At 45.2% G+C, this 288,358-nt stretch overlaps 2 protein-coding genes and 1 long non-coding RNA gene across 10 annotated transcripts; 1 reads left to right on the plus strand and 2 right to left on the minus strand.

Annotated features, from left to right (window-relative positions):
• Positions 1 to 15,971: 15,971 nt before the first annotated feature.
• On the minus strand, positions 15,972 to 121,202 carry PRICKLE2 (prickle planar cell polarity protein 2). 4 transcript variants are annotated; one of them, XM_057422895.1, is made up of 10 exons: positions 121,078 to 121,202; positions 120,694 to 120,779; positions 47,451 to 47,634; positions 35,855 to 35,968; positions 33,861 to 33,998; positions 32,786 to 32,989; positions 31,179 to 31,365; positions 27,832 to 28,695; positions 19,799 to 19,846; positions 15,972 to 18,595 (listed from the first exon to the last, which is right to left on the minus strand). In XM_057422895.1, exons 1-10 carry the CDS (start codon positions 121,117 to 121,119, stop codon positions 17,727 to 17,729), a joined length of 2,736 nt encoding a protein of 911 aa, XP_057278878.1. In that variant the 5' UTR covers positions 121,120 to 121,202; the 3' UTR covers positions 15,972 to 17,726. The 4 variants fall into 4 exon arrangements, with proteins under 4 accessions (XP_057278878.1, XP_057278880.1, XP_057278882.1 ...); XM_057422897.1 differs by lacking the exon at positions 19,799 to 19,846; XM_057422899.1 differs by lacking the exons at positions 120,694 to 120,779; positions 121,078 to 121,202 and adding an exon at positions 72,311 to 72,448.
• A 13,049-nt stretch (positions 121,203 to 134,251) lies between these two features.
• On the minus strand, positions 134,252 to 214,949 carry ADAMTS9 (ADAM metallopeptidase with thrombospondin type 1 motif 9). Of its 5 annotated transcripts, none has more exons than XM_057422857.1 (40): positions 214,349 to 214,949; positions 213,841 to 214,229; positions 212,510 to 212,672; positions 198,925 to 199,211; positions 197,771 to 197,854; positions 197,552 to 197,673; positions 197,107 to 197,147; positions 196,887 to 196,992; positions 194,980 to 195,126; positions 193,988 to 194,129; positions 193,454 to 193,561; positions 189,414 to 189,559; positions 183,674 to 183,855; positions 183,436 to 183,572; positions 182,368 to 182,485; positions 182,007 to 182,102; positions 179,422 to 179,588; positions 179,187 to 179,316; positions 178,493 to 178,619; positions 176,521 to 176,731; positions 175,428 to 175,592; positions 174,248 to 174,412; positions 173,265 to 173,384; positions 171,203 to 171,307; positions 170,889 to 171,056; positions 170,400 to 170,684; positions 169,603 to 169,764; positions 168,872 to 169,048; positions 155,002 to 155,169; positions 150,241 to 150,414; positions 144,527 to 144,697; positions 142,878 to 143,072; positions 140,791 to 140,923; positions 140,477 to 140,571; positions 140,223 to 140,317; positions 139,995 to 140,128; positions 138,473 to 138,564; positions 136,749 to 136,853; positions 134,644 to 134,738; positions 134,252 to 134,524 (listed from the first exon to the last, which is right to left on the minus strand). In XM_057422857.1, the coding sequence occupies exons 1-39, from the start codon at positions 214,947 to 214,949 to the stop codon at positions 134,649 to 134,651; spliced, it is 6,303 nt and encodes a 2,100-aa protein (XP_057278840.1). In that variant the 3' UTR covers positions 134,252 to 134,524; positions 134,644 to 134,648. The 5 variants fall into 5 exon arrangements, 4 of the variants coding, with proteins under 4 accessions (XP_057278840.1, XP_057278841.1, XP_057278842.1 ...); XM_057422858.1 differs by having other exon boundaries at positions 193,454 to 193,558; positions 214,349 to 214,526; XM_057422859.1 differs by lacking the exon at positions 155,002 to 155,169 and having other exon boundaries at positions 214,349 to 214,526.
• Positions 214,117 to 215,300, plus strand: LOC130606476 (uncharacterized). Its single transcript, XR_008973979.1, has 2 exons — positions 214,117 to 214,410; positions 214,957 to 215,300. It is a non-coding gene; the product is annotated as an uncharacterized LOC130606476 (long non-coding RNA).
• Positions 215,301 to 288,358: the final 73,058 nt, after the last annotated feature.

Consider the following 288,358-nt stretch of genomic DNA (forward strand, 5'->3'; position numbering starts at 1 on the left):
AGGGTGAAAGGACCACTGTGTGTGGGGATGGTTTGCGCTGACCCTGAGGCCTGACTGGCTCCTGCCCCACTGTAACCCAGCACCAGTCTCTGCCCAGCCACATCCTCCATCCTCCCTCCTGGACACACTGCTCTTACCGCAGCATTGATCAAACATGAAAAAGAGCATTTTGAGCCATATATTGGCTCATATCAACATGTGTTAACATTTTTAGCATCTTCTTGGAGTTTTCCTGTTGCTTATCCCCCTTTCCTGTTTTTTTTCCACCTCTACTGACTCACAGCCATTCCTGAAGTGACAGACAGCAATCCTTTGATACGTTATCCTTATACATTTCCTTATTATCCTTATCTATTCAGTCTATAACTCTGAGCTTCTGTGTGATCTACTCTCAGTCCTGCTGTTTCCTCCTCATCTTTTCTGTGCATCATTTTTTCCTTTATTTGACCATTTCCTGCCATTTTAGCATGCGCTGCCTCCTTTCCTTCTTACCTACTCGCGTCCTTCCCTCTCACCACCCCCAGCTTCCTTTCCTGAATCCACTTAAGTTTAATCTAAACCATACTGCATGAAAATGGAAGCCCAGAGAAATATTTGCTCTGGCTCTTGCTAGCACTTTGCAATGCCAGTGAGCTCTGAGGCAGTGGATTCTCAGCCCTGCAGTAAAATGAGCCTTTCCCGTAAGTTGAAAACCTGAGTCTTTCTCAGCAAACTCCAGTCAAAATGATTGTCAGCTCCAAAAGTGCCTTTTGACTGAATTCAAAGGAACGCATTCAGAGCAGATCTTTTAATTTTGACTGTGATAAAACTAATTACAATTGCCAGCCTGTTACTGAAACAGAAACCATTCAGAATGCCACAATATTTGAAGTTAGATTTTAAGGAACAAACATCCCAGATCAGAGGAAAAAAGGCTTCAAAGTGATCATCTTCTTAAACAGTCTTAATTGCTTGCAAGATAAATAGGAACAAAGAACTAGGGGAAAGAAAGATAATCCATATGGAGAATGTGATCTGCTATGACAAATGAGCTGGGATCCAGTACTGAATTGTCCCACCAACCTGCCTGCCCAAATGTCACCACCTACCAAACCACTGACTTGGCTTGTGGTATGCAAGGGGGAGCAAGAGGTCCTATTTCAGGAGGTTATGGGATCTGCTATCTACTGCTGGCAACCAAGAGGAGCTCTACAAAGCTCCTTAAGTTGTTTACTCATCCTTGTAGTAGCTCTCGCTCATCTCATCCATAGTCAGATGAAATGCAGGGTGAATTGCAGCCATTCTGGGTGAATCGCTCTGCCCTGTGGGAGCAAATTATCCCAGTTCTGGGAAAACCTTTGGGAGCTTGCCAGCAGTGTGTGGCCCTCTTTGGGTGGGGAGGGAGATCTTGGTGATATGTGAGATTGAGCTGCTCTGTGCAGCTTTTTCCAGTTAGCTCAAAAACTCCGCTTACCCCTCTGGAAGGCTTTTTATTCTGGAAATAAGTTAATTTTAGGTAAATGGCTGATCAGAGCCTTGACTTGTTCCACTGTCTGCTGGAGGTGATCTCCATGGGTGTGCTTTGCTGCTCTTACCCTTGCAGTATATATTGCTCACCATCAGGTCCAGCCCAGCCACAGTGGGTTTGGGGTGACATTCCTTATCTGACTGCCTCACCAGGACATGGAAACACATCGTTGTGGGTAGCTTCATCAGCAAGAGGTTAACCTCACTTTCTTGAGGGCTGCTAGTGTTTGGTGCTCTATCTCCATGCTCTGCTCCCAGTCCGTGTATCCAGTCCCAACACCTTGGGACACACCTTGGTAAGAGCTACATTTCCATAGCACCATGTAGTTAGGGCTGTACTCAGTGGCCCTTTGTGCTGAGAAGCCCATTTGGGCTCCTTTTCCTGGGTGGTGGGATGGGCTTGCCGTGGTGCTGCATGGATGTGGATTTGGGAGCAGTCATGGCTTGCTTCAGATCGAGCTGTGATGTTTGTGGCCAGCTGTGGTTTTGGCAACACTGTTCCTGCTGCAGCTTCTCTCTGGACACATGGTTCGGGTATAACAGTTCCCTGTGGCACAGGGGTCATTGCTGATGGCTTCCCCTTGATCCCTTCCCAATGATGATGGGGCTGCTCGGTGGTCCCCTTCTGTCATGGAATGATATTTCATTCCAGGTTAGCACAATGAGAATGTGCTGGACACTGGAAAGAGATGTCTTGAGCACACAAAGCAGCTTACAAGCCTGAGAAGAGAGGAGGGCGCTTTTCATTTGGCAGCACCATGTGCATAGCAAGCTCTTGTTTTTAATAAGCTCACAAAGCTTTCTCGAAAGCCAGGGATTTTTTCTCCATCCTGAACACATGAGGTATTTTCATTTCATAATGAATGTGTGTTATGTCCAACTTCCAGAAAGCCTTTCACGTGAAAATAACGCAGCAAAGGATTTTTCAGTTGCTGAAGTGAACTGAGTGGAAGTAATCATGGAACAAAATGCTGGGATATTTTCTCTGCGCTCAGAGGTTGTGTGGCATCTTGTATTGTCTGAAACAGCACCAGATAATAATCATATGTGCAGATCTCTCAGACTGGGGGAACAGGGAGAGGAGCCAATCCTTGTGTCTCCATAGAGCTGGAAGAAATCTCAGATATTTCTGTTTGTCTGCAGAACAGCTGGGGATTTCTCAGACATGAATCTAATTAAGCTTATTCCTCACCACAAACACTTCAAGTCCTATTTCTGAGATCCGAATGCCTTTCCAAAATGAAGCCATAGGAATATTGCTTTCATGCAGTGTGCTTTTTTTTTCTTCCTTTCTTTTCTTTTTTTTTTTCATTCTGAGCGAAATTATATTACAGTTATAGGCTCAGAGCAGTATTTGCTGGAGTCAATAATATTGATTGATATTTGGCTATCAGCAGAATGTCATGCATTAATAATAGCTGAATTTAATCCACAAGCCCAAGAGGGCTCCTTGTGGGTACTGGAATCAGCCAGGCTGGGATGACATTTGACATGCCTGGTGGTCTCTGCCCAGTGTTGGGTGTCCTCCCCACCATGGGTACCAGAGCCTGTCCCTGCCTCCTGCCCTGCTATGTTTGCAGGTGCTCAGGTTAGGGCCAAACCGGAAATATTTAGCTTTTTTTTTTTCTCTCTTCTCACCACATCCCAGGCTTTAAATTAGAGCAGTAATTTCCTTGGTAGAGAAAAGAGCTTAATACAGCAAAGGGCATTCTGCCTGGGATGTGAAGCTCTGCAAACCTGGCTCCAGCATGCAACACATCCCTGCTCCCTCTGGCATTGGGCATCCTGAGCCCTCTCAGCTGTTTTCATGGCACACATCCCCTCTGCATGGCTCTGCCATCCCACAACCACTGAGATCCCAGCCCCACCACAGCTCTACAATGCTCTAACTTCATCTTGTAGCCACTTTGTTTAAAATCCTGGAGTTGAACCAACTTAGACCAGAAAGAATATTGCTGCTTTCTTCATTCTGCTTGGTTTGTGGCATGAGATTGCCACCGACCTCTCTGCTGTGTGTGGAAGCCCTCTCTGGATTTCTTGCAGATTTGGAGGAATTTTTTCCTGTTGATATTCCAGGGGATAAATGAATCTGAGAGAAATCCCTGTATTGATGCACTGCAGTCTTCATCCATCTGCTTTTTTTTCCTGCTCTCCTTAATTCCACTCTTAATCCAGTTGATGACAAGCATAAGGCTTGCAGGAAGCTGGTCCTAGGCTTCAGATCCTGCTCTCTGATGCAGTAAAAATACAGCCATGGCAGGCATTGTTGGCAAAGCCACATACCCTAAGACTATCTAATACAACTGGGATTTTTGATCCTATAAGATAAGCTTTTGATCATATAAGCTCTTCCTTGGGTGTCTCATATGCAAAGTTATTTGTGCTGCTCAGATAGTTTGATTTATATTCCTTTGCATATACCAAGCGTAGTGAAACCCAGTGAATCTTCCTGATGTGTTTTCACTCTTGTAAAAAACATGATGGGGAGTGGAAGATACAATCATCTCCCTCCCTAGTGGCATCAGTAAGTATGACACATATCAGATTAAACCCTTGACATTTTCCCAACAGTGTGAAATTTGCTAGAAGATGTTGGAAAATGAGTTATAGATGTGAAAGCAAGGCTTGGCATACGCATGCAAGCACATTAACCCTAAAACTGGTGTAAATTTGCTTTCCCATATACCCTGGTGCATGGAGCTGGAGGAGATGGAGGGGCTGGTGAGGAGGAGCTTGCACCATGGTGACAGAGACTAGGAGTGAGCTGGATGTGAGCCATGAGACCAAAATGCCTTTGGCTTTTGAATAGTGATGGATGGCTAAATCCTCCCTGTGATCCTCAGAGATGCAGCCCGGCAGTGAGGTGGGACAAGCGGGTGCCTGGGTGGTTGCAGGTGTGTTTCTGCCCCAGGGTCGGGATGCAGACCTCACCCATGGCAGCAGGGACCCTGTGGAGAGCTGCCCAGCAGCTTGTGCATGGAAAATACACTTTTCACTTAGCTTGGAAGACAAAATCCCTCAGGGGTTGCTACAACACCTGAAAAAGCCTGTGGGGAAGGTGAAGGCTGGGGATTTGAGGTAGTGGTGTGGTGGGCAGGACTGAGATTTTGACCTAGAAGCTAAGTTCAGGACTCTCATATGTCTTATAATGAAGTTTGGTTTAGTTTTTTTACTGCCAAAACGCTGCAGCAGGTTTTCAGCTGCTTTTCCCTCCAATATCCTGCAGTTGAAAGGTGCACTAGGTAAACGGTGTTAGGTTTTCCATGCTTGTGTTTGGGGTCCTCCATGGATGTGAGCAGGGCATCAGTGAGCAGCAGTAGCAGAGCAAAAACAGAGACACAAGAAATATTGTGCACTCTAAGGAACAGACTAATTTTAATCCAGAGGAATTGTTGTGGCAATTATGATACTCAAAGTGATTTCAATGCCTCTTACTAATTTCTTCTGCATTATCCTCTTGCCCCCTTGGAGATGACCAGACAGAACTTGATTACAACTGCTGCTTGTGAGTGCGGTGGTTCCTTAGGAGCCGTTAGGAGTGCAGCATCCGTAGCAGTTGCCATGGAGATGCCAAGGATGATTGTGAGCCAGGTGAGCTGCTCCTGCTCATCCCTCCTCAGGGACACAGCTGCACATTTGATACTGGGCTGGGAGGGAACACTAGCCTTAGACTAAGTGATATTGCTGCTTGGAGAGATGGTGGTTGAAATCCAAGTATGGAGCAGGTACTGGGTGGCTTGAAAGGGATCCATGCACCAAAGTGGTGACGCTGTTTGGAGCAATAGAGATAATCCCAAGATTTACAACTGCAAATGAAAATGGGATAACAGGATGAGTTTGCCATGCCAAATCAGTCCCAGATATTCTGAGTCCAGCCTTTTGTGTGTGCTCTCAAGTTCACAGAATGGTTTGAGTTGGAAGGGACTTTAAAGCTCATCGAGTTCCAACCCCTTGCTATAGGCACCTTGTCCTAGATGAGGTTGCTGAAAGCCCCATCCAATGGGCAATGGCAAAGACAAGTTTGCAGTCTATTTTGCAAAGACTTTATTGCAGTAATACTTACTTACTGGATTGGCCTCACTGACCTGGCCAAGAGCCTCTCTGAGGGAGCTGCCTCCATCACTGGATGTTTAAGCCCCTGTCAGAAGAGGAGGTTGCCCTTTCTGGGGTTGTGTTGCAGCACTGAGAGATCTGTTCTTTCGGGATTTGGCAAGCACGGTGTAACTTGAAGTACAGCATTAGCATAAATTAGCTGAGAACACATTTATCTGTGGCAGAGTGAAGTTGCTGTTTGGCAGCAGGTGGCTTTTATGCAACAGATCTTCTGTCTTCACTTAATAAACATCTATCAGATAAAAAGGTGATGCAGTTGCCACACAGCTCATCTATTCTTAGGTTTGGCATTTGGGAATATGGTTTCACTGCTCGGATCTGACTGGAAGCATGCACCATTCCACAGGCAGGAAGCTTCTTCACTGTTAATAAACTCTGATTTAAATGCAAGATGAGCACACGTTCTTTCTGCACCAGCTAAAGGCTGCAGCATGTGCCTGTATGCTTAGGTTTTCCCCCAAATCAGACTTCTTGCACCCAGTGCTGCTCCAGGGTGTGCTCCCCTCTCAGTGTCTGATTTCAGGAGACCCCATGGGATCACTATCTTCATTATGGATATAATGTCTTTTTATACAACCTACTTTATATATATGGTTTTTTATGTATATATTATTTATATATGTTATTTATGTATGTATGTCTCCTACTTTATAGATATCCTACTCTGACACCACGATTGTCTCCCTTGAAATATGAAGTTAGGGCAGTTCTTACAAATTTCAGTCATCTGAATGAAGGTCAAAAATCCTTCTTTTTTTTTGAGAACAGTAATGGAAAGTATGTTACCAGATATGGAAACAGGGTCAGAAAGCTGTGGATAAATGGGGCAGAGCATCCAATGAATCGATAGGAGATCTAATTATGGGATTGAAGCTGAAATAGGCATGAAATAGGTAAAAACCTCACAGGAACTTGTATCTCCTTGTAATTTTTTTTTTTTTTTTTGCAACAACCTGAAATACTGTTTCCTCTTCTCTCCTAAGCCTTTTAGAAATCAGTACGCTTTTAGCTGAGAGATGGCAACAAGAACCAAATGGCCTTGACATTAAACAGCACATTTCAGTTGTCCAAGATGTGTTCATGTTCTCTTGTATTCAGGACTGGGGGATTGAACTTAGAAATGTAGGTGAAGTCAAGGGAAACAGTTGGGCTTTCTCCCCACTCTTTCAAGCTGGAGTTAGTAATCACCACCACCACTGGACCAAAGTCCCGTTGTACTTTCTACCACCTACCTACTCTACGTGCTTAATTTAAGACAACATTCCGTAGTACTGACATCCTTGCTTGTGCAAATGGTATTTGGTGGGATGGATGGATGAGCCAGACATAAACCTCAGTAATGCAGGCTTCTAAAAGCCTGAAATACAGGGACCTACAGTCTGAGGAAGGAAATCAAGGAATCAGGTCAGGATTATGTTAAGCACATGTCCCTACACCTCACGCTGTGCTCTGGGATAAGAATAAGGAGTGTATGCCCTGCAGGAGAGCAGAGGGCTCGGGATGCTGCTGGACAGCATGCTGACAATTCGTTTGCTCAGTCCATTGCTCGGGAAGTATTGGTAATGCATCAGTGAGAGCAGAATATTAGTTTGCGGGTATGTTGTCCACTCCCACTGTTCATGAGGCTCTTCATTTCCCAAGGAGCTGTGAATAAATGATGTGGCATGAAAATGAAGGCAATGTGGTTATGGGACTATTAGCTGAGAGCACAACAGGAGATGATTTAGATCTGGATATTCTGCCTGTAGTTTAAGGTAGTGGCTATTGAAAATCTCTGGAAGACTGCATGTGCTGGTGGGGAGAGGGTATCATGCTGGTGCTGGGATGTGCTTATCTTTAGGAAGGAGCATTGGGGAACCTTGCTTCACATTGGTGAAGCTTGATTACTGCCTTATCATTCAGAGCTTGAGGGATTTATTAGTACCATTATTACAATATGTTATTTCCTCACAGTTCTTCATATAGAGGATGAAGGCTGCGATGCAGAACTCCATTTGTGTGTGTGTGCAGGAGAGCCTTGTGCCTCTGTAAATGAAAATCCATCTGCTTTCCATGCTGGAGGCAGATTCTCAGTGCAGAGCAAGGGCTGCTTGCTTTGGCTCCTTTTGGAGGAGATCCCAAGCACATCCTAGTCTTCCCAGTACCTGGCCAGGAGCATGGAGGTGCATTTTTGGTTGGTGGTTGTGATAAAGCTATTCAGACTTTAGCTATTTCAGTGATGAGAAAGGGGTGAGAGGGGATTTACTGTGAGGCCTTTTTGCATTCTCTGGCAAGCAGAGAGTGACACCCCCTCGCAGGGACCCAGGGGGACATTGCGAGCTCTCCAGCAGGTTGTTAAGAAATCATTTTCATTAGGAACCAGCAATCCTGCTGCTGAGAAAGATTATTTCATGTGAGCAGATTTGGGCTCGCTAACCAGTGTTCACTTCCAGCCAACCTAAGTCACACAGAGGATGCTCTGGGCGTCTTGCCTAAAGATGGGCCAAGGCCACACCAAGGAAAGAGCATTCCCGTGGGCAACAGCTCTTCTTATTTTTACCATAACCAAAACATCTGGAGTCCACATGCACAGGGACAATGGCACAGTTTTCTCTCAGGATATGGGGCTTTTACCTCCTGGAGAGGACCCTGTGCTTAAGCAGTTGGTGCTTGCAGCATCCCTGCAAGTGTTTGATCTCGGAGCATTGTTTGCTGCCTCCCAGGCTCTGCACAAGCTCCTATTCAATCTTCTATTGTTTATGGCCATTCCTTAGCTTGTTTCATTCTTCATCCCAATTTCCTCCTGTACATGGGATTGAATGCAATACTGCTTACTGACCATTTATGGAGAGCCAAAATACTGCATTGAATTCTTTGATTTTAAAACTTCATCACTTGTGAAAGAAAATTTGTGTTACATGTGGAAAATAAAAATTAAAACTTAATTGGAAGGAAAAATGGTTTTGAACAATTTTCATTTTACTTTTCATATCTTTAAACTGCCTCAGTATTCTAGTAGTAATTTTGGGTTGTTTTGACCTGAAAGCATCAAAGTACTTCTTTCCTGACAAGGCTGACAGATACTTTGACTGATGCTCATGAAAATCAGGTCTTTCAGTCTCAGAAATGTTACAACATCATTTGCATACAACAAGGACCTAGACAAGCACTTGGAAATTTCTTGCACTTGCAAATCCTGACACTTGAGATGAATAAAAGGGATTTTACTCCCCGAGCCCAGCTGATGCTCAGCAATAATGATGTTCTCGTCAGCATTAGTTTGAAACTCCAAATTATGAGAGTGATACTGGGAGACTTTTGCCTTTCTTCCCTTCACACAGGCTCTCCCGATGCTCTTCTGGCTGTTAACAAGCAAGGAACATTAAAGGCAGAGAGCCCTGGGGCTGCACTAAATCTTCCATGGGGAGCAGTGCTTGTTTGCTTCAGTTGTCTGTGCATCCAAAAGCTACTTCTTCTCTTTGTATCTTCTGGAATGAACGATGATGTTCATAAGTATGTACAGATTTGTTTCCTCTGAACAAATCCCCCAGCATCACAACTGGGCTGGGTGGTGAGGCCAGGCAGACTTCCACCCATCACTGCAGGTTCACAAATCAACATCTGGAAGCCCATGTGTCAGGAGAGGAGGCTTACCCTTACCCTTACACTTACCCTTATCCTTACTCTTACCCTTTACCTTTCTTCTCCCTTTTTTCTTTCTCCTCCTTTCTCCCTTTCTCTTTTCCTTTTTCCTCTTTGTTTCCCATTTTCCATTTCCCCTTTTCCCTTTTTCCTTGTTCCTTTCAGTTTCCTTTCCCTTTCAGTTTCATTTTCCCTTTCCCTTTTCATTTTCCTTTTCCTTTCCTTTTTTCTTTCCGATTTTCCTGGTTTTCCTTTTTTATTTTTTAATTTTTTCTTTTCCCATTTTCCCTTTGTTTTTCCTTCTTTGTTTCCCTTTTTCTCTTTTCTCTTTCCTTCCCCTTTTATTATTCTTTCCCCTTTTCCTTTCCTTTTTCTTTCTCTTTTCCCTTTCATAGAATCATAGAATAGTTAGGGTTGGAAAGGACCTTAAGATCATCTGGTTCCAACCTCCCTGCCATGGGCAGGGACACCTCCCACTAAACCATGTCACCCAAGGCTCTGTCCAATCTGGCTTTGAACACCACCAGGGATGGAGCATTCACAACTTCCCTGGGCAACCCATTCCAGTGCCTCACCAACCTTACAGTAAAGAACTTCTTCCTTATATCCAATCTAAACTTCCCCTGTTTAAGTTTTAACCCGTTACCCCTTGTCCTATCACTACAGTCCCTAATGAAGAGTCCCTCCCCAGCATCCCTATAGCCCCCCTTCAGATACTGGAAGGCTGCTATGAGGTCTCCACGCAGCCTTCTCTTCTCCAGGCTGAACAGCCCCAACTTTCTCAGCCTGTCTTCATACGAGAGGTGCTCCAGTCCCCTGATCATCCTCGTGGCCTCCTCTGGACTTGTTCCAACAGTTCCATGTCCTTTTTATGTTGAGGACACCAGAACTGCACACAATACTCCAGGTGAGGTCTCACAAGAGCAGAGTAGAGGGGCAGGATCACCTCCTTCAACCTGCTGGTCACGCTCCTTTTGATGCAGCCCAGGATGTGGTTGGCTTTCTGGGCTGCAAGTGCACACTGAAGCCGGCTCATGTTCATTTTCTCATCAACCAACACCCCCAAGTCCTTCTCCACAGGGCTGCTCTGAATCTCTTCTCTGCCCAACCTGTAGCTGTGCCTGGGATTGCTCCGACCCAGGTGTAGGACCTTGCACTTGGCATGGTTAAACTTCATGAGGTTGGCATCAGCCCACCTCACAAGCGTGTCAAGGTCCCTCTGGATGGCATTCCTTCCCTCCAGGGTATCAACTGAGCCACACAGCTTGGTGTCATCGGCAAACTGGCTGAGGGCGCACTCAATCCCACTGTCCATGTCACAGACAAAGATGTTAAACAAGACCGGTCCCAACACCAATCCCTGAGGGACACCACTCGTTACTGGTCTCCAGCTGGACATTGAGCCATTGACCACAACTCTTTGCTTGCGGCCATCCAGCCAGTTCTTTATCCACCGAGTGGTCCATCCATCAAATTGATGTCTCTCCAATTTAGACACAAGGATGTCGTGTGGGACAGTGTCGAACGCTTTACACAAGCCCAGGTAGATGACATCAACTGCTCTACCCCTGTCCATCAGTTCTGTAGCCCCATCATAGAAAGCCACCAAATTGGTCAGGCAGGATTTCCCCTCAGTGAAGCCATGCTGGCTGTCACCAAGCACCTTGTTGATTTTCATGTGCCTTAGCATGCCTTCCAGGAGAATCTGCTCCAAGATTTTGCCAGGCACGGAGGTGAGACTGACTGATCTGTAGTCCCTGGGTCATCCAGTTCTCCTTTCCCTTTCCCTTTTTCTCTTTCCCCTTTCCTTTTCACCTTTTCTCTTTCTTTTTCCCGTTTTCTTTTGCCTTTTCCTTTCTCTCTTTCCCTTTCTCTCTTTCCCTTTCCCCTTTCCCTCTCCCTCCCAGCCATGCCAGCACCTCTGGAGGGGTTCCCTGAGGCCCCCCTCATGCACAGACGCTGCCAAAATGGGGGCTGTCCTCCCCAGCACATACAAATTTACCACTTCACCCATGTTTTAGCCAAGAACAAGGTTGTACTTTAAGACCTGGGTGGTGTATGAGCAGAGGGGCACAGCACCGCAGGGAGGCACAGGGCACCACCAAAGTATTTCATATTTTGGCCCAAACCATGGCCCTTACGCAGCAGCTCTGCCTGTCTCCCTTCCCTCTCCTGTGCCCATGAGAATAAAGCTCAGCATGAGGCACAAATGCTGCACTCATTGTTTTTTAACTGCTTTTTACAAGAGTCTATGAATTTAGTAAAACTCCCTAAATGTTCATGAGCTGCTCACTAGCCACACAAACTGATGAAGGATGGAGCAGGCTGGATGGGGTGGGATTTACTATTTGGAAGAGTCATCACATCAGTTATTCAGCAGCCCTAATCTGACCAGCTGTATTTACTGCTATGGGCCAAGAGCTGCAGAGGCTGCTGCCTCCAGCAGTGATCATGGATTTCACTGCTTTTGCTTTTGGCAATGGGTTAATATGAGACCTGACCCAGGCAGATGGGTGGGAGGATGTAGGGGGCCTCATCTGGCAGCATCCAGCCCAGTATCTCCATCAGGCCCAATATATTAATGATCTTTCTAACAGGCACACTTGTGCATTGCAAATGAGCAGTGACAATGACAGAATTGCAGCGTCCCCAGATGTTTTGTATGTTTCAGTTTTCATTTTTTTGTTTTCTGTGCTGAGTTACTTGGGACACTGAAAAATGTAAATAATGAATACGTGATCAGCAGCAAGAATGGAGCTGTGCCCTTCCAAAAAGGCTAATTAAACAGAGTACCAAAATAAAACCTGCTTGAGTCTGCTCCAGCATCAGCCATGAAAGAGTGCTCATGAGCAAATAATTGACAATTAAAGCCTGACTTACAGAAAAGAAGAAGAAAAACCCCTAATCATGTATACAGCTGATGCAAGTGCTTTCCAGCAGGGAGGATCTAAGCAAGGGTTGTGTTGATTGGAAATTAGCTATGGCTGGGATGGGGGCCTGAGCGTGCTTACACCCAGGTGCCAAAAACTGGCTGAAACCCTGAGTCACAGCCACTGGTTTAAATCAGAACTGTTCTGGCAGTTTTTTTCATCTGAGGTTTTTAAGCTTCTTGTTGGTAAAAACATCATTGTGGTGGTGGTTTGGAGATGGGGAAACAGGCAGGGAGTACAAGCAGCGCTGGCTGCTGAACGGATGACTGTGTCTGGGAAGGGAGAGGATTTGTTCAAAATCAGTGCTAATATATACATTGCCTAATATACACATAGCCAGGGGCAGGCTTGTCCCAGGGTGATGTTGATATGGGAGCTTAGTCTGGAGGACTGCATGTTTGACTGTATGAATTATAGGGGTGTGTGTGTATAAATATATATATACACACATATGTATGTGTATGTATGTATATACAGTGATCTGATGTGCGCTCTTCATAGTTTAATGCTTTATTTAGACTGAATTAACTTGCTTCACAGGGCTTTGTTTTCCATTTTAATAAATCAGTGTTCTCAGCTAAATCTTGCCTTAAGGGTTGATCGTAACCAGAACCTCTAAAAGAGCAGCAGATATAAATATTTGCTTTTACAACGGGAAAAGTCTCCTGAGAATGCTTTAGCAAATGCTGGGTTTGCCTGAAACAGGGAAGCTGGTAATTTGCTGAGTTATTAATAAGAAGTGGAGAAGCAGAAAGGTGGAGTGGTAGATAAGGGGTCTTTGGTCACAGAGCTAAAGGGACAGTATGTCATCAGGTAGGTTAAGCCTGAAGGCTTCCTCTGCTCCTCCCTAGGAAGATGAAGGTGATGCCATTACATGGTGGGAGACACGCGGCACAAGATAAGTCCAGTGTCAATGGACGGAGGCAGCAGACTCAAATAACTTGAACTTTCCTATTTTTTCCCTATTCAGAGGTCCAGAGAGGCATTCTCATCGCTAGAAGTGACTGGAATAGTGTTTTGCTGTCTAACAAATGAAACGTCAGCATCTAGCAGTACCTGCCTGGTAGTACAAACTTTCTTTCAGTATCGTAAAACATTGAAATAGCTGTGGAAAATGGGAAGGTTTTTCTTAGGAGAGACTCTGGCAGGTGCCAGTGGGACTCTCCAAAGCAAAACTACTTCTGTGGTGACTCCCACTTTGGAGACTGAATTAAGATCCAGTCCTTGCAAGAAGAAAAGTGTTATTATTAGGTCCAGGTTATAAATGCACTGATATGTCACTTTTGGAAATAGGACCCAGCTCTCTAGAGATTTGTTCATGGCCCTTTATGTCCTTGGCTACCAACTCTCCTTTTGTACTCAAACAGGAGCTCAGTTCCTGAATAGTTTCAAGGATCTAGGTTGAAAATGTGTTGCATTAAAATAAACCCCTTTAAAATAGTCTTCTGAAATTGCTCTTAGCTAATGAGCTTTCCCCTGGCCATGGACAATGGTCATCTAGTAGGTGGCAGATAATATCCTGGAGAATGAGGACAGCCTAGATTTCAATAATAGCATAATTTTATGTAAATGCAAGGAACTGGGATCTCTTTTTTAAGCCTGAAAGAGCAAAGTTCATCAGATAACACAGCAGCTCCCAGCTCAGGAGCCCAGATTAGCAGTGCTGGGTTCAGGGCTGCCAGCCCTGAATGATGCATGGGAAGGTCTTTTTGGACTATTAAATTGTGATGTTAAATGTATGTCTCTTTCTCAGCAGTCCTCAGCCATCATCTAACTGCTCTCATTAACTAAACCATCACTCAATACTGCTGTCTTTAAACTGTTCATAGGCTCTTCTTCATGAGCAACTGGGTATTATTTCAAAGGCATGGAGCACTTTGTGCTCCTGCACACCCCAACAGTACAGGCTGCTCGCATCCTTGCTCGCTCCTGCGAGCTCAGCACAGGTTGTGTAGCCAGAGCCATTTAGGGTATTTGCAAATATGGGATTATCTGCATATAACCACTGGAGATCAGGATGCTTCTGATTATTTCTAACCTCATACTTCCCATCTCTGCGTCTTTCTGCAGGGGCTCTGCTCATCTGATTGTAATTTATCTGCACAGGTTCAAGGCTGTGTGGCTTTTGGCTTCCCCAGAAAACAAGCCTCAAGTGCTGGAAGCTTCTCTGCACAGATCCAGTAGCTTTTAGGCCAACACATTGGCTACACTGGGGTGTTTTGCTCCCGGTGCAAAAGCCACGGTCAGCACTGCCAGGGTATTGCTGAAGCCATCCCAGCCCTGGAGGTCACACTGGGCGGGTCTTACCAAGGAGTTTTTTGGGGGAAAAAAAAAGATTTTTTAAATGGAAGAAAATTATGGCAGCAACAGACCTCATCAACCTTTATTCTATTTCTTTTTAAGCAACACTGATAGTGCGACTCCGGGAACGCAGTTCTCTGGGGCCCCAGCAAAATGCTTCCCACTCTTCAGGTGGTGTCATCTTTACTCAGTGATGTGAATGGAAATGGCTGTACGTGCCCCCCGCTCCCATGGGGTGCTGGCACCACAGCATGCTCAGAGAGGTAAACCAGTGGGGCCAGATGGCGACGGAGCAAGATTTGACAGACATGTAGCTCCATCCCTCAAGCTCAGTGGGTTTGTCAGGAATGGTTAATCATCCTCCAAATGGGCTAAGAAAAAAAGCTTTTTTTCCTTTAACCATGTGTAAGGGACTTCTGGAGCCCATATGAAAAATAGAAACAAGTTTGGAAGCTGCATTTGCACTTTTATTGTACCAACTCACTGTTTGCCAGCACTGATTGTCTTGTAAAATGTGATCTGAGTCCTTCCTATTGTGCTGATGAAGGGCCTGGTGGAGGGGAGCATCACCCAAGATACTCTTATCTCCCCACTTTCTTGCCCATCTGTTCTGATTCCAGCGTTGCATTAAAGCTGGGTAGCACATCAGTGCTCTGCAGGGATGCAGAAATGCTCAATGGTGAGTACTGGGTTTTGAAGAGCTATTTCCAACATGCACAAGGGCACTGGGCCCTGGATTTTGGTACAGAATTACTCAGAGAAAGGTGTTGCAATTCTGCTGCAAGGAGTCTTTAAACTGTGTTAAGTTACCCCAGGGAGGGGCAGCAAGCAGCTGAAGGAGAAAGGCTGGGGATTATCTCTTTCCCATTTGCTGAGCGATCCAGGCTCCTGTTGTACGAAGAGCAGCTCAGCTCTATCAGGGCTGGCAGACAACACTCATTGTGCTTTTAATCACTGACAACAAATTGTACTTATTAAATGCCAATTATATAATAACCTGTAGTTATAGCGTCATACTTGCGACTGAAAGCAATACCCCTACCCAACTTACCAGGCCTGTTTTGGAAAACAAGGAAAGATTTGTGATCTTCCTAAGGAAAAAGCCATTACTTATAAATTACATGTTGAAGTCTCCCCCAGTGTAAGCCCAAGGCCTGGCACTGATTTTTGCTGAGCTGTGCTGACTTACACCAGGTGAAAACTCTGCTTTTTTAACACTAAAAAATGGTCACCAACCCTGAGGAAGGAGGTGTGTGGTGTGCAGGAGATGTTCCTCTGTCAGCTTTCCCTGCCCACTGAAACCATGTTGGGATGGGGCTGGGTTAGTTTGTGTACTTTTTTTGTAAGACCAGCTAAGGAAAAATCAAGTTTTCTAGTCAAAATTAACCAACTCTCCTTAAGAGCAAAAAACATACACATGAGACTTCCCTTTGGATTAATACTTCCATTTATTCCAACTGGAAAAAAAACATTTTCTTTTTTAAATATACTTAAGTGTCATTTCCTTTTTTTTTGCTTTTCTTCTTTAAAGGAATAATAATTATCACATTGTCTTTTACAAACAACAAAAGATTTCCTAGCAATAGTCTGTGGTATGGAGACACCCATCTTCAAGATTTGTTTCTGCATCTGCTGCTTTGAGTAGGCAATGGGGCATCCCTGTGTGTGCCCAGGGGTGCTGGTGCTATCCCTGCATGGGGATCCTCTTCCCGGGATGCAGGAGCACTCAGTGGAGGTGCAGGGGTACCCCGAGGTGCTGGCAGCGTATGGGGCAAGGATGATGTTGGCTTAAAGCCCAGCTTTATCTTAACACCCTCAAGCACTAACCTACATCTCTGGGTGCCAAGAGCCCCTTTTGCAAACCTGCTCCTTTCCAGGAAGCACCAGGACAACTGGCATTGGTTTGCAATTCTGTTGGGATGTGCTGCGATGGCAGTACCCCAATGGTTTAAAGCATACAGAGAACAAACTCACATCCACCATAATACAATACAGCTGAGCCCTATATATAGAATATTCTGCCACAATGGGGCTGGCAGGGGCTGAGCCCCACCCCAAACAGGGCAGGATCATGCCCATGGGGAGCGGTTTGCGGTTGTTCTCTTATGTGTTAGGCAGTAGGCAATATTGAGACTTCCACTTCATAATGAACAGCAGTTAACATAACCCAGGAGACTAGAGCACCATAAGACAAGTCTATATTCAAAACAACGTCATGCTGACATCACACAATTGCACCATTTACACTTTTATTTACTCCAAATAATAGTTCAACGTTTAGTAACTTCAGCGTTCTCTACAGAGGTGTAAAATTCCTTCTCTGGCTTTGGTCATTTACAACGTTGCAGACATTTGGTAGTTCTGTTCTTTCCTATTTAATAATAATAATTAAAATAAAAATAAGTCCCTTTTGCAGCTGTCAGGGTTCCTGTATCTGACTGATGGAGTGTAACCTGCAAATCACAGGTGTGAGCAGAATTCAAAATGCCACCGAGGCCTCTACACGACTTAATGAATCAGGAAACATTCCCTTTATTGACCAGGATCAAAACAAACAAACAGAAAAAAAGAGTTAAACCAAACCAAAACACCTCAAAACAAATGACAACTCAAACTCTCACTGATAGACTTAAGAAGTTTGATGACAGAATGGAAAAGAGGGGGGTCCAAAGTACTGTTTGGTCAGCTGTGGCTGAAAACAACTCTGAATGTGCATGCATTTTCCCAGTGACTCCTAAGATATAGAAATTCCTCTGATATTACAAAATACAAAAATATTTTCTCCAAACTCTCATTTACATTGCATTTACAACAATCATGGAAATAACTTAGGCTCCCACACCGTCCGAGAGACAAATCACCTATCAACATGGCTAATGGAAAACAAAATTGTGGTGGAAATCAAAAGCTACCAGCAAACTGATGCTGAGAGTCAACAGTGGTAACCAAAAACGTATGGACAAACAGAACTCAAATGGGTGGCAGTATCTGTGAGAAAGAGGAAAAACTACTGGGTAAGTATTAGAGGCTAAAGTGAACTTTTCTGTGTTCTTTTATTTCTCCAAAGTAAGATGTGCAAAATATATTCACCGTGCCCAGGATTATGACTATTTCTAGAAGCCAGTCTACAACCTTCTCACAAATCCCTACTCTTTCGGGTCTTTTTTTGTTACAATAAAAGCACTTACATGATCTAAGCCAGTGCAAGTTTGTGAGTTAATTTACATTCTCCCAAGGTGCCTGGCAAGGATGCCATTAGGATATGATACAGTTTTTGCTCTTCTGTCTTTTCCGGCTGTGTAACTGTCCCCTGCCACCCAGTGTGGAAGACTTGGGCATGCTGTATGAGCCATACTTGTGCAGGAGCTCCTCACTGGTCACATACCGGAGGCGAGTGGGTTGGGGAATTGGCTCCCCGAGGAAATAGCCCTCGTTGTCAGACTCCGAAGAGGAGGAGCAGGTCGAGCACCAGTCGTATTCGGCAAAGTAGGGCCCCCACCTCTCACCCAAGTGGTTCTGCAAGGCGAGATCCGACACTGTCCGGGGACAGTGGCCGTAGACGTCCCTTCGGGGACCCTGCTCCACCGTCTCTCTGCAGCTCCTCTGCTGCATGAACTGGTCGTAGTCTTCCCTGGCTCGAAGCGAGGGTCTCTCCTTCAGCCGGTAGCACTGCTCGCTGGCCAAGTGCAGGGCGTTATCCGAGCGGGAACGCCGTGACCGCCGGGGCCGGTGTGGGCGGTAATGCCGGTCATCATCCTGCAGGTTAGTTCGGCGGCGTGTGCGCTCGCTCATGGGGGCATGCCTCAAACCTTCCTGTGCCCCTAGCTTGCCCCCAGGCACCCCACTGCCATAGTCAAAGCTCTGGTGCATCCGCCCATGCGCCGCCCTCTCTCGGTACCCGAGGGGGCTGGCGAGGTTGTGCAGGTTGGGCTCCATGTCCTGGTACTGTGGCACCGAGAGCAGGCTGCGGACGGACTCGGCACTGCGAAACTGCACGGAGGAGTTCAGGGTGCCCATGTTGCTCATCTTCTCCGAGACGTTCATGCCCGAGTCTTTGCTTAGGTCAGGCATTGAGAACCTGGAGAGATGCTCCTGGCGCTTGGCTCCGCCATCTGCTGAGAGGCCTTCGCAGGGAACAGGCAAAGGAAGGAGAAAAAGAGAGTTAAGAAGGAGATATTTCTATCAGTAGAGATGGGGGGGAGAAGGCTGGTTTTGGCCTAATACTTTTGCTTTAAATAATAACTGAATGGTTTAGATGCTGTCCCGAAGAGCCCTTTTAAGAGGATGATTTTATTTTTTCCTAAAGAGCAGGCAGTTCTTCCCTTGGGGAAATCACACCAATTTAAGGTGATTTGAGTTGGACTCCGAGTTGCTTTTCACGACTTCCCTTCCCCATATGTCTACACTGCCTGCAACTTGATAGGAATAACTAGCAAAGCCAGTGAGAAATTCTGCATCAGAGGTAACCTGAGGCCTCCTGCAAGCTGAGATAACTAGGGTGCCATGATCCAGCACCCACACCCTATGCAACAATATGTTTTGGAGGACTGAATAACAACAGGAGCAGCTTAAAATGGGGCCACTAATTCAGGCTTGTTACTATGCTGCACAGGTCCCATTAAACACGTTGCCCAGAGAAGCTGTGGCTGCCCTATCCCTGGCAGTATCCAAGGCCAGGTCGGACAGGGCTTGGAGCGACCTGCTCTAGTGGAAGGTGTCCCTGCCTGTGGCAGGGGGTTGGAACTGGATGAGCTTTAAGGTCTCTACAACCCAAACCATTCTGTGATTCTAAGACACCACTGGCTCTTTCCCATATGCCAGCCATCTCTGAGCTCCTGCAAGATGCTTTCCTCCAGCTCAGAAAGCCTTCACCCGACGGCAGAGAAGTGGGGCGTCTGCTCAGCAACCTGCCCATCAATGAGAAACTCAACACACCCCACACTGCCCTAGTCCTTGACCTGCTTTAAGGGTGTTTCCTGCCTATTTTGTGACTATCCCCATGTTAGCTTGACAACTGGCAGCAGTCAGCGCTTGCACTGCAAGCTCAGGACATGTTTCGCAAGCTATTTCAAAAGAGATCCATTTCATCCCAAATCAAACGCAGAGTGTTTGCTTTGGCACTCTTCTCCCTGTCCCTCTCCGAGAGCCTCCCTATGCAGACCAAACACAGAGAGCTGTGCACCATCAGCAGGATTTTCCCCATGACGCACAGCCCTTATGCAATCACCAGGAATTTATGACTTTGTAAATTAATTAAATAAAACAACAACCCAGCCCACAATTCAAGAATAAACTTCTTTTTTCCCCCCTTCACAAAAGCTGCTTACATTTCATCAAGAGCTCAGCTCCTTTGGCATTTGCTGCTCTTGCCAAACCTGAACAAGAACAAGGTCTGCTGTCACTAACTCCGCTCATGAGCTGCTTTAGGGTTTCTTTGGACTCAGCCTTAAAAAAGATCAACAGATCCTGCAAGGATGGGCAGAACGTTTCCAAATCCTCCCCTTGGTGGCACCAGGGAAAGCTTTAGCACTTGAGCCCAAGCTGCTGCTGGGTCTCACACAATTTGGCTTTGCTTCCTGAGTCCCAGCTGCCATGGCCATTTCTCTCTACTCCGCTTTCTGCTGCTAATGGGGATGTTTCTGGAGTTTATGGAAGGTAAAGCAAAGATGAGCCCTGAAAGCTACAGGAAAAGGAGGCGGCTAGGTTAAAAAACCAAACCAAACCAAACCAAACCAAGAAAAAGCCATGTTTTGTTTTGAAAAGGGCACACTTTCCAAGCCAGCTTGACACCTTTTATCTCTTCCTAAGCCACATTGATTTTCAGTGACCCAACCCAACCTGCCTACTGCCCTTTGGAAACAGTCCTGCACAGGTTCTGTGAAGGTTCCCTATCCCTGCTTTTCCTGCTCCCATTATAGGAGTGAGTGATTCCTGGCACTCCTCCCTGCTAGACCCCCAGTCTTCTGCCTCTGATCCCAGTGATGCTGTTCATCACATCAGGCACTGCTTCCCATGTCCTTCCTGTGCCACCATGGAGGAGCTCAGTCGCACCTCCGGGCGGGAAAATCAAATCAGTAACATGCATAAAGACCTCCCAAAAAAGCTAGAATAACAGTGGGATTGATGGCAGAGCTAACCCGAATGTGAATCACAGCTGCTGACAGCAAGTGTGGCCTTAATCGGATCTGTCAGACAATAGCTGACGCCAAGGAAAATGAGCCCTTGGTGACATTTATGCAACCCTTCGTTAAGAGAACTGCAGTAAGAATGAGCAACAAGAGCACTGTGCAGGAAGACAGCTCTAAACACCACAGGATGCTTCTGTGGTGTCAGCAGACAGATTCTGGCAGCATCATTTGAAAGGGACCAATCTTGTCCTGCCTCATAGGGGCACAGGGTGAGCCAGTGCTTCACCCTGGTGCACAGCATCTGCACTGGATGGTACCCACATGTTTTGGCTCTCCCACCATGGCCATCTCTATCCAGCTCCTGGAAAGGCAGAGCCAAGGCTTGCACAGGTTTAACTTACACAGGATGAAGGTCTCCAGCCCCTTGCACACACTGTGAGTGCTTTTGTCTCTCTCCCTTCAAAGTGCTGGTCAGCACAAGGGGCAGCAATATCATAGGAGGAGCCTGTAATATATGTACAGCTCGTGCTTGGAGCACAAGGTTTAATCAGTGATTATTAAGTCCAGGGGATGTTTCTGGCTGTTCAACCAGGCAGCCTAATTATAATTAAGCACACATATTTTAAGGTCTAGAATTGCTGGGAATATGTTGATTGTAAGAGGAATGGCAGCACAGAGCACACACGGCTCAGGGTGGATGGAGCCCATGCTCCTGAGGCTGCACCCACAGCCCCCTTCACTTCTCAAGGATGCAACTTCTAACCCTTGTGAAACACAAGCCTTAACTTTATGTTAACATCAATGCAAGGTGTAAAGCATCACAACTGGGGGTTAGGCTCAGATTAATCTTTCAAAGCTCTCTAAATGATCCTGCCCATCCCTGTGGAGCCACACAGCCTCAGCAAGGCATGGTGGGAGCGAGCCAGGAGCCCTCCAGTCTGACCGCAGTGAGTTCAGAGGACGGCAATAACCATTTGTCTAAGAAGTTTCATCTAGAAAATACAACCTAGGAATAAAGTTTGAAAGAGCAGGGGTTGTTTAGTCTAGAGAAGAGAAGGCTGAAGGGGATATAATAACAGCCTTCAAATGCAGAAAAAAATGCTTGCAAAGAGGAGAGGAACACATTATTCTCCAGGTCTGCTGAACTCCTGCAAGGAAAATTTCAGCTTGGAAAAGCATAAAACTTCCTGTGCAATCACAGCGGATGGCTGGAGCAGGCTCCAGCACCTGAGGGTCTCTTGGGCACCCAAAGGCAGCAGATGCCTGTGCAGGCATAGCGTGGCTCCAGGTCTCCCTGGACAGGGTGGACAGGTGGCATCGACCCTCCTCTTATGCAGTCACTTGCCATTTCAGAGCTGCATCAGTGCATTGAGGTCCGATCTTCCTGAATTACCAGCATTTATTTACAGCCTCTGCAGCTCCCTCTTAATGAAGTGTTTCATCTGGGAACACAGCTAATACCCCTGGCGAGCCCTAACCTGGAAGAAAGAGCATGTGAGGAAGCCACCACACAGTGAAGACTATTTGCTAACAAGGAAACTTGAGAATCTTTTTTCCAAGGCCATCCAGGAGAGCAGGAGCCCTGATCTGGATGGTTCTTACCCCATCACCAAGCCCTCTCCATGGGTGCAAACCCTGGGGTGATGTGTTGACCCCACCAGACCTCCCTTGTGTAGAATGATGCTCCGAGTGCACTCATTGGCAGCTGCCCCAGAGGCTCTTGCACTGGAAGAGGAGATATGGCACCTGCGGTGCATCGGCTGGGAGCTGTCCCGTAGCCAGATTGGAGCCAGCACCGTGGTGCATGTGGACATAGCAGGATATTTTGCTGCTGTTCTCCGCTGCGTGGGGCTGCCAGGCTCAATATTTCACTCCGGAGCCATGGAAACACACGCCTTTTGGATGAACACAAGCCAAAGCTGTAGCTTGTCTGCAGGCATTCAATATAAAATACAGAACCAGAAACTCAAAACAGGTTTCTGCTTAACATTAAGGTTTGATAAGAACACGCTGTATGATCCCCTCTGAAGCCTTTCCCCACCCCTATTAGAACTATGTTTATCTCATCAACATTGCTAAGGGAAATAACAAACAAATAAGGCACAGAGATAATCCTCATAAGCATCACCTCTACAACTTTGCCACAACAAAGCACTCGAAGGCGCTGAAATCTCACTGGGTGCTTTGCTAAACCGGGGCTGCAAGTTGCAGTGATTATGAATTATTAAACCACTTGGCAAATGACAGCAGAGGGGCTGCAGGGAGCACGTACGTTGGGTGGGAGGCTGGGAATGAAGCCCCCTGTGAGGGGAAGCAGCTTCCAGCCCTCATTACATTCAACTCCCAGCAAAGCTGCGCTAACACAGGGTGAGGCTCTGCTGCAGCCAGACATCCACTGCACAGATAGCATCGTCTGCTTCATCCTGCCTGGGGAATGCAAAATGCCCTGACTTATGATATTGCAAACAAACCAGGCTATGCTGACGCTTGCTTCTTGCCTTTACATTTATCATCGTGTACACATACACCTGCGCATCGCACCCCTCACCACCTGAGCCCCAGATGGGTGCCTGCCTGCACCAAAACACTGCACCCAACCCAGTGTTTAAATGCAGCTATAAAGATACAAGAGGGGACAGGATGGGATCTCTCTTGTCCAGCCACCCATGTCAGAGCCTTCTCTCTCTCATAGCACCAAGCAGGCGCATTCTCACCACCCCTGACACAGGGTTTATTTCAAGTTCAACCATAAGAACTAAAAAGGAACTGAAGGAGAAACAGCCTGCCCAGGGCTTTGTTTATAGCTCAGCCTTGTCTCACTTCTGAGTGACCTCAGGGCACGCGGAAATAAAGCAGAACCCTTATGTAACTGGAAATGAAGGAAACTAAACAATTCCAGGGAAAGCAGAGCACTCACCAAGTGGGTTGTGGTGCTGAGAGCCAACACGATCTGCCCCCATTTGCCATCCTGTGTGCGTCCACGTGCCAAATGGGGTAAAGGCATGATTATGGATGGCTCTCACAGCAAGCATGCCATACTTCCCCACTGCTGAGCAGCAAAAGGCGGGTGAGGGGGAGAAGAAACATTTCTGGCAGCTTTATAATGTTTTGGCATTGGTCATTTGGGATGGAAGACCTCTGTCTCCATGTCTGGTTTCAAAATGACTCAGCTTGGATTAGGGAATGTTATACCTATGTCTGAAAATCGCAAGAAATCCCTCCAGGGATCCCATCTCCTGACTTGGAAGCAGTTTTACGCTGACCATGTCTAGAGAAAAGAGGATGGTAGGAGCGTGCTAGAGAGCTGGGAGCCTATTTTTTCTCAGAAAAAGTCAGGAACAGCCAATGTATCATTTTCTGGCTTGCATAACTTGGCTGAAGTGCCTGGGGCAGCCTCCTTCTCCAGCCCAGGGGGAACAGCAGCACTGGCGGGATGCAGTGCCATGAGGACACACGGATGGGGACCAGCTACTGGGTCCCTCACCTCAAGCCTCTTACTACCATCCCTGAGGGTGTTACAAACCCTCAGTGCAGGAGAGCCTGTGCCATTGTTTCTTTGGAAAACATAACTCTGGCCCTGAGAAATGGGACTTTTTCTTCCTCCCACCCCAAACCTTTCAGCTCGTCCTCAAGCAAGAGGAAGAGGGGACTGTAGCCAGACGATGCTTTCAGGTCACTCTGCAATTCAGATGTACGGGGATCAGTACTAAACCTGTGCATATAGATAGGGTTTTTTTCTCTCTGCTTTCTGGGTATATCCCAGTGGTTGCCTAGCCCTGGAAAAACAAGCTTTTTGGGGCCTTTGGGCATCTCACAACACAGATGACTGGAGAAACATGCACCACACATGTGAAATCACATTCCACCCTGTAATGGCACCAGTTTAACATCTTTTTTTTTTTTTCCCCTGGATTATGCCTGTGACAGATGAGACTGTCACCCTCACCCAGACTCATTTTCCCCAAGGAATGCTCAAACTCTGTTTCTCCTTTTGTCGTCCAACATGTCACCGTACAACGTGACTTCTCCTTCCAAAGTACTCCTGCTCTCTCTGCAAGCTGCACACAGAGACTGTTCCCAGAGAACAACATTAGCATTACTGGGCTATTTGACCAGCTGGGATTTTGTGGATTTGACTGCCTGGAATTAGCAGAGATCAGGTCTGTGTTTCTAATTCAGCTGCCAGGCACATAAAGCACCTGCAAAACCCGTTTAGAGGGCAGTGCAAGCACAAGTGGAGCAAGGCAGAGCACAAGCACTGGGAGAACGGCTGTGATGGACCGAGTATCTTCTGGGAAGTGATTAACCTCTGGTAGGGTCCTCCTCATGAGAAAAGCTTCCTGGACAAACTCCATCTCAGCATTGTCCTGATTGCTTCATGAAGGGAGCTACGGGGTAAACATTGCTACAGCATCCACTGTTTTGCATTGTTGCTAATGCCATAAAAAAAGCCCCAAACCAGCCAAAGGCAATACAATATAAAAGGAAATATAAAATCAGCAAAAAATGAGCTCTCTCTTGGAGAATGTGCTGGGAAATAGTTTTTGCTCTTTGCCTCTCCAGCTAATGGCCATGCTGGGCAGGAGGACCATTCAGTCTGCAAGAAGCTGTAGCAGATCAGTCTGTCACAACCTTCAGCTCTGACAGAAAAGGGACTTTCAAACAGAAATATGGAAGGAAAGGAGAGAGGTCCTCCACCAGCAAGAAACTGCCCTTTTTCAGAGAATGTGTTTAAAACACACCTGCATTTGTGGCAATTACACAAGCAAAGCCTAGAGGATGGTAGAGATGCTCCCATCTAATTTGAACCTTGAAACAGAGCACAAGGAGGGTCAAAGCTACCCCTGCAACTCCAGTGTCTGCTGGTGCACTACTACCCATGGTGAGACAGCAGAGCACAGTCCAGTGCTTTAAGGGCAATGTCCAGGATTAACACGGTGTCACACAGCTTTACTAATCCACAAGAAACTGTCTTTCAAGTGATTAAGTAGAGCCTGGTTGATAAAGAGAAAACCTGGGGTCTTGCAGGACACTTGGGATCACAAAGATCTTGACCTATCCAATGGGCAACCCTGAGTCTATTATTGAACGCATTACAAATATTATAGGGACATCATCTGTTTGCAGGATGCAGCCTTCTGGCGAGGGACACAGGGACTGACGCTGCACACCCTACGAGTTATCTGCTCTTACTGATATTTCTGGCTAGTTAGTTGTAATAGAAACGTCACAGCAAAATTTGCTGCCAGGGAGGGCTCAGCTTTTAACATGTGCCCTTCAGCTCCCTATAAAGAAAAAAGGGGTTTCAGTGATGCCATAAAATATTAGATGGATGCAGTGTTACTTCACTTTATAAGGTGAAGCAGCTGTAATGGACACATCAGCAGCTCAAAGGGACCTTGTGTGGAGTTTATGGGGGGAGCTTCGTGTGGTGCTTGCTAGACTGCTTGCTCAGTGGCAGTGGGGATGGAAAAAGCATTGGGGTGCTGCACCCTGACATCCCCACCCTCAAAACACTGCCATTTAAATGGGATGATAATTGAGTCCTCCGTAATTGCACACACAGCCCTGGTGGAGCTGCCTGTTAGTGCCCAGGGCCCCCCAGCTTGAGCTGAGCCAGGTCCCAGAGGAAGGCAAGTTATTAGAATCCTACACATCAATAAAAATGTTATCACCTCACTCTGCAGAGGAACTGCTTCAATTCACTGCAAGCCCCATCATGCTGAGCCTCTGCTCCAGAAAGCAGGAAAGAAGCCAGTCGTTACAGCAGGCACTGCCTGTAAGGAAAGTCATGCTTTGGGAATGTATGGTCCCTTTGGAAGGTTTCCTCACAGCATTTTAAAAAAAGGAGTTCTAAAATGAAAGACAATGATTTTCACTCTAATGCCAAGGCTTTGCCACGTTTCCTGTCTCTTGACCTGTATCCTCAACAACTTGTTAACATTTCACCTCCAAAGCATGCAACAACCCCTCCAATACTCATGGATTGCTCATCCGAACTTGGTGTTGCTCAAGACTCTTTGTACTGATGGGGTTTACACAATAGGAGTTTTCAGGAACACAAGCAGCTTTGGAAATGTGGAGCTTTGCTAATGGAAACCTTGTTTTGGAGAGCAATTCCCAACTCCCTCACCATTTCACAACTCTTTTTCCTCTGTGTCTATCTGAGGCTGTTTGAGCAAAACCCTCTTCAGGTCATTAGCGTCTCCTCTTCCCCTCCACTGCTTTGCCACTTGCCAGTTAGGAAGATCCCAGCTGAACACAGGAATCATTTCACATCCTGGCACAGGGCTGGCAACTTCCCTAAACAAACACACCAAGGAGCAGCGTGAGGAGGAAGCACTGGTGTAGCAGAGCAAACCTGTCTGTCCAGGCAGAGCAGAGCACGGAGTTCGGATTCAGCTCTCTGGGGACCCGCTGCCAGCATCCCCATCTCCCTTTCCCAGGAAGTTTTCTGCTGAGGGACATGGAAGCAAGCAATAGCTCTGCCAGATGAGCTCAGCCATCTGATAATGCAAACTACCTGCATGAAGGATTGAGCTTGCAGGGGACTGAGATTCCCCAGTGCTGAGCCATGGACCAGAGCCTGCTGCAGACACGTCCATGCACGCACAGCCAGCCCCGCGGCCGGAGAATGAAACCCAGACATGTTTTGGGTGAGAGGACTGAGAAATATTACCCTGGGATGTGCTCATGAGAAATGGATTCAGCCTGATGGGACAAGCATCTCACCTGGCTTTCCCCTGCAGTTTCTATCCAGGGACTGGGGAAGAGGAGAAACAGAGCCATGCGTATGGTGGGAGGAATTTCTTTTAACTAGTCATATGCTTGAGGACTGTGCAACATGCAAAAAGGGCTTATTTCAAAGTACTTTAAAATAGTTTTAGCCTGCAAGGGCAGCTGACAGCAGTCCTTCAAAGTGCTGAAGGCTGGAATCTGCCTCTGCGTTAGCAGCTGGCCTTGATTTCCCCTCCCTCTTCATAAAAGGGAGGATTAAAGAGCTTGCAAACATTTGTTTTGAGCTAACGTGGAAAAGCCAGCAGTCCATAAAGCCCTGCGTTTGGTAAACCAGCAAGCAAAGCAAGGGGGGGGGGTACCAGGCACTGAGCAGCAGTCCCCAAGCTGCCGGTCACCCCTATAACGGGAAAACACCAGCCACGACTCTGACCCCATCACATGGAGGAGATCTGGGATGGTTGCAGGGTGGTACCCTGGGAGCAGGGGTGATGTACCTGTTGCATTGGAGAGTGCAAGGGACTCCATGGAGCCACGGGGAGTCTGCTCAGTAGGCGTCAGGTCCTCTGTGAACTTGAGGGCATTGATAGGGTGCCGGGTACGGCACTGAGGTGTTGGCATCTCACCTTCCTCTTCTTCTTCGTACTTAGGGACTTTGAGGCTTCCTCTGGTCTCAGGGAAGCTCTGGCTGGACATGTCACTGTAGCTCTCCTGTGAACGAAGCCTCCCCGAGTAGTAGTCCTCTCTGCAGTCCTGGATGAAGCTGCCACTGTGGCTCTTCATGGCCAGCGAGGAGCTCCTCTTTTGATTGCTGAAATGTTTCGCCCATAAATCCTGCTGCGAGCCTGGGACCTGGCTGGGGTTATAGGAGGTCCTTATGTTGCACTGGCTGAGAACCTGCAAAGGGCTTTGAGACTGACTTTGCTCCATTTTGCTCCCATAGTGATAGAGCTCGTCCCTGCTCCTCCACAAGTGCTCCCTGTTGAGGCTCGGCGTCTGGCTGGCCAGGCTCAGCAAATCCATCTGCAGAGACAGTGGGTCCACGTCGGTGGAGAGGCGGTTGGAGGTGACCTGAAGCTGGTTGCATGGGCTGCGTGCTCCCTCCTCACCTTTCCCTTTGTTCTTGCCGATCTTGGCGCTGCGGCGGGACTCCTTGGCTCGTGCACTCTGGAAAGCTGAGTCGGAGGAGTCAGAGCCATTGGGGTCATCGCCGACACTGCAGGCCCTGGAGCAGAAAATCTGCCCCTGCTTGGGCAAGAAGGGCCGTCCCAGCAGCGACTTCTTGCACTGTGCGCAGCAGAAGCAGGTCTCAGTGGCGTGCCAGTGCTGGCCATCGTATGTCATCTGGCCCTGGTCGATACCTTGAAAGGGAAGAGGCACAGCATCAGAGTCAGCCCGTGTACATCACCTCACACTGCACTTAAAATGTGCATCCCCATGAATACAGGGTGGGAGAGCTGGGTCTGTTCAGCCTGGAGAAGAGAAGGCTCTGGGAGGCCTTACAGCAGCTCCAGTGCCTAAACAGGCTGACAAGAAACCTGGAGAGGGGCTTTTCACAAGTGCCTGTAGGGATAGGACAAGGGGAATGGCTTTAACCTGCCAGAGGGGAGATTTAGATTAGATATTAGGAAGAAATTCTTCACTATGAGAGTGCTGAGGCACAGGGTGCCCAGAGAAGCTGTGGCTGCCATACTCCTGGCAGTGTTCAAAGCCAGGTTGGATGGGGCTTAGAGCAACCTGCTCTAGTCAAAGGTGTCCCTGACCATGGCAGGGGATATGGCACTATATGACCTTTAAGTCTCTTCCAACCCAAGCCATTCCATGATTCTGTGCTCAACTACAAGCAACATGCAGCCTGGCTCACTATTGAAAGCCTTCAGCAGGGTTTCTCTGACGTGTGAAGTTAAGCCCGTTTCTAATTCCTTGCAGGCTGCAGGCCTTTGCTTGGGAGTTACTCAACTCTGGGAAAGGCAGCAGAACTGAGCCTCAAGCTATTTCGTATTAAATGGGGATATTTCCGTTCATAAAGCAAAGGAATGCAAGAAGTTCTCCATAAAGTCCTTGAAGTCAAAGCAATAATATGCTGCCTATTTAAAAAAAAACAACAAAAAGCCTCCAACTGAACTGTAATGAGGAATTCCTGCTGCCCTGGTTAAGTATGCAACAAAGCAGATGACATCCCCATCCCTCGCTGCTACCACGACCCCATCCTAACTTTATTTTGCCTACTGGGGCCCCTTCTCTAAAAGGGAAACGAAAGACCCAACCCTAGTGATTTGACTGCCTTCCCCCCCCTTGGCTTAACTAAAGGAACTGATGCAGCAAGTTCGTTCCCCACCAGCCAAACCCTGGGGAGCACATGCCTGCCGCATGCACATTGTTCTTGGTCAGAGCTGTGAGCAAAAGCTCCCAAGGTTTCAACTATAACGTTCATTCACTGGTTTAAGCTGCTGTTCCTGGCAACAGCCCCCGTTACCTGAGAAACTGCCTTGCACAGGGTGGGCTGGCCGGCACGGTGGGGTGCCACACCACACGTGTGCGGCGCACGAGCTCACACAGTTTACAAATGAACAGTACCTTAATAGCCCGTTTTATTCCCAACTAGGTTTGGTTTGGTGCAATTGGGCTTTTTCTTTCTCTTATGAAGAATTAAATGCTTTCATACAGACTGGAGTGCTACACTTGCGGATGGTGGGTGGGATTTTATCAGCTCCTTTTCCCATGCGCCCAAGCCATCTTGCAGAGGAAGGACCTTACATCCTCATCTGCCCAACCCCAAGCCTTGTAAGTCTTATCTCTGATTTATGTAACTAATAAGCACAACGCCCAGTGACTACTACAAGCAACTCGCACCAAGATGGCTGCAGTCCTTCCTTTGCTAGAAACGTGCAGATATATACCAAAACAGGCATTTTGCCCCCAAAACCTGAGAGTCAGCAGGTTCCAGCTGGCTGGATGGAGGGGAGAATAGCAGATGGATGAAGCAGGAGAGAAGGGAGCATGTGAGAAGCGTTAACAGCTGCTTCCTCACCGCTCCGCAGCTGAGCTTTGGGGAAGGATGTGCTGTAGGTCACAGCAAACATGTCCTCCAAGTGCCTTGCTGATCACTGTGTTCCCCCCACTATGCCATCTGGCTGCTGCACAGGAGCAAAATGGTTGGTTGGGGCTTTTTTCTTTCCCTGCAGCCTATGACACACTGAACACGTGAGCTCACCTCTACAGACAATGAAAGAGCTGCCCATGCACCCGCGAGCAAATGCTCAGCCAAGTGGCAAACAGGGCTGGGGAGAGCAGCAAGGCAGCTTCCCAGTCTGCCCAGCTTACCACCCCTGAGTGCTGGGGTTCAGCTAGCCCCCAGAATAAAACATATTTCAAATCATTGTTTCAGAAACCAAAACTGACTCTGGTGCATTATTTCTTTCTGTGTGAGAACAACTATTTTTGGGTTGACTAGAAAAGGCTAACAGAAACAGTAATGATGTCTAATGAACAAGCATCTTTCCTGTCAGTAGCTTGTTAATTCATGTGATCCTCTGGCAAGCCTCACTGGGAAATATCTGCGAGTTGAAAAGCCAGGCTGTTTAAAGGAAAATGGGATTTAAAGGAAGAGAAGAATGCATTATATTAGACCAGAGAAAGCTTTCAGTGGCTGCAATAGCTCCTGAGGTTACTCTCTGATAGAGAAGAAACAAGAAGGGATAAGCAGCGGTTTAACCAAATAGATTATTGTGCTAACTCCCTGGTGGCACACAGTCTTGCCTGCAGCCCCAGGTTGCTGTCAAGACTTACTGCAACAGTTCTTCTTGCTAGAAATCACATTGCAGGCGGCAGATGTGGCACTTACCAATGTGCTGGGCGCAGGTATCACAGTACTCAGCATAAAGGGACTCAAAGCAGCTGCAGCAGTAGGGCCTGCCATCCTTCATGATGTACCTCTGCCCCCCCAGCACTGTCTCGCATTCAAAGCAGCAGAAGTGCTTCATGTGCCAGTGCCGCCCTTCAGCCTCAGTGCATTCATCAGCAAAAATGATCTGGGGAGGGAAACACAAATATGGAGTTGGTCAGAAATGGGATCTGGGCAGCAGCCTTCCTGTCTCCTGCCTGTGCACAGCACATGTGCCCTTTGCTCATAAAGCCTCCCAGTTTTATAGCTAACCCCCTCATGATGCATGGGAAACTCCTGTTCTTGCAGGGGCACCCCACCACTTCTTCAGGAAATCCATTAAAATGCAAATACCTCAGGACCACGTTGGTGCAAGGACCATGAAGTGTTAAGGCAGATCTCACAGTAATGTGCTCCTAAGCACATCCATCAGCAGGAGGGGTCGATCAGGGTAATAAACACGCTTATATACAGCCTATCGATCTGGTGGGCTTTTGAAGAACAGAGCAGCCACTTACTAAAACACATTTACCCATCTCTGAAACAGGGACCCGAGTACAAATGATGAAGTGGCAGCTTTCTGGAGGAGAGAGAAGACAGAGCTACAATGCTTCTCACTGTTGTCTCTTCCCCAGCCTGTGTGCTTATAAGGATGATCGCTGCCATTATACAAGCAGGAAAACTGAGGCACAGAGTGCTGTTAAGAGTGGGCTGGTGAAGCAGCCATCTCGGATGTTTTCAGCAGATGCTTTCTTGCTGTCTCTGCTTTACATCCCCACTCCCAAAGTCAAGCCAGGGGAGTAAGGAGTGGTCCAGCTCTGCTCCCTCGCTCTCTGCCGCAGCACAGGTCACACCAAAAGCTTTTCCTCTGCAGCTCCTCTTGCTCCTGAGTTATTCTTTCTCACAGCTAGCACTGAGTGTTTCAGGGGAAGAAATATGCATTAAAGAAGGAGCTGAATGAAAGACTTACATGAGAATTTGCAGGGATAAAAAATACACGATAAAAAAATTACCCAGCTGAAGCCACAAAGAACTAGGGCCAGTTGAATGCTTAGGAGTTGTTTTTTTACTGGTAATGCTACAAATTTAATTGGATACATACGTCAATGCTCTTTATATTTGAAGTGCCTACAGACTTGGATGTTTACTGTTACATGCTTGCATAGATGGGGACGTGGTATTTTGTAGTACATATGGTTTTCTACACTATGGCTTTCGTAACTTTAAAAGCCAGAACAATTTCCTTCATCAGCTTTTTAAACAGAGATTGACACTTCAGAAACGCTTAGAGGCGACTCTGTACAGTTCTCTCTATTCGTTTTGTATTCCATTTGTTCAGCTTCCTTTAGCCCATTAATCACCTCTCTCAAAGCCTACTTCAACTCAGCACTCAGTCACTACCATCTTGTAGGAAACACAGCACTCATCCCACCAGAAGCTTCCTCTGGGAAAAGAGAGGAGAGGGAGGACCACCACACACAGCTGGCTAGAATCAGCAGCACGAGGGCTCTGCTGTTACTGGAAGTACTCATGGCATGTGGCAGAAGCCAGGGTGAGCTGGCTCTTACCTCGTCGCACGCCGCACAGCGGGGCTTGAGGCACTCGGCATGGTGCCTGCCACAGTAGATCTTCCCATCTTGGTAAAAGTAGATCAGGTCGACCAGCAGCTCATTGCAGATGCTGCAGATGAAGCAGGGAGGGTGCCAGCAAACACCATGTCCCGCTCGAGAGGCGAAGACAGCCATATCCCCTCCGTTGATCTGGCCACCGCACTGTCAGAAAACCATAGAATCATGGAATGGTTTCAGTTAGAAGGGACCTAAAGGTCATATAGTGCCATATCCCTTGCCACAGGCAAGGACGCTTTCAACTAGAGCAGGTTGCTCCAAGCCCCATCCAACCTTTGAACACTGCCACGGATAGGACAGCTACAGCTTCTCTCGGCAACCTGTGCCAGTGCCTCACCACCCTCATAGGGAAGAACTTCTGTCCATTATCTAATCTAAATCCACCCTCTTTCAGTTTAAAGCCATTCCCCTTGTCCTATCCCTTGCCAAAAGCCCCTCTCCAGCTTTCTTGTCAGCCCCTTTAGGCACTAGAATCTGCTCTAAGGTCTCTCCTGAGCCTTCTCCAGGATGAACCAGCCCAGCTCTCTCAGCCTGTCTCCATAGCAGAGCTGCTCCAGCTCTCGCATCTTTGTGGCCTCCTCTGGACTCGCCCTAACAGATCCATATCCTTCTTATGTTGGGGGCCCCAGAGCTGGATGCAATACTCTGGGTGGGGTCTCAAAAACTTAATGTTTACAAAGGAGCAGTTGAGCCCACTGCCACCCATCACCAACAAGCTGCTTTCACAACCACAGCAGCAGAAGGTGCTAATTCACAGCTCTTTTCTGGTATCTCTCAATCTCTTTCCATACCCATTTTGTGGCCAGGATACAAACAGGTACCCCCCTTCACAAGGCCAGGAGCTGAAATGACTGCTCCACATGAAATATTGTGGGGTGTTCTTGGCATGCACCCCAATGGACCCCAGTGCTCATAGCTGATGAGGGGCATGGGGTGGGTGCTATTCCTGAGAGCTTCACCTAAGTGATGATACAAAAGCTGCCCCACTTGCGCAGGTTCATTAGTTACTACCCACCTGCTCACAGATGGCTCCCGTCATGGTTACAGGGAACGGCCGGACATTGCCTCTCCCTAAATTTTCCCTCTTCCTTTGGTTGCTGAAGAGTTTGAGCTCCCTCTTCTCCTCCTCATCCAACGAATTGCAATAGCGGACCTAAAAAAGACCAGTGATGCTCAGTGTTACGGGTGTCCCTGGCCAGCGACCCACAGTTCAGGGGCTCTGCAAACCTCTGCATGGGGCTTACAGAAACAAACTCTGCCCTTGGCTTGGGGGAGGCTAAAGAAACTCAGCTATCTGGGCTTCAGTCATTGCAGGGTTTGGTAAAATATATCAAGAGGCAGAGGTGAGAAGAGAGGGCAGGAGGAAGGTTGCTCTTCAGGTGCTCAGTGTGTAGGAAAGTTGTGTCCTCAGCATCCCACCCAGACCAGCAATCAGATAGATGGCTTCCATGCTTTCTCCACCAGCCTCCTTACAGCAAAGGTCTTACAGCTTCAAAATACTGAATTAGCATTTTAAGAGCACAGGCCCTTTTCCCAGTGCAAATGATGGAGCTATTTAGGAACTCCAGCTATTCTTCCAGCATAGGGCAAAGTCTGCACATTTGCCAAACCTCTACATTGGAAGGTAAGAAGGAAATAAGTAAAATAAAATAATACAATGAATGATGCAATATTTCCAAAGCTTATAAAACTCTGAGGTGTTCCTGACTATTTTAATTCTGCTTAGCTCTTGGCTGGTTGCATCTCAACAGAGAATCACAGAATGGTTTGGGTTGGATAGGACCTTAAGATCATCCAGTTCCAACCCCCCTGCCATGGGCAGGGGCACCTCACACTAGACCATGCCAGGGATGGAGCATTTATCACTTCTTTGGGCAACCTGTTCCAGCGTCTCATCACCCTCCTAGTAAAGAGCTTCTTCCTTATATCCAAACCGAACTTCCTCTGTCTAAGTCTGAACCCATCACCCCTTGTCCTATCACACCTTGAATTTTCAAAGGAGCAAAACTGAACATGAGGGGAAACTGGAAGCAAACCCTGCCAATGTCCACTAAACACATTGAGACTCGTGCCTCCAATGAGTTTCTGCTGCAGTAGCAGCATTCATGTGTATCTGCTCCTACAATTTTCACCTGTTGGAGGCTGTGGGTTCTCAGTGGCTGCCAAGGAAGGTGGGCAGGCAGGTTGGGGCTCAAGGGTGTGCAAGAAGAAGCCCCTGCCTGGTGCCTGGAGCTCCCCTGGTGCTGGAAGCGCCATGCTGTGCCCATGGCACCCAGCCACACACAGGCAAACTCATTAAAATCTGACCTAGATCAAACACGTTACCTCATGTACTTTCCAGAGCGGTTTCTTCAGAAAGCAGCATGAAAATAGTTTTTTTCTGTTGTTTACACAGGGAAATTTCATGGGCTACATGAAGCCAATGTTGTCACTGGTGAGAACAGGATGTTAAAGACTGGACCCTTTCTGCTGCCTCACATCTTCCTTGTGAGATGTGTGAGGGTTTATTTACTCTGACTGGTTTTGGCTCAACACCCAGCTTGCCAGGCTCTCCCAGATCATAAGCCTCAGCCCAAGTGAAACTTATGCACATAATATCCCAGCACATATACTCCAATTCCCGAGGTGAATCGGAAGCAGCATTTGGGAAAAAAAACTTTGGCAGCTTTGGATCTGGCTCTAGCTGATCTCAACAGCATTTCAAGCCACTCACAGCACAGCTCTGGCCTCCGCAGGCTGAGAAAATGCTTTTAATTCAGAGAACTGAAGAAAGATGATTTAAAAAAAGCTAACTTTGGAAACAAACAACTCCCTCCCCACCTCCAACACCACGGAAGAGGGGAGTAAATACAGCACTTACCTAGCAACATGACTGAACTCCAAGTAAATAAACCCAAAAAGCAGAAGGGACTGAGAAGGGACCAGCCACAAGCGCTACAAACAACCCCAGGAGGTGCCTGCCCGCCTGCAGCCCTGAGGGATGTCCAAGGACCTTTTCTGGTTACTAACCTCATTGTCATGCGGTGGCAGCTGGTGTAAAAGCTGCTTTATGCGAGACTTTTCTCCTGGGCTGTTGACGTACGGCACCTTGTCCTCAGGCAGGCAGCTGTAGTACTGGTGCACCTATGGAGCAAGAGAAAGGACTGCAGTGGGGCTCCCTGGCCAAGCCTGTGCCAGCCACCAGCCACCCGCAAGCCAGCAGGCACCGGGTCTTCCCCACGACTTCAAGCAGGGAAAACACATCCATGCTTTGCTTTGGTTCTATTGCCTTTTCCCCATGGAGAAAGGCAGCAGAGCTTGTTACCGTTTGCTCTGTCAGCCTCCATAGCGTTAGCATGTTTTGCCGGCTGCAGGGATGTGTCGGCACCTGCCTCAGCAGGGGAGGTTAAAAAGGCTGCGCCCCGGCAGCCTCCGTGTTGCCGGCTATCTCAGCCTCCACCTCCATCAAAACCCTCCGGGCTTTCTTCTGCAGCAATTTGTGGAAATAAACAGCAGATAAAATCTGTTGGGAGGCTTCGTTTTTTTTTTTTTCTCTTTTGTCTCAGAGGGTGTAATTAAAACCTGCTATTATAAAGGCAGTGTGGTGGGGCACGGCACTGGAGGAACCTGGTGGCAGCCCATAGAGGAAGCACACCCTGAACCCCAGCACATTCTCTCCTCTGACTGCCACAACTGGGATGTGTGTCCGAGGGCCGGGCCAGGCACTGGGATGAGACTCATTGGCCAAGGATCAGCTCTGAAACAGCAATGGTGATGTTGATGGCTTGGGAAGAACCAGGAGAAGGTAAGGGTAAGGGAAAGCTTGGCTTCAGGAGCTTGCATCAGGAGCCTTTGCAGACCTGGATACCTCTGGATGCTCAGGCAGAAGCAGAGGGCTCGATGACTTCCTTAAATCTGCACTTGGCTAAAGAGATGCAAACTGTTTTCCTGGTGCACACAGCTTTCTGCCTTTGCTGCGGTGAGATTAACCCCCTGAGATGCTCCCTTGGCTCTGAGATGCTGCAGCAATTCTTCTCAGAGCGGCTGCACTGTCTGCAGCTTTCTCAGGGCTTCTCCCAAATGATGTTTTGTAGTGGCTTCTGATCAGCTTTTCCTCCCCCTGTGTAGAAAGCAGCAATTGGACTGGCTTTCCCTAGAGAAGCTTCCTCTGTCCACACAACCCCAGCAGCATCCGCAGAATGACAAGCCACCGTGGGTGTCTGTGAGGGAAGGGGATATGGGGACACAGAGGCAGGGCTGGCAGGCAGGGGAGCTCACCCATGGGCTCGCAGGCTGCTGTAACCTTCAATGAGACATTATTTTTTATTCTGGAATAAATATCCAAACCCGGCATTATTCAGGAATAGTTTCCCTGCATTCAGCTCACTCCCTGTTCTCACTCAGAGCTGTTCCACTGCTTGCAGCTGCTTTTCTCAATTCCCAGTTCCCCCAAACCAACTCTAACATTCATCTTTCCCCATCATTATGTTTTGCAGAAAGGGTGATTTTTAGCAGATTTCTGCCCATAACTCTGTGGGGTTGATGACAAAGGAACTACTTGTGTCACGAAGCTGAGGAACACACTGAACATACACCACTTCAAACCCCTAAGTTTGTTTTGCTAAGGCACAGCAGAAGCAGACCCATGAGCTACAGAAACTGCCAAAGAAAGACTGCTAAGTATTTTGTTATGTTAAAAAGAAAACAAGCTACGTACATTAGAATACTTACTTTGCATTTATAGAGCATCCTTCATCCAAGGACGTCAAAGTACAATAAATACACTTAAATTCTTATGACACGCTATATGAGGTAGCAAATACAGATGCTGGAAAGGACTATTTGCAGCATAATGGTGTTAAATCAGCTCTATGAGTTCATGCAGCTAGTCCATAACAGAGCTTGAAGCTGATAGTCTCCTGGTGATGCCCTGGCTGCTGTACCTCTTACTGCACTGCCATGCTGAGCCTTCCCAGCTGGTACGGACACCTCCTGACTTCTCTTACCAATTCCTCATAGGCTGCTTGCCTTCCCCTGTGCTCAGGTTGGTTAGTTTGTGTTTTTATTCCTTTCAATGGTGTTTTTTTGCCCACTGAGTCCTTGAAGTTGGCGGATACCAGAAATGACTTTTCTTTGTTTTGAAGAGCTGCCAAATTCCATCATGCTGCTCTGGTCCCTAAAGCAATGAGCAACAAGACGCTCAACCCTGGGCAAAAAGCAGGGATGTGCGTTCTTCCCCGGAGCCCGACGCAGCTGGATGTACGTGCCTAGCTCTGCTCTCCTGCTTCCGCTGGGAAGTTTTCCATTTAGTCTCAGCAGGTCCGCGGGAACTGGCTCCCATCACACCAGCAACGTAGCTCAGCAGGGATTGGCAATTTGGTTTGAAAAGCAAAACAAAATAAATATTACAGGCTCCAACCTGTGTTCTGTTGCCTGAAATAACCTGAAAGGGTTTGCTTTGGATTTGCATCAGCAAAAGGGAACTTCTGCAGGGGTGTTCATGGAGGGGGTGGAGCGGAGGTTGCTGCCAGTCCTCGACCAGCATCCACAGCAGAGCTTATGGGGAGAAAATCCTTTTGTCATGCCTCTCAATGGCTTCCTCCGCTGTTGCCTTTAACATGCACCATCCTACCTGTGGACAAACCTGAACCAGGAGGGTGCACAGATCCTTGCACCAGAAGAATCACTCCTGTCCCAAGAGGTCCAGCCAGAGTGCAGATAAAGAGCAGAAGGACACCACTTCCCTGGGCTGACATTAACCCAGACTTGTGCAAATGTGCTCTCTCATCCATCACCTATTCCCGATGCAATGCACCCACGTCTGTGGATGGGAGAGCCAAGCCTTTGAGGGACGGGGTCATAGGCTGCCAGAGTCCCTTGCCTCTGCGCTCAGCTGGCCGCTGACAGCATTCCCAACTCCATGGGTAAGCGGCTGGCAGTTGGGTTGGCACAGCCACGTTGTGATGCTCAAGAACTAGTTAACATAAAGAAGGAAAGGGGGGATTCTCAGATCAATCTGGCTTTGCAAGGAAAAGGCCTACAGAAAAATTTAACTTGCTCGAAAACTAAAACTGCTCAGTCTGCTCTTTGCTTTTGTACAAAAGGTCACTACTTTCTGCTAAAACAACTCCTCCATCCAGCTCTGGTCCAGAGCACGCACAAGCCTTTGTAACTAGCAAGCCATGCAGGGCCAAAGGGCCTGATCCAGACCCCCCAAGCACCAGCAGATGGCTCCTCACTGACCTTACAGGCTATGCAACATGAGCTGCATGCAGATAAGGCAAACGGTGCAGGGCAATGACCCAGGATGGATAACATTTCCCTTCTAAATTGTGCAGTATCTTTAACTGTTTTATTATTAAATAGTTCTGCCTTAGACCACAGCAGCTCCACATCCTGCTGCTTCCCCTCACAACAGATCTGCTCTGCCCATGCTTATCCTAACAAGCATCATTAACACACAGGAGACACTTGTGGAGCTAGGCTTTCATCCTCAACTTCCCCTCATTGCCCCTCTTCTCTCTGACCTCTGCTAACATCTGGATGGGAGAAACCCCGGAGGAATCTGGAAAACATCAGGCGGGGTTAAAATAAGGCTTCAAACAACATCATGAGGCCCCAGATGCCATGGGGATGGGCTGGCTGTGGGTGCTGTGGACAGCCAGGCAAGCCCCATCCTGCCTTGGGGAGATCTCCCAGGCACTCGGACGGGCTCTGTACCACGAGAACTGGCAGAGTACACATCCATCTTCCCAGGGTGTTATTCTCACCTTCAAAAGGAAAGTGTCCAAACACCAAGTTTTGCTAACAAAAACCAATATGCATTTTGGAAATTAACAGCTGCTTGGAGCTAAAAGGGGAGGGCAGAGGGAGGGGAAAGATAGAAATTAAAGAAAGAAAGAAACCAGGAGAAAGGAAAGAACGTAATGTAAAACAAGGGTAGGAAAAAGCCTTTAAAGTGGAGCCAACTTTATTCAAAGGCACTGCGGAAAGTAATTACATTAAGTTTACAAATACCTTTGTGTTCTGCAGTCTTCCTAGGTTTGGGGTGTGTTTCCAGTTTAGCTTTGACAGTTTACAAACCTACTCCTGCTCCATAAAGGCAGGACTGCAGCTTCTCCTGGCAGCCCCACGGGTGACAAAGACAAAACCCACCTGAGCATACTTGTGAGCAAAGTATTACACCTTCTCCCAGAAGGAAAAGTTTGCAACCAACCTCTGAATTTAAGCCATTGATAAAGGATCTCTTTGATCAATGAATTAAAGGAGATGGGGGAAACTTGTTTCTCATGCCACAAATTACTGTTGGGATGTAGCATCTGGTTGTACTCGCCCCTAGTACAACACTCTGACCAAAAGCATCCACCAAACCTGGCTGTATGGGATGACTGTACCACTGGGATGGACTACAAAGGAGCACATGGTGTCCTGCCGTGGCTCAGCTGATGGGTGCTGACTTGCTCAGCCATAACACCTCTGGCACATCCAGCTGGGCAATCCCACCTGGCTTTTCATGAAAACAAACTGCAAAATCAGCTCTAAAATGCCCACTGAGAGCAGTATGTGCTGGCCTGTGTGCAGCAGAGTGCCTGAACACAGATGTCCCCAAAAAGGGGACCATGGTGGGTCAGCCACCATTTTAGGCACAGCAAACTATCACACTCAGTGGAGTTGGTTCACAACCCACACATGCCAGCATTCCCCAATGCCCAGGACAGCATTGCTTCCCCTGGGACCATGCCCAGCAGCCCATCCCATCCCACCCAGGGGTGTACCACAGTGGCACAGCACCATGAGCTTGTGCTCACTCATGGCTCCATCCCTGTCTCACTGCTCGTGAGCTCCCATGAGTTTTGGCTGCAGGAAGAGGAAGGCGGCCAGTGGCTTGACAAGCCTGTGCTGGCCCGGGCGAGCAGGGCTGCTTCTGCAGCTCGCCTGCTCCTCCCCAGTGTTGGCTTTTGAATGACACATCAGGCATTAAATGAACTATACACCAAGTGCTTAGAATTGACAGAGAAACAGTGTATCTGGTATGCGTCTCATTCCTGCTGGCCTCCCTTGGAAAAGCAGACAGGAAACTACCTGAACAAGCCACATGCAAATAACCTTCTCTATGCTGCAAGTGGTTGCACACGTAGGCTCATACATGAGCTCCACAGATGACAGCACGTGCAAAACTGGAAAATGTGCTTTGGCCCGACCGAGTCTGGCACGTCCTCCTTGTCTGTGGCTATTGGCATACAAAGCACTTACTTATTTCTTGAAGCAAAACAATCCTTGCAGCAAGGCCAGATGCTCTGAAACAGAGAAGAGATTGGGAACTGCTAGCTGGGCTTGCTAAGCACAGGGTCACAGCCAGCCATGCACCCCAGGAGGGAACCAGGGTCCCCTTGAGACCCCGCAGCCCTGGTTGGGAGCAGACTCTTATCACCCCCAGATCCATGAACATTCCCATGTGCCAGCATGCAGCAGTGAGAGGTGGATGTACCCCTGGCGCCAGGCGGTCCAATGCCCCACAGTGCTGGGTTTGTTCTTGGAAACCCGCTCCCGAGTTGCAGGGACAAAGGCAGGGAACAAAGGAAAACACATTTTCCTAAGTGCTGTTTGTTCTGGCTTGCTCTTGCGGCTCTCCTCGCACTTCTCTCCCATGGCTAACGGCAGCCAAGTTGTTTGAGCATTGCTGCTCACCAGTTGACATCCACTCGTGCCAAGCCTTTGGAGCAGTTCTTGGTCTGTAAGAGATCCCACAGAAACAGTGCTTCCTGCTGGCATCAAAGAGCAGTATTTGAATGAAGGCTGTACATCCACGAGTTTTAGACTTGTCAAAGCGCATGCCATCATTTTTCTTTTTTTAGGCAGAAATTGAATTAAGATTAAAAGGAGCCAGAAACAAGTGTCTTCAAAAGCATCTGAGAGTGGCCTTTGTGCTGCAAGGTACTGATTGGCAGTCACACCCCTCACAGTCCCCTGGAGCAGGAGCAATTGTAGTGATCATCTGCTGCATTGACCAGAGGTGACCTGGGTTTGCCACTTAAACTGTTCTTGTGCTGGTAAGGCCAGGGGTAGCATACTAGAATAACAGCACAACAAGGAAAAGCTGTAACTGTACACTGGAATAAAGCTTCAGGACAAGTACACTGCATCACAGAATAGTCTGGGTTGTAATAGGCCTCAAAGCTCATCCAGTTCCAACCCCCTGCCATGGGCAGGGATACCTTCCACTAGCACACACTGCTCCAAGCCCCGTCCAACCTGGCCTTGAACATTTATATGGTGTAGCCCAGGGTTTATCTGTTTTCTTTTCCACTCCCTGCTCATTCCCTGCCTCTTACCTCTGCTGACCACCACACAGCTACTTCAGAACTGAACAAACCACGTCAGGTGAGCGGTTTTGTTTCCATGCCCCACCAACTGAAGCTGATTCCCTCTCCAATAATAAGATTGTTCAAGGATTAAATAACTTTTACATTGGCTCACTATGACTAGGGAAACACCCAGGATACAGACACACAGCAAAATGGTTTTGCCATGGGGGTTATTTTGCAGCACGGGATGCACTCACACCTCCTCCATCTGCTCTGCTCCAGGGCAGAGAAAATAGGATCTCCTAACCCACCCTGGCTGCCCCCAAGTCAAGCAGCACTGGGACTGTACACTGAAAAAGCATTTCATGTGCCGGATTGCTGTTCCATCCAGCTGGGAAGCATTCCACACAGTCCTATGCCTGGAGGCTGGATTAGAAAGCTCCAGCCTTGAAATAAGAGTTGCTAACTGCCGGGCTATTTAGATACTGGAAGAGTTCACTGGGGAGGTGATGGACTCACCCCTACCTCAAAGTGAAATTGGAGAGCTTTGAAAAATGTGTTGAAATGCAGGGTTCGGGTAAAATACCACAGCGTGCATGTGTGCAAGGGGGCAGAGTGAGAGGCAGCTGCAGATTCTGGCACCGATGTACATGAGTTACAGCTCCTTTTCAGTACCCTCAGCTTTGCAACCACTGTGCTCTACAAATCAGGATCTACCCAGGAAGATCTCCATGAGGTCATAAATTAGCTTATCTGCTTCCCATTTACTATGCAGGCTTGGAGCACAGGGTTGCTGTGGTCTATCTTGTTACTTCCTTGCTTTAATCTCTGGAGGAGTGAAACAGTTTGGTGAACTTAAAGGGCTCAAGAAAGGAGGAGAAGGTAAAATGAACCTGACCTTGACAAATAGGCATAACTGAGGTACACATTCCCCAGAGATGACTGCCCCAGATAATGTACTTTCTACCACGCCAAGGTGGTGAAAATGTTTATCTTCAGGTAAGGTGCTAACGCATGTTCCATGTAGGTTCATCTCCACTCTCCTTTCCCCACTTCGCAACCTGAACAGCAACTGATGAAGCCTGGAGGTTTTATAACTCAAGCCCTTGCTAAAGGTCTTGCAAAAGATCCAGGACAGGAATCAACACATACGTTAGACCCTGAATAAATTCCCTATGACAGCTATGAGCTTCACACCATACTGCAAAGCTCTTGAGGTCCAAGCTCTAATGTTTGCCTTAGAGAAAAATAGTCCCTGAACCTTCATGCTACTAATTTTGGCTCAGATGAGACTTTCATAACTTCTTAAGGGACTTGATCAGAGCAACTGTGATGACAGCCAGAGGGAATTTAGTTCTTACAGCACATACAAGGATCCTGAATGCTGGCATGCCGGAGCTATAAAGAAAGCCACACCGCAGCTGAAGCGGAGCCTCATCTTTTGTTTCATTAGAAATCTGTGGCTATAACCAGCTGCTCCTATTATTAAGACACAATAAAGACAGAAATCTTCAAAAATCCCTTGTATTCTGAAATTCAAGCTGGCATGTTCTAACCCCTTTGGATTTCTCCAAGCCACAGGCCCCAGGATTCCAAGGCTACGCATTCACATGTATTTACATATGCCTTGCCTAAAAATGTGAAAAACATCTAAAAGTACTTATTTTTAAGCATCTACACTCAAACTTATGTCAATGGAAGGAGGATCAGCTGTCGGACTGCCAGCCCCAGCAGACAAACTGGCTCCTGAAGCTGCCTTCCCCTGTCTTTGCAGCAAGGTCTGGGATTTTGATTTGCTAAGGATATGTTTCTCCTGGTGTCTGCCCAGTGCAAGACTTTCACACTTATTTCTTCATCTGGCCATCAAATGGCAGGCAGGAAAAAAGAGCATTTGTCAAAGCCCACGTCCTGTATGTCTGCTTCCCCTCGCATACAGCCATCTCTCCCATTCCTATCTGCATCTGTATCTTCCAGAAGAGAAGTCCCTCTTCCGCATGAGACAACTTCTCATTGAGGTCCAATCCAAGTGGGAACAGAGCGCACAGGAGCCTCTTGGCCATTCCATGTAGCGACTGCTATTACAAGAAACCACATTTTCTAATCATGTTGTAATTTATGGAGCTCAGTGCTGGGTTTTTACCCATTGCTCTCCCTGTTGGCAGGTTGCCGCTGAGCCTTACACCTCTGACGGTTGAAACCTCTTCCAATTTCCTGCCTGAATGCATTTGAAGCCAGTTTATATCTATGTTCTTGTGCCAAAGTTGGAGCTTGAATAACTGCTGTTCCTCCTCTAATGCATGGGGATTGATCATAACCCTTCGATTTGCTAGGCTGAACAAACAAAGCTCTTCTAGGCTCCTCAATGAAACATTTCCAGCCTCCTTCCAGTTTATATCCTCTTTCTCAAGCAGAGATGTCATGAATTTGAGCCACTTTTCCAGATGAATTTTTACCATACCTCATGCAATGATATTACATTTTTTAATATTACAATCTTTATCCCTGTGTTATACACATATTTAGAAATACACAATATTTATGGCTGTTGTGTAAAGCATTTTGTAGTCCTGCACACTGATGAGCCATAAGGGATAACTTCTGGCTCTGCTCTTCAATGCAGTGTCTGTGAACACTGGACCAATGCTTTGTTTTCTCTTCAGGAGTGGACATGAAGTAACCAATATGATTTTCAAAGAGTTGACATGTACCGCAGACCAGATGATGCCTGAATTAGTCTCCAGGAATCCACTGAGACCTTGTAGGCTTGAGTTGATTCCCCTTTAGATTATACTTAATAATTTAAGTTCTGGATTGAAGGGACTCTCCAAATTCTGAAGTGACCTATCGACACTGCCAAAAACTGATGTCATGTTTGCTGGCCAACTCCTCCCCCGATACTCTGTAAATTGCTGCTTTGAGTAACACATGAACACTGTCTCCCAAGAATAGTGAGGTCAGAATGCTGTCGTCCAAGCATAATAAGAAAACTGCGTTAGTCTTTCTGGGGACCACTTACCTCCCCAGCTCATATGCTGGGTAGAGATTTTAATAAACTAGAATATTGCAGAAAAAAAAGTTGTTTCATTTCATCTGTTTCATGTCAAAGAAATGCAACAGCAAACAGTGGAAGGTGGAGAAAAAAAAAAAATCACTGCCTGCAAATATGTATTTCCAGCCCAGGCTGACAGCAGTGTCCTCAGCCAGAGCAGAGCCCACCAGCTGCTCCACAGCAGACATCAGCCTTTCAAAGGCTCCACATCCTATACGCACACCAGGCTCATCCACTAGAAAGCCCCTCATCTATCTGAAGCCTTGCTCCAGTAAGTCACTGTAGAAGTACCTCATACCCCTGCGGGAGGCAAAGGACATCCTCCTGCATTCCAGGGCACCTCCCAGCTGTGCAATGACACCCCGTGGTAACTCCCATAGAAATTCATGGTGCTGTTCTTCACCCGGGGCTCCTCCCCAGCCCTTCATCATGGTTCTTTCACAGCCCAGAGAAGTCACACCTCGCTTTTGTTTCCTTAGTGGCTCATCTGATGCGTGAAAGGTCCCCAAAAGGCTGTTGGATGAGCTATGCTTGAAGGATCTCAGTGCCTGTCTTTGGCTCTGCTGCTCCTCTTCATCTCCATAGTGATTAGAAACAGCTCTGAAGTGGCAAATCTGCTAAAAGGCTCAGAAATGCAGACAGAGGAGCTAATTAGAAAGCGGGTGACTGAGGAGCACCATGACCTCTGCAAGGAACAGATGCTGGAAGAACCTAAAAATACATTAACCTGAGTAATGCATGAGACATGAGTACCGACTGCTGGAGCTAATGGACTTTTATTTGCTCCTGAGCATCCCAAACTCCCTCACAGCATGCTATCTCCTAAGAGGCACCCGAGGGATCAAAGAAGCATCCATGTCTTCTGGAATATGTCATCGCCACACTAGAAGTGGGTTTAAATTGCTGTTCATGCCATGCTGGATTCAACAGCAACCATGTCTACCTGGTCAGGTGCCACCTGGCACTAAATACCAGTATGTCCACCCAAAGCTACAGAGGCATGGGCCAGCTTGGGCTCCAGAAACCACCAACATGCCTGGACAGGAGGTGATGCTGAGAGCAGGTGGAACCAGCACGGGTATGGTCATCTGACCGGACTCCTGAAACCCAACTGGTTCATGTCCCCACAGCATGAAGGACCAGCAGAGCTACTTCAGCACCATCTGCATCTCTCCATACACCGTGTCTTGTACCTCCTGGGAGGCATAAAGGGAGCCTCTGACATAAGGAATGTGACAGAAAACAAGGCTGCTGCCTGATTTGCATGGTTGGATGGCACCAAATGAAACACATAGTGCTGTGCAGTTTTAAACAAACACTGAGCAAGGCTTGTAAAGACAAGCAGAGAAAAAACAAACCACCAAACAACTGGATTTTCTCTAATCAGACAGATAGTATTTACAGCCTATGAGTGGTGCCAAAATATTTCAGGAAATGCCTAAGCCCTTCTGAATAAAAGCTCAGGAAAACACAATATTTAAGGGACAGCAACTACAACAGTAAGAATGAAAGCTTTCCACCCTCTCCCAGCCTCCTTACACAGTTTAAAATGATTGCCATAGCAATTATCAAGACTAAGCTCATTTTCCAATCTCCTCTGCAAATTAAGTTCTGAGTTGAACACATAAAAAAATCAGCATAAAAAGCAAGCGAATCATGTAAACTGCAAAGAGCAGAAATCAACGCGCGCTCTGCACAGACAGCATGCTGAGGTCTAATCCATCCTGCTCAATTCCTATTCTGAGAGACCTGAATAATTTGAGCAATTCCTTCCAGTAAGGCACAAACACTATGCTTGAAAAAGCCAATCCCAAAGATTTTTGGATTGTTTTTCAGCGTCTTTTACCAGCTTTGACTTTCTGCCCTGCACTGATTGCAGAAGGGAATGGTCAGGAGGGCAGAACACAAGCACCAAGTCCCTGGGGAACACTAGAGTCCCACCACATTCTTCTCCAATGAAGCAGTAGTAGGTACATTTGTACCCATTCCCTTGCACAACCACAACAAATGCCACCCTGGAATCATTTTGTTTCCCCACTCTCAAGTACCAATTACATCTACAGACGCAGAAAACCACAAGTCCTGCAAGGATCGGGTCTCTGTTTTGTTCCATTTGTGCATTCAGAACAAACCTGTCCCTGCAGTGCATGCAGAAACAGCCAGATGCAACAAGCGTTTGCCCCCTTAGAGAAAAATCAGGGCATCTATGTCCAAAAAAGCATATTAAACCAGTTTGTTTCTGGTTGTTACAACTGGGTGGTGTCAGTTTTACCTGCTCTGGCTTCAGGCCGGGGGGGACCCACGCGTACTCTTCCAAGGCACAGCCCGAGTCATCATCAGAAGTTGAGTTCCTCTGGAAGTCAAACATGAGCTTTGTGACAGTCTTCTCCATCTCCAGAGGCATAACTGTTACAATGTGCTCTTCTTGGGAGCACTTACAGTGAAGGCAAATCTTCCTGCAAGGTGAGGAGAGAGGAAAAATAGGAGGTGTCTGGGTGAGTTGCGCTTGAAATAAGACAGCAAAGCAATTCCTGCTTTAGTAGCCAGCAGCTGGCTTGCAGATCCTAAACTCAATCCATTTTTATGTTCAGGCATTTTCTAATGCAGGATTTGTCCCTCTTACAAGGAGGAAATAAAAGTCCATATTTGCTGTAACAACACCTGGCAATCAAGCTGAGTCAGGCTGCCCAATGTTTAGGGATATGTTATTGCTCTTCCCTTCACTGCACCATGAGGACCATTTCCAGGGGCCAGTATGGGCAAGGGCCACATGCCCTCCTGGTGCAGATCACCATGCCAGCCAATAATTTCTGAGCTTTTCCCGAATTTAGGACAGCTGAGCATTTCTCTAATACAGAAAATGGTGGTTTGACTGGGAAGCCCTGAATGGCAAGTCCCTTTAGCATGCTGATAGCATAAATTTGCTTATTAAAGTAGCATAAAAATTGATTATAGTCTGAACATATAAAGCTAAATTAAATTAAGGGAGGCTACAAAAACCACAGTCACACTACAACAGCATCTTAACTGCTTGGCTCAGCAGCATACCAGGTTGCATGCTGCCTGAGAGCTGGATGGGGAGGGGGAAAGCACAAGAAGAACTGAAAGAACACCCCACAGGTTGCAATTTAACAGCCATTAACCCCATTCACTGCAAATATCACTTTTTAGCACTTCTTTTAAGGGTCTGCTCTTGCAGCTGATGGCCCACGGGCATTTTCTTCATGGGCTTGAACATGAGCACATATCTGCAGGGCTGCAAGGACATTGCACCCCTTTACCTTCCTTCACAGCAAAGGACTAACCTGGTTGAAAACATCACCCAGCCCCACAAAAAAAGAGGTTAAAGAGAACACTCATAAATTCTATTATAAAAACACAATGCTCTCCCCACAATATGGGTCAATGGTATCTATTTTAAAGTAACCACACAGGATTCTGAATTAATTTGCGCTAATGAAACAACACTGACTTATAAGGAATGAGATACGGTTTCACTTGGGTAGCAGAAAAGAGACATCTCAGAAATAAAAAGGTACCACACAAAAATCAAGGGAAAAATTACCATTGCAATTGCAGATATAAGGTAAAGTGAAGAAATTCGTAAGGCAGAACAGTTAAACAACCAGGGGCTGTGATTTTCAAATACCTTCCCTTCTTTTTCACCATTGCATCCAAGCCAGCTAAGCATACCAGTGCTCAGACCCAGATTCGAGTCTAACTTTCCATTTGGCCACTGCAGCACAAAAAATGCACTCTAGCAAAAGTCAAGAGGCTCCGTTAAGTCAAGCCAGGGAGATTTGCCAGATTTTCCCATTTCCTGCCTTTCATCAGATCTAAACTGCACTGCAACCTCCACGCACCCCTTACGTCTGGTTTGTGTCCAGTCAGAGTCTCAGCATCACCTCTGGCTGTTACCTTAAGAAATAACCAAGGCACTATTTCATGTGAATACTTTAATTAATCAGCTACCGTGCAAGGGCCCTCCATCTTACCAAAGTTGCTCGTTCCTTTGCTCTTTCCATCTCATTTAGCAATACAATGCGAAGCAGGCTCAATATGCGACACAACAAGATGCTAAGAATAATGAATAGCTCCAGAGCTCCAGGTTCATTGGAGATAGTTACTCTAAGAAGGTTTAGGACTTCTTAGTTAAATTTTAGTTTTCAGGATACCAATCACAAAGAGAAACAAACCCAACAATCAATGCTCGGATAGCCAGGAGCACAAGCACGGTGACTGGGAAAAAGCCAGACCACACGTTTCTCCCTCCTGCCTCCAGACACATCCCCTCCAGATGGAAGATGGCAGGAGAGCATTGGAGGTCTTGGCTTCTAATAAATGACATAAATCAACTACCTCGAGGACTTTAAACAATGATGTTAAACAAAAAGACTTAACAGGTGAGATGTATGATCAATCAGAACCCACATAACTACCATCCCACAGTTCACACCACATACAGCCAGGACTGCAAGGACTGAGTCAGATTTACTCCTGCCCCATCCAGGCAAGTGGGTACCACCAGTGGATAGCTTCTCCTGGTCAGAAGAGCAAAGGATGAAAAGGACACAGGTAGCCTGTCTACTCATCAGCAATGTCCCCACGCAGGGCCACAGGCTCTGTAAAAACTCTGCACCATTAAACACCAAGCATCTCCAGGCATGGGGTTTCGCCACCTCCCTGGGCAAACTGTACAAGCTTCAAGACCTTGCCCCTGAGACATTCAGCTCTCTTCCTTTCCCCTCATTAAATGCAGAAGATTAACAGCTTTAATTACAACTATTTTCTTTACATTAGGATATATAATTTCATGGGAACAATACTCAGTGTCCTAAGAGTGTCTTTCCACTTCTATCATATGGTTTCCATGACTTCTTCACATAGGTCTCACTTACTCAACTTTATTTTATCATCTTCCAGCTCGCTATAATTAAAAATAATTCCCTGCAGTAAAAAGTTAATATAAAAATGTACATTTCAAATGTGAGATGAAATTGAAAAAGCAGCATCCCCCCAATGCACTTAGAGCAGAACAGGATGAAGTAAGATGATGCACATGCCAGTGCTTGGCTGTGCACACAGATGCTGCAGGGACCATGTGCTGTGGGTGCTGGTGCTATGAAGGAGAGCTGGTGGGTGTTGGAAAGGAAACAGGGCCACAGCCAGCAGCATGTCCGGCTGCTCCTGCCAGCAATGGCTCGTTACTTATTCCCTTGTTACTTGTGGGAAGAGCATTGGAGCCTGGAGACGCTCAGTGTGCTGCATTCCTTACCATATAAAGGGAGCCACAGCCCAGGTGGAGTGGCATGTCCTGCAAAGGGAAACCTGCTAGTTTGGCTCTGGACAGACACAGCCTCACCTAACCACCACCAAGCTTCATCAACAATGACTTCAGCTGCCAGTGGGGTCAAGGAACCCCACACAACTTGAGAAGAGTGCGGGCAGCTTCGCTGTTTGGTTTTTTTAAGCAAGAAGGAACCACACAAACCACTCTCTGGAAATCCCGTCTTCATTCTTGAGCCTTTCTCTCATTGCAGAGAATGCCAGCCTGGTTTGGGTTGGAAGGGACCTTAAAGCTCATCCAGTTTCAACCCCCTGCCACAGGCAGGGACACCTTCCACTAGACCAGGCTGCTCCAAGCCCCGTCCAACCCAGCTATGAGCACTGCCAGGGATGGGGCAGCCACAGCTTCCCTGGGCACCCTGTGCCAGCGCCTCAGCACCCTCACAGGGAAGAGCTTCTGCCCAAGATCTCATCTTAATCTCCCCTCTGTCCAGTTAAAGCCATTCCCCCTTGTCCTGTCACTACAGGCCCTTCTCCAAACCCCAGATCTTTCATAGCCCCTTTAGGCACTGGGAGCTGCTCTAAAATCTCCCCAGAGCTTTCTCTTCTCCAGGCTGAACAACCCCAACTCTTTCAGTCCATCTCCAGAGCAGAGCTGCTCCAGCCCTTGGGGCATCCTTGTGGCCTCCTCTGGACTTGCTCCAACAGGAACATGTCCTTCTTATGTTGAAGAAGGGTCTGCAAGCTCATCCCAGGGAAGTACTTCCCTGATGATTAAGAGAGGTCCCCAGCACTGGGGAGGACACAAAGCTGGAGATACTTTGGTGCTGTTGCTAAAAGCAACACCCCAGAGCATCACTTGAGGAGCTGCGGGCTATCGAGGAGAAACCCATTGAAGTTGCATTTCCCAATGAAGCAATGATTGCTGCCAGCACAACCACCTTCAGGCATGAAGGGTATAAAAAAGAGCTGTGGAGCAGCTTGTGGAAAGAAACGAGGGAACCAGTCATCAGCCATGCTGCTGCAGGAGGCACGGGATGGGGAGCACCAGGGAGCATTGCACAGAGCTGCCCTGCAGTGGGGCCAGGATGGCGGGAAGCAAATGAGGAGAACGAGAACATTTCCTGGTGTCAGATTTAGCTGGAAAGGAGCCTGCCTTGAATTGACTTCACATGGTACAAAGCAGCAACTGGCTCAGAAACAGATTGAAAAGTTTGCTTTCCTCAAGGCCAGTGCCTTGCGTGAGGAAGTTACAAGATGGATGTATTTTACTTTGCAATGGCTGCTTTTACGTGGTGCTCTTGGCACCTCTCCTTAAGAGGAAGCTCTAATCCCCGTCTCCAGTAATATCCCCACCCATCCACTGGTGCAGGAGGATGGCGCAAACTGGATCCAACACCCCACACATCATCTATGAATGAAAACCAGCACATGAGGGGAACCTGAAGCAAACAGAACCCCACACAGCAAGTGGAGAACCTGGCTTCAGAGACTCTCTTGTTTAGGGTGCAGAAGCACGCTTCCAGCCCAGCTAAAACTACACACAGTTCAACACAAGCCCAATTGACCTGTGAGGTCTCTGGGATGAGGCAGTCTCTTGTTGCACGCCATGGTTACTGAAGCATAGCCTCTGCCATCTCTGGAGCCTCCCACAGCCCTTTCATCATTGCAGTGGCACCGACAATAAGTTAAACCACACTGAAAACACAAGTGCTGTGCAAGAGGCTCTGGAGAGAGCTATGAGCGTGCCCCTAGCTTTCTGAAGAGAGCTGAGGTCTCTCTGCTGTGAGAATAAACAGGAAAAGCACGAGCAGAGCTAAAAAAAGAAGGAAGAAGGACCAGGGCAGCCTGAAGCCAAGGCAAAGTGCGTCCTTGCTCTGTAGCTCCAACAGAGGAGCATCTCCCAGCAAACAGTCTGTGTGTGTTGGGGTCTGGGTGGCACAGGTAGGACCAGGCTCCTTTGGGGCTGTGAGGGCAGCAGAAGCCTGTCTGCAGGAAGAACTCCTGGCCACAGAGCTCTTCCAGCCACAGATGCTGGCCCGGCTGGGTGGGCATGCAAGAGGTAAATACCATCAAAGCCAAGCCTGCTCAGGCTGGGTGCCACAGCTGTGTTAAACAAGGGCAGCAGGAGAGCCCATCACCTCTTGGCAACAGCAAGACTCAAAGCAGAGTTTGAAACAGTGGCAGAAAAGTTAAAATTCCTCTCAGACAAAGAAGGAACTCAGCAAACAGGCCTTATCCCCCCCCCCCCCCCCCCAAGGGCTGCTTATCTCTGCTTCTCAGTTGTTTCTTCTGGGATGGAAATAAATGGGCTGTATCAGGGAGCAGCTCCATCTCCAGACAATGTGAGGAGCATGAACGCCACAGCCCACGACGGGGCAAGCGATGCCTCTGCTGAGTCTGTAGTAAAGGATTTGCATGTATTTGTGCACATGTTAATGTGCAAGATTTGGTATCCCTCAAAAAAGCAATTGTCTGCTCAGCTCAGATGGGATGCGTAATTCAAAGGGGCAATTCCCTTCCTGCTTGGCTTAAGACGTACAGAGCAGCCTGATTTTTTTCCGTCATTCTGATTGCAATGAAGCTTTTGGGTCAGTCACCAGCCAGTAAATCACAAGATGTCTCAGAAACAGGAGAGGCTGAGGATTTGGGGCAGCTCACATGACCCCTGAGTTTCTTAACAAGGGCATCTTATTATCCCTGCCTGTTATCTCTTCCCCTCATTTGAGAGCTAATGAGGCATCTTTCCACCCTGAGCAAGCTCCAGCTATGCAGAACCATTTCTCCACACCCCACAGGCATGGCAAACATTTATCTAACTGAAAAATTAACACAGTCCTTCACTGCCATAGGGAGAGCACAGCAGTGGGCACCTCTCTCCTATTTCACAAATGGGAAGCTGAAGTTTGGGGGTACCCACAGGCAGCACCCAACCATGGCTTCCCCTGAGCATCAGCATCACCAGAGGAGCCCCAAGCTTTTGTCCTCAAAACAGGCAATGAAAGCTTCAGCTCTGCCTCCTTCTCCAACTTCTCTAACACTGTATTTTGAACCAAAAGCTCCTAGTAGCCCCAGACAGCTATGAGTAGCATGAGTAGCTACTCATCTCTGGAAAGGTGTGCAACAGGCAGGGAAACACAGAAAGGATGGAAGCGTTGAGTCAGGCTCTCATCCATCTTCCCCATCCATCTTCTCTACCCACTTGATTTGTTTGAGACACGTTAGATTTCCAGTGCTGCTTTGTTTTAAATCCCCTCTGACCTCCACAGTACCAACAGCAGCAATTGCGAATGCATCCAGGGTAGTGCTGAAGCTTTTATTACAAACCCCATTTCCACTCCTGGAAAAATCCTCCTCTCTGTCTGAAGTTGCTCATGCTCAGCCTTAGGTTGAAGTCTAATTTTATTTTTAAGACTCTTTAAAAATCCTTTACCATTCCAAAAGTTATTCTTACTTAATTAAGAAAGCGAAAAATAGATCTACAGTATTGCCAGTTGTAGCCACGTATGAGCAAAAGCTGTCTCCAAGTTGGTCCACCTTCATAGTGGATCAGGACCATCAATTCAACAAGCAGATGGAACAAGCCTGTGGGTTCCCACTGCCCTGTCCCCAAGCCCCTGCTTCCCTGTGGCATGGCTCTGGGCGGCCTTCAGGCTGCTTCCAGTTTTGCTGTCTGGGGTCTTAGGCATGACATTGCAGACAACAATCATCAGCACACATGGCTGTGCTCCTCCCAGATGAGACCAAGAAACTGGGAGAAAACACAATATAACGTACAGACCCTCAAATCCTTCATCTAGGCTGTCTTGGTGCCCTCCTGCGCAAAAAAAGGAACCAGGACCATAGCTCGAAACCATGGCCAGACGTTTCAACAACATCCCAACATGAATTCAACCCCAACCAACATTTCCAACCTGTGGTTAAATCACACTATGGGAGATGGGGAGCGTCACAAGTCATTCTGGGGAGCCCAGGAGCACCCCAGTGCTCTGAAGTGAACAGAGGACCCTGCTTGGGCTCCAGTTTCTCCTCGTGAGCTGGTAAGAGCCCCAGGGTGCTTAAACACCCTCCTGACCTCAACCACATTGCCAGGCTGTTCCTGTGAGTTGCAACCTATGACATGAACTGTGAAAACACCAATGTATAAAGATGAGATGGTTAAATTAAGGGATATTAATAACTCAGCAGATCTCAAAAGAACTCTCTATTTGGAGCTGTCAAGGTATTTTGCAGTATAGAGGTTAGACAGAGGTGGGAAAAGTGCTATACCCATGTGAGCTGCAGATCAAGCAAGGGGAATAGAGAGAAGAGGAAAAACAAGGTGCTGTGAGCCCCAGCCTGTTTCCCATCCATGCTACCAGGAGAAAAACATGTCCAATAGGCTGCTCTGTCACATACGAGATGATGGAGGCAGCCTGCCAGCTCACAGGCTTACCATTCATCTCAACATATTTATGTTAGGTTGTACTGGTTGGTTCCCCTGCACCTCAAAGGTCTCTTAGCACACAGAAACAATAACAAGCATGTATTTTATCCTGGTCATGGAGAAGAAATCAAACCCTTGTTTTCAGGCTGGAGAGAACAACAGGCTCAATAACAGCAACAGCAATCCCAAAGCTGGTGGGCAAACGGCACTGAAGCCAACCTCATGATTTTGGAGGGCAGGGGGAGCCACAGGATGGGCAGGCACAGGAGCTGTAGACACCAGAAAGGGGGTTGATGTCCCCCATAACAGGACAAACCCAACCCCACTGCCCTGGGAGCCAGCAAGCAGGGATGGAGCAGGACCCATCAAACTCTCCCTTTGAGCTGAGTTCAGCAGCACTCCCTTCCATGAGCAAAGCCCCTGTCCTACCCTGTGGGTTAGATGGTCAGATGTTACTTATACTATTTGGTGGCTTCTCAGCCTAACAAGATGCAGAGCTGCATCATAGGGTGGTTTCTTTCTCCTACTTAACTGAAAGAACTTACCACCTCCAAGCCTGTGGTTCTAGCAAGATTTAGGCTCTCCTTCTGGATCCCAAACCAGACCTTCATGAAGAACCCTGTCTCTGTTCAGCATGTGGGTCCTCACTGTCCTCTCAAGTTTGCAGAGCCCTGGTCTCTTCAATGGAGCATTTATCTTCCTGCCCCTCTCTTTCCCCATGCTGTGCCAGGCTTGCAGTCCATCTCACTGATCTCAGCCTAAGCCAAGCAGGTTCCCAGTGATCTGCCCTGGGGCTGTAAGTTCTATTTTGAGGGACTCTGCCAGTCTGCATTTGCAGCATGGCAAGCAGAAGCCAGGGGAAGCAGTAAACAAGCTGCAAGTCGAGCACCTCCCAGGTCATACATCCTAAAGGAAAAAGCCTGGCTAACAGGCAAAATGCTCAGAAGCAGGATGAGCAGCACTGAAAATTGAAACGATTTCAAAACTTAAGGCTTAGACCCATCTCCTGAGACAGGCAAGACCAACTCGTTTGCGAAAGCAATCACTGCCAGCCTCATCTGTGTACGTGCTGGCTTAGCCTGAGCAAGTCTGCCAGCAGCAAGTGCGCAAGGCTGGGTCACTTTGTTAAGCTGAATGTGGCAACGGGAGAAGATTAAAATACGCAGCAAAATATAATCTTGTTAGCGGCAGATAGTTTTACAAATCTTTATCGCAGGCTCTAGCTGGCATCCTTATAAACACAACGCAGTGATGTGAGACATGTAAGTGCTCCCTCAGTAGGAGAAATAATTGCTGAATAAAAATAAGTGAGATAAGTTACAAGATAAGAGAGCTAAAACTAAAAGGATGACACTGCATCTGGTGTGAGTAATTATTTTGGCATCATTCTATCCAGCGCTAATCCTCAACGGCTTGAAAAGATTCAATCAGTGTTTAGCACTGCCACGGAATCAGAGCTACAAAACAAAGAGTAACTGGATTAAAATCTTGCTATGGTCACAGGTCACGTCTGTGTCACATCTGCTTAGAATGTTCCTTCAAGGAACAAGAGAAAAAGGAAATTTGACTTGGAAAGATTGCATTGAAAAACATACCCCCAGGTTGCAGTTCAAGGTTGGTTTATAGTGAGGCATTCTGGCATGAAAAAAGAAGGACGTAGAAAGATTATTACTTTAAAACTCTCTACCCTCAGGAAGACAAAACCACCACAACAAACCTCTGAACAGTAATGTCCTCAGCCACAACACCACCCTGCATGCAGCCTGCTCAGAAAATGCGCAGAGAACCCAGGCTTCCAGAAGCTGCATTTACCAGAGCAAAGAAATTAACACTGAGAGATGAGGATTTTTGATAATACTTATTCCTATTTGGAGCCAGTTGAGCCTTCCTGATTATCTCTTAACTGAGAAATCCATTACGGTGGCATCAATGTTTCTCCCCGACTTCCTGCAGCTGCAGAAATGCAATTTAACAATTAACCTTTTCCAGTTGTAAACAACAAGAACAGCAAAGGCTGCAGGATAAAAAGCGCAGCCCCCTCAGAGCTCGCCACCAACAGCACACTGAGCAAAGTTAGCACGCAGCTACGTGCATCCACAGAATGCTCCTTATTCCTCCTCCTCTTTCCTACTTTCTACCCCTCCTGAAAACCCACGACAACTTTGAAGTTGCTGCCAAAAGGCACTTTCTTACCTGTTCGCACCGACGGCGACAGCACAACAGGAGAGAATCCAGCGGGTTGCTCAGCTGTCCTAGTTGTACCAGTCACCGTTCGGCTGGTGGGCAGCTCCCAGGACCAGCCCAAGCACCGCAGTGCCATAAAGCATCCCGCCGCCCCGACACACGCTGCCTGCCACCAGACGGGCTTTTGTCAGAGCCCTTCAGACCTCGGCGTGTCTCCGAAGGAAACCTGCCACGGAATAACGTGCCATTCCTGCCCGCGTCCTGAGCTCTGGCTTCAATTTCCCTGCTCTGAAACGTGGCTCCAGAGGGTGCCCTCCGTCTCTGCTCCCAATTCAACTGAATTCAGCAGCTCCCCCTTCCAGCCTGCCTCTTGCTAAATGACCCTTCGAGGTGGCAAGAGGATGTCCGATTTGCTCTCCCAGCGCAAAGCATTAACGAGGACAGATGCAGCCCATGGAGAATAATTGCCGGCGCGGGGCTCTGCTGTTGCATTGCTCTCCTCTCCTGCATGCTAATGAGCAATGATGTCAGCAAGCCAAAGTCACCGCATCCGGACCACGCCACGGCCCGGCCACCCTCACATTTATTTACATGGAAATCAGCTGCTCTTCAGAATCAGTAAATCCTGTAGGCTGCCTAGGGAAAGGGAGAGGAATGACACCACCATCCCCACCACCCCCCCATCCTTCTCGCTGCCTGGCATGTTTGCAAAGAGTTGGCTCTGCACCAGCAGCCCAAAAACTGAATGGTGTGAAGACACTAATTATCCTTCCCCAAACTATCACCTTTATTTGATGCTGACCGAATCTCAACTTGCTGTCAAACTTCAGGCACCATTTCTTAGGTATGCTGGCTATTAAAGCAACCATCTCTGAGCAACGTATCATTTTTCTCCTGGCTTTCAATGCCCTCTTAATTATTTTCTGTAGTTGTTTGCTATTGATTCCCCACTGTTTTTTAGATGCAGCGTGTTTGTGCACCAGCAGGGCTAAATATTCTGGGAAATAAAAGTTATTAGCATGGCATTTTGGTTACCATGTATTTTAACACATTTTCTTTCATACCACCCCTAGAGATGCAAGATTTGCACCTTTTATGTGTATCTCAGGTACTGTGAGCCACAGGAATATACCGCCCCAACAGGGATGATGAAGACTCCTACCCCCATGCTTCCCTTCCCTCAGAAAAGAAAAGGCAGAGAGGGAGCTACGCTGCCAAATCTCTTCTGCTGCTCTTAAAGCCCGTTGCTTGAGAATTAGGTGGTCACAAATGAATCTCTAATTCAAGCCAACTGGAGGACAGCGTACTTCTTAGCTTTTGCATTTGCAAGAAGTGAGTGAAATTATAAAAACCTAGTTTCTGTAGACTCAGAAACATACAGAAAGCAAATAAAACTTGCCCAACATGTAGTGCTTTTCTAGCATGCTCCTGACTTCTGGGGTCTGGCTCCAGATTTCGGAGCCCTTGATATTTGGCAGTGTTAACCGTGTTTACAGAACACAGAAGGATGCAGAAACTACAGCAGAAACTACAGTGAGTCTTCCTGCAGTCTCAAATGCTTTAAATTATTATTATTATTAAGGCTCATAAATTAGGTTTCATTATATGGAATTACACTCAATCTCAAGGTCAGACTTTCCTTTCAAGGAGGACAGCGCAGCGTCAACCTCCACTTCTACTGGGGATGGCTGAAATGCAAAGCAGAGTCCTTCCAACTACACAGAGCAGTATAACTTGTAGGGAAAAATTCCCTTGAGCCTTCAGCTTGTTAAAGTGGTGCATTTTGCCCCTTCCAGCTTGCACTGGGGCTGTGCATAGGCTGCCAGCTGCCTCTTTATGGTAAACATGCCAAGGCCCCAAGATGATGCATTTTTCCTCTTAAATTCTGAGCATATTAATTACAATACAAAGGAAATGAGACAAAACTGACGAGCAAAAGCAAATAAAGAAGCCTGCTTATAAAATGGTAATGTTGAGCGAAGTGCTGTGGAGCAGAAATTACCCATGTTTACTGTAACAATCTTCCCTGCAAACCTACTGCTAAAAGCACACAGCAGTGACTCAGGGCTACAACTGGCACAAAGAATATGTGTCCCTCCACACAGCAAGTCCTGTAGGTGCTAATTTTCAACAAACACAAGTAAAATGCCTGACTTTATCTGCATTAACTTCCAAGGAGCAAAAAACCTTTAGCTATAAGGGGTCTTTTAATGCTCCAAGTGCCACTTGAGCAGAACCAACCAGCCCGCCCTGTGCTCAGAGGGAAGGTTGACAGGGCTGTTTTGGCCAAGTGGATCACCCAAGAAAGGGATCACACCAGAAACTGCAAACTTTTAAGTATAAATTGATCCACAAAGACAAAATGGGAGTTAGAATCATGAGCTGATGTAATCTTATGGTCTCACTAACTATGAGAAGAGCTTTTTATCTCCAAACAGAATGTATAATCGTCATCACTCCTGGCAAACTTCTTGTTCCAATACTTGCAAAGCTAAACAGCCACTAAATCCAACAAACTGGCTCTTCTGAGATGAGAAATCAGATTAGAAGCTGCCCCATTTGGACACACAGCTGTCTTAGGAAAGTGGAAATAAGCCTTCCTGCTATGAAAGCTGCTGGTTCACTGGCAATTGCTCCATACTGCCGTTACCTACTGCAAGGCTTGTGAAAAGGTCATGGGTTGGAATAACTCCAGAAGGCACACAAGATTTCTTGATGGATTCTGCACATTATACAGGTGAAAGGGGTGTCTCATTAAGCAGCAAGGAAAATACCAAACCAGTGGAGGACGTTATCAAAGGTCACATGAAGGACTTGCACCATTATGAAAATGGCCACTAACAACTGCCAGCAACAAAGCAAATGACCAGAAGTAAAACCTTAGCTACTGAAATAAAGAAAGGTCAAGAACAGGAAGCCTCTGCTTAGGTGCAAAGGTGAGGGATGGATAACTCTGCTTGTAAAAGTAGCCGCATCCTTCTGCCCTTTGTTGCTAGTTTTAAAGACAAAGATCCAAACCCAGCGAACTTCAAACTTTCTGCCATTTGCATAAACTCATTCCTTTGGCTAATTTAACAAATCACAAATTTAACTATTTTAACAAAAAAAAAAGCCCATGTTTCATAAACACTGTATTTTATCACCTTGGGATATAAATCATCCATCAATCAATACAGCTCCATGTGACATTGTTGACTCTCCCAATGACAATGAGCTACATGGCATGGCCATGTGCAGTGACAGCAGACTGGTGCCCTCAAGGTCCCTGGGCTATTAACCTTATGAATGTCAGATCAAGTTGCCTTTCTGAATTATTTAGTGAGCATCCTCTGCTGCAGCGTGCCATGGCACTGCACAACACTGCTACCTTGGGAAATCACAGAGGCTCCAGCCTCAGATACCCTGAAATGCTGCCTGTTGGGGGACAAAGGCTGTCCCCTGTGCTGCATGCAACACGGGATCAGTGGGATGGCAGGTCTCCCACCAGCACTGAGCCCGTTCTGGCTCACAGTGACAGGCACAATAACAGATTGCTTTCCCATCGCTCTTTCTACCCACAGAAATGCAGAATTGGATACTCACAGTGGCTTTTTTCCCCTCCGTTCCCACGCTCGCCCCTGTAATTTGCACAGAAACCTCTGCTCGCAGAGCCAGCGCCCTGCCTGGGTGCCAGGATGGGTCATGCGCAGCATGGTCCCAGTCAGAGCTGTGCTCCCATGGCCATGGGGAAGGCTTAAGCAGGAGAACAAGAGGCTGGAGAGGGTACAGCTTAGTAAATATCGGAGGGGAAAGGCAGAGGTATTGCAGAAAGCTGTTAGCAGTGAGCAGAGAAGGGAGGCAGGGTCCAGCCCACTCCTTCTGGCAAAACGCCTGGCTCTTTGGAAGGCACATAGGGATGTGCCCAAGGTATAGGGAAAGATCCTTGGAGAACTAAAGTAATGAAATACAGGTCAGGACTTTCAATGAGGCTGAGCTCTCTTTTTAATTCTTGTTCTGTTTTTAAAAACGGCAGCAGATCCTCCCCACACCTCTCAATGCCAGAAGCAGAGATGTCTTACCTCAAAGAAAAACGGGATGGAGGCAGGCGCAGAGACCAACATCAGCTCATTAATCGCCAAACCTTGGCCTCCTCCACTTTTCCTTAGGGCTGCTATTTGGGGCTGCTGCCTGAGACAGACCCTCTCCTACTGTCACCATTGCTGCACTCCTTTTTGCCAGAGAAATGGGTAAGGATCTGTGCTGGTGGTCTGCAAGGAGGAGTTTAGTTTCTAAACCACCACGGAGCCCAGCAGCAGCTGGCACAGAAGGAGAGGTACAGCCCAATCTGTGGCTGATTTTAGAGACTATTTTCTGTATTTCCTATGGATTCACCCAGAGAGACAGGGCTGACCCTTGCAGCATCCTCCGGTGCATGGGTAGAGCAGGGTGACAACCCTGTGCCCTCTGGCAGCACCAAACAACCCAAAGGGAAGGGTGATGTTGCAGCACACTGCACTGCTGCTCATGAGCATCACTGCCCTGCACCCCCAATGACAAGGCCCCCTAAAATGACCGTCCCCTATTGACTGTCCCCCACCCCACCGCACACTCCCAGATCACAGACAGGAACTGCACACCCCAATGCAACATGTGCAGCACGCCACGGATGGCGTTTCAATCCATCACTGTATCTCTACCTATTTTTTTTTAATCAACTTACTGCAAGAAGCTTTGGAGAGCTTAACAATAATAAGGCCTCCGGCTTTAACTCGGCAATACCATGTTTTCTACTTTTGTAATGCTGAAATCAAATTTGTAACTGAATGCAAACAACAATCTGGATGCGTGTGTGGTTTTCTCCCTTTTGCCAGCCCTGATCGTATTCTCATCTGAACACTTTTTAATCGTGTCCTTTAATGACGTCTACAAAAGCCTCATTAAAGTGCTGTATTGTAATTTAAGCTAAATAAACTCAACACAGTTATATATTTTTTAATGACATACTTTTCTTGGGGCCTTTCCATGAACAATAAAGCGTTTGCTGAAAATATGTTGTGAAGGAAGCGCATAGATCTTCAGCTTATCTGGTGGTATGTTCTCCGAAGATCTAAACCTCTGATCAGCAACAAATTAACTTTCCATTTACACAAAATAGAAGATGTATTTTCAGGATAACCAACTAACCCCGAAAGTCTGCATTAACATGTGCCTTGGCAGCAGCTCAGGACTCCCTCGCTGCCTCCCTTCTCGCTGCCTGACTTTGTCAGTTGCTGTCACGTTAGATGGTTTTTATTCTATCTTTTGGCTTCAAACCTGTCTAAGAGAGCGTTTCAGGTCACTGGTTATGCTCTGAGGATTTCTTGCCTTTGCTTACCAAGCTCCCCTCTGCTTTAGCTATGCACAACCTGGTCCTTCACCCAAAAGCTGTGCATCTCCCCCCCCCCCCCCCCCCCCAGCACTGGGATATGATGCTTAACCATCTCTGTGCTCAGAGCTGAGTTTCAAGTTCTGGCCAAGCAACACAAGTCTGATTTTTACCTCCCTAAACCAGACTGTTTATTGGGTCATGAACAGAAATGGGCTTTCATTGATCCCTTTGAGTCTGGAATTTCCCAGTTTATTTGCAAACACAGGGAGATTGCCCATGGTCAGGAAGGCACCCGGCTCCTCACTTCCCAACTGCTCAGTGGGAAGAAAGGTGACAAAATAGGTGTTTATGTACTGAGAGCATGAAGTAGACCTGGATGATATAAAACCAGCCAGAGCAAGCAGATGGACTGGAATGTGTTATTTTGGTCCACCCCAAGCTCCATCCAAGACTTCTACAATCCAGCTAACCTCAATTTTAAATACATTTTAAACCCTCAACAATAAAATTATGAAAAAGTGGCATCTTGATTTAAACCTGAATCCTGCCTAGCTTAAGACCATGGCTCTGCATCCTGCCTGGAGCACAGAGAGTAGGTGAATGTGTCTTGGTCTCTGTAGAGGTTTACAGCCTGGCTGCCCCACTACCTGAAGCTGGATGGAGCTCCAGCATCCCCGAGACAGGCTGGCACTGCACACAAATGGCAAGAGATGTTTGCTATTCTTCCCTTTGTTTTAATTAGTAATAACAATTTGTTATCGTGGCTTGACATTTGTTCATACTTAGGAATAAATTGCTTCCTTGAATGATATGCTGAGATTACCATGGGCTTTCTGTGTTTGTGTTGGTTTTAGTAGCTCATAACAAACCATGAAATTCATTACTCTTGCCACAAGCACCCAAGAGATGTGCCAACCAGGGCGTGATTTATACACAGCTCGACTCATGGAAATTAAAAGGTTTTAATGTTGCCTGAAAGAAGTCAAGAGTTTGAAATTTTATACAAATAAATTGCAAAAAATACCCCATAATAATCCTGGACATGAGCTACTGCACTGCTTTATCTGCCTAAGGATAAATATTAAAGTCAGGGTAAACTTAGCTCACTAAATATTAATTGTCTAATTTGAACAGCCCTTTAAGAGAGAAGCCTTCTGGCCTGCAAATTACTTCACTCTCACCTTTTTTTCTTAACTGCTCGGAACCTATATATAAAAGAAGATATTTAACAGCAAAACTTCTCTGCTACATTATAATGGGCAAAACATTCCCACTGAAAGAAACCACTGGAAAACAGTCCCATGCCTCACCATCCTTAATGAGAAAGGGCTGTCAGTCATACCCCAGCCCCATTTCTCCATGCTGCGTCAAGCCTCGTACATCAAACTCAATATACAAATCGCCAGCCCCATCAAGATCATTAGAGCTGCTCAGCCCGTCAAGGAAAGGTCAGCACATCGCTGGCTGATGGCTGCCTGCTTCCAAACGCAGCATCAATCACAGCCCTCATCAAAGGCAGCCACAGCAGTGAGAATGTAGCTGGAAACCTGCATCCCTTCTTTGTATAACCCGCCATCCTCTAAACCTGCTCCCCCGGTTGTAAAACATGGCTATGCTTTTATCTTATCGTGATCCATATGGAAAGGCAACTAAATCATCTACTAGAGGAACGGGGTGGGGGGGGAATCAGGACCCACGGGTAGGAATTAAGGCTATATCAGGAGAGGGTGAATCAGAAGCATGGTCCCTGACTCCAGCGCTGGCTCCCTACTACAGCGGGTCCCAACCAGTTCCCACTTCCCCTGATGGGTCCCATGCAGGCGGCATCACAGGAGCATCCCTCTATGCCACACAAGCCCCAGCACCTAGAAAACACCTCTAGTAAAGGGTCAAAGCCACCCTGCAAGGAGATGCTGATTGCTGTCATCACAGCCACACCGAGGCATGGCTCACAGATGTCCCCAGCCAGGGGACTTCAGTAGTGCCCCACACTCCTGAGGACACCAGCATCACTGTGCCAGGCTGCTGCTGCCCTCCAGGCATGCTCCCTAGCCTGCAGGAGCCCATGAGGGCATCCTCCCCGCAGCTCCAGCACCACGGGGGGTGGAGAAACCCAATCGCTAGCCATTAACAAGGGGGACACCAGCATCAGGGAGTGCTATTGCTCCCGTCAGCCATTGCTCATTAAACATACTGAAACCCACAGGCCATTCTTCCCCTTTTTTTCCCCTACAATGCTGTGCTACACACAACATTATCTTCAAAGGGAGAAGCAAACATGTTTGGTAAACATGAGCAGGCTAAACACATCAGCCTTCTAGAAGCAATTATTGCTGCTAGAGATGTAGTGAGTCCCATTGTTTTGTGGTTCAGAAAGCATTTTGCTGGCTGCTTTGGAATGGGGCTGTTCCTCAAAGCAATTGCGACAAAGACTAACCCCTCCCCAGTGAAATAAAAAACAAGTGGGCATCCAAGGGAATGGAGCCTTCTTTTTGCTGAGCATTTAACTCACAGTGTATCCTTGCAATAAGATAACAGCAATTTGGGGGTCAGGCTCCCATGGCAGAGAGGTGAGGACATTTCTGGAGAACAGTGGATTGGGTTAGAGCTGGAAACCTTCCTGCAGCATAGCCAGACTGGTGGGGATTGTTCTGACCGGAATTTAGACTGGTTGCACTGGTACAGGGCAGAAAACCCCCAAATATGGAGGAAAAAGGCAATGAAGCCAGTGCTGGACATTATCTTCTTCCCTCCATCCCAAACAGATTGGGATGCTCCGGACCAGGGTAGCTTACCTTGCTGAGAACCTTGTAAATGTGGAGTTGGGGTAACATCTCACCTTTCCATGGCCTTATTTCAGGGCAAACAGCTCAATCCCCCAAATTCCTTCTCTGTGCAAACTGTAATCATTCCCTTTTATCAGTGCAGGGTAGCAGAGGGTGGAATGCAGCTGGGCTTCTTGAGGTACCAAGCACTTCAAGCATGTATGTCAAAAAGATGGACAACCATGGATGACCAGAGAGACAGCTGGGGGAAGAAGGGAAGCTCACAATACTGGCAAGACTATTATAATTAGTGTAATAACCAGCGATCACAGCTTGGCAGCTGCCTTCCCGCCCTGAGCGGCCGCTACGTGCATAAAGCTGTGGCTAAGAAGGATTTTGACACTTGCTGTAACATCTCTGCTTTGAAAGAAGTTTAGACTTGTGTCGAGGCAAACCTGCCATACTCAACTTTCTGAAGTCCCTGAAGTCTCAGAGATGAGCTCTTCTACAGAAAATGGCAAAACATGGCAAAAATAATTTACACTGGACATATATATCCATCCTCCTCGGATGGGCTCATGTCCAACATCCTTCTCCAAAGCATCCCCAAGATACATTCCTTTGAAACACACCTGTCCCCATCCCCACCAGGTTTGCAGAGAGTTGGCACTGAGTATATAGTACAGAAGAGTTGCTCTGCAGCTCACCAAAAGCTGAAGCAGCTGTGGTTTAACAAATGAGATGTCCCAACAGGAGAATATTTTAAAGGATTGGAAAGCAGATACTGTATACTAGAGTGCAACGATTATTTGTACTACCAAGAGTTAATTTGTTTGGAAACATTTAAAATGGTGGGGAAGTTACGGGGTAGGATGCTCACTTGAAATCAGTTGGGGATTTAGGTGAAAATGCTGCTTGCTGGCAGCTCACCAGCACAAGAATCAGGCTCCAGGCATCCCTAACCACCAGATTTAGGGGTTGGATCATCATTCACAGCCAACACAGGTTGCAAAGTTGCTTATGTGACAGGCTATGGGTCCTAAGCTGCAAAATATGCTGTGGCTTAGACCCAGACTAATTCTGACTCATCCCTGGTGTTCGTGCTCCAGGAGGGACTGCTCTTCTCACTTCCTTCCTACTACCCCCTGTTCTAACAGAGGTGGTCAAGGAAAGCAGTCAGATGCTCAGAGTATCTGGATATTTTGGCAGTAGTCAAGGATTCAGCTCCCACTGTTTTTTAGTGGGTGTTAGACACTGAGAAAGTGCTTACTGGGAAGATGTTTGGAGGTGTGAGAGCTAAGCTCTTCATGCAAGGGACTGTTTCCTACAGTGCTTAAGAAATTGAGAACATGGAGACAACAAGTAACATGCTTGGAAAGCAGGAAATGTTTACATTGAGGAGATTTAGGCCCTTGTGAAAGAATGAAGCCCCAGCCAGGCTGGGCAGGGATGCTCAGGAGTAACTGCAAACAGGCAGTGACCAGGACGTCAACAAACACTGCACCAACTGGATAAAAAACACAGCACGTGACACCAGAACAAAGATTTCTTTGATTTCCTAGTGCAAAGAAACATATTTGTACCTCCTTGACAAGCAGAATGTGAAAGCAACAGAGGAGCATGAGCTGTTTGCTGTGACACTGACCATCCCCAGCTCCTGGCTGAGACACAGCTCATCAGAGAGCTTGAGAAGAGAAGGCTCCTTAACGGGAGATCTTGGAGCAGCTTCCAGTACCTAAAGGGGCTGACAAGAAATCTGGAAAGGGGCTTTTTACATGGGCCTGTAGGGACACAACAAGGGGGAATGGCTTTAACCTGACAGAGGGGAGATTGAGATGAGCTCTTAGGCAGAAGCTCTTCCCTGTGAGGGTGCTGAGGCGCTGGCACAGGGTGCCCAGAGAAGCTGTGGCTGCCCCATCCCTGGCAGTGTTCAAGGCCAGGTTGGACACAGGGGCTTGGAGCAACCTGATCCAGTGGAAGGTGTCCCTGCCCATGGCAGGGGGTGGAACAAGATGATCTTTAAGGCCCTTCCAAGCCAAACCATTCTATGACAAATGGATGGCAGAGACATCTGCAATGAGTCTATTCGTTAATTAGTCAAGATTGGGGTTTATTTTATCCTATAGGCATTCAGGTTAAGGAGGCAATTCTCTTACAGCTGTCTAAGTCCCTTCTACACTTGTTAAGAAGTAGGACAAAGCTGTCACCCAGTGACAGTAACACCAAGTTGAACTTTCTCTCATCCAAGGAAGGTGCCTGAAGGCACAGCCGGAGCTGAGCATGTCACTTGCTGTGGCTAACAGCATGGGACAGGATCAGCATCACAGACCTTCGACCCCAAATCTATCAGACCTGTGCCACCAGTACAGCCTGGGGCATGAGCCTGGGGCCGGCATCAGGCTCAGCGTCCTGATCCAAAACAAGGTGTCCTTAAATGTGACATAAGATCCTGTCTCATCTCAAAGAAATATTTAACTCATCTGGCTGCTGCTGCTTTGATCTTCCACTTATGCTGTGGGAAGTTTAACATCCTTTGTCATGATCCCCTATCTGAGGATGCAATGGCCAGTAAAATAAACCTACTGCAACCATTCAAATAGTTTCACTTAAACATAAGAAACACTTTAGATTTACTGCACCAGAGTAATTTGATAACTTGTATTGTTAATGAAACAAGCATTAATAGCATTTTATCAGCAGTTTTAATCTTCCTGGTATCATTTCATGTCCATAGACAACTTCACTCCATAACTTGATACCGGCAGCATATGCTGGACAAGACCCCCCGCCGCAGTCAATTTCCAGTGCCCTGAGAATCTCTGCTAATCCCAGCCCTTTACAGCAACTCAGCAGTCTAAAAAGGAGACACATGAAGTCACTTAGGCTTATCTCTCTAATTGTCTGCCTGCGAACCAGGGGTCCAGTGTCAGTCACTTGCACTCACCTAAAGTCATGAAAGAAAAACCAGACCTAAAATATTTACTGTGAGTATTTTCACTAAGTGAACTACTGAAATCCTGCTTACTACTGCAGGTCCAAATGCAGTGCTAGCTGTGAGGAACACACTGGGGTAACTAAACAAGTGCTCATACCTTTCCTCTGCAGCAGCGCTTTCCAGGACTAGGGATGTGTAACAGACTCCAACTCTCCTGACAGCTTTCTTGCACTGCCCAGTGCCAACACAGTAAAAATGTTAATGAATGCCATCTTATAAATATTTAATGCACATTTTCCTGAGAGCCCCGCTGTGAGTAAATAGCCACTTCCTTCCCCAGGCCTATCTTTCATTTTTATTTTTGCACAAAATACCAACAGTTGGAACGACACCCATGCGACCGAGCTGCTGGAAACACCACTGCCTAAACCAACAGCAAGAGGGCAAAATCCAAACGCAAACTTACAAGGAATGTAAAGAGAAATATAACCCAGTCAGAGCAAATATTTCATCTCAGGTACCTCCTCCCAGGATTTGCAGGGAAAGAAAAGCAGAGGGGACAAGCCAGCAATATACTTTCTTTTCAAGTACCGTTATTAGCCTGGTTTTATTGTCTTATTCCATTGCATTTAGAGGTACTGGCCACAACAGCGGCGCACTGCACACACCACTGTGTTATGGGCATCCCTGGACTCTGCTCCTACACCAACCCCTGAGCTGCAACTCTCCCATCTGAAACTTGGACGATGCCCATGATTGTCCAAGGTTACACAAGCAATCCAGGACAGACATGGAAGAGAACATGGATCACCCAAAGGTGTCACCGTTGCTGCTCTGGTATTGCTACACCTGTGATGCTCACCTGTGGTGTCCAAAGCACAGCTGACCACAAGATCTGCCTCGCATTCACGACATCATGGTAATCATGATATACAAGTACTCCGATATTGTTTTCTAAGCTGTCAGAATTGATATATTCAAGCCTTTCCCACCACCCCTCATCTCAGAAGCTATTTTGCAAACCAAACCAAACCAAACCAAAAGCTGCAACTCTCCTTGGATCCCCTTGGGATCACCCAAGACCACAAAAGTACTGCCAAGTGTCCAGCACTAGCCAGCACAGGCAGCACTGGTTACAGGGTCTGTGCATGCTGCCAAACATGACACATGAGATTGAGTGCTGCCATCCAAGCACATCCCAGCTGGATTCAAGCATAGTGCCGGAGACATGTTCATGTGGCTCCCCACAGCTCTGCATCATGGAGTGATGCTCTGGCTTTTACATGAGCCATGGGAAAAGTTTCATATGAGAAAGGAAAGCTGTACAGTCCAAATTCATGCCAAACTGCTAAAAATATAAAAGACTCAAAGGAATAAGGCTTGCATGTGTCAGAACTTTTGGTAATTCCTCCCAAATACACAATTTTTTGGCACAAATACTAAAATGTAACTGGAGGGCAAGCATTTAGCTCTATTTTAGCTGGGAGAGTCCCAACTTCTGTCTCTCCAATTTATATATGGAAGCAGGCTCATCACGCAATATGTGTTTCAGCGAGTTTTGCATCAGGGAAGGGTGTGAAGCTAAGGCTAACAAGGGGAATACCATTAAGAATAATAAACAGTACAAAAGCATGAACAAATAGGCTTGTCTGAAGCACAGGGTGCTGTTACATGTGTCACAAGGAGCCTCCAAAGTGAAAAATCTGAGTCTTTCTACTCTGATATATGGGAGAGAAAGCAACAAATGGGGGTGCGTGGGCAAATACTGGTGAAGAACTGGTGCCAACTGGTGAGGCTGCTTCTGCAGTGCTGTAAAGAGACACTGTTGCAGTGCTGTACACTAATGCATGGGAAACTTAAAGGCCACTTGAGATTAAAAGCTGCATTTTATCCTCTAGAACTGGCTTTGAAACACCATTCCCAGCCCAGTTAACACACACAAACAGCACATTCAGAAGGCTCTGGGGAGACCTTAGAGAGGCTTTCAAGAAATCTGGAGAGAGGCTTTGGACAAGGGCCTGTAGGGACACAACAAGAGGAACAGCTTTAACCTGCTAGAGGGGAGACTGAGATCAGATACAAGGAAGTTCTTCCCTGTGCTGAGGCACTGGCACAGGGTGCCCAGAGAAGCTGTGGCTGCCCCATCCCTGGGCCAGGTTGGATGGGGCTTGGCGCAACCTGCTCTAGTTGAAGGTGTCCCTGCCCATGGCAGGGAGTTGGAACTGGATGAGCTTTAAGGTCCCTTCCAACACAAACCACTCTCTGATTCTATATTTTGTTAGCATAACACTGATGCCAGGAATAAACGTACAACTACACTGTCTCACTTAAAATCCACTGCAGCCAGGAGAGCCAGCCCATGGAAAGCACCAACACCCAACTTGGCATCACATCTGCAAACACTGCCACATTTCCCTGGCCAGTCTGAAACGGCTGGTTGGATTTATAGGTCAGCAGATCCACATATAAAGTAGTGGTGCCAGTTTGCTCAGCCTCTGGAAGCAGACCACTTCCATTACAAACACCCCCCAACCCCCCCCCCCCCCCCCCTTCAAGGCATCTGATCTGTGCTGGTGAAGGACCTGAAGTGGCCAGCAGGATGCTCCAGTCTCCCAGCATGTTCCCTAGCCACCATGCTAACACTGCGACTGCCTCACAGGCCCCTCATGGGGCACCACTAGGGAAGCAGCTCATCTAAGCTCCCTCACTGACCTAAGGTGACAGCTGTCTTCTGGAGAGGAAAAAAACTATTTAAAAGTGAAAAAACGGAGCTGCTTCTCCCCACCCCCCCGGGTGCACAAATTCACTCATTTAAGGTGTAAGTAGATCAAGGAGCTAATTAAGGAAATAACCAATAACTTAATCAAGATCATTACAGGAACCAGCATGTTGCTGCCATTATTTAAATGGTAGCAGAGCAAAAACCATGTTTGTGCAACTGGAGCCTTCAAGACCTCTGGGTGGCCCAATCTTTGCAGAGGGAAGGCTCTCCTGTCACCCCATCCCTTGTGCCAAAGCCACTGAGGAATATACTCAGATCTGGCAATTTCCCACAGACAGATCATTTAATCATGCCCCAGCTGCCACCACAAAAATCTCAAGGGAATGGTTCTCACGTTGAGAGGAATTCACTGTGAGAAGCACCATGGATTTCTTCTTCAGGACACAGCCCCTGCCTGGTTTTGGTGCAAGAGCAGAACAACCCCTTTGCAGAAACGAAGTCAAATACATTGGGACCATATGTGTTTTGCTTTTGGCATCTTGTGTTGACTTTGCTCCTGGGATAGCCTCTGTGATTTCCCTACCCACCCCCACAAAAGGGGGCTTTGCATCCCAGCGCCACATCCCTCCTTCCAATTACTCCACCAGTTGCATTGATAAAACATCTGCTGGAAGAGAGAAGGGCTCCTAAAGCACACAAATGAAGGCAAACAGAGGATGCTGTTAAACACCCCCCCTCCATAAACAGCCCCAGGACCTCTGACCGGCACAGGCATCCTCTGCCTTCTTCAGCAGGAATGAATCCTTGTTTCCAACCAAGCACATAGCTTGTCACTAACACAGCCTCCTATCTGCTTAATTTCTAACATATCCAAAAGCAATGGGATTCATCAAGTTTGATTCAGTACTTAGGAGTCTTTGTTTCACTTAAAAGAAGCCTTTGTTTTGTCAAAGAAAACTGGACATTTTCTCTTAAGTTAACAAAGACAAAAACAATCCAACATCCAAAGTTAATGCAGGATAAAGGGTTATTTCTAAACACAGGTGCCAAAGGTCCAAAATTCACGTTTTGTCATGCCACACAAATCCCTGCAACAGCTGAGAAGACACAGTCTGGGAACTCAGGGCTGAAGATTATCTCCAGCCTCCTGCAGAGTTTTACTCTCCAGGGGTTTTCAGAGTGAAAAAAGCAGGAATAGCTCAAGGGCTGGTGAGAAAAGTCATGTTTGCATCAAGGAAAAGTTTTACTATGTCCATAGGGTCGGATATTAGGAGGGGATATGGCAATTCCCAGCACTGGGGGTGGCCCCTGGGCTCTGCCTGCAGTGAGAACCAGCGCTTGCAAAGGCAGGCAGGAATCGAGCCGGAAAGGAAACTCATTTCCCAATGCAAACATTTGTACAGCATTAAAGCAGCTTATACTTTCATACGCTATAAATCGGGAGCCACTAAGTAAGCGACCACTTACCCAGGCTAAACAGGCACACTGGAGAACCCTGATGGAGTGGGCAAGGGCAGAGGGGCAGGGTGGGGAGCGGTGATGAGAACGCCTTTGGTGCTGTGGCCCATGGTGCATCCTCCGGCAGCGGTGCCCATGCCGGATCGCTGCCTGCACCCCACCAGTGCTGTCGTCATATGGGAAGGGAAGGAAGGCTCCGGCTGCTGCCCAGCTGCCGAGTGACGCCCACCACAGTTATAGCTTATTGGTGAATGGTGTAAGCCCTAATCCAATCCTGTCCCTTTACTCAAATTTAGCTCTCCATGGAGTCAACATCCCTTCCAGTTTTGACTAGCAGAATGAAAGCAAAGTTACCTTGCCAATATATAAATCACGCAGAGAGAAGCAATAAAAAACATCCCCCCATGCTCAATTTGCTTCACCTCTTTCTCCCCAAAAGAGTTTCTTATCCACCCACTTTGAGGGGACCAGAGCCTTGTGTGTGTAGCAAAGAAAACCAGCAACTCCCAGTGCGTACCACTGGATTCAAAGTCAGCAAGGTAAATATCAACATGCCAACAACCCCAGTGTTCATCAGAATGCTGAATGGTACCACTGACACACCTGGGTCAGGGCTGCATCACAAACAGAGGTTTATAGAACTGATTAGCACATGGTTACTAAATTTATACTGCATTTCACAAAGGTAACTACTGAATCATAAAGCGGTGCTGGCAAACAGCCTGCCCAGCTGACACATATGGTTTTCCTTGCTTTTTTTTCCCCAGCCTGGTGCAGACATTAGCTGTAGAGACTGTCTTCCTCTGCTGCACTCAGATGTAGATGCTTGACCACAGCACTCACTTTTAACACTGAGGATTCACTGGGGGCTTTTGACAGCAGTTTGGGAAGCACAGAGCTACACCACAGGAAGATCCCTACTGCAGACCCAGAGACCCTGCCTTCATCTGCAAACAACAGGGATAAAAGCCCCTGATGCAACTCTGCATTTCTCCACTCAGTTACAGATGTGCAACCCTGGAGCAGCTCCAGAACCTGGGCCTGGGTGAGCCTTGAATGCACGCATACAGCTAGAAGTATGTGATCCAGGTGTCCTGGTGGACAGGCAGCAGGATCCAGATGTGGGCAAGCTGCTCCATCCAGCCTTTGCAGAGACCAGTGATTGAATGAGGTCTATTCATACAGGAGTGAGCACGGTTTCCACGAATGGAGAAAAAAGTGTTTCTGAGGGGTATTCCCATTGTAAGTTCAATAAGCCCCTTCACATTTCAACCCCCCACTGTTGCAAACTTTAAATACAGAAATAATCAAAACATACATTAAAAGAAGAATTTATTCTGAGCTTGGCAGTGTTCATCTAAGAACCTTCCAACGCGGGAGTGGGACTGGAAGAGCGCGGGCAGCCTCAGGGATGGCTAAACCTGGCTCTCCTAGAACAAAAGCAGCTTACAAACCAGGTTTGCCACGTGAGAGCCTAATTAAAGACCGAAGCCCACACAGCAAACAGACAGACTACAGAGGAAATTGGAGTCTAATTTACATGGAGAACGATTACTTACTGCAACCAATTAGTGTCAAGCTGACTGACAGGCTACCCAAAATACGTTCTCCCCACCCTCCCCTGCAAGTCTGAGCTTCCCTCACTGCTGTATTCTCCCTGGGTTGTTTGGTAGGTGAGCAGTAGCACCTCACCACTAGACACTGGACGGCAAATGGAGACCTTTTGAGCTCCCCCATAACAAACATGCAGTTAGAGCAAACCACATCCCACCCAGAGCAAGCCTCAGCCAAGCAACAGCAGAGAGCAGTGCCATGTACTTGTTTTCCTGGTTTAAATCCTTAAATGACATCCTGAGGGTCCCAACAAGAAATTCATCACTTATGAGAGGCAATCCCCTTTGCCGGACAGATATTCCACATGGAGGCTTTCACCCTATGGTTTGCAATCATGTAGGAGACCTGCAGGTAAGGGTTTGTGTCAGCATAGCGATAGCATTTGCAATGTGCTCAGGCTGCTGGTTTTGGGTCCCAACCCATGCTGCTGATCTGTGACACCAATGGGAAGCACCACCCTGCAGCATTGCTGCTGCCAGACAAGATGCCCTGCTCAGCTGCTCACAAAATAGCCCTGTCTTTGCACACCAGTCCCCCTCCTCTGACTGAACTGTTCCCCACAGTGGGACCATCACTGCTCAATGGGGAAATGGGGAATCCACAGGGATTCTCACTGCCAGAGGGAGCTGACATGGACAGAAAAACTCCCCCTTGTCTGGCACTGCACAGGAGTGCCCATGGTACCAGTGCCTGTGCTGGGTAAGAACACTGCCTTCACTGAGGGCTTTCTTCTTCAGATGCCCTGGAAAAGAATGACTTCATCATGTTTCCCAAAGTACAACCTGGTTGCTAATTCTGCAGAAAACCTTCATATCAGATCAGTCCCAAACCTGGTAAATAGACCTTAAAAACATGGAACTGACCAGATGCCACTTCCTTTTACTGCTGAAGAAGAAATGACTCATTCTATCATTGTTCTCTTTCCAGCAAAACGCTTATTAACAGGATTATTCAACAGTTGTGGTCCTTCCCTCCAAACTCTGGACTGCACAAGCATTTTGAATGCAGAAACAGCATTTCAGTGCAACTTGTGTTATTCTTCATAAACTCCTAAGGACAGTCTCTCTGAGCAGCCTCTCTGCTTTTCAGAGAGCTCTTGTGTATGTGTGTACAGGCATGCAGGGACTACATTTGGGATATTTAAGACCACGCAATCATCCCTTCCTTTGAGAAGCACCAGTATAAAGCATACTTAAGGACTTTTTGGGTCTTCTGTATGGAAGAGATAAGCTATTCTTTTAATCTCTGCAGTCTACATGGATAGATAGCATTTTAAAGGAAACTTACCCTAAAAAGAAAACCCAGAGGAAATGCTTTATAAAGTATCTAGTAGCTGTTTGGTAGTATCTGGAGGCAAGACAGGTCCTCAGTTGGTGTAAAGCATCAGCAGGGATCCTTTAATTTTGATTCGTTTCATTCAGTGGTGCTAAACCAATGCGCACCACAGGAGCACCATCAAGACGGGTAACACATGACCATCTCACATGGGTGTTCTTTGGGTACAGCCACCACGAAGGCTGCAAATCTTGGTGGCCCCTCATCTCCCCCTTCTCCCTCCTGGTTAAATTAAAAGCCTCCATTGATTACCAAGGGGATGCAACGAAAATGCACATGTGCTCATGCTCCTCAGAATTAGGCTGTTAATCTGGTGTTTATACTCCTGGAGTTTATCTCCTCCACACCCCCTTTCTTCCCTGGGGACCGACTCTCTGCCACTTTAACTGCAGCTCTAAGGACAACACAAGCTGCTTCCTTTTTAAACTCCCCTCCAGGGCTATGCCCTGAACCAGCTCTTCAGAGAGGGAGCCTCCACCAGCTGCAATTCCCATTAATTCCCCTTATGATTGACAGGTCAGCTCACACCACCCTGATGACAGTGGGCTTTGGAAGTGCAACTCTGTCCATATTATCTATGCATAAAAGACAATCATTACAGGAGCAAATGGCTCACTGAGACTTTTATCAGCTGCGTGCTTGCTGCTCACTTCTGTGCCGCTAATGACTATACAGAAAGCTTCAGCCTCATCGCCCTGCGGTGTCTCCAGGCAGAAGAACCTCTCCTCTGCGGTGATGTTGATTATAAAGGCAATCACTCCTGGAGGGGGGTAGGGGCAGGCAGGAGCATGGGGAAATTAAGAGGAACCTTTTTCTGAGTGCATCCCATTAGGGCTGGTGGCAACTCCGCTTGCTGATCAAGTAGGTGGGCTTCCCAGAGCCCCCTCTGGAATTAGGGAGGAAAGGTGAAAAGAAGGAAAGAGGAGACAAAAACAAATTAAAAACAAAATAACCCTCAATAACAGCAGCAGACATCACCCTGCCTGTGAGCAGGGCACAGAAGAGCAGCCTCCTCCCTGCAGGCATTGCAGTGCTGGTGGTCACTCAGGGGAGACCCACAGAGATAAAAGGCAGTAAGGCCAGTTGTAAAGTACTTGTAAAACAGCTAATGGTCTCAGGTCCTTTTAAACCATCATGAGCATTGCTAAATCACTTCTTTTATTTGCTTTCTGGCCAGATTTGCTTAGATTTGAGCTCACCATGTTTACGCTGATACTCTGTGCATCCTAATGCACAAGTCAAAGCTGGTTATGGACCCACAAGCCAACCCACACCACAGACATCACTGCCACATCTGAGGACAATCCTTCCCCTCACCTTTCCAGTTTCAACTCTAGTTGCAGGGGAAGAAAAGACGAAACCAACTTAACAATATCTTCCTTTTAATATGCACTAACCGGAGCTGTTGTAATAATAAAAACCACAAGGAAAGGCAAGATCTCCAGTTGCAAGCACCGTGCAGCTCTGCAGTCCTGACCCTCAAACTCCTGACAAGGTGACACGTTATTAAGAAATACCCATGTTAATCCCAACTATAAAGTGCTACATTCAGGCAGTTAAACCACTGGAGCAGCTGAGCGCTCCCAGACACCTTTGTACCCTCCTTTCCTATAATCTTTTAAAATGCCCTCTTAGGGAAAGGCATGGCTTCTGCAGAGAGGAACCACCCAGCTCCTTCCAGCCTTGCCGTGCGTGTGTGTGTGTGTGTGTGTGTGTGTGTGTGTGTGTATAAAACGCTCTTGGCTGCTTTCAAACACCGCACATTAATCTGCGCAACGGAGCCTTGTTTCCTTCAGCGTTCAGATGATTTCTCTTAGAAAGAGAAGACAGAGCTGTTCCACTTGGCATCACATCCATTCCCTGCCCCCTTCCAAGCCTTTATTTCTGGGTTTTCTTCAGCATTGCCAGAGTAGCTCACAAGCCATCACCTCAGACACGTGTGAACCCGGAGAAGAATGTATTGCTGTAGGAGCACACAGATCTATGAGACAGCCAGGATGCTCAGAAACAGAACTGGAGGATTATGGTTTTAATGAATCAAATTATGAAAAATACCACCACTCCCTTCCTGCACCTTAGGACACATCAGTTAGTTCTCCCTCAGCCATTTCTTTGCCTGAATCTGTAGTGACAGGAACTGTTCCTTGAATTAAAGGCTGCTGGAAATGAAACCCAAGGGAGGTCCCACCTAGACAAGCCTTGTGCACCAATAAATCAGAGCATCCCCACCACGCAAAGGGTTCTTTGGTACAAAGCCAGGCATCTTTATTAACACCACTTTCTGGGCTGGGATTTTTGTGCCTGTCTGCCCAATATTTACACATGTAAAGATCCCCATTGCGCAGGCTGCTGCCAGCCAGGCACCTCGCTGGCTGCTTTTCTGCAGCAGCTGGAGCACGCTCTAAACTACCCACGTGCCACTGAGACCCAGATGGGTGGATCATGATGTCTCTTCAAGTCTTCATTAAACATTAAAATGGTCTGTAGTTGTAGTCAACAGGCTTCCCACAGCCGAAACTTCAGCTGTAGCTTTGCCTGCTGGGAAGTGTAATCTCAGCTGTACTGCAGGCAGAGGGGAGATACTCATTGCTGGACCATGTGGTCCCTTGCCACGAGTTATGGTGGACATTTCCCTTCTTCACCTCACTATCATCACCTCAGGCATTGCGGTCCACAGAAATTACCAGAGCCTGAGGAATGCAGCAGGAGCAGAGCAGAGAGGGACTTCAGACCTGCACCATGCCTGGTACCAGCAACTGCTTAATCACACCCAGGCTCACCATGGAAGGGATGAGCACCTCTCTTTGCTGTGGAGAGGCTTCTCAGGAGGGTGGATGGAAGGGAAGGGTAAAAGCTGTATGCAGATCATCATACAATGATAGAATCATGGAATGGTTTGGGTTGGAAGGGACCTTAAAGATCATCCAGTTGCAACCCCCTGCCAGAGGCAGGGACACCTTCCACTAGAGCAGGTTGCTCTAAGCCCTGTCCAACCTGGCTTTGAACACTGCCAGGGATAGGGCAGCCACAGCTTCTCTGGGCACTCTGTGCCAGTGCCTCAGCACTCTCCACCCACTTTAGTTTAAAGTCATTCCTCCTTGTTTTATCACTGCATGCCCTTGTAAAAAGTCCCTCCTCCTGTATGAGCAGCCCAAACCCTGCCAGCCCCTGGCACCTCAAGCAATCTCAAGCTTCTGCAGCACATCTGGCATTCTGAAAGCTGCAACAGAACACTGCACTTTCCCTTACTTCCAAGCATCCCCAAATCCCCAGCTCCTGGCATTTTTACAACGATTAAACATGCAGCGCTCAACACTGAAACCCCATAAACCAAAAAAAAAATCCATATGGCAGTGACCCCACAGACCAGCAGCCATAATCTTGGTGCATCAGATCTGCACAATACACGAGTCTATTTTATCAAGGCAGGGTTTTTCTACAACTAAAATGGAAACAATTGTGAAGATGAACAATGCCTGTGATAGTGGTTTTGCTGCACTTGATTAAATACAGGACACACCAAATCCATTTTTCCCTCCTTGAATGACAAACTCCACAGTCTGAAATTAAGCCCAGCAGGGTCTGTAAGATCCTGTACAGATTTCAAGAGATAGCATGACTTTTTGGGAAGCCTGCCTGCTATGTATACACACTTTGCAAAATCACTCAAGTACCTCTGGCACCCAATATAAACACAAGGAAAGCTACAAATCATGTAGTGTTTTTATCTCAACACAGCCGACACCGCAGAGCAAGCCACTGATTTGCCATCTCATGATAAAACAACTCCTTGCTTTTGATCATTCTAGTGTGCAACCGTGGATGCGAATATACAATACTATCATAAGAAGAAAATGGGAGGAAAAAGCCCAATCAAAGCAGCACACCAACCTGAACCAGGCGCTTCCCAACCAACGGGCATTTGTAGATACCAGAATTACCATTTCTCTTCAAGACAACTGATCCTTTTCATAAAAATACAAGAAGCCCTAGAGAAATTCTGGTTGATAGCTATTAAATGAACAGGCCTCGTGCTCTTTTTTTCCTCCCAGGAAAATGACTGAGGCTTGGCTTTAGCATAATCCTGAAGATTATTTACATCTTCTGCAGTTTTTTCCACTGCTGCTGAATAATCAGGGATCCTTAGAAAACCACTGCCAGTGAAACATAAACCTTTCTTCCCCCCCCTCTTCTTTTCCTCTCTCTTTTACTTGTTTTTATACATTTTACTGCTCCTGTGCAAGGAAGAAAGGCTAAAACTACTTGAGGCAAACAGGCACAAGAGAAACCCCTGGGAGCAGTGCGGAAGAGGCAGCATTCCCACCACCACAGCACTGCCCGCTCAGCAGCAGAAAGAGAAACGTCTAAAAGAGGAAAGAATTGTGGCTCCTCAGAAAGCAATAGGAAGAGAAGCCACCTCTCTTCTTTGTAGGAAAGGGGTCCAAAAGCCTGCAGGTTCCTTGAGTAATAGGATGCTTTGGGAAAGGAAACTTACAGGGATGCTTCAAGACGAGCACTTTGGTTTCTGCTTCAGCATCCTTATTGTTTCCAGTTACACCAACTCCCTTCCTCTTCTGCTCTCTCCACTAAAACAGCTGTACACGGGGAATGAGAACAATTAAATACTCTTAAACATGCAATTGGCATGGCAGTGAGGTTGTTATGCTCCTTAACATGCTTTCTAAAAGTAAAATGACATCCAGGTATCCCAGCTGCACTGTGCCCAGGGAATGTCTTAAAGCAAACTGTCTAACACCCCGGTTTGGTTTTGTTGTTTCAAAGCAAACCTGGCCCCGTCAGTACAACAGCAAGAGCTTGGCTGATGTGCAGGGTCACAGATTTCAGCTCCTCTTAGGTCAAAGGGAGGCGAAGAGACCTGATGCTCTGCGTGGCCAGACACTGTGTTAGAGCCAAGGGTTGCCTCTCAATGTGCATGGGCACAGCCAGGCTGAAGGGACCAATGCTTCACAGACAAATGCCGTGAGAGGTCAGGACCATGGTGTTATCCTGCTTTGTGTGACATGCTCCCTGCCACTGCCATGGGGACAGACATCGCCAAGGTCTAGTTTGGGAAGGATCCCATCTGGTGAGCAGGACTGGTTTGAATTACACACCAGCCTGTACTGCAGAAGGTTCATTTGCAGTAATTAGAAGCATCATGTGGGCACACAGGAGGACTTCAAAGAACACCGGTAGCCTTGACGGTCTCTTTTTTTAGTGGTCATGAAGCAAAAACTCCCTTGTGCCCTTGAGCATCTCTTAATAAACCAAAATTATACAGAATTCGTGGTGGTTTTTTTTGGCAGGAACCAGACAGGTCACTGCAAAACCCACCCCAGGGAGAGTTAAAGGTCATATTTTTTATATAAAATATATCTTTTAACACACACAATTCACATACACGCCCGTCCCCCATCCAGAGGCACAGTCATATGCGCTGCTTCGCTTACGCCAGCCTTCCAAACTGAATAGAACAAGGGTTCATGTATACTGAAATCTGTAAGAAGCTTAACATTTACTTGGCTTTTGTGTAAACACTTCCATGAATTACACAAGTTTCAGCCAAGAGGCTCGGCACCCTGCCGTGCAGAGCCATATAATTTATTACAATTAAAAGCAGAGAGTGAGGCAATCAGGCTCACCCGACACTGTGCTGGTATGGATTTGTTCTTCCAAATAGTTTCCAATTTGCCTTTGCAGCAGCTCAGCCTCTCCGGGAGAAATCCTGCTGGCATTAGCCCCACAGTGCATGGGGATGCTGCTGACCTGCACCCAGCACTGCTAAGAAACCTGTGTCCAGCTATGGTACCCCCAACATAAGAAGGATGTGGAGCTGTTGGAGTGAGGCCAGGGGAGGCCATGGAGATGCTGTGAGGGCTGGTGCAGCTCTGCTCTGGAGCCAGGCTGAGAGAGCTGGGCTGGTTCAGCCTGGAGAAGAGAAGGCTTCTTAAGGGGAGACCTTAGAGCAGCTCCAGTGCCTAAAGGGGCTGCAGGAAACCTGGAGAGGGGCTTTGGACAAGGGCCTGTAGGGACACGACAAGGGGAATGGCTTTAACCTGCCAGAGGGGAGATTTAGATGAGATATAAAGAAGCTCTTCCCTGTGAGGGTGCTGAGGCACTGCCACAGGGTGCCCAGAGAAGCTGTGGCTGCCCCATCCCTGGCAGCGTTCAAGGCAACCTGCTCTAGTGGAAGGTGTCTCTGCCTGTGGCAGAGGTGTTGGAAGTGGATGAGCTTTAAGCTTTCCAACCCAAACCATTCCATGATTCTACGTACCATCATCATCACCACCAAAAGAACACCCCCATAGTACATGCATCACCCCAAACTATAAGACAGGGTCTATTTCCCAAGTCTCTGCCTTCCTTACTCAATATTCATAATATGCTAAGCTATTAAAACTATCCTGCAGACAGTGCTGCGGCTTACAGTGCTGCAGACAAGTAGTGTTATCACTTGGTATTTCTTCTTTTGTTATTACAGTGAATCTTCCTACATCTATGAAAATAATCCAATTATTGCTTACCACTGTTAAGGTCACTGTTGCTTTGAACAGAGATTTGGGTAATACTCTGATTACTCTTAAGCAAATATTGCTGGGACTCAGGCAGAGATTTCAGAGGGATTGAAAATCCATTTTACTGGAAACTACAGATGGAAAAATATTCACACTCTGGAGGATATAAAAAACAAAAAGAAGGTACCATTTCTCTGCCATATTAGAAAAATATTAGTTTATCAGAAATCAATAGCATAGATATATATATTCTGCTATTAAAACCACATATGATTTATCCTATCATGTAACCTCCAAAATATGGCAACCATCAAATCTTTATTAAATGTTCCCATAAAGGCTCCAAAGGTATTGAACTACTCCAGTACACTGTACGGAAAACAGCAGAAGGCTTGTATCACTTGTGGGAATAGAATTGCTCCCAGAGAGAAGCAGATATCAAAGATCAATCTGTAATAAGGAAAAGGAAGTTAACATCCCTTCCAGCAGCCTCAGAGATAATTTTTTCTGCATTGAGCCACAAGATAACAGCAAAATCACACAAAATACAGATGATGCCAAGAAAAGGTGTCTATTATATTTCTTTTCGTGCAATTAATCACTGGTTCTTTACTGTCAGACCATCTTTGGTAAAAGCAAAAAAAAAAGGGGGGGGGGGAAATACTCAAACCTTTTTATTTTACCCTTAAAAAGGAATTAATCATATTGTCACTGAAAGATGGTTTCTCTGACATCACTTCTCTTGTACTGGCCAAGTGATATGAAACCAAAGCACTGCTAGGGCTTGCTGTCCTTCTGCTGAGAAAAGGGATGCTCAGAATTAACCCCTCAGTGCCAGCTGGGAACAGATAGACACCCAAACTGGTGTCCCTGGACCAGGGGAAAGATGACAATAGCTCTGGGGGCAGCCGGGGCTGCCATGTATGGCTTCTCATCTTCTTCCTCCTTCTCTCTTCCCTGCAACCACATTACTTGCTGGAGAGTTTCCTCCCAGCACCCCACAATACATCTTTACCCCACGGCTGGGATTGGTACCAGATCTGAATCCCTCTCAGCCTTGGTGGGCTGGCCACAGCAACACCCCTATGCCCTTTACAGAGCTGTATCTTTATTTTGCTCCCACACTCTTTCAGGCTGATGAGGTTTCCAGCACTGTAGATGGATAACACCAGGGTGGATGTCACGGTGCTGAGCGACTCAGCCCTGTCATGGAGCAGAGATAGTGTTTGATACGCCACCAGGGACAGCAATGGGTGAGTAGGCACAGCGCTGCCGTCTCTCTCCTAGGAAACCTGCTCCGCCTGCTCACACACCAAAATCCCAAAGGGAAAGGATAGAGTGGAAATCACATCAAGAAAACCTATTTAAAGCAATACCCTGCTATCAAAAAGCAAAGGCAAAACGTGAGCGTGCCCCAGCCCTCCCGATAACTCTATTCACTCCAGTGAACTGCCTGCCAGTGCAGGGCATGTTGCAGGGCTGGGGAGATGCCCAGCATCAGCAGCATGGCAGTGCCATCACAAAGCCTAACCCTGCCTTTGCCTCTTGCCTTCCTATCTCAGACCCGGAAGGTCTGGAGAGGAGGGGATCACTGCTGGGGCAGTCTCTGCCTAGAAAGGGTGCCCAAGGGATGAGGAGTGCCTGGGGGATGACTGAGAGCCCACACAAGGCTTGTTCCCCACTAGCAGCCAACAAGCACCATGGGATGCCCATACACCTCCCAGCACTGGCCTCACACCTCTCCCCCTGGTCAGGAGGCAGCATGTGGCTTAAGGCACATTTGGCAGCAGGAGGTGATGCTCTTATCCATTAAGGTGTTATCTATTTTGAACAGTTCCAGTGCCTTTCTCCTGTTTGTTTCTCAATGCTTTACTCATTAATGCCCACAACCTACTCTGCAGCACAGACACCTGCATGTTTTTAATTGCTCCTAGATTGCCTTGATTAGATAGCTTTTAGGGACCTTTAGCTTTTCTCTCAAGAGGTATCCAAGAGGAGAACAGAAGCTAACAGTGCCAATCCAGACTGCTGTGAGTGATTCCTTCTGGTATGTACACAACAGCCAGGGCTTAGGCTTTGCTCAGATCTGGGCATCTGCAGTGCTAGGAAATCAGACAGCAAAGGGTACAAAACACTGTCTAACAGCAACTACACTTCCACTGGGCTAGAGATTCATGCCCTGTGTGCCAATTCCTATAAAAACATAAGTTGACAACTAATCCTCTCTGTTCTAAGAAATAAATGTATTTGCAGGGTTTTTGCAGCACAAGACCTGTTTTTATAGGGAAAAAGCAGCAACCTGATAAACTGAAAACTTGATATCTAACACAAATTGTATTAGTGCCTTAAGAAGTGCACTGGCCATTTTACAGACACTAGATTGTTAGGTTAAACAGGAGGGAACACAGGAAGGAAAATACAGTTTGTGCTCCCTGTTAATGGTACTAAAACCCAGCACACAGGAAAGCCCTCAGGACAGGGTTTTTAAAACCATTCTGTGAGCTGCAGAATAACCTCCAGGTTAAAAGTGCATTAAGGTAATTATAAGTTATCCTGGCTGCCTTGCTGGGGCTAGCACAGGGACCCAGGACCCACTGCTGTGGGATGCAGGAGGCAGGCACTACAAGGGGGCACAGCACAACAAAATGCCTAGGTGGCTTCTTGCAGCATCCCCCTTCCAAAGGAGTGAGGCAGGCTAAACAGATGATGGATGGGTCTGAGATAAATGAACAGATGCAACACTCAAGGAGAGACAGGGCAAAATGCAGAGCCAGGTAGCAAGCAGTGCCCAGGATTATGCTGGCACAGCACAGCTTTGATGCTGGCAGGGTTTTCAAGGAAAAACTAATAATAATAAAAATCCCCACCCAAACTCAGCTGGCAGACCCCTTTCTAGAGAGGTCTGCCCAGATTCTGTACGAATATCAAAAGTATAGTTCTATTTAATACTGCCAGTGTACAAACAGCACCTGATAATGCTGACTGGGTACAACACCTCCCACCAAATAAACTTTAGAATCAGGAGGAGTAAGAGAAGATCATTGCACTTGCATCTGCACTGCTGCTTTTAGCCAGGACTGCTTGAATGAAAGGAGCCTGAAGTATGAAGAGAAAATAGTACAGGTGGATTTAATGCAGAAACCCAAGATGGCTCATTAGCACAGGAAGCAAGCATTGTCAAAGAACTCACATCTGCACCAAAGCACCAACCTGGTGTAATTGAGCCCAGCTATTCAACAGAGAATGAATGAGACTTCACCACATGGTGGTGAGATGCAGTCTGATGCAAACCCTGTTCTGCAGGCACCACAGGGGGGATGCAGCCCAGTCGGGCTATGACACCATGCAGACCTTACGAAGCCTGCAATGGCCAAATGAACACCACAAAGGTTGTTTTCTCATAAACCTAGTCAAATAACCAGTTGCACAGAGCAAACACATGCTGAAGTAATGCCACTCACACTACTGGGATTCTCATCAGGGATGGGTATGTCATGAATCACTGCTGAAGTCAACATTAAAATGATATTGATGTTAAGAATCCCAGGCGTCCCATTCGATGCTCATATAACATATGGCGCATGCGAATTTTATAGCTTTTGTATTCATCTGCCCAGAATGCCATCACTTTGCAAAGATTTCATAAAATATTAAAATTAATGAAGATAATTTATTTTACAGCTCCAGGCAAAGGCCCTGGAAATGATGAGAACCTCCCCATTAAATTCACGCAGGTCTGCGACTCGCAGCCCTAATATCTCGCATCTGTTTGCCAAGTGAAAGACGCAATGTCTTTCAACTCTGTCACTCAATGGATCAGTCTGAATTTGCTTATTAAGGTTTCTACAATCCATTATCACTGCAGGAAACAGAGAGGGAAGGTTGATAGACTAAGCATATTTATCAAACCATGCAAAATCCAGAGAGACACTCAAAACAAATCTTTACAGACACTGCAGGAAAGTGCCGGACATCTTTATTGATAGCCCAACTGTGAATTGCACAGTTGGCTTTTAAGAACCCAACAGAAGGCTATGACATATAAGGACAGTATAGTAAAAGACTTAATTTTCATGCCTTATGATAAATATAGCACTGCTAGAAGCATTTCAAAAGAACTCTGCTCGCTGTATGCAAAATGGTATTTGAGGTATCAGCAGGTGGCCGAAACACTTGTGCACCAATGCACAAACCCAAGCAATAATGGATGGTGTTAGAAAGCAGCCAAGGCCAAGATATTCCCTGCTATAATGATTACTGTAGAAGAGAGTGATTTCTGCAATATATATCAGGAAGATTCAAAGCGAACAGCTGCTGGGAACTTTGAACAACCACAGAATTCAATAGCAAACCTCTGATGAATGGTTAACACCTTGCAGATCTCTTTTCAAGACCAAAGAACAGTATAAAACTAGTAGCCTATTGCAAAACTATGTGTGCACCAGATAGAAAATCAGTATTTCAACCAACTGATCAGAATGGTTTGGGTTGGAAGGGACCTTAAAGCTCACCCAGTCCCACCCCCCTGCCACAAGCAAGGACCCCTTCCACTAGAGCAGGTTGCTCCAAAACCCTGTGCCCAACCTGGCCTTGAACACTGCCAGGGATGGGGCAGCCACAGCTTCTCTGGGCACCCTGTGCCAGTGCCTCAGCACCCTCACAGGGAAGAGCTTCCGCCTAAGAGCTCATCTCAGTATCCCCTCTGTCAGGTTAAAGCCATTTCTCTTGCCCTGTCCCGACAGACCCTTGTCCAAAGTCCCTCTCCAGGTTTCCTGTAGCCCCTTCAGGCACTGGAGCTGCTCTAAGGTCTCCCCTTCAGGAGCCTTCTCTTCTTCAGGCTGACCCAGCCCAGCTCTCTCAGCCTGGCTCCAGAGCAGAGCTGCTCCAGCCCTCGCAGCATCTCCATGGCCTCCTCTGGCCTCACTCCAACAGCTCCACATCCCTCTTGTGTTGGCGGCCCCAGAGCTGGATGCAGGACTCCAGGTAGTGTCTCATGAGACCAGAATAGCCCAAAAAGAGTGTTCATGCAAGGTGCCCTAGTCCAGCCTTCTGTCCCAAGGGGTAAGTGCATTGACATAACTGCACACATTTCGGACCTTGGCTACATCCATGCACGCAGGAAGAGGCGGCATAAGAAATGAACTGCCTCATCACATAGTCATGCACCTGGGTTGTGCTGGTGTCTGAAAAAGCAGTTAGTAATTCCTGTACCTTAAACACAGCACACACAAACTTCTGCAACATTTATTATTCCCTTATTTTAATCAAAGTTCTCCATGCCTCACAACCAAACAAATCATCCTATTGAACACAAAGTGAAGGGAATGGGTGGGGATGCATCTGCCTAAATGAGCATACAATTGGTAGTTACCGAGCATGCAATTATGAAAACTTGAGTCTGTATCTACAGAGATGTTTCCCATTAAAAAACATCTTGGTAATACCGAATACTCTTGGACCACTTCTCCACAATGTAAAAAATCATGTGCAAAAGTGCTTTCTTCTTCCAAGTTGCCATAAACATGAACAGCAGAAAAACAATATTATGAAAACGGAATTTTAAAGTTCATGTCATTGCCCCAAACAGCTGCACCACAGCCAAATACACAAACAGTATCTTCCACAGAGCAGCCATCCTTTGCCCAACAGCAGCACACAGGAAAAAAATCACAAATGATAAGGGCAATGATGATGATAAATGAAGTTGGACCAACAATGCTGTGTTCTGAATTACACTTTGATTCCATTATTTCCAGGTCCCTCAGCACATATGCTAAATATATTGAGAACGTGTCATGGTGACATGTGGATTTGTGCATTGATTTCAAAGGTATGTGGAATCACATAAACAGAGCGTGTGCTCACTCCAGCCAAGACACTCTTTTATTCTTCATGTGCATTTACTGGTGGGAATGGGCTCGTCAGCATTGCTGCTCGGTTCATCCATAATTAACATCCAGATGCCAAAAGAGAACAAAAGCTGACACAAGGACTGAGTTTTCCAAAACTGAGAGCTCTCTGGATCCTTGAAAACTAAACACTGAATTAAATTAAGGTACTTCTTGACCTGAAAATGAAAATGTTCATCTCCAGTTTAAACATATGCTAAATTGTACAGATGCACTAGTCCAGGGAGTTGTCCCAACGTCTCAGCTGATGAGGGATGATCTAGCAGATGGAATGACCACACAGCATTGCAGAAACAAGAAGAGATTTTGCTTTAACACTCTTTTCCTGGAAATGATCACGTGGAAATGGTCCTATTAGCTTAAGGGGAGCTGGAGAATAACAGACAGATTTCATGCACCATCAAAACATGACAAGGATGCAGGTGGCCACTGCAGCTCAGGTTCCCTTGCTCCCACTGGTGCTCCCACATGGGATGCTCTTCGGAGAAACAACCATCCCAAAGGATAATCAAGCCCCTGTTCATCACACTCTAGCCTGGGGCCCTGCTCTCTCACCAGTGCTCAGCTGGCTGGGATACAAAACGTTAACCAGAATCAAAGAACCCTGAATTGGCTTCACAATTTTGTTTCCAGAAACCTCAGAGCAGCTTTGTCCTTCCTCATTAGACAGTCCCATGCTGCTTGTATATGGTTTCATTGAGTCTTCTTGCTTTTACAGGTCCATCAGACGTAAGCAGAAAATGGACAGACACACCTGGGAAAAGTCATTAAAATACTTGTAATGTTCCCTTAAACATTCATTGTTATGCTTTACTGGAGGATATCACATGCTATCTGCATGCTGTGTTTTCTGACAAAGGATATAATCCTGGCTCTTCCATGCTTTAACCCACAGAAAATTGACCTGGATCACCATGTTGTACTTGTCCTGAGAAATAAGGAAGCACTTCTCCAGGGCACTACCTTCTCCTCAGTTCAGTTCCTCTGGGAAGCCCCTTGGCAGGGCTGGCTTGTCCCCAGGCACAAGCAAAACACCACTGCTCATCCTTTCCAGAGGCTTTCTTCAAGCCTTTAAGTACCCAAGGTGTAGCCACTGTGATTTACTCCAGGCAGGGCTCTCTCTTCACAGCACTGCTTGTTCACTGCACCTCACCAGCAGTGTATCACACCACTATGACTATGCTTATGATGCTCCAAAATTATAGTTTATTTCACAGTTCCTGGCTAGTGTTTAAAGGTTTACTGACCTAATGTCAAAGCCCCTGCCATCACCTTCGCAGTGCAAAGGCTCTCTCACCCATTCAATGCACCAGGGAGGTGTGATTATTCATTGATGTAACCAACACATGAGCAGACGTGATCCCGGCTAACACCTTCAGGAGATGCGAGGTTGAAGCTGAAGGACAGTTTGCTTTCGAGTAGCTGTTGGAGAAACTGTTGCTTCTATGACAAGCAAAAATGGATGGACTCTATCCACCACAAACACGCTTTTCGTTTGCAAACTAAACTAATGCCACAGCAGAATCTGCTTTCACCAATGCTTCTTAAAACCAAGGCAGGAAAAGCGTTTCAGTTTTTATCTTTTTTGCACTACACAGAATGTCAACACAGGTCTTTGAGATACGTTTTCTCCTCCTCCAAAAAGCCACAGTACTTACATTTCAATTAATAAGTCTACCACCCTATAAGTAAACCAAATCATCACCTACCAAAATCCAGTTTCCTACAAGGGGGGTTTCAGCAAATGAAGAAAAGAAAGCCTCATGTGCTGATAGCAGAAGGATGCTCCATCTTTACCTTCTCTGCTTGGGAAATTTGACATCACAATCACAATGCAGTAAATCAATACACATAGGATACATACTACATATTTTATGCATTTTTATACATACATACATATATATATATATATATATATGCGCTCTGGGTCTCCGAAGGTCCAGGACCATAGACCTCATTGACAGCAAAGCTTATGCATGCTATTTTCCATGCAATTCATGCTTCCAATCTGCCTAGCATAACTCTCTCGGGTGATTTAAATAAGAACTGAAAATCTTCCCACAAGACTGAAGCAGTGCCATCAAATTGGTAAATACCTCAGGCTCCATGGAAGTCTGTTAATGTTAATACAGGGAATCTGTTTGATGCAAATGAAAAAGCAAAAAAAAAACCAACAAAAAAAAAAACTCATTACACAGTTTCTTGTAATGACAGCACTCAAATAGAACCACAACAGTCTGCTTTTGATTAGGGCAAGCCATTTAGTGCTGCTGCTATTATTTGTTGTTTCTATGGTTCCTCGGGCACACATCACTCTTTCCAGACAAACACGGAGAAAGGCTCAAACACTTCTTCACTGCAGTAACAAATCCTGCTGGATTTCAGCAAGGTTGAGCCCATACACCCCTCTGCCCTCCTACCGGCTCCAATACGCTTTACATATGGGTTTCTCGTTTCCTTTTTGGAGTAGGAGTGGGGTTCCCTCAAACTTTCATCCACAGTGCGAACTTCCCATGTTCTCCTATCTGCTTCCAGCAGAAAATGTTTCCGTTCTTATTACACTGGGAAAAGTCATTCCCACCTTAAGGAGAATAGCTGGGGGTTCATTTAAATCAGTGTAGTGCCATGGATGCCAAGAGAGGCCCCAGATGAGCATCTCATATTAAGCACACAACTCCTATCCAGCTGCCTCCAAAGTATATCTACACAGACAGCACACAGCTACCTTACAGGCTGGCAAAGCTGTCTTCATCCATCTCAGAAGGATGCTACTACTCTTCAGACTTCTCAACCTGAAGCTTATTTTAATTTTTTCTAAAGATGAAAACCCCAATAAAATAAAAACCTCCAGCAATCTGTCAGGTCAGAAGGTTACAAAATAGAAGTCCAATTAGCTGATGGTGGTTAATGGCCCCATAAGCATGTTCCATGCCCAGATCTGCAACTTCAGCTCCTTGGCACGCTCTTTTGTTTGGTTGCAGGAGATGACACCAACCACACAAAAGTGTCTGCACATCTACCAGGTCAGTTTGTGCAGTATTAACGAAGCAATATAGACGATTCTAAATACATCCAGTGCCTGGATATACTGTATGCTCGGGGGAACTGGACTCATTAAACACCAAAATAGTGATCTATTGTGTAGGATGCATGTCTGAAAGAATGGTTTCCAGATGGGACCATGTCACTCATAAAAAGAGATTGCAAAAAGCTCTCTTTGTAAATGAAACAGAATAAAAAGACTAGTATGTATACATATAATATACCTATAGTACAAGTACACATATATATTGCTTACATTTATCCAAGCAGACTTTACACAGCTGGCTAGTGTTTAATTTGTGCCCCTTTTGTACCTAGATTCCTTTTTTTGACCATAAAGTATTTTATCAACCCAGAACAGGGCTTTCTACCTTAGAAGAGGATTTCAATGACAATTACCACACCTTACTTTTGCTCCACTGAATTCTTCTCCCAGCTCTGTATGACTGGGACAGATTGTGAGGCTGGAGTTCATGCAGCAAGAAAAACAAATGTCAAGTTGCTTTAATTTCTACAGTACTTCCATGTGCAGTACATAAACCCCTATTCAGAGTAAACAAACCCATTGCAGAGCTGGGGAGTGATAATCAGAGTACACACATCTCAATAAATATGTCAAACTCAAATCGTCAGACTTGGCTCTTTCCTTTGCTATTTGAAAGGGACCAAACAAACATTTGGAATTAATAAAAAAATCATTTAGAAAGGCCATATAGTAACAAGGCCAGTAATAAATCATGTTAGTGAAGCATCACAGTACAAACTGGCACTTGTGTGTTGGAGGAACAGATCTTAGGAGAAAAAGGCTGTTCTCCACCCTAACGTTATTAGACGCTTGTTTAGTTGCCATTGACATGTTGTTCCCAAAGCTGTTGAAATATTTCCTGCTCATCAGTGATTTACTGTTCGCCATGGGTTGAAATTCTCACCAGAAACTCCCATATAGCAGCTCACCAGGTCCCTCAGCTCCCATTCCTGGATGCTGGACCAAATGCAGACAGTAACCAGGACACCAAACAGCCTGAACACTATTTTACTTACTACTACTACTCCAGGGTTTGATTGCTACTCCATTTCTCACATCTGTTTGCCAAACCCAGCTATTTGCTTATCCATTTCATTTAAACACTATTTTCCTCTTCGATATAAACAGTTTATCGCTGGAGAGCTACTCTACACCCAACGAGGGCTGTAAGCAATATTCCACCCTCTTACTTATGTAAATACTGTTTATTAACAGGCAGGCACAAAGTGCAGTGCCTGAACAGAGGCCTGCGAAGCTTTGCACCCACATTTTGGCAGAAAAGCTGAGAAATGTGGGAAGGTTTGATGCGGTATAAATCAGAGGGAACCCCAGCCTGCTACCAGGATGCTGCTGGAGTTCTAAGCACCTTGTTGCACCAGTCAAAGCTCACCATGCACCATGAGCCACCCAAAAATGCAAAGTCATCTTCTGTAAGTCCCAAACATGCCCAAAGGCCCATCTTCCTGACTGGAAATGTCAGACTGCAGTTAAGTTGAACAGCTTTTTTGCTTTGTGTCGCCCTTTCATTCCAGAGTCAAAAAGAGCCTTACAAGAGGGGGGGGAGTGGAATTACAGCTTGAAAATATTATGGTAACCCATTTGTAGCACGGATCAGTTGCTGAGGTGATGATAAAGAATATTCCCCGTAAAACGGTATTCCCTGAATGACTGACTGGGCAACTGATACACATTTGGTACCAAACAACAACAACAACAAAAATCCATAGGAAAAATTATTTCAAATCCTGTCTAACCCCTATTTACTTCACTAATAACTCAACTCTTTCACTATTCATCTGTGTTACTACTTGTGCGTATCAAATATTTCAACAAAGAGCTTTTTTCTTCCCTCCCCCCATCTATTTCTTCTTCCTATTTAGAGATTTCAGGCTCTCGGGCTTCACCTTTGGACATCGGCTCCACTCTGCTGCTTTTCATTTTCTACCCAAGCAGACTTGCAGGCGATGGAAATAGGGTAACCTCTCCTCTACCTGCCCCAGGGCAGAGCCCAAAGTAAGGTGCAGCTCCCTGGATAAACAGCCTGTGAGTCACTTCGCTGGATGCAAGCTAATTAATTGGCTGTATCTGTTCCCTGTACTGCATTTATTCAATGCAGGCTCCCCACAAAGGCTGGCTGCCTCGTAGTTACAACGTTCAGATGTTATAAGTTCACGAGCCAGAATCAGTAAACATGATGCAATTATTAAAATAAGTTGATGTGGAAAATCAACTTTAAAGGGTCCTCGAGAGAAAAGGCACTTCTAGATAAAATGCCTTATAAAAATGCATGTAGCAGCATCCTGGCTGCAGCACAGCCAACAACCTGGGATCACATTTCATTTCACACTGGGTGAATAACACCCTGAGACACCTCCTCCTTGCCTTCCCCACCACACACATGTACTGGAGGTTCAGAGCTATGGATCCGCTCTAACTTCCCAAGCTGCTTTGATTAGACCAGATCACCCATGAGCATGCAGCCATTAGGAAGATGGACAGGATGGGTCTTCTCCTCTTGTGCTTCTTATAGCTTCCCAGGATTTCTTTTTGATTTTACTGCATGTTAATTCTCCTAAAATCCTGTGATAATCACCCTTAATTCAGCTGCCAGGATCCCAGCATTTGTTACCTTACCATTTACTCTAAGGAAGGTGTGAAGCTGCTTTATCCCACTGGAGTCACAGACAGATGAGTTTCTAGTTGCAGAACCATTCCCAGGTTCTTTGTTTCTACTTGCAAACCAATTTCCACGTGGGAGACAAGAAAGCCTTTGCACAAACCCTGCACTTTCACACAGTCAGCACACGGCTCTCCTGGCAGCTCACAAAACCACTGACCACCAGGTTTACTGCAGGACGGGACAAGAGAGGACAGGTCTGTTCAACAGTGGATTCTTCAAGTTTCAGAAGTCTTAAGAATCAAACCTAAGGGGTAAATCTAATCTCAGAAGGCTCCTGTGAATCGCAGCCTCCCACTCAGAGTCTGAGGTCACCAAGATGTGGTTTTGGTTGCAAGACCATCACTTCAGGATGTTCTGCCCGTCATCTCCAACAGAAGAGAGGGCATCTACACCACAGACGAAGCCCAGCTGCAAAGCTTGCACCACAAATATGCGTCAACAGTGGTATCTCTACCCTTAAGACCTCGTAATCCTCTTTAGGAGAGAACAAGTTTATCATAGGATTATTTAGGTTGGAAAAGACCTTTAAGGTCATTGAGTCCAACTGTAAACCTAACACTGCCAAGCTCACCACTAAGCCATGTCCTTACATGCCATATCTACATGTCTTTGAAATACCTCCAGGGATGGTGACTCCACTACTTCCCTGGGCAGCCTGTTCTAGTGCTTGGTAGCCCTTTCAGTGAAGAAATCATTCCTAATATCCAGTCTAAACCTCCCCTGGCACAACTTGAGGCCATTTCCTCTTGTCCTGTCGCTTCCCACTTAGGAGGAGAGACCAACCCCCATCTGGCTACACCATCCTTTCAGGTAGTTGTAGAGAGTGATAAGGTCTCCCCGAGACTCCTTTTCTCCAGGCTAAACACCTCAGCCCCTCATAAGACTTGTCCTCCAGACCCTTCCCCAGCATAAACCCAAAAAGCAAAAGCAGTTAGGAGTGCTCCTCCCTTTCACTTCTACCAGTATCTTCTAAGAGAGTCCTGCAAGCACCATGAGGAGCCTTACTCTCTGGAGCTAGTATTATACCCTCCTTGCCCACAGTTCACCCCAGGAGAGAACTGGTAGAGGGCTGATACCATGATTATCTGAGTACCTGCACAGCCACATAGGTCTGGATGGAGTGTGAATCCAGGGAGGGTCCTGAGGAAGGTGCTGCAGCTGAGCACAAGGTTGGGGGTCTCTTGGTGGAGAATCACCCCTGTGTCCCCTTCCATGGCTCCTCAACTCCCAGTACTTCCCTCCTCCTTGTGCTGAGGAGCCACAAGCTCTTTAGGATCAGGACTGGGGACATCTTTCTCCTGGCTTCAAGCAATGAAACAAGTTGGCTGAGCATTTGGGCAGAGAGCTAACCTGGCACTCATGCCACCATGTGCCAGATGCCATGGCAAATGCTGTGCTGAGCTAATTACGTCCAGCCACAATGCTTAATAACCAGGCATTACATTGCCTCATTAGAAAGCCTTTGCCTGGCTCCATCCCTGATACCTGCGCTGCCTGCAAGGGGAAGGCACCGCTGCAGCCATTGCTCTATGGGGCCCTTCCCACACCCTTCTGCCGGCTAAAAGGGCTTTTTCAGTGACAGGCATCCCATGGAAGTGATGGAGCCAGGCCTAGCAAACTGACACAAGAAAAAGAAGAGATGGGAGAGCTGGAGGGATGATGCTGCCCCTTGCATCCAGCACAGCCCCTCTGCCTTGCCAGCAAAGCGCCAGCTCCCACCACCAGTATCCACACAGGACCTGCTCGGCCAGCACCAGTGATGCAGGTCTCCATGTGTGGTCCCTGTTTAAGCACCATCTGTCTTGAGTTTAGCACAACAACGCTGCAGCCCCACCAATTAAAACAGGCTGACGGAGTTAAACCCTGAATAAATGCAAAGTTAAGTAAATGATCAGCAGTGAAGATAAACAGCACAGGGATGGGAGCCAGAGGGGCCAAGGCACCATAGGAGGTGAGGACACTCATCCCAGTCTAACCCCAGGTACAGTCAGTCCCTTTCCCAGCCCTCAGATTGATGACAGTGACACCAGGGCATCACTCACTGTCTAATCCAGACATAGCTGTTCATCAGCTGCTGCACTGCACCTCACTACACCAGTATCACAAGGAGAGAGCAGCAGAACATTACAGGTGAAAATGCAATTTACTGCAGATCCTCGAGTTAGGGGGAAAGCACCGTCAAAATGAAAACCCCTGTTTATTCGAGGGTAGAAAGGCTGAAACACCAGATCCAAGGGATATCCCCTGCATATTCTCCTCGCCTTACCACTTGCCGAAAAAGCCAGTAGCAGCACAAGGCAATTTAGAAATGACAGAACCAGGCATGGGCACACCATGGAAGTGCAGCCCTGGCCTTCACTGTGTTTGCAGAAGTGACCAGACCGATACAACATGAAACAATGCCCTCAAAATGTAAATAGTGAGTGAACCATCTGTATTGGACTGGGAGATGAACTTCCCAGCATTCATCATCAAACTGGTGTTATCATTTGATGTGGTTTCCAGAAACCCTTCATAAAACCCATGTGCAGCTGTCCCCTGTTATTTTCTCCTGCTTAAAAATATGTGTGTATGTGTATATATGTCCAGAAACAACAGTTTCATCCACAGCTCTCTGAAGTCTTGAATGGAAAAGTAAGAGGATATGAAAACGAATAGAGGGTGGCTCAGTCTTACGAAACCAGAGACAGAGTGCATAAAGCAGCAATCACAAAGCGCTGGGCACCAGTCTGACCTGCCAGCACCCCATCATCACCCAATTCCTTGAAATTAAGTGTTAGCTGAAAAATAAACTGCCATGTACAGAAGAGCACACTGCAGTCCCTACACCAGAGAGGCTTAAGGCTGCTGGCTCCCTGGATAACTCTCCATGTGAGCATCAAGACGACTTTGTTACACTGCAGGGTGCTTTAGGCACACAAGGATGAACAGACATAGGCACAGGCACACAATGGTAAACATATACATCCAGACCCTGAGCCACTCAGCGCTTGGAAACCTGTTTGCGTTAACAGGAATGAAGTCCATGAGGAACAAGGAGTGGTGAAACAGCATCAGGAAACACCTAATCTACCAGAGAACCATGGGACCTATTTCCAGCTGATCTAATTGAAGCAAGCAGAAGATGAACCTGACAGTCTTTACTCAAGTGAGGCTCCTTCAGGAGCCAGCAAGACATCCTCATGCTGCAAATCCAGGATGGTGGTGAACACTGAGCCAGCCCTCAGGAGTTACAGCAGATTTGGGATGTTTGACTGAGGAGGAACTGAATCTGGTTTGGAGCTTGTTTGCAGAGCATGAAAACTCAGCTCTCACCTTTCTTGTCCTGTCATTACTGCTCCACCACCCACTGCCAGGTTCTGACACATGAAGCTCCTGTGGTCCCCACCATCCTCACCACAAGGCTGTGTGTGTGTAGATGGGAACACTTTTCTTGGCTGTCTCCACCAGTACTAGCTTCGGATGCAGTGCCAGTGGAAAAAAAGCCTAAAGCACCCAGCTTGCCCATCACTCTCACCATTCCAATGGTGGGCCATGTCACACTGGAGAACAGGGTCGGATGCTCCTAGTGCCTGCATACAATCCTGGCTGCATGACAGCCTGTTTCACGCACCTAGCTCTGCCTTGCTCTCTCATAACCACATCTACCAAGGATTTTAGGAGATGCAGGAGTTCTACAGATACTCTCAGAGAAGCAGCCCCATACCATGCCCCCAGTGCACCAGCTCACACCGTGGTCCATCTACGCCACGGGCAGGACAGGACATGCACCTTTGCAGCAGCATAGCCCATTGACCCTACTGGAGATGTCCCACTGACACCAGTGGGAATGGGACCACATCCTAACACACGGGATGCAGGTGGGAGCTGCTCAGAGGGGATGGTTTAGGTAAACATCATACAAAATAGCTGAATCCTGATCCCTCTGCAGAAATGCATCTGCTTGTATTTACCACCCACATACTATTTTATTAAGATATAATCTCAAACAAGAATTGTTGCCATTGCTAAAGTTTATTTTAACATATGGCTCTAACTGTGCCTAAGAAAAACATGTAAAATAAATTTCAATGTGCTATTCTTGCCTATTGACTTTTATAATTTTTTTTAATGCACAATATATATTTACACATTCCAAACATGAGGGGGGGATACATGTAAGTTAAAAAGTTATATTAGTCACATGGTGACTGTTAAGTGTAAAAAGCACTGTGGTTCCTTTGTGCCAGTCCACAACCACAAGTGTTGTTTTAATTTTCAATAGGCAAAAGGTAATTTGTGGTTTCATAAATTCTGTTCAAGACATTGTAATTCCTACCTGGTCACAGCTGTCAGACATGGATATGCTATCCCCTGGTGATGGAGTTTTAAAACCAGAGATGGATGTAAAAATACTGAGGTATTTAAAAGGCAGGAACATTCTTTCAGTCCACAAAGAGCGCAGCTGAAGTCCTGGCAGGGGTAAGCTGCTTTTGCTACAGCTCAACCAGGTACCTAAACGCACACCTAATATCAAGCACAGGAGTAGACTCTGCTGCCTTCGATAAACCACCCATGTACACATCTTTAAGCACATGATTTGCACCATGATCATGGATATCATGACACCATTAACAGGAAATCATCTGCAGAGCGAGCATCCCCAGGGTGTCCAGTTCCCTCATCCCATTGGCACACACACAGGGTGTGGGCACTCATCCTGCTCCTACAAATAGGAACACAATTTGCTTCCCAAATTATTTCCCCAGGCCTTAGATGAGTGGCATTCCCACATGGAAGCAGGCCCTCTGCCCAGGTTGTTCAGAACTGCTTATTCCAATGGAGAAGCATCCTGATGAGGGACTGGTGTGTCACACTCAGCCGGAAGGATGCCTGTGCCTCAGTGGGATGCAGCCCATGGAAAGATACCACTGAACAGCCCAGGCTTTCCCTGGGCTGGACTGCTGTGATCCTCCAACCCTTCACAGCTTTGTTTCTCATCCATACAATGCAAACACTGATGCAACCAAGGGTGGCAATCACAGAATCATTTAGGTTGGAAAAGACCCTTAAGGTCATCAAGTCCAACCATAAACCCAATGAGTCTTGCTCCGCTCATGAAGCCATACAACAAGAACACGCCAGCCATCCCCAGGTGGAAAATGAACTCCCAACTCATGAGCAAGCACACCCAGAGCTGGAAACAGCTCATGTCACAAACATGGATGAAGTTACACCAAAACACCCCTACAACAGTCCCTGCTTTTCATGCTTAGAGGGACAGAGCCCTAAATGTATTTATCCTCATGTGAAAGAGAAACCTAACTGGATATATTCTAAAGTATCAGCTTTGTTTCTTCACCAATAAAGCAGAAAGCCACTCTCCCACATGTTTATTTGAAATAGGGATTTAGCAAGTATTAAATGCTCTCCTCTTAGCTACGGTTCCAGACCAGGATTTAAGTATCTCTGCTACAAGACAAATTTGAGTTTTAAACCACAGTAAGCACATTCTAAAAATGGAATAAAATAATCAATTCCATGTGCAAATCTCTGTCCCCCCTCCCTGGTAACCCTCCTGACCCAAATACAACCGATGCTCTGACCTGCATGGGATGGTTCCCTTGGCTTGCTTAAAGAAAAAGAACCCAGAAAGCCAAGGCAGAAAATACTCCCAAATATTTGCAGTTTTCAGCTGATTTCCCTCAAAGGACAGCATGAGGAGGAGGATGAACCCTGAGACCACTTGCAAAGGCCACTTTGCAAAGACACAGCATTCTTTAACCAGTATTTATGTATCTACCCGCATCCTGTTTTGATGTAAACCATAACGCTGCTTCACCACTGTGCTAAAGGAGCAAATCCCAGCAGATCTGGCAGAGCACTTAAGCCACCGCTTAACTTCCAGCCCAGCAGTTGCTCAATGGGGCTATTCATGGGCCCTGCATAGACTTTAGTCCTTCCCGCACCAAGCAGTGCTGAGCTCTTTCCGTGGTGCAATCTGGAGTTCCCAGCAGGAGATATTTTCACCTCTGCCCTCTGGCTTTATCTCCTCTCTTCATGCTTCACGTGATGCAACGGCATGGAAAAAAAAAAGGGGAAATCATACAGAATGCAATGACTTTCATTTGTTTTCAGTGTTGTTGGCCTGAAGGCAGCACAAGTAATGGGCAGCAAAGGGTGGTATTGCTGATCCCAGCCTGGCTCACCATTACAGACACAGTAGTACTAGCATTCTGTTTATTCCTAGGACACTATTCATGCAGAAGACACTCAAGATTAACCTTACATCAGGTATGGGGTTATCATTTTATGATAGGTGTGTCTTTTTTATCTCTATTTTTTACAGAAAATAAAAAAGAATTATATCTTTCTACATCCAGTGAATTAAACTCCTTATAATTAGGGCTGCTGGTTTCCATGGTAACAAGGATCCAACTCTGTTTTATGTGAAATAAGAAAGAATAGCTCCACTCCAGCTGTTGGTGTGGTCTGGGCACTGCAAGCCAGAGACAGGATGGTGCTGATGGTGCTGCAGACGTGGTGGAGCCTGGGGCAGATTCGCTGTGCTGCCAGCGCCACTGCACCGAAGGAGGGATGCACGCTGAAATACTCCATCTCCATCTGGCCAAAGTGATGGATGTGGGCAAAAGGCAGATGGGAGCTTCTCCAGTCTCCCCACTGGCACCCATGTCCCCTTGTCCTGGGACATGCCACCACCATCATCATCTCTCTTTCTGCAAGAACAGCATTACCCACACCCTTTCCCAAGGGTTATAGCCTCCTCTGTGATGACTTCACCTCTAATAACAACTTCCAGGGCCCCACGGGCTCCAGAGGAAAATAAACTCCAGTTATTTTTTCCCTTTTACAGAGCTCTTATTTTAAGCATTTGCTGTGGGTGTAAAAGAGAAAAAAAAGACACACCTATGGTAGCTGGGATAAAGCACTGTGGGTATGATGTGATTCTAGCAAGCACTAAAGTGAATCACAGGAGTATCTACGCCGACTTTCTAAAGCAGCAATTTGCCTGGGCCAGCCTTCTGTAACAGATGTTGCTGTTTATATAGATGTTTTTGTGTTGCTTTTTCAAATACATGAGAAGACAAACAAATATAATAATTACATTATATATTTTATATATATATGTAATATATAATAAAATATAAAAGCCAGCAATATAATAATCCCCATCACCACGCCAACACTGCTCTGCACGTACAGGTCTGTAACACGGAAGATGAACACAGGCAAAAAACCAAATGCACAATGAATGCCTGCTGGTGCGGAGAGGCAGTGCTCAGCAGCATCACTGCCCATCTGCCAGGATGCAGGCCCCCACAGACCACAGTTTGGGGAAAAGAAGGAGGATTTTACCAAAAGTGGGTGATAAGAGACCATGCAGACACATTTCTGGTGCCACACCATGTGCGGTCTGCCATGAACTCCACATGCAACAGGAAATCAATGTCAGCATAACTGTCTCCATCAGCCTGGGGCTGATAACAACAGTGCCCAAGCCCGATTTGATTTCACAAATCAATAGTGAGTGCTTAAGGAGGGAGCTGGCTAGAAAAGGCTTTGTGTGCAAATTTCCATGGGGAAAAAATGGGGCATTTTCCATTACAATTTCACCGTTGACATTTTGAACAAACAAGCCCTTTTCTTCTGCCCTCTTTCCTCAGAGACACCGTGACATGCACGTGAGATGCAGGGCCCAAGGTTTCCCTGGGTGGGCGTGGGGGAAAGCAGCATCTCCTGCAGAGCTGCTCTGTGTCCCCAGGAACCCAGTCCCTTGCAGAGAAACTAAGGAGAAGAATAAAAATAGAAGCTAATTACACACTTCGGAACCAAGACCTGGGCACCCGGAAAGCCGACAAAACTAAAAGTCCCCAGGTCACTTCTAGAAATGTGGACCTCGTTATTTTCTAGGTGGCTTTTCCCTCTCCTCCTGCATCTGGCAACCCAGGCCAATGCCTGTATACATAGCAGCTCAAGGGACGCTGGCCGATGGGACGGCCCCTCTCACCCACAGCTACACTTCGTGCACCCCACATAATTCGAAAGAAGCTCCTGGCCTCCATTTGTCACCAAAGTGTTGGAGGTCATTTCCAATCAAAGCACAACAGACTCATGCAGCCCTCTTTATATTGTGCTCCGGGGCCAGAGTTGTTCATACAGTCAAAATGGCTGGTTACATCCACAAATTATCCATACTAACAAATGTCTCAGGAAAGAAAAATGTTGGAAACATGGGTGTTCACTTCTGCTGAAGAATGCCTGTGATTTTTAAATGCTTTCCAAAAAAACAGTTTTCACTTTACCTTCAACCAAAAAGTCTTTTCCTTATCCATAAAGAATCTTAATTACAGATAAACTCAACCAGTTACAGATAAACAGAGAACCAGTTTGGCTGTAGCAAATCTGCTACTGCTACTATACTATAAGCCAAAAAGGAAACAGACAGGACTTGGTTGAGCTTCCATGTGCTGCTTTGAGGAGAACCTTGGCCATCATTGTGGCCCCAGTGCTGACACACACTCCTCAGTCTCCCAACCTGCAGGCTGAGGATGGTGTGACCTTGCTGAAGGAAGCTAACCTGGTTGAGAGCAATCCAAGGTGGTCTCTCACGCAGGGGCACTGAACTGGTACAAACGATGCTGCAGATGCAGAAAGAATACCTGGGGACACCAAATACCTAGAAATCACACGTGGCTTATAAAGTGTGTAACTTTGGGTGTGAAGGAACCTCAGAGAGACATTCACGCTATTCCCCTCTTCTCAGCACTACTGCAAACTGTCCTGTTTACCTGACTCACCTCCTCTGTGCTGTGCTGCAAAAACCAGAGCACCTCATAAACCACCAAATTACTGTCTGCTTGTCTGTGTTTTTTAGTAGAAAGAACAGAAACACTACATTTGAGGAGTCATCCCTTTTGCTTCCAGACACTCGTCAGACCTGTTTTCTCCCCCATGAGCTTTAGCAGATTATGAGCACTAAGGAAGCTTTACCAAGGAAGTTTTTCAACCCAAGTCTAACATTAAATACAGCTCAAGGTCACAGGACACTCAAATCCAGCAGGGACATAACGTGGCATGAGGCATTTGTGAAATTCACTTCGGAAATGCACAAAGGTGCTCACAGAGGTATCTAACCCGATCAAAGAGACTTGTATTTTTCATGAGCAAGCAATTCACTTTACCAGGAAAGAGACAAATTTAATTTTCAATGTGATCTCCAACAAAACAATATTTTCTCGTTACTATGTCACCTGAAAGGAAAACCTCTTGCCTCAGTGACAGCCAGCTAACGGCACTGCCACACGTCCCCCAGCAGCAGTAACTCGTGGAGGGAATGCAGCCATGTGCATCATTTTTGGCTCATGGTGTCTTTGATTTGATGGGGACTTTTAAAAAGACATGCTGAAACCAAGAACTAGAAAGCCTCTTTGGGGAGGCTGAGGGAAAATCATGGGAGCCTCATAATGCCTGTGGGACCAGGGACCCACCAAAGCCCTGCAGATCCATACAGGGACCCCCTGGGTTTCACATCAAGCCCTGAGGACCAGCTGCCCTGCACCTTAACCCGAGCTGCACCTCTAATCCAAGATGCATAACGCTTGAAGGGGAGAAAAAGACATCTGCTGACCATCAGTAGATATGGCAAGAATCCAACAACAATAAGAGAAAGGGCTTAAAGACATAACCATTTCTTTTCCTTACACCCCTCCTCCATGGCTACCAGCCTCGCGGTGCTGAAGAAGTGCCCTGATGAATAAATATCTCCTTTCCCTTAGCAACAGTTAGCAACAGAGTCAAGTTTTTTTTCCTCCCTGCTCAAATGAAACACATCCCAAGCTAACACAGACGATTTAAACGGCAATAAATATAGGACGTGGGTGTAAGCAAAAATCGCTGAAATGCAAATCACACTTTTTAGCCTGGGTTATTTTAAAGCACGAGCAGGGTTGCCAATGATCTGTAGAAAGAGGGCTAGAGGGGAAAGAAGAAATGCAGGAAGATTCTGAAGGAGGACAGAGAGATACTGCCCATTCCTCCTGAGCAAAGCGCAGGAACAGTGATGATACCCCAATGTTTGCCTTCAGCCTTTGGTACAACTTGAGTTTCTGCAGCAGATTGCCCTGTCTGCAAACTGCAAAGGTCACATCTAGTGAAAAATCTGTTTAATGCATAACCCCAGCGCACAGCAAACGTATTCTTTTCACGGCTCTATTCCTTTAACAGTTCATTTAAGACGTCTGCCTTGCCTTTTTCCATTTGGTGTTGGGAAAATGTTTTCTTTCACCTGGCATAGAGCCCAACTCAACAGAAAGAGAGAGATCTCCCCGTTTCCATGGGACCCTGCAGTATAAGACACAGGACTAATTCTACCCTTAAGCTGGGCACTTTTCAGCTCTGTCACTGGGTATTTCATCCACTTCCCTTTTGCCCAAGCTCTTTTCCTCCACTTTCATTTAGAGAATGAGTTGATCTTTTTCTGGTTCACTGGTGGTACCACCAAGGGTGATCCCCCACCACCATCTCTGCTTCTCCAAGCATTGTCACCATCACCACCAGCCCTGGTGCCCATGCAAGCCCTCTCCCTGCAGCCCTTCCCCATCCCACCTCTCCAAGCCTCAGTCCCAAAGAACACAAATCTCTGCTGCCACCATCCCAGCAAAGCACTGTGAGATGCAGGTCTAGCTGGGCTTTTTGGTGATACCTCGCTGCTCTTCCTCCACCAAGAGAAATATTCCCAATGTCAATGAATCACAGAATGGTTTGGGTCGGAAGGGACCTTAAAGCTCATCCAGTTCCAACCCCTGCCATAGGCAGGGACAACTTCCACTAGAGCAGGTTGCTCCAAGCCCCGTCTAATCCAGACTTGAACACTGCCAGGCATGGGACAGCCACAATTTTCATACCAATCACAATGCCTTAAACAAGACCACAGAAGGCAGCCTGGTTTCTACCCAAATCCAAACAAAGCCTAATATCACTAACTGCAAAACCAAACCATGGTGGGTCCTGCTGACAATGCGTTGCTACAGGGCATACCGAGGACTCGGTGGTTCCAGGGGAAAAAAACAGCTCTTCAGAATGCCTAGGGATACAGGGACAACAGCGAGGAGATGGTGATGGAGCCAGGCAGCTCCAACATGCCCAGATTTTATTTCTCTAGAGACCCTGAGAGCTAACAGCATTTGGTTCCTGCTGTCTGAGACTTTCAGGATAAAAGGCTGTTTCACTTTTATTCATTTCATTTTTGAAACTGAAGCTGGAGCAGGCAGAAAGCAGCTCCACAGCAGAGGAAGCCCAACTCCTCGCTGATACTGTGCAACACCACATCCCCTTCTTCACCCCGTTCTCTTCCAATAATGGAAACCTATCAGGTGCTTTTCTCCAAATAGCTTCCAAGACGGAGAAGTCCTCTACCTGATGGTGAACCTAGAGCTGATTCCCATCTCTTCCACCATCAGGACAAGACCTCGCACTGTAATGCATGTCACAAGGCCATGTTTCATGGATTTGTAGCTAAAATGACTTGGTAGAATGATGCCAGCTGTGCTAGCTGAGAATTGGGCTGCTTCATGTTTATCTATAACATGTAGATATTTAAATCCCTAAGCCTGAAGTAAAATAATTTAGAAGCTCCAGCTATAAAAGATCTGCTCCCAAATCCTCATCGCTTTTCAATCCTAGTCTCCAACACATTATATTCTTTCTGCATTTAATGTGCCCTTAAGGTGGGGATTAGGTAGGCATTTGATTATGTCTTTTATGTTTATAGCAATTCATTTCCAAACCCTTACAAACTTTAATTAAATGCTACATTTTCACTGCCTCATCCTGAATTAAGAGGGAAAAATCTGTCCTCAAACAAAATTTACATTTCTAAAGCGCTTTTTTTTTCCTGTGCAAGCACCTTGGGGCTACTGTATAAAATCATTCTGAGCTGCCTTAAGATGTATCAGTGCAGACATCAAAGCAGCTCTAATACCGAGCCTCATGCAGCCCTGCAGACAGCTGAGATCACTACATTTTCAAGCAAGAAATAAAACAGCTCCTGCCAAAGCCAACCATTGATCCCTTCTAAAGGTGGCCATGGAGAAAGTGAGAGCAGCAGCTGAGCTCCAAGGTGAAGGCTGGTTTCTGCTTCTGGAAGAAAGCTCATAGGAAGGGTCCCAGTAGCCACAAGCATGGCAGTTTATCCAGCCCCACAGCATCATTATCCATGACAGCAGACACCATCACATTCCCATGTAGCCAAAGGGATGCTGAGCATCCCGAGTGAGGAGCGGAGCTCAACACATCCAGCTTCCCAGAGCTGGCAATGATCAAGCCATCTCCAAAGGTAACCCCCCTGCCTTAACCATAAAGATTTACAGTGACTGGGAAATGTAATGCCATTGCTTTAAAACCTGGACCCTTCTATTAGAGTTGGCAGCAGTCAGGGTCACCCTATCCCAGACTCAGCGAAAGGCCACACACCAACATGCATCCTTTCTGTGGTCGTTTTGCGGAAGGGACAGTACAAAATTTGTCTCTCTTCAGTATTCAGGAGCTGAGAGACTGGATTTAGAGCCAATTTTTAATTAAAGGTTGAAAATCGGGAATTTGATGCATTTTTAAAGTCTGGGTGCAGCAGAACCCATTCTCAGGAACTGTCAGCTCAAAAAAAGACACGGATTTCATAAGATTAGCCGAGCTCTGCAGTTTTGCCCTTCGGGGCCAAGATAGAAGAATGATATCAATTTTTTATCAGCTAAGAAATTCAAGCCTAGCTTGAACACCACCACATCTCTGCAGTCCATCAGAACAAATCCAAACTGCACAAGGAGAATACTAAAGAGATTTAGTTCAAAATCTCGCAGGTTGGGTAGCATCAAGGTCAAAGCTGCAGATACTCCTGTGCACAGATACACAAAATGTTGAATCAGTAGCAAGATACCTATTTTCTGCTTTCCTGCAACTGCTTTCCTGCCTGTGCATTCAACGATATGAAGGGGTTCAGTCTCCAAGGATGCTGTGCCTCCCCATCCTACAGGCTTCACGGCAGCACAGGGAGATGTGAAGCTATGGGTAGTGCATAAAACCCACTCAAGCTTGCAGGGCACCCAAGCTCATGTGCCCATTTAAATGAGCCCTTTAAACAGCTTGGGAGGTGGGATTTAAATCATTGATCAGCCTTGTGCTTGCCCTCTGTGCTTGGCTGAAATTTCACTTGCGGGGTTACCATGGTTAGAAACACCGGGTGTGCACGCACTGTCCCGCTACTGCAAACTCATCCATCGCTCATATTCAAAAGGCTTAACTTTTCCTGGATCACACAAAGGCATTTCCCAGCGAGAACCACAGTCAGGCCGAATTTTGGCCTTCTAGCTGCAGTTGTTGCCATCACAGAGCATTAAGAAGATGTAAAGCTGTATTTTTACCTTGCCTAAAACACCCTGCACACAGGCCAGACAGCTTTTATTCAACGGCTGTCATCACAGGTTTGCACTGAGCATTGCTTTCCAGGTCCCTGGGAAATTCATGGCACGTCTCCCAGTAACTTCCCCAGGGCCAGGATTTCACCCCAAACTTGGAAGAGCTCAGGCCAAAAAGAAGGTTTAAATAGTCACCGTGTGTGCTTGCAGCAAGCGGCTGGAGCAGAAACCCAGTGTTTAACAGCACCAGCAGCCCTGCAAAGTTTTACAAGACACAACCCTCATGTTAGAGGATCCATTTTCTTTCTTTATAAAGTATACTGGGCCTTTCCACAAGCTCCTTTTATTGGTCCATTTGGCTACTTGCTCCTTTTATGAACTACTTAAGTTCCTGGATCATCTGGAAAAGCCCATGAGGACATGAACCACAATGGGCTAGCCATTGGTAACAACCTTCTGTGCTACCACAGCTTGGGCACCCTGCATGACAGCACGGAAGAGAAAAGCCAGCAGGCAGGGCAGCTGGATTTCATCACCTGAAAGGAAGTACGCAGCATCTTTTTAACCCGCTTACTGCCTACAAGGTTTTGGAGGTGCAAAGTTGATAGAAATATCCCAAGCCCAGGTGCCTTTCACCTCAGCCCCAAATCCATTTGGCAGCAAACAAGCAGTTAAGACTGGGAAATATTTTTACCAGGCTCCTATATCTTTTCCATGGGGGTCCTTTAACAGCTACAGTTAAAGAACAATCTTGCATGGAGGTCCACATGCTAACATAACATATTTTAACTGTGTATTTAAGTAGTTTCATTTCTATTGACATTGGCTAAGGTGAGTCCTAAGGCTCACCAGTCTCTAGCACAAGGCTGGCCTGCCCACGAGTGCAGCCTTTTGAGTTACACATTGCCAAATCTCTTGTAATGATGACAAGCTCCTGCAAAACATCTCATAAGCATTATTTCCCAAGGAGACTGGTGCCTGAAGCACTTGGTGTGCTAAGTCTGGTGCTTTGGGGCATGGTCAGCACTGAAAAAAAGGCCAATAAAGCCTTACAAGAGAAGAAAAGCCAAGCAGTAGGAGCAGAAATGTGCCTGTCTCCTGCCCGAAAACCTGGAGCCAGTGGGGCAGAACCAGGATCCTGCAGTGGTATCTTGCTTTCGGTCCCAGTCCCAGAGCTGCAAGAGTTCATCCCCAGTAGCATCTTCCCAGTACCTCCCAGCCCAACAGCCCAGGCAGGAGCATCTGGTAGTGGCAGGACCAAGCTGCTCTTATTGCTCCAAAACATGCCATGAGGAATCACTGTAATGGGACAAATCCTTCCCAGAGCCCAGCTCCAGAAAAGCAATTATCCAGGCACATCAAGACAACAGCATTTCTATCCCGGTGAGGTGTTTAGCAACACACAGGCCAGCCTCTACCCTTGAAATTACTCACGTATTTAATGTCTTTGCTGTCCCAAGCTCTTGTGAAATAACAAGGCAAGGGTGAACGCTGCTTGCTGCAATCCCGTGTAACAAGGAGCTCTGCTGCCCTCCCAAATAGCAGGGCCTATTTAAGAAAAAGCCTTACTACTGTAATCTTGGATTACTCCCTACCACCCAAATCCATTTCATTTTAATTAGTGCCCATTATTATAAAGCCCCTCCAACATTTCCATATTTCTCTGATCACTACATTCCACAAATACTCAGCAGCAAAATCCACCCAGCTGTGTATTTTGCATAAACTGGTTATCTTGAACCACATGCCCTCTCACTCTTCTTACCAGCCCCATATTTTATACAACAGTGTTGACACTTTCAGCCTCTTGCAGGAACACTGCTTTGAGAGATTTAAATTAAGCCCAATCCAAGCAGCTCGATGGGGGAGACAAGAGGAAATCCAAATTCCTCTTGAATTAATGACAGAAGTATGAAAATTCAAGATGGTACCTTATGGTTTCACCAGAAAAACAGCACAAAATCCAGCTACTCTAAGTCTTTTAACAGCACCACAGTGAAGCCAAAAGCTGAGCACTTAAAAAAAAACACAAGGTGCACTGAGAGTTCAATGAGAAACACATCTTGGTAGTGTCTGTGCAGTTATTTAGAGGAGGGGAGAAAGAAAGAAAAAATTAAGTCTATTTCTATTAGAAAACTGATTACACAAGAAGAGGCTCCAGCTGTAATGACTGGCTTTGGGCAATTAAGGACATCTCTGTACCTACAGGAATGGGTCCCTCATTAGCAAACAAGTGCTTCATCTTCCATGTAATGATGCTCCGGGCAGCACACAGCCCTGCTGCCTTGCCCCTGGGGCCAGGGCTGCTTCCTGCTCCATCCACCAAACTCAGTATTTTAAGTGTCCTTAAACAGCAGATAACTTCTAAAGAGAGGGTAATAACCATCCTGCAGACTTTCACAAGAACCCTGCGATTCCACCAGATTGGTTCTGCCAGGAATCAGACTGCAGCACTTCAAACTCCAGCACAGAACCCCCCAGTCCCCAGATGTGCTGCTGCTTTCCTAGGAGGAACAACTCATGATTTCACACACCCCACTTTTATCCATCTTTCAAGATATTTCCTTGACTCGGGATAGTTCCCAATGTCATAAGATGTCTCCAGACTCTGTCTTTGCAAGGAAGATGAAGCCTGCAACCATTCACTAGCTGGGGCCTCTTTGTTTTCCCCTCTCAGCATGCCTCAATCCCCTCCGAAGCTTAACGTAACACCAGGCTGAGCATTAATCAACACAACGTGCGCTCCATCCAACTTCAGCAACCACTACAAATATTACATTTTATATTATGTCCTGGAATTATTTTTATATATATGCCACCCTGTGTCTTTTTATAGACACACTCACACACATACATAAGCAAATATACACACACAGTATTTTATTTCTGCAAAATTAAAGCGTAGTGATTTTTTTCTTCCCTTCAGCCCCAAGCAGCAGCGATGTCGAGCACCCTCTGCTGTACACAGAGACAAATGCTTCTTTGTTTAGAAAGAGCCATTAGTTTTTTATTTAATACTTCTAACTTTACTTCAGACAAAATATTTATTCAACTTCTATTTGATCACTTGGAGTGCAATGCGCAGGACTAATGCCACCAGATTTCCCCTGTCAGACCAAAAGATTCCTATCTCCTACAGGCTGCACCAGCAGAAAGTAAATAGTCTGGGCTGGAACGGCACAGGGCACAGTGTGAAAATGTTTTATTTATACGTTTGAAAATAGAAAAGGGAAATCAGAACAAACAATATAGCTTTATTATGCAGGCATTTATCAGATAGCCTTCACACTTCAGCACATCGCTCCTCTATTAGAGGTACAAGCTGAAACTATCACGTGGCAACATAAAATCATTTTTCTTTTGTAAAGCAGCATTGTTCCTGCTACTGGAAGGAAAGATAATATTAAAACATATTCAAATGTATGTATTTGAAACTGCTACATCGTGTAATAAATTATGCACTCGATATTGAAAATCCAAGCTACGCTGCACAATCCTGACTTAAGAATATTAAGTTTTATTGTCTTCTCACGTCCCAGCTCTTCTCAAATCTGACATTTAAAGGGGATGTGTTTCCAGCACATGGTCTTTATGGCACCAAACACAGATTTAATATGGCATGGGCCCATCTCCATCATGAGTGTTCCCATTTGTTTGGCAGGAAAGAAGAAGAAGGGAATCAGGGAATCAGCCTTATCCCTGCCCCACTGCCACTTCTTCAAATGCGGCATCATCTTAAGCAAAAGCCTGACCTCTGTAGGATTGTGGGTTTGCAAAACCAGGGATCAATTCATCCGCAAAGAGTGAGGGCAGGTTACAAGACAACAAACCCATCAGCATCCCTGCAAAGAGGTCCACATCCATCCAAGGCAGATGGGTCAAAGACCATCCAGGTCTTTCCCCAAGGACCAGTCCCTGACATGACAGCCTGGGGAGGATGAAGCAGCACCATGCAGTATGCAAACATCCAAATCCCCGTTATTGGCATCATGATGTATTTCCCCACCTCTGCTTCATGCTCTTGCAGAAGGAGATGTCTTTTTTTAACCCATCTCTGTGCAACACCTTGGCTCTGCAAGCAGGGCCCATCTGCTCTGCAAAGCTGTGGGCATCTCCACACTGCCCTGGGAGAGGGGCCCTGGGGCCAGAGCACCCATGGGTGCAGTCTCCAGGGATGCCTAAGCCCCCAGGTGCTTCCACACAGCCACCCCGTGCTGTTGGTGGATGAGCTGGTTGCCACCCAGTAGAGCCACACCAGCACAACTGGTTCCACATCCCTTCCAGTGACTCACTGCAAAACCTCTCCATTTCCAGCATTTGTATTCACTTCACAGCTTGGATTTCCTAGAGGAGGCAATAACCAGGAAAACAAGCCTCCTCTTATGCCCTCCTGTAAATGTGCCCACATGAAGCTGACCAAAAATATCCCAGTCTATTTTTCTAAATGAAATCTTTTACCAGCACTTTTTCCTCAACAAAATGTTGGGTTTTTTTTTTTATAACTTTTCATCTTGCTTTTCTCAGGGATTCTTGTCCTAGATTCCCCATCTTGGTTGAAGGCCAAGCATCATGAGCTGAGCCAGAGGGAATATAAAAGCATCTTTCTAAGACGCTATAGAAAGGAAGAAGAATTGGACCCTGGGAGCCAATTCACTTTCATGCCTTGGGTATTTAAGGATCAAACACGCATTTGTGAGCTGACACGAGGTAAAAAGGTAGTTTTGAGACTTTAAGGCGTTAAAGAAGCCTCTGAAAGCATCCTTTTACCAACTAGAGTGCAAGAGAAACCCAGGAGCTGCAATGCATGCTGGAGCATGGCTGCTGAGCCCCTGGGGACAGCCTGTGATGGGGACAGCCAGGCTCACCCACCACTCCTGGTGTCACCATGGCACAGCGCACTCATCACCACTGCTCACTGGCAAAGCAAACAGCTAAAGACAAGGAAACAGTAACCACCTGAGACACGCTAGGGAGGTTTCCTATGGTTACTGCTGCCATGGAAATACTTTTTTGTTAGCTTGATCTAAATAATATCTGGCTCCTTGGCTGCAGGAGGCTTCCTGCAAGCTTGGGTTGGGTCCTTAGACCTGCACCCTGCTATCAGGGTGTGACCACATCAAGCACCGGCTGCCTATAAGAATCTCAAACTCAAACGGGGGGTTTCCTCCCAGCTCTCCCAGCCCATGGCTTGGCTTCAAGAAGAGGAAGAAAGAAAGTGGAAAGAAGGGGGGTGGGAAATAGACATCTTTTACTAATTGCTCACAGATGTGTGCAAGCAGCTCCTATTTCAACTGCCAGCAGCTCCTGCTCTTCCTGATGGGCTTTGGAGCAAGAGAAACCCCTCACAGGGAGACGGACTCTCCTCCATCCATCCACAGGCTCTGCACACGATTTCAGTAATTATATTTATATACTCCCCTTATCAGAGAGAGCAGCCATTATGTCTGTTATCACCACGGCAGCAGCATCTGCACGACGGCAATTGATAGGGGATGAAATATTTGTTGCGATGGCTGAGTACAAAGTGCCTCCCTCCGTGGTAATAATAATTGTAATACTTAGCTCTCCAAGTGTTAGGCTCTAGCATCAGGGCCCCGTGGGGAGCAAAGAGCCACAGGCAGGAAGAAATGGCCCCTCCAGCAGCAGAAGGGAGCACCCCGAGTTTTATATTCACCTCTTGGCCCCAGCACTGGTGAACCTCAGAAAGGCTCTGCACCAATGCCTGGGAGGACACAACAGCCCACCAGAAGTCTCTTTACAGCCATGCTTGGGAGCCTTGCCCTGAAATTAGTTTTCCTCACATCAGACAATTCTGCTAATGTTACAAATTCTTCAGACATTAGATAGTGACTACAGGGATGCTGCGTGCACAGGGAAGAGTCCCCAGCCTGGCTTGGCTGGGAGATTATTCATCAGGGGGGGGGGAAGGCAAATATCCAAATGAGCATCATGAATTGCAAAACCATCTGTCAAAGGTCTCTGCTGATACTATCCAACTTAAGCTTGGTGATACTTAAGCTTGGCCAAACTTAAGCTTGGTGATAGACTTACAACCCAGACAATGAAAACACAATTGATTATTTGAAGAGTGACTCACTAGTGTAATAAGGATGGATTACTAGGCAGGGTGGGGAACGAGTGGGGAGAATGTCTTTGGAAAATAAAAGGCTGCAGATTGACTTTTTAAAGACAAACAGAATGGGAACAAAACCAAAGAAACACTCTTGAAAGCACTGAAGAGACCTCTACAGTGGAGAGCAACAAAGAGGAGAGCACTTGGGGGTTCCCCAGCTGAGGATTGGCGATACCACCCTTTATCCACCCAGTCTGGCTTTCTTTCCAAATTGGTGGCCAGGAGCTTTTTCTTTCATGCCATACAGTGCTCGTGAGAAAGGCCTGTTGTAAACCCTCTATTAAAGGAGTAGGAGTTTTACCTCCCCATTGAACACGTACTGCATGCCCTGGTTGGTGGGATGCATCCTGCAGGGAGCACAGACTGTGCACTCCTGTGGAGCTACCAAGAGGGACGAGGCTTGTGGCAGGACAGGAAAACTCAATAAGCAGATGGGGAAGCCAAAGGCAAGGAAGACATCTCAGCCTGGTGTGCCATGGGACCAATGAGATCCTTCATCTCCAACCTCCTCCAGCCTCCTCTCATCAGAGGCTTCAAAAACTGATTACTCTGGGCTCAGGGTGATGCATAAACTCAGGACTTTACACATGCAGCAGCACTGAGCTGTTAAATCAGTTCACCACATCTTACTAAATCACACACTCTGCGGCACCCAAATCCATAACCACAGCCTCCAGCACCAATGGGTACCATTGCAAGCCAATCCATCCCATTTCTGAGCTTTGCAGGTCTGTCACGGGGAATTCCATCCCTAAAGTCTCTGTGAAGAAGCTGCGCCTTGCCAGTGTCCAGCAGCAGAACTCCACAGCTGAGGCACCGGGAAAGCACTCACCAGCTACCATTCTCCTTTCAGGATGGCAAACCCCACTTGCTCGCACCAGGTAACGTTTTAGTCTTTGCATACCAAGAAACAGCTGTAGTCATTGCCCAAAAATTTAGTGCAAAAACACCCCACAAACTTTTAAAAAGATTCATTTAGTTGTAAAATGGTAATTTTTCAGTATTAGTCTGCTCTGCCCCCTCCCTCATCAGTGTCATTCACATCACTCCAGAAACAGAAGAAAACCCCCAAACCCATAACAGCTTATTAGTGGTTTTTCACCCCATTCACAAAACTAAAATTGCACAAAGCTGCTTCAAAACAGACAGAAAACCTACCCACACTGCTCCTTCTCTAGGGGAAAGTCTGCTTTTCCAGCTTCTGCCAGCAATGGAGCAGGGCAGAGCCCAGCAGCAGAGCAACCCCACTTAAAGCAGCTGCAGACTAGGGCCCTGTGTTCAGCTGAAATTTAATCAAGAAGCGTCTCAAACTCCTTTGAGTTCTTGCAATACAATCCCAAGTGGCTTGTAAAGGACTTCAAACAGGCTCTGTGGGCTTGCCCGGAAACAAGCACATACCTCACCTGCTCTTTCGTACATCGCATACAAAAAATTAAAGAATTCATTTTAGGCTTTTCGCCAGAGACAGCACTGCCTCCAATATTGTAATGCTCTGTTAATGTGCATATCCTGTCTCCCAGCCAACACAAACAGGATACCTTATCAGTCTCGGCTGTTCTAAGTGCTGTTTCAGCATCAGGGCACGAAGATGTGGAAGGGACAGGCCAAAAAATGGGTTGGGAGTTCCTTAAATTCAGCTGCGTGCTTGACATTTATTAAAACATAAGTTGTCCCTGGGCAGGACAAAGCTGATCCTGACACTACAATTGCCCAAACTCCCATCCCAACAGCTTGGTTGCTCCTTGGCAGAGATGCTGTGGGAATGTTGACAGCAGCACAGGCCATCACTAGTTACCCTGCTTCTTCCTTACTGCCACAGGGGTTGGAAATGCAAAGAAAAAGTAGACCCTGATTTTTCAAACACTTATACAAGTGCTTAATCATGCTGGAGTGAGTAAACAGGTCAGCTGAAGCCACTGATGCCAAACAAAGTCCATGCCCTGCATCCTCCTGAGCTGAGATTCAGCAGCCACCTATACCAAACTCCCCCGGGTACTGAGGCTGAAGGACACCGACTTTGTCAATGAGTAACCTGAGGGAATGACTTCTACTTTCTGAGCTGCTTATGACAAACAAAACCTAAACCCAAGCTAACAACACCAACCCTTTTGTGAAAGGCTTGAAAAGTAAGCAGACAAGACCACTTTTATTTTTTGCATCCCCTACAGAGGATGAAAGCATCCTTGGATACAGGCGACTCCTTACCACCCCTGGGGACACGCACAGGTCTCCTGGGGACAGCAGCCTGCTGTCCTCAGGTATTCACCTCTGCAGCAGACCACACCAGATGAATTTTACTTATTTCAGCAGTTTCCCCACTGCAAAATGAAGAACTAGCTAAAACCCCCCAGGCCCGGCACAATTCTCTGCAAAAGCAATGCAACCATGAATCCATTCAAGGTAAGGTATCGGTATTCTCACACCACCAAAGCCTTTCAAATAAACAATGCAGGGTAGTGTGGAATATCTGAATCTTAAAGGAGACAGAGGCACAAAGCAAGTTATTCATGAAAGGCAAAAACTGGGAGTGTGTGTGTGAAAGATACATAACCTACAAAAAATGCTGAAAACATATGGAAGCAATAATCTGTACTCTTTTTTCCTTTTTTTAAAAGTAGAAACAAATGGGTCAGAATTCAGTGTTATTTGTTCACGTGCTGTGTTACAAATATCATTGTTTCTGCTCTCTGGTTAAGGCACTGTGCCTCAAACCAGAGACTCAAATGTGCCAGGGATGAGCCTCCTGGAATGTCCCTGTGCTGGCAGGGCCAGCACCAGGTAACGCAGATCCAGGCTGCAAACACAGGGAGAGTTTCTCATTGCTTTCCACACACGAACAGATATATCCAGAGCAATGGACACAGGACAAACATGAAAAGAAAACAAACATCCACTGCCTGACAATGCTTGCCTGCCTGCTTGACTGTAGGCAACTCCCTGCCTACAGTCAATAAGGCAGAGAAAGAAGTAAAGCAATCTACTCACCACCACCTAGCAACCCCAAACATCTCTGGGTTCTGGTCAACCACCTAATTTACCAAGTCACTATCTCATGACACACATCTCTTTTCTTGTCCATCAGATGCACCTTGCCCATAGGTTTTTGTGGTCAATCACAAGCCTTTGGGTGACCTTGCACCATCTGGGTTCCCCAGGTGGTCTCTCCTAAAAAGCTTGTCCTTGCTAATGGTCCAAGATCCAACAACACTGAATGAGATCAAACTTTGGCACTGGCCACAGTACATGACAGTGGGATGCTGAGTTATGGGAACACATAAATGGTCAAAACAAAACTTCACTTGTTAAAATGGAGCTTTAAGTCAACAGTCACATAAATTTGCCTTGGAAGGTAAGGGCCAGGCACTAAGAGCTGTATAAGCACACATCACTGATATTAGGACCATGATGTGCGACAGCAGTGCATGAAGATAAGCAGACCCCTTCCTACCAAAACATGATTTCAAGGGACAGATTATATGGCATAAGTGAGAAAAAAAAGAGAGACTCCAAGAAGAGATGTAAAACATCTCACACTGAAACTAAAACCCCAGTAAACCAGTCTTTATGTCATATTTACTGCTGTTATTTAAATGCTTCTGCAAACCAGAAGAATAACTATGGCAACAAAGACTTCTCCAAAGGTTTTCAGACACTATTTCTAAAGTTATCTGCTACAGCATCTGAATGCCTTCCCTCTGAAATCAGCTGCATGCCACTGCCTCTGCAGGCTTTGCAAACCAGGTGGTACATCCTCCTTCCTCAAACCAGGGCGCAAATACCATCTTGAGATCTAGGTCTCCTCCATCTACAGTTTTAGCTGGTGCTTTTGGATAGAGAACAGGAAACAGCAAGGTCTGCTGAACTGCAAGAGTATCATTCCTTTTTGCATGGCTTTCTCAAGGAGAAAACAAGCCATGCCTCTGTGTGTTAAACACATGCCAATCTCCCAATACGAAGGATCCGCTATTTTAAATACAGTACTAAGGCTGTAATTTTTCTTTGCCCAGAGTAAATCCGAAATTAGCTCTTCTCAGTAGGCTTAACAGCAGCAAAAGCCACTCGCTCCCTTCCTGGAGCTGCCAACCATTTGTCACCTTTAAGGTTTGCATATTCACACTAATTGCACCACGACTAGGTTATAAATTCCCTCCCTCCTCCCGGACCACCTCCCTCGAAGGCTTTTCTCTGCAAGACATTATGCAAAAGACACTCTTAATGGCTATTCATTCACCGAACTCCAGTGACAGCTTTATTTAATGCCAAAGCTTGTTAACAAGCTGAATGGCACACAGTTTAATGTAATGCAGACCCGATTAGAAAACAGCAACTGGGCTCCTAAGGAGCTGGAAGATTTTCATTGAATTTGATTTCACTTTTTCCACAGTATTGATCTGTTATTAATGAGGCTTTGGTTATGTACATCCAGTCTCCATCCTTCACACCGCAGCCCACACAGATGAACTTTGCAGTCCTTATGTACTTCACTAACAACCTACTATAAAATAAAGGGATGAGATTAGAGGAAGGAGTCACTTTGCTCTTCAGGCCATGAGAAATTGGGGGTTATACCAGTCATAGTTCAATAGCCACGTCCTCACAGACTACACACCCAAGGATGGTGGAACTCAATTTTCATTCTTTTCACTCATTTTCACACACAAGCCATTTACCTTCTCCTCTTTGGGGCTAAATGATTTCAAACTGAAAACTGAATTTCTGTGTTACTACAAGAGGCAGGGGTCTGTGGCACACAGGAGGTACGAGAGCTCCAGCTTAACTGTGTCTGCAACACGGGGTGTTTCCAATTCCTTGCTTTCACCAAAATAGTGTTAAATATGCTAACACTTTTACAGGATAATTCACTCAAATTTGAGATTATAATTTCAGAGCATAATTAAGAAGATTCAAAAACCAAACTCTACAACCAGGGACATTTTTTAGTCACTTAGCAATATGCTTTCATTATCATTTTGCACATCACCTACAGCACAGAGAGCAGTTTTATTCTAAAAAGAAAAGAGTTCTGCAGAACACAACTCATTTTTGAGTGGTTTCCCTGGCTCAGGAATGATCAATTCAACCAATGCTTAAAGTCAGCTCTCAAATCTGAGAAAAGTGGCTTTTAAGGGAACATAAGGGCACAGAAACCTTTGGTATCTAATGAAGCCATTTGCCTGCTTGACAGAGTAGCTGCACAGCTCACACCTAAAATCACAGGTAACTAGAAAATGCACATTCTTGCAGAATTATGTACATGACAGTGCTATAACAGCAATGGTTTCAGTGCCTGCCAGCTTATAAATAATTTTTCTTCTCCCTAAAGCATATCACCAATTCCCATCTTTGAAGCAGAAAGGTCCCATTTACATTTATCAGCAAAACTCTGCTATTAAAGGATTATGAAAAGGCTTACAGATCCCTAATGGTTAATTGATCAGGGTTTGTGTCCTTAATCTGTGGATCTCCTCATAAACCCTTGCTTTCTTCCAAGCCCATTCTGCATGTTAAGGTGGTGGTGAGCATCCTCAGCAAGAGCTGGTTATACCACAGAGGGCACAGCCTCCCGAGCACATTTTCAACCTTCAAAACTACTATTAATAATTGCCCTTCTTATATGTACCTGGTTTTAATAGACCAGTAGTTAGTAAAAAATGAATGTGCTTCCTCTCAATTGTGTTCTGGCAAATAGGTTGTCTTTATTTAATTGCCTAATTATTCTTATATCAAGGCAATTAAATGTGTATGTGCAGGAGACCTCCCAGCCTGTCCAGTCCCCAGTGTAAGGTAACTTGGTGTAAGGTCTAACTTGGCTCAGTGGGGTGCAAACCTGGATGGAGCACACAAGCTGCAATGCCTCTGAGTGCTGACTCCCACTGGTACCCAATGGGCTCCCATCCTTCTCCTGCTCCAGGGGAGGTAGCCCTTCCTTCCTCAGAGAAGGCTGCTGGTAGATTCCATGCAGTTTTACCCAAAATCAAGGAGGGTTTCTGAGGGTCAGGGGTCCCTCACAGAAGGGTAGGCAAGAGACAGCTACGAGTGGTCCTGACAGGCTGGAGCCTCCTGCTCTACCTCCTCCTGCACTTAGGGCTTTGCAGGATGTGGCACAGTGGGCCAGTGTGGAGGGCACAAGGTGGAAAGAGCCACGACACCACTCTCACCTGAACCCAGCTGGGTGCCTCTTCTGCTGAGCCACTTGGCCTTCAATGGGATGCAACCAAAATTCACTTAATTCATCAAAAGCTACAGGACAGTTGCACCCTCTGACACAGCGAAACACAAACCACAGCACCTCGTAAGCAGAGGAGAAAGTTTTGGTGACCATGGATTTTCTTACCCTATATTTGAAAGTTCTCCTTGACACTTTTAAGCATTATAAAGCTGCTCTGCAACAACTCCAGGCAACCAGGGACAGTTCAGGAAATAATTTATAAGCCCTGGAAAGAAGACAACTCATGGGTGACCTTATAAATCTATTAACACACTTGTGGCAGACTCACCCTTGGGAGGGTGTCAGGACACCATAGCTCCCACAGCCCAGGATGAAGGGGACACATTTACACCTTCATCTTCTGAAGGTCTGTATTGGGACACAACGAACCTGGCTGTGCCACCAGCACCTGCAGGGCTGGGACCACAGTGAAGTCTCACATGCCTCCACACACCCTTCAGGGAACACCTCAGCCCACAGGCCCCATCCTACCACCCCTCAGAGTAAATGCATCACCAAATGATGATTTACAAGGCTAAAGCTTAAGATACAACTGAAAGGGAATAAATCAATCCCCATCCTTGCCTTGAACCCACGCTTTAATCTGCTAGGATACAGCCCTGAGAATAGGGCAGAAGCCTGGAGGAGTACCAAGCATGGCAGATGCTGGAGAAAACAGTAAACCCTATAAAATCAGGTTAAAGGGTCACCAAGGGCTCCATAGCCTACTAAGTCTGTGCACCAGCTCCCAGAGCCCACAGCCCAGATTTAACATCACCCTGTCCCAGATCGCCCACAAGCAGGAATTCATTTCTAGGCAGCACAATGCAGGGAGGAGAGAAGGGGCAGATGTAGTATGAGGTCAGGGCTCTCGCTGTGCCTCATAGGCACTGGCGGGCTTGTAAAGAGACACAACAGAAATAGTCAAGAATACTTGTTCAACCTACACACCCCTCGCCCATTTCAACAGCTGCATCTCTGCTTGGCATCACAGAGGGGATAAATCCCACTATGGTGGGAGATAAAGATTTCCACGTGGTGATCTGGTGCAAACCATACAGAACCCTTTCAGCCCAAATGCCCCCTTCGCACCCCCACCCTGCACAAGTTGTCCCCACCAGGTGATGGTGGTTTTGGCCCTCAGCATAACCCGGGGCAGCAGGATGAGGCCCTGACCGCAGCAGGGAGCAGACGGGCTGCAAGGTGGTAATTAGCAAACCAGTTACCCCAGTCCCGGTCCGGATCCTGCTGCGCCCCGCACCAGCGGCAGGCACGGACAGACCAGCATGCTGCACGGCAGGGCTGGCAAACCCACCCATCCAGAGCACCGGCCAGCGCGGGGAACGCGTTTAAGATTAACACGAGTGCTCCTCAAAGAGCCACATTCACACCTCGGAGGCGCACAGAGTTGGGAGCGAGCCACAAACCCCTGCGAAGGGAGAGGCGGAGCGAGATCCATAGGGATCCCGCTGCCCTCTGGGGGAACGGGGCGAGGGGACACGGGAGTTTCTCCGGGCCTTACCTCCACTTATGCAGGGCGAAGCCAGGACACTGGTCCCCGCAGGTGTTGCAGGGCTGGCCCCGCTCCGGCTCCCCCGACGCCGTCAGCTGCAACAGACCGAGAAAGTCAGCCCCGGCCCCTCCGCTGCGGGACGGGAAGTGCCTGCGGGACAGGGGACACGCACCCGGGAGAAAAGAGGGACCGATGGGGAAAACGGGCGAGAGAAGGGGCAGGGGAAGGAACGAGGGGGACGCACCCAGAGGAAGGGGGCACTGGAGGGCAGCGAGGAGGCGGATCCACACGCACCACACCGGGGGCACAGCCCGAGCGGGCGGCGGGACAGATCCACAGGTTGGAGCGGGGCAGGGAGGGGAATGCACGCAGAACCCCGCTTCCGGTACTCACCGACCGGCTGGAGAGCCGCTTGCGGGAGCCGCGGCCGAACATGGCACCGCCACGCTCCGCGGAGCCGAGCCCAGCCCAACTGCGCGCCTGCGGCCGCCCCGTCCCGTCCCTCCGCCCGCAGCGCTCCCGCCCCTTCACCCCGCCCCTCGGCACGGCAGGCACCGCCCCGGGAGGGCCCGGCCGCGCCCCCACCCCGGGCCGGCGGTTCCCGAGTCCCGCTGGAGCTGTCATCGTTCCGCTCCAGAGTTAACGGCTCTCCCTTGCCCAGCCGCGCTCGGACAGCTCATTACGCTCCGGAGCACGGGTGTTAATCAAACAGAGATGAAGGGCCCACGGATGGGTTCCGGAGAGCTGAAGTTGCTGCTCTGAGCACGTCAGAGAGCCTTCTTTTGTTACGGGCAAAGGCAGGGAGCAAACAGCCCGGGTTCCTGCTGGGCTTCTGTTCCCTTCCTCGTGGAGAGCAATTCAAGTCCACAAACATGATTAGGATGCAGCAGAAACACTGTCGTGTGAAATGTGTTTGCAGCCTGGGATGTCGGACGAGGGCACAAAACACCTGTAAGAGCCCCAGAGCTCCTTCCTGAGCTACACGTGGGGCTAGGAGCTGTGGCGCGTGTGGAGCCATTGGGCAACCATGACACCACACATCAGCATGCTCTTGTTAGGTCTACCGTGTGCTGCAAAGGGATGCCCACAGCCAACAACCAGCCCATAAGCCTGGGGATTTGCAATCAAACAGTTCATCTGGCTCAAGGCAGTGCAGAAGGAAACGGAGAGAAGGGGGAGCAGCAAATATGCTTCACGCAGCATAGGGGGCCTCAGGAACTTGTTCCCAGTGGGGATGGAGCAGCTTCGCCATTAGCATTTCACAGCTTCACCCCCTGGTTGTGGTTGTTCATAGACCCTGCTTCTCCCTCCCCTGCTTCCCTACCTCTTTGTTCCTTTGCCTTGCTACCTCACAGCTGGTTAAATACATAATGCTTTGATTTTTCTCCCCCCTCCCCCCCCTCCCCCTTTAATCAGTTCCCATTTTTGTTAATTTTTCACTTGTACCTTCCTCTCTTGGAGTCAGAAATGAGGCTGGGAGCTTCTTGGTTTGAAGAGTCTCAGGCAAAAAGTTTCAGGGAGATATTCAGCCTTTCCTCTCGTAAATGTTGGGGAGAAAAGGGAAAAAAACAGGGACTTTTATCATGGAGAAAGTGTTCTTTTCCCCAGGCTTTCTTCATGTCATTTGGAAAATATTGACATCCCTCCTGGCTCTGTTTTTCTGTCATTGCTATTTTTACCCTTCCAAAACCCTCCAGCTTCCCTCCATTGCTCTCATCTGCTAAATTTCCTCATCATTTTCCTTCTTGGTCTCTCTCCCAGTTCTCAGCTCATAAAGTGGTGCATGAATATGCTATAAGCTCTCGAGGGAGGAGGGGATCTCTTAAATACACACACATTTTATCACATAGTGGCAACTGGTTGCAGATTTGACCTCATATTAAAATATCCCTACTTATAAGCTGCATCTAATGTCAGATCCAGTAGTATCAGGGTGATGAGTTACTGTTAACTCCACTGAAGGTCAATGGGATTTCAGGGAACAAGCATCATGCAAGAGAGAGCCTGAAAACCTGCAGCATTTTGGGTGTCTTGCATAAGAGTCAGAATATTTAAAACTCCAATTAAAACTGCTGAAATAAAAGCACTATTGGATACAGGACTTATAACAAGATTCAGCGTGCTGTGGGAAATGCTTTAAAGGTGACCCACAAATCCTTTTTAATTGCCTTGCTGTTGCAAGAGATGCTGTGCGCCCTCAATAACAGGGCTGGCGAGGACATCTGCTATAAGTTTAAAACAGCAAAAGTAAGTCAAAGTTGGAGGGTAAATTCCTTGGAGGTGTGGCTGCGCTGAATCACTGCTCCAGTCTTCTGATGAAGAGGCAGGTCCTAAATTGCTTCTTAAAACAAGGCAGGTTGGTCCCCTCCCTCCATCCCAAGCTCTTCATGTAACTTTCCTGCTACCCTGCATGGCTTGTATCCTCCAGCATTACTTCAGCAGATACTGCAGACGCTGGTGGGTGACTCCTCAGTATGCAGGCAAGAGGCAGGGAAGGCTCTGAGCATCACAGCTTGCACCAGTGTGTCAATGGGAAGTGTTCCTGCCTGTGGCAGGGAGTTGGAACTGGATGAGCTTTAAGATCCCTTCCAACCAAAACCATTCTACGATTCTGTGAAAGAATAGAGGAGATAAGGGCTCAGCCTGGGACTGCAGAAGATGCAGATAAGGGGAGTGCTCACTGCTCCCATCCTGGTTATGTCTGGGAGGTGCCTTGGGAAATCATGTACCACCCAGAGCCATAAAATATGTATATAGCAAAGACTCCAATGGAATCAGGTCCTTAGTGACTTTTAGGTTTCTAAATGTCTCATAGAAACAGCAGTTTCCCTCTGGCCCAAGATATCCAGGACAAATAAAGGGCTAGTCAGGAGGTCTCTGCCCACATTTTAGGGATGCTCAGATGCTGCATTTACATAAGGAAACAGCCAGGCCAGAACATCATCTCTGGGATGTATTTGGGAAAAGGAGGGGAAACATTATCTCACTGGCCTGAACACTCTTCTTCTCTTTCCTCCCCCAGAAAAGCTGCCAAGAGTAAAGATCTCTCAGGAAATAAACTCCCACTCCCTTGTTGTCACCATGTTCAAAGGGGATGATGCACACATCCTGGCATGTTCCCCTGGGCAGGGGACAGCAACACAGCTCCAGCCCTACTTGTGGCACCACAAAAGGTCCTTTTGAAAGTGGTTCTTGTAGGTTTGTTTTTAGAAACATGTAGATCTTTCTCTTAAAACAGACTCAGCTTGGAGGTAGGGGGTGTCAGATACTGCTGTCACATAGGCTCAGAAACAGACACACATGGATAATATATGCCAGACACTTTGTCTGACAAATTATTGTTTCTGCTGTCACTTAAATTGTTCTGTATACCATCTTCCCCTCCCATTTTTCTTTCAACCAAACCTGCCTAGAGATGACACTTTCCTCAGCCCTTCCCATGACTAAACCCGTCTAAAACCCAGTTTACTCCATTCATGCACTGTGAGATGGGCCCCTTTCCTTTTTGAAGTTATGGATGGGTGAGAGGAGGGAAATGACAGAGATGCTCTTCTTTTCCTGCTTGCCATTGTAGTTGGTACTGCAGAAATAATTATGATTAAAAGCAAAGAGCTCAAGGAAAAGTAAAATGCAGCTCCTGTGTTAGCTTTCCATCATGCTCAGCTGTGCAGGGGCTGACATGGGCTCAGTCTTCCTGATCGGATAAATACACTTCTTCAAGCAAATTCAGCCTCTGGCAGCAGCAGGTGGAAAGAACAAGCTCATATTGCTGCGGAGCTGTTCTGCTTGCCTGGTCTCACGGTTTGTCCCCAGTCTCGCAGCTCTGACAAGTCTCATTTCTAGTGTTGCCTCACTGCTGTACGTGGTGGAAAGGAGATGCTATTAGGACACTGCTCTCCCAGTGACCTCCATCCCCTTTGGGACATCATCTTGAGCAATAGGAGCACTAAGTCACTTGTGTCCAAGCTCAGTGGGTAGTTCTTACCACCCAGGAAGAGGAGTTGCATGTCCACAGCAGTAGCTGCAGCCAGGGGTTGGGAAATACAGGGACAACTCATCCCACCAAAGACTATGGAGTCTGCCTGCAGCTCTGGCCCAGCACTTCTGGAAGGGAGTTAGCTGGCAGACACACTTTCATGTATGGAGCCAGGAAACTTTGCTAGTCTTTCCAGGAAAGTGCCCCCAGCTCTTCTATCCTGCAATCTGTGCTTCTTGTTAAGAAATCACCTCCAAAATACCTTCGGAATGCTCTTAGCATCAGCTCTGATACCCCTGTGCCTTCTACAGCCTTGCCCTGACTGTCAGCACTGGTGCAGCAATGCCACCAACAGAAAACCCTGGAGTAAGGCAGAAAACAGTTCATATTTTGACTGCTGGACCCATACATTGCTCCCCTCCTCGATGTCAAGGTTAATTTGGCTGTTCCTTGTGTTTCCTCCTGCTAGCAGCCTGCGCAGTTGAATTACAACTCAACACGAAGCCTGTCGCCATACAGTACCCTGAAGGCAATAAATGTCTGACTGTTATTAGGCAGTTACTGTCTGAAACCCTTCAACAACAAAAGAAGAGCTTAAATATGCCTCTAAGTGCCACAGCTGATGAAGGGGCATGCTAGGGACCAGACATCTTTTTTAGTTCATAGCTCTTCCACCAAGCCTCCTTCTTCCTGGGTAAATGTGCTCCCATGAGGGTCTTTTAGGAGGGAAACAATTCAGTGTTCCTGCTCATTCCATCTTTGAGATTTGTAGTTACTGCAGGCAGAAAAGGCTGTGCCTAAACCCCTGTTTGAGGTGGGGATATGGAATTTCAATCTGTGCTGTGCATAACAGGAACCCAGGCCGGCATGAATCATTCTATGTTACTTTGGTTTTAAATGTTTTTTGCACTGCGTAGGCTTTTCTAGGGCATATTCCATCAGGCACATACCGGTCAAATTCCCTTTGAACATTTATTACACTGTTAGCTTGCAGTACACACACTTCAGATGTCAGAAACAGCAACAAAGTGGGCTTAGCAACTTAACAAAACCCTTCCATCATTTCTGCAGATCACCATACATTTTTCCAAGTGCTCTTTATCACAGCCATTTGACTACTATTTTTTTGCTGTATTTGTCAGTTCTGAGGTATTTTGATTAAAGCCCTACTGAGTAATTTCACATTTTTTCCTTCATCAATACACTGATTTGTAAATATCCCAGGAAATTCTTTTTTGTCCTCCCACCCAGGAATGCAAATTGCCGTTATGTACTCCCCAAGGTATCTCCAAACAATCCTTCTCCTTTTAACCTTAGGATTTTATTGTGTTAGTTGCTAGGTAACTGAGTAAGATTTACAGCCATCTATTGTTAATTTTGAAGGTGGGCTTCAATTTCCTTGTAAATAGCATTTGGGAGTTGGAGTCCACACCAATATAAACTTCCAGCCCAGTCCCACTCCATGCACTTGTAATGGAATGTGGAGCCAAGGGGATACATAAAGCTTATCCCTCCAAAAAAGGGCTCTGCCCTTCACAAACTGGGTACTGGAGGGACCACCAGTGAAACGCTGGTGCTGGAGCATGAGCTATGCCATGTACAAAGCACATCCCATCTGCTGCCCTGCTCCCATCCTTCCCACTTTTCCAGCCCCTTCCACATCCTCACTGTAACTCCCCAAAATGACAGTGCTGCAGCTTTCCCCAGAGCTGGGTTTCCTTGCTGTCAAGCTCCAGAGCCCTCAAGCACAACTCTACCTCACCTCCCTCTGAGGAGAGGTGGGTGGTAGATGGCCCCGGTTCATGCGGTTCCTTAATGCTTCTCAATTTGAGGCTAAACAAAGCAATCAGCTGGGGCTCTGACAATTTGCACTAAACCTCCTTGCGCTATAGCAACAAGTAATTTTCTGCTATCCCCAGCCCTCACTCCCTCGTGCTCTGTGGTTCAGCAGGATTATTCACTTTACAATGTAAATTCACACTCCTTCCATGATACCTCTACTTTTCAGGACCATTCCTGAAGATGAGAAAAACCAAACCTATTTAGGGGAACTCACGGAGAGGCAAGTGCCAGGAGTCAAGGCAGGAGGTGAGCTGCTGGGGGCAAAGCCATCCTGCCCTTTGCTTGCTGGAAGCAACACAAGTGCTGTTCAGTCTCTCACATTAATCATGTATTTGCCATCCCACAGAAAGTTCCTTTTATTCATTTTGGTTTAAAACTGCTTTATTGTATTTTCTCATTGAGGGAAAAGAAAAGAGCCTTTTTCTTAGTGTTTAATAAGCTTGAAACCTGCAGATAAATAGGGGAGTGAGATACCTGACAAAACCAGACTGACAGTGGTTATGGCACTCAAATCAGGCAGAACTTAGGTAGCTGTGGAAAGGAAAATTCAGAATACTGTGCCTGAGGTCCCCAATATGCTATAAATGGTTTCTCTTCTAGCCATGAATGTTGTCAGGTTTTACATTTGTGCTATTTTTACCTGCTGGAGATACCAGTTCTTTGGCCAAGGCAAGCAGCCCGGGCTCTACCTTCTGTCTAAAGCTTTCAATACTCCCAAGTCAAATGCTTCTGTACGTTTAGGCTCTTGAAATACCCAGGCCATTAGGAACCATCAAATGGGAAAAACTAATGAAATATGAAAGCAAGTCATACCTGGAAAGCTTCACACAACACCTGCAGAATGTGGAGGAAGGCTGATGAAGAGGAGGATATTATGAGATTATCTCAGGCACCTGAAGAAGGCAGCTTCGCCCAGGGCAGGCATGCAGCATTCCAGGGTTATTCCAGGTGAGCTACACACCAGCACAAGGCACACCTGCTGTGTTTCACATACAGTGAAGCTGTGGGTGTTAAAGAGCTGGTGGAAGGACTTGAAGACACCCCACTTTGTGTAGTTCAGTCATCAGAATCCAGGAATAACTCCAAAAAAGTACATCATCTCTCTGTTTGCCCCACTTGGATAGGGACAGCAACTCAAGATAGAGGCAGCAGAGCAATCTATTGCCCTTGTCTGAGGTTTCCTTAGATTATCTGCTGCTGATCCTGGTGGATTGTTCCCTGAGATATTTGAACAGACCTGATATGCTCAGGTACCCCCCGGGAAGAGAGCAGTGAAGGAGAAAGGAAGACAGACAAGTCTTTCAGCAGCTGAGCTCCAGCACAGATGAGGAGAAAGGCCACTGGCTCCTGCTCTGACGAGGCAAGGCTCAGCCTCATCATGTTATTCCCTGCATGAAGCAAACCTCCGTGGTTGAACGACACCTCCTTTCATCAGCTTGGCCTGAGCCATATGTGGTTTATTATTTCAGAGCTCAGTTATTTGCTGGTTCAGCTAAATGTGGGTATGTTTTATCTGTAGCTGTCTTCTCTCAAGCGGGGCTCGGTTGCCACTGGTGGATACGTGTTTCTTCTAGCTAAGCTGCGGTAAGGCACCAGCCTCAGGGGCGAGTGCACAGTGGTGTGCTCCCAGCACCACAAATCTGGCCCCTGCTCCAAAGGGCTGTTAAAACCTCAGACCTGAAGTTGAAACAACCTCATCCAGGGAACACAAGCCATGCGTGAGACCAGAGCTCCAGCCCCTGGCAGCATCTGGTACCTGCTCTTATCCTTTGCTGCAGGCTGCTTTGCTCATGCCTGCCAGGGCCGGGGTGTGTGTGTGTGTGTGTGTATAGAGGCACGGGAGCAAATAAGCCCCCACTTGTGTTTGCCGGTGGCTAACCTGAACACGTTTGTTCTTGCCACTCATTCTCCAGGGAGCCATCCCTGGTACCTTGAGCAATTAAAGCATTTCACAGCAAATACTCCTTTCTGCGTGGAGGTGGACGAAGGCAGGCGGTGAGCAGTGAATAGCTTCAAAGTGGAAGGTCACCAAGGCGGCCGGGATGGATTAGTAAAGGGCAATATAGCAAAGACCTGATTGATTTAATTACTCATCTGAAGCGTGGCTGCAGATTTAAGAAGGATGCAGAAATTCTAAGCATATAAATAAAGCCGAGTAATAATATTAAAGGGAAAAATACATAGAGCCCTACCTCCCCTTGCACCCTCAGCCCGGCATACAAACGGGTTTGTATTCAGAGATTACTCCAGAATTTTGGCTCTTCTCACACTGTCTTCTCAGAGGTGGAGACACTGACTACTGACAAATGCTTAAGCAACTGCAGCTTGATATCGCTGCCGATGGCTCAGATTGAGCAGGAGCATTAAATCCAAGCATGCACCTAAACCTGTGTGTAGATGCAACGTGGAAACCATTTAGGCTCTTATGCTCCCAGCAGAATCGAGGTTTTTCTGGTGGAAATGGATTGATGTGCATGGCCTCAGCCTCTGCATTTCATATCCAGCTGCTGCCTTGAAGGACCTGAATCAGCTTCATAATGGAGAAATGTATTTCTACCTTCCCTTGGCTTAAAAAGGTACCTGTATGAACAGTCAACACATCACGTCTCTAAACACTTCGGAAGTAAAAGTTATAGCTAGAGGAGGCAGAACTCATTTAACCGAAAATTTCACAGGTTTGTGTGTTGGTCTTTTTTAATTGGAACAAGCAAACAAAAAACTCCATGAAATAAAGTACAAAAAGCGTATGGATTAGGTCAAAACACTATTCTCTCCTCATTTTGCTTTTTCAAAATCTGTGCCTTATGTTTGGTAATATAAAATAGCTGAGAAATTAAACCAACTTTGAAGTGGAAACTCAGGCTTTTCCATGAAGGCCAAAAATAACTTCTCAACATCCTTCATCTCACTATAGCAAAGAGAGGTCAGAAACTTGTCAACTAAGCCTCCTTCTGGAAAGCTACAACACTGATTGCCTGGATTACTCCAGCACAGGCAAAAATACTTGGAAAATACTGGAGTGAGACTGACAAGCACCAGTTTTGGCCATTGGCTCCTTCCTCCTGCATGATGCAAGCTGGAGAGCTGCTGCCAGGAATTTGTTCCTCAAAGGGGACTCATCCCCTCCCACTAAATGACCATCAGCTAAGGTTGGCGGCTGCTGGATGAACTCAAGGGTATTTCTTAAAAAGACTTCATTTGAAGAGCTCAAGTGGTGGGAGAACTTACCACATGGGCTGAGTTGCTTCAACTGGTAATGACTCCTGGGTTGAGTGGAATTTCTGCCACACCTCAATGTTGTTCCCCCAGCAGAAATGCTTTCTCCAAGTTAGCCCTCAATCATCTGTTTGGGAAGAGGAGTCGTGTTGGAAAGACTCACTAGTCCATGTCTGGAAGTGCCTCAATGGAAAATTGTCTTTCAAGCCCAGACTGCCCTCTTTGGTCTTTTCTGCCTCTCCCCATGTTTCAAAGCATGGCTATGAAGGTGAAGAAGGTTTCCTACCAACTGTGCTGATATAAGACTAGACCCTTGTGTTTCCAACAGTCTTCAACAAAGTGCATTTTATTTTTCCATAGAGGAAATAATGCCCATTGTTGAGGCAGAAGAGAACATTGAAGAGATGAATCAATCACCTCAGTCTCTGGACCAATTATTCCTGCTAGGCTGTGCAATGAGGCTGAAGAACAGCATTGTAATTTTCATGGAATAACTGGATCAAAGCATCAAAAGTATTAAAATGACCCTTTCATTATACAGCGCCGGAAGGTTAAGTATGATTCAGACTCCCTGTTGGCTTAATTCCACAGCAGCCCACATTTTAAATCTTTGTAATCATTTGTTAAGGATAAATGATAGAAAAGAAAGACGCCTTTAAGATGTTTAAACTAAGAAATCAAGCTTTTCAAATACCACCTGTTCTGTTTTCTGCATCTGACTGTTTCAGACAGCACGAGAAAGGTATCCTTTCTCCTTTTGGATTGAAAACACGGAAGCTGAAAAAGGCTGGAGCTGCCAGCAATAAGAGATCTGCTGCCTTTTCTGAGGCAGAGCATGAGGAACATACAAGGGAGGACATAAAAATGCAGCTTCTTCACTCTCACCTGCAGCATCTAGGGAAGAATCATAGAATAGTTAGGGTTGGAAAGGACCTTAAGATCATCTAGTTCCAACCCCCCTGCCATGGGCAGGGACACCTCACACTAAACCATGTCACCCAAGGCTTCGTCCAACCTGGCCTTGAACACTGCCAGGGGTGGAACATTCACAACTTCCCTGGGCAACCCATTCCAGTGCCTCACCACCCTAACAGGAAAGAATTTCTTCCTTATATCCAATCTAAACTTCCCCTGTTTAACGTGTTACCCATTACCCCTTGTCCTATCACCACAGTCCCTAATGAAGAGTCCCTCCCCAGCATCCCTGTAGGCCCCCTTCAGATACTGGAAGGCTGCTATGAGGTCTTCACGCAGCCTTCTCTTCTCCAGGCTGAACAGCCCCAACTTTCTCAGCCTGTCTTCATACGGGAGGTGCTCCAGTCCCCTGATCATCCTCGTGGCCCTTCTCTGGACTTGTTCCAACAGTTCCATGTCCTTTTCATGTTGAGGACACCAGAACTGCACACAATACTCCAGGTGAGGTCTCACAAGAGCAGAGTAAAGGGGCAGGATCACCTCCTTCGACCTGCTGGTCACGCTCCTTTTGATGCAGCCCAGGATACGGTTGGCTTTCTGGGCTGCAAGCGCACACTGAAGCCGGCTCATGTTCATTTTCTCATCGACCAGCACCCCCAAGTCCTTAAAGAAGCAATGTAAGATTCTGCTGTAGTTTGTCACTTGGTTGCCCTCCACATTTGGTCCCCACATTTGCTTTCTCTCAACCCAAATTTCTTCTACCTGAATTTTCTTGTAGATTTGATACTTCTTTTTTTTTCCCCAAGCTTAGAAAAGTTGATTGTTTTTGCAGATTTCTGTAAATAGCACTGCCAGCAGTGTGGGCCAGGTCCAGCATCCCAGCTCATCCTTCAAAAACATTTGGCTCCCTTATTGTCGCATGGAAAGGGATGTCCCTGGTGCACGGATGGCAGCACCAGCCAGTCACCACCCGCACAGGGCACCTCTGAGATATGCTTGTGTAAGTTTTGTACCTCAGATCACTCCTCTTGTAGAAGAAATTGTGAAGCATCAGTCTGTCCAGCTGGCAGGACACAAGTGGATGGCTGGGGCCATTCTCCAAGATGGTCGCTGGTCCACAGACCCCAGTGCGGGTTTGGGGTATGTCTCCATATAAACAACATTATTATCCTCCCTTATTCCTTTTGTGTGGGATGGTGAAACAAGGAACCCAAAGCTTAGAAATAAGCACCAGCACAGAAAGGAGTGTTTACCATTCAATGTATTATTCCCTTGTGTACAAAGTATTTTGCCTCTATAATAGCACACATGTATTGAAATATGATGGCAAATGCAGAAAGGCCATACAGACATGTCTTATGGGTCTTCATTTCCTTTTGAGTATAAGCAGAAAGAAAAGAAACACTGTACAGGAAAGTGCTTGCAAAAAATACCTCAGTTTGTAGAAAAATAATTACATTGATATAAAACCCCCAGAGCTGTTTCTTGAACAAGAAATACCTAATGTCCTCAAAGTCTGTTCCCATTTAACAAAGCCCTTTAATGAACCATAGGATCAGTGCTCTATCATTTTTTTCCCCTTGTAGTTTATTTAATATTCGTTTAGGTTTCACTTGCTCTGTTAATAGCTGCTAGGAAACTATATGGTAGAAATGAATGTGTACAGGTCAAAATAATATCTCTTTTTATAAACAGACGTTCACTTCATTAGAGAAAATATAAACCTGTACTTTCTAAGCACCACTGTTTCTTTCTAAAGTTCATAGTGCAATTTTCCTTTTTTCCCTACTGAAGTTATACATGAGCAATTATCATTTAAAAATAAATCACTTTTCCATTACTACTCCTTTCCCCTTTCCCTTTTTGCCTCTTTCTCTTTCCCTTTTCCCCTTTCCCATTCCCTTTTCCCCTTTTCTTTCATCAGGTCTGTAGCTGCTGGACTGTAATACAGCCCTACTTGCCTGCGAGATGTCTCCCAGCTGACATGGGTGTGTTGATACCTGACTGTCAGGCTGGCTGACAGGTTTCACTCTGAAGGCTGAACACAGCCCAGTGCACATGAGGTATGAATTCAGGGATCAGATCTTTTATCCCTATTTATCCAACTCTTTTGTAACAGACTGATTACACATCCTTTGGGGAGCTCTGCGAAAGACTCACACAAGATCCTGAGGTTGCATTTGTTAACTGTTTGCCTCAAAATTGAAAGAATTATCTGAAGTAGCAGATAAGTATCTTCATTTTTCCAAACTTCTGGCAATTTTGTGCTGAAAAGCTTCCTTTCCTTGTACTTTGTGTTCCTGGCTGCCCCGACAGAGAATGCGAAGGGGCAGCATCTTCCTATCACTAAGTAAAATTGTGGAGAAAGAGATAAGGGACATAGTCATAGACTACAAAAATAATCTGGTCACATCACCCCCGTTCAATGTGCTACGAAGCTCTGCACAAAGGCGGCATGCCATCAGCAGTGGGCTATGTACAGGCAGGTACTATTGCACAGCCGCATTCAGTGCCTATGGGAGATGGCTCCTCAATTTTTATGTATATATATAACAAAGCCAATACTAAAGGTCTGGTTGTACATAGGGTGGCACACAGGCAAGAGGCACAGATGCCTTACCAGGAAGATCCAAAGCAATACAGAAGTAGGCGTAAAGCAGCTTGTTTTTGAAGGGGGGGGCAGAGTTATCTGTAAGTACAGAGTGATCTTGTTGAATTAAGGCTGAAGCTTCCCTTTGCAGATGGTCTGTGGGTGAGTAGGAGGCTGGGGAAACGCTGCAGGTGCCTGCAGTGGAGTCCCCTGGCCAAGAGGAAGGGCTGGCTTGGCTGGGCTTGCTGTCCCACATCCCCTGCGGTCCACACTGGCCCCAGGGGAGATAACACTGCAGGGGTGCTTTCAGCTTCCCGTTAGGATTTTGTGACAATGTCCATAAGAACCCGTATCACTTCTCAGCACACAGCCCAGGGAAACATATGGGCTGATCAGCCTGTCTGGGATGAGTTAATACCCCGCTTCCAGATGGAGCAGGAAGCACAGTGGCACATGCAATTAGGAGACAAAGATACGGTTTTTAAAAAAGCGAGTTCTCTTCAGGGCCCTACGAAAAAGGGGCTTGAGCTGAAGATCCATCTGCAGGAATTTTCCTAAACCTGGGGTAGATCTTAATTTAGAATCATAGAATAGTTAGGGTTGGAAAGGACCTTGAGATCAGTTTATTTGAACCTGACAATTTTTCTGCTTTCTTCCCTTTTTCACTGATAAAGGCACTGGATTAACTAAAACTACAGAGCATTAATAAATACCATGTTAGCACCAAACCAGTGCTTTTAGCACTGGCCACAGAGGTCATGTGAAATTCAAAACATACCTAAAAGATAAAGATTGCTAATGCAACTAGCACTGTATTCATTGTCATGTTTTCCTCGAGTGCTGTCAGCCTAATCCCTAAAAATAAAATTTAAGCACATCTTGTCTATTTTCCTTAACATAAAGACAGATTGAAATGCCAAAAATACCCCTATGCAGATTGTGTAGCACCGTAGAGGGCAAAAGCAGCCCATAACTGAAGGAAAATTACTGATTGAAAGTAAACAACTGAATACAGTGACAATAAAGTATCACTTGTCATAATGCTACATATAATGTAGAGTACGCAAAATGCAGTGGTTTGACTGCAGGATTTAACAATAAAAAATAAAAATAGGAAAAGCAGCCTTAATATCATGATTTTACGTACAAAAATATTAAATCAAAATAAATAATTCCAAACATAAATATTAACCTGTACATTAAGAATATGCGATCTATATACATACATAAACATAAAAAAGTGGAAGGCAGAGGTATTGCATTGCTATCCTTCATTCGTCTCATCTCCGCTTGCAGACAACCTAGAAAATATAGACAAGGTGTACATTAAAGTCAGACCATCATCTTCTGAAGCCATATCTGCTCCTCTAGGATGTTTTGGGAAGGATTTCCCTTCATGCAGGAGCAGCAGGGAACTTACCATGGCTATAACACCTGAACATCAAGGCCTGTTCCAGATGATGGAGTACACTTCCCACAGTAACCGCCACATTTTCCTACTACTTTGGTACCATCCTGCAGGCAAAATCAGAAATAACATCTCAGGTAAGGGCTCAGGAATAACATGCTGTGGAAGGGCTGGATCTGGGTTATTCTAGTAAGGGTTTTTATAGAAAATGCCTTGAAAGGAAAACAAATTACGTCTAAATCAATCTATGAAATCAATGTTATATTTAAATATATGCAAATGTAATTCTCTTTAGTGCTACCAGGTCAGATGGTGAACACAAATAAGAAAGGGTAGTTTTGATTCATTACATTGAAAGATGCCCAAGGAGAAGATCATTTGGAGGGGTATCTCAAGGGTATTTGCTTTCTCCAAACTGCCCCACAGTGAATAACTGTAGTGTAGCGGAAAACTCAGCTCATGCAAAACCGCATCTAGACAATAACAGCTTTCAGCTGTGCCTGAGCACGTGAAGGGCACAGGAAAGGTATTTGCAGGTGATACCAAGAAACATCCATTTGGAAGGAAAAGGTCTGGAGTGGCTGCAGCGACAAGAAGGAAAGCAATGGGCTGAGGCTCTGCTACTTGCCAAGGTGCTGTCTCTCCCCAGTTCTGCATTTCCAAAGCCAGAAAAGACAAAGGAAAATGTGGAGAGGTCCTGGGGTTAGCCTAGTCTCCAGGAAAGCTCAGCAAGGATGATGCAACTCTGGTCTTGAGTCAGGAGATTAACATCTCCATCTGACCTTCCTCATCCCACCTCTGCAGAGTCGTTCTCCTCTTGGTCATTAAGACGGACAGACAGTCCTTGAGGGGAGCTCAGCCCTCAATTACCAGAAAATTGGACCTAAGTGCAGGACAAGCTTGCACAAAGCATTTATTTTTAAACGAGCTCCATCCTGCCCTTGACACTATTGATCTGTGATTGCAGCAGGCTGCTATCATCTCTTCTCATGATGCCTGACTGTCTCCTGATCCTGCAGGCAATTACACCCTTGGAACAGCACTTGACAGATGCCAGTGGGTGATGGAGGTAAGAGTTGTCTCCTTGACCCTTATTCTTTAAAGTTTGTTTTAATTCTGTTAGCTGTGGTGGTGTCTGCTCTCCACAACCCCCAAGTCGGCTGCATCTTCTTTCTGAAAGGTAGAACAGCAAAGCACCTGCCAGAACTAAGCTACCAGGTCTGTGCTGGTCCCACCTACACTGGAGGATGATTTGCTGCAATGTGGTTGGACCAGTAGCATTTAATTCTCCTTTAAGAGCACTAGCACTGATGAGGCTCATGGGGCTCCCCAGAGCCAGGGATACCGACAGCAGTACAGGAGAGGATATTTTGCAAATTGCTTTCTATGAAATGGTTATGGTGACATCCGTAAGTTTGGAGAGCTTTAACAGGGGCAGTTGGGATGACTCATATGAAGTAACAGCCAAAAAAGCAGTCCTGGGTTTCTCCAGTTTCAGAACATGACACAGAAGCAACAGTATGTGAAGGCACACAGTGATGGGGGTGTTAACAGGCAGGCAAATTAAGCCATACAAGTTCAGATTTGGGCGTGGGGTGATTCTGAAGGTCTGTCTGGCTTACCCAGAGACCACAGGTTAGTGAAGCCACAGGTAGATGCAGAGGACAGTGCCCTGCAATGCAGCTGTGAGGACTCCAGTCTCTCCCAAGCAGATAAACCCATCCCAGTGGGACAGTCCATATCCTCCTCACTTTATTAGCAGCCCTTTGGGAACATTCCTACTGAGGGCACTCGGCTGGCCCATAGACCCTCTGCAGCCCTGACCACATGTGTCCTGCCTGCTGTGTGATATACACTCTATGCTGGACATCTCAGACAACTAATTAAGGATATTACCCCACAGCACTCATGGTTAAGCAGGCTCACCAATTAATTGCAACAACTCACATCAAGTTAAACCCACTAGCTCCTGCTCTCCCCATGCAATTACAGACAACAATTTAATGTCAGATGCTATTCTTTTGTTAGTGTCTACTTGGAAGATGTTACCATGAAACACAACATGGCAATTAAAAGCCTTACGAGCAGGTATAACCATAGGTAAAATTACAACTCACTGGGGATTTCTGGATTTCTGACACCGCATAATTCCCTTGTGAGAGCCACTTTGCTCGTCCCGTTAAGGTCAGGCCTGTCCCGTACAGGTCTATGCTGAAGCGACCCTAAAAAGCAAGCAGATGAGCCTGGTTATCCCAAAACCCCGTGCTTTGGCCTCCTGTGACTTGCCATAGTACCACTTTTCCAACAGGATCTTGCCAGCGATGTTTTAAATGTCTTCCATCGCTCTGACAGTGATAAGCACATATTGTTTGAATCACAGCATGTCTTGGGTTAGGAATTTCCTTCTTGGTGGCTGCAGGAAAGGAGGGGTTTTATCTTGGGTTTTCACTGCTTTTTCGCGGTTTGCCGGCTGAGGGCATTCTTGGCTTTTCCATGGCAAACTGCGGAGCATGACGTGTTCCGACAGCTGATGGGAAAGGTACCCCAGGGATGCGCTGCAGCGGCTCTCACTGCTCCCTCCTCAGCTGGAGAGGGCACACTTGTCCGTGTTTTCCCTGTTTTCCACTGGGTTTCCCCCCTCTGGACTTCAGTAAAATCAAAACTCTTTCAATTGCTTATTTCTTAAAAATGTCCTTCACTTCATTCCACCCCATCTCCAAATCCCCCAAATGAAGGAAAACTAAGGGCTACGCCTTCATCCAACGCACAGCCCCCCCGCCTTTGCCTTAGTCCCATGGCACACCCCAGCCCTGCCTGTTTTGGGACCCAAGGAGGGATCATTTGGACACATCCCCAGGCTGACCCACAACCCACCATGGCCGCATGGTACCAGATGGTTGTTAGCTCTGCTCCTTGCAGTGGCTGCCTTGGGAATGCTGATTTTCTGTGAGGATCAAACTGTCTGGGTCAAGTAGATGGATATTAACATTCATGAGCCTTCCTGAGGTAGGAAGTCAATCCCTAAGCTGCTGAGCTACGCAGAAAAGCTTCAGCTCTAAAAGTACGGAGGGAAGGAGATGGAGAGGTTTGCCCTCTACCGTGTGTTGCAGCGACTCCTTGATTAATGCTCTTTGCAAATATGGTCCACCAAATAGCCTGGACTATCCAAACATAGAATCCTGGAATAGTTAGGGCTGGAAAGGACCTCAAGATCATCTAGTTCCAACCCCAAACACATCACTTATCATCCTCCAGCTCCACAAAAGCTAATTGTGCTGGGGACAGGGAGCAATCCACCTATAGCAAAGTGTTAATCAGTCTCCTAAAGACTTTGAAGAAAGCGTATTTTTTTCCAAGCAACTGGGCTTGGAATAGATATCCTACATCACCTCCTAGAGCTTCCAAGGAGGTAACTTAGCCTGTGCCCAGCTCCATACTTTTATGGCCAGCACCTCATGGTGCTGGGACAGGCTGGATTTGCCCTGATGCACAGGAAATGTTCAAAACCAGGTTGGATGGGGCATTGAGCAACCTGGTCTAGTGGAAGTTGTCCCTGCCATTGGAGCTAGGTGATCTTTAAGTTCTAACCCAAACCCTTTACTGTTGACTGAGGCCCAGGGGAATGTCCCTTAGCCAGTCCTGACAGTGGCCTGATAATGACCTGACATTTTCACTCATGGAAAATGGAAGGTGCTTCCTTCATGGACAAAATGAAGCTTCCAATCACTAAGATGAGAATGTGACACTCACCAAGATTGGGCTAATGTGATCAGCAGTAATTAATAGAGGACCTGGACATAACAAATGTCACCAATTGCTATGAAATGCTATTGTGAAATACCTGCGGGCACTTGGCTGCACTGTAGCAGTCCCCAGCAGTGGCATAAGGCACAGGTCGTCCATCATGTGTCCGTGCAAACTGTAAATCAGTTGCTGTGGAGAATAGTTGGTGAATAACACGGAAAGAAAGATGCAGGGGAAGAGACAACACGATTGTAAATATGCTGTTTGCTAACGTTGAAATTCACTAAAGCCGGTTTCACACATGAATCTTAAAACTGCTGGATTTTTAATATTAAATCCCTCTATTCATCCCACATGTGACTCCCAGGATGTGAGCATTGACTTTAACAAGACACTTAAACACTCAAACTTCACAGTTCAGTTTAAGCACATTGGTGATTTAGGGCCTAGGTGTAAATAAGAACAAAACTCAAACCCATGACTTGGGTTTTATTTCTCCGTCAGAAAATAACCCACTTTCAAGAAAGCCATGGGACCTCCTAAATCTCCTTTTTAAACAAAGGCAAACAACTATCTCAGTGCTCTCCTGGCTGCCTCAGCACAGGGGTCGGGGTTTCAAAGGGAATTGGGGTATTTTGCTCTGGAGGGATGTGAAGTAATCAAGACTCATTTAGATGGGGATGTGAGATAGCTCCTGCCTGACAGAGGTAGGTGCCCAGCTCCTTTTGAAATTCAAAGGGAGCTGGTATCAAATTTCCCAAGGGTGGTTCTTTTGAGCTCTTTACCTTTACAGACTATTAGTAGCTTTTTACAGACTCATAGACTGGGAGGTCTCATGGCTTGAAAATTAAGTGATTAAAAAAAAAACCCTTATCAGATAAAGAGTCATTTTACAAGGAAGGATTTTTGATTCACTGAAAAACATCTCTGCTAGATGCTGAATGAACCTCCAACAATATGTTGTGCTTTTAAATCATTTGATGGAAACTGATAGTATCTCTGGAGTCAGTGGGACTGAAACCATGACCCTGTGGGATGCTGCAGGCTCCCAGCTCCCATGAATGATAAGAGAGACAGGGTATCACTTATACTGCACAGCTACATTCCCCTCTGCCCCTGCAAATCCAGGGCCTCAGCTCCATCACTCTCCACACAAGTTATTTCCCCATCATCTGGCTCTGTCAAGGGCTTCCTCCACCCTGGCCCAAAGGGACCAGCATTCTGACCCCAGAGGAGTCCCCTGTGCTGGGATCTCCTGACACAAGTGTATGTTAAATGAGGTTAAGCCTTCCGAGTCCCATCTGAAAATAGAAGACCAAATGAAATACAGTCCTGAAAAAGCCCTGGCCTGCCAGGAGCATGCAAATATTCATTCTGCACAGCAGATGTACCAGCAACTGTTTGAATGTCTTTCCATATTATGGAGAATAAGTATGAGCATCTCTGAGGTACTCAACTTGCAGTCTCTAAGCTTAAAGCAGCAAACAAGTGACCAAGTTTCAAAACAGGAGAGCTCAGGAATGTTGCTCACTACAGTACTACTGCTTGCTTCTAGTTACAGCTACATTTGTGTAAAATAAACATATTGTTTTTAATGGTAAGGCCCTGTTTTTACTCACTTATTATTTGCATAGTGTTCAGGTCCAGCCTTACTTTGCTGAAGGTGGAAAACCCAGCTGCTGTGTAATCTTTCCTACACTGGCAGTCTTCTCGTCTGCTCCCGTTATACGGACATTCAGTCGGGTTATGCAATCTAAATCAAAAGAAAACCCTTTCTACTCATGACCGAAAAATATTGCCATGGAAAATAAAACCACTGTGAAGCTCAGGATTAAGGGATTTCCTACCTGTATCCATACACTTCTGAAAAATTCTCTGCATCCCCATTTACAAGGGTCATGTACTCCTTGGGGCTGTCAGTCTGCATCCCAGAGCAATATACCTGAGAAAGAGAAGCCAGAGTTTTGTCAGGCATCCTGTGCAAAGGGATGGGCAAGAAAATCAAAGGTAGAAAATCCAAGAGCAGAAGTGAAAAGCACACACAGGGTCCTCTTGCACCTTAGGGAAATGCATTAACTATCAATCTGTTGCTGAAATGCACCTTTAATGTCTTCCCTTTGACTTGAAGGAAATATTCGCCATCTTCAATGACACCTTTGAGATTTTTAATGTCCTTGCAACTCCTTGGTAATTCACCTGAAACAAAACAGAAACACTTGTAGTCACTGAGCAACTGTACATCAACATTTGTTTTGTAACACTGTGTGGCATCCAAAGCACCAAAACACCTTGTTTATCTTATGACAGATGCCTTAGTGCTTAGCTGGATGGCTCCCAGTGCTTGGAAACGCTGCGTATCTCTAGTTTGAGTGGGAAAGATGTTGAAGCCACGAGAAAGGCAAATCTGCGACTTACAGTCATGGACGCTGTGGCATGCCCTCCTCTCTTCAGGTTTCAGATCCGCTTGGCACAAGCTGCTGACCTGGTCATCGTTCGTCAAGCACTGCACTGAGCGGTGCATGACTCCAACTCCACAGGTGACAGAGCACTGCAAGACAGAGATTCGTGCTTTATCTCCAGGGTTTCTGGGCTTCAGAAGTACAGGCACAGACTGTTTCTCTTGTACCAAGAGACAGCAGCAAAGCCCCTGATCCTGCAAAGTATTCAAACCCAGACTTAATTTTAAGCAAATGAGTAGTCCTCTTGATTATTAATCATTTCATTATTATTGTCATTAATTGTTTCAAGAAAATGACTGTACTTTGTTTAGCACTTGCATGCTTTACTGGATGAGGCATTTGGTTAATGTGAACCATGTGCTCCTGAAATTGTTTGTATTTCACATTAGGAAGGTCATACAAGGGAGAAATCTTCACCAGAAGGCCTGAATGGTAGAAATCCTCTCCTGGTGGCTGGGAGACATTGCTTGGGTCACTGACACGGCCCTCAAAACAAACACAATGTGGGTTGGTACTTTCTATCCATATTGCACCAAAAAAACCCCACAGTCTCCAAACCCTCTCTCCCCTCACCCTCTGGAAAAATCTGTGCAAACAGCAAAAAACTGTCATCCTCAAACAGCTCAAATCAAGGGCAATCTTTATGCTGAAACTGCACAAGTTACTGGAGCTACGAAGCAGCAGCTTGTGTGAGTTGGCTGCTGCTAAGCATGGGCTATGGGAGTTTGGAGCATCTTGCTCCACCTCCACAGCTTATTTTTTCAAGTACTGGAGAACTGAAAATCAGCTCTTTCTACAGATACCAGGTTGGGCCACCAAGAAAATGATGCTGCTTGTCTACTGAGAAATGATTAGTCTAAAGGACACACCACGAAGGAGAAGGTCTTCAATGGCTCATGGTATTCACAGCTTGTCATTTATTCTTCCTTAGGTTCAGATCCATAAAACTTAACTAAGGAGCTGAGCAGGACTCTCTTTGTCCATCAAAGGTGATGGTATTTTACATTAAATCCCTTTGAAAATCAGAGATGAGAAGGGTCATGGCATATGGTAGTCACTGGGACGTTCAGCAGCCCAAAGTGAGGAGAAAGGTCTGGCTTTCTGAAATGGATACTCCTTGCAATGAACTTGTATTAATGAGTTGGACATTTTACACTGAAATTCTGGAGAAAATACCAGTTAATTGAGGCTGAGCTCTTTGCTGTAACTCCTCTGCCTTGACTTTCAGGGATGATCTGAAGCTTCCTATGGAGCAGGAGCAACTTAGGTTTCAAATGGTTCTGCCATTTACTTTGACAGTTTCCACTGCGTTTTGCTTGATTTGACCCTTGTTGCCTTGTAAAGGTTTGACAAATTCCTACAAATTCCTGAGCTGGGTTAATAAATCAAATTTATGGGAGGAACACCACATTTCAAAGGATGTCAGGAACACAAGAAGTGAAATGTTATCACCTTAACTAAAACCTGATCTTGTAGTTCAGGCCCCCAAAAGAGGCTCAACACAAATAACTTTAGCAGAAAGGCTAAGTTCTTTCCCCTGCCCTGTTCCAGCCTTTATAAAGAGGAGGTCATGTGGAGAGGGAAGAAAGTAAAATCCTTTTAAGGCTCAAATTACCAGCATTTTGGCCTATAGGTGGTTCCCAAGTCTTGCTCATACACATGGACAAGATCAACCCTAGTTGCCAGCTATCCATCAATCCTTCTAGCACCACACTTTCAAAACACTCCTTTTCTGGCAAAGACCCCACTTTCTGACTAAGCATTCAGCATGACTATCAACACTGCCACCAATTTTGGCTACATCCAAACTTGAAATCATGATTCTACTTGTAGCTGCTGGGACTCCCCCATACGATGGGGTTCAATCTGGAGCATGGAGCCCTACACACACCAGGGCTGTTGCTGCACAAGGGTATTCATTGCATTCATTTCTGCAGCTTTTAAGCATTTCCCCACCAAACTTTCAGACCATGTCTCCTGGTGTAAGGAAAAAAAAGTTTGTTCCAATGATTTCGGTTATAAAAAGAAGTTTGCCAAACTCACGCTTCCCCAGTTGCCAACACGCCAGGATGCTGAGACAGGGCACTCCCCAAGGTAGCAGGGCTGGATGTTGGGTGGCTGCGTGCCAGGACAGTTGACTGTGTTCTGGTACCCGTACTCATAGTGGTCCTTTCCGGTGTAAATCTCACTGCAGGACACGAGGCGCTGCTTGTATCCCTTCCCACATGTAACGGAGCACTGCGAGCAGAGGAAGTGCCTGTTAGCACTGCATGCTTTAGGAAGGCTGCCCAAAATGGCAGGGAAAAGCAGGCTTGACAGCTTGAGGGATCATTAGTAACTATTTAAGCCAGCCATGAATACTGTGAGTGGCTACAAGTGGACCAGTGCCCAACACTGCGCACACTGTTCCTCCCTGTGTCGCTCCTACAGCTTCTCCAGGACTCCCTACTCCAGGTTGGCTCCTGGGCACATGGAATCTCTCCCTAAGGGCAAAGAAAGGTGCACAAGATCCTTGGGAGCTCAGAAGTGCTTCTGTTATTTGGGTTTCTTTTTTTTTCTTTCCCCTTTTTTGTTTTGGTTTGGGTTTTGCCATGGGATGCACAGAGAAAGAAAATGGTCAAGATTGACCCTGAATAGCAGGTACTTGGCAGTAACTAGACAAAAAGGGAAGATTTTCCTTGTAATTAAAGGGCAGACAGTGCTCCTATCCTCTTCACCAACAGGCTGAGTGGGAGCTGGGGAGAGCTGAGCTCTGGTTCTATGAGGCTTTGCCCACCTTTGTGTCTTCATGGGCCTGAAGGGGGGGGGGGTGTGTGTGTCACAGGAGGTGAGAGGGAGTGGTGGGCATCTGGGCAAGGGGCAGCCAGGGCTTGATATTAGCACCTTAATATTTCTCTTAGAAAACCACCCAGGAAACCAGGCTTCTCCAACAAATTCTCATCTCTGCATTTCTCCCTCCTGCGCTGTCTTGGGTGGTTTGCCTCTCCTCCCCCTCAGCCCCAGCCTGTTTTCTTTTTCTCCCTTTCCTTGTTCTTTCTTTCTAATCAGTGCTGTGTCAGCAGCTGCCTTGTCATTTCCCTCTGCTGCTCCTCCAAGTGGAAAGTAATCCTTCACTCGCAGCATAAGGAAACAGGCTGAGATTAGCCCAGGTCCTCCTGCATGCAGTGCCTGCCACAAAGAAAACCCATCTGCTTTCCTTGCTGAGCCCTCTCCCAGCAGTGAGAGTGAACCTGCTGCCTTTGCTCATGCCAGAGACAACACCAAGGAAGGATGTCCCTTCAGTCATGTCCAGGCTCACCTTTACCCCTGGATGCTCACCCAGACCCTTGCTCATGGAGCTCACTGGAAGGAATAAAACCAAATAAATGAAATGAAATAGCACAAACCCACAGAGGGTGCCTGTTGGAGGCAACGTGCTTTGGAAGAAAATTGCCTCTAGGTATTAGTTAGGATGCTAAGCATGCTGGCATTTATAGTCTTTAATATCCTGGTCTTCTCCCACAGCCCTGCTCCTATCTTTCCAGCAGGGAAACTGCACACTGAAACAACCCCCAAAATAACACCACGCAGCGCTGCCCTGCCACTGTTGATTTGGGCTGCAATATCTCACCGAGGCCGGTGGCAAGAGGGGGACAGCGTGGCCTGGTGCAGAACAGCACATCCCCTATGGAGGGACAGGGATGGGGACTCACCTCCGACCACTCTCCAGTGATCCAGACGTATTCGCAGGGTGGCAGCCCACAGCTCTCGATCTCGGGAGGGCGTTTGCTGGCATCGCAGTAGCCACTGTTCTGCGGTTGCTTGTTCTCATCCACACAGAACACCTTGCGGTACCGGGATGCTTCCCCGCATGTCTTCATGCACTGTTTGCAACAAACAACAGCTCATGCTACACATCGGGGACTTTAGCAAATCAACCCACATCCGGAGCAAGCCCTCCTGGCGGCCTGAGTGAGTAGATAGCTTTATGCCCTGTATTGGCATCTTCCATTGGTATCACCCAAGGCCAGATTTGATGCTGGATGTTGAGGGAGCATCCAGTGACAAACTGCTCCCATCCTCTGGAGCAAATTCCAAATGTAGGGAGAGAAGAGAAACTGAGGTAGCAAGTATTGGGATGGGGCAGATGTGGAGTCCAGTGATGGGACCAAGAGATGCAGGGATGGGCATGCCAGGCCAGGAGATGCAGCAAGGGGGAAAGGGGCTGATCCTCAGCATTTGATAGGCCAAGGGGAAACAGCTTTAAACTGAAAGAGGGGATACATAAATATTAGGAAGATATTAGACATTAGGCAGTTCTTCCCTGTGAAGGTGCTGAGGTGCTGGCACAGGTGCCCAGAGAAACTGTGGTTGCCCCATCCCTGGCAGTGTTCAAGGCCGGGTTGGACAGGGCTTGGAGCAACCTGCTCTAGTGGAAGGTGTCCCTGCCTCTGGCAGGGGGTTGCAACTGGATGAGCTTTAAGGTCCCTTCCAACAGAAGCCATTCTGTGATTCTATTTCAGCCTTAGTAAACACAGCTGTTTGGAGAATGACAACCCAGCCATCCCCCTTCCAACATACACCCTTGGCTGTGGCTGGTGTGGGGGGTTCCCTTCCCCTGTCCTTGCCAGCAGGCGAGCAGCAGCACTCTGCCCTCCCATGGCATGGGGCACATCTCTGCAGCTGCTGCAACAGAGGCAGCCCTATGGATTTATTCTCTTTTCAACACTGCCCTGAGTAATATTGAGCAACCCATGCTAGCTGGGCACAACTGCTCCCTGGGGGCTTCTGGAGACTTTAAGGACTTTGTTCTTTCTCTGCTCACCTTGGAAAAAGCTATGATCCTGGAAGTGGGTCTGTGCTTGGAGAACATCTTACAGAAAACACACATAAAACAAACTACATCAGAGTACAAGCAGCTGTCTGGATAAAGCCCTATTTTCTTAAAGTTATATCCTGAAATGGACTTCTAACACTTTCAACTAACTGGATTAACAAGGAGAAACATGCATGAAAATAATCATTTTATGTAACATGCAGGAAATGTCTTCCCCTAAGGAAAAGGATAAAACATTCAGTCAGACCATCCCAATTTGTACAGAAACACTACTTGCAGTCAGATAGGACTGTCCCAGTTTAATTTAGTTAGAGTCTCACCCTCCAAACATCATTTCCAGCCTCCCCAAAGTGACTCCTGCTTTCCTGACTGGCCCACAATTAGCAAGTTTATTAGTGGTTTCAGCTAATTGCAAAGCACAGGCACTGTCAGGCCTTCACTTTCCATAATTAGCTGTCAGAACTAAGACTTTGAAAAATCAGATCAATCCATAGGAGAAGCAGCAAACCAGGAATGTCACAGCAACCTTGGTTGTAAATATTTAGTAACTGAGCAAAGTGGAGGGCAATGGTGAAGGAGAGGCAGCCCCACAAAGCAGCATCTATTCTGAAGGAATAACTTAGGAGCTCTCAGGCAACAGTCAACACTGCAAAATCTGTAGTCTACCAGAAGACCCCAAGGGCTTCGTGTGCTTTCAACCTTATTTACTCTCTTGCTATAAAAGTCCTTGGACTAGAAGCTTCTCCCAGGTCTGTGCTGAAACACAGTGATCCTATGGGTATTGGAGGAGTTTGATTTCCCCAGACAGCAAACAAGCTGTGCTATATTTGCCCTTCTCCAATATCTCCCTGTTATATAAGTAAAATCTGGAAGGGGGTTTATACATGTGAATAAGGAATCATTATGTTCCATCATCACGTAGCTTCTCTTTCAGGGGCAGCATGAACCCCAAACCTTCCTGTTCCTTCTCAACAAGGAACTCTCCAGCGCAGTGAGAGCGGCGCCATGGGATGCTCAGAGCCTGCCTTGCCTCTGGTTTGGGATACACCAGCACAGCACATGGTCATTAGCACAGAGTGAATCGTTTCAGCCCTCTGCTGCTCACACTCAAAGAAGGCACCTTTCAAAGATTAGGAAAACACAAGGCTGATCTTGTCTCCTCCCCTTAATGTATAATTAAGCCTAAATTTGCAAAGTACATTGGATCAGGCTTAATTTTAAAAGGATGAACAACCTCTATGCCATCAATGCATCTTTTGACACTGGTTTTGAAGAGTTATCATATCAAAAGCCCTTCCTGGTTTAAAATCATTAGTTGCTGATGAGAGATTGACAACTTCAAGCACATACCAGCCTGCTTTGGGTTTCTCTGCAAATAATGGTTACATGGCAAATAAACATGAGCCAGCCCCTGTGCATTTTATCATCATCAGTAAATTAAAGTTTGATTATTTGTATTTTTAGGTATAACTGGCAATTAAATTAATCCCATTGAGATATTAAATATGGCTCAAAGACAGCGAGGCCGTCATAAAATAAATCAAAGAGAAGCACTCCAGAGTTTCCAATCAGCTACCCCAAGGTTATAAAACATTATTCATGTAGGAAGTGGACAGTTCAGGTAGCATGAAAAGGCTATTTTTCCTTTTAATACGGTGATAGATTTTGTATGAAATCTCATGTTCATGACTGATCTAAATCTCCCACAAAACAGAGGAGCCAGGGTATAAAAGCTATTGATAGCAAGGGCTGAAAAACAGATCAGGCATTTGACAATATTCATCTCTTTTGCCTCATTTCCCATATTCTGAATTGTTTTCCTGGCAGTTCAAATTAAGAACAATTTCAAACACTTCTGCAACTGTTTTGGAAGAGTAATAATAGCAATTAAAAACCCCAAAGGCACAGCTTTGCAAAAGCATTCTTTGGCATCTCATTTTAAATCAAAATCTGACACAGAGATGAAATGAAACCCCAAGCCACGAACACTCCAAACATGCCTTGGGTAACTCTGCAATCCCAGTCAGACAAGGATTTTCCCCCAGATGGCAAATGTCAAAGATTCAAACACTGCATTGCAGCTTCCAGAGAGGTTCATATTAAAAAAAACCTTTTTCTCCCCAATATTCCCTTTTTCTTTGTGACCATGGTCTGAGTTTTACTTTGACATTAACAAGGACCTTTCTATTGAGTTTCTTCTCCCTGGTGGGGGTATTGAGGACAGCTAATTAATGGCGATACACCAACAGAGCAATAAATGGTTTCCAGTAAGTTCCCTCTTCCTTTCATGGGCAAGACCAACTTTTTTTCATAAAAATAACAACAAAAAGGAACAATACAAAAACCCATCTTTACAGATTCCCTTTAAAGATAAGAAATCAAGAATAAGATAGTGCTGGGATGTTTATTTTACATCCTGCCTTTCGTATCAATTAGGGTTCATTGCTGTTCCCTGCTCAGAGATACTAACGCAGTCTCTGCCTCCTCACTACGAATAATATGTAGCCCCTACTTATTGCTGGGGAGAAGCTGCTATTACTTTCTTTCACCAGGTATATCAGAACAAAATAAGAAGTGCTCAGAACTGCTTGGAGTCAGCCAAAGGGCAGAGCTCACATTTGGGATCTCCTGCGTGTCTCTATTAATGGTTATTTATGGTTGAGGAAACTTTCAGCCCAGCTTTCCTCTAGCAAAGCTCCCAAGGGAAAAAAAACAACAACAAACCTCTGTAACACAGTAAATTTTTTCCCAGTGTTGGGAAACTGAGGAAAATATCAGCATCCACCTCCCACCAAGGGCTTGGTAGGGTAGAAGCAGGCAGAGGCCTCTTGCCACTGGTTTGAGAAGTTGTAAAAGTAAAGCGAAGAAGCAAAACGATGGGGTAGGAGATGTGGCTTTTCAGAGCTAATTACACCATTGGATAAGGATTGCAACTGCATGCTGTTTGCTGACCTACTTTGCCGCCTGTAAATTTATTAGCTGAGGAAATTTAACGGGCTCTGTAAAAGCAAAAGTTCATCGCAAGGAATTTGCTCGAGCCTCCTGGGCTGTTCCTACATTTCTTTTCCAGGCTAGGATGTTTCCATTGGGTACCACTGAGCCATCAGCTTAGCTCTGAATCATAGAATCATAGAATAGTTAGGGTTGGAAAGGACCTTAAGATCATCCAGTTCCAACCCCCTGCCATGGACAAGGACACATCACACCAGACCATGTAGCAAGCTAAACTTATTTACACTATTCCTACCAGGCCAATGTGCCTAGTATATTAGGGGATATTAGACAATGTCACACACCCAAGTGCTTGCAGTCTGGGGTGCTCAGCACAGTGAGGAGCTAAGAAATAGCTCATGAAAGAGGAAGGATGAGAGAAAAACAGGTGCTGACCTCACCTTGAATCTTTCCTTGCAGCACGAGAGAAGCTGCACAGCCTCTGTACATGTGAGATGCTTTTTCTCTTATCAGTAAATTTGCTTTTCCTATCTTCCCCCTTTTTTTCCTTCTTTTTTTCCTTAGTGACACAACAAGGGCAGGCTCTCAAGTGCCTGTGAACACCAAGGCTTTGAGCAGTAAGCCAGCAACACTTCTCTATCTTCTGTTACCGGAGCATGAGGCCCCGTTTTGCATTTACACCATGGCCTCTTTACAGTGTCTCAGCAGGCAAAGGAACCTCAGCCAATTTCATTCCACTTCAAGACCTCCCTGGGCCATGCAGGAGCAATATAAAAGCAGCCTGACTGCCAGTGAATGCTGGACCCCTCCATCCCCTGCATCCCCATGGAGGGCCCATGACGTGCAATCCCCTCCTCCCTATGTGACAAGGACATCCGCTCCATAGGAGTGGTGGCCCCTTTGCAGGTGTGTGACACAGGAGTCAGCTCACCAGAGCTGGCAGCTCCATCACCTTTCCCATTTCCAAGGCTGGCAGTCCCTGGGAAGAGCCTGGGACAATAGGACAGGGATGGATGAGGGCTGGGGCAGGGATAACTAAAAACTGAATTAAGCCAGAACAAAATTCATCATTTTGGTGCCTGGTCTGAGCTCTTTCTGCCAAAACCTGTTGTATACCTCAAAGCCTGCCACAGTGCACAGCATTTCCTGTGGGACACTGCATCTCACCTCTGCTTATAGCTTGACAAAAAGCATGGACCAGGAGCTCGGTGAAAGGAAAGAGACGGCAGAAGGAGCTGGGGGAAGGGGTCAGAAAAGTGGGAATTACCAGTCCTTCAAACCCAGAAGCACAGGGCTGACTGCTGGAGCAGCACAGCAGGGCTCAGCCTCCAGGAACAGACCCAAATCTGCCCTACCCCAAACCTGCTCACCATTTGCATAGGTCCCAGCCAAAGACAGGGCAGCACAAAGCCATGTATTAACCCTATCGAGGTATTTCTCAGCTCCCCCTTCCACCCAGCACATGCGAGTGTTTCCTCTGCTTTATCTTTTGGAAAGCCCAGTTTGCAACCCCAAAACCCCATCCTTCCAGCACTGATCTCCAGCCTCAGCAACTCCCCATCTCCAGCATCATCCTGCACCGCACACAGAGCACAAGTGACGTGACCCCAGGGAAGGGAAGGGGGGGACCCCGCTTACCGCTTGCCATTCGCCAGCTGCCCAGCGGTGCGTGGGGCACTCGGGGAGGTGGCAGTCCTGCTGCGGAGGGGGACGGCTGGACGGGTCACACTCTGCCTCCTCGGCTGCCTTCGGGGCGCCGCTGTGACAGTGGACGGCGCGGCGCTGGACACCCCGGCCACAGGACACCGAGCACTGGAGGAAGGGACAAAAGGTGAGTGGTGGTCGCAGCTTCACGGTAAGTTCTGTGGGTTCGCCCTCTGCTTTGAACTCAGCGGCTGTGATAGCAACGCGCTAAAGCCAGCATTTAAACTTCCAGGGGAGGCTTTTCTGCAGACAGAAATCCCTGCTCCGCTCAAGCAAGCAGGAATTTTGCAGTGGGCTTCAGTGGGGTCAGGATTTCTGTTGCAAAAACCTCTGGAGATGGATAGCCGCACTGCTAAACTTAAACCACAGCATGCCAGAGACAGGCTCTGCCTGTTACTTCACAGGCACTCAGCTCAAGAAGGTAATAGCTCAAAATGTATCAAATGCCACAACTGGAGTGGAGTTTAATGAAAAGCAAACTTGGATTATATAGAAGAAAGTGTGTAGCAGTAGAAAGGTAAAGGTATGATACAAGCTGGGGTTTCTTTCAGTGAGCATCTAAACATGCCCATGCACACAAGCCTGTTAGCTTGTGAAAATAAATGTCTTTTTTTAATGAACTGCATTTCACATTTCCTTCATTACACTGTGGGCACATTCCTCCCCACTTCTAGGCACAGCAAAAAGAGCCCGAATTCCTCTGTTTCTCAGACATTTTCAAATTATCATCTTCACTAAAATGCTTTTAACAGCTTGTTTTTAGTTTCATGCAACATTTCTTAGTGTTGTGACTGCACACTGTAATATGTTTAGCAGTACGTAATGTCCCTCTGGTATGGATTCTTCCGGGCTAGATCTTAAAGTATACTGTATAGATTTGGAATAAAGAGAATTTGCATTTATAGAAGAAAGCATGTAAAAATCAAAGGTATGTATTTACAACACATCTATTACAGTTAGCCATCTGCTGAATTAACCATCAATATAAGTAATCTTATTAATACATCAGGAACTAAGAAAACAAGTTTGCAGACCGTTATTGCAATACCCATAGAAGTGAGACTTCTTAAGGCAGGGAATTAAGCAGTGCCTAATGGGGAAGCAACTCTCTCTTCTGCAGAGTATTCCTCTGTAATTCTCCATTTGCTTTACTATCCAAATACCCCATAAAGCCAAGAAAACCAAAGAAAAGCTGACTGTGAATATCTGCCTGGCTCCAGATATTCGTTAGATGGTGGAAGGGACTTTTTTTTTTTGTGTAACTTTTGAAAGTAGCAGTGAGATTTCTGTCACTGGTGATGCAAATGCTTCCCATATGCTGCGCTGCTGCCCTCTGATTAACAGCACTGTGTTTGTCCTATGCATTCCACAGGGAACAATTAAACTGAATAATGGCCACAAACTTGGAGAAACACGTACACCAGGATGCATACCATGCTCCAAAATGCATCTTGGTTTGCATTTATCAGTCACCTAAAAGGCACATGCCTGGGTATGTTATGATAAAGGAGCACTAGCAATGTAGTGGGTCTTTCACAGGGGCTGTGCTATGTGTGACACCCAGGTAGAGTGGGTCTGGGGAGACAGAGGTTGGTACCTGTCTGTGCTGGGCAAAGCACGGCACCAGGTAAAGCCATAGACTCATTTCACTGTGTGCCTAGGTGAAACTTGGCCCCTGTGTAAGCCCATGAGAATAAATGCTGCACCCTGATTGAATGCGTGGGAGGATTTGCAGTGGGGGAGTGAACTGTTTCACTGCATTTATGGCTGGCTTCAAAATCACACCATTCCACTCTATTACAGAGGTAAGAAAAGAAGGTTTCTAACATCATTTTCACCCTGTCTGTTTTAATCCAGAACAGCCAACCTCTGTCTACCTTGGGGAAATACAGCTGGTTGACACTGCCAGAAGATACTCAGTCTGGGGCAGACAGCTTTTGCTGTACCTATATATATTCTCCTAGGGGATGCCATGAGTCAGGCAGCCTGTTAGTCCTTTCAACAATGTCCATATGTTTTCCCAGGAGTGCTCCTTTCCCCACTGAGAAAGTCAGTCACCAAACTGCCAAGTGCCAACACAGCTATAGGGAAGTTCTACCTGATGCTCTAGCTGATTTTCAGACCAGCCTGGATTTCAGCCTATAGCTGCAATGTGTAAATACCACACAGCAGAATAAATGTTGATATTTTTGCTAAGTGAAAGGTAAAATGGCCATAATTGATACCACTTAGGAGATGCAAACATATTAAATCTGACATTTCAGTGCAGATACAAGCACATTTAAAACTTGGAGAAAAAGCCTTTTTTGCTTGCCTTCTGATACCGCAGATATATTAAAAATGCTTTGCTGCAGGAAAGTGGATTCATAACAATCTAGAAAATAATTATGCAGCCTCTGAATACAAAACATCCAGAGAGAAAAAAACCTGGAAGCGAAGCACAGCTGCCAGCGGGGATTCAATTTAACCATTTCTGTATTTTTTAATCCTGATTTTTGAATCGTTCATTTTACAAAATGAAAAAGAATAAAACCACCCCCAAAACCTTAAAGGTACATGAGGTCCTGTGCACATGTGGTGACAAAAAAGATGCACTCCTATGGGAAAACCCTGCCTTATGTCTCACACAGACTTTCACTGGTTTATCCAGGATGGAAGGCAGCCAGCTCACAGCAGCTCAGCTTTGGGATTATCTTTCGGAGGTACTTAGACCTTCAGAAAGCTTTTTCTTGATCAGATCGAAGAGCAAACTGATCAAGGCTCCTCTTTTCAGCAGTGGTACTGGTGATGGGGAGGGTGACACGGAATTATGGGGCCCATTTCAACCCTGATCAATCTATTGGGTATTCAGAGTGCTGAACCCCTGCCTGTTATACAGCCTTAATGAGAAGTTCTGCACCTAAATTCACCTTGGCTCTTGGATTTAGTCTTCTGCAAAGCCATGAAAGCCCTGTGCTCTCACATGGCCATGGCTGGTGCCCTGAACGTGTGACGGCCACAGCTCTTCATCTATCACAGGCAAAGCTCTGCCAGCACGAGTGAGGATCAGGATGCAAGGAAGCCATGTCAGAGCTTCCAAAAGCCCAGCTTGATAGTGCAGAATGAGTGTTTCTAACCCTTTATTTTTCCCCAAGCAAGATGCTGGCTGGCTGAGCACACCCAGCATCAGGCACCTGGGCTGAGGAGCCACCCCTGGAAATGCACTGCCTATTCTTACTACTAGCATACAAATATTCCTTAATTGCCTAGTCACAAGAGATTACCTCAGGCCATAAATCACCTCATCCTCCTATTACCTTGGGTTTCTTTCTCCACTTGCATAAAATTAACTCTGATCATGCGGTAGAATGTTGGGAATTTTAAAACACATACTTGTATCAACTAATATGAGTGTGTTTTAACGCAATCAACAGACCATTACATTATTACGTTTACAGTTATTAGGTGTAAAAAAAAATACTTTAAATAAGGATCAAATGGGATATGATGAGACTACCTAATGGCTTCAGGCGGCTTCTCAATCTAGCTTCCTGTATAAAATTGAGGTTTCATTCCTGCAGGTAATAAAGGTAATAATATTGAGCTGATTTCCAATATGGGAGCATTTCACAGGGCTATGCACAGCTACCTGAGTGCTCCTAGCCATACCTGAGGTAAAGGACCCAGACCTCAGTAACTGAACCTCCGCACTTAGCCCTTGACACACATAATGGCAAATACTCCTATCCTATGAATTCAAAGGTAAGCATTGAGAAAAAGTACAAGTCTGAAAACAATTATAGCACACCAGTGGCTTTATTGTCTTTTTTAATAGTCGACATTAAACAACTGTCCTTGTCCTAACATTTGCATGTGTGCCTGTAGCAATGTTAGTGGTTTATCTTTCAGGGAACTTGAATGAGAACTGGTGTTTTGTACCTTAATGTGGAAGACAGACCTCAAGAGAACATGATGTTTCACAAGTTAACAGTTCATTTAGTCTAGGATTTTCAATACCTCTGCTGATTAGCACACTAATGAGGTAGAGGGGAAAAGGGAGGTTCAGAGAGAAAAATGTGATGCAGCAGATTCAAGGTGATGACAAAGACATTATTTTTCAGGAAAACAAGGATCTGCGGTATGCTTACAGCAAACAAAATGCTTAATAACTCCGAACACTTTCACATTTCCAGCAGCCTCTGCTCTATGCATCAGTGTCTGACTTTTTAACAAAGCAAAATCAAGCAATGAGCTTGTTAAGAAACAAAAGGCGGAGAAAAACATTTTTAATGAAGAGCTCTGATTCTACGTTAAGCTTTCCCAGGAAGCTGATAATAAAATTAGTTTCAGATTTCTCAGAACTAAGGAAGGTCTTGCTTGGGATGTGACATTTTAAATAATAACGATATTAAAACCACAAATAAGTAGTAGATTCTCTTTAATATTATCTACTAATGCCTCTACTAGCAGAAACAAAATAAACAACAAGGAATTGACTTTCAGATAGACACTAAAAGCAAGTTGCCATGTTTTCAACTGGTACAAATCTCTGCTGTCCGTGAAGCTACACTGTTGTTTATCACCTAAGGTTCTCACCCAAAACTTTTCACCCTTAAAAAACTCCAGAGGACAGAAATGATGGGAAAAGCAGCTTCCAACCAAATTTGAGGGAGGAAGAATATCCAAGGGTGCACAAGGGTATACAACGTGTCTCACCTGTCCCCAATCTCCTGCTTTCCACTTCGGACATCTGCCCCCTCTGCATTTCTTTTGCATGCTGGGCTTAGCAAGGTGCTTGCAATAGTCTTCTTCTATATGCCTCCCTTCCTTTGATAAACAGTACACACTGCGGTGCTTTTGGCCCCTTCCACAGGAGACAGAACACTGTAAATATAAAGTAACAACAGATCAGCTTTAATGCAGGGCCATCTATATGGTTATGTATGGGCCATGGCTACCAAGGGCATTTTCTTGTTGCTGGGCCAAAAAACACATCCCCAGGTTCCCACAGAACAAGGCTTAAGGGGGATACGGAAGGGCAGAAATATTTCCATTTGCACTTAATACTGCATGATATTCTTGGTCAAATCATCCCAAAATGCCAGTATCAAAATAGAGAGAGCAGCTGACATTCAGCAGGGATAACACGCTGGATTCCTGGCATTGCTCCAGTGGTTTCAAAGGAGCAGAGTCATCTTACAGGGATCAAGGCAAGAGCCCTCAGTATCTACTTAGAAGAACTTGAAAGGAATTATCTCCATTTACCTTGGTACAAAGGGAGGTCAAATGTTGGTAAATCAGGAGAGTAAAGTGTGATATACACCTTTACAGAGGGGAATAACTGCACAAAGGAAGAGGCAGAAGAGAAAAATGCAGTTTTGCCATGCCCTCGTGTTAATGCTCGTGTCAGTTTTACCGGTGTAGACTGATTTACTTGTTTTTTTTTAACCTAAACAGACTGAAATCAGGACATGCTCATCCTTTAGATTTATGCATTTTGAAACCAACTCAGAAAGTAGCAAGAAAGCAGAGCCTGAAGAATCAAAGCAAAAAGCAAATCAGCAGGTATGTTAGCTGTAAGCTTTGTAGTGAAGGAACTAATTTCAACCTCCCTCTGCAGGTTCACTGAACTTTTTCAAATGTGACCACTTCTGGCATGCAAACCCCAAGCAACTTCACTTTGATTTCAGATTAGTCTCCTCCAAAAGATTTAGGAATCAAAGGGGTCTGCAATCACGACAAGAATTTAATATGACAGTTCCATGTAGAACAAGCCTCTTACTCAGCATGATGCTCCTAGAGACTCAGCTTCAATTTCTTCATTACATGCTACGTCATAAGCACCCTGGTTTAATCCTTGAGCACAAACATGCTATTTCAACCACCTCTCAACATAAAATGTTCTGATTTCTTTACAGAACAGAGCAAACATTCAGAGATGAGGCTTCTACCTTCATTCTGGAGGCACTCCATCAGTATATTTCCTAAGAAATAAATTACAGCCCAAGTTCTTCCCAGCCTATGAATATGTTTAAACTTAAAATCCGACAATTTATATATGTAACAGATCTGGAAGATCTGTTAGAACAGAAACTGGCATATGCATTGACAGCTGTGATTACTTTAAATTACAGCCATACTTCCAACTCATTCAGCCCACAAAGAATCAGTGAGAGAGCAGTAACTTGCTCCAAAATGAAAAAGTTCAGAGCAATGTGGAGAGAAATGGATGTAACTCATCAGACCAGACATTGCTGCTTAAAATCTTGTATAAGTAACGTCCTGAAAGGGCTGTTTTTATGCTACAAGGTGTTACAGATTGGCAAAAGGTAGCCAGCCCAACTCCCTTATGATCAATAAGGGTTTAAGGGCCAGTAATGCTGCTCCTGCACCATTAGAGAGGTGGGGAAGCCAGCCCAGCCTGGGGCACGGATGGCCACCTTTGAGTTTTCCTGAGCCCAGTTCCAATTTCAAGATAGGCAAAAAACCCCCCCAAAGAACAACATTCAACCTTGCACTGAGAAACAGAGGAAATGCTGTCCCTTGTTCTAAAGTAAGACTTTCTCACAAGTTACCCAGATTCACAAACTTCACTTTTTTTCTTTAGCATCAACAGAAAAAAGATTGAGTTAATGTTATCCTATTTTTATAAGCCTTCAAATTTCATCAGAAGTTCATTTTTTCACTCCTTCTACATCTCTCCCCAGGCAATGAACGTCAGCAATAAGAAGGAAATGTCAAATCCTACCAAACCCAGTTGTAAACTTCTAATGCTTTTATCCATTTACTATCTTTGGACTAAGCAGCAGCACTGATACTTTAGCAATAATTCAAGTGCTCCTCAGTAAGTGCAGGTTGATGGCATTTTACTGTGACAGCCAAAGCTAAACAGTAAATTTACAGACTTGATCAGGACTCTCTCTTGCCCTACATATCCCAGGCAGGTACAGCCTAATGCATCTTTTCTCTAATTTAAAAAATGTATTAGATACTCTACTTATTCTAAAAGAGTAATATACTTACTCTCAATCCTTATAATAATACTTATTCTAAAGGAAGAATAACCACACTGTGCACCAAGGCAAGCATATTTCTGGGGACCTGAAGTTGGTTGATAAATATTTGATCTCACAAATAATACAGTGCTAGTCATTTCCAAAGTCATTATCCCCCATCTACAAATTGCTTAACTTTAGTATGGTGCCTGATTCTAACATTTATCACAGGATCAAACAAGAAGACTGCATAGATACCTTGGTGCACTCAGAGGCTGAAGCCTAATTTGCCTAATTTTGTTAATACTTAAATGTAATTCCCAGGATGCTGGAATTAATAATTTCTGTGTCTGTCTTCAGTATAAATCAAAGTTAGGCAGTGTGCATTTTTAGATCTAGATCACCCATTTGCTTTCATGCACATGTGAGTTATGATCTTATTTGCACTGACAGAAAAGAGAGACTGAATAATCCAATGTAGCCAAGTATCAGACACCGAAAATTCCTTTGCAAAGAGACTACTTCATAATTGCCTTCTAATTCATCTCAGGTATTTCCAACTTTAATTTGGCACATAGATTTTAAAGCATATGTGAGCTACATGCAGAAAACAATTTAATAATGGGCTTCATCTCAATGCCATGTGACTTAGGGAAGCCACTGCCATCAGCCCCATCATTTATTTTGGACCCTGGAGAAACTTTGCACTTCATTATCAGGACTTCTCATCACTTATGATACCTACCAATAAGACTGTCATAGCGAGGTAAGCTTTGATCCTGCCTTCTTTACAAGATTTGAGTAGCACAGACAAACCTGCTCCTTTCATACTTCTCCTTTTCTTTATTTCTTTGCTATCTCCCACAGAAAATACCTCCAAGTACTGGGGATGGACAGGCTGCACTCTGTGGAACAGGAGTCTTATTCAAGGCTCTTTGCAGTCAACAGAAATACTTCTGGTTTTCATCACCTGTGGATGCAGCCCTGGAGGTGTAGCCAAGGTACTGTATTGACTTTTTCCATTAACTTAGCTTTCTATAGAGTCCAGGATCTATTGTTGCCCATGGTCAACCCGCCCTCTGCCTCCACTCAAGTGGGTGGTAAACGTTGCTCTGAAATACTGTTTCCTGCCTGTGACTGAGGCACAGCAAATAGCACCCCTTGGTGAACCTGGGAGGGTGGCCAGGCATGGAGAGTGGTGCGAAAACAACACATTGTGTTGTTTCTTAAGGAAAAAAACCACAAGAAACAATTTGACTGTGGTACATAAAATAGTAGAGAAATACTATTTCAAAAAATCAGCTATAGCCATTACACTAAAGACTCTACTAAACCTCCTCTTGTTATTATCTTCATTATCTCCTCAACTCATCACGGTCACACCTGGTGCTTTACATGGAGAACAAGAACAAAAGGACTTTCCTAAGAGCATTAGAGCACAGATTTAAGGGGGTTATGTTTATTACATGATTAGTTTTGTTAATATGCCAAGGACTGGGGACTGGCATACTGCTGAATCATTGAAACAAATATATTGCCTAGTATAAATGAAGTCAAGAAAAAAGCTTAAATAAATATGACAAAAACATTTCCATATCAACTCTTTCCAAAAACGTCAGAACATGATGCTAAATATCTCCTGCAATGCATCACTCTGCTCCAGCGCAGCAGCAAGCTTATGTTTGTGTTTCCACAAGAGATTTGTTTTCTGTTTCAGAGTTCAGCAATGAGGAAGATCATTCTGTTCTACCAAGTATGTGCAAAATTGCTTTAAACTAACCCTTGCTGCATTTCCTATTCTGATCATAGAATCTCAGCGTGGTCTGGGTTGGAAGGGACCTTAAAGCTCATCCATTTCCAGCCCCCTGCCACAGGCAGGGACACCTTCCACTAGAGCAGGTTGCTCCAAGCCCAGTTCAGCCTGGCCTTGAACACTGCCAGGGATGGGGCAGCCACAGCTTCTCTGGGCACCCTGTGCCAGTGCCTCAGCACCCTCACAGGGAAGAGCTTCTGCCTAATATCTAATCTAAACCCACTCTCTTTCAGTTTAAATCCATTCCTTCTTGTCCAATCACTACGTGTCCTCAGAAAAAGCCCCTCTCCATTTCTTGTTGGCCCATTTAGGTATTGGAAGGCTGCAATAAGGTCATCTTTCTGATATTTTGGACAATGAGGGTATGTCTCATTCATTAAGACTTCTCTAAATAGAAAGGCTGCTACTTGATTCACTGGGCTGGTAGCAGCGTTAAAAACAGAATATGTACCCCAAAAGCTCTTAAAAACTTGTACAAAATGTCTGGTTGTTCCCAGGTTCTGAGCCTCCTGTGGAAGACCACGACCTTCTCTTCTGCACAGGGAGCTTATGCTGGGAGCAAGGCCAGGCTGGCAGCAAAAGGACTCAAAGCCCTGGGTACAAATGAACAAATCCTGATGAAAACAAAGAGGCAGCAAAGAACACTCAAGAAGAAACAGCAGCTCCATTTCTTGTTAACTTTGTGCACTAAAGAGCTGCTTGACATGGGACAGGAAAGCAAAACAACAGCAAGAACCTGGGGACATTCTTCCCCCCCACCCCGCAACGTGAAAAGCTTCAGAAAATGCTGTCAGATCACTTTTCCGTGCATCAGCCGACGATCTGGGAGGTATTTGAGATAATGAATGCAAGCTGTGGTGATCACCAAACGAATTCCCAAAGATAGGTATGCTCTGATAGCTCACCAAGGGCAGGGCCGGGGGCTGGGAAGAATTAGACTAAAACCAGCTTTATCAGATTCTGCCAGGAGCAACTTTTTGGAGGAAATTAAAATAAATCCATGCAGGTTTAGATTTCCACACATTAAGGATTATATGGAAAGTAAGTAAGCCCTTGTTCATCCTTTCCAACTATCTGAGCTGAAACATATGCTGGGTGAAATAAAACAGAAAACCAACAGAGCCCTACAATGCTTTACACCCCCTTTTCTGTGAGGGGCTGTGCTCCTGCATGTCAGCAAACTTCTCCAACGATGAGCAGAGCCCAGCCTTGCACCCTCACAGTTACATTTCAGCGTCCTTTATTCTATATCAGCTCTTACTATAACCCACACTGCTGCTATCAGATGCTGAAATCACAGCCCTGTGACTTCCACACCTTTGAGATCTCCCAAGGACACAGGACATGAGCAGACACACCGCCAAGGAAAGCCTGGATCATTCCTCACCAGCTGAACCTTTACTGGAAGTCTTAAAATGCCTGAGCTCTGTGCGTGTTACCCAGCAATAGAGACTCTGTGGCATCCAAACTAACTTAATTATCTTCACAACAGCAAGGTATTTAGCAGGTAACTCCCTTGGCTTCAGTGAGACAGTCAACGAGCTTAAAACAAGGGTTCAGCTCCATGCTATGATTTCTCCAGTGGCTGCAGCATCTCAGGAGATGTTTAGGGAATGGTTTCTTTGAAACCTTTTTCTTTCCACAGATCTGTTTTAGCATGGTCTCATGCCCAGCTGCATTGACATGGTGAGAAGTCCATGGCTGTGGGCTGGGAACATGGCAGGGAAGGATTCATCCAGCTGGGCTTTCCTCTCCTACCTTAACACACACAGCTGGGTGATTTTAGCTCATACTAGGCCAGAAAATACATCTGATTTTTGTATATTTAAAAGGGAAGAGTAGTCTCTATATTCAAGGAAGGACAGCTGCACCAGAGATCTGACCAAAACACACCAAAGCATTGCACTGCAGTTTGAAAGAAGCTTTAGAAATGCTTAATCAAAGCAGACTCCCCAGAAAAATGGGAAGATTAGGAAAAATACATGAACATTAAGGATTTTGGAGCATGCAGTTTAAGTAGGTTTGTGAACACTGTCCAGAATCCCTATGGAAATGTCCCAAGGAGCCCACCCAGAGGGCAGCACCTGGTGGGCCCAAGAGCAGGCTTTGCATCAGCATCCCCAGGGAGAGCTCCTCTCCCTGGAACAGCCACGCTGGCTTGGCCTGGCTCTCTGTTGCACATAGGGTCTCCATCCTCCAGCTGTTCTGCTCTCAGCTCTGCAGCAGAGACACAGAGTTTCCCAAGTTTCTCAAAGGAAAAGGTTCAACTGGATGTGTTGCTGCAGCAGAGGGAAGAGTTTGGTGTGTCTGGAGCCCATTCCTCCAGCAGCCAGACTACCTGGAGAAAAGGATGATCTTGGGTTCTTTAACTACTGCAAGATTTAAAGCCCTGTCAATACACAATTTCCCTGATCTAGGAAACCTCACAAGATACATGGGAGAAAAGCAGGTAACTGCAGTAGGAGAAGTCTTGCATCTTCCCTTCTATGGCATCCACTTAGTAAATAGCACCTTCTCCCCCTCTTTCACCTGCCCTCTTGTTAGATCCCACACAAAGACTTCATCAGGTACAGAAAGCAGCAGGTCTGTGAACACACAGAACTGCCTTAAAAGCTGCATCCCTGCCCTTTCCCACGCTATTGAACCTGAACAGCAAACAAGCAAAAGCCCCCAAATGGCCGCTGAAAGTCTCTCCAGGGAGTGGGGGGTTAGATGGCATTTCCTCAAATCAGGAGGAGGTGTGTGAGCTACCCAGGACACTGGTATAAAGGCATGTGGAAGGCACTGATGGAGCCTCTTTTCCATGCTGTGGCACCTTAAAGAGAGTAACAATTAAAGCAGCAAGCAGCCCAGGCTGACACTTCATATTTTAGTTGTATTATAATGCCATTTTATAACTCCCATTTAAGGAACGGGATTTTCCAGTATTGGATGGAGTGAACCACAGAGCTCTCTGAGGAATGCCAGCCCTATTTCGCAGGTGTGTATCACACCAGGGGTTTGTAGGAGCACTGGGCTGCTGGTTTTATAAAGACAAATCCTGACTCAGTGCAGTAGGGATCAAATATTGTCAGCCTGCAGACAGTCTTGAGCATCAGACACATTTTCATCTATGCTGCTGGCTCACTCAGCTCCCTTGCGAGCTAGTAAAAATTAAAACATGAATAGAGCATTAAGTGCCTTTGGAACAAGACTGAGTACATCATTTTTCCTTAATGACTGCACAAATCAGTCACCAGGAAAGTTACAAACACAGTAAATATCTTTGTGCTTAGACACATCCTTATTTCTAAACGCTACAACCCCTAGGATCTGAGCAAGAGCAATTATTGCAGTTTGGGGTATACAGTGTGAATACGGAATATGGACAAAAACACAAACAGACTTCCCAGCTTAGGGATCTGTTTGGAGATGCTGAACCTCACTGCTCATCCTTGTGTTCCTGCTCTAACCTGGCTCCTGTAGTCTGATGCATATTTCAGTTGCTGCACTCACAGATGGTGCTTTGGGAGACAAATGGTCCCAACTACTGCCCTTTTATTTATGGCTTTATTTCTCTCCTGCATGTGTGAGTATGTGCATATGTGCATGCATAAGAGGTCTGCAGACTTTATGAAGCCAGCAGTCATGGATGGGCCACACCTGACGACATGGAGACAAGCCAGCCATTGTTGAACAGCAGTCCCACCACTTGTTCAAGTTCAGGCCAGCTGTGCACAGCCTAAAAACGACCATCTCACTGAGAAAATGTATAAGGGGGGACCTGTAAAAAGGCAACCATGGAGGCATACCAAATGCAGCCAAACAGCCAATGTATTTCTTTGGGAGGAGAAAGGCAAGTATTTTATAATAAGTTGGGACAGAAGCATGGGTTGGATGGTAAGAAACATCAGTGAACAGTAACGGATTTACCTGCTCTGAGTGGGAAGGTGCACTGAGGAACCTGGGAAAAGATGCACCATTTGGAGCAGGGGAGGAGTTTAAAGATACAAGAAAATAACCTTCCTGAGTCTAACCACTGGTCCATCTCTTGGCAGTAGCATAGGAGAGGCTATTGAGGGAGAGCAGATGAGACAGGGCATTCTCTGCGGTTCATCACGCTGGTACCTCCCCAGCCTCCCCAGTGACCTCCTCCTGGTCACTGGGTTAGGGAGGTTAGAGGGGACACTGCTGCCCAGTCTTTTACTCCTCCATCAGATTAAAAGACACTACATTTAACCAGTAGGTCAGATCACAATGGGTGAAAAGACTAATGGATGCCTGCATGGGAAGAGCGTGGATTACAACAGCTGAGAATTAAGTTGCAGGAAATCAAGTCTTGTGAGGAATGGATGCAGCAAAGCACTTGAGTGCAGGCTCAGCATTAAGCACACAGTGCCACAGGGCCTGATGGGCTTCAGTACTTGTTTTCCTGCTCATGGAGCATCAACACTATCAAACAGGAGACAGCAAAACAGATAGCAACAGTATACCTATATAGTTCTTATTTAAGGAGGAACAGGAGTAGCAATGAAAGACGGTAATGATAAGCAAACAACAAAATAGAAAGAAAAATAAAAAGTGGAGATTTTAAAGTAGCAAGAGAGGAATAAAGGGATGCTCCTCTAATAGGCAGCTGGGTACCACTGGCTTCACCCACCTGTAACTGTGGCTCTGAGCCTTAGCAGGGATGATGGACACTGAGCTGAGGAAAGAGCTGCAGGAGCATCCATCACTGCTGCCCCAGAGGAGCAACAGGGTGAAACTCTTCGAACAAAAACCACAACTGCGTTTACCCTCTGGGACAAGCCCTGAGAAGAGCCAAGGCAGTGAACAGGTAGATTCCCATCTATGACCCAGGGATGTGAATGTTTGGAATGGCTGTGGAACTGGGCACCGATGGTAGGATTCTCTGGATGGGTGTCACACAGCAGGGACCATAGGAAAGGGCTGAAATGGGTCTGGTTTGCTTTTTGTAAACAAAAGCAAAGAGGGATGCATTGTCAAAGGCCTTTTTCTGACTGGGAACCAAAGCAGACAACTTGTTGCCTTTCATCAGCACACCAAACAGGCGGTCCCTGGAGTCAGTATGTCTGAGTGATCCTGGAGAGGAGGCAGCCGGGAACTCAAGAGGGACAACAGCCTTGGTGAGCCAGCCTGAGCATACAGTAAACAGCTCTGAGATGGAGACATCTTCAGACAGATGGCTGGGTATAGCCATAGGCTACCAAGTTCTCATTTTGGTCTGGATGAGCTTTATTAAACCTTCACTAAGGCATCTATTTCTACATGTTTTTTTAAAAGCATGTGAGCCACCCACTGCCTTCCTCTGCCTGCATTATGGGTGCTGGGATCATTTATGCAGCCTTTGCATTTATCCTTTCCCCCACAGGCTCTCGGGGTAGGACTGGTTTTGTTAGCTTTCTGATAATATCTGGCACTATAGAGAAATACAGACTTGCTGTTGAAGTCTCAGAGCCATCATCATGTGAATGAAGGACAGGAAAAGCAATGTGAATCACTGAGTGACTGAAGGGTTCAGCATGCCTATCACTTCATTTTCAAGGCTGGCTTTGTTATTGCAAAACATGTGTAAAGAATCATACAGCAGTTCAGTAATGCTGCTGTCACAGCAAATTTGTTTTCTGCAGAAGAGAGGAAGAGAACAGCAGAGTTATATACACTTGCAACCAAATCTGCCTCTGGTTATCACTTTTGCCTTAGCAAGAGCCAACATCCTGTCTGCTACGAGTATTATCAGAACAACGACATGGAGAATATTGCTGTTGAACACCCTATTTTCAGCCAGGGAATGGGGAAGGCATTTCATAAACAATGTGTTGGGGCTTTGACAGAACTAAATACAAATAACCTGAACTTTCCACTGACACCAATGTTAAGATTAACATTCCTGAGCATCAGCTCCCTGACACAGATGTGGTCCAGGCAGTTTCCCCTGAGGTCAAAGCCCCATCACTGCTACCTACGTCCCTGCAGCAGCCAAAGAGCCCTGCGAAGATGTCAATACCAGCAGCTTCCAGCAAATACAGCAATGTTGTCCTAACCCAAACCTGAATTCACATTGACAATAACAGAGTTTGGAGCTTAGCCAGATAAAATTCTAATTATCTTATGCCAAGCTTCCGATTCTTCATTGTGAGATCGAAAGGCCCTCAAAAACTAAGACAGCAGCATCTCTGTCTTATCAATAAAGAGCTGGGAAGCACATACTGCCATTTTGCAGGCACAAAGAGCTTCACAACCATTGCATTAGCAGCTAGAACTTTTGATACACAAGAATGGTAAGTACTTGCCAAAGCAGATTACTTTTGAAATTGTAAGACTCTTCTGAGAGAAGAACCTCAAACAGACAAGCAAATAGTTTAAAACCCCACCAACCTATTTTCCACAAGTCAAAGCCAAATGATTACCACCCCAGTGCTTTGAAGCTCAAATGACTCACCCAACTGAACCAAGACAAGGTGCTGTGTGATGTAACTCTTTTACCTTATCTGTGCCCATTTTCTAACTTGGAAGGAATGAGAAGCCCACAGCATGTTAACTCTGCATTATTCATAAATGGTATCAGAATACAGTTGGACATTATGGTAACCTCAAAATCTCACATGGATTATTACAAGGAGCAAATCTGCTCCCAGAGAAATGGGTTCAGCCCTGGGTTCTAAGTGAAGAGATGGGTAATGACCTCTGTGAACATCTCCCTCGTTCTGGAGAACATGGCAGGATGTCCCTCAGTATCCAAGAGCATGCAGGGAGATCTGCTTTCATACCATAGGTCATTCAGAGGAGCTAAAAACACTCTCTGTATTCTGGTGACAGTTTCTGCATGTTTTCTAAAGCATTATTTTAATAAAAAGATCAGGTCTATCACATGCTGTACAAATCTAGAGTGTTTTAATACATGTTCTTAAATAAGCAAGGAAATGAAAATATCATCTTCTCTTAGTCCTCTTTGAACACACATTACAATGATAAGGCATCTCACTAGTCTCCTGTTATAAAATTATCATTTACATACAAAAAGCCATTTATTCACTTAATTATCTCTTTAAAAACTGGACTTAACCAGCTAGATAAAAATCACTTGTTTACTGTATAAATTCCCAGTGGAATTTCACCTGAGGACTGCGGGTGTTGGACTCTTCAGACTCTCTCTGCTTTAATTTGTATGTATCTTATAGTACTAATTTCACTGAAACTTGAGTAAAGCTGAGACAATGTGATGCTTGGAAGAAATTCGTTATCCAAACTTTGTAATTTATATACTTTCAACTGTGTTTAATTATTGAGAATGACAGTTTCTGTTGGAGAACACGGCAAGTAAAAGAAAAGCAAGTCAAAAGATGGAACATCGCAGTAGCATTTCAGAAAATTTAGTTAAAGTTACCAAAACTAGGTATATGATCTTAATTTAGCAAAAGACTCAAGAAATCATTATACAAATTCATTTATGATTACATTCTATTTGTCTTTAATTTTCACTGTTCAACATTAACATTAAACATCGTAAATGTATGCAATATTTATATAAAATTAAATAACAATATTGGAAAAATAAATACACTTTTACATAAATACATAAATCCATACCGCTGAAAAGTTTCAGCTAATACTATACTCTTGTTTCAAAAGTGACCAAAAAATATGGTAGTGACACTCCATCCCAACAGATGAAGTATGTACAGCTGACAGAATGATGTTTGTAACCGATGACAGAGCTAAAGCAAATCCGGGTGATACCACACTAAAGAAAGTAAAATTTGGATGTTACTACCCACAGTAGTAGCACGAGGTAGACATACATGTGGAGTGGTCTGCAGGAGGGACACGGAGCCCTGTTGGCCCCATAGGTACAATTCAGTTTTCAAACAGCTCTTGGGTCCCCTACATCAGAGCCAAAGGACACCTCAGTAATAAGACTGAATCAAGTCACTTTGTGGCAGTGATGGGGCTCAACTCTGCAGCCCCTTCCCTGCGGGAGCCCCATGGGTAGATGGGAGGAGATGCTGCAGGCAGGGAAGGATGTCTCTGCCCTCAGATTGCCTGACATGCCACCCTCTCCCAGGAGAGGAAGGAAGGATAATTCACCAAGGCTAATACGAGTAAAGTCAAAGGGATTTTTCCTAGGTAGAAAAAGAACAACCAGAAACCAAACCACGAGGACTGCACCCTGCATTTCCAACAGAGAAGATTGGGTGCAGCCCTGGAGCCTGCTCCTGAACAGCTGTGAAGAGGCTGAACGCTGAGAGACACCAAAACGCAACACAACTCTGTCCACACTTTTGGTTCTTGCAAATGGTCCAGCACAGGGAACAAAAGGTTGGCAGCAACTCCCAGCTGGTAATTCCACTGGGAAGACACTGCACAGGTCGCTAGTTCTGTTTAGCTCACCTAGCTCATTTTTAGCACCAACTATATCAGCATACAAGTGATACATTAGCACCTCAAATGAAGTATTTCAGATCACTGTCCCTTGTACTGGTTGAAGCACCGTTTAAATGCCAGTTCAGCAGTTTGATGGCTATTGCATAGCTCACTGAGGTATGGTAAGGATATTGAGGAGTGGTACTGAAGGCACCCACAGAAACCAGCGTGGTTACGTTTTAGTAAGATGACTTTTCAAACCATGACAATTAAAGAAGTCCAATACATTACAAGCAGGCCTTTTTTTTTGCATATAAAGTGCTTTTAAGTCAGATTAAGTTTTTTTTAAAATCCTCTTCAAATGCTTTTATAACAAAATATGCAATAAAGGTTGACATTTGTTTGAAGGCCACTCCAAAACTGGCAGGTCTGTTGTTTCCAGTGCACCAGGAGCATCCCGAGCAGTACTCACCCTTGTACAGGGCTCAGCCCCGATGCATGCTGGGGCTCTGTCCTGAGCAGAAAGTGCTGCTCTGGGCAGGGAGCATTTCAAAGCTGCAGGGCCCACAACAGCATCCCAGCCCTGTGGTTCAGGGCTGCTCCTGCCCTCATGAAAGTGTCTCTGTAGCAGACTCCTCCAGCAGCAAAGGAGCACCAGAAGACACCTCTGCTCCAAACACTATTTTGTTATTAGAAAACTCCCAGGGCTTTTAAGCCTTTCACCACCTTGCTGATCTAATGATTTCTACAGCAGAAGCTGGAGATCATGCCAGACAACAGCTCTCCAGAACCAGAGATGCACAAGAATAGCTTACAAGTGCGTTTACACAGTACATCACACTCATGTATACACAGGAAAAGAAATAAAAGTAAAGGTGCGACTGCAAATGTCCTATACAGCTGTGTGTGCGGGCAGGTAGGGACATACACACACATCTATACACACTCGTACATGCTTGGGAGTCAATGCAATTTAGTCCAGATTTTCCCCTGTCATCTTGCTTTTGGTAGAGAAAACACAACTGGGTAAAGCAGGAGGTGCACAGTGCAGTATTACCATTAAATACCAGAAAAATTTAACTTCAATGGCAATGTACTGCTTAAATGCCAGATTTAAATCCATATGCAAAGAACTCCATCAGAACCAAGACTCATAATGCACAGCGCTTGAACAATGTAATAACATGGACAAAAGTGGCTACCTAGCAGAAAGTGCTTTTCAAATTAAAGGACTCGAGCTCCCCTAATGTAAGCCCTTCCTGAACAGTTGTTACTCTGAATATATTGTCAATAATCCTCTTTAAGTGCAGTTTTAAGACATGAAGCATTAGCACCTTGGTTTGAAGCAAATTAAATCTGTTGTTACAGGATATCCACAAAACGGTTCACAAAGAGAAAGAGTTTATGGTCGTACCGAGCTCCAAGGACCAGCGCTCCAGGCAGCATCTCTAGGACAGTCCTGTACATTGCACTGCTCTCTGTCTGGTGGCTTGTCAAGGATTTCACAGCTCAGATCTGTAAACCTTTCTCCATTAGGGCGCTGGCACACCACTAGCCGTGTTCTTGTCCCTGCCCCACATGGCTTTGTGCACTGGAAGTCAGCAAATGACAAAGCAATCACTGCCTGGGTAGCAGAAACACTGCTGACCAGTCATGCTAAGGACTACCACCTCCTGAGACCCAACAGTTGTTTCTCTTCTCAACCAACCCACTCTGGCCAAACCCCCCCCACCACAAGCTGCATGTCGTCAGACAGGCACCAGCTACTTCAGCTTCTCTCTTCCCAAATCTGTTCATTCTGCTCCACAATGATACTGCCAGACCCAACATGATATTGGAGGTCAACATCCTAATAGTTCATCTCAAATTAATTTGCAGAAGGAAGCATGTTTTTATTACAAAAAAAGGCCTTCAGTTAAACTTCTCTTAAAAAGAAAATCTCATTTTTCATAGAATTCGCTTTTGCCTGGGAAGAAAGTTCCCCATGACAAATGGAAAGCACAACACCACCAAGCACTTGCTGGGGCTCACTCATTTATCAAAGCCTGCCTTTCAAGCTCCAACCTTTCTAATAAAGATCACCACAATATCCACCCTGTTCTCCCATTTTTCAAACAACCTGCACAGGATGAATGCTGCACTCACCTCTCCCCAGTTGCCATAAGCCCACTGAGGACAGGGGCCAGACTCGCATGATCTCTGCTCCACAGGTTTGCTTTTCTCGTCGCAGTTATTTGCGGTGTATCCGTTTTCATCCTGGCACACCACGACCCGCCTCTGGAACCCCCCTGCACACGTGCTAGAGCACTGGAAGACACAATTGCCCATGGCTTTGTTGAGTCCAGGGATAATTTTGCATTCCCAGCTTCTTCCCAGTGCCTTGCACCGTGGGAATGCACCGCTAGAAGTCTAATACAGCTAACAGGCATTATTAACTTCAAAACCCTGCTATTACTAATAGCAGTGCAATGACTTAGGTGCTGACTAAGCAAAGAAAATAAACACAAGCGTGGTTTTAAGCAGGTGAGTAATCTCTACTGCCTTTAATGTAGTGTTTGACATCCCATTTGTGTTTAATTCCCTTCAGGGACTTCCATGATAAAGTGCTGCAACTGGCTGGGGTGAGAGGAACTGGCATTTAGGCTCTGCTGTGCTTCGGCAACAGCTCTGCACAGCTGTATATGTCCCAGGATACAGCCAAGAAGCAGAGGCTGGCCTTTGCCTCATGGAAAATGATGCCATTAGCTTTCTGACTAGTGAGTCTTGGAGATACAAAGTGTGAGAAGCAATGCTTATGCCCTACTGCAATGCTTGTGCGAGCAGAGAGCAGACACCAGAGAGAAAGGTCTCTCTCTTCACTATGTGCTGACTTAGGGAAAAGCATGGAATAGCCCAGGGAAAAAAAACCAAAACCTCAGCAATAAGGAAACAAGGTCACTTACAGCACCCCAGGGACCAATCCTCCACTGATTGCCTCCTGGTATATGTGCACGGTTTCTGTTCAGGCTGCCTCCAGGGTGCACTTTCAGGCGATGATCCGGATAGAGGAAAGGGTGGATAGGCCTGCCATAGTCATGGCTGTTTGGATGACAAGGAGACATGGAGCAGTCTTGCTCTGTGGCAGGGAGGTCGTCTGGATCACACTCACTTCTATCCACCAGCTGGTCACTGTAATCGATGCAGATCACTTGTCGCGTTGCCTTACCTTGACCACAAGTCACCGAGCACTGTGTTACAGTGGGAAAAGGAGACATGGTCACATTTCCAGCTTTGAAAATCAGACAGCTATTGCTAATAAACAACAGCAGAAAGCTTTAATCTCCCCACTTACAGAAGGGCAAGTGTGACATTAATGAAACACTAATGAAATTAATTAATTTCCAGCAACGAGGACTACAAAGATCTAATGCAAGAGACAGCGCAATGCTTACAGAGCTCCACTCCAAGGCTTTCCACTGCCCACACGGTGTCACAGTACACATTTCTGTGGCTGATGGCTTCGGGAGGTGGAAACAGGCTGACTCGTCGGCCACAGAGCCCTGGTCATCCCGACAGCTGACGTATCTCATCCGGGTACCCTTCCCACAGGTTGCGGAGCACTAGGGAAGAGCGACAACAACTCCACTAGAAACTTTCCTGATATATGTTACAAGGGCTTTGGAATGAAAAGTTGGTCAAATGCTCTTAAGAATATCACATTGTCTACTGGAAAATAATGCTGAAAGTATTAAAAACACATGCTTACCGGTGTCCAGGATCCAAATCTCCACTGCGTCCTGTGAATGCCTGCTAGGGATCTCTTGGCTTCAGGACTATTTGGATGGGGAGGACATGCTGCTATTTCACAGTCCTGTATGTGAAATACATGAGGGAAAAGAGGGAAATGAAGAAATTGCAGATGTTGCAGTTAAACCACCTCCTCTTCAATGTACTTATGAACAACACACAATGTCTTGAAAATGTGCTTGTGTGTTGGCAGGCTTTCCCTCATGTCCTGTTGGTGAATCAGCAAAACTTGGTATCAATACCCCCAGGGGTTCATATGCAGGAACTTCAGTGGACTTTTGACTTGTTAAGAACTCTACAAAAGGGATCCCCATAACTATGTGCCATCTCCATACATTAAAACCAGATGTTTTTGAAGCAAAAGATGAAAGTTCATTAAGAGACTTTCTGGTTCTGGTATGAACACACATCTGCAAATCAGCAACTTTATCTCCCTTCAAAGCTCCTTTCCTTCAGCACAAGACCTGCAGCACACTTAATAAAGGTTAAGCTACTGAGCTGATTGGGACCCTTTGATTCCCTGCAGCCCACCAGACCACCTATATCCATACACACATTCATCACACACTAAGCATGCAAGGTTTTGGGGATGGTTGTTTCCTTCTGCTCAGCCTTGGTACAGTGCCTGACAGGAGGGCTCTGGGCCTCCTGGGATGTCTCGTGACAGAAATGGTGAATAGCCATGACTTCACTCCATGAGCCTATGAGTAAGTCATTGCCAAAAAGGAAATTAATACTGATTGTCACCACAAGAGAGAAAGCAGCTCTGGACAAATGGCACCAATGATATCCACACTGCTGTGATTTTACTTACACTGGAGATGTGCATGCCAAATGATGGCTGATGACAAGTGGGTTTGTTACCCTTGACTATAGTATCTCCAGACATAGCGAAACGAGCCCTTTACTAAATGTTGTGGCCCTAGTCAAACTTTACTATGAGGGTGCTGAGGCGCTGGCACAGGTTGCCCAGAGAAGCTGTGGCTGCCCCATCCCTGCCAGTGTTCAAGGCCAGGCTGGACTGGGCTTGGAGCAACCTCCTCTAGTGGAAGGTGTCCCTGCCTGTGGCAGGGGGTTGGAACTGGATGATCTTAAAGTCCTTTCCAACCCAAACTATTCTATGACTCTATGATTCTATATGTCACACAGGACTAAAGCTGGGCAGGGCATCAGCACTACAACTCTCCTAGATTACAGATAGATGGTAATTTTCTGTTTTATTCAACTCCTTCAGACACCCTGGACACATCCTTTGCTTGAAATGGGAATTTACACGTTTGCTTCCAAGTACCAGTGAACACAGCCTGGAAAAGTCTCTTCAGCAAATTTACAGTGGGTGCAACATCTCTCAATTCAACTGGCCCAGGGGGTGTATCTGGAACTGTAGCTGGCACATTATATTGTCACATGCAGCAGACAAGAAATGATGGCCCCTGGCCATCATTTGGTACCACACAGCAGAAGTCCCGCAGCCAAGGGAGCCTAGGTTGCAGCCAGGCATCCCACACCCCATGCAAGCCAAAGGAGATGTCTGCTGTGTTAAGACCCCAGCCTCTGAGGCTGGTAAGCCCTGTCTCATTTTATCCTTCTAGTCTCTGGTTTTCTTCCCATGTACATCTTCTGCTGCTTCTTTAGCTCATGAGCTCTTAGTGACCAGCTTCAGCTCTGAATCTGCACAGCCCCTCACACATCCCATCCTACGACTAGAGCTCCATGGATACAAGCCATAAGCAAAGTCCCACAAAGTCCTGATGCCCTCACAACAAGTCATCTTTTTGGAAATCTGGTGTTTCAGAGTGCAAGGTTAACCACGTTAGGAGAGGGTCTGGATAGAACCCCCTGAATATGGCTTCTCTGTCCCATTTCTACCATAACAGACTGCTGTGCTACACCTTTTCAATGGCTGCATAGGAAACTAATATACTGCTCCGCATGGACTGGCATTCAGAGCCCTGAAACTGCAGCTGGAGTACCTCCATACACACACTGTCAGAAGATGGAGACAGGATGGCAGGATTTACCTGGGTATCTGTTGGCCTGGTTGCAGCATTACACTCATTATCATCCACCACTGACATGTAGGTGCCCACAACACACTTCACCGCTCTCATCTGGTAGCCTTGGCCACAAGTTGTCGTGCACTGAGAGAGGACAGATGGGAAAAAGAAGTGCTGGGTCTGAGTAGCTGCTTCCAATAGGCAGTATTAATCAGCCCAGCCTGTGTTTAGGCACGCAGCACAAGCAGCAAAAATAAAACGCAGCTTCCCTCCAGGTTTCTCTCCACTTCATGCATTTCAGCTTTAAATTAGGTCAAAGTTTTAACTCGCTGTGCCCACTAGAGCCTCGCATGCTTCACTTGCTTCCTTGGGAATGAAGGTGCGAGCATTTAAATGATTAACTTTGCTGCACACAGTAAATCACAGTCTGGTAGAACCTGCATCATATCCTCCTTTAAAACCAGTTGTTCAGCCCCATGGTAGCACAAGCAGCTAATGAATAATATTGCTGATGGGAAATCAGTCCTACTGGGACAACTGGTCTGGGTTTGTTGCTGTGTTTTTAAGTCAAGAGCTAATAGCTTTGTGGAAAAGGATATGCCAGAACACTCCGGGAGAAATGAGCGACTTGTATTCTAACAGGGAAAAAACCACTCAACAACCCAGAAACTGGAAAACATTAAAAGCAACAAAAGCTATTCAAAGGGAGCAGCTTTGCTGTGAAAATTAGGCCATGTATTTACATGCCTAAATATGGATTTAAGAGTGTAACCTTGGAAACCCTTTTTTTTAAACAATCACGGCCAATTTAGTATGACAAAGATTAAATTTAGCACACAGGGCAGGTACTGTTACTGCTGCCCATCTGCTGAACCTAAGCGAACAGAGGGCTGCTTTGCTGTGCAAGTCAATTAATGCAGTTAATGCCTTTGATTTTGGATGAAGGGATAGTACCCAGCCTCAGCCATCAGTACCCTGGTCCCATGGACTGGGGAACCCCGTGGTACCTGGCCCCATGGCCCCACTTGCCACGAAGCACACTCTTGCTGCTGGCATGTATGCACTGACTCCGGCTTTGTTTCAGGATCACAAAATCTGTCATTTAATCGATCTTCTCCGAACTGGCACCAGGTCTGGCGGTGTTTGTGCCCCTTTCCACAGGTCACCAAGCACTGCAATGAGGAAAGCACAAGTTCAAGCGGTGCTGGGGATGAGCTAACAGCTCAGCATCAGCCCTAGCCCTGGAGACCAGCTGCAATCGCTGCACTGAAAAACTTGTGAGTATCTTTTATCGAGACAGGATTGCTCTCAGGAGATGGTCCAGCACAGAGGTTGGAGCATGGAGAGCACAGCCAGGCTGGGACCCTTCAGCACAGGCAAAGCAAGACCACAAAGGCTCTTGACTTCCAGCTGCATTGAGACATGGAGCAAAGCCCCAGCACTGCCCTGTGGGGCACAATATGAGGCAAAGGCTTGCAAGAAGACTTGTTCGGGTTTCGAGTGTGGATGTCAAGGGCCTCAGCTCAGGTGTGCTTGTGATGATGGCGGCTCGACCCAGAAGAGATATTTTGCAGAGAACAATCCCTGTTCCCACTCAATTGCTGTCATTATTTTCTTAAAGAATGTCATTCACAGAACCAAGAACCATTTGGCCTCAAAGGTGACAAGCAGCCTTTGAAGACTGTTCACCAGCATCCCAGCTCCTGCTGCAGAGAAAAGCCTATCAAGATGTGGCTTTGTTGCATTGCAAAGGACACCAGCAGCAGTGGAAGAAGTAACGCTAATAAACAGCAGGCAGAAGGCTGAGCAAAACATTAGTAGAGCAAAATCCTGCCCTCCAGTGACAGCCAGAGCTGCGAGAGCTCATGAGGACAATCTCAAGGGAAAATGAGCATTTTTCTTCCCAGATATGTGGAGAAACCATGGAAAAACTGGGTAGAAATTACTGCAGGACTGGAGAGGAATTAACCCCTGTGGCTTGGCAGGGAGGGAAACAGCCACTTGATCAGTGACCTTGCTGCCTGTCTCAAGCCTCCCTGTGTTCAGGCTTGGGGAGACCTTCTGCAGGAGGCACAGTGCCACCATGCCCTGGGGCACAACAAAATACCATGGATGAGCAGGGACAGAGATGTCTCTTTGCCTGCATCATCCCCTCAGTGTGAGCCCACCCTGGTGACCAGCACCTACTTCGGACCAGTCGCCAGTCTTCCACTGGGGGCACAAGAAGTCACTGCATCGCTGCACTGTCAGCTTCTCCTGCTGACTGCATTTGCTGTCATCCAGGACATCATTGTAGGTGTTCACACACATGGCTCGCCGCCGCCGCGTGCCCCCACCACAGCTCTTGGAGCACTGGGAAGGAGAGACACTGAGTAAATACTTTCTGCCACTCTATTATGGGCTGAGAGCATGCTTATGGCCTTCACCCCCTTTGCAGTCAAGACTGTGAAGAGACCGCAGAAAAGCTCTGGAAGAACAATTTGTACTTTAAGTAACAGGCTGTTACTCTATATATTCCTTTAAAAAGTCAATCTTGATAAGCTTAATAAAAGTACATGGCAACGAGTTTCACAAACTCATTCTGGGTTATAACCCCATTATTACTTTTACAAGCGTTGCCTTTCAGTTCGCCCAAATGGTTGCTGCTCATCCTCATTTTAGGAGAGATTAATTCCCTCTAACCAGCCAAAACCCCCTCATCACTGTGCCCTCCCTGAAAAGTCCCAGGCTCATTATTCTCTTGGTGCCAGGCTCGCACTCAGGAATTTCCTTGTTTATGGAAAAGCTGAAAGCCATAAAGGATAAATTTCAGAAGTTCTCTACTGATGATAATATGTCCTGCCCATTCCTGGCAGTGGTGCTGGCTTTCATGGGAGAAGTGTCCAAGGCCAGGCTGGACAGGACTTGGAGCAACCTGGTCTAGTGAAAGGTGCCCCTGCCTGTAGCAGGGGGCTGGAACTGGATGAGCTTTAAGGTGCCTTCCAACCCAAATCAGTCTGGGATTCTAAGACAGCCAGCAGAGCTTTAACATAATGAAAGCAGACCTTGGGATGCTTAAAGGCATAAATTAGTTGAGGGAAATAAGGAGTAATAAGGGAAATAAGTTGAGGAAAATAAGGAGTACCAGACTGATTTCAACTACAGCATCCTCCAGGAAAAGCAATGAAAGCAGAATCGCTGCAGCCAACTCTTATACAAATGCTGCTTGCAAACTTAACAGCCTGACACATCCCTGCACAAGAAAGAGACCGTGTTCACCGTACCACTGAGCATCTCTTACCTCAGTCCAGGCTGAATACCGCCACCCTCCCACATTACAGTCTCCAGTACACTTCTCCCTTGTGCTGGGCTTGGGCTGGCTGCTGCAGAACCGGTCGTCAACCTTCTCTATCTTCCCCTCCAGCCTGATGTACTTGGAGCAGTAGATCTCCAGGGTGCGGTACCCCAGCCCACACTGGGCCGTGCACTCGCTCTTCCTCGCGATGTGCCACCTGAGCCGAGGAGAGCAAACATCAGTGGTGGGGCTCTGGGACCCTGCAGGTAATGTGCTAAAGGGTGTTTGATACAAGTAAGGTTAGGCTCAGGTTGTCCAAAGAAGTGGTGAATGCTCCACCCCTGGCAGTGTTCAAGTCCAGGTTGGGCAGAGTCTTGGGTGACATGGTCTTGTGTGAGGTGTCACTGCCCATAGTAGGTGGCTTGGAACTGGATGATCTTAAGGTCCTTTCCAACCCAAGCCATTTTGCAATTCTATGAATAATGAATATACACCCTTGAACTGGAAGTTTTGGCTCTTTGTAATACTTCCCAATGATTTCTGGCTTCCAAAACTCTAAGACAATCAATGCTGACATTGCTCCTTGCAGAAGGAGCTGTCACCAGGTCCCTCTCACAGGCAGCAAACCAAACATGTGGGACCATGCAAGGTGGCCAAGAAAGGAGCAGTGCTTTGAAGGCTTTCCACCCCATGTGCCTTGAAGGGGTGCCACCTTGGCCTCTAAAAACTAAGAGCTGAATAATACAGAATCATAAAATCTGCACAGGCTCGAAAGGCACTTCCCATGGCAGGATATCTGTAGAATAGTTTCAGCTACTCGAAGTGTGAGTGAATGACTTGCTCCAAGACACACCAGCCCCAGAGGGGTCAGTGGGGATTAGAGATTTTCCCTATGGACACACAGATTCCTACCCTGCTACCTCCTTCCAATGGTGGACAGCAGGGAATAGTGCTGGTGGCCTCACCCCTGCTCCATATCATCTCCGACAAGAGATGCTGGACATGGGGCCTGATCCAGGGAGATGTCGGGGACCATGGAATCAACAGGAGTTGATGGCTCCTGGGAAAGGAGGTGCTGGGCAGCTGGTGTGATAGCCTGTGTGGGGAGCAAAGAGCCTTGCTCTTAAGCCAAGAGAGTAAACTTCAGCACAGCCAGGAAAAGAATAAGATCAAGGGGATTTGGAGTCAAGAGCTCCTGAATAGTGGGACCCCTCACATCCCTGCCTGCTTTCAAACTCCTGCATTTACCCTTCTCAAGTTTCCAACCTGTTGCAATGGCAACAGCTGTTACCTCGACAACCCGACCTACAGCCCCTGTAGAGCCCCTATAGAGAGCCCAGGCTTGAACACAGACAGAGAAACCCCTTGGGAAACACGGCCATCTGAATTCCTTCACCAGCAGTCGTTTAATGCCACCATATTTAAGTTCCAGAAAGGAAAACAGATTGCTTTTTAAAGGAAAACGGGTTGGGATGATTTAGACCATTCTCTATCAATTCCAGCTCTCCAGGAGTTGTCTGGGGACAGCCCCAAACCTGCACCACACTTAATCTTTGCTTTCAGCAAATGGTGATATATCCAAGTCTTAGTTACTGTTTTGCTTTGAGCATGTGTTTTTCCCTCTTTGCAGACTGTTTGGAGGATGGTGCTGAGCATTTCTGATTCAGGCAGATGCAAATTTCAAGGCACAGGGAGATTTTTCAGTATTAGGTGATTTTTCTTTCTTCTTTTTTATAGATAGCACTGATTAATCCAACAAGAGAAACGTGAAAATGTAGAAAAGTGCCTCTCAAAACACAGCTGGTGGATGTCAATCCCTCTTGGCTGACAAAGAGGCAACTACTAATCCTTTTCTTTTTCTTCTAGATCTAATACAGGCTGGTAAGAAAAGGAATTCTGGTGAGAGGAAAAAGGGAAGAGGAGTAAACAACAGTAAATGTATGATGTATATGTATAGACACAGACGAGTGGAGTGCACCTTAATTCACATTCTGTGCTACAAGGCTCCGTGATGGGGTCAGGCTGGGGAATTCGATCGCATCGCTGGTCCGACACCGTGAGCTGATCTGACTCTCTTGTACACACGGGTTTCCTCTTTCGCTCTCCTACACAGAAAAAAGGGCACATTGTTTGAGTCTTACAGGAAAGCAATCAAATCAGTTATTTCTCTTAGTCCTTCTATAGCAGCACTTAAGAGATGTTTAATTATGCGTTTAAATCTCTTTCAGAAACAGGGAGGGGGTTAAGATTATAAGAAGAGCAGAAGGGGGTTAACACAGATAAGATGATGCAAGGGCAAGGATGGGCGCTGTGTGTTTAGCAGAGTCAGCACTGGCAGGGGGCAACAACTGGATGTCAGACCCCAGACCAGACCCTGATGCCCTTTGCTGCCTTAGGAAATGCCATATAACTTCTCCTGTGTTTGATCTTACTCAAGTGCAAACAAGGTTGCCAGGCTCACCTAGCTCAGAGGGGCTGTAAACATGCCCTGCTCTGAAACCAAGAAGCAGCAAAGCAGTGCTACAAGGCCTTGTACAATATTATCTACTACTACAGGGAAACAATTGCACCCATAATGTGAGAATCTCAAAGAAATCAAACAGAGAGGGATTTGACAGCACTGCTCAGATACCAGACAAATCCAGGACAAAACAGCCTTCCCAAGCACCCACCTTGGCAGAGTTTACTGCAGGGCTGCCATGGGCCGTATGCATTCCAGTAAAACTGCTGAGGTTTGTCCTCAATGGGGATATTAAACGTGTAACGAACGTCAGGATTGTACAAATTGCCCACTGATAAAACCTGAGAGGAAAAAAGATGAAGCAGATAAATAAAGAGACTTTGCTGCTCGCTATTTTCAGTCCATTAATGCTGGGCAGACTTCTCCACACACAACATATACTTCACCTGAAGCGTTATTTCTTGCTCAATCCGATCTGTAGAATTAATCCTTTCAATAGTATTATCCGATCCGCTGTATTCGATCACAGCATTCCCAACTTTGATTTCCCTTTTAAACATACTGACGACAAAGTCTCCATTTAATATAAAGTCTCCTTGACTGTTAGATAAGGCTGCATAGGTGCAAAAAACAAGAACTAAAGAGGCAGAATTAACTCATACGTACGTAATAACATGGATCATGCGCTCTCAGTGCTCCTTTTCATTTGAGTGAGAGGAAAAGCCCACTGGCACTCTCAGACAGAAAGGATGTAAACAGAGCAGCAGAGCTCTTACAGACCTTGTGTCCTTCTTCCACTGAAAATACTCATTAAAACCGAGGCTGAAAGCTTGAAGTTGTTTCTAACTAGTTGACCAATAACCCAGGGCAGATACCCAAAAGGCCTGTGGGGCTGGCTGCTGTACACAGCACCCACTGTCTGTATCTACTCATATTCTGCAGAAATAATCCTGCCCAAAACGTCTTGTTAGCTGTGTGGATAGGGTGGCTTCCCTGTTGTTTCCAGGTGTGTTCTTAGGGTAAATGTATGTAACCCTAATTGCCCAAATGTCATTTTCTAGTAGGCAATTATAGGGAGTTTGGTCAGTATCTCCCCCTCTCCCTCCTCCCTCTGTACTTTTTATTATTCCAAATCTTAAGGTATGTGAAAGCAATGAAGGCTTAAAGCCTAAATGCTTTATAAAAGGAACAGTTTCCTGAAAACAGCAGTCTGCTGCACAGCTTCACACTAATGCGATTATGTAGCTAATTTCCTAAGTTAGTTTCCCCACCATTTCACCCATCACAGCTACATTACTACAAAGACTCTGTACTGAAAAATCCAAACTTAACACCAAAACACCAAAGGGAGGGGTTGTACACTGAATGAGGGGAGATAATGAAGCAAAACAGTGCTCTGTAGCAAACAGACATAGATGGAGGAAAGCTCATAAAGCAGGCACTACACTCAACTAAATTCCATGCTTTGGAGGCTCTAATGTCATTAGGCAGTAGTAAAACTCATTAAAGGATTCCTTCCTGTTTACTGTATCTCCTACAACAGTAGGTACACGTCTTGGACTTGATGACAACATCAAATTCCTCCTAAATTGTTAAGCGACTACAAGGTTCTCAGTACTGTGGGCCCAAGATTTCACACTCAGTGAGCTTCAAAATAAGTGAACACATGCACACTTCTCATTTGCTTCTAGTCAGGCCTAATATGAAGAGATGGTTTCCCAGCAATATTAAAGCAACATTAAAGAAGATTTGACTTCATTGCTTCCCAAGAAGATTAAAGGCCCTCCAAGAAGAACTGAAAAGTTCTCTGGGGCTCCTTCTGGGGTGAACAAGTTGGAATCGGCACAACATGGGGAGGAATGCTTTTTCTAGACAACAGGAATAAAACACACCTCCCTCCCCCAGGATGGAAAACTATCACACCTCAGTAAGGTTTTTGTGGTACTGATGTGCATTCATCCTGCACCATCTCTCATTGCTGTGAATGTTCAAAATGATGCAGTGAGGCTATGAGCATACAAGTGACCTGCTCTTGTGGAAGGTGCCCCCGCCTGTGGCAGGGGGCTGGAACTAGATGAGCTTTAAGGTCCCTTCCAAACCAGTCTATGATTCCTCTGGGAATGAGGACACAAAGGACCCACTCAGCTTTCGGACTGAATGAAGGGTCCAGCCACATGGATGGTGTTTCAGACAGCCAAAGCTGTAAGCACTGTTTCTCTTTGATGCACAGTAGTGTCCCCTAGTCGTTTCTCAAGTGAGTTCCTTTACCTTCAATGGGCTAGAAACCATCAACCTAGTCCCATTTTTAACATCCCCATTTACAGCGAGCACTTGGCATATGCCATATGTGTATGCTGCAGATTGATTTAACACAGCACTCCAAGCATTTTCATCTGCCTCTACAGACATACCCAGAGGTAACAGTGACTACCAATGTCCAACAGCCAAAAGCCAAGCTATTTGTTGGGTTTAAATCAAGCCAATATCTTTGGTGCAGGGTGTTTCTTTACATTTATGGATCGCTGTCAGGCAGGGAAAAGAAGGGCTCAATTTAAGTGAAATCAGAATTATTATTCTCAGATGAATAGCAAACAATTTCCCTTTGAATTTGTTTGTACACATGTCTTTCAGGGTATGTCATATTTAGTCTCAAGCCAAAGCACAGTGAAAGCAGAGAGGGGTTAAGTTGCGGTGAGGAAGCTCCAGCAGAACTTGGAAGTCTGTTTGGTCCCAGCTTTGTGCCTCAGCTGCCACTCCCACCCAGGCTCAATAGTCCCTCCAGTTCCAGAGGTGCTATAATGGGATATTTCTTCTAATGTGAACCTCCCAGACTTTCCATCAAGGATGGCATGCACAGAAAGAAGGAACAAGACAATGCTGAGTGTTTTGTAAACATACAAGAAATTCTCAATAAGAAAACATTTCCTTTAAATGAATTCTTCACCCTGTCTTGCAGAGATCACCAGTAGATGTATCGCCACAACCAGATAATAAAGCAGATTTCTGGACTGAAACAGGGACTGCAACTCACCCAGGTAGTTGTCATCCTCTGGCTTCCCTGAGTAACTGTGCTGATGCACATCAATATTGGTTGCACCAGCTGGGATGCGGACCACAACATTATAGCCTAGAAAAGATTTAACAAAAAGCCAAGGCTGTTACACAGACATTTCATTTTCTTTTTACAGGGGGAAGGGAAATGAGCAAAATTACCTCACATTACACAAGCTGATACTTTTCATTTAGGGATAGCATAAATAGTTATAAAATAGAATATACTATAGCTAGAAGGGTTTTGCATTTTACATCAGTATTTTTTGTAGATTAAGTGTGGTAATGGCTTTTATAGACCTGCATTTTTCACTATAAAGTTTTTAGCAACAGATTCTTACCATAATGCACCGTGTTAAATGTGCCTGCAACAGTTTTGCATGAAGAATTATCCCCACCACAAACACCACATTTATCTCTTCTCGCTTTTGAATTCAGCACATGATCGCATCCAGCTTGCTTTAAGAGAGACATTGAAAAAACTAGATTGAGCAAATACAGACTAGAACAGCATTTACAAACCTCCCAATTAAGGCACACAAAAGCTGTGTATGCAAAAGGCTGCTGTGAGACAAATTGCTTTGCTTCCCCACATTTTTCTGCTGAATTATAGTGTGGCCATCCCACACCATTTCCAAACAAAAGGCTTCCTTACAAAGCAAGAACCAGAGCTGCCATTTGCACCAGGCGATGCCTTCACTAAAGAAAACTTCCTCCATCAATTGTTTCCATACAGAAAAGTGTGAAAAATAATTGTGAATGGAAATGTAAAGTGCTCTGGGGTCTGACCGGGAAGAACCAGGGCAGGGCACAGAAGGAAGCATCATTTGGATTCAGGCTTAGACCTCCACAGCCCTCAGTAACTTAGGGCAGATGTACAAACTTCCTCCACTTGAGTGTGTCCAAAGAAGAGCAACGAAGCTGGTGAAGGGTCTGGAGAACAACTCTGTGGGGAGGAGCTCAGGGAACCAGGGTTGTTTAGTCTGGAGAAAAGGAGGCTCAGGGGGACGTTATTGCTCCCTACTGCGACCTGAAAGGAGGATGGAGTGAGGTGGGACTTGGTCTCTTCTCCAACTAACAAGTGATAGGACAAGAGGAAATGGCCTCAAATTGTTCCAGGAGTGGTTTAGATTGGATATTAGGTTGTCAAGCATTGGAGCAGGCTGCCCAGGGCAGTGGTGGCGGCACCATGCCTGAAGGTACTTAAAAGATGTAAAGATGTGGCACTTGGGGACATGGTTTAATAGTGAACTTGGCAGTGTTAGGTTACAGTTGGACTCGATCTTAAAGGTCTTTACAACCTAAATGAAGAGGGCATGCCAACAACCGGGTAGAGCAAGGGGCAGAAGCACCAGCCTGATGTGCAAAGCTGCAATCACCCTTTGCTGAAGAGGAGGAAAAATACTTACCCGGCAAAGGCCCTGCACACAGATATCATTGGTGTCGGGGCCGCAGGGTGTCCCATCAATAACTCGATCCCGCAGCTGGTAATAAGCCGTATTTCCTGCCACTCTGCAGAACAGCTTGCACCGATCCTTCATTAGAACTGGGGACAGGAGAGAGGAAAACCAGAAGCACGCTATCTAAACACCATCACCCCGATTATGCAATCCAGAAGACAGGATCTGCATCACCCCTGCCACTTACTGCCGCTGTATTTGGGAACCCAGCGCACGTTCGTGGGCAGCCCGTTGATGTTAAAGTGCTTCCCATCAAAGTCAGCACACTGCTCATCCCGGAAATCCTTCTTCAGCTTTGAGCATGGTTCGGTGTTGCAGGATTTAAACTTCATGCGGCGCCCCACGCAGTATTTCCCACCGTTTTTAGGCCTACAGAAACAAAATCAGGCTGGAAATGAGATGCAATCTCCAATTCTGCATCCTATTCAGGACAGCCAGGACTTGTGACACCGTTCTGGGCTCTGTCCCTCTGTATGTCTTTAATATGCCAGACTGACAAGCAGGAAAGATTAGGTAGGTGCCTAATAAAAAAGACCATATATGCAACGCTAAAAGGGGATGAAAATGGGAATAATTGCTCTCTGCCAAAAAAAGTGATACTGAGAGAAGCCAAAGAGGAAGAGCAACATCTTCCTCCCCATCTGAGGATGTAGTTTCACACTGAGGGATCCCGTATGGGATCATCCCCCCCCAACCCCACTGATCCTATGAATTTGATGGCTGAGGGTTTGCCTGATCTAGTGGGTTGCAAATAACTACACACCACAGCAGAAAGGAGAAGAGTCTTTGAATTTTGCAACTCCCAGATTCAGGGCTGTAGTCCTAAAGCTATTTTTGTCCTCATATGTAGATGGAGCCTTTACCAGATAACAGCTCACTTCAGGGACTGAAAAAGCCTCTCCCACTCCAGCCCCTGTCAGCAGTGTGGGAGTGAGCTGCATGTGGATGGCATCAGAGTTGCTCAGCAGAAGGCACTTTTCTGGTGAGGACCCATTTTCACCTCTAGTACCTTTCACCTCACTTCAAGGAAAGTACCCTTGGGATAAAAGCTGCTTACTGTCTGTTCAAAGGACATTTCATATGTTCGGACTAAGTGCAGCCTTCTATGTATATAATGAATTGCAACAATAAGATAAAAAAGGATGCACCATGCTTTAAATGTTCCAAAACTCCTCCGCCTTCTCTACTGCTCTCTCCTGAAACTTTAAATGACATTGTGAGGGCATGCTGAAGGCTTCTACAAGCTACCTCCATCAACATGCAGTACCACCCAGGCAGCTTTGCTTTTCCCGTATGATACGAAGGAAAGATACTGCCATCTGGATGACATGTTGCCAGGGTCAGCTTGGGCAAAACTGTAATTATCCAGAAAGGAAAAATTACACCAGATACAACATGCGCTCAAGGGAGATGAAGTTAAGATGCTCCTCAGCCATTGGCATGGGAAAGTCTCCACCTGCTGATGTGAGACCCTCACCCTTTAGTAGACAGTTTCAGAGGAGTCACTGGAGAGCAAAAGCATCCCAAGCATCCCAAACCACTGTGCCCTAACTGCGGGGCACATATACAGAGGCAGAGAGTGGCCCTCGAAGCTCAGGACAACATCTGGCTCAGCTCCAGCCTCTGCTGCAAAATAGCCACTAAACCTACAATTTCTAGTTAGAACTAGATCTTTAACGTCCCTTCCAACCCAAACCACTCTTTGATCCTGGCAGCAGGTGAGATGCAGAGCATCACCTGCTACACAAATGGGATTCTTCCTGCCAGCATCCTCTCCTCACTAACACACTGCCACGGTGCAGACCCTTTAAGGCCTACCCTAAATGCAGAGGGGTAGGATTTGTCTTTAGGCACAGCCCAGGACTATTGCATGCTTTAAATTACACAAACTTCTGGCAGTGCATTTCATTAAAAAAGCTGCAATCACAACATTTTTATGGTACTCACATTGCTTCCAATATAGATCAAGTTAACAAAAATGAAACTTTTAAATAGTAAGTTAGTTAAGAAGAACATAAAGAGCTTTTTAAAGGGTAAGTCTAACAAAATCCAAAGATTCCAAGCTACCTTATCGTTTCCTTTTCTCTACATGGCCCATAGGATTGAGATAACATTGAACACATGGACACACCACAAACCAAAGGATGCTAAATATTGCCATCATACTGCAAACTGTCTGCTTCCTAACTGTGGCAGTAGATTTCCCCACAGCCAGTGTCTGGGGCTGAAGCACACTCACACTGCTCACACTGCAAAACAGCCCCAAAGCACCCTGAGAGCTTTAGGGTGTTTTAAAAGCAGAATGGCGTTTCCCAGAGTCTGAGTAAGAGCTGACTCTCAAAGGAAGTCAGCCTCATATAATATCAATTTTCAGTGTCATGAGGAAATATGGATACTTCCCACTATATAATATTTTTATCATAGAATGGTTTTGGTTGGAAGGGACCTTAAAGCCCACCCAGCTCCAACCCTCTGCCACGGGCAAGGACACCTTCCACTAGAGGAGGTTGCTCCAAGCCCCGTCCAACCTGGCCTTGAACACTGCCAGGGACGGAGCAGCCACAGCTTCTCTGGGCAACCTGATGCTTAATGCATCATCTGCAATTACTAATATTGAGTATTTTAATCTGCAGACCTTAAGGCAGCACCCAACTCTTAGCTATCCAGGAGCACCAGGTACAGGCTCCTCAACAAGAAGCACTCTTTTGGGGATCCTTTGGGCATGCTCAGCCCCACAGACAGCAGCTCTGTAGGGGACACCCAGGCTGTCACAAAATGCCTTTGGGGCATTTTGCAGAGCATTTCTGCTTATCTGCACATCTGCCTATGTGCCTCTTCCGAAAACCCTGTGAAGCTCTAGTGTGCGCACATCAGTCTGAGATCTCTTGCATCATCCTGGGAAGCACTGGGACAGGGAATTGGTACATGTGCTGCCAGTGACCAGCATAGTTACCTATAGATGTATTTACATTTTACATGTTGAGCTTAGACAGCTTTCAGCACAGGTGGATACTTCCGTGATGGACTAAAAGGCAGACATGATCTGACTCACATCCAGAGACAACAGTCCCCCATCCAGAAAGCCATTCCTGAAAACAAGGCTCCCGGTATTGATATCTTATGAAATATGCCTTTTCCCCATACTTCTGCAGCTAAGCCTTGCTTTGAAAACCAGGGCTTGCACCACAGACCCTCTAATGTGATGCCCCACAGCCGTAGGCTTTGTCTGTACCAGCCAGTCTCAAACTCCCAAGAGGGCAATCTTGGTGGGAAAAGTCTGGTCTGGTTAGCAAATGCATTCCTTCAGTGTATGTCAACAGTCTGCTGCCATTTCGGAGGCTTACAGCTCTTCCTACAGCCCTGCAAGATACTTGTCCGCATAGATGTCAGAGCACATTAAAGAGCTGCAGCTTTATTTTGTGTCATTTTCAATGCCAGGTTTAACACAGTATTTTATTGGCATGCAAGATCCCTCCCCTGATCCTTGTGCACAGAAAACACTTTAAAAAGCTAAATCATCTTTGAATACAAAAGACTTATTGAACACTATTTCAGACCTTACTCAAGGTATCTGGGCTGGGTTTGCTGCCTTCTATATAGAGGAGAAATGCTGTGTAATGGTTGAAGTACTTTGATAAGCAGGAAAGGCAGGCGAGTACCCAGCAGTGTCTCATCACTGGCATTGTCTCAGCAGTCCTTTGATAACAGGGACGCAGATGGTGGGAGCCCACGCTACGATGTCAAATTACAGGGATAAAACAACAGAGTTGGTGTAAAGCTCTGTGGACAGGGCTAGGACAGGCTTTGTGAGGGGCTGGAGAAGTGGCCATTGCCAGCTACACAGCTCTCAAAAGGGGGCCTGGAAAATGACTGCTATTAATGATGACCACATGTGATTTCACAGGCAGCTTGGTGCTGAGTGCATTTAGGTGCTTTTGCAAATCCCAGCCAAAGCAATCTGCCCCATGACACACCAAGATACAAAACACTAGCTGTAAGATGGAATTCAAAATCCCTTTAGGATAAAGGAGATTTTCTACCACAAAAAGCTATCAATCCAAACAGATGCCTCTCCAGAAGAGAGGGATGCATCTCGCTGACAGCATCCAAAGGTTTGTCTGCATAGCATAGCTGGTTTTGTGTGTGGAAAAACATGTTAGTTTTGTCTCTTCATGGCTACTGAAGACCATATGGCGTGTGCTGACTCAGCACAGCAAGATGACAACTCCTTTGCACTCATGTGCTTCTCAGCATCATGTTACTTAATGTGCTGCTGTCCTACTCCCTTAACCTCAGCCCTTCTCCTCCACCACTTGGCCAGCTGTGCTGAGCCAGTCTCTTCTGTCACTTCACCACTGGTGCTGCAGTTACAAGCACTCCCTTCTCCCATTAGCAGTGATGGAACTGTCACTGGCACATCACTGATAACAGTTTCCTTTGCAGTAAGCTGTCCAACACCAATGATGAGAAGGAGGAACGAGCCTGCTCATTCGTTTTAAAACCCCTCAGTCCGACCAGCTCTACTGACCACTCGCCTCTCCATGTCTGAAACCCCAGAAAGCAACCAGCCCAGCCCTTCTTGCTCTTGTGGGCTGAACAGAGGCAGTTAAACAAACACCAGCACAGTTCACTATTTATGTAAACAAGGTGTTTTCATAACAGTTGCTCAACCTATTAATAGTGTTTTGCTGGCCATGCATTTGTTTCCCTGAAGCCCATGGCAAAAATCCCTGCCATTTCAAAGGGAGCAGGATTTTGCACTCCAGTCTGATGGCAATCATTTCTGAGTGCCACTTTTTAATGGGGCACAGGTTGCTGCTGAGTTTTGGCTAGTCTGCGCCAGATGACATATAACTGTATAAAGGATCAGCTGCAAAAGCAGCCAAAAGCTGCAAATCCAGCCAAAGCAGGAGTGAAATGGTAGAAAACTGTAGAAGGTGGTCTGTAGAAACAGCTGCAAAATGGTGAAAAATGGATAAAACCATGGCTCCTTCCCTTCTCCATCTTTTCTGATCCATAACTTTGGAGAAAGAAAAATACCTTTGGAAGTGGTACTCTGGTTGTGCTCCCCCAGGAAAACAGGAGGCATGAAACTCACACAGATATTAGCTTTTTTCTTCCTTCTCCTTAGAATGGATCCTTTTTTAGTGCACTTTACCCATAAACCAAATCTATGAATGGCTTCTCCTTAGAACCATAAAATAGTTAGGGTTGGAAAGGACCTTAAGATCATCTAGTTCCACCCCCCCTGCCACGGGCAGGGTCACCTCACACTAAACCATGCCACCCAAGGCTCTGTCCAACCTGACCTTGAACACTGCCAGGGATGGAGCATTCACAATTTCCCTGGGCAACCCATTCCAGTGCCTCACCACCCTAACAGTAAAGAACTTCTTCCTTATATCCAATCTAAACTTCCCCTGTTTAAGTTTTAACCCATTACCCCTTATCCTATCACTACAGTCCATAATGAAGAGTTCCTCCCCAGCATCCCTATAGGCCCCCTTCAGATACTGGAAGGCTGCTATGAGGTCTCCATGCAGCCTTCTCTTCTCCAGGCTGAACAGCCCCAACTTTCTCAGCCTGTCTTCATACAGGAGGTGCTCCAGTCCCCTGATCATCCTTGTGGCCCTTCTCTGGACTTGTTCCAACAGTTCCATGTCCTTTTTATGTTGAGGACACCAGAACTGCACACAATACTCCAGGTGAGGTCTCACAAGAGCAGAGTAGAGGGGCAGGATCACCTCCTTCGACCTGCTGGTCACGCTCCTTTTGATGCGGCCCCTTGGTTCTTATGATGCCTTGTCCATGCCAGGCAAAGTACACATGGGCTGGGAGCAACCAAAGGGGTTTTCAGCCCATTTGGGCAACCCAGCTGCTTTTCCCAACTTTACCCCCCAGTGCTTCCCGTAGCTCCATACACTTACTCAGGCCTGTTGCACTCCCGTATCGCTGTCTTTATGCCACCACCACAGGTTCTCGAGCAGGTCCCAAAAGGGCTCCACGTCCCCCATGCTCCATCTATCACTGGTGTCTCACGTTCTTTGGGCACACACATCCCAAACCGGCAGTGCTGCGTGCGAAGGGAAGAGATGGGAAAGGTGGGATTGCATTGCTTTGGCATTATGAACCGACCGACAGTGACCAGCCTGGGTGACAAGACTCACATTTACTTCTTTGTCAACCACATGCATCATGCAGCAAAGATTTTGCAATCAAATATAACAGAACTTTACTTTTTGTCTATCTCCTCCATATTTTAGTTTCTCTACACCCTTAAATGGAGAAGTGAAGGCAAGGTGCTGAGTCCATGGGAGTGATTTATGGGAAGAAGACCGAGGACAACAGTAACCACTGAATATTCCCTGTTGACCGGTGCTGAACAACACGGCAGTGCTTGCAGCACTGCTTATCTGATTTCCTGGAGAGCAGTAGGAATGGCATTGTGTCAGGGGAGGAGACAGGCAATGGGAATAAAACACCAGGGAAAACTCAAGCCTCCCCACAAAGTGGAAAGGAAACTTCCAAATCCAAAGGGCAAAGAAACAGAAAAATGAATTCCTCAATCCAAAGTTGTTTGTTTTTTTTTTTTTCTTCACTCAGCTATAACATGGGATTTGCCAAGGCCTGGCCTAGACTTTTGTTTTCCAGTTATAATTCTTGTTTTGTTTTGTTTGGAAAACTGGCTTAAATTATTCTGGCAAGCCCCTGTTCCTCATTTTTATGGTATAAATTGTGTCCATTTGGGGTGTGTTTGCTATTTCAACTACACAGACTTCTGGAGAGGTGAGATCTAGGAGAGTTACCTTCTGGCCCCACAAGAGTAGATGGAAAGGTGTCCCCAAGACCAAGAGAGTAGGGCTTCTCTCCTACTGAACAGTGCTTGCTACAGCAGATTTAAACCCAGAGGCATGATCATCTGCCTGTGGATGTCTAAATCTTTGCAATTATAGAAAGCCCAAACATTGCTGATTGCTCACAGATTAGAAGAATTTACAGACTTAAAGAAGAAAACACGTAGTGCCTCATTAAAATATTTGCTTGCAATATTTCTCTGCACCAGAGGTTGTTCAGGCAGGAAAACACCCAATGATCTTTATGGGAATGGGTTGAATTTACTCATGTACTGCATTTCTCCAGCTCCTTCACTAACAGTGGAACAAGGTTGAGTCAGGATACACCATGAGCTCATCTCCCTTTTTTTAGACATCCTCATGAACCACCTTGGAGAAGTCTATCTAGCAAAACAGAGTAAAATGAAGCTATGCTGAAAGTTGTGCATCCAGCCCATAGGACACTGGCTCTGCAGCACATTTAACACCTTTTGCTCATGATGACCAGCTCGTCACATTGCTTTGCTGATGAAGAAAGCAAAGGCCTATTCATTTGCAGGACAGCTGAGCAACTCATAGCTTGCACCCTAAACGTGGCATTTGCTGAGGGATGAGCATAGTCTCTAAATCTGCAATGTGCCCTAGATTTGCTTTCATCTGAAAATATGAGTCCCCAAATAGAAACTGGCTAAAAAATCTCTGCCACAGTAAAGGACAGGAATAAAACAAGCTGAAATGCCCGTTTCGCTGCCGCAGGACAAATGTTTATGATGCATAACTTCTGGCATTTAGAGGGCTGAAAAAATGCACGCTGGGACCCCTATGCCAGTCCTGTACAGGGACAAAGAGGTCCAACAGCTATCATCAACGTACAAAAATATATGACACCAATTCAACAGTGCTGTCCCAGTGGAGGAGAGCTCGCAGCAATATTGATGCTCCCAGCTAAATATATAACCACAATCATGCTTGGCACCACTGACCCAGAGAAGATGACTGAATAGCTAACTAGTGAATGAGCACAGCTAACCTGTGACATGACCTGTATGTCTCCCATCCTGGTTGAGAATTAACCAGGAAACCACCTTCATTTGATTAAAAATTTGGAGTTTGTAGTTGATGGTAAATCAGGGAGGAGAAAAAAACCCAAAGGAGCAGCTGTTTTAAATAAACAGCAAGATTATCTTAGGGAAATGCAATGGTGTTTCTTGGAAGCACAATGTGAATAGTCTGGCTGCACAATCTTCATGCCTTTTGTGTTTTAAAAATACTTTCTGTTGAGTTACAACAGAAAAGCTATGAAGCCTGCCAGGGTTCTCCTTCCTATGAGCTTCCAGAGCAGAGCATGAAAGAATTTTTGTCTGGAGCAAATTCAAAACAACTTAGACACACAGTTGAGCAGGAGAGCAATGGCAGGGATGGGAGATACTACAACAGGCTTTCCTTCCCTTTGTCTTGCCACTGGAGTCCCAGATAATTCACCACATCCAGCTCCCATCCTTGGGCTGACTTTGGCTGAATAGATTAGCAGGGGGCAGACAAGTACTGTGGAGCTCCATGCATGCATAACATATATGCTACCTGCTGCCATACAGCAGAAGATAGAAATGATTACTATTCGTATACTTTTATTTAATCATTCTTTAAACAACCCCGATAACCAGGAGAGAGTCGCACCACAATACTTTACAAGCCCAAGTAAACACTAAGGAGATGCCATATGATGATACAAAACTTAAGCTTGAATTAGACCAACACACAGATAAAAGAATTACTCCATAAAGCCTTTTTATGAGAACGCATTCAAATGCCTGAACACGAGTGGCCTGCATTAGCTTTTCTTAAGAGCCCATCTGCTCTCAGCCGAGAAGTTCAGGTCACACTTGTCTAATTTGTCTAGACTTGTTAAATTGTCTAAATTTATGGGCTGAAATGTTTTCGCTTACACAGTCTTTATTAAAAGCCATGCAGCTGGACACTGCCTCTTGCATGACAGGGTAACTCTGAGGAGGTGCTAATCTGCCCAATTGCAGCTGGTTGCACATCACTGGTCATGTCCCAGGGTAACTGCAGGTTTGTCAGAACAAAATTGCGACCCCAATTTTGGAATTTCAAGAAAGTATGTTATTTCTGAGCTTCCAGCAACCACAAGGTCACCAATGGAGGTGATGAAGGCACAAGGTCTCATGTCACAGGGATGCCACAGTTGCCTTCCCTTTATCCTTAGTCTCAAACCAGCACAGGTTTTACATAAAACTTTAAACACTGGTGTACAGTTGGCTCCAAGGAGTAGCACACAAATAGGATTTCCAACCACATCCCTCAACAACAAACCCAAACATACATTCGAAAGACTATGAATTAAAATGTTGACTCTAAAGGAAAACTGTAACTGATCATCAACAGCCTGAAAAGCAAATTTTTAAGTTAGAAATTGTAGAATAACATCTTGGTTTTTTTATTAGATCCACACAGAGAATACTTTTATTCAGAAACAAATGATGAAAACTAGTTATCATTTTTCACCAAAAGGTTCAGTATCTCAATAAAAGAAGAAGAAAAATCCTCAACTATTTTTCTCCAGATCTGGAAAACTAAATACTAAATAGTTATCCTAGAAACCACAATGCTAGCTGGAAACTAACATTGCACATGGAAATTGAAAGTTTCTATGAATTATTGCCAAAAATGTTCCATGTAGAAAATGTCAATCAGTTCCATATTTTACTCTGATATTGTCAAGCTATGATACCAGTTGGCCAGTTTATGTTACACAAAATTACTAATTGCTCACACCGTATAGGAAATTTCTAATAAAAGCCTAGGGAAGCTTTGCAAAGGTTTTGCTCAAGAGTTCACTCAAGGGCATTAATTGAAAAAGATAAGCACTCCAGAAGGAATACCTGCTTTAAACAACGTTATGCCAAGCAGTCGATGTTAATCACATTACCTGGGGTAGAGCTGACCCATGCACACCAGATGTAAAACTCAACAAGATGCTTTGGGCTCTCACCGCTGCCATCAGTAGCTGTTCCCCATACAACTGATCACTGGGATAGGATGGTTTGGACTGATATGCTTAGCCTAAGCCCTAGGAAACAGTTACAAAGCTGTAACCACCAGTTACTACAGACCTTTCCAGGCTCACATTCTGTCCCGTCAGCCCAAGGTGTGTGCTGGGTACGACATCCCTTGTGTGCACCATCAATGTTGATACACCAAAGTCGCCGACACTGCATCTGCTTCAGGTATTAAAAAGATGGAAGTATTAAATATGTGCCACGTACCTTACCAGATATCTGACCTTTTATGAAATTATCCCCCTAGCATTTATCATTAACTCACAAGCTTGACAGTAATTTGATGGCTTGTGAACTTCCCATTTTAGACTGGATATTAGGAAAAAGTTCTTCACCAAAAGGGTGAAGGTATTGAACAGGCTGCCCAGAGAAGTGGCCAAGCCACCATCCCTGGAAGTGTTTAAAAAAACATGTAGATGTGGCCCTTATGACATGGTTTAGTGATGGACTTGGCAGTCCTGGGGTAAAGGTTGGACTTGATGATCTTAAAGGTCTTTTCCAACCCATATGAGTCTATGAATCTATGATTCACCCAACCCCAGGAGGCCTTATTTTGCTCTGGCAACATCAGGGTGGAATTCCACTTACCATGTATGGGCACACTTGAGATCCAGGTCCAAAAATTAACTCACATTGTTTGTTGACATCATAAATCAGCCCCGGAAGCTGCTGAGGCAATGTGTACGTTCTTGATGAAGGCTCATCAAGCAAACACTCCCCATAGCCAGTGCTACAACACAAATCAGATAAACAGTGTTAAACAAGAGGCCGTGAGAACAGAACCCCTTGCTGCTTACCTGAGTTAACCTTAGGGCAGATGCACACCACATTTGCCATATTTAACAAGCACTACAACAGCTACTGCAGACTCAAGCACAGGAGGGTGCATCACCCATTTATCACCACCACCACCGTGTTGTGCCAACAACCATCCACCACCTTGCAGTCAGCTATCCTGGCAAAGCATATCTGAGTGCACAACCTGTATTTAGTGGCTAAGCAAGTACTGGTACTATTTAGAAAGAATATCACTGATTAGCAGAACTGCCCAAGGGACTCAGCTCCTGGAATTGCCACCATGGCTCTTGTTCTGTTCCCCATCACAACACATGGGAAGGCTTCGGAGCAAAATGGGTAATCACTGTGCATATCAAACTAACCCGTGGGCTCCTGGAATGGTGTTCCCACCACAGGTTAGTGCCAGGGCTTTATCTTGACCTCTGGAGCAGAAAGGCAGATGCAATCTGCCTCCTAAAACACAGCTCTGTATCTGGGCCACAGGGCTTGAAAAACTCACTCTTCAGGTTCGAGGAGAACGTGCATTCCTTAAAAGCAATATCCATGGGGTTAGACATTCTTCCCCATAGAGACGCCGGTCCTTGCCAGCTTATCATGAGGCTGAACTGGCAGGGACTGGATAGCAGGGGTGCATTCCTGCTCTATATAAAGGATGTGTGCACACACAAATCCCTATGATTTCCTCCAAACGCTGCACACTAGGACTTCAGATTAACCAAGGAACCCCATGGAATGCATGCACATGTAAAAACAGCCTAACTCATGCATATGCAAGGCCTTACTCCAGAAACTCAGTAATGTATTTCCTACTGCATTTTGACCACATCCAGGGGTTGGTGTAGAAGTTCAGTGTTGGCGCCATGACATGCTGTTGATTTTTACCTCCATCTTCTTTGCACTTATGATTGTCATCGTGTGGCATGTTAAATCTAAGAGAAAAACAGCAGTGAAAAGCAGAGTCAGTTAAGTGACAAATGTCAAGTATTTAGCATAGCAACAGTGTGAACTAAAAGTAAGCAAACCCAAGAACTTTTCCTAGATATACTGCTGACGGGCACTGCAGAATATATGCACATATTCCTAAGTGTCAACAAGTATTCCTCAAATGCAGGCCCTATCACTTGTCTGCAAAAAGATACAGAACATCCTGGTAAGCTCTCCACACATATTTAGTCAGAGGGAGCCTGAAGTAAGATGCTATTTCAGCTTTTCACTAGCAGTTGGCACCCGCAGGCAATCTGGAGTTTGGTCCCACCACCATGAAAATAGAAAGAACTCTGGAATTGAGAAAAAGACCCAAGAGTGAAGCCAGGGGAATTAGGAGGTTCTGAAGGAGACAAATGTCTTGAGCTCACTGCCCACCTGAAGTCCGTTGCATGCACCCTACATTGCCTGCCAAATGTTTTTTAATGCAGTTGAATACCTTGGGCCACGCCGATCCCTCATGCTGTTGGCTAAACAGGGTCACACCAGGTATATACCTGGCTCCTATACTTTATGTAGCAGGTTTACAAAATGCCACCAAGCATCAATATCAGCAGAAACCCATGCGAAGCTTGCAGCACATGACATATTGGAAAATGCAGCAAATATGCTAGGGGAGACGGAATGGCTTAAAGCGCTTGGCTGTTTGAAGTGGAGAAGGGGAAATGACCCGGTGTGATCCTGCGTCTGAAGGCTGGGGAGTTTATATCCCATTAAGATTACCTCCACTGAACCACCTTTCCCACTCTGCTCCCTGTAAAAGAGCAAAGAGGCGATTCCTGCTCGGGAGCACTGCTAACCCCTCTGGCAGATCTGGGGCATTAGGGAAGGAATTAGCCACAGGTTAGGTGTGGGGAACACCAAAACTTCGGGGACTTTTCATCAGGAAATCTCATTTAAACAAATACTACTGTAGTTAAAAATAGACCATCTCAGCCGGCTCCCCGTGAAGAAAAAGGGAGTTTAAAACAATGAGAGATCTGTTCTCAAGTACTCATCCATCTCAAACCTACAGACCTCCACTGTAAACCAGGCAGGTGGTTTGGAGCTAAATCAGCTAAGAGTTACAGCTGGGGGGTAAGGGTAAAGGACTACATGATCTGAGATGATTTTTCTCCCAACCACTCTCAAAAGGAGTCAAAATCAGTTAAAAGAAGTTTCCAATGGAGGAGATGCAATCTTGAATGACAGCATCTCTTCTCGGGATGTCCAGCAGCATGAGATTTTCCATCATGAAATAGTTAAAGAGGGGGATAAGGCTCACTTATACATTCCCATTACCTGCCAGATGCCCTGGGTAAATTTCTGCCTTCACACACAGCTGGGCTGCCTTCAGTAGCACCACAAATGGCAGTGGGATGAGCTGTGACAGGTTGAGCACCTGCCATCTGCATGCAGATGTGAGAAGATGCAGCAATAAGGGACATCTGTTAGCACTCCTCCCTTGCCTGAGTGCTGCTTGGGGTACCCTATCACTCATCCTCCTCAAAATGTGGTTCTGCTGCTCTCAGATGGGCTCTGGAGCACTCCACCACCTCTCAGAATCACAGCTTAATCTTCCTCGGTGGTGCATCTTCTACCCAAGTGTATTTATCTCCTCTCAAATAATTAGGCCCAGCAGGTACCAAGTCCTAGTCTGGCCGCAAGCCCTAGCTAGTATAAATCTTGGGCTATTTAAATGTAAATGTATTTACATAAAACATACACATGGCCAAGTTCATGTGCTATTGTGAAAGCAGTGCTCAGTCCGTTATCTTCACTAATTGAACAGCTCCTGTATGGGTCACAGACTGTGCCCAGCTCTGCCAGACCTAGGAGAGAACAGAGATTTATGACAGGGAAATGTTTCCCATAGTTCAGCACAGGCAACTAACATTGTCAGTACAAAAAAAGTTATTAAAAGACAAAGGAAAGGTTTTCCTTACCCAGAGTATCACATTTGTCGTGTGCTCTACAAATATCCTGTCTGAAAGCAGAGCAGACCTGACACATTAATTTTCAATGCAGCAGCGAGTTAAGGTACAAGCACAATAACAACAACATCCAAAAGCAATTCTTGGTCCTCCAACAGACCTTCTCAAACTGGTTTGCCACATTATCGAGAGTCCAAACCAGCTCCCTACCACAGTCAATGTTTTTCACCCTATGGTGAACCCACAGGCAGAACTTGGACAGTCCCGAAGCTTTCAGTCATCTATCGCTATGTTGGTCACACTATCCCAATTCAGCTCACAGTTACACTGCTCCCACAATTGCAAATGTCACTGCACCCACATCCAAACCTAATAATTTCCCATAGATGGATATGTGACATGCTCACAGCCTCTGATGTATGACAGGCTATAGTTTTCATGAGAATATTCACCATACCTGGTAACAAGCACAGCTGTATCATGTTGAAGGTGACTTCCTTCAGGGTGGTTCTGTGATTGCTGCCATTGGCAGAAGTTTTTTAGTGTTGTCTGGGCATTGTAAGATATTGCAGGACCATCCTAATAAGAAACACACAGCAGGAATTTACTTATTCGTCGCAATGCCCACTACAAACATCACTGTCAAACAGCAGGTGAAGAAAATCGCTTCCATTACCTGTTCATTATGTATCACCACCAATTTCACAATAACGATATTAATTAAATTTCCAATGCTCGGGTCTTTGTAGATAGAAGCCACCTGATTCAAATAGAATTGTTCAGAATTATTGTTAACATTCAAGGAAAGAAACAACTAAGACAACACGTTGTTGGACGAGGCCTTGGGTGAGATGGTTTAGTGTGAGGTGTCCCTGCCCATGGCAGGGGGGTTGGAACTTGATGATCTTAAGGTCCTTTTCAACCCTAACTATTCTATGATTCTATGAGTCTATGTTTTCCATTCTGTAACTGTTTTATCCCAGAGCTGCTCTTCTGTCCCACTCAGTGCTCTGATGCTACTTGGAGAGACCTCCTGCCAGAAGCACAATTTCAGAATGAGGCAAACCTGCTGGTATTTTAGAAACCAGACATTTCCTTTTGCTTTAGTGCACATTTCACCAAATTACAGGATCATTCTGCTCTGAGATACAATGACCACCAATCAAGACTGTCAAAAGCAACTTATTCTCCCAACTACCTCATTTTGATGTAGAAAGTTTTAGACCACATATTCACTGCACTTCTACCTTCAAACAGGATGAAAATCCCTCCAGTGACACAACTATGGAAGATAGATATTCATTCCAGTCACTCTGCATCTACAGAGCTGCTTATCTGGGGATGGTACTACTGCATCCTAGTACCAGCAGCTACTAAAATGCTTGTTCTCTGCCAGGAAAGCCCATCCCAGCACTATGCTAAGGATCCAGGTGACCACAGGCTGCTTCTCCTTGCAACAGCAAGGGAAGGTAGGCACCTGTGTAACTTGCTAGCATCAGTCCCTTGGAAGGCACACTTCCCAAAGTACCTTTTTAATTCAGTTGCTATTTCACATGGGCTTAAATAAAAAGAAGACATGGACTGAAGGGCCAGTGATATTTCTCTTAATGCTTGGTGTTTGGAAAGGTGGAAGGGAGAGATGTAGGAAAAGTCTGGGAAGAAAGACAACTCTGACTAGTGATTCCAAGCTGTACTCTAATCCCAGCACTATCTCCATGCCTGGCCTAGGCAAACTGATGGTACTGCACATGAACACAGCAGAAAGTGTGCTCTGTGATGCCTAGAAAATGATCCGTGGGTAAATGTACTCCTCCTAGTTGAATTACTCACTATTGACATTAACGTTAAGACATAGTGCTGTAGATTAGCTCCATGGTAGGCAACCATCCTGCTGTCAGCCACCACCATCACTTCCACAAACCGAGGATAGGAGAGAAACCGCTTTGTTCGTTTGTGGCTCTTCTTTTCAATGATGTTCCCAGTCTTGTTGCTATCTGCAGAAAATGAATTCACTTCCAGACTGTGTTTCAACATTTCCACGTCAGATAATATACTGCTTTCGGCCCACTCTCTTCTCCAGTGTTTCCGCTTGTTCTTTTTGTGACTGTGTTCATGATCTATGATTGAAAAGCAGACAAAAACACCAAGTGCAATTTGGAGTGAATAAAGTTAATACCACATGTCAAAATAGCTATTTCACTTCAATAAAGAGTCAGCAGGCTTGTTACAAACAAGTACCCAAACCAGAAGCACTCTGTGGAAGGCCACCATGTAATCCAACATCTAAGGCTTTTCTTAATCTTTAAACTAACCTTACAGAAGTCAATGGCACTTCAAGATGGACATTCCCATGAAGTTTCCCTGCAGCAGAGCTGTCTCCTTGCCCATGCAGGAAGGATGGAGCCTGGGCTGCCATTCAGTTTAACACGACGTGAGCCCCATGATGGTAATTAGCCACCGCAGCGACAGTGTGAGGATTCTGGGCACGTCCAAGGTGGCCAGGAAACCACAGGAAACAAAGGTCCAAATCCTGTATTTCTAACTCAGGCATGAAGGACGGCAGGATTTGGCCTTCATAGCAAAGCAATTATATATGATTTATTTCTGTCTCTAACAATAACATGGCTGGGCTTCAATTCCCCCCCTCCCTTTATTATTCTGTGCTACAGGAATGGTAAAGGTCATCTAATAGCACAGCTGCCACTGGCTAAAGAATAGAATTCAGGAAGTTTCACATATACTGCTTTTGATATTCAATTAGGCCAAACATAAAAGCAGCCTGAAAATATACTCCATGCTGATACAAAGACGACAAAGTGAAGAGGGAGAACAGGCAAATAAAACATATGGAACGTGTACAATTAAGATTTACCATCTGATTAGTATGTAATTATAGCATTATTTAAATGTAAGAGCAAAATCAATCTTATTTGATGCCACTTAATTTTTAATCAGTTCATCATAGGAAGTAGCTAATTGAGTGTGATTCATCCATGAGAGACTATTTGCTTCTGCATTTAATATAAGGCCAGATCTGAACTACTCATCTAAGACTCTAGGCTACAACCCTCACAATCTTTGTAGCTTTAGCCTAATTTCATCATGGTGGTGGAAAATATCACATTTCCTTATCTGACCCACTGAGTAGGTTAGAGGAAGCATAATATTAGGGAACAAAGGAATACTCAATGCTCAAACAAGATCAAAATGATAGGAAACTTCTTAGCTATTTTTCCTGTGTAGTTTCCTCTTAGGATATTTTGTAATAATTTCCAAAAAAGGACATATAAAAGACATTCTCCAATATCAAGGGCAGGCAAAGGGGGTCAGCCAGCTTCTACCTATTTGAAAAATACTATCCTTTTGTCCTATGTGTAAATAGGCAATACAGTATTCAAGAATTAAATCCTGTTTACTCTGCACTACCTAGAGTCCTATGAATTCCCTTCTTGATATAGTCCAGACCACCTTAATACAGCAGAGAGCCTGCAGTTATTTGACTAAGAATTTGAGAAAGCCAATAGCATTTGTGGTTATAATTGGATTGCCCTAGTTCCTCTGCACTAATCAATGGCCTTGTGTTGGCAAGGTTGTGCTCTTAAGCTGGCACCGCTTTGTGGGCAACCATGACATTATCCTGACTCATTCAGTGCCAACCAGTGCAGGAAGCCAACTATGCATACAAATAACTTAAAGGTGTGAAGAAGACCAGACTTAGGAGCAAGTGCTAACAGCCCTTCAACCAGCTCCCCTCCTCTCTGCACCCTCAGCCAGTCCCTTAAATTTTCCTTTTAAATATCCAACTTAAAAATAGAAGTGCTAAAAGAAAATGCATTAAGGATGAGGAGATGACCAACAGAGCTCAAGTGAGGCTGAAGGCAAGGCTGCAGTGTGAAGGCAGATTTCTATTCACCTATTCACCACCATGGCTCCATAGGGCCCCAGATGGAACCATGGGGCTAAGGCATCTTCTCCTCCATGCAAAGGATTCTTTGGAGAGAAAGTGGTTATACAGGAGGTATTTGAGTTGTTGATATTGACTAGGCTTGCACTGAAATCTTGCAGCTAGTGCTGGCACATGCTCAAAAAAGAACCTCAAACTCCCCCAAAACCCAAAACCCATGAAATGCCAGGTCTGATTCTAAGAGCCTCAACCTGACGTACTGTGCAGGACCACAGCCCAACACAGGCAGCTATGCCCAGCACAGAGGAAAAACTGCCTTTTTCCTTTTGCAGAGATCAGGCACAGTGTCACAAAATCATTTAGGTTGGAAAAGATCCTTAAGATCATTGAGTCCAATTGCTAACCTAACACTGCCAAGTGTCAGTACAGTATCTGCACTTCCCCTGTCCAGCACATAGATAAAGTCAGCCCCATCATCCCTTCAAAAGCTGACATTATTTTCCAGGTATGAATCACTCCAACACTTACAGCTCACTATTTGGACAAGTCACATACAGTATGTTTGCCAGCCTAGTTACTGTAAAACCAAGCACACAGCAGGGGTGCATTATTTGTAAAGCCACTCCTGGACTTTGACAGTAGTGAACTGTTATCTTCACCCATCTTTCTTGCATGTAACTACACTCAGAGATGGTGCACATTCACCTGTAAAAAATTAAACACTAATGGCAGGGCACTGCTCTCAACCCATCCATAAAACCCCACCAGCATTAATGGGAGTTGCATACAGGCACTGCCAGTACTCCCTGTGCCTGGTGCTGCTGTTATCTTGCTCTGTTACAATGGCCACAACAGCCATACCCTTATTGAATGGTGCAGCACACTGCCATTGAATCAAGCAGAAGTGAGATTTTCTCAAGTTACAGAAGAAAAGTTCAGTTTTATAGTGACTGCTTCCTACTGCCACACACAGCACCAAAAAAGGGTGCAATGTTTTTCCACCTGGGTTTGCCTTTTTTTAAGTTTCCTATTGTGTTAATATATTAACAGAAATCAGGAAGAATGGTTTGCTTGGCAAGCTCTCAATCTCTGCAAACGACCTGAAAAACATCTATCTACACATGGCAGGAATCAGTTGGGTTGAAGTAATAAAACATTTGCTTTAATCTGCAAAAAAACCTAAGCCCAATGGGTAGACCAACACTTTAAACCCATGCAAACTACACATCAATAATTCAAGTACTGGGTGAGCCTATGCACTGATTCAGCAGTTAATGCTCATTCAAGAGGTGGCTAAAAGGCTGCTGGAATAATGTCCATTTAACAGCTTGCTTTACTAAGCTAGTCTATGGTGTTTGCACTGTCTTTAGACAGAGCTGGAGGTCTATGTCCATTTTTCTTTCTGCCTGGTTTCTTCTTTGTTATGTGGGACTTATAAAGGAGACCCAATCCTGTGACAGGGATAATTCCTCCTTGATGGCATCTTCCCACTTGCACTAGAAGCCTCAGCCCAGAGCCCACTGAGCTGACTTATGGATGATTTCCACTGATTAATGGACTTTGAATCTATCCCAAGGGAGAGGGCAGAGGAGACTCAGACTGAGTACTTTGCCTGCATGAAGGGGTGACAGGGCAGAGCCAGGGACTGTGGAGACAGTGTTCTCACAGGAGAATGGATAACTGCTACATAAACTCTGAATAATCCTGAAAGATACAGCAAGGCCATGAGAGGCCCGAGGAAGCTTAAGCAAGCAAGATAAGAAGAAGCTGGAATTCACTGAGTTAATGAGAACTGTGGACTGTTGGCAAGCTTTTGAGGTCAAGTTCTCACACCTGTGCTTAACCAATTATATGTTAGTCACTGAGGTTCTTCAAGACATGTATCCAATCATAATATGCCGAATCACTGTAACTGCATGTAAGAAATAGTATATAAGGAGTTAAGGCTTTGTAATAAATTTGGCAATCGCTTGATCACATTGATCATCTCTGCGTTGTCCGTGACTCCCGCGTCAACAAGGGACTGCTTTTGAAATAGTAGCTATTGTTATGTTAAACCCAAAAATTAAAAGAAAGCGTGATCGCTTATCCCAACAGTTCTAACTCTTTCCATTTCTACATTAACTTGTCCTTGGAATAGAAAGCAATTTGCACAATTAAATAAGGCATGTGACAATGCAAGCAATTGCAGTTCAGCTCCAAGTTCATGAAAGCTGCACATAACAGGGGGAAGACAGTCACCAAAAAAGAGACATAAAAGAGTTCATGAGGGGGGAAAATAATCTATTTCTCAAGCTAATAACATTAACAACTACTCCAAGCTAGAAATGGAGCATGGTCCTTTCAAATTAACCTACTATCAGACCTTTCCTGAATGTATGACCTAGGATATTGAACACAGTTTGACACTCAGTGCTTGGCCCATAGCACTCTTAGACCTACTCTGATCCAGCTGCACAGATGATAAAACCATCATTTGGAAGTTATTTATTGCACACCTCCAGTCAGTGTGTGACCTGCAGGAGCCACTGCAGCAAACCTTGTTCAAGCACTCCAGTACAAGCTACAGCTACAGTTGGCTGGTCTGAATTTGCTGTCTGTAGCTGGTACAACAGCAGCCACTGAAGTGTCTGTCATCACTTGGAAAAGAGAGGCAAGAGGCAAAATGGGTCTTCTTCATACAGAGGTCAGACTGGCTGAAATCAAACCATGTTTTTAGGCTCCCTTTGCCAGGAAACGGGATGGAAACTGACTCCTCTTGAAGACCCACACAGGTCCTAAGCTGGACCAAATGATTTTTCTTAGCTTTAGGTCTGCTTTAATTCTCTATCAATATGCTTTATATCTCTATCTTTCTTTCAATATACCTACAGATACAGATATCCGTCTGCTGCCAGCAGCTGCTCACCAGGAATGGTAATGTGGGAGCAGCAACTGCCATGACCTGCACCACACTGAGACAACTATGAGCAGGACTAATCCTGCCTTCCCTCTGGATAGCTCTGTGGCTGTGCAATTGGAGCTGCTGCTATAGATAGAAAGGGGAAACAGGCTTTAGAGGTGACATCAGTGACCTCCATCAGAAGGGAAATGAAGGATAGGGGCCACCCAGTATCCAAAGAGAAAGATATCCTGCACCAAGAGTGGAAATGAAAATTTGCCTAATTATTCTAATCTGCAAACCAGAAAGTGTTCAAATGCAAATTAATCTGAACCTATTTAACAGAGAGATCAACTGAAGTATCAGCCTTCATCAGCAAGAGCTGGACAAAACTGCATAGATCAAACTTTCACAGTTGGAACTATTGAAAATGCAGTAAAATATCAGACTGTGCCACTATTAGAGAAATATGAAAGAGAAATAGTTCAATTTTGCCCATATTGTTCATACTATGGTATGGGCTCAAAAGTGTTCCCTCCCAGACTGTTCCAGGAGCATCAAAATAATGGGCTTCTACAGAGAAGTTTTCTTTGCTATTAAGAGAAATGTTTCCAGGAACAGATCACAAGCCCTCATTACCCAGGTACACCTTGATAATTTCTTGCCTTCCTCCCCTTTGAGTTACATAGGTACACTTCACTAAGTGGCTTCCTAGATCTCCAACTGGAGCAATGTTAAGATGCTCAGAAAGGTCCGTGCCCAGGAGCACGGTGCTGAAGATGTCCCCCATGTCAAGCCCAGAGCCTGGAATCTGTGTTTGTAGCCTATGAAAATACTCTTCAAGGCCAGAAAGCAACACTACAGAGCCATGAGCAGTTTAGACTGGCATGAAGCATCACTGATACAAAAATCAGCCACTACCACCTGCAGTGGCTTTGGCCATAAGGACTCAGCCTTGGAGCTGCCAAGGCTCAATGTGATGCTGAGCCCACCTATGTCATTCAGGGTGATCCCGCCTTTCTTCCTGCTGCTTGAACCAGAATGCTTGAGAACCATGGACTTGCAATTAGCACCAATCAACTTCTCTCAGTAAGAAAATACTCTCTGTTTTTATGCCATGCAAGCACCAAAGACCACACATACTCCAGACATTTCCTTTCCTGATGATGTATGTCAGAATGCATTCCAGCTTTAAAGAATTCTTTTCTGCCTAAGGTAAAAAGTTGTATGTGAAACCAGCTATCAATTTCACACAGTAGACAGAAACCAGATTAATGAACAAAACAATAAATTGCCTCTTTAAGAAAGCAGATAGGAACATGTGAGCTGACCATGTGGCAGAAAATGATTCAAGATCATCTTACAGAAAAGAAATAAGTAAATAACTGCACCTCACAACCGCAAGGCAGAAAAGGACCATTGTAGTGGTTCAAAATTGGTTTAAGGTACAGTTGACAGAAAGCTACAGTGCTGAAATTCACTGATACCAGTTCCATAATCCACTGATTCAAGAAGAAAAATAAACTAGCCATGGAGAATGACTGAAAAAACATGGCAAAATAGCTTGAAACCCACCCTGATACTTTATGGGGTTGGGCAGATCGCTAAAGTACATTGCAGCGTTTCATCTGTGAGTAGACATGTATTTGAGCCAGGCTGTGGGTGACACTGGTATGAATATACCATGGGCACACTGACATACACTGGTGGTATTTCAGTACATCAGGAAAAAAGCCAGAGCTGCTGCCTTTGGCACTGCCAGGGCTAATTAAACCTATTTGCCTGCAGCACTCTAGAGGTTGCACTTGCTGAACCTGACTTCTGCTTTGCAAACCACAGGAGCACCTGAAATACTAAGCTTGTTTGCTTGCTCTTAATTCAACTCCCAATGCGTGACAGCCTCAAGTGCACCAACACGTTATCCATGTCCATGTCTAGTGATACCTAGGAGGTACCATGCCAACAGGAACAACACTGGGATCACCATAGCCTTGTACTAAACTCACTCAAAGATCAAAAGATCAGAAAAAAATCCCATTAGAAAGAAAGAAACTTAACTGGTAATGACAATACAGGCACGTGGAAAGAAAAACATAAAATCACTGAATGGTTTGGGTTGGAAGGGACCTTAAAGATCATCATTTTCTAACCCCCTGCAATGGGCAGGGACACCTTTCACTAGACCAGGTTGCTCCAAGCCTCATCCAACCTGGCCTTAAACACTGCCAGGGATGGGGCATCACAGAAGTCACAGAATAGTCAGCCTGTTTGCTTTCACTAGTATATGCTATGGGGTACAGATGGAAAGGACCCAACTGATACCTCCCTGCTTCTCCCACCTGCCCTTCCTCAGTGGATGTCCACACAGGCGATGTAAAAGTAGTTGAAAAATCACAGTTACATCAATTTTGATTGCAGGAGAGTAATTTAACTCTCTTCACTTACCATGCTCAAGTTGCAAAACAATAACCAAGCAATAATGACTTGCTCAGCCACAATCTTGGTTTTCCACCATTAGGGTACCAGACTTGCTACATTTTTAATATTAACAACAAGATAATTCATGCACCTCACTTGTAACTCACATTGAAAAATTTTAAAACAAAACTACAGTATGGGATCTGCATTACTGGCTGTAATCACATTTTTTAACCAAAGTCAGTCTAATACCTTATTTCACTTGCCAGCACACAGCAAGATAGCACAAACATCCCAGCCTGATCCCTTCCTAAGTCAGTATGGGAAAAGCTTATGCTTGACATCCCAGGCCCATCTGAGCAAGTACTAGTTGGCTGTTACTGCGCTATTACCTCAATAGGAAGCCAGAAATAGAATTAATTACATTAGCATATGGGACTTGTGACGTAACTCTCTCATTCGCCGGTTTTGGGAGGGAAGGAAACCTGAAATAATTACTATCTTAGTATAAATTACAATTCACTTCCTCAAGATGAGAAACTTTTCTGAGGGAAAGAACGAAGTCAATGTTTTACCCTGAGGCCAAAAGCAAAGCTGACGGCTTAAACAGACATTTGAAAGAGCACAGGGATTGCTCAACCTGGAAGCAAAGGCTTAGGGAAACCTCCCTGCAGATCTCCTGCAAACCCAAGGCTACGTGAGACCCAGCACCACAGAATTTGCCTGAAGACCTGCCTGGAAACCAGACGCCTAGAATGTGAAGTTCTGCTGGATGGAGGAGTTGAAAACCAAAGTAAGGTCACAGATAGAATGAAGACAAATGGTCCAAAAGGAACAGCAAAAATACAAGAGGGCTTTAGACCAACAGCTTGACTGAAAAGGAGCTGGGATTACATCATGGACCAGTCACCAGAACACAAACATTGAGTCCTGTGGAAAAGGACATTTAAAGTTTCTGCCTCAAACCTGCTATAAAATGAGACTGTAACATGTATAAGTGGTCTGAAGAATGAGTATGAAATTTTCCACCTCTGGCCTCTTTGGCCACAGTTCCCACCATTGACAGTCCTAACATGGGATATATACCTCAAACTGCAGCTCAGGCTGGAGAAAGAGCTTATCACCTACCTGAACAAAGAGACCATGATACATGGAAAGGGACAAAGTCAGGCTTCAGCCATGGTGCCAGACCCCCAACACATCCTCACCCATGCCACCTCCTTGGTCACAGCACCGGTAACACATTAGCTGACCCACACTCTATCAACCTCAACCTGGCCACTCCTCAAGCACATGGGAACACAGTGGCAGGACCATCTCCTCCTTGTGCCGTGGGTTCATCAATGACTCTTTCCATCTGGGTGGCACTGGGAAAGAGATGACAACTATCTGTAATAGCTGAGCAGGCTGATGCTAATTATCATGCAGAAAGAAGATCGCAGTCATGGGGCTGGCAGCACCTTTTGCTTGCCCAAGACCCAGGGCAGCACTCCTTTGCTCTGGGGGCTCCCCAGTGTCACGTTCAGTGTGAAGGGTTGTTACATTTACTATGAAAGGGTAATCTGTTACAAATTACTCATTAATGCAACTGTAAAATCAGTGACATATTACTGATTAAGCCCATGTCATGCTAGCTCGGCGGCAAGACTTGGTTCACGCTGATTTGTCTTGTGCTTTTTACAGCAACCTTTTCAACACAACTTACACGCACACAGCTTCTTTTCTCCTCCTCACCCATATGAGTACACAGCCTTGCCTTTTTGGAGCTGCAGTACACATGTGCTGCCTCCTGAATAGTCCAACTGCTTTAACACCTTGCAGCTAAATACCCAGCTGCAAATTTGAGACCCTTTTACATCTGTTTCTGGGAAGTGCTAAGCCTCCAGGCTGTGCCCAGCAGCTCTCTGTGCTGGTAATGCATATGAGTTTTGGAAAGCAACCTCAGCAGCTGAGTCACTGGGCTTTCCCACCTCTGCCAGCAGCCAGCTCTGCCCAGGTAAGATCCGCTCTGTCCTGTGCTCCTCTGAGCCCATTTCCAAACCCTCACCACCTCAGCGAGAATTGCTGGAAGGCCTCTTTGCTGACTGCAGCCCCTTGGCTCTCCTCCAGAAACAGGAAAGCTCTAATCATCTTCCTGCTAGTTTGGCACCGTTGGAGTGTTATTGCTGCTTCTGCATGAGGAGTTTTGCCCGTGGTGAATATTCCCACTTTAAGCACTCTCATTAAGGAGCCAGGACTTAGTGCAAGATCCTCACACGCAGCCTTGGAGCCCACATCTGACACGCCAGCCTCAGGACAGGCATGGCTGACCAGCAACAAGTCATGGGAACAGCTAATGCTCACTAAAGATTTAGTCCTTGATTCATTCATCTTAGCCACTGCTGGGTCTTGAATATAAAAGAATTATGAAACAGGGAGGTATTTGACTGACAAAGCTGGGAAGGAAATGGAAAGCACAGATCAGGAGAGCAGTAAAATGAATGCAGTGGGAACAAACAAGGAGCTGCCCCAAAAGAGTTCATTCAGGAGCACCGCAACAGGGTCACAGTAAAAGCAACAAGGAATTGGCAAAGTCTGGAGCAATGAAATAGCTGAGCATGCAGCAGAACTGGGGAGACAAGAAAGCCCAACTCTTGCATTTATAGTCATGGGCACAAGGCAACTGTGCCTTGGTGCCACCAGGCAGGTGGAGGCCAATCTGTCTCAGAACAAGGGGTGGCCAACAAGCAGAATGGTTGAATAAGACTCAGTAAAACGCTAATGCTACCACAAAACCAAAGAAAACTGGAAGAGCTCCAGAGAATCCAACAACCAAAATATACCTAAAAAAACATATCAATGACAGAAAATGTGGGAAACATGAGAGAAAGAAGAGGCAGTAGAAAGGGACACAAGATGCAGAGCAAGAGGTGGCCCAAAGTGGTTTACTCAGGTGATGACTAGAGGCAGTGTGACGTTAGCATCTGCAGTTGGACATCTCTCTGCCATACCAAACCTTTGGGGTTTCACATGGAAACCAGTGGGTAGGGCTGGCAGGTCTGCTCCTCGCAGGAGGTCAGACTGGATGGGCCGGTCAGATTGCTGCTGCTGGCCCCCCAGTACCGGCCGGCACAGAGGGACACAGCTGCAGGATGCAGCTACGCGCCTTTTATCATCGGAGTCAGATTGTTCCTCCGCAGGGCGCAGGAAAGCTCCACTCTCCAGCTTCGCAATGAGCCACTTCCTTTTCTTCTTTTTTTAGGATCAGAATTTCTTTTCCCTTCCTCCTCCACCTCAAAAAAGCGGATATTAATAATTTGGATCGGAAAAGCTTGCTATCATGAAGCGATGGGTGGTAGCGGCGCTGCACCTACTGACATCACGCTCTCAACCAGGCCAAGCCTTCATCCCGTCAGGGTTATTCAGTAAAGTGCAACTAATTATTCTGCCAGATCCTTGACCAGATGACAAATTGATTCACGGTACTAACTAAAAGAAGGGAAGGAGGAGAAATTGCACCATTTCCTATGACTGAAACTACATTAACCTGTTACCCCAAGGAAAACTTTGTCAAAAGTTTTTATTGCGGTGGCTGAGCTATACACCAGACGCTGAAGTGCATTGCCAGGAGACCCTGGTTTGTGCTATGAAAGTTCATATTCAGAGCACAGTTTGCATTAGATATCCATCAGCGTTCAGAGAAGAAAGGCCTTTTTTCACAACATCTGCAGAGTATCTCGTATGTCAGAGGACCTAAAACCATTATCAGAAATGGCTAATTAAAACTTCTATAGAAAATCAAATACATGTTTTTCTAAGCTGACCTGAGGATGCTGAAAACCAAAAGTAACACCAGAAGACCACTGGAAATGAAAGCTTTTACTCAATCTGTCAGTCAACTCACAAGGGAAACTTTTCTTGGATACTGCAATAAGTCTATAATTACATCATCATGGCAAGGGCACACCGGTGTGTTGCTTATTAATCGTTTCCAGGAAGAAGACTATCAGAAAGCTGTTCTTAATAGCCCCAGTACCCGGCAATGCAGGCTCCCTTGCTCACTGCAGGGTGGTACCAAAGATTTCCTTTGCATTAATTTCCTCTTTGAGCAAATTTCAATCCCTGCCAGAAGCCTGCAAAGCAAATGCACCTTTTCACACATTCTTCTCCCTGGATTCACACAACTACCTACAGCTCTAACAAGCTCCCCCAGACTCTCATGAAACCATTCTTCTCTGCTGGGAGTGACAGATGCACCCTGTTCAAAACAGTGAGTGCTACCAGATTTTGTTTTTTCTCCTCTGCTCCAAAGACATGTGAGATGCCTTCTTTCCACCAGATCCACAGGGAACACCAAGGTTCAGCATTGCCCAAGCTGCCCTGCACATGCTACTTAAATTAAGTGACCAAGAATTCTTCACCATACGTCATTCTGTTTCAAAACCTTGGACAATGGTGAAAGAGGAAGCAAGAGATGGAGAGAAAGAGGACAGGAGGACAAGTAAAATTGTCACACCTATCTGGAGCCTTAAAGCTTGTATGTGAGAGGCAAGATCTTCTCCCTCCACTACATGAAGCAACTGAGAAGAGCAAGGAAATAAAGATAAGCAAGAGGCAAAGCATGTTGGAAAAGAGGAGAGAGATATACATCATATATATAATACCATAGATGGAGAATTATTCATGTGAATCATGATCCAGAAGGATAATACCCTCAATGGAAGCTATGACAGTGGTGTGAAATACAGCAGGCTGTTATAACGGCACAGAGTGAAGTCCACAAGCCAAAGCCAGAGCCCTCCCAGCTACCTTCGATTCAATGAGTCCTGTGATCTGCTGCTCCGTTCCTCCAAGGGCTACTGATGCAATGTGCCAGATTCCGTGTTTCTTTCCAACTGTTCTGAGTCTCCTGCATCTGATCTCAAAGAAGGGAGCAGAAACAGCTGGAAGAGAGAAACCAGAATGGCATAGTCCAGCAGCAACCCTTGGAAGAACAAACAACGATGGCCTTGTGAGAGGTACCATTGTCCCCCAGCACGTATGCCTGTATGTGGACATGTGTCCACATGTCTTCTAGAAGAAAAACATGTTCCTAGTGCATCGGCTCTGGCTGGTCACAGAGCACCAGAGCATCTTCTGAGGTAGCACGATCAGCTCAAGCTGAACAGACCGACAACTCAACAGCACAGCCACAATCCACAGTCATGGGTGCCAAATGAGTCACGCGTGTTAAATGAAGCCTGAGTTTGGCACCACGCTTCTCCTCCAGTGGTACCTTTACTCCCTGAGTAACTCCACCTACTTTGCAGCACATGAGTGGCTTGCAGCCTGCACAAGGGAAGTCAGTCAAGGTCTACTCTGTTTAGACTTTAAAGCTCCTGCAGATCTAGCTGCAGGCCAAAGGAGGAGGGCAAAACAGTAGGTGAAACAGGAGAGAACTTAGTTATTTGCTGCCAAAGGAGAGGATTAGTTGTGAAAATCAGGAAGTCAATGAAGCAGAGAGCAGCAGGAGGCCACTGCAGATAATAGGGACAGTAGGAGCAAGGCTATTGCTCACCAAGGCGAGTGAAGGGGAGATAAAGCCTTGTGCTCTTTCATATGTGCGATGACTAGAAAGAGGGAGTGAGGAGGTCAGGGAGATGGTGCTGGTAGAGAAAGGGCCATGAGGGAAAAAGGCCTTTGAAAATGAACCATGGAAAAGTGATTAATAAGGGAAGAACTGTCAGGCTTGGTGTTAGGACCTTCTCATTTCCACTAGAAAGAAATAACACACTGCAAATCACAAACACATTTGGGAAGGGAAGACCAGGAGCACAGCAAGACCAAGAAGTCATTTAAAGGACAGAAAGATAATTTCAGACAGAGAACAAATTAGATTAGGATAGTTGGAAATTACACGTAGGAGAGGACACAAAGCAAGTTGAAATGTTCATGGGATATTTAAGGCAAGACAGCCCAACGGATCTCTTGCCAGCCTCAGCAGGGATGAAACGGAAACCTAACATTTTTCCTGACCACAACTTCCTTCTAACCCCTTACTAGGAAGCACAGGCGCACCACATCTCTCCAGGACAGCAGTACCACCACGAGCCCGGTCCTAGCTCACACAGCACCATTTCTAGAGGGGTCCCTCAACTCCACATCCCTTGTGCCCCACCCAAACCTACTGTTTTTACTGCATGAGTTCCCTTTCATAGGTGCCAAGTCACCAAGAGCAGTAACAGAATGTGTACCTGGAGTGTCGCAAGTCTGCCTGTCCCCCGAAGAGTTCATTGGAGGTGTCCGGTGTCGGTAGACTAGATGTGGTTTATTGTGCTCTTCTTCATACTCCTGTTCTTCGAGTGATAGCAGTGGCTCTACAAAATAGTCCCCATCGTCAGACTTGAAGGTGCCTAGCTGAGAAGGACCAGAGAGGAGCAGAGGGTTAGCTTTGGGCAATGACAAACCACGGAGCAGGACTACCCAACGCAATGAGTGGTTAATGAGGGAGTGCCTGGTTCTGCAGTAACCCATGTGAGCTTCAGGTCCCATCACACCAACACCAGGCTGCACTGCACCCTGCAGCCATCCCACTGCAATTTACGGAAAGCAAATTTACTAACCCATAGGTCAGAAGAATAAGAGAGGCATGTCTACCAGACCCTGTCCCTGTGCCATTTACCACACCACTCCTACTCAAGGGGAGATGGTGCTGTAGTATGTCGGAGGTCTCAGTACAACTCTATCTGGTTTTGCTGGTTTTCATACAGCAGTTCTTCCTGAGACAGGCTTTCAACACACATGTAAGGACCAGAGGGAGGTGTCCAGCCACTGAAATCCCAGCTCATGATAAAACACCAACACTCCTGGTTGCATGTGACTATGAACATAGGGATTTGGCATGTAAACAAGATATCCAAGACTAAAAGCCATCCTACACTGGGATGCATGACCAGTAACTGGTAGGGAGGCATGCCCATGCACACACACGTGTACTAGCTGGGGTGTACACACTCAGGGGAGCGACCGACCAGCTGGAGACAGCAGAGACCCCCCTGGGCACACCTGGGACAGGCACCCAGGGTGCTATAAGGCACCAGAAAGGTCAGCCCCGCTGGGACCTTCTGCTCATTCCTTCGCTAACATCCCCCTGCAAAGCAGGGCACCAAGAGCGGCTGCCAGGCGGCGTGCCTTTATCACCCGGTGGGCCATGCCCTGGGGTGCAGGGCGGCTCTGGGGTCAGCGCTGTGGGGAGCCTCCATCACCCTTTTGCAGCCCTCGCCAGCACTCCGGGGCCAGGAGGGTGTCTGACCCGCTGACCTCCCCGCCGGGGTGCCACTGGGTGGCAGTTTTTCCCCCCAGACCCGCGGAGCACCCTCTGCCGGAACCAGACGGAATACTAAAAGCGGGGTGGAAGTCACCCCCGATAGGGGCGAGCCGGCGCCGCCAGCCCTTACTCCGCGGGCGGAGGGAAGGGGCCGTCCCCATCCCAATGCCCACCCCTCCCTCGTCCCGCTCCTCCTCCTTGCTTCCGCCCCGGCGCGCCGCCGCTGGGCGCCCGGCGGGACCGGGACGCGGGTCTCACCATCCCGGAGCAGAGGCTGATAACGGCGGTGTGCCGCGGGCGGGCGTTGACGTGCCCGCGGTAGAAGCAGTGCTTCACGTCGGCGTTGGCCGCCTCGGCGTACAGGCGCCGCTGGTGGGCGGCGGGCTCTCCCAGGAGGCTGACGGTAAAGAGCGGGGCGATGAAAGCCGAGCTGGCTGTCAGGTTGAAGAGGAACTGCTGCCCGAAGGCGGAGAGCCTGTAGTGTGCCTTGTGGGAGGCGGCGGAGGCGGCCATCCAGGCATCGGGGGCAGCGCTGGTGCTCCGCCGCCGCCGCCTGAAGTGGACATCGGTGGGGAAGGGCTCGCCGAACTCATTCACCCGGGTAGGAGTCACGATCTCGTACTCGCTGAGCTTCTCCAGCAGCTTGGCTGCAAGGGAAGAGAACCACACGCCCCTGAGTGGGGAGGCCGAGCCCCCCACCCCTCGGGGGGGGGGGGGGGCAGCACACCAGCACCCTCCCAGTACCCCAACCCCAGCACCCCCTTACCTTGCCTGGGGTGCAGCTTCTGCCTCCTCGCTCCTATCCTCAAGCCGTCGATGAAGAGCGTGGTGAGTGCCAGCGCCAGCGGCGCCAGCTGCATGGTGCTGCGCGCTGTCCTCAGAGGAGAGCAGCCTTCCCCGCTTCCCTTGGCTCTTCTTTTCCTCCTTCTTCTTCCTCTCGTCCCCCTTCCCCCACCCCCCCTTATGTTTTTTATCCTTACTTTTTTTCTTCCTTCTCGCCCCCTTCTCCCCCCTCCCCGCCCCCCGAAGCGCGGCCGGGGGAAGGCGCCGGAGCCGGGCGGCGTTAGGGGCGGGCGGGCCGGAGGGGCGCGGGGCGCCGGGGGCCGCGCATGGTGCGCGGGGGGCGGACGGGCCGGGACCGACACCGACGGGCCGGGACGGGGGATCCGGCCGCCCGCCCGCCTGCCTGCTTCTCCCTCGCTTTCCGCCTCTCCCCCCGTCGGGCTGGTGGCCGGGGCGCTCCCGGGAGCCAATTTAAGGGGCTGGGCTCCATAGATCAAGCAAGAGGAAAGATCCCGCCCTGCAGAAGGGACAGCCCTTCCTCTCTCTCTTTCTCCCCCCACTTCCAACATGTCACTTTCTTTCATTCCCGAGGAACGCCGGAATCGCAGGTTTTCGCCAAGAAAAGCCCTCGCTGCTGCGGGACGGGATGGGGCGGGTTGCGGGGGGCTCTGCCGCGGCCCCCGCTGCTCCTCACCGATGGATTTAAGAAGGCAAAGTGGCCCGGGCGTAGCGTCACCGGCTGCTACTGAGCTGCAAGGTCCTGGGGGAAGAGCGACCCTGTCACTCGCCAAGAGGAGAGCCGAGCTTTCTTACATAATTGATGATTTTCCTTCTTTCAAGCATTCTGAGGGAAAAGAAAGATTTTTTCTTTATCCGAGTTTATTTTGGTTTACAATTTGGAAGTTTTTCTATTGAAATCTAAGACATCCTTTAGAGTTCGATGTAATTAAACATTGTCTTCTACCCTTCCTTAAACCAAAACCCCAAACCTTGGTTTTAAGTTGTTCACTTTCTTCACTCGACTTTGGGACAAAGAACAAATGTTTGCTGCAGGAAGGTAAAGCTTTAAAATACATCAATTCAGAATCCACTTCTGGCCAAACAGCACCTCCTGGCTCTTTTAAACTAACTGGCAAAGTCCTAACAAACCTCAACCATTAGCTCCTGGGCAGGCTGCCTCTCAGCCACAGCTCTGCACAACAGGGCACAGTGCAGGAATCTCCTTGCTGGTGGAGACCCAAGTCAAATCATCACACCTTTAGGGCAAGGCATAATGGCATGTAACCTTCCAGCATGGCATTGTGCCTGCTCTTACAAACCATGCTTAATTCGAGTCTTGGATGCTTGCAATAAGATAACTCACCCGTGTTGGCTTCAGGGGCTTGACAAAGCTGGGATGCTTCCAGACTTAAGTTGCCTCGCATGCAGCCAGCTCCAAGAGCAGCACTGGATCTTCTCACTATGTCCAGTCTTAGGCTGGTGTGAGCATGGCTGTGGCTGTCTGATGGTCCCCCAGATCTGAGGAGCAGAGAGGCATCTCCCTGCTTCTGCTCTGGGTGTGCAGGAGCAGTGATGTGCCCATTCTGGTATATGTTGTCCTCTGCCAGAAGCAGCTCTTCCCTATGACCGAACGTGGTTTTATCTCTATGCACTCACCTGCTCATGAGCAGACCTGGACCAGATTTGCTTTTAATGACACAAAGGGCTGCACAAGTAACATCTTCCTATCCTTGCAGCTAATTCCTTGCTCATGCCCCTATGTTAAGAAAGAAACCCTCAGAGGAAAGACTAGACTATTCTAAAATAACTTCAATCTGCAAAGCCTGCTGAGGCTGCCAGGCAAACTCCTGGCTTGCATGGCTTTTCCTGTCTCGGCATGAAAGAGTATGGGCATTCCCACCCGTCCCACACTGAGCTGTGTCCTGATTAAGGCGGAAAAGCCACCAAGGTCCTTGGGCTGCTGGATGAACAAAAAGGGGAATCTCAACATCAATGTTTAGCAGCCCAGGAATTCACTCCAGGCATGTTTTCTTGCTCTGATTCTTCATGATTTCCATTTCACCATCAAAAATGACTTAACTCACAGCAGAAATAATACCTGTTTCCTGAGCTGCAGTGTTGCTCCACTGGGCTAATGGGAGCATCCTGTGCATTCCAACACCTTCCCACAACTTCCATGTGTCCCCCAAACTTTCAGACTTCACAGGAAGAGGGATATAAGAGTGCTTGGAGCTTGCGATAACGCCCCACAAGTCATGGCAAAGGAGAGGGAAGCCATATCCCATGCTCAGGTGGGTGCAGAAAGGTATCCTGGAAGTGCCAGGGTGGGCCAGCTCTGCCTGTTGGGTGTGTTGAGCCATATCAAGCTGCCAGTCAGCAAAGGGGGAGTGAGGAAGAATGAACAGAGTTGCCTGAGGAAGGAGTGAAAAGCTGAGCATAGCATTAGAGCTGAGTCAGAGGGGAGGGGAGGAGGCTTACGTGGAGCTAGTCCTGCAGGTATCCTGGGGGAGAGGGGTGCAGCCCTCCTGCATCTCCTCAGTCCTCAGATCAGGGTGGTGTTGGGAAACGGGTCTGCTGCTGTTTTATCTGGGTTGCAGAGTGCCGCAAGGCAACCACTGTCTCCATTTCACATCCTGCATCCCACTGCTCCCAACCTCGGCATCCCTTCATGCCAGGTTTGGTCCTGGTGGGAGCTGCCTTGCTTCTATTCAGCTGCTGACACAGGAAAACCTATCAAAGACTTTTCAACTTAGTTTTCTACAAGGTAACCAGTTATTTTGGCTCTGAGGTGGGGTTCAAAGGAGCTCAAGTGCTGTCACAGGGTGAGAAGTGGCAGCACCTACCTATGACTTGGGTGGGTAAGACCCTGTTCTTGCTGGCACTGAGCTGAATGGAGTAAGGCTGTCTTGAGGAGGAGCATCCTCACAGTCTTGCTCACTGATCTGAAACCTTGGCACATACAGACATGAGGATAAGCAAGAGACAAACCCCCTCTATCTTTCAGAAGAGGGGAGCTGAACCATGGAGAGACTCATTAGATCTCAATTATGGGGCAGAGTTGAGAGCAGACTGAAGTTTACTCCCAGGACCAAGTCCTGACTTTGCAATAGTCCTAAACACACTCTAGCACCATGGTATTACTTACTTACAGTGCCATTTCCACTGACAAACATAAGAATTGTATGTTGTGCAGCTTTTGAATCTTTACAGCTGACAATTAGTGCAGAAGGAAAGCCGAAGCATAAGTAAATTGATTACTTGGAATTTAGAGAAACTAAGCTACAATCTTAAATTCAAATAACTTTTCTATTAGGAAGGATCTATTAATACTTACAGTATGGTAATTGTGCAGACTCCAGGTCCTTACCGAGTCAGAAGTAACTTCTAAGAGCCCATACCTACCCATGGCAAAATCTTAAAACCCTGGAAGTCTTACCTGTGTAAATATTGCAAAAGCTGAGCTGCAAATCCTTCTTCTCTAAACTACAAAATGAGAACTTGACCACAACAGCAGAACTTCAGTAGGAGATTTAAAGCAGTGCACACTGCTGCAAAAATACACTCGAGGAACCCAAATTTCCTGAGGTTTTTGCACTGCTTTTCACTCCAGTTAGTGTTTCCTTTCTCCCTGTGTGTAATCCCCAGTCACTAATGTTTGTTCTTTGCTGCTGAGCCTCTCTGGGTAAGAGTCATCTTCCTTTATCTGCTGTATCCACTCTCTTGCTCAATGACTATCCCAGAAGGCAGACTGTTTCCCTTGATGGTTGTTCTTCAATGCCACAAGCTAACTGAAGATAGCCAACATTTTCTCCTCCCATTTAATCTGTGTGGTCAGAAAGTGAAAGATTTCATTTCCTTTTAACAGCTTTGCAGACTGGGTTTTAGCCTGTCTTGCTCATCTGTCCTAACAAGGATACCTTGTGCTGCCTTTCAGTTTAGGAAGCTGTTCTGCTCACATAGAATGGAAAGGACCTTAAGATCCTCAAATTCCAGCCTCCTGCCACGGGCAGGTATGCCTCACACTAGACACAGACACAAGAGACTGTCCAACCTGGCCTTGAACACTGCCAGGGATGGAGCATTCACCACTTCTTTGGGCAATCTGTGCCAGTGCCTCACCACCCTCACAGTAAAGAACTTCTTCCTTATACCTAACCTGAGCTTCCTTTGTTTAAACATATTATCCCTCATTGCATCACTACAGTCCCTGATGAAGAGTCCCTCTCTAGAGTCATTGTAGGCCCTCTTCAGATACTGGAAGGCTGCTATGAGGTCTCCACGCAGCCTTCTCTTCTCCAGGCTGAAAAGCCCTGATGTTCTCAGCATGTCTTCATACAGGAGATGCTCCAGTCCCCTGATCATCCTTGTGGCCCTCCTCTGGGTCAAGCTGTGCAACTCAAATGTCCTCCCTGCCAGTGAATTGCAGCAGGAGCTGTGTCCTGTGGGAGCAAGCTGGGTGCAGTAGAGATGCAAGTCTAACCCTGTTCTTGCAGTTATCACCCCTGCTCCTTGCCTGGGTGCGGAACTATCATTTGGGAACAGGAGGTGAAGAAGGAAAAGCAAACAAGTCATATGGCTCCACTCACATGAAAGGAAACTGGCTCTCCATTTGCCTAGAAACAACTTTGACCCTGAAAAACAGACAAATGAGTAGGGATGAGGGACTGGGTGGGAGGAACAGCAAAGCCCACGTAGGCACTGGAAATGTGTGGGATTTTCGGTTTCAGGTCAGCATGGATGGACATAATGATCCCTTGAGGGTTTCCCCTTAAAACTGCTGGTGCCACCTCACCCCCTCCCCTCCTCCCAGCATTGTGCAGACTTTTGCTTACACCTCTTATCCGCCTTGTGGAAAGTGCACGCTCAGAGTAGCCCAAGTTCTGCTTCTTGCTGCAGCCTGGCAGTTCCATTGGCCTGACAAGCATTTATAGATCCCATCCCCTGCCCTTTTTACTACAGGTAGCAATCTGGGGCAGGTTCCGAGCCAAGAAACACTAAATTCTGGACCTTCCTATTTTTGTGCAAATTAAGCCATCAAGCTAAACACAAGATGGGTTTATTCTTTGTGTTTGACAGGCTATAAATCAAACAGGACCTGAATACACTCCTTTTGACTTCTGATATTATGTACATATGCATCTATGCTGTGTTCCAGGTGCCTTTGCCAAAACGTTAACAGCAATACAAGGAGGACTAAACAGAACAGATGTTCTGTAATCCTGCACCAAAACACAATCTGGGAACATTGGAAGGTCTGGAGGTACAAAAAACTTTACCCCTCGAGCCATGTACTTTTATTCACATAAGCTAATTATCATAACAGCTTTGTGAGGTATCACCATCACCCTATGAAAAGGAGACTGAGATGGGCAGTTTGGCAAAGGACACAGTCATGGTGTTCTGATCCTGTGATCAGTTCCACCCTCTCACTGAAGCCTGCATGCAGTCTCAGTGTACAATGTAATATTTCATTGCAGGGATCATTAAGCTGTAAAACTATTTTAGGAGGGTTGTTTTAATTCTTTTCCCCAAATAGCAGATTGTCTTTAGAGATAATAAAATACAAATATCCATTAGAGTAGGGAAAAAGCTCAGCAGCTTTACAAATACAGGCTTGAGAGGTGGGCCCATGTGAACCTCAACAAGGCTAAGTGCAAGGTCCTGCACATGGTTTCAGGCAATCCCAAGTACAAATACAGGCTGGGCAGAGACTAAATTGAGAAGGACTTGGGGGTGTTGGTTGATGAGAAGCTCCCCATGACCTGGCAATGTATACTTGAGCCCAGAACCCTCTTGTGTGCTGGACTGCATCCCCAGAGCATCAGCAACAGGTCAAGGGAGGGGATTCTCCTCTGTTCTGCCCTGCTGAGAGCCCACCTAGAGTACTGTGTTCAGCACTGGGGCCCTCAACACAAGAAGGACGCAGACCTGTTTGTGTGAATCAAGAGGAGGCCACAGAGATGCTGAGGGCTGGAGCAGCTCTGCTCTGGAGCCAGGCTGAGAGAGCTGGGCTGGGTCAGCCTGGAGAAGAGAAGGCTTCTTAAGGAGAGACCTTAGAGCAGCTCCAGTGCCTAAAGGGGCTGCAGGAAACCTGGAGAGGGGCTTTGGACAAGGGCCTGTAGGGACAGGACAAGAGGAATGGCTTTAACCTGCCAGAGGGGAGACTGAGATGAGCTCTTAGGCAGAAGCTCTTCCCTGTGAGGGTGCTGAGGCGCTGGCACAGGGTGCCCAGAGAAGCTGTGGCTGCCCCATCCCTGGCAGTGTTCAAGGCCAGGTTGGACACAGGGGCTTGGAGCAACCTGCTCTAGTGGAGGGGGTCCCTGCCCATGGTAGGGGGCTGGAACTGGTTGAGCTTTAAGGTCCCTTCCAACTCAAACCAGTCTGGGATTCTATACCAAGTTCTTTTCCCCTAAGCTGTTTGATTTCCCTACAGGTATCACAAGGAAGCCAGCTAAAAGCAAAAGCATCTTCCTGTGGGAAGTCTTTGTGATGTTGTTGCATTTGTACAGTGGTAGAAAGTCTGTACCAGTTATAAAAACATTAGAAAAACTTTCAATGGCTAATAAATGGGAATGTTTTAGGCCTAATCCAGCTGCTGTCCAAATTCATCAACAAAACTTCCACTGACTTGGAGAAGTGCAGAGTCAGGACCTCTGTCATTTGCAGGAGCAATTTTACAATATCATATTGTGCTTATTAATACTTGACAAGCATATATTACAGCCAGTATTTCATTACCAAGATGCAACAGCTTGAAACAACACTTCTCTCTAATTGAAAAATACCTCTTCTCTCTAAGGTGCAGCGCTGAAAACCAGGGAGCTTCAAAATGCTGCCCATGTAGCTGGACGCAGACTGGCACAGAGAAGGAGAAGGTAATCTAATAGTAGCTCCATCACTTGACACAACTTCTGGCATCACATCATTAGCACAGCCAGAAGGTGCACCAAACCAGAGCAGTTATGTGGGTTCGCTCCACTAATGTTAAAGGAGTAAGAGACACTGCTTAAATATGATGCTGCAGGTGCATCTTCCAGCAAGTCTCTAGCTTGCTGAGTGCAGGATGTGCTGAGGAAGGAGCTCTCCTACATGTGCTTCTACACTCTTGCACCCATTTCCCTCATTTCTTCTGAAAGCAGCATTGATAAGGAACAGACTAGAGCAGGGTAGAGTCAGCATATAAACATGCCACCAAGACCTAAAAAGGGATTTGGTCTTTCCCCAACTATGCTGTGTTTGCCCTGGATGAGTGAGCGGTGAGCAAGCTCTATTTTCAGCCATGCACTGTTTAGAGTGTGTGGCTGCAGCAACCTGCCTGTTTCTCACAACGGCCATTGTCCTGCCTGAGCAGCTAACACAAGATCCCTTACAATGGTCTGTAGCTGGATCAGTGCTCTGCTGTCAGATGCCTGCAGGTTTGGCTTTGTTACTTAACTTCACTGTCAAGCTCTGCTTTTGCAACCAAAATAGGGCACTTAACGGTAAGAATTCAGTGTTTCTTAAATGATGGAATTTAGGTGAGATGTTAAGGAGCAGGCTCAGAAGTAGTGGTGTGCAACCAGGGGAGAGCAAACCCTGGATGATCTGCAAAGCTGAAGCAGGGATGTCCTTTCCCTCCCTAGTTGTTTCCATCAGCCATCTGTGCTCCATGCTTTCCTGCCCTCTCACTCACTAAACACCTTTTTTGATAGCAAAAGCTGTGTAGGAGCAAACCTGGCAACCATACTTTCCCCTCGCAGGTACAGGGAGACCTACAAGAATGATGTGGGTTGGCTGCAGCCTTTGTAACCACATTCATGTCATGCCACTCAGGCTGGGCTGCCGTAGAGAGAATTAATGGAGTATAAATCCCTGTTTGGAAGTGCACAGCATTCTCCCTCACCCCCTTTGCAAACCACATGAGGAAGGGATCTCCCCAGAGAACCGCAGCTGGATATTTTGGGTCCTGATAGAAAAAAGTGGAGTATTCACACAGCCAGAGCTCCCTGCTGATGGGTTCAGGGCTAGCTGTGATATTTTGAAGGGAATCTGTAGTCCTGAGACTAAAGCAACAATCCTCTTTTAAAGTTATTGTATGGCTTGGCTACAAAGATAAGGCACCAGATGGCTTGGGAGGAATTTTTAGGAGACAGTTGTGCTGATATGCCTGGAAGGATCTCGAGAGTTTACATTTACAGTATACTATTTCTTTGGAGGTGAATGTTTGTCAGGATCATCAGCTTTAATTACTTGAAATGTAGGCTGTTTCTAAATGCAGACAGTGTTAAGAGGAGGGTTTTTTACTGACTCTGTTTTCTGCCTGAAGAGAGGACAGACAGCAGAAATCCCTTTCTTTAACTTTATAGGTAGCAGATTGACTCGTGAAGACTGATATTAGAATCATAGAATAGTTAGGGTTGGAAAGGACCTTAAGATCATACAGTTCCAACTCCCCTGCCATGGGCAGGGACAACTCATGCTAAACCATGTCACCCAAGGTTCTGTCCAACCTGACCTTGAACACTGCCAGAGATGGAGCATTCACAACTTCCCTGGGCAACCCATTCCAGTGCCTCACCACCCTAACAGGAAAGAGCTCCTTCCTTATATCCAGTCTAAACTTCCCCTGTTTAAGTTTTAACCTGTTACCCCTTGTCCTATCACTACAGTCCCTAATGAAGAGTCCCTCCCAGCATCCCTATAGCCCCCCTTCAGATACTGGAAGGCTGCTATGAGGTCTCCACGCAGCCTTCTCTTCTCCAGGCTGAACAGCCCCAACTTTCTCAGCCTGTCTTCATACAGGAGGTGCTCCAGTCCCCTGATCATCCTCGTGGCCCTTCTCTGGACTTGTTCCAACAGTTCCATGTCCTTTTTATGTTGAGGACACCAGAACTGCACACAATGCTCCAGGTGAGGTCTCACAAGAGCAGAGTAGAGGGGCAGGATCACCTCCTTCAACCTGCTGGTCACGCTCCTTTTGATGCAGCCCAGGATACGGTTGGCTTTCTGGGCTGCGAGCGCACACTGAAGCCGGCTCATGTTCATTTTCTCATTGACCAACACCCCCAAGTCCTTTGTCCACAGGGCTGCTCTGAATCTCTTCTCTGCCCAACCTGTAGCTGTGCCTGGGATTGCTCCGACCCAGGTGTAGGACCTTGCACTTGGCATGGTTAAACTTCATGAGGTTGGCATCAGCCCACCTCACAAGCGTGTCAAGGTCCCTCTGGATGGCATTCCTTCCCTCCAGGGTATCAACCAAACCACACAGCTTGGTGTCATCAGCAAACTTGCTGAGGGCGCACTCAATCCCACTGTCCATGTCAGCGACAAAGATGTTGAACAAGACCGGTCCCAACACCGATCCCTGAAGGACACCACTCGTTACTGGCCTCCAGCCGGACACTGAGCCACTGACCACAGCTCTTTATGTGTGACCATCCAGCCAGTTCTTTATCCACCGAGTGGTCCATCCATCAAATTGATGTCTCTCCAATTTAGAGACAAGGATGTCGTGTGGGACAGTGTCGAACGCTTTACACAAGTCCAGGTAGATGACATCAACTGCTCTACCCCTGTCCATCAGTTCTGTAGCCCCATCATAGAAGGCCACCAAATTGGTCAGGCAGGATTTCCCCTTAGTGAAGCCATGCTGGCAGTCACCAAGCACCTTGTTGATTTTCATGTGCCTTAGCATGCCTTCCAGGAGAATCTGCCCCAAGATTTTGCCAGGCACAGAGGTGAGACTGACTGCTCTGTAATTCCCCGGGTCATCCATTTTCCCCTTCTTGAAAATGGGGGTTATATTTCCCTTTTTCCAGTCATCGGGAATTTCACCTGACATTATGCAGTTTCCGTCCCAAGTACTATCCTGCAGCACTTTCTTTCACTGATTAATTATTCATTGCACAAGCAGGTATTTCTCATCACTTATACATATGACTTACCTGCTTTCAGTTAATAAAGTAAGCAGCTAATTTTGTAAGCACACAAAACCATGGATCAGTCCTCAAAATTCCCAAGACTTTAAAACCAAGCCTCACTTTGTCTTTTGGTTGCAAGGAGGGATGAACTGTGACAGGATCCGTAAGGATGCCACTAGGAGTAAGCAGCATGACTGAAAGAGAAAGCAACATGCCACTATTCTAGAGGTTGCTTTCATACACTTACTCCTAAAAAAAAGAGTGATCAGTTTGCAATAAGGATTATAGCACTATTACCTACAATATCAGGGGCTGAATTTGATGACACCAAGAACAGAACTCACATACACCCAGTGAGAGGGCATGACATTTCTATCCCAGCTAGAAGTGTTATCCAGAGATAGTTAGAGGATTTGGATCATTTGGACCTTCCTGATAACCATGACTCCTCATCACTGGCAGGTGCATGACAGACCTGAGAAGATGTGATGTGGACAGCATGTTTTGTATGCCTGGAGACATGGCAGCACTGCTAAAGGGGTAATTCCCTGTCTCATGATACATTAATACTGGGATATATATGTCATGTTTTTCAGGCCTCTCTACTTTCTGTATACACTAGAATATAAATAGCATTACTGAATGCTGGTGATGGGAATCAGGCTCATGTTTGTGAGCCAGCTGTTCCCACATTTTTCTCCCCATGTTTTATCAGCTTAATTCTTAAATATCCCTAACATTTCCATCCAGAATTTTTAAAGGGAGGAAGCATGACTTGGAAATCACTGTAACATGAATGGATTTGTTGACTTAACTGACATTGTTTTGACATGACAGGGCCTACCAAGGGACCAAGACCCCTTTGTGCTAACTGCAGAACAAACACAGGACTGAAAGTGGAGCTGGTATCGGAGTTCCCCTGCCTTATCACACTCAGTTAATGCATTACTCCATGCAGGCTGGCCAGCTAAGAGTAGCATTTGTTTCAGGAGAGGGAAAACCCGTGCATAGCAGCAGCACTGTTTCTCTATACTGTTTTCATAGCAGGTTCCTGCCCATGGCTGTTTGTAACTCAAAGCCCATATTCAAAACAGAATTGTCCAAATCTGAGCCATTTCATCTACCAACAAAAGTGGACTTCTGTGTTTGTATGACACCAGGACAGGGAGATGCTGGCTGATGATGGCTGAGAGCCCTAGACCCTCGTAGCTGGTGAGCCATGCTGGCATCTCCCAGCACCCACAAGTCAAACACCACAAGAGCCAAAAGAACACTCCAAGAACAGAACAGATGTGTAATGCTGGGCTCATCAAAACAAACACATTCTTATCCTGTTTGATTCTGTGAATGAATTAATGCCTCTAAGTACTGAGACTGTAACTTTGTAGCCCTGGTTATGTGTTTGTAAGACCATCTGGTTTAGAGCAGCATATCTGACTGCACCAAACATTTTTGAACACCACTGTGAATAGAAAATAGGCCTCTGAGACAGGAGTCAGCATTTTTCAAGATCTGACATGCTTATATCGAGAGCATCAGGAGGGATCCAATGTCACCACCTCTCTGCTGCTTTGGCAGCCTCATCCAACCCAAACCATTCTATGGTTCTATAACATCTCTAACCAAGAGCCATCTCCATGGCCCTTCCGTCTCACAGCCATCCCTAAGCCACTTGCTTGCAGCCCACTGCACAGCATAAGGAACAAAAGAGGAGCTTCTGCATTGCTTAAACACGTAAAGACTACTGCTCTGTTACGGCCATTTCCATGCCATCTCCAGGGCCTGCCAACAGTGACCGTTCAATGGTGACAGGGTAAGAACAAGGTAACCTTTGTAAGCAGTGCCATACCTGAGCACCAGTCCATCTTCTGAGGATGTGCCATTGGGTGACCCATGCCAGAGGTGTGATGTTCTCTGATGAGCTGTTCAGGGAAGAGAGGATCTCAGTCCTGTCTGGGGAGATACAAACATCACTGGAACTCTTCCCCCTTTGCAAATGCAGTGTTGGTGTTGAAAGGCTTGACCTTGCACTGTCCTGTGCTCTGACATCGATACCGGTTATGATAGCTTAGCTTCCACTGATCACCAAGAACAGACATGGCTATAGGAATCTCAGCTTAATAAATTCTGATTAAAAACAGCCCTCCCTAGTCTCAATGGCATGTGTATGCAGCCAGACTAGGGTTGCCAATGGCTGTGAGCTTTAAGCAAAAAAGACTGTGAGCTCTCTCAGTGCATGGAGCTATAATTACAGCTGTCAAGAGCAGAAATCCCTTTCACTTTCCTCATACCCCAGCCCTCTCCTTGTGTCCTTCCTTCAGACCATGCGTCCAGGCCACCAGGGAGTCAGGTTCCTTTGCCTAGAAACCAGCTCGTCTTATTGGCAGATCTTTTTCTTTCTGCATCCACTGAAATCTGTAAAAATAGGACAATGCATGAGTAGCTTTTTAATCTAATTATACTTGGTTTACTTGGATATTTTTCAACCAATTTGTCTGACCCAGCAAAGAAATGATTGGATGAAGAATGGATTGAGCCATCCAGAAGATAGGAGCGCATACAGGTATCTGCCGTCAGTCTGAAATGCAGTACAAGAGTGCACTTCGCTACCAAAGCCCTTCAGCAAAAGTGCCCATGGCTCATTTCTTGATTTCAGGAGGTACGTGCAAATGCAACTCACCTCACCTTGTGGGTGGTGGTGTCTGGAGCAACTTGCAAGTGGGGATGCCTTATCCCCATGTCACAGCCATGAGTCCCATGGTGTATGAGTAGCATGGCGGTTGGAAAAATTCACATAGAAGACCTTGCAAGCATGTTTGCTGGCTGAAACTTTGTCCTAAAGACCCTGCAACTGTGAGAAAGGAGGCTCCTCGTCCTTTATAGCTGAGGTCAGTGGAGGGCCAGAGCAAGGAAGTTTGTATTGCAGCAATTTGTACCTTATCTTGTTTATAGATGTAAACAGAAGGTTTACGCTTCCGTTATGGAACTCTCCTACACCAAAAATGTTCAGTGCATAGAGGAGGCCAGGGACAGGCAATGTGTGTGCACACTTATTTCTTGAGCGTATTTCAAGAAATACAGTTAAAGAGTCCAGTGTTTCTGAAGTGTTTGGAAGTCAGGACTCCTTTGCAGTGATTAAAAACACAATCTTTGCAGAACACAGGGGTTATTCTAGGATCTCCGTAAGGTCTGGATGTAACTCTCCAGTGTCATGGACTTGGGTCAACACCATTGAAGTCAAGAGTCCTTTCGTGAGCTCCAAGTCACTCCCAGTTGCTTCTGAAGTCATTGCCCAGACTTTTTTCTTTTTGGTCACAGTACCAGAGTTTTATATCATTTGAAAAGGTCCCAGGCAAGGGACATATGGAGCCTACAAAGGCATAGTTACGGTGCTAGCAAGCTCCAGTCTCATGCCAAGCAAATTATTCATGCACACTCTGTGGATAGGAGGCACAGGCTTTCATGTGGTTGTATGGATAAAGGAAGGAGAATTTAGGCCACTGACTCAGCTTGACAGTAATGTTTCCCCCTAAATACACCCATGGAACTGCAAAGCAGAGTTCTCACAACACTGATGCTAGGGCAGTCCTCCCTTTGGAAAATGTGACCCCTTATTTACATGCCACTTGGAAACCAGTATCATATAAGGAAGCCAAACTCTTCCAGAAGTCTGGCCTTTTGTTTATAACCTCTCATGAAAGTAAGCAATTCAGCAAAAGCAGCTTAGAGATAGCATTTCAAACAAGAATCAAACGGCTTGCCTGGAACACGAGCAATAGCAAACTGCCCCCCCCCCCGGGTCTGTTAGAGACCTGACCATGCTGTGTGATGCTGTGGTCCTGCAGCCAAAAGGAAACCTGACATTCAGCAGGTGTTCTGCTTTTTGGGTAGTCTCATGGAAGGAGAAGGAGTCTGAGGAGCCACAATACAAAAAGGTCCTTTAAACACATCTACTTTTCCATTTCGGCTCCATGACCAAAGTGCCTTTCTTTTCCTCTCAGTGGATTTTATTCAGTTACCACTGCAGTGGCCACTGCAGAGTGCGGGGTACATTTCTGCTTTGGTCGTCTTTGTGTCTGTTTGGCAGCAATCCTGAACACCCAGAAAAGCAGACAGTTGCTGATTTCCTCCATTTTTACTTTCTTCTTAGAAATACTTGGCTTTCCTACACTGCAAAAAAAAAAAAAAAAAAGTAAAATTAATAAATTCTTATGATTCTTTCTTAAAAGAATTAAATTTACTCTATTATTTTAGTTAGTGGAAATAGAAAAACCAATCAGCTGACTGTAATTGTACAATAAAGCCAAGAGTAGTTCATTTCAATTCTTGTTCCATAATACTTATATAATTCAGACCTGGAGACAAAAGCACTAAAGGTCATGGATTAACAGTGGCTTAAAGTTGAAAATAGCCTGAGGAAGTAAGGATGACAAAGTAATTACTAATGGGCAAATCATATGTTAATGGGTAGTTATTTAGTGTATGACATTTAATCAATGTAAATGAAAGAAATATAAAAAGAAATAAAACTTTTAAGGCCTCCTATGAATATATGCATATAACTAGTGTCTATAATTGAAATAGAGCTACAAAAAAACCTTTGAAATGGCAGTTATTAAAATAAATGATTTCATAATAATTGAAACAGTTGTTGAAACACAGAGATAGTCCTCTTGAACCTTGTTTTATAAGTTTTTTTCAGTGATGTATAAAACTAAAACCTGTGCTGTTCAGCTGAGGTGCCAAGCAGTTGAAAAATACACTGCGGAAACTCATCCCTTACCACCTGCCAGAAACTGCACTTTTCTACATAAAAGATCAGATTTCAGAAGTAAATAATTTTAGCAATTCACTTTGCTATAGCATTAAGGTAAATCACATCAAAGCCTTCAATATGCATACCCAAACAAATTAGTGAAATCCATAATAAAAGCTCTGGTGGGGTTCACACTCAGCAGTGCTGGAATTTCACAAGACACATAGCAATGGTTAGTTAGGATCACCTATTGCAAGAATTACAGCTGGCACAATAGTAATTGCTGTGCCCAAGATAATTGCAGAGATTGCAAGAGTGCAAAACACAGGAAAGGAATTCTGTAACAAGAATGCCCTGTGATTTTTTTCCACAACAAACAAGGGAAGAAAATCAGATTTCTAAACAGAGGGTGAACACTTATTTGCCAGGGTAGCTGCTACTGCCTGCACAGAAACTATCCCTCTGAGCCTGTGGGATGCTCAGAACAAGAAGCAGCTGAGCACATCCAAGAACAGAAGCAATTAGCTGTTTAGTGCTTCTGTGCTATTACACCTGCACACATTATTGTTGGGTTAAAAGACCATACATCAGTAAAAACATATATGAACGAGCTCTGTTGTTGATCAGACCACCTCTAGACTTATTGCCCAGGACACCTCTTTGAAGAAGAGTGCTTTGCCTCAGTGATTGGGACTTACTGAAAGAAGTTAGTCTTGGCCTTAATTCATAGCTCGGTCAGAGCAGAGTGTTTACAGAGACCTTTTGGGTCTTTGTAACACTGTGTTAGTAATAGCAGACATAAAACCACTGTCTTGGCATATTGCATCTTCTTTTTATACAAACATTTCATCTCAAAGTCTTAAATAGGCAGTAAAACAGTATTTAGTCTTATAAGTCTTCTTTGTTTAAGTTCATAGTGTACTAACCTACCACTTACATTCCCTGCATTCAGAACACCTAGAAACTTCTATTTATTAGAAACCCATCCCAAAGTAAATATATCATTTGAGTCAAGGATAATCTACTCTGAAGAAAGCTGCTAGCTAGGTCCTGTGGATATGGGAGGGTAAGGTGCTCTTGATTATGTAACAACAAAAGTTTTCCATTTCAGAAGTGAACACCCATGTTCAAAGCCACGTTTTCTTCATTCGGATATAAGTTATGACCTCAAGAAAATGTCCACTGAGCTCTTTCTTACTCCCAGCCTTTGGATGCCAGCATGAGGAAGGCAATGAGGCCTTACATACTATGCCCATACACACAAAGCACGTGTCTTGGGCTGTTTCACAGCCCTGTCCTTCAGTTGCCCCCTGCAGAAGCAAAACGATTGTTACATATATGTAGTACAACTTAAAGACTGCTTAGCAGGCTGGTTCTCATTATCTGTGTCTCATGAGCCACATAATCCCATTTAGTGTTTTCGCTGTTTCATACTTGACTTGGTGGCTCTGTGCTGCTCCTTGTCCAGTGTTGGTAGGTAATAATACCTCTGGCATGCAGCACTTAGCTGAGGCAAGCATTGAAAGTGTTAACTCAAAGGCAGGATAATGTCCTATTTGGATGAAGTAAAAAGTAAATAAATAGAGGATTTACTGCAATTTAAGGCTTAAGATGAGATCAGATGCCTGTCATCTCCAAACACCTCTCAATCAGCAAAAAATAATCCTTCACAAAATAGATTGCTGTTTCTTGGTGCAAGTTTTCCTGGAGAAAATGAAGCCATAGGTTATTCCTCTCTAGAGTGGAGGGAGGTGAAGTATAAACTCAGCTGAAAACTTATCCAGGGCTTCTGGCAAGTGCAAGCCATTTGTGCTGCTTACCAAATCTCTGCATTTCATGAATCCCAGATGATGTGCAGGGGGATCTCTTTAAAAGTATACAGGAAGTTACAACTATCATCAGCTAATGAAGAGGGCAGGGAAATGAAGAGGGAGCAAAAGGGAAAGTGGGCTGAGAGCTTTGTCCCCACCATGCATAAGGGAGGAATGTTCCTGGGAATTACTGCATTAAAGCCACCTGCCTACAGCATTAAATTTCTTCCCCTCTTTATTTCAAATGGAGGGAATCAGCCCGATTTTTACTTTCAGATCTGAGAGAAGCCTTGCAAATGAGAACAGTGAAGCCATCCTAAAATAGACCTATTTATAAATAGTTTAGAAGAACACCATGAACTGCAGGAGGGGAATTTTCTACACCACTTACCCCTCCAACACCCCCCCCCAAGTTTGCTGCCTCAATGAACACAGTGGCGCACTTGGATTTGCTTTCTTCATGTATCAGGGGACTGTAGCAGAAAATGAGGTTAAATCTACAAGCACAGGACCCAGTTCAGTCAAGAAGTGGCACTGGCTCTGGTTCTCCTGCAGTGCATGAAGGGGATGCTCTGCAAAGTATGTCCCTAGTCCCAACACAGTCCTTCAGGCTTTTGTTAGTGGTCCTGCCTTATGGAAACAGCCCCTGGGCAGGGCTGCCAAGGGGAGCAATCCCAAACCAGGTCAAGTGGTTCGGAGGTACCTACCTTCAAGGACAGAGGGTCTGCCTTTGTCCTTCTCTTTCAGCTTTCTCCAAACTAAAAAAGTTTTCTTTTATAGGGTTCATAGGAATAATCAAACCAACCACTCAACTGCAAAAGCTAGTAACATTAAAATTCAAAAAAGGGGAAACTAACCCAAAACATCCAGCATTCAAGCTGTCGTGGATTCTTGTAACAAAGCCGATTTCTCATAGCCCACAGCTTGCGACACAGTTCTTGAGTCACATCTACAGAAGCACACTTCTGCTTGGTTGTTACTTTCAGTTTTGAACCTTAGCTCTACAAGGACTTGTCTGAGCAGATGGTTAATCTTTGTTTTAAAGGACGTCATAAGTAAAAACAAACTCTGCCTTGCAAAGCTTCCCTGTTTGTATTCCCTCCCCAATTACTTGAAAAAGTAATCCAATAGATTAAATTTGCCTTTCCGAGAAGTGTTATCTAATGGCAAACCAGTGCTGATGTCACCAAACAGATGATACAGTCACGGAAGTGCAGCTGCTTGGTCAGCAGAGGTGGCTCAGGTGCTTGAAAAAACATTGCAGGAGCATTTTCATCCCTTTTCTGTCTGCCCTACACACTAAAACAGTGAGCATCAAGGCAGCTTTCTGGGCACTGAAAAAGTTAGAGGAGATCACAGAGAGATTGCTGGTCACATTATATATTTTTTTTCAGAATAATTCTTTACTATCTGTAATTATTGACATGTCTTGGTTTCTCCTACCTGCAGACATCACACGCTCTCTCTTACCCCCATTTGAATCATGTCGCAGATGCCACTGGAGCATATGATGACTGGGAATAAAAGTGAATTAAAGGCAAGATGCAGGGAAGAAAAACTCATCTTTGGCATATCTCTATAAACAAAGGTCAACCCACTTTCCCCTCTTTTGCAGGTCACTGAAAGCGGGGTGTATTTTATCAACCCAGACATTTCCAGCTACTTTTATCTTCTGTTTCTCACCCCACTTTCCCCCAGAAACCTCTCTAACAAACTTCAGAGGTGATTTCTGGAGTCAGGGTGGTATCTTTGTATTTGTACTTCATAGCCCTCAGTGGAATTGTTTTCCATGAACTCATTTGGTTACTCCTGAACTAAGAAGACTCAGAAAGCCAGCTGTAGAAAGGACTGAAAATAAGATACCTAATTTTTTTCCCTCTGGGTAATAGTCACAGACAAACTCCTTGCTCCAGCCAGCTGCTTGAAACATCCCCTCCGTTTCATAGGAAATGATCTTGTATACGGGTTAGCTTGAAGGGTCATTGCCATTGACGTAGCCAGACACTTGCTCAGACTTGCTTCCCTAGGAGAGCTGTGCCTTAAGTTACTTTAATACTTACAGGTCCACTTTTGAGTTCAAAGGGAATAAGAAAAAAGATAAAGACAAGAGGTGGGCCAGGCATGGCATCATCCACCTTGGACAACCTGCTGGTGACAAAGCAGAGACCCCAGAAGTTCAAGCATATCTCAGGACAGATCAGGACCTGGTAACACCCGGGGTGACAAGGGAAGGAGTCTGAAAGTGTTTGCGTTTGCACCAAGGTCCCTGACATTACTGGCAAAGCACCCATTGAATTTGTTTGCTTTAGATTAAGCTGATTAGAGAAACAACTGGGAAGGTGAGTGTCTTTAATTAAATGGACAATAATGTATGAGTTACATCTGATGCCTCATGGTAAAAAATAAACTGTTTATTAATAATGGGTTTAAGGCCCAGTTCCTGTTTTTTAAGCAAAATAAATTTAAGCAAGTAGTCCCAGCTGAGCTTCTGGTGGGAAGGAGTTTACTGGAAAGATTAAACAAGTTAACAAGGGAAAAAGCTACTCAGAATTTACTAGAGTTCATTTGCCATCTTTATGTTTTAGGACATAAAGATTACAATGTGCAACCTAGCACTTGCACTTCAAATAAGCCACTAGCAACAGGCACAATTCTCCTCTAAAAGAGAGCTGAGAGTCTTGGAAGCTCTCTCATTTCTTCTTTGCTTGATAGTGTAAATCTATATTGTATATGAACGTATGCATACACACACTATGTATATTTTTAAATATATATACGCACATACACTGATACATACTTATAGATATGCTTTTTCCTGTTGCAAAGCAGTTTGGGAGTTTCCCTCAACAAAGAATTTGGCAGCTGAAAAGTGTCCAATTGAAGCTGGCAAACTCCTCTCTAGAACACAGCACACGAGATGGAAAGGGCAGCAATTAAACACCATTTTTGTTACTGAAGAAGGATCAGTTCCCTGTGATACTTCAAATTCTTTCTGTAACCATGGGTGGATGATTTAGTGCCAGACATTCAGAGGGATTTAGGTTTGCAAAGATGCAGATAGAAAACTTAGAGGAATTTCTTTAATGCCTGGTGCCAAGGGGAGCTGGACATCTGGGGGGAATTTTGAGGCTTGCTCTGTGTGCCTCTTTCTGTCCTAATTTACTTCAACAGATGTAGCTTTCTCTGCCTCAGCTTTTCCTATTTAGAAAATGTCAAAACCAGCGATTTCTTCCCTCAACAGCAAGGATTGGGAGAGTGAGGCCCTCCAGCAAACAAGACTGCTGCAAAAAGGAGATAGATGAAGGAATATGAAAGTTTCATGCATTGCTGCTCACCTTTGCCAGACATGAATGACCTGTGAAATATTTATCATGAGAACCACTGTCCTCATGCCAGGCAGTGCTACCTAGAGCTTATATGGCATTGTTGCTTCTTATAACGTTGTTTTCCTTCTTTGACACTTCACAACAAGTGTTCATGCAGACTTGGAAGAGAGCTTCATGCTTGAAAAGTGGGGTTCAGCTCCAATACCTTTCCTCTGTCACGTGCGAGGGTCTACTAAAACCATAGAGCTGAAAACTAGCCCCTGCGTGTTCCCTGCCATACAACAGGCCTGATGTTTTTTCAACATGCAGAGGACTGTTATAGTCCAAATACCAATGTCCCAGGCAGAGTTCTGGAATCATGGAGACATCGCACCATGTTATATGAATCTGACGTGTTTGCACGTGTTCTAACCTTATACAAGCCTCTGTCCCACACCAGCGACGTTCGCAGGTTGCCATCCTATCTAATGCAATAAAGCTTTCTGTGCACCCTGCCCTCAGGTTCCATTTCCCTTCTGTGCTCAAGAATTATTAGTAAAGAAACTACTGGAAATTTACCTCCCAGGTCAGTTGCACAATATTTAATGGAAAAAACATCTTTGCGTATTTAAAACCAAAAACCAAAGGCTCACACATATCTCTGACGGTGAAGTTAGGAATACGTTTCACAAGAAGCCAATCTGTGAGCAACAGAACCTTCAAAGCTTTGTTTCCTTTGGCTCCCTGGCACAGGGTTGGGCCAGTCTCTAGGTAGTAACACACAAAATCAAATCAGAACATCTCCTTTAGCAGGAATACTTTTCCTATGAGTAGTTTGTGGGATCTGGAGATTTACTTGAGATTACAAGGCAACTTCTGTTCCTGATTGGGGGGCATGAATTTAATCTCTCTTCAGTTGCTTATCTTGCTATTGCTGACATATCTGTCTGTCAAATTTGGATGAAACTTAGCAGTGTGTTCAGGCACAGAGTCTGACTTACAGTGTGATGGTGGAAATCCTCACTTTAGGAAAGCAGGTTTAAAAAAACCCCAACAAAACTACATAATTGTACTTAGACTTGTTTACTTCAGCTGTGTCAACTCTGCTGATGGCTCATAGGAAGTTACTGAAGCAAGCTCACGAACCATCACTGATGCACAGCGTGGGAACCCTGCTGGTTGTAATTACTAGGAAGATTGGTTGGAGCATTAAATGGCAGCCATTTATTGGACTAAAACCACAGAACTTAACGTTTCTGTAGGACGTGAAAGCAACTTTTGATATAAGAGGAGTGACCATGGATAATCTTTCCTTGTGGATGTCGTACATGCAAAGAAGCAGCTGTATTTGTTCCAAGAGAGTTCTAACATCTTCCTGAGTAATCATCCAAATGAAGGACCATCAGGAAATCCAGACATAGTCCATTTTCTCTCCAGGATACATCCTGCTGGGTTTTCTTGCAGGCCATTAATATGTTATCTGCTGAGCCATGAGACAAGCAAAGCCAGAGAAATGCAGTCTAGTGAAATTTGACATGAGTAGAGAATGCACCAGTTTGCTACTTAAACAAATACATGTTTAAATACTTAAACAACAATTTTGGTTTAAAAGGAAAAGCTCAGTGCGAGGGAGAAGACACATGAAAGCTGACATTTTCTGGACCAACAACAGATACAACTACTGATCAAAAAAACCTTGAATACAGAAAGCACTGCCAAATTCCATTTGGATGGATAATAAATGGATGGAGTAGTTAAGTGAAAAGAGATGTTATGTGATGCTAATACGTAAAGCTCCAAAGGGATGTAATAGGGCTGCTTTGATCAAGTGGAGAAAGAAATTCCACCTTGGCTCTCCATAGCAGAGATGGTTGTCTTGGCAAAGCTGAGGAGAAATGAATAGGCTTGCTCTGAATTAGTGTCAGCAGCCTCCTGATGGCTCTCTATCTGACCTTGCTGTACAGGAAAGCCATGAGACAGAAGAAAGCAGTGGCGTGAGTAGGAGTTGTCTGGGCAGCGCTATTCCACTTGGGGAGAAGTTTCAGTGTTCTAAACAGCAATGGCAAGGGGAGCACCTATTCACCATGAACAGTGGAGACTTTGTGCAACAAACAGACCCAGGCACCCCCTCTGAAAGTGAGTGTCAAAAAGGACCATTACGCTTTCTAGACTTCAGTCCCAATAGAAGGAAAGCTTCATCTGCTGGCAAAAAACTTACACCTAGGATATAATTCTACTCTGAACATTAGGAACCAAATGACCAAAACATTTCACAATCCTCTCACAGGAGGAGTGATGCCCAGAGCTTGAGGAACTCAGTGTCTCCTTCCTTCCTATATTGACCAGGAGAACCTCTCACCTATCTCAGTTTTACTGTGTTTTTACCTCTCACACCCCTTTCGCTCCAGCTGTTTACCAAAAATCAGCCACTTTATTAATCAGAACTAGGAGGATAAGCAATTGATAGAATATCATGATGGAGTGCAAGTATCAAATAGAAGTTATTCAGTTATTTTTCATTCAGAACCATGCTCAAGAGAAAATGAAGTTGTGACTTTTGGCTATTTCCTAACCTAAAAACTACTGCTGATAAAAAGACAAATATTTTCTTGCATACTTGTGGGAGACATCTGCTGAAGTCAAAGGAAAGATTACCTCTACTTTAGACTTTATGGTTTCAGAGTCCTTGCAGATGTCTAGTGCACCACTATTACAAGGTGCATTCCCATTTCATGGAGTGGCACACACAGCACTTATCAAAATCAGGCATCTTTGGCTCAAGAGGCAGATAGGTGTGCTTAGTGAAGCAGGGCTCTCCCTTTGGAGAGGTCTGTACACACGAGTTGACTTTCTGATATTGATTCTGCACCATTACCAGCAAGATTCCCAGCCCACATCCCTAGCTTCTAGTTGAACACCTTAATGCCTGACTACGGACCCAAGTTTGCAGAATCATTTGTAGTCAAGTCCTATCTTCACAAACCCAAGCATCAATATCTTCAAGTTTGTAGGACATCTACTAGACACCTGGTCTAGTGGAAAGTGTCCCGGCCCATGACAGGAGGTTGGAATAGATGATCTTCAAGGTCCCTTCCAACCCAAACCATTCTAAGACTCTATGAACTTCAAACTGAGCATATTCTACAATCTGCATTTTCAGAATATCGTACTGCTTGCACATCCATAGGTTAGCCTGGAATATTAACTCAATAACTGTACTGCATGAATTCTGAAAACTGCTTAAATCTAGCCAAACACAGTCACTTCTCAGAAGGTCCTTGTTTTTGCAAGAATATGCACTTCCTTAAATAGCACAATGCTCAAAACCCTGGTATATTTTAAAATTATATAAAACATGTCAAATTCGAAGTTACACAGAAAACTTCATATGGACCATCTGTGTTTGACCAATCAGCTAATATTTATTTCTGAAGTTCTGGGTCACAAAGTAATATGCATTTGAAAAGCTGACTAAAAGATCACTTGGATTTTATCCTCTTGGCTTGAATCTTGTATATCTTGTACAACTTCCTGGCTGTGTAGCTGACATGTTGCAGCAGTAAGCACAGAACACTTAGAGAAATAAAACTGAGCAGTCTTTGGACACTGGGACAGTTTTCAAAGGCCATTGCAAATACACTCAATCTATCATTTGTTTTGCATTACTCTAAACCAGTTATATTCCCTGGGAAATCCAAGTACATTTTGGTGGGGGGAGGGAATGGAAGAGGGCAAAGGAGGGAAAGGGAGCAAATGTAAATACTTGAAGTGGAATTTAATATTGAAGAAATAGTTATTTGTGCTAAACAACTATTACCAGGCTGAATATTAAACATTTTCTATTTAAATATAAACCAAGCTATCTGTGTAACATAAGCATAGTTGAGAAACGGGAGTTTATTTCAAGTAAATATATATTTTCTTAATTAAAATAATTGCTCAAATTAGTGAAATACCTCAATTTTACAACGATTTAATCAAAGCTCTGCACAACTACTGGGACTCTGTATATAAACCAACCCTTTGGTCCACACTGGAGCATCAGAGGATATAGACTGTGTAGTGCCCAAGGCTACTTCTAGAAACTCTTGAGTCAGTTTCTGAAGTCCTGCACATGCTTTCTCCTCCAGCATCCCCTTCTTGCAAAGCAGAGACAAACAGAAGAAACACAGCTTTGCTGACTTCAGCCTGTCCTCATGCTGTGAATGTCATCCTATAGTGCCTGCGACACTATCCCATTGAGAGTGGGCAAATAAATGGCAGCATTCACTTAAACTCTCTGCCTCTCTCTTGGCCAGAGAGACCTCCACACTTCCTTTTCACTTCCCATTCCCCAATTCACATATCCTATAGATGTCTTCTTCCTTTACTCCTTTCCCTGGGAAAGCCTTTAAGATTCTGCCTGGCTCTAAACTGAAATCAAGTAGAAAGAGTAGGCAGTACCCAGTTTAGGGAGATAGCCTAGACCAGAGGACAAGCATGGCTATTCCTCCTGTCGTCCTCCTTATTTCTAGAAATCTGCATCCCAACATCGTGCCTGAGCCCTCATTCAAAAGCCATTTATTAGCCATTACCCATGGATTTGTGTAGTTCCTTTTGATCCCATTCATGCTTTAACTTCCTCAGCTTCCAGTGTCAAGGAGCTCCATGACCTAATTGTACTTTTTCTGGACAACAGTGCAATAAAACAAGCAATGCCATGGACACATGGCATTTTGGCTTTCTTCCCTGTTCCCTCCATCCACCCACAGCCACAGACATTCATGCAAGAGCTGTAAATCTGACCAGTGCAAGCACAGTCACCCTGAGCCAAGCATGTGCACAGAAGACACATCAAGATCCTTGATCCAAGCAGCCGCTTTGTTAGCTCTGTTCACAGCTCCCTTTTTTATTGCAAATATAAGTCAGAGAATTGAGTGGGAAGTTTGTCTTGTTCACGCCTTTGCTCTGCAGTGGAGCCTGCCACTGCTAAGACCTTCCCAGCGGATGATTTACCTGCTCAGACACTGCAGTGACAGATGGTCCTGCTCTCCAGAGGCAAAGCCTTTCGATTCTCAAATACCATTGCAGTCACAAAGCTGACCCCAATGCCAACTCTAAGTCTTCCTCACCACACTTTAAGACAAACCCTTTCTGGTTCCCTTCCCTGTTTCTGGAACAGAATAGGATAGAAGGAGAATATGTAACGTAAAAGATGCTTTGGCAATGGAGAAGCTCTTCCAGATTGGCTTTTGGATTAGGCTAGTCGTCTTTTGAGCTGTGGTTGTGTTCAAGCTTCATTGTGTCTCTCCATACCCACAAATTCCTCAAACCTCTCTTAGTCCTTCAAGGTGAATGGGTAGCACAGATAAGCTTGCTCAGCGATCAGGGGGAGGATGGTATTTCTTAAAGCTGTTGCTAGTGAAAGCCCAAGGTTTTACTTCTTAGTCTTCTCTGTGACATTCAGTCAGCTCACTAGTACTGCAAAACATCCCATGGACCTAATGATGTATAGCATCAGATTTTGGCAAGACAAAACAGCAATGGTGAGTGCAAATCAAGTGCTAGCAAGAGGGATAGTTCAGGGAACATTCTCTTCAGAGAAGTGGGTTTCTGAGTTGCTTTGATCAAATGAGTTTCAAAGGTGATAAGTGTTTCCCTAAGCAGTATCCTGTGGGATGGGGAAGACCAGAATTCAGGCAGAAGCTTTCCCCTGTACAAAAGCCTTGCCACTGACATTGTCAAAGGATCTGTTGCACTCCATTGTGTCCATAATCTTCAAATTAAAGCTCCCTAAATCCACAATAGTCTAATAAACCACAAGCCTGTAACAGCCCCTTCAATTTTCCACGTTAATAATCCATGGATTAAGAGTCCCTCTGCTGCTACAATAGCCAGAACTGATCTTCTCTACTGTGTCAATGACCCATAAATTATAGGGCTGTGTCTCAGATGGTTAGATAATACTTCACTCAAGTCCCCGCAATAGATTTTTCTAACACAGCAGATTCTGGTTTGGAGTAAAAGCACATTGTGGCATTCCCATTTTTGGGACTGCTCTTCCTATTCCTCTTGGCAGTATCCCCAAACAAAAGCACAACCCCCTTTTTATCATTTCAATCATTTAGTTTTACAATAAATGGCCTAGTTGCCTTTCATTTTCAACTGTACATTTAACGCGTCACATGAAAGTTTAATAAAGAGGCACGGTTTCGTAATTGGTTAATCAACTGATGAAAAGTCCTTAAATTTTCTTGTAATAGTGTCTTATAATAGTCTGGAATATTTTATACCGATTTGTGGATAGCACTTCTTAACACACTTGTATTGCTTAATAACCCTTTATTATACCATTTTCTGTGAAGTACATACTGCATCTACAGCAGTCAAATCAGAGGGTAGAAGAAAGCAGAGTGAAGTCACTTCAGAACTACTGCCCAAACCCATCATCTGTAAAACGCTCATCTACTTTTCTGATCAGGAGCAAGTGAGTTTCTCTAACAGCTGCATGATTTCACCTTTCCAAATGCCACTGCAGCCAGAAAGCCTGGATTTTGTGTATGAATGGGAGTGCCCTGCCAGCTACTGGCATGGAAAGAAATATGATGGGTAGGAACAGACAGATTGTGTCTAAGGCATTTTAACTGGGGAGTATGATCCCAATGGCACATTGTCTGCTGGAACAGCATGGTAATGCAATTTCTCTCCCCCTTTACTTTTTAAAGCAGAAACCTTCATATTGAACTTAAATCGCTGCACACTGTTGCAGAGCTGTTGAAGCCAAGGAATGCCTGTTAGGTTAGACAGCCATGTCTCCATCAAAGCCTAGCTGTTCCATACCATATCTTTTACAGCATTTGCTTCAGACTCCTATTACTTGGGACATTTAAAACTACCCTATCAGCTTGGGTAGACATGGGAAGAGGCTCTGCACTGCAAGTAATCAGCTACTTCCACCTCTGCTGCCACATTTTAAAGTGTATTGAACAAGAAGTTTGCTTTTATTTTACTCTTCAGAGGGCAATAAATCATCTGGTGAAAAGTTACAGCAGCAGTGCTTTGGGGCAGGTGAAGTTGTGACCATGACTTAGAGGCCAGGATAATTCCCAACCAGGAAGGATCCATTGCTGAAGAAATGTATTTGCCAATTCTCTGTTTTTCCTGACAGTCAATGAAAGTCAGTTTTGTAAATTACCCCTAGTAGCTATGAGAGTCTGTTAAATAAAATAGTCCCAAATAAAGACTTGTTAACATTGATTCTGGAGCTTAACTCCACTGTTAAATCTTTCAGTGTCAGAAAGTAGATCAGTGCAGCATCTATAGGCAATTAAAATCATAGTCAAGGTAACAGAAGCAGTAACCACTGTAGTGGCTGATACAGAGTGAAGATAAATCTCTTCTGATGCAACAAAGAGTGGTAGGAAGGTGGAACAGTAATAGATGATATGATTTTAATGTTTGTTTAACAATTGTGTCAACATGTGTCAAGCCAAACCTAAGTACGCTTAATGCTGCTGCCTACGACGTATAGAAACCTGCAATGCCACAGATAATTGGATTCGCCTTCTCTGGCTGCCTGGTTTATAACTATCAGAATCTCACCTCTTATTTCACCCTAGTGGAGACTTATTTTATTGTCCTTTAGAAGATAATAAAACAAGGCTCCGAATTGCCTATATAGATCTTGAGCTGCAGCTCAGATTTGTGAGACCAGATGTACTGCACAAAGTGGCAAAAATAAAGAAACCTGACCCATGTGCTTTATGAAAAGGCACTAAAATCCTGTCATCAGTTCATTTCCCTTTGCAAACAGGTGTAAGAACAATAACTGTATTGTCATTAGGCTGCATATAGAATAAATAAAAGGAACAAGCCCATGCTAGCTGACCCACGTGCGATAGAAAGTGCTGCTTTATCTCCTGCGACTGCCAGGACCTGTGCAATGAGTCTCCCCTGATTTGGCACAAAGTCATCATTGTCTTCTGAACCCATCCCAGCCATTAAGTTGACCTTGCTGTATTATTCTTGGTTGTCATGCTGAGCGCAATGTTTATCTTGTTTTAGTATTTATACAGAGCGGACTAGCTTTCCATAGGGAAATATCGAATGTCAAGCATCTGAAAGTCCAGAGGGTCATATACTGAGGCCATGCTCCCTGTTCTGGAGATGGTGCAACCCTGCTGTACCCCAGTGGGAACACTATGCCAGTGCTGAGCTCCCAAGTGCACAGCACTCGGACCTACACACATTAGTGGCATCCAAGGCATTCACCTCTTCAGCCCACATTAGAAGACTAATTGCTACTGTGGGATCTATGGGAGCTTATGAGGTAGGGTAATACCATTACTCCCATTTAATGACAAAATGCTAAACTCAGGGAACTAAGGACAGTGCAGCACATGGAATTGTCACACAAATAGTAGGTATAGTCACTCCTCTCACACAGAAACAGCCCAGTTCCCAGGGTGGATGGGGCCAGGAGAAGCACCGATAACATGCTCCCAGCCAGGAAGATCCTTTAGAGATGAGGACAGGAGGGACACCTAAAGGACAGCTATGAATAAACCCAAGCCCATTGCACTGAAAGGCACTGCACATGCTCTGGGTTACATGAGCCCCCTCTGTCCCCCCTGCCTCCAACATATTCCTACGTGCTCTCAATATACACACAGCTTGTTAGCAGCTCTGCAGGGTTCCGAGGAGCTGTGAATGAACAGAAACCGGGATTGTATGATCATAACAACCAGCTCAGTTTCTTCTGTCTCTTAAGCTCCCTTCCCTAAGCACAGGAGGAGTGGCCCTGGAGGAGAGGCCATGAATTTTTTATTTCCCTGACCAGAGGGTGATTTTGCCTGGTCAAAGCTATATACACTGTTCCTCGTTACTAAGGCAACAGGTACCTTACAAATGCTGATAATACATAAACTAATACAACTCTGCAGTTTGCTCTTTCTTTCCAGTGCAGCTTAATAACCCATGTGGATGCTGCTGGCTGCCTGGCTCCCGCTGCGCTAAATGAGCACTTCAGGAAGTATTATCTCCCTTCCAGTGAGGACTCTGTGGTGCCCGCACAAAGACGAGGCACTGAACTGGGGAGCTGGGCCACTATCAAAAGGCAGAGGAGTTTCAGAAAGCTCCAGGGAGGAGTGGGAATTGCTGTGGGAACACCATACAAATCTGCTGCAGCACTGCTGCCTTCCTAAAAGCAGCAAAGGATCCTTAATGCTTGCTGTCCAGAGGGAACATATTGCTTTTAGAGTCCTGTAAAGGAAATACTGGAGCACAAACTTCAGTTCCAAGTTGTGCCCTCATCATCAGTATCAAGAGCTAACTGGATTAAGCGCTGTTTGTTAAACTCAGCCTCTCTCCCACTCTCATATACCAGCCTCTTTGATGCACATGCCCAGTTGTTAAGTAAACATGCCAGGACCCTACTGCTTTTGTGGTGAGAGGAGGGTTAAATATTTCACTGGTCTCCTTAATCCCTCTTGCACGATTTAGTCAACATCAGTGGGGGAGAAGGACCCGTAGGTTTTGCCTCTGTGGCTCCCCCCTCTTCAGGAGGCAGGGGAAGAGATGAATTCAGTATTGCACTTGGGCTGAATGCTGTGGGAGCTGTTGAAACATCACAGAAACTATGAATACCGAGTGCACCCAACAGGTACGGGGGCTGCATCTGCAGAGCTTGAGACCTGCTCCTGCCCTAGACCTAAAGCTTGCTTTTTTTCACTACTCAACACCATTTAAACCTTGAAACAGAGAAATCAAATAGAAATTCAAAATACAGATTTCTGCTCCTGTCCAGTGCTGCTGTAGTGTTAGTTCAGTGATGGGGAGATGATCATCATGCAGTAGCAGAAGGAAAAGCTGTCGGGAAAGCAGAGCAATTCCAATTACTGAATGCATTCCTCCTCGGTGGACATGATACACCAATGATCTATCTGCAGAATTTAATTTTCAAGACCAACAGTTATGTTAGAGAAACTAAATAAGTGGTCTTATTTCTGGGGAGTGGATGCAAGTGATGTAAGAGTCTAATAGGAGCTCAGAAGAAAAAAGACAACTCGGAAACCAAAGCAGCTCAAAACCTAATGACTAATCTTCACTCTTTATTTTCCCCTTTTTTCCTGTTTTGGGGGTTTGTTTTAGGGTTGGGTTTTTTTAGGAAATAGACTCATAAGAGCATACATTTCAACTACTTTATGCTTGCTACCAGTCAGCCCCTTTGTCCCGGTGGTCTAACAATAACACAAATAACTTAAATAATGTATGCTTAACTTCCTTCCAAAAGCAAACCACAAGATGGGTAGCGCTCTCTCTCTCTCAAAGAACTACACAAGCACAAAACAAGGACAGTTTTACAGACCCCATTCTTGTGCTGGATGACTTGCTGCTGCTGCGGCAGGACAAGGGTCTTTTATTGAAATCCCAGCAGAAAAGTAAACATTTGAAATAAAGCTAAACAAGAGTTTAGTTGTTGAGGAAAAGACAGTTGTCTATCAGCATTTGGCAAACAAACTCTTCTTAAGAGCAGCTTTATGCTGGCCTGGGATTCCAGCACTTGCATTTAACCTCTGTAGTCTGAATCCCTTCTACCTAATGAGAGGGCTCCCTGCTGTATCAAATTTGCAGCACTGTTGGCTGCTGGAAGCATTATTCGTTTGCTAAGTAGATCTTAAGAAAACAATCCTGGGTTCCAAGTCTCAGGAGCACCAAAATATGCTACTACAAGAGATTTCCCCAAGAGAAAACACTGTGAGCTCACCACCTCCCATTGAAAGCCATTGGCAAATGGTGCTTGTCCTCCAGTCGTGAATTCACTACCTTCCCATTTTCTCTCTCCAGACCTTGGCTGTACTGTCCTCTAACCCAAGCCAACCTTTCAGGGTACATGTGGAGATGAATGGAACCAACGGGTGGGCTACCAGGCTCAGAAAGTAGTGGTCAGGGTCTTGACACTCAACTGGTGGCTGATCATCAGTGGAGCTCCTCACAGTTTGATACTGGAATCACTGTGTTTAGCAACATCAATGTTGCCAGTGGGATGGAGTGCACCTTCAGCGTTTTCACATGAGATACTAAATTGGTGGGAATGGCTGATAAACCAGAGGGAAAGGCTCTGTTCAGTTACATCTTGACTGGCAGGTGAAGTCAGCTGATGGGAACCTCATGAAATTCAACAAAGTCAGTGCCAGCTCCTGTACCTGAAGCAATAATCCACATGCATGCTGCAGATTACCTAAATAGGAAGCAGCTTTGCAGAGGAGGAGGTGGGGTCTAGGTGGACAGGAATTGGGTTTGAGCCACCAAAGACACTCAACCACATACTGCACTGAACTCGCAAGAACTTAAGACAGCAGGTCAAGAAAATAATTATTACCCTGTATTCCTATAGAAAGGCTACCTCTGAAGTACTGCAGTCAGGAAAGACATGAATATTCTGTAGCCAAGGCAGCTGGAGTACAGGACAGACTGAGAATGGCATTTATTCAGCCTGGAAAAGACAGAGATGAGGATGGGTGCATCTAATTGTTTTCTCCAGCTATCTCATGTGTGGCTATGATGAAGACACACAAGCAGATGGTGCTGCTTTAGTACAGGGATTGCAATTTTATCTTCCAACCTCAATTGTTCCATGACTCTATGAAACCATTCCTGTGAGAACTGTTTTGCAGAACACAACATTCAAAGCAGTTGACTCCTAGACAAAATATAGAGCTTGGATTCACCATTAACTTGAAGAAAAATGAAGTAAAAGGGTGCTGCTACTCATCTACCAAGTCCTCCCCTTGCTTCTGGGTGACTTGCCAACCCAAACACCTGCTTCGTATGGGTAGAATGCAGCAAATAGCTGACCCATATCTGTAATTAATCTTGAGGGCATTTTGGTTTTTCAGAGGATTAATGTACCTAATGTCCTTAATAAAAACCAAAAAGCCAAAACCATCCAACCCTTCTTGAAATCAAACAAAACCTAAAGCAGATGGGTGGACAACATTTGCAAACTAAACAAATATTCCATGGTTCAGCTCAACTTCAAATAAGTTCAGCACTGAAAACCTGAGTAAGCAAAGACAGTGTGTTACCTTTGGCAATCTGAATGGCTTCAGCTTTGAAGTATCATTTCTGATCTATGCAGTCTGATAATCAGAAATGACTATTCAGATTCTAATAAAAATAAACCTCCAAATTACATCAGATATAAACCACGGTCAAGACTGAAATGTCGAGTATTTGAAACAGTTCTTTGTCTCTATACCCTAGTTCAGTCAACCTTGTGCCAACAGATTATGCTTCAGTCCTTGGTTACATGGAGTGTGTGACAACTAATAGGAGAGAAGTGGTCAACCAGCCCATTTCCCACTCTATCAGAATGACACCATCCAACCTCAGCAAGAGCAAGGCACAACACAACATGCCCAGGAAATAGCAAGACCAGAACATTCTTATAACCACTTTTTTTTTTCTTCTTCATGAAGGTTTGGGCCATGAAGATGATCAGGAGACAGGCTGAGAGAGTTGGGGTTATTCAGCCTGGAGAAGAGAAGGCTCCAGGGAGACCTTAAAGCAGCTACAGTGCCTAAAGTGGCTACAAGAAACCTGGAGAGGCACTTTTGACAAGGGCATGAAGGGATAGGACAAGGGGAATGGCTTTAACCTGCCAGAGATTGAGATGAGATATGAGGAAGAAGTTCTTCTCTGTGAGGGTGCTGAGGCACTGGCACAGGGTTTGCAGAGAAGCTACGTCAGAGTTCAAGACCAGGTTGGATGGATCTTGGAGCACCCTGCTCTAGTGGAAGGTGATCTTGAATATCCCTCCCATTCCAAACCATTCTGTGATTCAGTGATAAACAAACACCTTAGTGCAGCCAGAATTTGCAATATACTGTGTCTTAGAATTAGCCTCCCTCTTCCCCAAGAAGTACTTTTGACTCACTTGTTTACATTTCTTAGTTTAGAAACCATTTCTCAAGAAATAACTCTTTTCTTCCCCTTCAGGTTTTCAGGTGTTACACAGTTTCTATGGCAAAGTGTGACAGCATGCCTAATTAATAGGACAGAGTTATCTGGGAAATCCATTGCTGGAATACATGAAAGAGGAGGGGGATCGAAAGATGAGAGCACAAGCAGTGGGTGAGACTGGGATTATTGTACAGACCTTTACACCACAATTCCTGGAGGTGTTGACAGGTACAGGCAATTTTGCCTAGAATAGAGGATATGAGGGAAGGATTAGTTATGGCACATTTTAGTGCATTTGATCTGCTTCAGATTGAAAAGGCTGTTCTGTGGTTGCTATTCAGGTAGCTCTGGGGAAAAATCCCTGTCGCCAGATACTCAATTTATCCTTCCTCTCATGCTTTTTGATATCTACCAGTAACATAATGTCTAGCCTGGACAGACATACAAGAAGGCAAGTTTCTCCTCACTGTGACCCAGCCAACAGGAGGCCATCTATAGCATTTCTCAAACATGTATCTTGTTGCAACTTTTCTTGTTATTTTGGTACCAGCCTCTGGCAGACACAGCTTAAGTTTCAGCACATTAATCAAACTCCTCCACACCCCATCAACACTGCTCTTGGCATGCAGCTACTTTTGTCTCTGGGACTCGTTGAACTCTGTGCCCAGAGTCTACAGAAATTCCCCTCATCCCCCAAAACTCAGAAGAGAGACAGGGTTATGGTCCTGACAAGGGATGCTGTGAATGCATCCTCTGAGAAGGAGTGAGCACTGAAAGCTCTGAATTGTTAGTATTACTACACTAGACAGAATGTTAGTACTAGGATGAAGCCTAAGTCATGAAACATGAATAACACTGAAAAACATAAGGATGAGAGATGTCTTAGCTGAGTAAGACTCTTTTTCTCCCCTCTTGGTTCTCGGCCATGTCTGCAATGGAAAATGAGAAGCAGTGAAAGAAAGTAGTTTTCCTTTCTCTCAAGAACTCAGGCTGGCTTTCCACAACAAAATATTTCTGACAGTTTTGCTATACACCTAGGTCTCTCCAGCTGACTGAAAACTCAGTTTAGAAAAGGAACTGGACAAATGCTGACCGCAGCAATGTGTATTTTGTTTCCAGTACTGGGTCAGAGTGCCTGAGAAGAGACTGCTAAAGCCTCATCCACCCCTTCTAACCACCCATTTGTTTCCTTGGTTATATTTGCTGCTGCAAGATGCTGCTAGACCATTGACTGCAATCAGATATGTTGTACTCATCCACGTGAATAACAGTTCCTTTGATCTTCAAAAGAGTTTTACTTCTTTGATTACAAGTTTATCGGTAGCACATAATCAGGCTGCAGACACACGCAGTTAAGTCTTAACCCATTGTGATTGCAGGTACCCAGCCAGCAAGTGTGCTTTATGCTGTATCCAAGTATTTGTTGAGATAAACTGCCTTTGCTTTTCCAGGAGACAGTCTTTCTTGGCAGGTGTAACAGGGTGAGTTTCTCAAGGTATCAAGAACCATCACAGCTAATAAACTACCTGCACTGTGACTTTTCCCTCCAGATGAACTTTCAAACACTCCATATCCCATGTCAATCCCAACAGCAGTATATTAAACATACAGCATCTTTGCACATGGTTTGACTCTCCAGCTATGTCTAAGCAAAAGGGTGTGAGGAAAAAAACAAAAGCACAACACATTAGTAAAATTTAGAATTAGGAAAGGATGTTTTTTTCTTTTCACTCACTCCAAGTGGAAAGCAGAAAGACAAGAAACTCTAACCTAGAACTGCCCCACAGTCAGGTACAGCCCATAAACTAACAGAAACGCATTATCTGCACATTGATTGTTTAGAAGTACTGAAGAAATTAATTACTTTGCATAAGTATTTGGTAGCTGGTTTGGTTTGTGACCCCTATGGAAGGGGCAGCCAAAACACCTGGATAAAGCATCAAAACAAGGTTAAAAAACCAACTGGTTACTTTGCATTTGCAAGCCTACAGCTAATGCTATGAAATCTGATTGATTTTAATAGCAATGTGCACAGCTCTTCATGCAGTAGAAGAAGGTGAAATTCTGTTTGATGTGGATGTGATGAAGTTGTGTTAGCCACGTGTGGCAGGGAAGAGGGACTTGCCAAGCAAGCTCCTCCAGCCATGCCCTGCAGTCTGCTCCCCTTCCTGATCCCTCCATTTCATCACTGTTTTCTTCAGCTTTCTGCTGCTAGCCCAGACACAGGAGCTCTTTGCATTTCTTTCCCGTGGGTAGCATCAAACTAAATACAAGGATTCTGTCAGAAAATGGACTTTGCAAAAATACCAGGAATGGAAAAAAAAAAAAGTCAGTTTTTTGTTTGGTTTTCGGGGATTTTTGGGGCATTTTTGAGAGCAAAAATCCCTTCCATAGCAGCCAAGACAGGACCAGATTTTTCAGAAGAGTTCAACGTGCTGTTTAACATATCTAAATGTCTCAAAAAATCCTGGCCCCCATTACAACATTGAACACCTGGAACTGGCTGCACTTAGTATTGAATGTCTGCTCTTAAAAGCAACAATAGCTTGTGCTGTTGTGAGTAATTCAATTTTGGAAGCAGAAGCCTTGATTTATACGAATTCCATGCTAATGGAGAATTACTTGCAGTTTGTTACAGATTTCAGTGCTGAAATTAGGTGGTTTTCTTGCCAAATTTGGGCCCAATGTGATTCCAATTGCATGGGGTTTGAAGAGCTCCAGTCCTTTTTATAACACTGCAGCATGGCTTGCAAACCAGCTTTTACATGTTTGGGGTTACCCAGTGCTACAAATTGTTGTTTTATCAGATACAGCTGACTGAAAAATGAAGAAACACTCCCTTTTCCCTCCCACTCTAAAAGCATTTAAAAATGCAGCATTTCCGGGAACCTGGCTTGGTGGAGGGAGTTGGCAGGGTGGATTTGTAATGTATAAAATACAGAGGGACAGATGTTAAGCTGATGGCTTTAACAGATACAACAGTAACACGAGGATGACAGCTCTATTAGATTTCAGGAGGTGATGTGTCACTTGTGCAGTAGGCTGGTCCACATCTTCATAAAAAGCACTTTTTATGGGGTGAGACTTGAGAGATCCAGATAAAAGTGACGTAGGAATGCTAGTCAGCCATAATCATGATCTCAATTAAAGATTTGCTGGAAATCACATTAAATAGGATCTCAAATCTGCAGATCAGCTCTGTGGCATTCCCAGTTGGCAGCAGAGCCTTCTTTCTTGCAAGCCATTACTCCCTGCTTCATCCTCTTGCCTGGTGCTTGCACCCAGGTGTGGATACTGTTTTCAGAGGTAGAAGATGGTCCATTGCCCAGAGCATTGCTACACAATGGACATTTAGAGAAGAACCAGGCTTGAGCTAGTAACATCACAATAGCATGGTATCACTAGTGACAAAACACAGGCTGGAAATCCATATGATCCACGAGGCAGGAGAAGCCTCATCTCTAATGATGTCTGCTCCTCCATGCTATTAGTTTTACCTACCCCAGTCTCTGCTCTTTTCCTGTGACCTTCTTCCACTTCAGCTTGTATTTCCTTTTCAAATGTCTTTTTCAGCTCTTGAATCCCAGGTGTTTCTCTTTCTTCAGCTGACACTCAGGCTGTGCATCAGGCAACCATCATGACTTGGCAAAGGTTTACTGGGTCAGTGGAGGAAGACCCTTGGATCCAGATTTTTGCTATTAAAGTTGTCAGTCATACAAGTCCTTAGAGACTGCAAGAGCATGAAAATTAAATCTATGGATTGAACTATCCTGCATGGTTTGGGTTGTTTTAGTTTTTTTCCCTTAAGTGCACATGTGGTCTTGTCATCTTGTCATTTTTATCATCGCTAGTGACAGTCCTCAACAAAATAGTGAGCAAAACTATCGAATTTCTTATTCCTGCTGCATGTTGAATACCAAATATGAACTCAGAAATTGCAATGACTTACTGTGCTTCGTCTATCACGTTGTTATTCAGAATGTTTGTGTAGCATTTGCAATCAAAGCAGTTTTGAATGGGTTTTTTTGTTCGTTTGGGGTTTTCTTAATATCTAGAACAAGAGATTTCCCTCCCATGACAAAACAAGGAAGGTTACAGATTTCAAACTCCACTGATATTAGACTGAGATTCATAAAGAATTAGACCAGTGACTTGGAGCATACAAGAAAAATTACACCACAGGCCATAAAGTACAAAATGATGTCCTGACATCAACAAGTGGGGATGCCTCAAACCATTTGCACCCTACTTGGCAGTCAGTCAAGTTAGATGAGAAGGTAAAAGTAATATAGTGACTTTGACCCATAAATCTTGGTTCTTGGTCAATCACACTTGGTGGCTGGGAAGCAAGACATTCACAAGAGCCCTTGGAGATCCAGGGTGAAGAGTATTAGTTGACAGCTATGGAAAAAGCTGTTCTGTTAATTTTAAATGTAAAGATCATTTCTACTAAACTTTCAATCCAAAATGTCTAAGTAACTAAGATAAAACCCAGACCCATGAAAGCTTTTGTTTCACATTCACAAATATTCTTCAGCAGCCATCTTTTTTGCCAATATTAACACAGTACCCCATGAAAACAGGCAGAGAAACCGGTACAGCTTTTTCTTCAGAAAGAGAGAAAACAGGTTACAACCTGGACCATGCAAGAGCTGTGCAAGGACATCACAGCGAGCAGACCCAGAAGGTGTTGAGGATGGCTACCCAAGAGCACAAGCACAATTTCAGTACCTCCCCTGTAGCCATGCACAGCCTGACCAGAAACAAGGAACTGGTGTTACTTTAAATGACTAATCAACAGCACAGAGTTTCAGGTGTAATGACTAAGTTGTTTACATGACTTTTGGTTGTCAAATTTAAGACTTCTTAAAGGACCTAAGCGGCTGGAGCCTTCCACCCTTCCTGGAAAGTCTGCTTCAAGCTGGACAATCTTATACAGTGTAAATAACTCACAGACACTAGCTGAGTGTGTGGTAAGGATAGATTTCCTGGAAAACTCTAATAGCAAAGGACAGGATTTTTGAGGATGAAGTCAGGAAAAAAAAATCAGTGGGCTGAGGACTATAGTGTTCTTCCTGGGTTGCCTGTCTTCTGTTGAAAGTCAAAGTATGTTCAGTTTGTCTGGTTAAAAATCAACATGAAACGGGTCTTCAATACTCAGAGCAATAAATTTGAGCACTCTACACACAGTCATCAGTGGCCAAGAAACACCTCATTTAAAATGTAGCAGGTTTCATCTTATTTTCACTGACTGGCACTTTCACCAGTCTCAAGAAGTAGGACAAACATGCTGACAAATCACGACATCGAGTCAGACCCAACAGCAAATGCTGCTGTGTCTCTAAAGATAAGCAATCAATCCGTCATCCTCTGTCAATAATAAGTATTCATGAAAAACTGAAAAGGAACTATTTGACATAGTTGGGCCTGAGGAGTAGGTAAGCAGTTCCACAAGACATTTGCTGTATAACCTCACTCAGTAGAGACTGACTTCTCCAATACATATCAGTCTTTAGGACTCATCTCCACACTAAAAGTACCCCTGTATGGGGATTTAACAATGAAAATTTTACACATAGCTCCCCCAGATGCATCCTTCTCAGCCTCTCCCACCCTTTCCAACATTTGCTAAACTCTTGATACTGAAAGGCATAAGCTTTCCAGCAGACAGCGTAGACTGAAGTGTGGCCTATCTATTCTGAAGAATGACAACTATAACCCATAATAAAATCTGGTGACAGATGCATTCTGGCAAATATTAGACATCCAATTCCTCGGTCTGGTCACATGTACTCCCTAATGAGGGTCTGGGATGAGTCAGGCAGCTGATAGAGGTCCCTCAGTTGAGTTTCTCACTTCTGACTCCCTGTGATTCGAAATCGGTTTCTAAGTCTCAGAAGCTTCAACTCACACATATTATCAAGGCTAATGAAGCAGTTAGTTAGTTTCTGCTAACCAGTTCTGTTCTGTCTTCTGGCACACATCCAGCATCCATATTTATTTATTTAAATCATGATTTTCATATAAGAGTTGTACAACTGTAAAGCTGCATTTTTCTCACAGTTCTGTATGCTGACCCACCGGTGCTGGTTTTCTGAAGAACCCAAGAGTATAAGTATAGGAAATGTGCAAAGTGTCAAGGTCATGTTAGTGGCAAGTCTCTTTTCCAGACTGGATTGCAGGAGAAAGGTAGTCCCACGGGAAAAAAATTAACCTACGTACTCAGTAAATTATTGATGCTTCATGAAAAATCTTGGCTAGGGTACAACTAAGGCTTATTGGGCTATTAGCCAAAGTAAACTAGTGGGAAAAAAATTTCCCATACACAAACTAAACAATTTCAAAGTTGAACTTGAAGCCTTCTTCTGAATAGATGTCCAAACCAAATGTGCTTTGATTATTTCAGTATTCGATTATTTCAATTATTTCATGCACCAAGTAGCTAGACAAAGAACTAAGAAACAAAGTTAGGCTGAAAATCCTGAAAAGCCCCAAACCCTCTGCATTAAAATTATAACATTATGAAGATATCTCACCACTGTCACATTTTGATCCACAGAGTATGGGGCATCAGCAATGAGGTGTGCAAAGGGACGTGTGCCTATGCTGTCTGCATCCTGATGTTCCCTGAAAAACCTGCTCCAACATGCAATAATTTACACTGGAGAAGCTTTGTGGAGATACTTTGGGAGACTATGGAAGTAACATCATATATAACCCTTCCCTCAAGGGCAAAATTACTGCTGAACAAAAGGCCTTACTGTGGACATTGATAAAACGTACATCAAAATAAAATATCTTCTTCCTAAAAAAAATCCCCACAAAACCCCAAAACATCCGCAACTCCTCCCCCTCCCCCCCCCCCCAACCCAAATCTCTGTTGGTGGAAATCAGGCAGAGGAACAGTTTGTGTTCCTCTCCATAATGGATGTCAGTTCAGTCAGGAGCCTAGTGCACAGCGAAGGACCAAAGCATCAAACTCTCATGCTCCCAACAAGGAGCAGTGGCACTATGTTGAATGAAAATGTTTAGGCTATAAATGAAATGTTAATGTACCCAAAGGAAATAGACACTTGAGCAAAGAAAAATACCTTTTTTTCAAAAAACTAAGGAAAATATTTAAATCAGCATTTTAAACAGCCATAGCAGAACATTATTGCTGTCTGTATTCTACTTGCAGTTTGACCCTATCTCCACAAGGGAAGAAACTCCAAACCCATCAAAAAATGAACCTATCCAAAGTCTTATCCTCACAAGAAATCTCCCTCATGGCTTGATGTCTTAAGCAAAGTTTTCCGTAACAAAAGAAAGGAGAACAGCTATACCCATTTAGAGCAACTGAGATTTGGCCCTCAGACATTCCCAAATCAAAACCACACAGCAGATGCAATTATGTCTCGCAGTAGAAATAAATATTCAACTTACTACAGGAATGTCCCAATGGACAGCTTTTCTAGAAATAAATTTCAACCAGGATTCATTTAGTTTCGCAACAGATGCTTTGAATTCGAGTCTGCTTGTTCTCAAAAGCATGAGACAACAGCTGACTGAAGCCATCTTGCCATCACTCTGAGTCACATATCAATTTAAACACTGATGAATGAAGTTAAGAATAGAAGCGATCTCGTGTTTAGGATTTACAAACCATTTGCAGTTCAGCCTGCCTTGACTTTATTTTGTTCTAGTCACTAAGACACATTCGTTGACTACTGTTAAAGAATCCCTGAGCAGTTCCTAGGGATCGTAACACAGCTATTAAAAACCTTTTGGATCCAAACAGTAGTTGTTTGATACCAATCTATCTTTCCAGCTCTTGACACACACCACATAGGCAGACATCACAAAGAGGTGAGTATTTGATGAAATTTTTACTGAATGATCTTTGAGCAGCAGAAAGGTTATATACCTCCAGTGGCTGCAAGGGGTTTAGCTTGGGGGGCACAAGCTGGAGGTGCCTCTGATGTACCGCCACGAGATTAATATTGAATGTTAATTCAATACTCATTCACTATAGCATTTGAAATAACAAACCTAAAGCCTCTCAACTAAATATTGCTTATAATCTTGAGCAGAAAACAATGTGGGAGTCAAGGTGCATGTAGAATAAAGTTTTTTAACTCCCTTCCTGTTTTCCTGTTTCTCTGAAAGGGTCCAAGTGAAACCAGCACTGTTCTGTTCTCTTTATCTGTCAAAGGGAAATGTTTTTATGAATGCTATCGGCTGTTTTACATCTTAATTAGGGGATAGGTTTGTTATTGGTACTTGTAGAAAAATACATTTTACTGATAACTACTGAGTAAATATTTATGCCTATTAGTAACAGCAAAAGAGAAATAGTTCAGAAAGAGCTTTAATCAGTTGATACTCTACCTGCTAGCAGCATAACTACTCGAAGCACTATGAACGTTAAATAGAAAATCAGTGATGGGAGTCTTCATACTTGCTGTCTCCACAGAGGCAAGGAGAGATCATAGAGTAGCTTTTATTGTGCCCTGTGATATTTTATTTTACTCACTATTATGTTAAAATGAAGATGCCGTCAGTGAAAAGTGGATGGCTGCTGTATGTAGTACCCTGTGTGCATTTATTCTACCCTGCAAATGAGCTTGCTTTGGTTTTGCTGCTCTGCAAGTGTAATTTGTTAACAAATCTCTCTGCTAGGAATTTCACACAAACAGCGTTTTAAGCAAGTATTGGAGCATACTAAAGAAAGGCAATGTTTATGTTTACAAAATCTATTCTTGAAGCCAAAGACCAGATGCCACAACCACTTATCCAAGGTTAACTTTATGTGCGCTAGAGATTTCACAGACCTCAGGACCTCTACAGCACTTGAATAAAGTGACTCACATGTGACCCTTCAGAAAATAATAGCAGCATAGATTTAGTCATTTATATCTGACAAAGACACATGCTTACACCCTTAGTTTTAAGCACCTATTTAGGCCTTAGTAAAGTGTGCTTGAATTCTTAACTGCACAGGGGTGAAATCTGATTCGGAGACCTATGAGATAAGAAAAATATCATGAGAAATGCTTCACTCATCATTGAAAGTTGTTTAAAAGTAGTGATACACAAAATCGTTGAGTAAAAATATGGCCTGTTGATCTTACTGTGTTTCTCATAAAAGAAGAGAAGAAGAAAGTCAATCAAAATCTGGTGACATATGTCCAGATTACTCAAAGAATTTTTGAAAACATAGGATTTATGGAAGTAGAAATTGTGTGTGGGAAGAAGTAACAAACCTTTAAAGTGACTCTGAAGATTCTCTGTTGAGAATTATTTCCCTGTAGATCGTTGCACAGCAAGGTCATGTTTGTCTCACCCTCATTTGTTGATTGGATAAAAATACAAAGGAATAAAGGAAATGAATAGGAATGAGTTTTGTTTAAGGGTGATAACCTGTTCTTACTGTTCACCATCAACCGCAGTACAGCTTAGCTTGAAAAGCCTGCAAACCAAAATGATCACAGAAGCCAATGCTTGCAGATCAAGATCACTTCAGTGCCTGTGTTCTGGTAAAGGTTCTGCAATTACACTGTTCATTATACAATGGTACCCGTGGAATGCACATGTTTAAGTACCCTAAAGGATCAATAGTGTTGGAAAATCAGCTTATACTCCTCAACCATGCATTTGTGAGCATAAAAGCTTAATGTAAGGATGAACCACTCTGTGCTGGGGACAACTCTAATATGATGCTTTCAAACATACCCCTTTACTGTACCCAAAAATGGTGTATGCTGGTTTGAGAGCTCTAGGCTTTGCTCTCATGATGGCAAACACACAGAAGCAGTCAGATTTCCCTTTGATGCCAGTGATGCCAGTGGAAATAAATTGGATTTGAGTAGGAAATGGAGAACTGAGTAGGAAGCTGGTCTCAAAATTCCTATCCAGGAAAAGCACCTTGGTAGCTGCTGGAATGGTGAACACAAATCCTCTTGAATGGGTTGCCTGTTTTTTCCAGATATAACAACTATCTGAAATTCTATCATTCTTTTTCTCCATCCCACATTCTACATGTCTCCAAAGAGCATGACATTGGCAACTAAATATGTGATTGCCTTATTCTGCTGGAAAAAAAACAAAGTAGTCTGAAAGGGGCAGGGGAGGAAAGAAATAGGGGAAAAACGAGAAGTATGGGGGGGAGGGAAGGTGGAGCCCTCCTGTCTGCTTTTGAACAACAATCACCACTCAAGACTTTTTCCTAGTATATTCCCATCCCCACAGGTCAAAATCAGGGCTTTCAAATAACACCTCAGAGCAAGGCTTTGTTTTTCTTGGAAGCTTTCACTCAGAAACCTAGACTAATAGATTCAGGCCAAGAAACAGCCCAAGCTTTTGGATTCTGGGAGAAAAGGATTTCCAACCAACTCTCAGTGAGCAGATATCTACTATCTGTCATCACTTCTCTGCTCCATAGAGCAACTGGAGAGGATTACTGCTTTTATTCTCCCAAAGAACCTGGTTGTGCCAGGTATCAGAAGATATCAGGCAAGTTTGTGTCAGGTGTCTCCAGCCCCATGTGTAGATGATGTCACCCTTTCTTTACATAAAAGGAGTGTGATCTGCATGAGGCTATGGCACAGTCACAAGATTAATCCCCTCTCCTCCAAGCTCCTCTCCATGCCTCTTTGCTCTCCTCTTCTATTGCTGTGCTCCCTCCCCTGGCACATGAAAGTGGCAATGATGAATGCTGACACTGATTCCCACCACCCTATTTGATGGTTTCCCCGGTACCAAACCTCCAACCTTAGGTCTGTAAGATGACAAATTAATTTGGTTCCACAGAGTACTTCAGGGACGCTGAATGCTTAAAGCAAGGCGAGATACACGGTCACATAGACCTGGTGTTCTGCACTGCCAGAGAACCATCTTTCAGAAGAAGAATTATTCCTCCCTCTGTCCTATCTGTAAGAAATGCATGGCCAGTATTTCCTATCCTAGTTTAAGTCAGTTTTCATTAAGCCCTTTGCTTTTACCATCTGAAGCAGCAAGCTTTAAACAGGGTATTATTATAAATGAAGAACATTTTACCTTCACCCCTCACAAAATAGACTAACTTCATTTAAAAAAAATTGGCATCAGACAATGATGCTATTAAAGGGTTCCATATCATTGTAACCTGAAGTCATTTTCTAAATGGATCAATAAAGCATAACAGACAAGTGGCTGAATAATAGCTCAGATGAGTGTCTAAACAAGAAATATTTTTCTTATTTTCATCTGTGTGGTGCTTAAAAAGGCAATGATAATGACAGCAAGGAAATAATTTCTTTAATTACTGTGTGATAGAGTATAATAGACTAAAATGGCTATTGTTGGCTGGGATTAGGATCAGATGGATGCCTCAGAAAGAAACCCCCAAGATGTGGCTGGACAAACACCAGGCACAAATACATGCAAAAATTCCATGAAGCACTTTATTAGTGGGGCCATTCACTGAATGGCAACTGATAAGGTTTTCAATAACATGGACATTGCTAGTTGTATAATGCTCTGTAATCTAAACATAATTAAAAGTGTTAACAATTTTGTAGCCTTTATCTAAACACATTTTTCCCACATGCTTTAGGTGACCGGGTCATAATACAAAGACAAGCAACTCTCTTGTTTTACACTATTAGTCTAGCGAGTGGCAATTTTTTTCCCCTGTGCACAAAGGTCATTGTACCCCAGGCAACAACTCTTGTCAGTATCTTCCACAAATCCAGGATGCACCAAAACAAACACAGATGGATTACATGCTGCCTATTAACTCAGCATTTCTCTTCCTTTCCTCGGATGCCAAAAAATAATTAAAGAGCATTTGTGTGAGAGCGGTGGTAATGCATTCATATAATCTGGCAATTATCTTGTCAGCTACCTTTATTAGATTCTCAGTACTGTAAATTGCTTTTAAGCATGTGCTATAGGGTTCTACTATGCTTACATCAGCTTTTGTAACGGCAAGCTCAGAGCTAAGCTTTAACGGTAAACAAGTTTTGGTGAAGTCCAGGATGTATTTATATTAAAGCTTTTTATTTTTTGCTGTTTAAAGGCAAACACCTAAATCTTTCCTAGGAGGCTAAATGGGTTTTTCCGGCTCTGCCTTTTCAAAAGGAACTTAGTTCCCTTCTAGAGACATATGCAAATAAACCAAATCTGAAAGATGCAGAGTGTCCTGAAAGTTCCCCTTTAGGCATCAGTAGGCACACCAGGTTTTTCAGTGGATTTTAAAATCTGGTCAAAAGAATATCACCCCAAATTAGGGGAGTGGGAAAGGAGGTGTAGGTGTCTGTGTGGGAGCCCAATTTACAATAAGCCTTCACCCCAAACCAGAAGGCAGTGGTAGAAAACATGGACCATTAGTAGGGAAGGGTACATCAGAGCTAGGATCCCCATCCTTGGTAAAGTGCCAAAACTGAAGATGTACAGGGGTAGAAAAGTGAGGTTTTGTGAAGAACAATATTACTTAATGCATTAGAACTGGTAAACTACAGTGTAATCATGATCTTAATGTACCCCAAAATATTTCCCCTGCAAGTGAATATAAAAAGTTATGATAGCAACTTACTGTTTCTCTCATGCTAGCTACATACGTTAAGGAAAGATTTATCTGTCTCCAGTTTCCAATACTTACTGACACACTGAAATAGAGGATAACAACAGCAAAGCCAAACTCATGCTGTCATGCTGAGAGGCATACAGTGCATATGAGTCATTAAAGCCTACTTCAGTGCTACTCAGAGAACTGACGGATACTTGGAAGGTAATTACTAGCTCACTTTAATTTCTTATGAGCTGAGATAATTGAATGCACAATGAAATTATCTATCTGAGTTGTTTGAACATCACGTCCATACTGAAATGTACACTTAAATGCAAACGCTTTTTCAGGTGTATAGTCCCTTACCCACTTCCTAACATCTAAAACCAAGTGATTTCTTTACTTCTCTGTAGCGTTTTTGGTTTTGTTTTATTTTTAAATTATAGGTAAGACTGAATGTATTACCTTTCCCCTTGGAAAAGTTTCCATCCTGGATCACATAAAACCACACAGTTTGGATGCAGGAGAAATACAGGTGTGTGAAGGGTAGAGAAAAGATTTTGGGAAATGCACACAAAGCCAGGCAATGTCATATATATTGCCTTTTCCGTCACAACACAAAGCATGAATGTGGGCATATTATGCTTGGTTTCACCATGAGGCACAATTGCAGCACTCAATTTAAAAGGCTTGATTTCACAATGCTGGCAAAATCATACATAGCAGAGCCTAACATCCTCCTCGCTGTGTTTGTGTCGCTATCAGCTCTTTGCTTGCATGAAGTTACCGACACAAGGAAGCATCTGAAACGTCAGAGATGGACTGAGGTAACTCTGCTCTTCAAATAGGAGCACAGAACATTGAGTCTTGAGCAATCAGGATGCTGGAATTGCTACTTGGATACCCAACATCAACCAGTGACAAGTGACCACATGGGATGGAGCACGCAGGCAAATACTTGGGGACACCAAGCATGCCCATGGCAGGGGGTTTGGAACTTGGTGATCTTAAGGTCCTTTTCAACCCTAACTATTCAGTGATTCCATGAGAGAAAATGTCATATTATCCCTATCCACTATCAAATAGTAATGATGGCAGAAATCCATCATGGTCATAGGTGCAGTGGGAAGCTAGAGCAGAAATCCCTGAAGCCGTGCACATGTGACTATGGCATTTTGAGGAACAGACCAGCTGTGAGAGTAATGGGGCTAAATCTGATGCCACATCTCTCCTGAATTCAACTCGTGGATTTAAATATAATCCTTTCTCCAAGCATTATGGCTGTCAGAGAAAGTTAAGATGGGAAAATTCACGGCAGAAAGACACTTAAGTCACATAAACATACAGACAACCTATTTTAAAGTTTATAGCTAAAGTTCAAAACAAAGTTAACAAGCTTATTTCAGACATGAAGAAACAGCATTGTTTGACTATTTACTGGATATTCATGAGAATTTTGTAACAATACCACAGTGTTTCTCAATTTACAAGTGATGTGATATAACATTTCTTTAGATGGGTGAAGTTATTATCTTTATGTGAATTTTACGAGTGACTTCTATGGATTGTCTATATCTGAAAGATTTAAATAGCAAAACACACGCCCCACACCCCCTCCCCCCAACAGCAAACTATTACCAAGCTGGACAAAGGGTTTCCTTTCTTCCCCTTCTCCCCTCCTTCATAAATGATTTTTCTTTCTTCCCCAACCCTTTTCTCAACTGGGAATGTAAAACATATCTGCAGTCTTCCCATTAGAGCATAAGCTTGTAATTTAGGAACTTTTGCTTTGAATTACTGCCCTATTCCAGGATGAGTAACATTAAAGTGACTTACAAGTAAGGTGCCTGGGAGTCTAAAGTCTGCTTTCACAAACAATTTAGGAACGCAAACCATAAAAAGCTTTTTGTGATCTATAAATGCCAACATACCCCTGGTGTTGCTGTTTCTGGTGTTCTGGATACTTTAGAAAAGTCTCGCTAGCACCATACTAGATTTAGATAGATAAATATCTATTTAGGCAGCTAAACGTACTGTAGTACTTGGGTACCTTGCCATCACAACAGGATCTGACAGCCTAAACTAAGTATTTACCCTGTGTTTAAACAATACCATGTAAAAAATATTGCTAAACACCTCATTTCCAGTAACTCCACTTCCCGGAGTGCATCCTAACCAACACACGACAGGTTCCCTTTCATTCTGGTTTGAATTATTCAGTGAAAAATCAGACCAATTTTAGCCAAATGGTTTGGGAACATACAACAGGAAGACGAATGTGGGCAGAGAAGGGAACTGCTCAATGCAGACTTATCAACAAGAGGAAGGACCTCCCCAGTCCTGGAGCCAGTGGGTTTAATGGGACCTGGCTCCAGGTTGCCAATTTCAAAGAAATCCAGCAATAGATTATTTTCCCTATAGTATTTTGAGCAGCCCAAAATATAGATAGCATTGTTCTTGTGCTGCATTAAGTGGTGCTAATCCCAAAGCCACTGCTTCCTCTGTTTGTAAGGGGAGAAAACATTGTGAGCAAAACAGCTTAGCTTTTTCCTTGGCATTAATTTGTGTAAGCAACCATCACTTAGCATTGTGGAGTCATGATACTTTTATGATGCTCAAAAAACTGCAGATATTTCACAACTAGAACTGACTGCGCCAACTTGCTTCCAGATTTTTATTAAGTTCAAACTTCAGTCTATTGCGTCTAATACTTTAAGAGTCATTAATGGGTCTATTAATACAACACAAGCCAGTGAATTTTGGCTGCAACCTAGTGGATCCCCTCATAGCATTGATGCCAGTTACACTACCTAAACAAACTGGCTAAAATATCCTCCCCCAGGATAAATTGTACCCTAGCACAACTGTCTTCTGTCCTGCTGAGTGAGTTTAGGTGGTAAACTTTGAGCAATACCACTGCTTGGAAAGGGGATTGAGAGGGAAGAAACCACAACTATAGGAACCTCTGCTAGAGGTCAGCTTGCACATGCTTCCCTGTATGTATTTGGCAGCCTCCGAGAGGCAAATACATAATCAGAGCGGTATGCAATCCGTATGGTAAGTTCAGACCAGATACAATTACACCATCAGGAAGCCCATAATCAGCACTCATTTGCAAAAAAGCTGCATTAGTAAGGGACAGTCCTGTACCTCCCCAGTGATTTATAAGCTCCAATTGTAATTACCTCTTTGAAACAGCACAGAGAATGGCCTCTCACCAAATGTGCATACAACACCCAGACATCACTCCTACCCTCTTCTCAGAAGACAAAAAAACAAACCAAGTTGATTATTTCATTCTAGTAACAAAGACCTTGCACAGAGGGAAAATGATTCAGATTAAATGATTTCCAAGTGGTGAGTGGCTGGAGAGGTAGCAGACCTGCCTTTGAACCTGAGGGGAAAAACCTAGGATCCTATCCAGTAGACAAGGATATCTGTCCTGGTGCCAAAGGCATCTTAAGGTGGGCATGACTTGCAGCTCATGGTCCACGTAGCTGAACCCTTTGAAGATGAAAGCACTAGCTGAGCTCTGACCTGGAGTTGTACCACTTTTCAACTGTTTATTTATGTTTGTACATGAAGAATAGATGAACAGTAGCCAGGAGACTGAAGAAAGGGAGGAGGCTGGATCAATTAAAACATACTCAGGAAATCACCAAAGAGAGCAAAACAAGCTAGTGAAGTGAAGATGGAGCAGAGGTGAAGGATGAGCTACATTGTGTGAAGTACAGGCAGAGGAGGCAAAGATGACTGTACACCAGCTTCGCATAACACAACTCCCCAGGGCAACAGTTGGAGAGGATCTGTACATTATGAGCTGATCCTGCCACACACCTGGCACTCCCCTAAAATTCCCCTTTTCCTTGAAGGAGAGGAGGGGACTGGAGCAGAGCCATGCACGTGGAGGTCAGCCCAGCACCTCCTGGCTGTTGTGCTCCAGCACTCCTCAGCACTCCAGTTGAGAGCACATTGCAGGACATTCCTTGGTTTTGTGATACATTGTCATTTGGTTTGTGTTATTCACCCTCTCTTAAGATAATAGCAAGGAAGGAAACAGTACCTAAGATCTCTGCTTTGAAACAAACATTTACTACTATTACTTCCCCACATCCCTGTCTGACTTGGGAGCAAACCGGCATTGCTTCCTCAAGCCACCCACGCTGCATGCTCCGGTATTACAAGAGCTTCTTTTTCAGGGATGAAACAACGTGGAAGCTCAAACTAAATGAGCAAAAGGGGGAAAAGAAGAGGATCAGCTACAAGTCACTTCACATCCTCACTAGACTTCTGCATGTTTAAAGTCAGACCCACCTTCATTAAATAGAGATAAGAAAGGATATCTACCCTGCCTGAGGGACCAGCTTCTTTCTTCTGCCATAGCACCTCCCAGATCAGCCACTTAACAGCCAAAATCTGATATCCTCTGACATGCTACAAGAGTCAATTCCACCAGAAGATCTAAATGAACATCCCCAGACTTTATGTAGTCTCAGTGCAAGAAAAAGGGACTGACAGGATTCTTGTGTAGGATTGAGGTGTAACGTAGCAGTCATATTCCAAGCAGTGTATGGCGAGAAATTCTGCTTTCCATGAAACAGAGATGAGAAAAGAGATGGCATTGAATGGATGGAGTGAGCCATTGATAAGAAATCAGGTAGGCAAAAGCTAATTCTAGTCTAAAGGGATACAAAATAGGAGATACTTCTCTGTTCTGCCAGTATTTCAGAGTCCTTTAACAATTTGGTGGGAACGATATCTCCCATTTCTTTGCCAGGGAGCAGATGTGTTCCCATTTGAAAACCAAGTGACAGAGCTAACACTGAGGCACAGATAAAGACTGCGATATGTAGAGTATCAAAAGCAGAGCTACTGCCCATGTCAGATAGTGAGGATGGAGTGGCATGTTTTGTGAGCCCTCGTGTACCAAATCCATAGCAGCAACCCAAACTTCTGGCTGGGCACTTTTGATAAAAAGAGGGATTTTTCCTTGAACAGAGACTAAGAATTTTTACAGCAGAGAAGGATGCAACTTTCATCACTCAAAATTTGCCTCAGCACCATCTCTAGATGGACAGAGAGCCAAAATGAAGGTTAAAACATGGAAAAAGAAGAGGCATCTCCGCAATACACTGAAAAGAAGAAACCCCTCTCACAAATGCCAGAACAAGATTTTCAATTCTGAGCCCACAGTGAAAGCCATAATTGAATATTTCGATTTTCTCCAAGCACAGAGCATCTCTCCCTGTTCTCTGCAGAAGTTTCCCCATCCCAACTGTTTCAGCTGCTGCAGCATGGTTGCTTTTGATAGGCAGCGGGAAGGCTGAGTCAATGCCACAGGCAGAGGCTATATTTTTAGTACGCTTCACTTGAACGGTGCAACCTCTTGAGCAAGTGATAGAGTGTGAATAGACTCTGTAGCCTCGCATTTTTGCTAGCCATGAGTCAGAGGGAAATACAGCATCTCTTGATTTCAATTAAAACAAAAGTTCAGGCAGAGCACAGGAAGATGTTGGGAAAAGCTCAAAACAGCAAAGCTGTTAACAAATTCAACTGAATTAGTAGCTTTTTTCCCCAAAGACCACACAATAAGTTGTTTGTTGTTGTTTTTTAAGTAAGAACTACTTAACTCTTGTCACTCAAGCTGCCAGTGAGTTCAGCTAGTGAAGGGCTGGGATGTACATTAATAGAAATTTCTGTTCACAACTTGCCTGAGGTTAAATCATTGTCTAGACACCATCAAATGTGTCCTGCTTATGAGCAGATTTATAGATGGCTGCTTGTGGGTAGTCTCAAAAAAAAAACCCCAACCCCGAAACCTTTCTTTGATGGACCATTGTAGGTTGCAGAAGGCAGATTCATCCTAGCCTCTGAATCAGAGTCCTCCTCTCTGGTTACTCACTGTACTCAGAGCAGAAGGAGACCCCTACGTTAGCTGTGCCATCTCTAGTCCATAAAGGTCAGATATCACCCGTATGCCAAAAAACCCCAATAGTTTGTCTTCAACAGGACAAAACTGACCAATAAAAGCAGAGTGACTGCTCTAGCTCTGGTGTCCTGCCTGCCTTTCGGTCCCTAGTAGCCAAAGGAGCTAGCCTGAAGCTGGACTCACAAGTTAACTGCTCTCCACAGATATTTTGTCTTGCCTCTGTGTGTGCAAGAGTCAAGCTCTGGAGGTTCAGTGCAAGGCACTGTATTACTCAGGGGTGCTATTGAATAAAGTCATATAAAAATGCACAGGGCTTACAGCTTACAGCTGGACTGCAGCTTGTTTCTCCTAATGCTTGCAAATCAAAAACAAACCCTCTGTGCAATTAGGAATCAAAAAAAAAAAAGAGGAAAAATCTCAGAGATTTATACTGGCACCCAGAGGCTTGCAGACATAGTTCAAGAACATGAAAAATTAAGTGCCAAATTCACATGGGTGCATAAGGGACTTCAACTTAACCATAAAAAAATGTCCACTCAATTCCACAACTGCAATCTCTACAGAGTGAGCATGATGAAGGGGACCTTCTGGGGCAGGGAAATGTAGGAGGCCACCAGGACTGAGGCTGAAAGGTGGGTGGGGATTGGCTTGAGAAGCAGCTAAAAGTAATACAGTTGATGAGAGAAGAATCTGCAGCACTTTCCTTTGTCTGCTGATCCATCTTGCCTCTCCTCAGCTATGCAGGGACACTCAGCAAAATCACAGTGGATGAATGAAGACTGCAGCAGACCTCTGGGCAGATACCTTTATCCGGAACTGAAGCTGTCTTACTGTAACTACAAGGTAGCACAGCATAATACCCCTTTAAATTCACTTTAATTACCCTGTATTATGTCACCTGAATGCCCTCATGCAGGCAAACCATTAGACTTCTGGACAGATCCACCAGACAGGAGGATTTTCACAGTAACCATTACTCTTACAGGGCTCTGTAGCATGGGGAAGGCTTTTCTTTTTTTTACACTTTGACATAATCACAGACAAAGAAGAAATGTATCATCTCATTGCCAGCATCCAAAAGGGGGCAAGCCATTTATTCACTATTCTCTGCCTTGCTGGGAAGTCACAGACAATCCCTGAACTTGTTCCTCCTCAATGATCCTCTCACCAGGCACGTTGCTCTCCCTGTCTGGGAACCACTGCATTAAGTAATCAGGTCCCAAAGGCAGCTGCCAGCCTGGCCTGAGCAAGGGATAAATAAGGCAAAATAAGCTCAAAGCAAGAATCCACAACCATATGACATTTCCAGACTGACTGCTAATGTATGCGTCTCCAGAAAGGTGCAAACGAGTAAACGGCCCATTCATTGCTACATTTTAAGTGTTCCTGCCTTTGAAGACAAGTACTAGCTGGAGACACAGGGCACCGCATTGTCTATTGCTTATTTAAGATAGATGCTACAAAAGTCGTTTTGGAAATTCTTTTCTTTCAAACAGGAAAAATATGGTTTTGATATAAAGCGACTCTTCCAAACCAAAATTTTACTCTGGACAGAGCTAATTCAAGCGCTTTCCAGCCATGAATTCACAGTGGGAGAGGGAAGACTGTTGAGTGTAAGCGCTATTTAACTGGGATCTCTTTAGATAGCAAAGAAGTGAGTCACTAAGCTGGTCATTCATCAAAACCAATCTGGCCACAGACACAAGTCCTGTTATCTCACTGCCAGACACTACATTTTTCCATATCAGTCTGCCTTGCAGCCTGGTCTCCTCATGATCTCAGAGTCCTCATCATTTTGGTCTTCCATGAATTTCTTTTCTTCTTGCGAGCATTTTCACTTTATCCACCAGGTACCACGGTGAGGAGAATACTCAAGCAGACCATGCCCTCATTTTTTTAACATTAACTTTTGGCTCTTGGAAAAGCAAAGTAATTTTCCCCAGCTATCTCCAGGAGGTAAAGAAAGAAATGATCTGCATAAAAGCATTGACCAATTTAACTTTACTGACTTCCTCCTCATCCACTGAAAAAACAGTTCTCTGAGGGAGAAGTAAGGCATTTTTAATCAGATGTCTCTTCTGCAAGAGACAGAGAAGCAAACAAGTTTCAGGGTGTGAGGGGGAAACCAGCATTAAAATCAAAACAGTAAGCAGATATTTGCCCCTGGATGAGAAACACACAGAGTCTGTATTAGCCACGTCACTTAGTGCATGATTAGTGAGCTGTGAGGTATCACGGCAATGAGACAACTGCAATAGCATACACAGAACAACTGAGAAGGAAGTTTTTTCCTAATACAGGCTTAAATTATACAAGTGGCTCTACAGAGCTCTCTGCACCTCTGTGGAGCATCCTGAAGTTTTAGATGGCAGGTGACATGTGGGCAAGCCATTATTTGCTTGCACAGTGCAAAATCAGACACCCTGAATAGCAGCTTTGTTTCTTCACTTTCAGACTTGGGAACCAAATCCACAGTTGCTTCTCTTGTACAGCAAAGCCAAAGTTGCTCTGTGCACAGATCAGACAGTAAGTCATCCGAGATGGCTCGGACAAGCACATCTCCAAAGCACCCTGTGATGCACCGCATCTTTCTTTACAAGAGGCAGACAATAAGCTGCTTGCGTTCAAGCGTCTCACTTGGAATGATTTCTACCCAGAACAGCTTCCAAATATTGCTTTTGCTGACTGCAAGGGAAATAATTCCCGAAACATTTGTACCAGTGCTCCTGCTTGGTTTGTCTCGAGCATGTGAGCAACTGCAACACAAATACGCCATCTTCAGCTGGTGAAAGTGGATATGGCTCCAGTGACCTGCCCAGTGCTAAACCATCTTACACCCACTGACACCTGGATCCAACATATTTTCCATTAAGTTACAGCAACTGATACAACTTCCATTCCCCTTTATAGTGTCTGTGCATATCTGATTAATTCTTCTTTCTCACAGGAAGTGCAGCAGCCATAGACTACCATTTTATTAGGTAGAGTATATCCAGATGATTTCAATAAAGCACTTAAAAAAAAGGAGACTAGTTTCCTGGTATTACAATAATAAAAAAAGTCTACTTGGAGGGAATAATTTCAGATGATAAATCCGCTGCCGTTCACCAACATTTGTATAACTGATTAGAAACAGTGCATTGTCCCAAGCATGTCCCCTCTGACTCGCCTCTGGGAACACTCCCAGCAGTACAGATATGAGACATATTCCCTCTCCCTCCCAATACTAATATTGGTGATTACTTAGTAACATTTAACAGCTATTGTGTTACATTTCTTGATAGTTTTCACATATTTTTATACACATTTTTGCAATATCTTGAACTTTATATTTAAACTACCAAGTCTGGAGAAATTAGAACAATCCACTGTCAACATCAAACCCATCAAAAACTAAAGGAGTGTACTGAGGACGAGGAACAGTAGCATTATGGATGCACTCAGAGTCCAGCTACATTCACCATATATAAGAACTTACTCATGCATGGGTCTAACACTGGATTTTCATTAAGCAGCATGCTAGCATCTCATCACGGCAATACAGAGGGAAGCACATAGGCAATGGAGAGAAGAGCATGAGAAAAATAAACATCACCTGTGAACATTATGATTGCATTTGAAATGAGTTTGTTCCAGCCAGACTTTTCCACTGGAGTTTGCTGCATCAGTGCTTGCAGTAAGAATTTTAAGCTTGTAAACTCTAGCATTGCCCCAGAAATCATTCAGAGGATGGAGCACTGCTGCTCACATGGTACGAGACAGTGCTCCCAAAACCACTCAGGATTCAAAAGGGGAATTAAGTGAACATCACAAAGGTTCAACGCACATTTTAATGGGAGGACTGTGCAAACACAGGCAGCCATTTTGCAGCAAGAGAAAAGCCAAGCTCTGCTGGACCATTAAGAAATGATTTTGTTTGGGATTTTTTGCCACATTTTGCTGACTACAGACATTCACAATTTCTTTTATTTCTCATGCAACACTATCCTCAAAATCTCTGTCTATAATTCCCTACTTTGACCCCTTTACAGGACAGCTATAACACTGCACATTCAAATCCAAGACCTGAAATATGGATGTAACTGATGAGAACTGGTTAATTTAAACTCCATGTTAAGACTGAGCATAAAATATGTGGAGTCAGGAGTCTGTCATGAAATCCAAATATCCTTTGCAATAGTTTTTTTTGCAAAAGTTTATTTGTATGACAAGAGGAAGACATCCTCCCTGCTCACAGATACTCCAAGAACAGAAAGCATAATAAATTGCAAAATAGTAGTATCTGTCTAGCTAATAAAATAATGGTTAAATTCATGGGCAAACAACAGACATATGTTAGCTTTTTGGTTATCCTAAAATCTGTAACTCCTTAAAGAGAGCCCAGATATCACATCTTATTTCATTCATGCAGACTGCAATAGATGCATCTCTCTCTGGAGGGATGCTTGCACATTGACTGCTGGCCCCAAGACTTACTTTAGCATCAATAACCCCAGCTAAAACTCAGACTCCAAGTACAGCCCCAGTTTTCTAGCGTATATTGTAAAGCACTGCTTTCATTAAGAGTGGAGTTAGATCCTTGTGTTTGTGTAGGTTGCTGCTCCAGGGCATCCCCGTAGCGTTGGATGTTTGTGGTCTACTCAGCTTCCTGCCATTCCGTCACTTCTTGCTTGGTGCCGGCCATGAGATATGTCAACTACAACATCTGTGCATGTAACATCAAAGATTCACTTTAGTTTACATTCTGGAGAGATGAAGTAAATGCAAGTCGTTTGGTCCTTTTTAGATTTTTTTTTCCTCCTTTTCTTTTTGCTCTTTAGAAAAAGACAAGCTACTGATGGGTCTCAGTTCAGTGTCAGATTAGCAAAATGAAGTGCAATGGCTGTCTACCAAGGTTGTTGCATACTCTCCCTATGGAAGAGAGGAAAAAAATCATCGCATGCTTAGATGCAGGGTGTGTTTCCAGGAGGAGACAGTCTATTCAAACTCAGAAATCAAAACTAGCCTAGCATAGCACTTTTCTTATTCCTCCTTCCACTTTCATAACTACAGAGGACAAGCTTGCCAGGGGAAAACAAATTTTTTTTACATGAATATCTGCATTAAGGAAGAGGAACCTCACTGCAACACCTACAGGATGAGACAGTCATTTATAAACTTTTAGAGAAAGTAATCTGGCCTGGCACATTTAGTGAGACATCTCATCTCACATTTAAATTGCTGTATTCATTGTCCTGTCCTTAATTAGGTACTGAAATATTTTGAGGAATCCGGATGTGACTCCTGCTGCTTTAATGCCTCACTGCTAGAATTTCTCTACCTATTTCTCCGCCATCTGCATTAGAAGAATAACTATATCAAAGCCTATACCTATATGCACTATATCTATCTGCTCAGATATAATGGTGACAGGAGACATGATGGCACCAGAGAGCTTTATACTGCACAGTATTTGTCCTCTATTCTTGTAAGCCTAATCAGAAACCTATATTAAATCTGCCCGTTTTCAGCCTCTCTTCAGATGTTATTACCAGTACAAGGCTCTTTGTGTTATCAACTATTGGTAGAGGGGCCAGAAGAAGAATGAGCAGAACTGAGCCACTTAAGGCTTTAACACATGACCTACATGCAGTGGTTTAGAGGACCAGGAAAACTTCTGCTGCACACAGAACAAATGCAGAGCTGCTGCTGGTGGTCCCAGTCCATCCCACAGAACAAGTGGTACAAATCCTGCCAGCAGCGATTCACAGGTACAGATGCTCCCAAATGCATCATTAACTTTTACTCTCCAGAAAGCATGTCTGATTAAGAGAGTTCTGCATTTCTCCTCTCCTCTGTAGCCATATACACATAGCAAAAATGTCAGCATCAGGTCAGAGATTTAAGGGCAACTTCTGGCTATTTTCATATTACCACATACTGTAAATAAGAATTGCAATTGCTCAGCCCTTATCCATTTGGGCAAAGCAATTGTGGCTTATTTTTAATTAAACAATCCCACTAACATCTAGTTTTTCCTTGTTAAGAGAAATTTGCATTTTCAGTGTAAATTCTGTACTTCTTCCTCGTGTGTATACATCCCATGAATTTATTTCTACACCCAATTATAACCATGTTGTCTATGAAACTCCCTTTTGAAACTTAGAGCAGGAAAATGCCACTGATTCAACAGAGAATATTGACATTTTTTTCTCACTGGCCTGGATATCTGCCCAAACAAAGAGCTGGTTAAAGACAAAATACAAAGAACCCTTTTGTGAGGGGCTAAGTTCACCTGCAAGAAGTATTAATGAAGTCCCACGGGGGTGGGGACTCAAACTTCCCTGCTTTTAACTATAAAAGCAGCCAGGCTGAGAACACCAAGTACCCTGCCTTCCTCACCCCTTTCTCTTTCAACTGCAAGAAGGAGTGCTAACATAATTGAGAATTAGGGACCTTTCTGACATTAATCTGTAGGGTCTGTGAAAAAGGAAGCTAGATTTTCAGATGGAACACCAGCTGCTGCATGGCAGCTGAGAGTCTAAACCAAAGTTTTAAGTAGGTCAGCACAAAAGGAATGTTAAGTCTGACTGATAGACCTTTAAAGAAATCAATACCATAAGCAATAATTCCATGTGATAGCATTACAAATGGCTGAACTCAGAATATGGATGTTCAAGTGTGTATTAAGCCATTTGATAATTTCTTTGCTATTGCAGAAAACAAGAGCATTGCTCTACCAGCAGATTAATGTCCACTGGAGTCAAATACCATCCATGGCATTACTGTGTAGAGTGTAACACTCCTAGTCAATAACTAGGCATGAGCTGTGCCGGGAAACATTTTTCTCTGACCTCATGTGGTCGATCATTGGTTTACAGCCTAAAGTTAGACTATTCAAATATCTTTATTTGGGTTTGTTCATTTTTCACTTTTCTTGACTCCCACTGAGCTCTTTGCCTCAACTGTTACATCAAAGCAAGCTCCTGACCTGAACTGTGCATGATGGAATATATATTTCATTTCAGCACACACTGAAAAATAGGCAGTAGATAGCTCCTTGTTCGTGCACTATCAAGAGAGCTTTAAAGGATGGATGTGCATGAACTAGAGCTAATCTACATGAATAAGGTAGCACCCTCAAGGCAGAACAGGCAGCTGAGGGAGCAGAACAGCAGCTTGGGGAAGAGCATCATCCAAGGGATGGACCGCATCTACCCACCTTGCTGATGCCACAGCCGTGGCGAGCCGGGCTTTTGTCTGCTTACCATCTATAGGAAGGAGAAATAACTTTAAAAGAAGAGGAAATGGTTAAGTTACCTTCACATACCTTTGCCACCCCAGTAACTGCAGAAGAGGAGAACCCAAGCTAGTAATTTCTTCCTTAGGACAAGGAATTGTACAATGCCTAAACTATTGAAAAGCCTTGAACTAGCTTCACCCACACCGACTGCTGTGTTACGAAAAGAGCCCTGTTCTCCTCAAAGATAAGTCCCATTCCCAAGAGCCTTTTGTGCCCTGTTTTTTTTGCAGTGAAAGTTCTGCTCCTTTAGTTGGAACATCAGAACTCTCCCTGTGGTGCTTTTCCTGTGCAAAGCAGAAAGAAATCCACACAAGGTGTGGAGATTCAGCTGCTTTTTCAGCAGCCACACTGTTAATTAGAAGGGCATATTTCCAGATCACCTCATTTATTTTTGAGGTCTGCTTCTTTAAACTGCCCCACAAATCTCCTTCTCCACTTCCAATGCACACTCACTTCCAGTAACAGAGTACATCATCACAGCTTGCTGAGGAGGGCTATGAAAGAAGCCCTGGGTTGTGATTCATCGCTGTGCGAAAGTTATACACATATACATCTCTCCTGAGCCAAGGCTACCAACACAACCACACACCTCTGTCTTGTGAAGGCGGAGAATCACTACCGAATGCTACTAAGAGCATATATTTTGAATGAATAATTCAAAGCTAGTAACAATTAAGACAGGCTGCCAAAACAGAAAGATTTATGGCATTCAGGAAACCACTATTTGGAAGGAGTCATTCTTCAGACTTGCATTAAAAAAATAAAGTAAAATAGTTTCAATGAGCCAATTTCCTTTTCCCTCTTTCATACTTCCCTGACATACACACATTACCTAGGTTTTCTATTACTTTATTTCCAAAAAACTTGGAAATGCTGAGAGCACTTGACATTGATACATGATCATTTCAAGTAATACTTGTCACTCAAGAAAAAAACTACAATAAGCCTGTAATATGCTTTTAAGCAGGGGTCTCATAGAATGAGCTCTATAAAGGCATTTAGGCTGCACTGTAAAAAGTGGAAGTTTCAGAGCTGGTCAAATGTCTTTGCTCTGGGTAGCTTAGCTCTTTTTGATTGTTAGAACTAAATCAAAATGACTCTGGTTAGTGTTCTTAGATAAATTATTCTGTCATCTGAAAAATAAGTCTCTGTAGACATAATTGAAGGTTAGCACTTTCTGAAACTTGATAGAGGGTGTAATGACTCCATTCGAGCTACACTTAACAGGCAGTCTGTTATGGTAAGTCAATATAACATTCAACAGGATATATTCTACTGCTTTTGTTATAAAAGGCCAATAGCAAAAAACAGAAATACACTTTTTCAGGAAGTATAACATGAGACATTCTGCAAAGACTCCTTAGAGGAACAAAATAGGGCAGAGTTTTCCAATTCAATCAACAGTTTAAGTTAAAATACATACACAAATTCATTGCCTGTGATAAACACACATATGCAGATCATCTGTCCTTGTGCAAGAAAGAGTATAAGGTAGCCTATCTTTCTCCAGAGAACAACAGTACCTCTTTCACCCCAGCTTCATGTACCACAGGTCACTTTATAACCCAAAGGAGCCACCACAACCTTCAGATAGTTTCTATAACCTCTCCTCTCAGAGGAAACAGCTAGACTCACATTAATCACAGCGTGAAAGCACCTTGATCTTCCTTTGACTCCGAAAAGATCCACTTGCTCTGTTAGAGCTGGTTTGCAAAGGGGCTACAAGTGGGCAGCATTGTTTATAGCCAATGGCCATGCTGCACCCTCCCATCACTGCTTGCCTCAGCACACCTGCAAGCAAGGCCTAAAAAGACAGCACTTTGCATGAGCAGGGGTTGCCAGTTTGAGCTATAGGCTTATTCAGTCAGCCTATATATATATATAAATAAATAGATACATAAAAGACCTGAATCCAGGCTGTAAGCAACTAATTCAGCTGTCCATGTTTCACAAGGTACAAAAGCACAGCAGTGAACTGAAGCACATGTTGGAGTCACTTTGGCTGAAACATTTAGGTGACTCAGAGAATAATAATCACCTTACCTGACAGGTATAATGCTATTTTATAATTCATACAAAACATACCTCTGTATGTATGCATACATATAATATACAAACTCACCCTCTTTTGGCCAGATTGGAGACATGTGAGTAAGAAGCTCTATACATCTGAAGTTTAATAAGCATCTTGCTTATATTATGCCATAAGATTTGTCTCGTGACCACTTTATTAAAATTTCAGTACACAGCTGTTAAGATGATAAAATATCAGCCCAAGCTTAGCTTTTTTAGTTTAACCCGAAGACTGATGGATATGATTCCAATGCTTGCTGAAAGATTTTATTTCATTAGGTCACATTACAGAACTGTCTTTCTGAGGAATGAAATAAATTCATCTCCTTGGTGATAGCATGCTTGACTGACACGATGCACTCACCAACATCTTGTAGACAGCTGTGAACATTTGCAGTAGTGCCAATTAATCTACCATAGCATCAATGGAGACAGAGAAACAAAGCAGCCAACACAAAAAGCTCCATTGAATAACATAATGAGTGCTGCAGGTGTTCAGTGACTTGCTTTAATTTTTTCAACCTTGCAGAAAGGTGACACTTGAGTCAGCAGCGGTCAAGGTGTATCCCCGTCATTGCCTCTTTGCTGCCTCCTCTAAGATGACAATGAACAGCCCACACTGTGACTTTCACTCACAAGTACAAAGCTTGTGAATGTAAATACAAGCTCATTTATGGTACAGCTGGGTGGACATTGGCTTCTAAAATGGCCTTCAACCCCCTGACTTTGATTATATTTTCTGTTTTTTTTTTTTGTGGCATCAGAAAAGACGTCATTTAAAATAACCACTAGAAACACCTGCAATGTCTAATGAACAATGGCAAAAGTCAAAACGATGAGCCTAAAACTCTGAATTTAATGGAATGTAAGCACATGCTTTGCTGAATGGGAGGCCTTGCAGTCTTAGCTTAATGAGTTGCTTTGTAAGCGCTGAGCTAAATGGAGCTTGGAATCTTTAATGACCAATCTGTGTAAACAGCAGCTACTAAATACCATTTTAATGCCCTGATGATCTTTTAATTCAATAAACAAATGATGAAGCGATTTTAGGTAGCATCATCATAGTACTAATGCAGTAGGGAATGCACAACAGAAAGAACAAACAGAATAAGTAAGTAAGGATATAAAGGATGAACAGTATCTGGTACAACTCAGATGCTCAGGTCTACTTCCCAGAAGTAAGATATCCAACATTTGTACCAGTTCCGAATGTACCTATTTTAGTACAATGGCGGTAAGTTGGTCCTTTAATCATGATGTATACTGAGACACGGTTTTCGAGCCATGTTTCCACTAATGCCAAAGGATGCAACATGATTAAAGCACATTATTGAAAAGCCATCTTGGCACACTTACAGTGAAAATTGAGAGGCAAAGTCCCAGCCTGGTAATATCACAGCCGTGTCAGAAGGGCTGTGCAAATGAGAGGTAATGGAGCAAGGTCAGTATGATCAGTACAGCCAGTTGCAACTTGTACTCCCTCTACCACCAGGGTTAGATGTCAGTTAAGTAGTGAAATAAACTCTTTATGAAAAAGACATTGTTGGAGGCACAGTGAAAGCAGGACTATATACTTACAACACACTGCAATGTCTTTAAAGAAGTGCTGAGCATTTGCCTGGAAGTGCATGAGCCAGCGCTACGCCTAAGGTCTGCATTTAATCTGCTTATGTGCTTACAGTGACTGCATATGTAATATAGCAGACTGCAGGTGCAAGCCCTTGGTGATCCTGCACATCTGAAACTTGGCCACAGCTCTTTTCTCTTTAAATGACATTACCATCAGATCCTTGTATGCCAACTGCCTTACAGAGTCACTCAGCCTGGATCAGACATGTAAAGACACTTCCAAGGTGTGTTGAGCTCTCTCCAAAGCTCTCCTGTTACCTTCTATACACTGAAAACCCTCAGTTCAGACTGTTCTTTTCCTTCCTTCAAGGCCTGTACATTCATTACTTGCCTCCTTTACCCCCTCCCCAGGCTTTTGTTACTTATCATATTCCTTGGTACCTGGCAGTGCTGTTTCATGGGGTGATGCTGTACTTGGCAGTCTTCTGCTGGGTCTCGACCAAGTGTTTCCAAAGCTCACGATCTCTTAGGGCTTCTCTGAACAAGCTGTATCTCAAAATACATCACCTCTTTCACTGGGCTGAAGGAAACTCATGAACTTGGGAGGTGCAAAGAAAACATCCACTTTTCTACTCAAATAGAGTTCAGGAGAAAGGTGAAGTCTTTGTTGGGGTTGCATAGGCCCCTTTCAGATATTCAAAGGGCTTGGGCTTGGTCCTGTTTGAACCCTGTGATGGAGTCACTTCTCATTTCCTTTCTGATCATGTTCTCCCTTTCCCAGGGAATACATATAGTTTTCCTAAAAGAAAAGTAAATCATATCTGTAATGTTTCTTCCATTGAAAATAAACTGTATCCCATGCCATGTTTTTGTAAGTCTTCACCATAAAGACATCAGGTTTTGGACTGGCTAACATCTGAGAAAGATTGTACCACTGCACTGGGGTAAAAACTGTTGCTTACCTGCTGGAGGGCAGATGCAGAACCTTTTATTTTTTCCCTCCAGTTGCATGTGGAGGCAGCATGGTAGAAAATGAGGCTGTTTAAATGTGTTCAAATTGTGGCTCAATCTTAAGGAAGCAGGAACAGAGGGGCCTGAAGGGATGCATTTCATATTCCTCAGAAGGGGCAGGCTTTTCTTGAGTGGCTGTTAAAGCCACTTGATTGTGGCCTCAACCTGGTTGAGGACAATATGTGGGATGCGTCAGCACCTTCAATGACCTGCAGAAGAGACCTGTATCCCACAGGGAGGCCCGGAGACACAGAGGCAGCCAGGGCGAGGACAGGTCCATGACTGAACCAGAGCAGAATTAATCTTTGAATTGGCAGTGCAGTAGTCTGTGTTACACACAGCAGCTCCCTGCTTTGATCCATTTTGATTTGTTATTGGCTTAATACCCTAAGATATTTTATGTATCTTTCAGCCTGTCTTCATTTGAGGCTGATTTATACCATCCATCCCAAGACTTAAAGCAGGAAGCTGAAGGAAGGTTCTGAATCTATGGAAAATTTATCTTCAGGCTTTTGGGCACAGCTCTTCCCTGCTTGTCTTTCAGAAAGCCAGCTCCCCCAAACTGGTGGTGACACTTGCTCCTGTCTGGCTCAGGATGCCAGCAGCAGCTCTTGATCTCTGATCCACAGGATGCTTCACTCTGGGTAGATGAGCTGGCCTGTCCGGAGGCACTGATAGTGGTGACAAACTTCTTTCCAGTGTTCAGCTATGTGGTTCTTACACTTAGATAAGCCGTTCATTGCTTTTCCTGGAGTTTTTTTCTTTTTTTTCTTTTTTCCTTTATGTGGCTGCTGATCCAGTCTATGTTGTTTTTTTATGGGTGTATTAATGCTTCTTCTTTGAAGGTTTGCCAGTTGACTATTTAATGGCTCCACCAAGACTAAACAAAATTCTCCTTGAATCCATCAACCTCTTCAGAATAAGGCCTGGCAAAGCCTTGTGCCCCAGGTAAAGTGCAGAGGGAACATTGTCCTGCCCTTAAGCTGAGAGTACTGCAGTGTTGTACTGCAGGCACACCCATGCCTCCTTCTGCACTGCTGAAGGTGGCACTCCTCTGTGCCAGCAGCTCTAACGGAGCCCAAGTGGTAACCTCACCTGCTCTGGAAGTTTCTTTCACCAGCCTGCGTTTCACCACTGCCTTCAGAATGGTTTTATTATATGCCTGAAGCCTGATTCTTTTCTGCTTATCAGATGACAGCCCAGCTGGCAGGAAAGAGGTGGTTGATTCAATAAGTGCGAATGCGGCTGAATAGTTGGCAGTCCTCTCCTGCCTCATGGATTTAATTGAGTTTGGATCTGACAAATCCACACAGCAAGCATCTTCAGTTGTACTGTTTTCTTCTTCTTTTAGCTCTTGCAGTCATTGAAACTTTGGAACAAGGCAAAGCTCCTCTCCCCACCCTTTGCACCATAGCTCAGACATGGACCATTTTTACATGACCTCTCCACAGGGCATACTGTGACCCAGGATGCTCATGCCTTCAGACAGCATCTGTTTGCCATTTGCTTCCTCTGTTTTACTTATTTACTTTCCTTTCATGGATCTCTGCTTATCTCCCAGGCTGCTGGCTCTCAGGAGGCATTTCTCTAGGGTTAGAGCTGTTTGTCTCCTGCAAGATGCAGCCCCCCACTTCATAAATAACCTGGTCCGTAATTAGCAAGATTTTCTGTCTCCAGACTTGCAGCTGTAGCCCTGCACACTCCAGTGAATCCCCCCCTCATTTCTTCTTCACTGAAGCTGAAAAGTCACTCACCTCCTCTTTGAGATCAACATGACCCCTGGCCAGCAGATCCAGAAAATGGGGCTCACTTCCCCAAAATAGCAGCCTGCTTACCTTGTGCTTATCTCCTTGCTATGAGAGAGAAAGAAGTTACTGTTTCATCTTGCCAGTTCTGAATGCAGACTCGCCTTTTACTACAAAGTTTGTATAAGGCTTTTTATCTGGTTGTCCTGGGAGGCTGAATCCCTCTTTCCTTCCCATCCTGCCTTTTCCACTTTCTAGCCCTCCAGATGCTGCTTTGTGTTTTGACAATAGCACTTCTCTATCAGAGGATGAGCTGACTGCTGCCACTGCAGCCCATGTACTGTGTACTGAGGGCTTTGGGACTGTTAACCCAAATCAGCTCTTCATGAAGGAGCCCATCTGCAGACTGGCTTCAACCATCATTCAGCACCCAGCCAGGCCACCCACAGGCTGAATCCTGCAATCACTATCTCCTTACCACCTACCCTGAAGACTTTTTGCCCCCCCCTCATAGTTTGCAAGCACAAGGTGAATGATGCTATAGTCCTGCAAAGGCTTTGGAGAGGTGAAGCAGGATGCAGAACTGCATAGAAGGAGCATCAGTTCACCAGTAATCTCCAACTCTGATGGACAATGTTGACAACTTTCTCTGACTTCTTTTTTATCTCTGTGATATTAATCCACATGTGTATAAATGTGTTATTACTTACATCCTGGCCTCTGGAAAGATTTGCTTCCTAAAGCTATTCAGTCTGCCAAAACTCCTTCCCAAATTTATGTGCTGCTGCTTAAATTGTTTTGTTATTCTTCAAAGGCTACTTATGACAGCACATGATAGAACAAAATTATGCTCTACATTCAAAATTATTTTATAAAACCCTCAGTAAAGTATCATTTGGATGTTTCTAAAGCTGCTGTCAGATTCCATGAGAACAGCTGTTTATAAAGAACTTCCCCACCAGAAGAGCAATGACGTGGGGCTACCACGTCACATGTCCTTTGTGAATCCTGACACTGGCAGGAAAGGTGGCTTCAAACCTGAAATTTCAGGTGAAAACACCACAGAAGCATTAGTAAAATCCAAACTAAACTTGGATGAGTGTTTTGCAGGTGCCTGTTCCAGCCTCCAGATGAATGAGACATCTGTGGGTTTAGACAAATATTATCATCTGACCTCTCCAGCCTGCCTCAGAAGTCCATGACACCAGAATGCCACCCTTGTATGTGTGTCCCTGGGCCTGCAGCTTGTGTCTGTACAGAAACCAGCAGAGCAGAAGAACTCTGACATCACATGGTAGTGTTATAAATACAATAATCATGCTAAGAAAACTTAAGCTAGTTTTACCTGGCCGTAGGTACATGTAACCACTACACACAAGCAGAACCAGCTACTGGCAATAGTGACAGGCCAATGCCACAAGTGTGTTTTTCAGGGGTGTCTAGTGTGCTGATTGTGATACAGAGAGCTGGAAGCTTTCCAGGACTTTGCATGTAATACAATTATCAAAAAGCAGACAAGCACTGAAAGTGAAATACTGAAGGAGACTGGCCAAAACAATGGCAATATTAACCAACTTCTCTTTCACTGTCGTCAGTAGCTGAACTGAAGATTTAATTAGGGGATGCTTTAAATACTTTCAAACAAATATGGCAGTACTTCATATATCTTCATTTCACAAATATACGTAAGATTTATAAAGTATAGGGATATTTTTATGGCTCTGTAAATCATCTTTAAACAGAAATCCTTAGGTGCAACCAGAAATGGGTATATAAGCTCAAACTGCACTTACCAGGGTGTTAAGAAGGTCAACTTGTTATGAAAGAGTAAAGAGCTTTCATGTTAAACCCTGAGGTTTTTCCATTCCTACCGAAATCCATTGCAGGTAGGGATGCAGGACCTGGCCTTACACCCATATCATACTGGACATCAACAGCTCCCACTGCAGCATCTCCAGAGGTCCAAGTGTCTACTGGGAGCAGAAGCAGAAGGCCTCTCCACTTCCTGCTCCACCGGGGTGGGTTCATCTCTGATGTTACAGTAGCTAGTTAGGGAAAAAGCACACTTTTCTTTTTAACGACTGTACACAGCCAGGGATTTTTTATTTTGGAACTTGGTTCTCATTTTCCAGAAAGCCATATGGGATTTTTTGCACTCTAAGCAGCTTTATTTAATATGGAAAGTAGAATATCTTTAAAAACAGAAACCAGCTGCGTAGTTCATGGGTATCATCATATGGCTCTGCTTTTTGTTTCCTTACTTAACTGGAGTCTGGGGTTTCCAAGTTGCCAAGCTGCTAACACTAATAAATGGAGTTTATTAGAGACAGTGTTTGTTGAACAATAACATTTTATATAGTCTGTCACTGTCTAGTACCTTAGATGAGTTACACATTTCTGTACTCTATTTTTCCTTTCATTTTTTTGGCACTTCAGATCTCATTTTCAGTTGTGGACACTGAAGAGCAAAATCAAAGACATCGTCTTGTGCTTGCTTATGCCTAAGGTCTGCAAAGCAATTGCTGACCAAAGTCACCCAAATGCCTGAATAGAACCAGACTTCCAAGGGTTAATCCTGCAGTGCCTTTTGACTGCGTTTAGCCAGTAGGAAGGGATTGGATGGCAGATGAAATACCTCCCCAGGAGATCTCTTCCAGGAGAGGGGCCCCTTTGCCCAGTTGTAAAAGATAATGTGTCCATCAAAAAGGCTGTCCCACAGCAGTACTGGGGTGGTGTGTGAAGACTGGGAAAGACCTGAATCCTCCTGCAATGATATGCTCCCTTCCCAAAGGAGTTCAGCCCCATCCTGGAGTTTTGGAGCATCACAGCACTAGGAGCACACACTTGCAGTCTAGGATGTCTCTGGAATTTGTTCTCAGAGGACTGTTCGTGTTTTCCTCCTGCAGGCATCAAACTCAGACCCAGTTGGATGGCCAGAAATGAGCACAGATTCTGCTTGGCCCTTTAGTGGTTAAAACTGCATATGTGAAGCGTGGTTATGACTCAAAGAAATTGAAATGTTAGAGGACAGATGAAGTGAGGCTTGTTTGTAGCAGCGCAGTTCCCCATTTCTCCTTTGTGCTCTGCAACTACTGTGAGTCAGCGTGGGTAGATATCTTTATCTTCTTATCTGTTACTCTTCTTCCTCTAATCACAAAAGATTCATGCACTGCCAACTTTAAACTGCAGGCTTGCTTTTAATAGTACGTTAGTAACTTCAGATGTCATTAGTGCTCCCTTTCACCAGGATTCCCTTAGGTATTGGAGGAACTAAGCTTTTAAACAAATGCTGTGCTGGTGCAGACTATGGCTGGCACACAGAACAGGGGTTACACCGAGTTCCTTCCCGGCTTAGGAATTACAGCTTCTTTGACTACTGCTAAGCCAGCTCTGAAAAAGGTGATTTATCTTCATGGTTCATAACAATACTTCTTGAGAAATTTCCCTTTCCCTGTTCCTCTCTGGAATAACCAGATTGCAGCATGCCTTGGATTTAAAAACAAATATGGCCTGGAAAATAATATCTTTGGATTTCCCCCACTCATGCCTTCTGCTATACACAATGGCTTCACTCCCAGCTTTAAATTAGACTAGTGCTATGTTAGCAATATATTTCATATACAGACTGAGAGCAAGGCATAAATACTTCAGCAGATGGGCTCAGTAGACATTTGTTTGCCAAGTATTAGCTGTTGCTAGAAGGTAAATTTGATTCCCAGTTTTAACAGGCCCCCGCCAACAGGAAAGGTTTTGGTGCTTTATATTCTTTGAATGATCTTTAAAAAATAGAAAAATTACTTGCACCATAAGGAACTTGTGAAATTTGCTAATATTTAGCACACTTTTCAGTTACATTTCAGTGTAACAATCCATGCATGACTCCTATGCAGTGAGCAGTGTCACTTGTCTAAAGGAACTCATAATCTATATCTTTGTGCAGGAGGGTAGAGTGTGTCATGGGTGCTCTATCACCTTTGTATACAGCTATTTTGTAGTTATTCCTTAAGTAATTGTAGTATACAGGTACAGGATTCATGGCTGAGGAATCCACAACTATAGACTGCAGGGACACAGAACAGAAGAACTGCATTTGTCCCAAACCTATCACATCTTTTTCTTTATGAAAAAAGTCAGAATAAGGTTGTGTTCCTTCCAAAAAGCATATATGCCTAACAATATTGTGAATAGTCCAACAGAGCCAATAAAGCCAGTAACCATGCAAAAATTGGAACATATGAATGCACTTTTGCAAGTTTGAGGAATGAGGAAAAGCAAATGTATCCCCCTGGGTTTCAGCAATCAGATAGCATACGTATTAATAACGTGCAATACTCAGCGCAGTGCCTGGAAAGCCATAAAAACATGAACCATTGGAGACAGGTTCCTATATACAGAATTCCCTTTCTCTCAGAGGTATATCCATTGCTATCTACACACAAATCAACCGTAACAATAAGAATTTGTTTGGCACAAGCTTCCAGCAACTAATGAATAACACAGACCAAAAATGCTTCTCTTGCCTTTTGTTAACTCTTGAATGTTGTTTGTCACTGGAGACGTCCACAGCAGAAACATACCCTGGGGCTAAAGTGGGAGGGTAGCTAGAGCTAACCCATCTTTGTCTACAGAAACCTTCTAGCCGCATAAATGTGTTTTACAGATGTCCAGTGGTAATTTAGTCAGCCCAGAAGAATACACTTAATAGCACAAAGAGGGGTGCTGGGTTTAATGCACAGCCAGGGAGCTGCTTGTCACCACCACCTGCAGCTAGAACAGACACTGAAGAACATTTTACAGCCAAGCAGCCTGATCTGCTCTTGCTGGCAAGACGGTGCCAGGTCCAGCTTTCCATGGAGTTGGGCACTGGCCAGCACCAAGGTATAGGTGATCCAGCCTTTGGTCCCAGGGTGGGTGCTGCTGCCAGAGCTATGGCTCCTTGTGTTCCACTCTAAATAGAGCCTGGAACTATCATGCTCCAAGTAAAGGATATAACAAGTTTTAAATGTAACTCCAGCAGGAAGTAGGGTAAATGAATCATCTTGCCCTGCATGACTGTCTCACAATGCAGCTCTAGTTGACAGACAAGTTTGAGCCTTGCTCTTCTTCCAGCTCAGGCATTTGTGTCCTGCCAGAATCTGGCACTCAGCTTGGAAAGGGAAATTACTAGTCCTTTCCTGAAAGTCAATTGCTGCTGGTTCAATCCCAGATAAATTGGAGAAGGCCTGCCAAGAGGCCATGAGTACATCCAAGGCCAAGTTTCTACAGGTGTCCATGCAGTTACCATTGACTTTGAGTTGCCACACTGCATAGTCAAGGAATACACGCACCGGCTAGAGGGAGTAAAAAAACAGCAATAAGGAAGCTATTAAGTTCATGTCCATTTCCTAAAAACATAAAGTGCAATTTGTGAAAACATCCTTGATACCGGTTAGAGCAAAAGAGGTATTTCAGATGCATGCTTAGAAGTTGGATGAGTGTCTTAACTTCCTTCCCTCCAGGTTCTGGAGTGATTTACAACATCCTTCTAGTAAAGGATCCAGAGTCATTTGGAGGGAGGAAAAAAGACATACTGGAAGATTAAAGAAATCACTGAGCTTGCCAAAGCTAGCAAATAGACTCAAAGCTCAGCTGCCCCTCACTGGAAGGAGAGATCAGACTTCTGTTTAGCAGGAGAGTTGGTGCCAGTTTGTGCGGGACTTTATGACAGAGACAGCAAAGAGGCACCAGGTTGTACTTGATGGAGGAATTGACTTACAAAGCCACCCTTCACCAGCTGAGCCAAAGTCAGGGGCCTCTGCAGGAAGGAGATAATAAAGAACAATGACTTAGAAAGGAAAAAAGAACAGTTCAATGGACAAAGCTTGCTGTTGGCGGGCATGACCCTGCTCTCGCCCACAGAGAGGTCTGCATTGTCCACAGTGGGGCAGGTCCCTTGCTCAGGGTCCCAGGGTGACACACCAATAACAGTAACCTCAACAGCTGCAGCATTGGCAACTCATATTTCCTCTGCCCATGCCTATTCAAAGCATTGCTGAGTGAAGTTTTCCATCCTTAGGTTCTCTTGCATTGTCCCTGAATAATGTGCTTATAATTATTAGCTGTAATTTAGCCTAAAAACTTTTTCTGCATCCCTAGTCTAATGCTCTGTACTTTTGTCTAGGCATTAATCATTCCATTATCAACCTGTGCAGCAATTAGACTGGAGATTTCCAGCATCTAGGCTTTGTCTTGGTAAACTCTATTTGCAATAAAGCTTTCCTTCTATCTTCCATGGTAATAACATTAAGTTTAATATTAAACAATATGGCTTTTAATGTAGCACATGTTTGTTTTTGATACAAAGGTTATACAAGTAATGCAACCTTGGTCATTGCTAGTCTTTCACAATAACAAGGCACTTAGGATCAACAGTTTTCCTTAAAAAAAGAAAATTAAAAACTGAATGAACAAAACACATAAGGGATTTTTCTAGTTAGCTTTTTGGATATAGAGACTTAAAGGAGCAATCCCAGGCACAGCTACTGGTTGGGCAGAGAAGAGATTCAGAGCAGCCCTGCAGAGAAGGACTTGGGGGTGTTGGTTGATGAGAAAATGAACATGAGCCGGCTTCAGTGTGCTCTCACGGCCCAGAAAGCCAACCGTATCAAAGGAGGTGATCAAAAGAGGTGATCCTGCCCCTCTGCTCTCACAAGACCTCACCTGAAGTATTGTGTGCAGTTCTGGTGTCCTCAACATAAAAAGGACATGGAACTGTTGGAACAAGTCCAGAGGAGGGTCACGAGGATGATCAGGGGACTGGAGCACCTCCTGTATGAAGACAGGCTGAGAAAGTTGGGGCTGTTCAGCCTGGAGAAGAGAAGGCTGCGTGGAGACCTCATAGCAGCCTTCCAGTATCTGAAGGAGGCCTATAGGGATGCTGGGAGGGACTCTTCATTAGAGACTGTAGTGATAGGACAAGGGGTAACAGGTTAAAACTTAAACAGGGGAAGTTTGGACTGGATATAAGGAAGTTCTTTCCTGTTAGGGTGGTGAGGCACTGGAATGGGTTGCTCAAGGAAGTTGTGAATGTTCCATCCCTGGCAGTGCTCAAGGCCAGCTTAGACAGAGCCTTGGGTGGCACAGTTTAGTGTGAGTTGTCCCTGTCCATGGCGGGGGGTTGGAACTAGATGATCATAAGGTCCCTTCTAACCCTAACTATTCTATGATTCTATGTTTAAACCCAAGATGAAGCCAACCATGAAGATTGAAAATAGTATTTTGAAAAGGAGAAGCTGAGGTTTTTAGGCAAACATGAACACTAAAAATCTTGAAGTTATGGGCAGAACAGCAGTAAAGTGGCTCATTAACAACACTGTTCTGATAACACTGCAGGAATCATTAGTTGATAACAGAATTTATTTCAACCCTGTTTGAAAAGGTTCGATGACAGAATACCCATAGCTATGTATTTCTAAAAGAGCTGCAGGATTTTCTCCAAGAAACTTATGTACAAGTGAGTTTCCCCTGAATAGCTGGTATCAGGCTAAAATAAACTGTGCATGGAACACGCATATGAGGCAGAGGTGGATAAAGGTATTTGAACAATCAGAGGGTTTCTGTCTTGATGTATCTCTCGATTAGCTGCAGATCCCAACGCACTGCAGTCAGTATCTGTAGGTGATGGAAAGCTCTAGCAGTCTTGCAGGAAACTGCTGTATTGTTTACTGGATGATACCATGAAAGCACCACTGAGACACAGTATTCGAACATTTGTTTGACTATCTATCTTTCATCAACGTTGGTGTTTATGTTAGAATATTGTATTTGGAAGAGGTTGGGACTCTGCGAGTGAAAGATCTACACTGCGAGATGTCAGCTCATGAAATGACTCTGTGAGAATGTACTGATGCTGATGAGACATTGCTCAAGAAAGGCTTCTCAGCTCCTGGCCAGTGCTCCTCAGCATAGGCCCTACTCTGCGGTAAGAGACTCACCAGAGGTTAAGGAATTGCCTACTTGGACAGCTTATCAGGAACATGGCAGAATCAAGTTCGAGTCTGCACCATTACTCAGAGCAAGCTGCACCTCCCAAAGCCCACACAACTGGCCTTGCCCTCCAGCTCTCTATAGTTCCTGAATATGCCTCTTTCAATCTTTTTTCTGTAGATCATTTTGGAAGGCCTTGTGTTGATGCAGAACTGGAAAATCTCTGAAATTTAGAAAATCTTTGGGCACAGGAAGCCTGTTTCTCTCCTAGCTCTTCATACCAGTTGTTTTCTTTTTTTTCCTGCAGCTGTTGATTCAACAGGAATTGGAGATTTTAGGGGAAAGACTGTGATAAACATCATTGCTGAATCCTGCTCACAATTCACTTGAGAGCATCGATCAATACCAGTGTCTCAGCTAGATCAAAGCACCAGATCTATTGCTCTGTTCTGTTCTCAGCTGCATGGTTACCCACCATTGACATCAATGTACTTTGCCTTCTAGTTTAGTCTGCCTAAAGGAATGACCCAAAATTGCTTTGAAGATGCTGCTTGTTGCTTTCAGTCCTCTCACTAAGAAGAGACCTGTCACTGAGCGTTTGCACCCCCTGCCTTGGTACACTTTCAGTAGCTAACAGCTTGGCTCACAGACCAAATGAGCCTCCTCCTGTCTCTTGGCAACAACAGCTACAAACATTTCAGACATGCCTGGCTTCTTCTCCGTGGAGCAGGGCATGACCAGACGTTGCAGCCATAGAAAAAGACAGGCGTGGAGGAAGCAGGAGAGGGCTTGTTGCACATAAACAGAGAGGGAAAAAACCCCACCTCTGTAATTCACTAAAAATCTCATTGGAAGGCTATGTTCAGGTTCAGATGATTTCTCTTGGCACAAAATCATCATCAGACCCTGTCATTTCTCACCAGCTGAAGAGATCGTGGAAGGATAAAGTGTAATGGAGAAGTGCAATCGGATATGGCAGCATTGCCATCTTTCACTTGATTTTCCCTCTTGAAGTTCAACAATAAAATAACAGTTTTTACAAGAAATGTACCTTTACAGCTGAGGCATCTGCAGGTATGTGATGTCTAGGTGTGTAAAGGCATCTTGGGCTTGTGGATTTCAATGGGAGGTGAAGCAGTACAGAGCCTCCTCCATGTCTTTACCTTGGCTTTAATAA

The sequence above is a fragment of the Pezoporus wallicus genome, unplaced genomic scaffold (genome assembly GCF_028554395.1).
Source record: "Pezoporus wallicus isolate ANWC-B61680 ecotype Strahan unplaced genomic scaffold, APGP_CSIRO_Pwel_v1 contig_7073, whole genome shotgun sequence".
NCBI classification, from domain to species: Eukaryota; Metazoa; Chordata; class Aves; order Psittaciformes; family Psittacidae; genus Pezoporus; species Pezoporus wallicus.

Coding starts and splice junctions, on each gene's coding strand:
- ADAMTS9 (XM_057422857.1), bottom strand. CDS start 214,949: ATGAAAGAAAGTGACATGTTGGAAGTGGGGGGAGAAAGAGAGAGAGGA. Junction 173,385..174,247: donor AAGTGGGGCCATGGGGCCAG/GTACCACGGGGT, acceptor GTCCTCTCTCAG/TGCACGACAACTTGTGGCCA. Junction 138,565..139,994: donor GAACACTATGCAAATAATAA/GTGAGTAAAAAC, acceptor TATTCTCCACAG/CAACTGATTTACAGTTTGCA.
- PRICKLE2 (XM_057422895.1), bottom strand. CDS start 121,119: ATGTTCGGCCGCGGCTCCCGCAAGCGGCTCTCCAGCCGGTCG. Junction 19,847..27,831: donor TGCACTCTCCAATGCAACAG/GTACATCACCCC, acceptor GTTCTTGTTCAG/GTTTGGCAAGAGCAGCAAAT. Junction 18,596..19,798: donor AGCTGAGCTCTTGATGAAAT/GTAAGCAGCTTT, acceptor TTCCCTGCGAAG/GCCTCTCAGCAGATGGCGGA.